Source organism: Podarcis vaucheri, assembly GCF_965113315.1.
Source record: "Podarcis vaucheri genome assembly, chromosome: 14".
Classification (NCBI taxonomy): Eukaryota; Metazoa; Chordata; class Lepidosauria; order Squamata; family Lacertidae; genus Podarcis; species Podarcis vaucheri.
This window is the reverse complement of record NC_138752.1, coordinates 7,324,793-7,528,023: the sequence shown is the minus strand read 5'-3', so window position 1 is coordinate 7,528,023 and position 203,231 is coordinate 7,324,793. Positions and strand designations below refer to the sequence as shown.

At 48.5% G+C, this 203,231-nt stretch overlaps 4 protein-coding genes and 1 long non-coding RNA gene across 6 annotated transcripts; 3 read left to right on the top strand and 2 right to left on the bottom strand.

Moving 5' to 3' along the window:
• Nucleotides 1-10,466: 10,466 nt before the first annotated feature.
• UNC13C (unc-13 homolog C) lies at nt 10,467-145,709 on the top strand. The gene is made up of 33 exons (XM_082198931.1): nt 10,467-10,586; nt 16,558-19,764; nt 37,165-37,187; nt 37,764-37,825; nt 51,085-51,163; nt 58,111-58,182; nt 67,668-67,887; nt 69,966-70,193; nt 73,641-73,782; nt 88,014-88,183; nt 89,417-89,532; nt 89,978-90,141; nt 92,513-92,663; nt 95,830-95,898; nt 98,445-98,534; nt 99,193-99,321; nt 103,497-103,630; nt 105,440-105,525; nt 115,257-115,383; nt 117,194-117,290; nt 118,118-118,261; nt 119,867-119,944; nt 122,018-122,095; nt 122,885-122,914; nt 126,146-126,234; nt 128,329-128,478; nt 129,086-129,209; nt 130,882-130,938; nt 131,428-131,508; nt 139,640-139,787; nt 142,394-142,486; nt 143,659-143,818; nt 143,911-145,709. Exons 2-33 carry the CDS (start codon nt 16,791-16,793, stop codon nt 144,194-144,196), a joined length of 6,651 nt encoding a protein of 2,216 aa, XP_082055057.1. The 5' UTR covers nt 10,467-10,586; nt 16,558-16,790; the 3' UTR covers nt 144,197-145,709.
• A 24,770-nt stretch (nt 145,710-170,479) lies between these two features.
• On the bottom strand, nt 170,480-183,344 carry LOC309518624. Its single transcript, XR_014213567.1, has 2 exons — nt 182,552-183,344; nt 170,480-170,757 (listed from the first exon to the last, which is right to left on the bottom strand). It is a non-coding gene; the product is annotated as an uncharacterized lncRNA (long non-coding RNA).
• Nucleotides 183,345-190,874: 7,530 nt separating this feature from the next.
• Nucleotides 190,875-194,247, top strand: LOC309518510 (rho guanine nucleotide exchange factor 11-like). Its single transcript, XM_082198898.1, has 3 exons — nt 190,875-191,011; nt 192,967-193,130; nt 193,922-194,247. Exons 1-3 carry the CDS (start codon nt 190,989-190,991, stop codon nt 194,152-194,154), a joined length of 420 nt encoding a protein of 139 aa, XP_082055024.1. The 5' UTR covers nt 190,875-190,988; the 3' UTR covers nt 194,155-194,247.
• Nucleotides 194,248-194,265: 18 nt separating this feature from the next.
• LOC309518512 (rho guanine nucleotide exchange factor 11-like) lies at nt 194,266-197,402 on the top strand. Of its 2 annotated transcripts, XM_082198901.1 has the most exons (4): nt 194,276-194,686; nt 194,832-194,957; nt 195,516-195,622; nt 197,244-197,402. In XM_082198901.1, the coding sequence occupies exons 1-4, from the start codon at nt 194,624-194,626 to the stop codon at nt 197,311-197,313; spliced, it is 366 nt and encodes a 121-aa protein (XP_082055027.1). In that variant the 5' UTR covers nt 194,276-194,623; the 3' UTR covers nt 197,314-197,402. The 2 variants fall into 2 exon arrangements, with proteins under 2 accessions (XP_082055026.1, XP_082055027.1); XM_082198900.1 differs by lacking the exon at nt 197,244-197,402 and having other exon boundaries at nt 194,266-194,686; nt 195,516-196,255.
• An 893-nt stretch (nt 197,403-198,295) lies between these two features.
• Nucleotides 198,296-203,006, bottom strand: RSL24D1 (ribosomal L24 domain containing 1). The gene is made up of 6 exons (XM_082198826.1): nt 202,850-203,006; nt 201,801-201,914; nt 200,884-200,956; nt 200,252-200,315; nt 199,540-199,625; nt 198,296-198,648 (listed from the first exon to the last, which is right to left on the bottom strand). Exons 1-6 carry the CDS (start codon nt 202,928-202,930, stop codon nt 198,575-198,577), a joined length of 492 nt encoding a protein of 163 aa, XP_082054952.1. The 5' UTR covers nt 202,931-203,006; the 3' UTR covers nt 198,296-198,574.
• Nucleotides 203,007-203,231: the final 225 nt, after the last annotated feature.

The following is a 203,231-nucleotide window of genomic DNA, read 5'->3' as shown; positions in this document are numbered from 1 at the left end:
CACCCTTATGCACTGTGACTGTGAGTGAAATGTGCCTGGAAAGTGTTTACAGAACCTTAGAACTACAAAATCTGCAACCGACGCTTGCATAGAAGCAACCCAGATGCGAGGGTAGAGGAAGGGATAGGGGCATTTCATGCTAGTTATACTCAAGCGTACACACAACTAAATTAGGCTTGTTATGTTCAATGGGTCTACTCTGGTTTAGACTTAGTTGAATGCAACCCTTTGTGTTGAAGTATGTTCTATGCTTGGTTTTGTAAAAACAGAATTTGCGAGATAAATTCATTTGGGGTGGGTTCCGCATCCCTAGTCAGAGACACAGAGTTGCGCCCTGCAATTAAAATCATTCTGCTTAGATTCACCTTACATGTGAGTGTGCTTCAGAGAACAGAGTATTGGACCTGCTTGAAATGCAGAAGTGGTGCTCTTAGATGAGTTGTTGATACGCAGGTTAATATTTACAGCTGATTGTTGTGTCTTCTTTTCTAGGGATGTGAAGCAGGGTCTCTGCATCAGCCAGCTGGGTCTGAGCCATAGAAAAGGTAGAGAATGTTCTCATTTGCTTTATGACAAGCCAGCTGCAATTCCAGGATGCTCGACTGGGAGGTGAAATGTGAGCACTTTCATCCCTATTATCATTATTAACCACGTTCAAAGCAATTTTGCTTGAATGTTTGTGGTTGTGGAAATGTTTCTCGCTTCTGCCATTTCTCAGAGCTGATAATTCTCATATTACTAGCTTATTTATTTGGGAGAGAGTTGATCAGCTCTCAAGGTTCTCTTTTGATATATATAAACATTGGTTGTACCTTGGAATTTTAACTGTGATGCACACATCTAATGCTCTGTTTGAAAAGAAGTCTTTGAAATAGTGAGAGAATGGCTCCGTGTGCCTCATCTTAATGGAGCTGAAAATAATAAATAGCTCTGAGATTCTTTGTTTTCAGCCCCTTTCTAATAAGTGCGTATTGACTAGGCTATTGAATGAAAATGCATTTTGCTGTTGCAGTCAGTACTGGAAAGAACTTTCCACCACTCTTGGAACTCTCCGTCTCTTTCTCAGGATGGGTTTCCTCTACTGCCTGGTACCAAATATTTCTACAGGGTTATATAGTGAATGATGTCTCAGGCAAGAGAAATCTGTTGTTCCTACAGGCTTTGACAGCAGCTGATTTGGTACTCACACAATTTTTGGATCCTCCTTCTCCATCTCTTCTGCCTCTTGTGATTTTTTGACTGCACCCTTGCCTTCCTTCTGGTCAGTTCCACTCCCACTCAACTGCACTAACTGTAGCTGCGGTTAATTAACCTGCCAAAGAACTGTTGATCACACCAACACAGCTTAGCTCAGTTTTGATGAAAGACTTTTTGGCTGCAAAAAGATTAAGCTGTGTTTCAGAATGCCTCGCTTGACTCCTGCCAGATCCTCTCTGGATCCTTCCTTAATGGCCGGCAGAAGAGACCCGTGAGCCATAGCATGTGGCCCTCAGCAGCCACAGTCTTGTCGTACAGCTAGAGCTTTGGAATGCCACCATCAGAGTAAATGTTGGGTGACCAGAGGAGTTGGCAACCAGGCCTTTCTACGGGGCATGGGTCGTGGGCCATTTGAATCAGGCAGAGGGTGCAGGTATTTGCATAAAACCCCTGGAGAAATGGTGCTCCCCACCCAAGCCTGCCTGATGTTGGGCTTTTTGTCTGTGATGTGCCTGATTCAGCCTCAAAGAGCCATGAGAGCATCTCATGCCATGAGAGGCGAGGGGATGCTGTTTAGCTGCTCTTTGAGCTGTGGGTTCCTAAGGAAGAGCTCCAAGACAAAAGGCAAAGATTGGCAGGCGGCCAATGGAGCACCAACTGAGAAGAAAATAATCAAGGAGGGATCTTGGAAATTGCAGACCTGTCAACTGAAGTTTTGTCCTCGGCAAATTGGTAGAAAGCATCTTTGTCTCAAAGGCTCATAAGCTAATGGGCACTGTGAGACTGAGGAATGAGGAGAAAGACAACAACGGTGGACATTGTTGTGGTGTTGATGATAGCCAGAGTGGATGTGGCATCAGGAGGGAGGTCCTTAAAGGTGAGTCTAGCTGCCTGAAATCCCCTGCTAGGGCAGCCTTTGGCAGGGAGCCTGAAATTGAATCATGGAAGTAGAGTTAGAAGAGACACAGAGGGTCATCTAGTCCAACCCCCTTCAATGCAGGAATTTCAATCAAATAATACATGACAGATGACCATCTAACCTCTGCTTAAAACCCCCCAAGGACGGAGTGTCCATCACCTCTCATGCAAGTCTTTTCCACCATTGAAAAACTCTTATTGTCAGAAAGTTCTTCCTTATATTTAATCAGAATCTCCTTTCTTGTAACTTGAATGCATTGCTTTGGATCCTAGCATCCAGAGCAGAAGGAAACAAGCTTGTTCTATCTTCTGTGTTGCAGTGCTTCAAATATTTGAAGATAGCTATTATATCCCATCTAAGTCTCCTCCTTACCAGGCTAAACATACCCAACTCCCTCAGTCATTCCTCATCCAGCTTGGTTTCCAGATGCTTGGTCATCTTGGTCACCCTCCTTGGCACACCTCCCAGCTTCTCAATATCCTTCTTAAGTGGGGCACCCAGAACTGGACTCTGGAATCCATGTGGAGTCCGACCAAGGCAGAATAGAGTAGGAGATGGAGGAAAAGCTCTTGCAGCAGGAGGAAAGACAGCCTGCTGGTCTTTCGTGTTTCCCTCCTGGGCATCTCCACATATATAGGCCTGGCAGCAACCTGTCTGTGTCCCTATTTTCTGGTGACACTGGGTGACTTCAGGAGTGGTCTGGAATGGCTTCCTTAAAAGCTTCACATTAGGGGGGCTTCTTCTGAACACTCCTATTGCTGTGGCCCTTGAGACAGAATGTGGCCTCCAGGATGGCTGGAGGCTGAAGCGGATGCTTTGTTGCCCATACAACTTGCCTTACTTGGGCAAACAGCAGGATGCATGACCACCCCACATCCGTCCCCACTGGTCCATGTCTGTGCTTTGGGCACATTAAGTTGTGGAAGAATATGGGGGAGGAGGCTGGACAGAGCAGGTTCTGTTGTCACTTGTTCTCTTTGTGGGAGTCAAGGCCACCATGGGGCCAGCAGCACAGCTTCTGGGTGGGCTCAGATTGCTTCCATGCTTCCTAGGGGCACTGGATGCTGCTGAGCAGACCTACGGATACAGCCCCCTTTCTCACTACCACCACAACACACCTGATTGTGCCTCATCCCAAGGGCTGGGTGGTAGGAGGCGAACGAGTCTTGCCAGCATCGTTTTCCAGCTCGTTTGCTGCGTCCAGGAATTCCTGCAGCATCTAGGTGCTGTATATAAAACAGTTTTATGGATTGTGTTTCTGTGAGCTTTCTCAAACTGAATGCAGTTGGGAGCCCTTTAGGAAGATGGATTGGCTACCATGGGAGGTGTTTGCCTACAATAAGCCATGGAATCCACACGGAGAAATTCTGCAGGAGACAAGGAAACCACATGACAGATACTGAATGCTGCAAGGCAAGGGGGAACCACTTTGGGGGACGGGTGAGCTCAACATGCTTCTGTGGTTGCTGCATTCATTTTGTAAATCTGATACGGTAGTTGGGGCCCTCACTTCTGCCTGGAAGCTCTCTGGTCAATTAGGCGTAACATCCGGTAAGTTATAAAGATTCCTTCGATGGTGGCAGATAATCCTGGCCCCTCTGACTGCTCTGGGGCAAACTGATGTTCAGCCCCAGGAATTTGGAGTTGATCTATGAATGGAACTTAGCTAGTTCTGGGTGTAAGCAGCCCCTGCTCTCCATCTCCCTGCCCTTGCGGTGAGGTTTCTGCTGGAGTAGCAAGAGCAGTGCAGAGCCATGAATGGAGACTGCAGAGGAGCTGCCCTGGCTGGGTAGATTTCCATAAGCAAGAGATTAATGCTGATAACAAACACTGGCAGCTCTTTGAAGGAGGATTGTTGCAATGCATTGTATAATGTCTTGTAATGAAAATCCATGGGCAGATTTATCCTCCAGCATTTTTAAACATTTGAAGGAAAACTGCTTAATGATCTGCCTTTTGTGCTGGGCTGTCCTCTGTGTTAGTTCGACGGGGGGCAGCTGCCTTGTGCCTGACACATTTGTTATGTTATTTCCACTAATAAGTGTGTTTTTGTGCACAATTCAACCTACTATATGCATTTTTGAACACATGACTTGGCTGGGGAATGGCATTGCAAAATTTGGAAATGTGCAGGTTTTGAAAGAGTGTGTTTTAACTGACGTATTGCTTCAGAATGTGTGGATCACATATCATCATCATCCTTTTTATTCGACCGTCAGTCAGAAAAAAGTACATTTGTCAATACACAGTTAAAAGCTCCAGGAAGATTTTAGAACTTAGCCAACACTAAAATGGGCTAAACAGATAGCCCCATATCAATACAATCAATTATAGTCTTGCGACGCTTAAAAGCTAAAAAAAGAAATTTGGCCACCAAGGAAGTTATAGCTCTAGTGACGTTATTCAGCAAGTGTAAAACCTGGTTTTCTTCAGATAGGAAGCTAGATTGACATAGGAGTGGGTCTATAAAATTTTGTCTAAGCTCTGCATAAGAAGGGCAAGTCAAGAGGATGCGTTTGGTGGACTCAACCACACCCATGGCACAATGACAGGTTCTCTGGGCGTATGGTACTCCCCTGTACCTTCCCCACAATATCGCAGAGTCAAGGACATTTAATCTAGCCGCTGTAAGAAGTCTACGGTATTCCACATAGTGAATTTCTGCAAGGTAGGGGGCTGGTATGGTCCAATAAATCTGGTCCCCTAGGAACAGTGGATCACATAGTATTGTTTTGGAATGTGAACGGATTCGGATTTCTTCCCCATCCGTCCCAGGAAGGACCTGCACCTGGGAAAATGTCCTCTTTTGCTGCTGGTGGTGCCAGATGAGGGAAGTACTGAAGGAGCCCAGCCTAGAGACCAGGCAGCCTTGTCTGCCTGGGCAGAGATCATACTCTGTCTACTCCCAGGAAATCCCATCTCTGTTGAAGCCCTGGAGAGGCAGGGTTAGGGGTTCCCTGGCAGAAACATCTCACAATAACCCAGTGGGTTGTGCAACCTCTCTGGCAGCAGGAACCCTCTGCTGCTCTTTTGAATCAGCTTGGCAGGAAGAGGGACACTGGTCCCTCAGCCCTGCAGCCAAGTCCCCTGATTTGTTTAGCTCTCTCTTTTCTAAAGATTTGTGGGGTGTTATTTATTGCTGGTTTTATGGTTGGTCACTGCATTAGGAGTGTTGTATGGCTCCCAAGACAGACCTGTAACTGAATTACTGGCCAGCTGCTCCTCTTTCCAGGGAGGTTGACATAGCTGGGCAGAGCCTGCCAAGGAAGCTGGAGGGTTCTGTGGACTCTGCTAGCACAGATGGGGCAGGGGGAGAGGTGAGTGAAGGACTGGGAGCCCCTTGAATCTGTGCCAACCAGCCAGCCAGAAGCCCCAGAGATTGCACTGGGTGGGGAAATTCCCCTTGGCATATCGTAGAGGGTGCCCCCTTGCAGTACTTCGTAAGGGACTCTCTGTAGACTTCAAATTCATCTCTAAGAGGAATGTGGGGCAGGCATATTAGGGAACTCTCCCCTCCCCTTTGGACATGGGAAGTGAGGGGTGCTAAGACGCACATTTGAAAACGGGCTTTCAGAGTGAAGAGAGACATTTTGTCTCTTCATTCTAAGTGCAGAAGGAACAAGCCAGGGGGCAACTACAACTCCTGCTGACTTTGACTTGGAGGATGCAAAATATGAAAATTTACAAGCTATCAGAGAGCAACTGCAAGGAGAGGTCAGGCTGTTTCTCCACCGAGCTCAATGTTCCACAAGGATCTACTGATTGACAGTACTTGCCCCTGCTCACTTTTATTGGCCCTATGTGAAGATGCCACCCGGGATTTGAACCCGCAACCTTTTGTATGTCAAGCAGGCACATCGTCATTGACTGAGCTACAGCTGCCCTGCCCCCTTGGTCAAAGGACCAAATATCCACAGAGGGGGCAGCTCCAATCTCTTAATCATTTTGGCTGCTCATTTCTGATCCCTTTTCAACTCTATATTATCTTTTTTGAGGCAAGATGACCAGAACTGTACACAGCATTTCCAGTGTGGTCACATCACAGATTTGTATAATGGCCTTATGAGATCGGCAGTTTTACTTTCAACCCTTTTCCTAATGATCACTAGGATTGACATTGCCTTTTTCACAGCTGCTGAACACTGGGTTGATGAATTCATCCACTATGCTCCCAAGGTCTCGTTCCTGGTCAGTCACTGCCAGTTCAGACCCCATGAGCATCTATGAAAAATTCAGATTTTTTTTTTATTTTTTTTTTTGCTCTGGCATGCACCAAATTCTTATTATTTATTGAATTTATATACCGCCCTATACCCAGGGGTCTCAGAACAAATACAGATGCTGAATTTTCCATGGCTGTTTGACACGTATTTCAATTTTCCAATGTTGCCACCCTGGGCTCCTTGTGGGAGGAAGGTGGGATATAATAATGCTGAAGATCAGAACAGGCCCCCAGGAGTATGGGGCAGCCAGTGGCGGAGGAAGGGGGGTGCGGTCTGCCCTGGGTGTCATCACTGAGGGGGGGTGACAAAATGAGTTGGGGTTTTTTTAAAAGGGCTCACAAAACTTTTTAGGGGTGACGTGGTGGCTTAGGCACCCGCCTGCAGGTTCCATGCTGCCTGAAACGGCAGAGTGAAACTTGCGCCTGCCTCTCCTTCAGCCCCCCCACAGCTGAGGGGGCGGCAGTGGAGAGGCTCAAAGCATTGGAGAAGCTTGCCACGCCTCCATGGGCAGCTTGCCCCGCCCCTTTCTGCAGGACATGCCGCTGCATTAGGCACCCAAACGGCTAGCTACGCCACGGGGTGCAGACAACAGCTTAATAATAATAATAATAATAATAATAATAATAATAATAAATTTTATTTATACCCCGCCCTCCTCGGCCAGAGCCGGGCTCAGGGCAGCTAACACCAATTAAATTATAGTAAAAACATAATAGGGGAACCAATTTAAAATACAGGTTAAAATGCAACTTAAATTGCAGCCTCATTTTAAAGTAGCCGATAAATCAAGACCATAAGGGGAGGGAAGCATAAGGGTCAGATTGAGTCCAAAACAAAGGCCAGGCGGAACAGCTCTGTCTTGCAGGCCCTGCAGAAAGATGTCAAGTCTTGCAGGGCCCTAGTCTCTTGTGATAGAAGAGACGTTGGGGCCAGTGCTGAAAAGGCCCCGTCCCTAGTTGAAACCAATCTAACCTCCTTGCGGCTTGGGAACTCCAAAGTGTTGTTATTTGTGGACCTTAAGGTCCTCCGCAGGGCATACAAGGAGAGGCGGTCCCGTAGGTACATGGGTCCTAGGCTGCATAGCTTGGAGGGTTGGCCCACAAATCCACAGCTCTGGCCTCCACCCCTATAAGGTGTCCTTTTCTGAAAGCAGAGCCCCTTCCAAGGCACAGGGAACACTGCACAGGGATGACTTAGCTGCACCTCATTTGCCACAGATAGCTCTCACACACAACCAGCCGTCATCACTGAATTCATACTAGGAGCTGGACACAATTTATCCCCTAATTCTGAATGCAAAAGAAAAGAGGTGGATGGGAGCCAGACCGCATTCTGACCTGCAAGGGGTGCGGGAGGGCAGGCGGTGAAGGGGTGTGTGTGATTTTTCTCCTGCGCTGCAATGTAATATTGCAGCTTGAGCCATGATCCATCTCCAATGTTTTGCAAATGAAATTGCCATGAAGTTATTTACTCTCCGGGGATTACTGAGCTCTTCTTGGCTTAGTTCTATCCAGCTAAGGAATCTGGTGTGTAAGAAAGCTCCTTCTCCACCGCCCCCATCTCCCGCCTCTCCTCGGCACACATTTTGTTCCACGTTTTGCAAGCTGGTGATACTGATGAGGTTGGAAAGTTGTCTTTTGGAGTTAAGGATCAACTCTGGTCTTAATTATGCTGACAGCGGTTGCATTCTGTAGGGCTCCAGTGGGCGGATGGAGGCGTGGGTCCCCTCCAGCAGGTGAAGAGAAAAACTGTATTCCCTGCAAACTCTTCAGCCTCCCAGGCTAAAAGTCAAGAGCAGAAAAACCCAGTTCCTTTGCATCTGGAATTTCACTTGTAGTAAAGCAATTTCACTGTAGCAGTGAAGCGTATAGAAATTACTCTAATTACGTAGTATAGAAATGTCATCTGTTGGTAGCTGATGTCGGATTATTTGTCTGGGGGAATCTCTGCTATGTATGCATGCTGTGGAAGCATTTTTATTAGGAAGCCAGGAGGTTCCAATTCTGCTCCCTGCCCAGGCAGCAATGCAGGCATTTGCAAATAGCACTTTAACTCTTCATTTTCTTTCCACCCCTAATGCACTGAACAGTTCTCAACAGCAACACTTTCCAGGGCCTGGGTTAAACTAGACATCAGGGAAGCAATGCCTAAGAGGCGCACTCGTGGAAAGAGGTGGTTTTCAGATTGCCCACAAGTTCCTCCTGCCATGGAAACAAACTGCTCTGGTTGTTCTGGCTCCAGTCTAGTTGTTTCGTCTGTGGGCAACAAGGTCTGGTGGTCTTGATCCAAATGCTACGCATATTCAGCATTTCTGACTTGTGAATGGGGGGGAGTCAGTCCCTAATGAGGCTGTCAGGCTGCCATTCAGCCCTGTCCACATGAGCAAAGAGGCCCTCACTGCTATAACACGCTGGATTGTGACAAGTTACCATGGCTGGGGGGGATCTGGAGGGAGGGGAAAGCCTTTTTACGAAAGACCTCGGTCAACCAAACCATAAGCAGGGGCGCTGCAGATGTCAGTCAAGCTGCATTCCTCCCTCCCGCCCCCACCAACTTTTGTCCAAGGAAGAGGATGCCCCTCCCAAACCTTGTTATGTGCAAACCTATAATACTCCCCAGACATGATTTGCTAAGACCAAAATGGACAGTTGGCTGGCAAGACTAGTTCTTTATGGTCTTTTAATTCCAAGGCAGATCAATAACCTTGTAATTGACTTTAACAGATGCTCATATATACTCCATGGGATTGTTTCATAAGCCATGAGCTGCAGAGCACCAGGCAAGAGGCGCCAAATCTCTCCCGAATTGAGCTCAGGCCCCAACACAAAACGTACGTGGGAAGTTTCTGCAGAGGAAGGCTGAGCCCATGAGTGGCAGGAATGAAACACCACCACATATATTTATAACAAAACACACACACACACACACACACACACACCCTTTTACATGTAACTTAAAATAAAAGTCCTGGCAGTTTGTGAAACATTTTCAGACTGCTAGAAGAATAAATGAAGCTCAAAATCTGGGAGCCTGCCCCAAGAACACCGTTCCATCAGCCGCACGTGACATCTGCTTCTTCAGCCTTTTCCAGGAATGTGAGGAGTTGCTGTAGGACCTCTTTTCTTCCTGGAAGGCAGAGCCTTCTCCTCTTTTGGCTGCTCTCTATTCACTTTGGAAGTGACGGCATCACCTCCCCAAGGCCTCGCTGGTGCCAAGATCACTGATTCCCCCACATAGAGCTGCAGGCTTTAGAGCATGCACAAAGTGGTGCAAATTCTCCCTGCACACGTTCAGAGTGGAAGACTGAACCTGTCCCAGATCCCACAGTCGGCTTTGGCGTTTTGACAGTGCAGGAGGGAACCACCTTGACGGCCCCCGGAGGAGGGATGCCTTCGGTTGGTGGTGGGGGCCTGTTGCTTCCTCTTTTACGCACAACTGCCCTTGGGTTGCTGCTAGTTTATTACATGGCTTTATCTGTCATTTCTCTCCATCTCCCGAGGTATCCCCAGATTCCCCCAAGGGCAGGAACGCGCAATGCAAACGGAATGAATAACAAAACAAGGTCTTTTGACACCTTGAACACACGTATTAAGGCAGAAGCTCTCACCGACTCGTCCATATTATTATTGCTATTGCTATTTGCATCCCTAATGGTCTGCTTGCTTGGGAGGGATCTGCAAGCCAGCGCTGTTTTCGGAAGGTAGCCCCCCGCCCCTCTCCCCCGTTTCCTCCACCTTTTCCGAAGCAGGAGAAGAGAAACCTGCAGAGCGCCCCCCGCCCCTTCCAGGCAGGCCCCTGGAGCCCCGGCCCGGCCTTGGGGAGCCGCCTGGTGGGAGAGGGCGCGTAGCAGCGGAAGGGCTTCCCCCACCCGCTGGCGGCACGTGGCCCTGGAGGGCCCGGCTGGCCTCGCTCTGCCGCCGGACCCGGGGCTCCCGAGGCGGCGCGGCCAGCAGGGGGAGGCGGCTGCGTCGGGGCGGCCGAGACCTGGCGGGCGGGGAGAGAGGAGGAGGAGGAGGCGCCGAGGAGGCGGAGGCGCTGCAGTAGCAGAGGAAGAGGAGGAAGGCAGACCAGGCGCGCGCTGCTCCGCTGTGCCAGGCGAGCAGGCGAGCGAGCAACTGGCTGCTGCGACGGGCGCGATGGGAGACCGAAGCGGCGCGGCGCGGACTCCTTTCCTCGGAGCCGGCCGTGGAGGCGCCTTGCTCCGGCCGCTGACAGGAGCCGCCGCCGCAGTAACCGTACATTGCCCGGTAAGTCGGCGGAGGGACGGCGGAGGCTGGGCCGGGCAGCGCCGCGGAGAGACGCGCAGCTCCGCGCTCGCTCGCTGGCCTGGGAGGCGCCAGGCGGCGGCCCCGGGAGCGAGGCAAGGCAGCCGCCGAGTCCCACGGGAACCCAGCCGCCCTCCCGGCGCGTCCCCACGAGGCGGGCGGGAGCAGCGGCGGCACACGCCTCGCCCTTGCCCGCTCCTCGCCGCCGGGGCCACTCCGGGCGGAGCAGGCGCCGCGGCGGGCTTCTTCGCGACCCCGTGGAAGAGGCGCCCAGCCCGCCGCCGCCGTCGGCTTCTAGCTCCCTCGGAGTCTCCCCTCGCGGCGGGTGGGGGGGGTTAGATGCCGGCGTGGGGCTGGGGGGCTCTCCCACCGTGGAGGTAGTTCCCCCGACTCTTACGTGAGCTGCTGGAGTATGGAGGGGGGAGAGAACCCTTGATGGGGACTTCCAGTGTTAGTGGAGCCCCCACCCTCCCAGTCGTCTCCGGACGGATCCACGGAGCTTTGCGAAAGAGGCACTTCCTGAGCGAGGGCACATCGAGGGCTGGCGATGGGCAGGCGGCGGCGGTGGACGGAGGAGCAACGTCGAGATGTTGCCCGATGTCAGTTTTCCTTTTGCAAGCTTGCCGAGTTTGGAGGGTCTCCTCGCCGAGGGAGAGCCGGGGGGATTCAGCGCCCCCAGCCCCCTCCCCCGAAAGAGGCGATTGATGGAGCAAAATGGTTTAATGTTGGAGCTCTCCGTCTCCTGCCGGCGAGTTGCGAAGCGGGCAATAGATCAGGGCGCATTAAAAGCAAGCGACGAATTAGTGAGATGGAAAGGACTCCTAATTACCCTTCGGAGTTGACTCCAAAGTAACATCACAGGAGACAAACATGCCTTCCTAAGCAGGGGAGGGTTTGCTAGGACATTGACATGGCCCCTTCTCTTTGGTTCAGATCCTTCTGCTCCCAGGGGACAGCTGTGCACACTCATTCTGCACTCTTGTCCTCAGAAGCCCCTTTTCTCCGGGTGTGGGAAACCCTGATGCTGCTGGAAGGTGCTGTCAGAGGGTCTCCCCTGAGCCAGTCCCCCGTGCTTGGCCGCAGAGCTGTGGGGAGCCTCAGCACCAGCAGGGGCCGGGCTGCTTGGCAGCAATGTGTCTCCACTGCCCCTTGTCACTGTTGGTCAAGTGGCGGCAGCAGCAGCAGCAGCAGCGGGGTGAGACCAAACCACCATCCTGCTGGCATATGGCCAGAGCAGTGTGTGTGCTGCTGCTGTTGTGTGGGGCTCCAGGTGCCTGCCAGCCCTGTGCCCCAGCTACTTTGCTGTCCTCCTTTCAGCCTCTCGCTTCTGAGTGATACTAGCAAACCATGGAATGTGCCCAAAAGCTGGTTTTGAGCCTAATGTCTACCAGTCATGTGGCTGCCAACATTGGGGCCCCAAATTCTGTTTTGCATTGTCGGAGGGGGGAAACCTCCACTACCACCAGTATGCAAACCCATCCTGGACCAAGAGGGGTCTGGCTTCTTCACACAGAATTGGGTTCCTGGGGTGAATCTGGAAATCTTTTGGCAAGGCTCTTCTGCAGTGGCTGTTATTGCTGTATCCTCTTGAGAACATGACTGGAGACACTTATCCATAATGCATCTAATTTTGGCCAGGTCTTGGACCCGTGTTAGGTTTTTCTCACCAGAGTCAAAGTCTCCCCAACCCTCCTCGATGGAGCAAGCAGACCCCTGTGATCCAGTGAAGAATCCAGCCCCATCATAGGGTATTGAGTGTATTTGCAGCATGACTCTGCAGTTAGCGGGGATTCATTGATGTGGCCTGTTCTGGTGGCAAGGTGGGGGCGACTAAGAGAGAGCAGTGGACAATATCAATTTTCCCAGAAACTTGCATCATCTTTCTCTGCGTAAACCTTGTGTTGGAGTTTGTAGGTGAGGTGGGAGCTAAAACCAGCATTGGAACATGCTTGGAGCCAGAGGGTCAGAGCCCCAGAGTGACGTGGCAACCCACAGTAGACTGCGCACCTGATCTTCTGACTGGTGGCTGCAGCTTGGTCCTGGCCTAACAGGGCTGGAGATCAGGCTCAGAGAGGGTTTCAGCTCAGATGCAGACCACTCCAGGGGCAGATGGGTGCCTGCCTTCTGCTGTGTGGGGTTATCATTCTCCCAGCCAGTTCCTGAGCTGGTTGATTATATTCATCTAAGGATTTCTGCTGAAGCAGGTTGTGCGTTGGGGCTGCCTACTGATAATCCAATAACAGCTTTCTTCCCCTTCCCCACACCAATGAGTGGCATATGCAAGGAAAGGCCTATTTCAAACCAGTCTCTGGAGTGTGTCAACTGAGCACAAAGTTCCTTCTCCTACAGTTCCTTTTGTTTGCCCCGCTCAAGGCAGGGGACAAGGTCCAGCCAGGGACTCTGCTTCCCCTATGGCCACCAAGACTTCTCCCCTGGTTTGGTTCTGCTGTGGACCAGTCTGAATGGAGCCTTTCCCCCTCTGATGCCTGGGTGTTTAAAATGCATTCACAGTTGTTGTTTTCTGGAACTTGTCACATGCCTTATAGCGCTGTACCAAGAGAGACTCCCTACATCTCTTTCCACAAGTCCTGGATATAGCCTATCTGAGAGTCGGAGAACTTGGAGCACTCCAGATGATGCTGGCGTCCAGTCTCGGTCAACCTGACCAATGGTCAGGGAAGGTGGAAAAAGTAGTCTTGCAACAGACTCCCCCAGCCCTGACACACACTTCGTTCAAATGGGTTAAGTCTGCTGAACCCTATTAGTAAAGCTGTCAATATCATGTTAATTGGGCACTGGACATCATGCCAAAAGGCATTGCTGGAAGCCCTTTGCACACTTGTTGAAACGGCAAGTGCTTTGAGCAAATGCAAAACTTCCCTTGGCCAGAATATCCTTGGCATCCTCAGTGTCCCTCTTTCACTTTCCCTTCTGGCTGAAGAATGTAAATAGTACCAGAGAGAGACTCAAAAGCAGCCAAAGGGTCAGCACCTCTTGGGGTGTTGCTCTTTGGCATTTAGAAGCTTCTTCGTGGTATTCCAGTTTTTAAAATATGCCCCTTTCCTAAAAGGGGACAGCTGCCCCCCACTTAAGAGGACATACCATATATATATATATGTATGTATATGTATAAAGAAAGAAAGAAAAGCAACAAAAATACATTAAAATGAAATATGTATATTCATTTTAATGTATTTTTGTTGTTGTTTTTCTTTCTTTTTCCCCCCTTTTTAGTTGCTAGGAGGTGATGGATATTTTTTTACTTCTATATTTCTTTTCTCTGTGTGATGTATTAAAAGGACATACCCTATTGATGTATTTCGCCAAATTCCCAAAAGATCGGAATTTCCCCAAAATCGCCCCCCATTCCTTCCCTATCTGAAGCTCCTAAGCACCCCACTTGCCCCCACCCACCTGTGGCTTATCTCCCTGAATCCACCCCCTCCTCCTGCACCCATTCATTTGCCCCATATAGACGAGTTCAAAGAGGGATGCTGGCTGTCCTCCCTCGGGCCCAGCGCACTCTTCCCATGATGGCCTTTGTCACTCAGCCAACCACTTCCATTTCAGTTGCAGGGTGCAGCTGGTCCCGGGAGCAGAAGAGGGGCAGGATGGCAGCCCCTGCTACTGCAGATCCCCGTTCGTTCCCCCAAATGAGTCAGGGGGATTTCTTTCCCTGAAAGAAGCACATGAAGTTGGCCTGGCCAAGCTTTGGCAGAGTCATCCTGCCTGCCCTGTTGGGGAGAACATAGTGGAGAAGCCGGGGCCACACAGTGAGGAGCGGGTGGGTAGGAGCCCAGAAGCACATGGGTGAGAGGGAGACAATACCCAAGGGCAGCCCGAGTGAGCAGGGGGGCGTCTGCATCTCCCATCAGTAAAAAGAGAGATTTCCTAGGTAGAAACACCACACAGCTCCCTTTTAAATCTGAGAATGCTCCAAACGCCCCCCTCCCCCCTTCTCTCCAGTGTCACTTATGAATCTTGTTCCTGCATGAGAGAGGAAGCCGGTAGGAAAAAAGCGAGATGGAATGGGGAGCAATTTTGACTCTCATTGCTGTTTTAATCTATGAGGCTTTTTCCACTCGATTGAGAGATGTGGAAAATTAAAATGTCATTAAAAAGAAAATTAAAATGTCATCCTGAGCATCACTTCCAACGACACCCCTACGGTCAGGATGAGATGCGTCGGTTTAGAAGCTCCTTATTCAGAAACTCCCATTGAAGTCCCATTTTTTGCTAATTTGAAGGCTCTTGACCACATGGAATGCCAAGAGTCACCAGGGTCTGGCAAAGACTGCCGAGGCCACCTCATTCCTACCCTTCTGTCATTATATGCTCGTGTTACTGTCTTTTTCAAATGGTGAGTGCCCATCAAAGACCTCATAACCTGTACTTCTGTCTCTTGCTGATGCTCAGCTCTGCATCCCACCATAAGTTTTGGTGGGTGGAATTCATTTTGTTGTACATGAAGTCTGTGCTACCAAATGAGAACTGTGTGCCGATGAGCTTTTCTGAGATCTACCTTGGATTTCTTGACTCCTTATTGACTTCTGTGCTCCGCTGAACTCTCCTTAATCTTTCCCATGGTTAGGAAAGCACGAATGGGTTGGGGGCTGGGCTGGGAGCAGCTAGATGTATGCAACCTCTGCCTTTTTCCTGGGCCTTGCAAGCCTTGTGGCTAAATTGCAAGCACTGGTAGGTCTGTTCTGGGAAGCTGCTTGCAGCAGAACAAATGAGATATTTCTGAATGAGCTGTTTTGACTCAGACAATCATTTCAGGTGTTCGGTTGTTTACAAGACATATGCTTGGAAACCGTATTTAAAAATCTCGGTACTAAACACTGTAAACTTAATTGCAAAAATCAATTTTTTGCACCCTGCATTAAAATTGTGGGGAAAGGATAAATCTCAAGGATTAATATTATCCACAGGGTTGACAGGACGAGACTGTAACAGCTTCTGAAGGGGGGCGGTGGGGGGTGTCAGCAGCCTTGTTAGTCTGGCAGCAAAAACAGCCCAAAGGTCTTCAGACACCTGGAAGGCAGACATGCTGCTTATTGTATAAGCTTTGTGGACACCCATGTCCGCTCCTTCAGAAGCAAGCTTGCTTCCTGATACATTTGTGCATCTTGAAGGGTCTTTTGCTTGCTTCCTGCATGGCCTGAGAGCCGCCGTTCTTTCACTGCCTGCAGTTGCACATTGCATAACCATCCTTCGCATCGCCGGAGTCAGCGGTGGTGCCTGGCTGCAGGAAGTGCTCTTTGGCTGCTCCCGTTCTAGCCGATGCGAAGGGCAGAACAGCTGAACTGTAAGAATCCGTAGGCAGAGGGGGAAAGCACCAGCCAAGCTGGCGACTGGCTGAGTTTGCAGAAAGATATCTCAGGGTCCAAAAACTTTGGGGTGTCTTTTTTTAAAAAAAAAGAAAGTTACGCATGTACAAGTATCCCTACACGTCCTCTGTGCACTCCTCAAAGCAATTACTTGTAGGCAGTCTCCTGGATTTAATGTGCCTACCCTATGATGTCTTCTGAGCGAAAGGGCTGCGCGTACTTCAATCTTGCTGAATTTAGTCAGATTTGTTTCCAGGTAGGTAGGAGCTAACAGCCTCTCCTCCTCCTAGTCAAGATCCCTCTTAACTTTAAAGGTGTGAGGTCTGAGTATATCAAAGTGTGCCATGAAAACTTCTTGCATGCAAATAACTTCCTCTTGATCAGCTTTTCATGTTTAGTTTGGAAGTCAGACTTCAGCAGTGCAGCCTCTCCTAAGATCAACAGACTGTATTAATATGCATTCTACAAAAGCAGATTCTTCAAGTGTATCAGTTTCAGTCTTTAAAATCCCATATTGCAAAATGTCAGGTGTTGTGAGCAAGTGTCCAACATTTCTTGGGCACGTATGTGAAATTGAAAATTTTGGTTTGGGAGCCATAGTAACACCTCTGCTTTCCTTCTAGATGCTGCAGAGAGCGATGGGGATCAGGACCCAAATTTGCTTCACCTGTGGACCTCCCTCAGGAATTGGTTTCTACTGATTTGCTGTCAGACTATACAGAAACGGTGCCAGCGCCCAGGATTAGCCCTTGCCGCTGTCAGTGCGATGACCGCCTGAAGACTGTGTTGGAAACCACATTCTCATGGATAGAAAATTGCCATCTCTGTGGGAAAAGGCCCACTGAAATCACCCTCCATGGTTTCTGCTCTCTTTAAGAGCCTGATCTCTTCCTACATATATAAGATTTACAAAGGAATGTTTACAAAGAAATTGGGCAATAGTACAAAGAAGAAAGAGAGCTGTCAAAGCAAACACGAACAAGAAGTTCCCCAGGTTGGGCACATAAAGAATCCCAAGTTCTCAAACACTTTGAAAAGCACGGTCAAAAAGATCGCCAAGTGCTCCTCCGCCCGTAATTTGTCCACCGAAGAGGAGGAAGGCAACAAAGAATTCTCCCTCTCCCCGACCTTCAGCTATCGGGTGGCAATTGCAAACGGACTGCAGAAGGGTGTTTTCTTGACAAATAACAATGAGGACCCATTCCAAGATCTATCTTCCAATGAGAGCTCGTATTCAGAGTCCTTAAGCGAAGTCAAGGGCCCGAGTAAGGACCAAGAGTATTTGTCCCACACGATGCCGGTGAGACGCAATCGGAAGAGCCTGAATAGCCTCGCCCCCTCGGACGGGAGCTCTGACGGCGAGCGCACTTTGCACAGCTTGAAGCTTGGGGCCTTGCGGAAGCTGCGGAAATGGAAGAAGAGCCAGGAATGTGTTTCCTCAGACTCCGAGCTCAGCACATGGAAGAAGACCTGGGGCCTCAGGAGCAAGTCCTTGGACAGAACAGCTCGGGCCCCCAAGTCCAGCGCCCTCGAACCCAGCTTCAGTTCCACAGGCTGTATCAGCCAGACCCATGATGTGATGGAAATGATTTTCAAGGAGCTTCAGGGAATCAGCCAGATTGAAACCGAGCTCTCTGAGCTGCGGGGGCACGTCAACGCCTTGAAGCAGTCCATCGATGAGATCTCCAGCAGTGTGGAAGTCGTGCAGAGCGAGATCGAGCAGTTGCGGACGGGCTTCATCCAGTCCAGAAGGGAGACGAGGGACATTCATGATTACATCAAACAGATTGGGCACACGGGAAGCAAAGCCAGCCTGAGGTTTCTCAATGTCCCGGAAGAGAAGTTTGAAAATGTTGAGCATGTGGTGTGTAGAACTCTAGTGGAGAAAATGGGGTTTTCTGAAAGCCCCAATCCTGTGAAGATAGAATTTGCCCAGCGGGTGGGGCACCACAGGGAATGCCCCAACGCCAAGCCCAGACCCATTCTTGTGTACTTTGAAACGCCCCAGCAAAGAGATTTAGTTTTGAAAAAATCTTACAAGCTCAAAGGAACTGGCATTGGGGTTTCAACCGATATCATCTCTCACGAGACTAAAGAGAGAAAGGACAGAAGTCTGCCGTCATCGCAGACGTACGAGAGCATGGACATGAAACTGCTGCCCGTTGACCTCAAAACTAAAAGACATGCCTGGGGATCCCCTGACAGCAGCGACAGGGAACTGGAATCGGATATAAACCGGAACAGTTATGCAAAGATATCGAAATCAGCACCACAAATGAAAAGAAGTACCACAAAGGCAAGAGAGGAGTCTTCAGATAGCAGAATCCTTAAAGGAGCTGCAGATGGTAACACTGTCCCAAACAAAATAAATGATAATGAAGAGTCACCAGGGGCTGAGAGCCTACAGGCAGAGTCCAAGGGCGGCTGTTACTACAGCATGACCCCTCTCTGGCAGTCGCAGAATGACTTTGGAACGCTTAAGCTCAGCCGTTCTGAATCTGACTTTACTAAACTCTGCCAGTCATACTCCGAAGACTTTTCAGAGAATCAGTACTTCAGCAGAACCAATGGCAGCTCTCTCTTGTCTTCCTCTGATCGAGAACTCTGGCAGAGGACACATGATGACCCATCCAGCTGGGGGGGTGGTTCACAAGAGCAGACGTTCAGTCAAGGTGGCCAGCCCTACAGGGTTGAGAATGAAGCGGAGAACACAGAAACGGTTGACAGTGGGCTCAGCAATGGGATCATGTGTGCGTCTGGAGACAGGAGTCATTACAGCAACTCTCAAGTCTCCTTAGAAGATGATCTTTCGCCATGGAAAGACTGGAATCAGCTGGAACAGAACACGGACTTGGGGTTAGATTCATCAACACAAGAAGTTTTGGCTTATGACTTGAGTAGCTCTTCTGACCAACAGGTAGACTATGGTCAGATTTCTGACCTCCAGTATGACACAGAAAGTTATGATTTTGCCCTGGATAGCAACTCTCCCTCTGGCCCACAGTTCAGTAACGAAGCCGAGAGCCAGTGGATTGGCCAGTATGACGACTACCAGGAGACCAATGCCAACACTCTGTATCAGAACCAGAACAGGAAGCCCATGATGTACCGAAGCCAAAGTGAGCTTCCAAGCGACGACTCTGAGGAAGCACCTCCTAAGTCTTGGCACAGCAGGCTGAGCATTGACCTTTCAGACAAGACATTCAGCTTCCCTAAATTTGGAAACACTCTGCAGCGGGCCAGGTCAGCCTTGGAAGTGGTATGGAATAAAAGCACACAGAGTTTGAGTGGATACGAGGACAGTGGGTCATCTTTTATGGGGAGGTTTCGGACTTTGTCCCAATCCACTGCTAACGAATCCAGCACAACCCTGGATTCGGACGTTTACACAGAGCCTTATTACTACAAAGCCGAGGATGAGGAAGACTACAGTGAGCCAGCTGGAGAGAATGAAACGGATTATGTGGAAGTCATGGAGCAAGTTCTTGCTAAACTGGAGAACAGAACTAGTACCAATGAATCGGAGGAACTGGTCCAGGAATACGAGCCAGAGCAGACTCCGTACGAAAGCCCTTGCGCTGTTTCGCAAGAGGATGACACTCCTGACGGCTATTTCGATGCCGGTGTGGTTGGTGGTGATGTGATGGAATTCACAGAGGATACAGTTGTTGAAACAGAAGCAGAAGCGCAGGAAGATGAAAATCAAAATGTCCCCGAAGTCCCTGTTCAGATGCCAGTGAAAAAAACAATTCGGCCTTCTTTCAAAGAAGCTGCTTTGAGGGCTTACAGGAAGCAGATGAGTGAGTTGGAGGAGAAGATCCTTGCTGGAGGTACAGCACTTTTGACATTCTTAAATGCATAAGTGTGTATTTGTGTGTATCTATACATATGTAAAAAGCAAACACACACATCACTAAAGAACGTGCCTTGGGTTCTGTAGGCGCTGCTATTTCTCCTGTGGCATTCAGTATCACAGAAACTATTTAACTTCAGGAAGAAGAAATGAAGCTGGTTTCAGTAGGGGAATTTTGTAGCTTAACCCAAACATGACTAGTCGTCCGACCTAATTCACAATTCAGTTAAATCCAAAGAGTTCAGATGTTTCATCCCATTGGAATTGATTGAGTAAATTGGCTTAAATCCATCCAAGTGTGGCTAACTGAATTGTAAATCAAACTGTTTGCATGTGTCCCCAAAAAAGAATTTCTTGATGGTTGAAATTTTATCCTTCTTAATGTATCTATCTCTGTCTTGAAGTGATGAATGCTTTACATATCATGTACTCAAACCCCTTCTAAAGTGCAGGATGGGAGCATCCTTATTCTGGAATCTTTTCTGTAAAAAACAACAAAAAAACCTGTGGGAGTTCTAGAACTGATTTCTCAAGATCTTTTTGGCCTGTCCAATTCATTGAACAATTTGCTGTCATTTACTTAACAATAAGTGTTCCAGATTGTCTCCTAAGAAGAAAAGGAGATCTGACATGCAAGAGAGGGAAATAAATGGTGTGCTTGTCCAGCAGAGATCAAAGAGGCTTCAGGAGAACTTTTAGGCCTTCAAACATTCCCTGAGCATCAGACCCTAATAGGGGACATGTTCCTATGCCTCTTTTCCATGGGGCCTCCAATTTATCAAATGCTCAGTTGGTTGAATGCCTTTGATGCGCTTTGGTTGAATGCCTTTAATGCAAAATTTTCTGGGGTTGCCTCCCCCAATCTGCCAATATGGCAGATGACTCCCTTGAGTTGCCGTATAGTGACATCTTTGCTCAGAAGGTTTTTAGTTCTGTTGAGCCAGAAGTCATCTCTTCTCCTGCAGCCTCAGTTTTTGGGGTTGCGGAAGAGGAGAGAAGTGCTCTGTTGCATTATGCTCTTCTAGGCCAGCCACATTGACATGGTTTTTCAGGTTGGAGCTATGCGTGTTTTCCTACAGCTTTCAATCAAACCTTGCATTTTCATAAGGTGGAGTGTTGTAATGTGTCAAGAGACAAGCTGTGTGAAAGAAAACCCTGTCTTTTCTGCTGGGATCCCCTTTCTGACTTCAGAGCTGCAGTGGCCCTGAATGTGGGTGGGGGGCCCATGTCTCCCAGAACATCTCTTCCCAGGCAGGGGAGCTTCACCAAGCATAAACCTTTGGGGGGGGGGCGAGCTCAGGGGCTGCACAGCCTCCTTTTCCCAAGCAGGTCTGCTGGTGCTCACTTTGCACAGGGGTGAGGTTGGGCCCCTCGCTTTGACGGGCTCCCCCCCCCTTCTTGAAACAAGCAGGATTGTCCCTAGAGGGGGAGCTGCACCTTGCACTTATTGGACCCAACAGGAGACTGCTGTGGGGAGGGCTCCTGTGAGTCCAGAATATCTGGAGGGCACCAGGTTCATGGAGGTTCAGAGGAAGAGACCAATGGAGCAAAATTTTCTGGGGTTGCCTCCTCCAATCTGCCAATACGGCAGATGACTCCCTTGAGTTGCTGTATAGCGATGTCTTCGCTCAGAAGGTTTTTAGTTCTCTTGAGCCAGAAGACATCTCTTCTCCTGCAGTCTCAATCTATGCAAGCAGTCTTGGCTGCTGCCCTCCCCACTGCCCAGCCGCAATCCATAATGGCAAAGCATCTCAGGACATGGATCCAGGAACTTGAGCTCTGCTGATGTAAACAAGCCGCCAAGGGGGATTCTGGAGGTGTGGTGGAAATGTCCAGGTGGGAGGTGCTGCGCTGGATCCGGAGCGGTCTCCATGTGGCTTAATCTTCTGTGCCACTGCTTGATCTTCATGTGAAACTGGCCACGGTCAGCTTCCCAGCTGAGATGAGAGGCTGGGATGAATCATCTCTCCCTCTCATGTCTGCTGTGGCCCATGCCGGAATCTTCCTCAGGGCTGGTGGAGGAGATGGGTGGCCTTCAGATCTCCATGGATTCTGTGACATTCATCTCGCAGCCAAACAAAGGGGGGGGGCGTTGTTTTTGGAGCCATTGATTGGCTAAGGTTTCTTTGCAACCATGGGCATCATCACTGTAGCTCTGCCCAGCTCTTTTAAATACCGAGTGGGGATGGAGGGGATCTTCTAGACCAGGGGTCCCCAAACTAAGGACCGCGGGCCAGATAAGGCCTGAGGGACTCGTTTATCCGGCCCACGGTGACTGCTGCCGCCTGCTCTTACCAGCGCTACACTGCGCGGCTGCCCACTTCCAGGTTGGAGGAGCACTGGAAATAGCTTGTGCACATGCACAAGCTTTATTTGCGCATGTGCAAGCATTATTTGTGCATGCGCAAGTGTTATTTGCACATGCACAAGCATAATTTCCATTGCACATCCAGGTTGGAGGAGGCCTGTGCACATGCGCACAAGCTATTTCCGGTGCTCCTCTGACCTGGAAGTGCACCGGAAATAGTGTGTGCGCACGTGTATGGGCATGCGCTCCCCTGCCTTCTGGCCCGCCACACAATCAGCGCTGGAGACACCGGCCTGAGGAGCGCAAAGTTTGCTGACCCCTGTTCTAGGCAGGGCTTGGGTGACCCTTTCTTTCTTCCTGCAGGCAATGATGCTTCCCTGCATTCTGGCCTCTGATGCCTGTGCAGTCTTTCAGTCTCTGCATGTTTGTGCAGTGAGGCATCAGTCTACTCCACTTGGGAGTGTGTCGTGAAGCAGCGGGAAGCCCCACCTGAGGGTGGTTGGAACCCGGTTCTGATGAAGCAGCGCTGCCTGCCCTGCTGGGATCCTGTTTCTTGGGAGGCTTGCTGGGAGCAGCTCAGCTTCAAAAGGCACCAGGATCCCACTCTGCCAGCCAACTTGGTGCCCTCCGGGTGTTGATGGACTACAACTCCCAGCATGCCTGGCTATTGGCCCTGCTGGCTGGGTCCAACAGCTTCTGGAGGGTACCAGACATGGGGAAACTCCTTGCTGCTCTGGGAATGAATGGATGGAGGACCCGGACACTGCTTTGTTGCACTGGACTAACAGACTTCATTATCTCCAGTTGCAAGCCCTAAGCCCTGGGGCGTTGGTGCATTGCCCCCCGTCCGACTGGCTCTTGCTACTCTTCCATCCTCCCCAAAATGTCATGTCATGGTTGAATCTTGCTTCTCCTCTTCAGGCTGCTGTTCCTTCCTTGCAACTGCCGTTCTCTGGCCTCTCTGGCACTCCCATCTCTGTGAAGTACCAGCCTGCCTCCTCTGCTTCCATCTCCTCCTCTTCCGCACTGCCTCTTTCACTCCTCTCTCCTTTGCTTCTGCCTCCTCACCCAGATTCCTTTCTCTCCTTCCTCCTGTCCCTCTGCAGCCAGGCTCCCTTGGATGTGGCCATATCCTTGTCGTTTTGCTCATCAATCATCTTCCTCCTTCTCACTGTCCCTCTTTGCCAGCCCCTTTCAGCTTGCTCCCTTGTTGGGTCAGGTGAACAACCCAAGGCCCACTAAGTCTTGCTCCCAGTGAGCCTTTCTGAAAGGGGCTTGTCTTCCCCTCTCATCCCATAGCTGATGAAATCACAGAGGATGCTTGGAACCTGCAGGCCAGTGTCCCACTTTCATCTGGAATCTGCAATCTACAGATGTTCATCGCATCTGCAGTTCTTTGGATTCCAGGGGCATCTCAGTCTGGGGGATGTTATGGACCTCATTTTTGGTTTCAGCTTCCTGGTCCTGGCTTGTTGCTTCTCCACATCCCCATCATACTCCTTCACGGTGTGCAACAGCTGCCTCCCTTCCGTGTCTTCAGTCCCCAACCCTTTTTGCATTGGGGAGTTATGGCTTTCCTCCTTACATAAGACTCAAGAGAGGCTGGCCCTAGGAAATGGGCTGAGCAATGGGTACCCTGCCCTGCCCACTACTGAGACGTCAGGAGGCCATGAGGTCCAGCTGGGTTTCAGTTCTTCTGTTTCATAATAACATAGTGAAACAGCACAACAGTACCAAATATAACAACATGCAAAGATCAGGGCCTCCGCAGCCCATTTTCCAGACCAATTTCAGTCCTATTTTATTCAAAGAAGTGCCCCTGTGCTGAGAGCAAGGCTCACGGGTGGCAGCAGAGCCTCCTTTCAAGTCTGGCTGTCGCCATGGCCTGTTTGGCTTACCTGGCTGGCAGACCAACCTGTGCCCTGGCCTGAATACAGGCACTCCATCAAAAGTGTGCGATGGGATTTGTGGAACACAGGCCAGGCTCTTTGGCCAGGGATTTTCAGGGCAAAATGAGAATGCAGAAAAACTTGGCCATAGAGTTCCAAAGATGCTTTGAGTGACCCAATGATGGGACAGTTCATAGAATTGTAGAGTTGGAAGGAACTCCGAGGGTCATCTAGTCCAACCCTCTATAATGCAAGAGTCTCAGCTAAAGCCTCCATTTGCGCTTCCATGGTAGATTTCTGTGCAGATCTGGTAGTGCTCCTGAGCCTGCAGGGATTAACAATCCAGCAACAACTATGTGCTTCTTCAAGCTTCTGTGGCCTCTTGATGGAAATAGATTAAAATATATTCACCAGAGCTGAGATCATACCTGGGCGTGAATGTCAGCCTCAAGGGCATATTTAGACATTGCCGTGCTCATCCCGCTGTGGAAAAGAGCACAAGTTAATCTTTTAATGCTTGGATGAAAGGCAGTCCCCCCTCCTTAGTTGCACCGCATTTGAATATTTCTCCATCATTGCATTTCGGAAAGGGAAAAGCAGCCTCCATTAAACTCAACCCACGGCAGACAGAGCAAGCAACATTCCTGAACGACAGTAGCTGAGCTAAGGAGGGAGGTGGGCTCACTGGAGAGCCACTTTCTTGGCGCTGCAGAGTCCCTGGAGCCTCCTATCAGCCCCCACCCCAAGCAGCACACCGAGGAAGGAAAAGGAATCATAGAATGGAAAAGTAGGATGGGCCCCCATAAGTCATCTAGTCCAGCCCCTGGCCAATGCAGGAAGTCTGCTGACTGATGGGGGCAGCCATGCTGTGCTTGGGAACCTCCAGGACACAGTACTCCAGGTGACGTCTGACCAAAACAAAATAAAGCAGCACGTTAACTTCTCGTAATCTGGACACTCTCTTCCTGTTGATCCAGCCCAGAATTGCATTAGGATTTTTGGCCGCTGCATTCCAGGGCTGGCTCATACTTCATTTTATATTAATTTTTTAATCTAATGTGCTTGTATCCCGCCTTTCTTTAAAAAATGGGATTCAAGACGGCTGACAAGATTTAAAAATATCCTTATAAAATGACACAGTAATAAAACCAAACCTAGTTAGAAGCAATAGTTAAAATATATCAAAACCGATTTAAAAGCAGCATTAAATGATGGTCTGCCCTGACAGCAGCCCAGTGGTCAGCATCATCTGCTCCTTAGTTTTCAAAGGCCTGTCTGGATAGGTCTTAGCCTGCTGGCAGAAGGATAACAGCAAGGGAGCCAGTCTTACCTCTCTTAGGAGGGGATTCCATAATATGGTCTGCTAAGATTTCCAGGTCCTTCTCCTGTGTATGCTATCAAGTCAAGTGTCAGTCCATCCTGAAATGCAGAGAGACAGCTGAGGAAAACAGGTGGAGGTAGGGGCAAAAAGGAGAAGAGTATGCCGTTATTTCACTTACAATTTCCTTATTTATTTATATTCTTTATTTAAATATTTCTAGACCACAGTTTCATAAAAGTGCAGCAAGGCGATATACAACAAGCGAGATCAATAAAAACATCCATAAATGCTGGTTGGTTAAAAGAAAATCCATATTCCAGAGGCCTCTCTAAATCATGCCATTTTTAGAGGACGTCTAAAAGAAGTCAGGGTCGGTTTCTGCCAAACCTCTACTGGCAGGGAGTTCCACAGGGCAGGGTGTGAAGCACTAACAGCACAGTCCCTAGTAAAAGCCAACTGAACCTCAGGGACCACATCAGAGTGCCCCATCAGAGAATCTCAGCGATCAATGTGGAGCATACGGAATTTGCATCCCAAGCTGTTTCAGGATTTGTGAATTAACGCAGGAACTTTGAGCCGGACCCAGTTGCAGATTGGCAACCGGTGTGTCTCTCTCAGCGGCGCAGGGACATGTCAACTGTTGCCTACTCCTGTGAGCAATCCATCTGCTACATTTTGCACTAGCTGCAGCTAATAATAATAATTATTATTATTATTACTATTATTATTATTATTATTATTATTATTATTATTATTATTATTATTATATTTATATCCCACCCTCCCCAGCCAAAGCCGGGCTCAGAGCAGTTAACAACAATAAAAGTAACACAACATTCTAAAATCAATTCATTTTAATATCAGTTCAAAATCAAATTAATGGCAACCATTGGGCTAGAATTCTGTGAGGATTACCAAAGGAGGGGGTCAGACTGTGCCTTGGCCAAAGCCCTGGTGGAACAGCTCTGTCTTGCAGGCCCTGCGAAAGATGTCAAGCCCCACAGGGCCCTAGTCTCCTGTGACAGAGCGTTCCACCACATCGGGGCCACAGCCGAAAAAGCCCTGGCTCTGGTTGAGGCCAGCCTAACCTCCCTGTGGCCCGGGACCTCCAAGATGTTTTTGTTTGAAGACCGTAAGGTCCTCCGTGGGACATACCAGGAGAGGCGGTCCTGTCAGTATGAGGGTCCTAGGCCATATAGGGATTTAAACACCAGTTACAAGGGCAGCCCCACATAAAGCATGGCAGAGTGATCAAGTCCTGAAGTTATCAAGGCACAAATCCCTCTGGTGATGCTGTCACTGTCCAGGAATGCTTGCAGCTGGTGCTCCAGCTGGAGCTGGTGGAAAGCTCTCCTGGCCCCAAAGGTCTCTTGGACCTCTAGTGACAGAGATGGACAAAGGTGTTCCCCCAGACTGCGTTCCTGCTCCTTCAGATGAAGTGCCGTGCAGTTGACGCATCTCCTCGACACAAGAACCACTCACCCACAAGGCCTTTGTCTTTCCAGAAGTCAAGCTCAATTTATTGACCCTCATCCAGTCCACTACCGCAGCCAGGGTGCTTTGATTTAGCAAAACAAGGTAGAGATTCTGGGGGCTCCTGGAAAAATGTGTAGCTTTTTCAGGAGCTATGCAGAGACAGGAAAGGAAGCATCAGCACCAAGTGTGAGATTGTTTGCCAGCCAGTCCTCGAGAGAGCTGGTCAGAGCCAGCCCTAGGGAGGTTCTGGCGGGCAGCAATTTTCTGTTGGCTCTCAGAGGCTGAAGTGAATCATCCAGAGTGGTGTCTAAGCAAGTCAGGTTCCAAATTGAAGTGAGGCAGGATCCCCCTTGCAAATGGGCCCATGGGGTGAGGCGTTATGATGCTTTGAGCTCAAGAGGGCCTGCTCTGAGTGCATTTAGACTTGCCAGCTCTGCGTCCTTTGGACTGAGCCAGGCTAGCACTGATGTGCTATGGGAGGGGTGTCTGGGTCTCTCAGCTGCAGGGGAAATCAGGTCAAACCCTGTGACCCTTGTGGCTCAACAGTTCTGGGCTTTGCATTTTGGTCTCTGCACCAGAGAATGGCTGCAGCTGGACATGCCAATCTTGTGGACTTGCTTTTTGGGATGGGGGTGTTGTGCCAGGCAGGGGCCACTGGACTCATCTGGAATTTGGAACTGCCTTTGGATGTGCTGTGTTCGTGTGAGCTCCTATATCAGCTTTGAATAAACATTTCTAGGATGGTTCCTATAACAAAGATTGCAAAACAATAAATGAATACTAAACAACCAGCAAAAGGCTGGTGCAAAATATTCAGCAGCTTCAAAACATCTCAAGTCATGGGGGAGATGGCAAGGTCTCTTCCTGGTACTGAAAAGGCATTTGCAGGGGAGAGGGCAGGCGAGCCTCTCTGGTGGGGAAAACATTTCCTAGATGGGGAGGGAAGGTGTTGCCTAGAGAGAGGAAGGGGGCAAGGGACCCTGAATGTAGCCTTGAGATCAGCAATGATGGAAGAGTCCCCTGTTTCAGATCCCTTCTGAACAGTGAATGTTGCAGGCCTCAGCAATGAGGCAAGCTTAGAACTGCCCTTTCCATGCCCGGGCCTGACTCTGTGCAGGCTGCTTGCCTGCTGCCTCTGACTCCTGTGCCCAAAGAAAAGACCGTGACAGAGGAGAGGCATCTTTGTGTCTTAGCTGGAGGTCAGAAGCATCTGAGCTCTGGGCTCCCCCTGTGTAAATAAGGCAACCCCCTTCTTCCTTAAGCAGCGAGAGGATCCGGGCCATTGAAGAGCCGTTTCCGTAATCGTGGCATGTTGTGCTCATGTCGCATATAGTAGTTTACGGATAAATAATGCCCGAGCTTAAAAAAAGGCATTTGGCAGAGCAGCTGGAGTGGAAATGGAAGTGAAAAGGAGGTCAGGCTTGTGTGTGTGTGTGTGTGTGTGTGTGTGTGTGTGTGTGTGTGTGTGTGTGTTGGGAGGGAGGGAAGCATTGTGGGTGCACAGCCCCCTTTAGAGTAAATGGGGATTGTGCAATTGCACTGCAAGGTTTTTCGGCTGCTTGCCGCTTTTGGGGTTTGCTGGATGGGGCCTCCTATTAAAGCCACAGGGCTTTCCGCGTTCCCCTCCAACACATAAGGTCACCTGTGTCTCCCTGCAGAACAGCCCCCAAGAGCCCGTTGCGCTCCAGCTGTTGCTGGGCTCCACCTCCCATCAGCCAGGAGCCCCAAGAACATGGGGGGGGGGAGCGCCAGATTGGGAGAGGCTGCTCTCAACTGCGATGATCTCCATGCCTGTCTAACCCCCTCTCTTACAAAACCACTTCTCGCTGATTCCAAGAAAATGTGCTCCACGGCCTGGGTGACTTTCTCACTAATTTAGCCCTGGGGGGGATGGAGGAGAGGCAGAGCTGGAGATCTGCCTTTTCTGCGCAGATAATTAAAATGCTTTTTGGCTCTGCTGGAGAGTCAGAGGGACAATTCAAGACCTTTTCTGCAGCAAGAGTTTTTGCGCCTCCCCGCATTAACAGCAGCATTTGAATTGATCACCGTTTGCTAGAGTGTTCTTTGCCAGTTGTGCTTCTTCGTGGAAGGGGAAAGCCCTTTCTGTAAAGGCCCCCTCCTCACTTTCTCCCATAAATGCTAAATAACAGAGCAGCCCCTCAATGTTTGCACCTGGGAATTTGTCGATCCATCACTGCTCCTGAGCACCTCCCATGTATCTCTGCTCCATATGTTGTGTGCTGTTAATTTGGAGCTCCAGATTTGCCCTCATGTGGCCATGTATTAATACATTCAGCCTCTGCAGCTTTTTGCTGGGGAGGGGAGTAATGGCTGGGCTTTTGCTCTGGGCTTTTGCAAAGGCCACCCCATCTCCTTCCTCCTTGCAGTGGCTGATCACGGCAGAGAAGGTTGGCCAGAGTTTTCTCTGCACAGAAGCTTCACAGTCTTCCTAAGTAACTGAGAAGGAGACGGCCACAAATGGTTGAATCCTGCAGGGCTCTGGGCTGTAACGCCAAATCCTGGCAATTTCTTGGGCCTCCTGGAAGATTTCCTGGAGGAAGGGACACACATGCCCTCTGCTCCAAAAGTGAGCGCAGTTCTATGAGGATTGTGATTGAAGCACGCTGGCTGAAAGAAGGCACAGTGACTGTTTTGCTCCAACCTAGGGGTGGTCTATCCTTGGTTCCTTCCACCTATTCAGACAGGCTGCAAATGTGTGACGTCGGGGAGTACTTTGGGCCATGGCTGGGTGCAGAAATGTCCATCCCTTCTTCCCCTTCCTTTTCTCTGGAGCAGATCAGGAGAGGAGGCTGGTGCACATTGTCTCCTGATCCAGTTGTCTTTTGCAGAGGCTCAGCGAATGAGCCCATTCCCCCTAATTTTGTGACCAGCAGGCGATTGGCTCTGACTCATTTGGAAAAGACACTTCTTGCCCCTCCTGCCTTGGGAGTTGGCATGGGGTGGCACCTCCTTGATCCTGTCTTTAACAGACAGGCACCCATTTAACAACTGGCAAACCCTCCATAATGTGGAGCACTAAGCACCCAGCCCCATGCAACTCCCTGCACCACTTTTAAGAGGAAAGGGGGGAAGAAGGGGGGTGACAGGTGCTCCGTGGCACTTATGAGTGGGCACAGGGCAGTCCGACATGCACTGTGGCTAATTTTCCTGCCTCGTTGCTCCGGAGAGGCTGGCAGCAGTTTTTCATTTCTCCCATCAACCAATCATAATTCTGCTCTGACCTTCTCTGGATCAGACAAGTGCTATTCATTCCTTATGATGCGTGAGCCTTAATATTCTCTTTTGAGCGCTGAACGTTGTTATATTCTCCGTGTCTGCTCTGGGCAGCAGAACGTGCTCAAGGCAAATCCGCCTTAATACGTTTGCAGCGGAGTGGTAATTTTAGAATCCATTATTCCTGCATGGTTTCCTTTGGGTTGTTATGACTGATTTTGGTGCCTCCCTCGTTACCACTTTGACTGCCTCCCAGCAAGTGGGCACTAATTAAAAGATTGTTGGACTCCAAATTGCTTGCCCCTGTGACCCTCCCTGATCCCTCCCAGTACCCACAGTTACAGAGAGCACTTGGGGGCTGGGAAATGGCTCTATGCTGCCCCCTTCCAGGGAAATCAGGGGGCTAAGGGGAGGGGACCAGCAATGGAGCTTGGCAGCTTCTGGAATAAAAATTTCTGGAACTGGAACTTACTGGACTCTCTTTCCCCCCTGCCTTGAGAGTTGCTCAGAAATGCTCATTTACCCCATAATTAAAGGTGACACAGGGCCTGCCTGGAAGGCTTGCATTTCAGACCCTCCAAGTGTCCCTATTTTCCAGGGACGTCCCTGATTTAGAGAAGCCATCCCGGTTTCTGATTTGATCCTGGAATGTCCTGCTATTCCTTAGGCTGTCCCTAATTTCATTGGAGAAAAGTTGGAGGGGATGGGGTTATTTGCCTCCCGAGCTGTCTGAAGGCAATCCTGTAGAGGGAAGTGGTTTTTTTTTTTTAATGTTTAATGCTTTATTATGTTTTTTAATAGGTTGGAAGCTTCCCAGGGTGGCTGGGGCAACCCAGTAAAATATGTAGGGTATAAATAGTAAAATGATCATTATGGAATGGAACATCCTTATTTTCATTGGAGAAATGTTGGAGGATATGGCTTTTGCCATTAGACAAACTAGGCAGGGAGGAGCCAGGCTGTTAATTTGCTCTGTACAAGGTTCTACCCTTCTCCCAGACAAACATGCACATATACAAATTCTCTCTCTCTCTCTCTCTCTCTCTCTCTGTTGCTTACGCAGCTCCTAGTTACAGGCCGCGGAGCTCCAATTAAGTCAAAGTCCTCCTGTGTGAGCGCTCTAATTCTTCAGTGTGTGCCCTCAATTAAACCATGTAATTTGTAGTGTAATGGTTCTTTTACACAAGAAGCCTTGAGTATAGTTTCTAAATGCTGTGAGATACTTGTTAAGCCCTGCGTAAGAACGGCGTCGCCCCCAACAGCCCATTTGCTGATGGATCAGTCACTTTTGGGAGGTGACACAACCTCTTAAATTGCATCTCCCCTCCCTCCTCGTTTTAATCATTCCACCACCTCCACTGTAATTAAGGTATTGTAATTGAATTGGCTTTATTTCCATGGCCAAGAGAAAGAGTTTTAATTATTGCCATACACCTGTGTGATTTATGCCCATGGTTTTGCCCCCATATTAAGTATTGCAAGTTAGTTGATGGTCCTGGGCAGCTTGGAAGAAGAGTACAGAGGGCTGGGGAGGAAGCATCTGGGCTACTGACAGGAGAGGGGGGGAGACCCCCCCCAAGGAATGGGCAATGCTATCAATCCATGCCTTTAGGCCTCAGTTGCCTTCATAGCAACAGCACTGTTTTTAAACCATCCTGAATTCCTTGCAACCCAGGGAAGTCAGCTCTTTATTTTATTTTCCACCAGCTTATTTTCCTCATAGGAAAACACATAAAGGGGAAAGAGTGAGAGCATCTTCCACATGTGCAACTTCTCCTTCGGTCATGGTGGAGGTCCCTGGAAAAGGGCTGTTTGCTCGTGGTCTAGTAGCAAAGGGATTTGCTTGCTGATCAGAAGGTCAGCAGTTCGAATCCCCACAACGGGGTGAGCTCCCATTGCTCAGTCCCTTCTCCTGCCAACATAGCAGTTTGAAAGCACAAAGTGCAAGTAGATAAATAGGTATCGCTCCGGCGGGAAGGTAAACAGCGTTTCCATGAACTGCTCTGGTTCGCCAGAAGTGGCTTAGTCATGCTGGCCACATGACCCAGAAGCTGTACACTGGCTTCCTCGGCCAATAAAGCAAGATGGGCGCCACAACCCCAGAGTCATCCGCGACTGGACCTAACAGTCAGGGGTCCCTTTACCTTTATCCCACCCTAGGCAGATGCCAAGCTCCCAGGGTTCTGTGATTGAGGTCGGGGAGGGAAGAGTATCCAGTGGCTTCAACTAGGCAGCAGTGGCCCTGAAAGGGAGAAGCATTTGGGGGCACCCTAACAAGAGGGTCTGGGGACTCCTTTCCTCCCAGTCGTTCTGCCCAGTGGCCGCTCTGTGGGTGACTACCAGGCCCTGAGATGCTATCTTGGAGAGAGCTTCCATGCTGACACTTGGCTTAAGGAAGCATCTGGCACAATTGCAAAAGCAAATTAAGTACTTAGCTGTAGACCACTGTGAAATGACAAGGGGCTTCTCTGGCTTGCATAATTCTGGACTGACAAGCCACCTCCTTGTCAGCTTCAGTGGCACCAGCCTGAAGCACACCAAGCAGCCGGCCTTGGTCAGTTCCAGCTTGGTGGTCCAGCTAGCTGCGCTTGAGCTAGCCTTGCGGCCTGAAGCAAGGGGGAAAGTGAGAAAGCCATGGCCCATCCACTTAGCAGTCATGGTTGCCTGTTGGAGACAGGCTGGCTTCAGTGCCATCCAGTATTCCCAGATCTGCACCACAATATAAAGCAGAGGCTAGGGTTGCCATATGTCTCGTAAAACCTGGGCCCGGTCCTCTTTTTCAGGGCCAGCATGCCCATCCAGGTGGATTTTTACATTTTAAAGGAAATGTCTGGGTTTAGGTGGTTATTTTTGGGCTGTGGCTGCTGCCAGCCCGAGCCAAGAAAAGAGGCACGCGGGCACGTCGACCTCACACACCCACACCCGCATACCACTTTCTTTGGCTCGAGCTGGCAGCGACATGGGATGACCTCTCTTTTTCTCTTCAAGATATGGCAACCCTAGCAGAGACAGAGAGAACAGCAGGAGGAGGCATAAAAATAGGGACAACCGAAAAAGACATGCAAGATCTATAAAAGACAAAATGAAGACTCGTGGGTGTGCTTGTACACAATGTTACTGTTTCTCGTTCTGTGAAAGCGTATGTGTAAAATCAACATGCCAATAAATAGCTTGGCAGTCCTATAGCCAGCCTGCTTGCTCAGCTTCTGGCTCCCACTTGTCCCCTTCCTTCCTTCCTTCCTTCCTTCCTTCCTTCCTTCCTTCCTTCCTTCCTTCCTTCCTTCCTTCCTTCTCTTATCTCATGCACACAGCTTATTTCCCTGTTCTTAGGAAAGCATTCCCCCACTGAGGCAGGCATGGTACGGGAGGAGTAAAACCGCTGGCAGCTGGCAGCCCAGCTGTGCCCCACCCCACTTTGGGGGGATGTGAAGCCCAGTGGTGCAAGGCCAGTATTGGTGAGAGGAGACAGAGAGCACCCAGCTTCCACCCCTCTCACCGGGGCCCAAAGTGCTTGGCTTTTCTCTCCTGCCTCCCTTATGCATCATGAAGCCAGACAGTCTCAGCCCAGGATGCAGCAACATCCCTTGGAGCTTGCACAAAGGCAGCCAAGAAACCCAACTGCCAGCATTAAGAAGTTTGTAAAAATGAGGTTTTAAGAGGCAACAAGGGGGAAAGCAGAAGAGTGTTTTAAGAAAATAAAGAAAATGTTTAGAAGGTAGATCTAGAAGCTGCTGGGCACTCCACCAAAATGAGAGTCGTCCTTGCATTAAGTAACTCAGCATCTCAGATGGTCAAAGAGGGGGTGAGAGGCAATGCTATGTTGGCAGTAGCCCAGTTTTAAGACCATTGAGGCTGGTGGGCTCCAACTCATCTGCAGGTGCTGTCACCGGGGAAAGGTGGGATGGGGTGGTTAACTGCTGCTGGACTTGCCCAGCTTTCAAGTCCAGCGACAGGCAGTTGTGTTTTGCTGAGGAGGCATGGCATCCTTGGCAGCACGTGTGTGATGGAGGACTAGAGAAGCCAGGTCATCTGAAAGGGACAGGATGGGAGGGGGGTGGCAGGATTTTGCCACCAAATGGGCCCCCTACCCTGGGCAGGTCCATCTCAAGCCTGGGGTGGTTTCCTTTTATTCACACAGCCTGACACTCTATTTTGAGGACAACGTTTTGGAATGTGAGCAAAAAGAGAGTTGTAGCATGATGTGAGTGGTTTGCAAAATATTTTCCAAATACGGGAGGAAAATAGCATGAAATTGACAGAACTTTGTTGACTCAGAAGGGTCTTTAATACAAAGCTTTCCCTCCTCTAGCATATAAATCACCATGTAGCGGAGTCTCTTTTTCCTGCACTATTGAAGTGTGTGTGTGGCAGGTAGTGGAATGTCCCCTCACCAGCTGCCCAGTGCTGAGATGCCCACCAGGAGTCATGTAACAAAGCCCAGCCTTACAGCTTTCCTTCCTCCTATACAAAGGCTTATGTTTTATCATTCTCCATCATGTCTTTTGCTTGTAATGTAAGGATTCATTTGCTTGCAAGAGCAGAAGCCAAACAAGTCATCTTCTGCTATCATTGTAGTTAAAACTAAATTGCTCACGGTGTAAGAGCCGACGGATCTGTAGGCAGCTTCATACACCACGGCAGCAGGGGTTCCCCACGCCAAAGGCCATACAGAAGGGGTGGGGGAACCTTGGGATAGGGCTCTGGGGAGACCAGGAGGGTTGAGGGTCCCAGCTAAAGGCTTAGGTGCCTAGGGTAAGCAGCTTTGGCATTGGGTGCAAATGTAACTAATGTGAACACGAATTCAGCTGCAGCAATTTCCTCGATCGCAGCAGATGCACAAAGCAGAGCCGCCGCCACTACGGACGTGGCTAGAGACTGCCTCTCTTCGCAGCCCAGCTCAGACTGTGCTCTCCAGAGGCAGTTGGGGCCTCATCGCTGCTTACCTTTTGACTGTGTGATTCACACAGCATGTCCGCAAAGACAGTAAAAGAGTCTGATTGGCATTTCACTGCCTGAGCAAGTGAGGGATGCTGAATCCAGTGTCCTGGCATGCAGGTGACCTGATGCAGCAAGAGCAGACTCACACCCTCTTCCTCAGTTCTCTTGCACGCCAGGGCTTCTCTGGTAGCAAAATGGCAAGAAGACATGAAACTCTTGGTCACCTCCTTTGCTACAGGGCCGCAAGACCATACAGACGGGGTGGGGGAACCTGTGGCCAGCAAGGCCAATTGTCAGGGATGATGGGAACTGTGGTCCAAGGACAACATCTGGAGGCTACACTGTTGGCTACTCCAGGTGCTGACCAATGAATCAGAGCCATTCAGAGGTCAATGGGTCCAACTGGGTTCCAGTTCTTCAATGCTTGCTCTAGTCTTGATGGCAGAGATGGGGAGCCTGTGGTCCTCCAACTGATGTTGGATGTTCAGCATCCAGCATAGCCAATGGCCAACCAAGAAGGACGGGAGCTGCCTTCCAGATGTTGTTGGACATCCCTAATTTAGATGGTGCCACCATGATGAAGAGGATGTGAAGCATGGTGAACTTCAACTCCATTGCCTGCCTTCTCTCCCCTTTTGGTGCTGGGCTGCTGCTGCCTTGCACTGGTCTACTCAGAGTAGGGGGCTACCTGCCAAATTCCTGCCTGACAGCTTCAGCCCCCCTCCTCTCCAAAAGCAGCAGGTATTGTCCAAGTGTTCTGAGAAACACAGAAAAGAGAAAGCATTGCAGCCAAGAAGTCTGGTCAAGCATTTTATTTAAGGGGGCTGTAAAAAGGTGAAGGGGGAAACAGCAGTGAGGGTGCACAAGCAAAAGAAAAATAAAACATCGAGGGCATATCCACAGTTACCTTTCCTCTGCTCTTTCCAGGCACTGTCTGTGCTTTAAAGCTCCATGTTTGAGCGCCCCCTTTTTTTTGCTCTGGTACTTTCCCCATGAAAACTTGCTCTTTAACGTTCAATCGGAGCAAACGGCAATACGCAGGAAACACGGTTTGACGTTTACTCCAATCGAGTGCTAAAGGTCAGTGTGGCTAAGCCCTTGGTTGCAGGATTAGGGGCAAAAGAATGTTGAGTCTCTTGGCTCAGGAAGGCTCTGATCAACAGGTGACTCCTCAGCAGTCAGCTAGAGAGGCGACCTGTGGCCACCTTTGGGGGTGTTGGAGGATGGGGCGGCCCCTGTGCTTGTTACTGCTGGAGTGGTCCAGCTTCCCTCCTAAGTGTCGGCAACATGAGTCATTGACACCTGAGAGAAATACTGTCAAGCACGCCCTGTTCTCTTGGGTGTAATTTGCTTTAACTGATTTTAATTTTGTGTGTTTAAATTGGTGTAACCCACCTTTGGACCTCACGGTGAAGGGCAAGTAAGAAATCTAAATAATAACAGTAATAATGTGGCCTCTCCTCTTGGACATGTTGGAGGACTAGGGAATTTGCATATCTGAAAGACACAGGCTGCGCTGCAGACGTCACTTCAACACTCCTAAGAACTCAAGAGGAGCCCCGCAGGTGGATCAGATCAAAGGAGAACCACCTAGTTCAGCAAATGTGGCTTTTCTTCTTCGGAGAAGGAGAAGGATGAAATATGTGATAATCATCAGCAAGATTAGTTTCTCTCTCTGACAGCTTTATATTTTTATAGCATTGGTGAACAATGTGCTAATGTGGAGCTCATTTTGCAGCATGAAATGTGAGAGTGCCATATGCTCACTGCTTTCCTTGGTGAGATTTCTGAGCAGATTTGTTAGAATGATGCAAGGGCCTTGTTTCTACTGTGTGCCGGAAGGGAGGCACACAACCCCCCCCTCCCAGAGACATGCCTAGCAGGGAGGCTGCCTGCTGAGAGCAGTGCCCCAAATGATGTCGCAGCCTCCTCTGGTCTGAGTCTGTGGGGCTGGCTTCCCAGCACCACCACTCAGTGACAGTCCAGATCTTACCGGGCCTAAAATGCACACCTGGGCTTGGGGTGAGGGCATCCAGCCTCTCTTCTTGATCTGTTCCTCTTTGCTTCATCCCTAGAGTGCAAAGCCAGGACTGTGAGGGCTGCCTGGCCAGGCTCTAGGTAGGATTGTAACTGTTCACTCTGAGCTATGCACAGTTTCTTGGAGACTCTTTGATCTAACCTTTATTCCTCCTCTTCCCGATTCTCTTTCAGATAGCAGTTCTGTGGATGAAAAGGTTCCAAAATCACCTTTTTCCTTAAAGGGTCATGTCTTTTGTTGGACTGTTTGTTTTGTGACTCAGTTGACCTGTTTGGTCCCTTCATTTGAGTTGTGAGATGGCGCATGTTTCCCCTCCCCCAGCTTTCCATGCTTCGTCTGTCCTCCTCAGTTGATGTCTTCCAAATGCCTTCCATTGATATGCAGAGTGAACCCTCACTGTTGTGATTCTCTGACCTCATAAGTTGTGCCAGCTCCGGGGGTCCGCTACGGTCAAACCTGGTTCCCAGTTTTGCTGCCCTGCTGTGGCAACCTGTCGCCTAGGCCGCTGCCAACCCCCACCCCTGCTTGCACTCCAGGATTTGCAGGGAAACTGCCTGCGGGGGGTTCCTGGGCACCCCCAGCAGCCGACCTGCCGGAGGTTTCTCTCTAAATGCTGAACGTGGCTCTGTTGTCTTTTCAAACGGGAAGGACTTCAGCTTTGGCGTGGAGCTGGCCCTGCTTAGCAACTCCATCCTAGGTGTCTTCTGTGTCTGGCACGCTCTGCTCACCCCACCCCCAGAGTAACCGAGATTTTCCTTCTTCCCCATTCAAGGCTCGCATAGTCAGCGGTGGGTCTTTGGACGCTTCCAAGCTTGCAATCCAAGCCTTTGCTGGGTAAGTATTGGGCGCAGCTGCACCGTGAGCGCGAGTGTCAAGTGTGTTGTGTCCTTTGCATTTGTGTTCCCAAGAAAAGCATACACAGCTCTGCATAAGGTAGGAAGAGAAATCAGAAATTCCTTGGGAGGCCACGGCTAAGACTCAGGTGGCTTAGGACACTGCTGGGGCTCCAGAAGTGATTTGCCTCCAGCTCCCAGCAGCCACAAAATAGCCAGTGGTCAGGGATGGGGATTGGAGGGTGCTGAGCCATTGATTCCCCATGATGTGTGTCCCCTGGCAAAGCCTTGATGCTGAAGGCAGCAAAAGCATGTCGTCCTGGGTTTGTTTGGTTGGTTTGGTTTGCTTGCTTCTGTATCCTGCCTGGAAGGGGTATGTGAGCCCTTGGTTGCCTTTCCTCCAGAGCAGTTGCTTGGAGGGCTCCCCTCTTCTCTGGGCGGACAAGGCTTCCTCCTTGCACCTTTGCTGTGTCCCCTTGGCTCTGCTTTGGATGTGTGGCTCCATCCGGCTGTGAAGGATCCAGATCCCTTTCAGTGCAAGAGGCACCATCACTGGCACATACAAGTGCATGGCAGCCCCTTCAGAGGACGGTTCTGTTGACATTTGCTTCACGGCAGGCTGCCAGTTAAGAGGAAGGGAGCAGCTCACTGCCCCCAAACGCTTTGTCAACCGACACTTTCCAAACAAGATCTTGCTGACACACTGGAACTAATGTGGACTCAGAAAGCACCTTGAGCCATGCCTCTTTCCTTCCAGCTGCTCAAATGACAGGTGGTCGTTTTATGACTTCAGAGCATGGCTGAGGTCTAGTAGTTCCTGGTTCACGCACACGTACAATGTGGTCTGCCCAGGATATGTGGAAATATGGCTGTGGCGACGTTTTGCAGGCTGTGCCGCTTAGGGGGGTGATAGATGTCTTTGAGTTTGCATCAGCTGCTGGGGGTCACTGGGGGTGTTTCTGCGCTGCCTCCTTGTTCGTATGTGATGGAATATTGAATGAGTTTTGTACACTCTTTTGTGTTATAGATCTTGTTTCCTGTGGGTGGGAAGGGGAGATTGGATTGCATTAGATTGCTGTCTCCATCTCTCCTTCTCCCGCTCCACTTTCTCAGAAACTTTTAATGTTGCAGTCAGATCACTCACCGTTCAGATGCTCCGTCCTGCAGGGTTCGAAGTCTGATGCAGCTGATTTGACAGCATGAAAACAGGAGGAGATTATAAAGCAGAGAAATGAGTGTTTCTTTCAAGTTGGTTGAAAAGCTGCTTTAAGCTGTGAGCCTGTGGGCTGATCCACACTTGCTTTTTGCCCCACGCTTTCCAGGCACAGCTCCACATTTTCCCGGTTTGCACCTGAACACTCCCCCTGCCCGCAAGCTGCTTTTCCCAGGAAAACCTGCTCTTTAACACTGAATCGGAACAAACAGCAATTTGGGTTTCCTTGGCTTGTTGTTTGCCCCAATTCAGTGGAGACCCTTGGGCACAGGGTAGCAGTGCCACCCTTTTCTCCTCAAACAAACTGCACTCCTTCCTCTTCACCCCATCGATTTAAACAAAAGCAAATTTCACCAAGAAAAGCACTGGTGTGACCGTTTCACTCGTGGTCAACAGTGTCAGTTAAAGGACACACCTAACTGAGAGTAAGGGATGCAGGTGGCGCTGTGGTCTAAACCACAGAGCCTAGGGCTTGCTGATCAGAAGGTCGGTGGTTCGAATCCCCGCAATGGGGTGAGCTCCCGTTGTTCGGTCCCAGCTCCTGCCCACCTAGCAGTTCAAAAGCACACCAGTGCAAGTAGATAAATAGGTACCACTCCGGTGGGAAGGTAAACGGTGTTTCTGTGCGCTGCTCTGGTTTGCCAGAAGCAGCTTAGTCATGCTGGCCACATGACCCAGAAGCTGTCTGCAGACAAACAGCGGCTCCCTTGGCCTATAGAGCAAGATGAGCACACAACCCCAGAGTCGTCCGTGACTGGACCTAATAGTCAGGGGTAGCTTTACCTTTAACCAAGAACGAGTCCCATTAAACTCACCAGGGCTTACTTTTGAGTAGACATGTAGATAGGATTGTGCTGTAGAATTAAGAGGCATTGCTTTGTTTGATAGGAATGGCGGGGGGAGTTGCTGTGCCAAGACCCTGGGACTCCAGACCCCCACAGCCCCCTCCTCACCCGCCTTCCGGCAAGAGATGAAAAAGTTCCTTTTGGGAGAGGCCTTTCCCTTTGTAGGCCTGACTTCTATCGCTCTCTGCAGTGGCCAGTGGAGGGGAGGTGGAGGGTGTTTAACGCCATGGTATTTTCACACTACTGGCTTTTAAAAATCTGTTTCTCTGCTGATCTGTTTGTTTGTCAGTTCTTTCCTTTGCTTCCTTGTGTTTTGCAATGCTTGTTTGTGCGTTCCTATGAACTCTTTGAAGGGATAAATATCGTGAGCAAATGTAAACACAGCTGAAAGAGGGACAGGCTGGATCTTCTGCAGAAATAATTTCTCTACAGCGGTCCATTAGGGATCACAGACTTTCTTTCAAGCTACAGCTCATCAGCGATGCAAGGGAAGGGCAAACGGACTGCTGGGGGGGGGAGTGAGGATAAAGGCTTCTTCCTTGCTGCGTTGCACCTATCCCCTGAGTCCAAGGCGATGGTCATGAGGGAGGCAGGAAAATCGTGACACTCTCAGCACCAGCGACCTGGCGAGGGCTAGTTTTGCTAAGCCTGTGCCACTCTGCTTTCCATCGCTTGCATACAGCACTTGAGCTGAGCATACTGCCTATTCTGCTCAACGTCCTGCAGCCCTTCTGATTCTGAACCACTTGGCTTCAGGGCCTGTTCTGGCCCTCAGGCTCTTTGCAAGCGACCCCATACCCCACGGCAGACTGAGTTTCCACTTCTTTTTTGAACCCTGCACTTTTAAACAAGGTAGCAATTTGGAGCATGTTCATCCTAGATAGTTGGAGTATTTGTGAACATTCTGCGACCCCACACCAGTACAGCAGGGGAAAGATTCTCAGGCAAGGTAGAAGCGGCACTCCAGCTGTAGGCTTATTTTACATCTTGAAAGGTTGCCATATCCCAATCCTAGACAGTCCCAGCAGTTGTGTTTCTTTACCACCTTGGGAACATCCCACAATGCTTGCTTGCTTGCTTGGATTCAAATCAACCAGCACAGGAAGTCAGTCTGTTTTGTTGCAAAGTGTTATGCATGGCTCTTTCAGCCTTCCAATTGAAAGAGAAATTCTGCTTGACTAAGTGGGAAATCAAGCTAGGTTATGAGCCCATTAATACTCAAAGACACAGAATGGTGTGTCCAGGATATCTGGGATCTCCAAATAAGCCAATACTGTATGCGATTGTCCACACTTACCTTTCTTCCATGTCTGAATGCCCTTTTTGTGCTCCAGAACTTTCTCTGAATTTACATTTGCTCCGATTCGGTTTTAAAGAATAGGTTTTTGCGGGGAAAGTTCGGGGAGGGGGGAGCTTGGACATGGAGGGTTAAAGTGCAGGCCTCTGCCTGGAAAGAAAGGGGCAAAACGTAAGTATGAATAAGCCCTATGTCTTGCTCTGAGGTCTTCCTTTTTTGAAATAAATATTTTTATTAGATTTTACATAACAAATTTCTATTTAAACATATCCCTCACTTCACATTTAAGAGTCAGAATCCCTTGACTTCTTACCACCCTTCCCTGGTTTTCATTATCAATCCCTTTTTCCTTCGTCTTATTCCATTTTCTCTAATTTGTTAGAAATATTATTAGCCATTTTCCCACTGTGTTTTGTGCCCTCCTATGCTGCTGCTGAGAGAGTGGCATACAAGGCCCCAAACAACATACAACCTGGGAATCTTCCTCCATTGAGTCAGTCAATGGGACGTGGGTGGCGCTGTGGGTTAAACCACAGAGCCTAGGACTTGCCTATCAGAAGGTTGGCGGTTCGAATCCCCGCGACGGGGTGAGCTCCCGTTGCTCAGTCCCGGCTCCTGCCAGCCTAGCAATTCAAAAGCACGTCAAAGTGCAAGTAGATAAATAGGTACCGCTCCGGCGGGAAGGTAAACGGTGTTTCTGTGCGCTGCTCTGGTTTGCCAGAAGCAGCTTAGTCATGCTGGCCACATGACCCGGAAGCTGTACACTGGCTCCCGTGGCCAATAAAGTGAGATAAGCGCCACAACCCCAGAGTCGGCCACAACTGGACCTAACAGTCAGGGGTCCCTTTACCTTTATCTTTATGCTGCTGCTGAGAGAGTGGCATACAAGGCCCCAAACAACATACAACCTGGGAATCTTCCTCCACTAGCCTGCCTAGGCTTTTTAACTCTACCATGGAGGCTGTTTTTGTTATTCCATCCCCAGGTGAAGGCTGCCCTTTAGCTGGTCAGGAGAGGGGCCTTCTGGGTGGTGGCACCTGAACTTCCCAAACTAGGCCTGTTACAGAAACTATTTAGTTTTAGGTATCAATTTAAAACCCACCTCTTCTTCATCCAGGGTGGCCTCATGAAGAGATGAGCTTGTTGGCCGCGATTATCGCGGCAACAGATCGGGTATCACACACCAAGAATTTTGCATTGAGCTTTGTTATTAAATGGTTGCTATTGTATGTTTTGGTTTTACTCTAACACAACTTGGGATTTCTGTGCAAAGAAGGGTGGGATGAAATTAGCAAGCAGGCAGGCAAATAAATAAACCCATGGATAGTTGCCTACTAGAGTGGGAGAATGACCTAATCTTTAGACATTACCAGGATCTTCCTGCAAGAGCCTCAAGGCTTTGCAACTGTGTGTGCACACAGATGGGGGTCAAATTGGCTGTGACTCTGTGGGGCCGTGGTGGTCAGCTCCGCTTAGTATGTGGGGATGAGCAAAACAAGCGGACTCTGCACCAGGGGCAGAGCTGGAAGTGACACAGCCCCTCGCACCTCCTTTAGACAAATCTGTGTTGCTGCTATCATGATGGCCTAACGCATATCTAAGGTGTGGGCTGCTCTTGTGATCACTTCCGGCCACTCACACCTGGAGAGCTGGAAAGGGGTAAACAAATCAATCAAGGGGCTGGAAGAACTCTTCTAGGAGGAAACATTACAACATTTGGGCCTTTATAGTGCAGAAAATAGATGAGAGGGCGGATAGGATAAAGGTGCCTAAAATTACATGTGTTGTGGAGAAAATAGATAGAGGAATAAGCCAAGGACAAACCTGAGTGGCGGGAGATGCAGGAATTCTCTCCACCACAAAGTATGGTGATGGAGAGCACTGGCTTAAAGGTAAAGGGACCCCTGACTATTAGGTCCAGTCGTGGACGACTCTGGGGTTGCAGCGCTCATCTTGTTTTATTGGCCGAGGGAGCTGGCGTACAGCTTCCGGGTCATGTGGCCAGCATGACTAAGCCACTTCTGGCAAACCAGAGCAGTGCACAGAAATGCCGTTTACCTTCCCACCGGAGCGGTACCTATTTATCTACTTGCACTGGTGTGCTTTCGAACTGCTAGGTGGGCAGGAGCAGGGACCGAGCAACGGGAGCTTACCCCATCGCGGGGATTTGACCCACCGACCTTCTGATCGGGAAGCCCAAGAGTCTCAGTGGTTTAGACCACAGCACAGCCCCACAAGCATGAGGGAGGAAGAGAAGGCGATCTCTCCACAGCTATTGCTGTGATGGCTGCAAGTTTTCTCTGTGATCAGCAGTACTCTGTGCCCCTGAGTACCAGTTGCTAGGCGCAGAGAACAGTAGAGGAGGCCTAGGTGCTTAGCCTGTGGGCTTGGCTTGGTGAAGGAACCTGGCAGATCATGGGTGGGAAACAGTGCTGAGCTCAAAGGACCCTTGGTGTGACCCTGCAGGGCCTTTCTTTGGAGGACTGGGCAGATACACAGAGACGAGTGGGATGGCACCTGCCAACTCATCTGAATTGTATTCAAAAGAGGATATACCTGATATCGGGCCCAGTATACCTGAAGGAGCGTCTTCACCCCCACCGTTCTACCTGGACACTGAGGTCCAGCGCTGAGGGCCTTCTGGCGGTTCCCTCATTGTGAGAAGCAAAGCTACAGGGAACCAGGCAGAGGGCCTTCTCGGTAGTGGCGCCCGCCCTGTGGAACGCCCTCCCATCAGATGTCAAAACGATAAACAACTACCTGACATTCAGAAGACATCTTAAGGCAGCCCTGTTCAGGGAAGTTTTTAACGTGTGATATTTTAGTGTTTTTTGGTTTCTATGGAAGCCGCCCAGAGTGGCTGGGGAAACCCAGCCAGATGGGCGGGGTACAAATAATAAATTATTATTATTATTATTATTATTATTATTATTATTATTATTATATTTTCCAAAGAAAAATAAGGGGATTGGTAAAAAGGAAATTGAGAGATCCTCTTGTGGACCAGGAGCTGGTTCAGTAGCAGGAAGCAGAGAGTCAGAATAAATGGACAGTTCTCCCAGCGGAGGGATGTAGAAAGCAGAGTGCAGCTGCTTCAACAGCAGCAAGGTGACAGGATCCCAACATCGTGTTACAATTCACAGCAGCAAAGGGAGGGTAGATTGTTGCCTTGTTGCCTTTCACGTTGGTTGGGTAGTTTTAGGCCGATGTATTGATGTTTCCTTTCTGCTGAAGTGACGTCGGGTTTGGAATGTGGCTTTCCAGTAATCGTTAAGATTTAAAATGGCTTTTATTGGAAGTACTGTTTGAACTGAGTTTTACAAAGTGGCCTGGATGAAGGACACTTTAGAAATGGAGGAAATAAATATGCCAAGCTGCATGTAAAACCCTCTTTACCACTTGGCTGTAAATCTGGAGGCCCAAAGGGTCTGCTCAGTCTTGTCTAAGTGACATAACTGGACATTAGAAGCATGATTTCTTTGAAACCAAAGCTTTATGACTTGGGGAAGGATGGAGCCCGCAGTCCCTTGCCTTGTGTCTAGATCAAGGGAAGTAATAGTGCCACTGTATTCTGCTCTGGTCAGACCACACCTGGAGTACTGTGTCCAGTTCTGGGCACCACAATTCAAGAGGGACACTGACAAACTGGAACGTGTCCAGAGGAGGGCAACCAAAATGGTCAAAGGCCTGGAAACGATGCCTTATGAGGAACGGCTAAGGGAGCTGGGCATGTTTAGCCTGCAGAAGAGGAGGTTAAGGGGTGATATGATAGACATGTTCAAATATATAAAAGGATGTCACATAGAGGAGGGAGAAAGGTTGTTTTCTGCTGCTCCAGAGAAGCGGACACGGAGCAATGGATCCAAACTACAAGAAAGAAGATTCCACCTAAACATTAGGAAGAACTTCCTGACAGTAAGAGCTGTTCGACAGTGGAATTTGCTGCCAAGGAGTGTGGTGGAGTCTCCTACTTTAGAGGTCTTTAAGCAGAGGCTTGACAACCATATGTCAGGAGTGCTCTGATGGTGTTTCCTGCTTGGCAGGGGGTTGGACTCGATGGCCCTTGTGGTCTCTTCCAACTCTATGATTCTATGATTCTATGATTCTATGTGTGGCAGAAGAGGGATCCTGGAAAGCTGGGAAGTCCGAGGTGCCTGGGGACTCTCCCTTTTCACCTCGAGAGATGGCAGTGCAGACAGGTGCAATTAGCCGGCTCACTTTGGTCTTCTGCAAGGCTGCCCAGGGCAAAGCATGGCTGGCCAAGGAGAGTTTCCTGCTGGCCCTGTTGTAAATAAAAATATGCCCTTTTCCCTTATGGGGTATCCAAGAGCCCATATAGAGTCCTTACATAGGTTCCCTATTGGTAGGAGAAAATTACAGAGGGCAACCAGAGAATATTGAGAAGCAAAGCAGCTAGTAAACTTGATCTTTATTGATCTGTTGCAACAGGGTGCTCCCCTCACACGCAGGAAAGAAGGAGGACCCCCAAAATTGCTGTGCAAGGGCTTATAAAGACTTTTGAAATTCCCATCCTCTAGATCAAGACCACCCCCAGAAACATTATGCATACATCACAGAAGGGGTGTAACCTAAAACCACCCCTCAGATACATCCCACCTACATCACAGAAATTTTAATATTGTTTTCCTGTTGTTGTTTATCTCCTGTCTAGCAGGTTACTTGATTGGATTTCCTGGGGAGCCTGGCCATTCTTTTGTAGTGGTAAAATACTTATTTCCTGGGCCAGGTCACAGGCTCATACCTTATTCAAACAGACATATCACTTGAGACAGGATTTGTGAGGAAAGAGACAATGGGGAGGCTTTTCCAGGTTAACCTTGCAGAGAAAGGATTTGGTCACTTTAGGAATCAAAATGGTTCCAGGTTGGTCTTCCTGTGTTGATCTATGTATGTGCAGTTATGAACATTACCATATATCTAAGACCATAAAATTCCTATCACAGCCCTTCCCCAGGCCCGGCCTGGATGGTCCCAGAAGGTCCTCTGAGCAGCAGGTGGTTGGCAGCCACTCAGCGTCCCATGCGACAGCATCATAAAGTTACGCAGGATAATCCCGGCATTAGCTGTGCTAATAACGATGCAAATGGGGAGCAGAAGAGATGAGTGGATTTAAGCAAACCCGGTTCCTCCCTCCCCTGCCCCGCATATCCCTGTGGCATGAGCAGCCCCCTGGCTCTGAGCGCCCGCTGGCTTCTCACTCCCGGACCCATCCGGCCCATCCCCTCGGTGGAGCCTGCGTGATGGGAGGCGATAATGACTGCTCCGCTGCAGAGGAATTGGACTGATATTTTTGCTTGCTATTAAAGCTTCTTTAATCCCCTTTGGAAAGACAGTTAAGCAGTCTCTGTCATGGCATTTTAATATAGGCTCTTCTGTATAATTCCATCCTGCCGTCTTTTGCAGGGCTTAGTGTTTCTTCCACTTCTGCACTAACATTAAAATTACTCTGCCTGATATAATCTGAATTATGATTTAGGTGGAAATCTTGATGGGTGGCCTTTTGTTTGTTTTGCTTGTTGTTGTTGTTGTTGAGCCAAAACTGAGGGGAGGGGGAGGGAGTTTCATGAAAAATTCAGGCCCTGCGTCAAACGGTTTTGGGATGGAGGGGCTGCCAAACAAGGTGGTGATGTTTGCCCTTTTGCACTGAGGAGGCATTTTTCTCATTCAATGTGGCATCCCGGCATCATCCCATAACCAGATCTGATTGGCTACATGGCTTTATGTATTGTCTGGCTGATGTCAGGTCTCATGGAGACCCCAGGAGAGCGCTGGCCGTTTCATGAGACTTCCTGGGAGTAGTGGCACTATAAGAAGTGGTGGCCATTCCAAGATCTGGTCTCCCTCCCTTGGTGCTAGTTCTCTTATAGGGGATGTCATCGGCCATCATTACAGGGTGGTTCAGATATGCCAGCAGCATCCTTGTGCCATAGCAGGGTTAACCCCAATTCTTGAATGTCATCATCCCTGGCATTTCAGGAGACAAAGTTGAAGTTGCTGTAAGAAGGTTGAGGTTGGCTTTTACAGCCCAACTCCGTCTGCTATTGGTCAGAGACTCAATTGGAGGCTACCAAGGAGGCAAGGCAAACTGTTGATCTTCATTGGTCTGTTGCAACCGTCTCCCTGCAAGGAGATGAGGGGCCCAGAACAAAAGTATGTTACAATTTTTAAACCCTTGGGATAGACCACCCCAGAAATGTCATAGATACATTACAAAATGAGTTGTGCATGTAAATCAGATCATGCTCAGAGTTCATGTCTCTCCAACTTATTTACAAATCTGTCAAGATGCCTGATAATTGCCCTTCCTGGCCCATTAGAGACATCCTTTTGAAATGGTGAAGACCTTGGCTCCAGAATCCATTGTCAAGGACCTGTTACATTCACACATAGATATCTGCTCTTTTGACAGGTCAGCTTTGCTATTCAACAGATACTTGTTGCAGAGGGGCAACCTATCAGGAATTTCCTGCTATGTGACTTGAGGAGATCCCTGAGATTGACTAGAGGCCAAACATGGCTGCTGCATTACTCTCTGTACTATTTCAGACATGCGGTTTATGCACTTACGTGTGTGTGTGTGTTTACTTTGTGCCCTTATGAGCATGCATTTTATTCATGACACCATAGAATTCTTTTAACAAAGTTTTGGCAGCAGACTTTGACATGAGGTGTGGCTTGTGAGAGAGAGAGACCCTTGAAGTGTTCTGTTCATGGGCCTAGTGATGGTCTCTCTTGCCTGGCAGCCTCCGAAATCCAGAAGCCAACCCAGACTGAAATAGCAATGTCAAAGGGGAGAGAAATTCCTCCAGGTTCAATAGCTGACCACCTTTGCGGGGCAAAGTTTGTCCAGGAGGTCGCCCCTTCTCACTAATGATGTCTGGTGTAGGGACAAACTTATGCTGTTGCTATTATACTTGTGCGAGAACTGTTTAAAAAACAGCTTGCTTACAGCAGTTAGGGAATAGTAATAATTTATCACATGTTAGTGGACTTTTAACATAGCTCAGTTTTGGCAAGGCATCAAGGCATCTTTGCACCATCTTCCTTGCTGACTGTGTCCCTCCCTTAGGAAACTGCAGAATGGACAGTCATTCTCTGGGGAGGGAGCACAGCTGAGTCTCTGTTCTGGGTGCTGCAAAAGAGGAGTCCACCAGCTGGTTCTGTGTCGCTGATAAAGTTGCATATTTGTCAGGGAAATGAAGACTGCACAGCCAGTGAGGGAAACAGAGGGCCAGTGGGGGGGAAGGATGCCTTTGATTTGACCAGTTGGTGCTTAAAAGACTGCAGCGGCTTTGGAGCTTGGATCTTGCCATTTTGCGGTGGAAGATTTGCACTTCCTTCATGTTCCTATTTGCATTTCTTTACACTGCTTTCCCTGTGCTTGAGTTGGATAGAAGGGAGCTAGCCCTTGTTTGCTTTTGCAAGGGTAAGTTTGAAATAAGTGAAATTAACGTAGGTGGTTCTGTTGGCAGCATATTCTCAGCTGAAGCTGCTCCCTGGCAAGATTTGGCCAGCCACAGGACAGTTTTTGCCACCCCCACCAGCCAGCCATTGTTTTACTGTTGCATTCAACACCTAACCAAAGCCTGACCAAAAAATGCACAGATCAAACTGGTGCAACATCCGAAGAGCCCTGAATCTGGATCAGGCCAGAGGAGACCCATCTAGCCTAGCACCCTGTGGCCAACCAGATGCCCATTATGGGAAGCCCACAAGCAGTTGGTGGCCGTCATGACATCTTGGGGGGACCAAGTTTCATAGTTTAACTGTGTGGAGGAGTCCTTCCTTTTGTCTTGAATTTTTCAATATGCAGCTTTATTGGAAAACCCGGTTGGGTCTGAGTTATCATTAGGAAGAACTTCCTGACAGTAAGAGCTGTTTGACAGTGGAATTTGCTGCCAAGGGGTGTGGTGGAGTCTCCTTCTTTGGAGGTCTTTAAGCAGAGGCTTGACAACCATATGTCAGGAGTGCTCTGATGGTGTTTCCTGCTTGGCAGGGGGTTGGACTCGATGGCCCTTGTGGTCTCTTCCAACTCTATGATTCTATGATTCTATGATTATCATGAGAGACGGAGAACAACGCCTCCCCCATCCTGTTCTCCATGCAGCTAAGTCGGTAGACCATGAGACTCTTCATCTCGGGGTTCTGGTTGGGCAAAAGATTCCTGCATAGCCGGGGGTTGGACTAGATTATCCTTGTGGTCCCTTCCAGCTCCATAATTCTGTGTGGCACCATGCATAATCTTAGGGCTTATTCGCACTTACCTTTTGCTCCGCTTTTTTCCAGGCACAGGTCCGTGCTTTAAAACTCTGTGTCCAAGCTCTCTTCTTTTCGCTTCGGAGTTTCCCCCACCAAAACCCATTCTTGAAAGCTGAAGCACAGCAGCAATTCGGGTTTTCAGCGAGTTGCAGTCCAATACAGTTTTAAAGAGCAGGTTTTTCACAGGGAAAGCTCTGGAGTAACAAAAAGGGCACTTGGACATGGAGCTTTATAGTGAGGACCGTGCCTGGAAAGCACAGCGGAAGGGGAAGTGTGGAGAAGCCCTTGCACACCTCTGTCATGAGTTAGTCCAAATAAAGTTGGATGTTTCCTTCCTCCCCTGCCTTTAAAACCAGTTTTAAATGAATTTAGGTCAGTTTACTGAGAAAGACTTTGGCACTTTATATTCTTTTATTTTACATCAGATGTCCCCAGTGTCCCCACTGGATGCCAAGTGAACATCCATCCTGCCTCCAAGCTCAAATTTGGTGCAGTGAAGTACAAAGTGTCATATTACGGAAAGTGTGTCACTGGCTCAGCAGCAGGACTTTAGAGATGATAGATGATGGTGATAGATAGATAGATAGATAGATAGATAGATAGATAGATAGATGATTGATAGATAGATAGATAGATAGATAGATAGATAGATAGATAGATAGATGATAGATAGATAGATAGATGATAGAGAGATAGATGATGATAGATAGATAGATAGATAGATAGATAGATAGATAGATAGATAGATAGATGATAGATAGATGATAGATAGATAGATAGATAGATGATAGATAGATAGATAGATAGATAGATAGATAGATAGATGATAGATAGATAGATAGATAGATGATAGATGATAGATAGATGATAGATAGATAGATGATAGATAGATAGATAGATAGATAGATAGATAGATAGATAGATAGATAGATAGATTAGAGCATGGGTCGGCAAACTAAGGCCCAGGGACCGGATCCGGCCCGCAGTCAATCCAGGAATCGCCACGTGGATCGGCGTGGGGATTCTGAACATTTGGGCTGCGCCATTCCCCCCCCACACACACACACACACATACACCTCCTCCCTCCCTCCTCCTGGCTTCTCCCCACCCTGCCTAGAGGAGGAAGGGGGCTGGGCTTTGTTGAGTAGTGGTTGGCTGAGCACCATTTTAAGAAGCCCCTCTCTGGAGCCAGCCCTTTTGCACCACTCATTGTCCCTCCGCCGCTGCCAGCCCCTGCCACTCGTAAGGCACAGGTAAGCAGCCACTGGGGCTCTGTCCGGTGCTGTGGAGAAGGGAGGGGAGAGTTGGGGGAAATCCCCTTCCCCCAATATAGTCCAGCCCCCTACAAGGTCTGAGGGACAGTGGGTCAGCCCCCTGCTGAAAAGGTTTGCTGACCCCTGGATTAGAGCTGTGCATGAGCTTCCAATGTGATGCTGCAGCTCAGAGGGGCAATGTGATCTTTGTTGTCATTCACATCCCTTTTTCACAAACCTCAGACATTCCAGCGCTGTTTTTAATTGGTCTTATAGAATGTGTGATTCTGTGAAAGAATGTTTCTTAAAAACCGACGAAGAACGCTTGTGATGTTTCTCTCCGTATTAGTCGTATTTTCTCTCTTCTTCAGCCCCAACAGTGCACTGTATGGAATTGACAGCATGCCAGACCTGCGCCGAAAGAAGACGTTCCCCATCGTTAGAGATGTGGTAAGTTCCTGGCATTGTGTTGAACATGCGCCCCTGCATGCAATGACCGGCACCTGCTTTTCCTGGTCACAAGGGCTGTGCTGTTCCCTCCTTCACTTTGGAATTAAGCTGTGAGCAAGCCCTGAAGGAGGGTGCTGACTTCACCCTGGCGTAGGATCCAGCAAAGCTTAGAACAACATAACCTGTGGAGTCATTATGACCAACAATTAGTGATCTAGTGGGAGTGATCTATGGCAACATGTGAGACCACAAGAGAGTCACCTTGGTCTCCTTCCCTTTCCTAATAAGCATGCTACATGCATGCAGACTTTTTCACATGGATGTGTGTGTTTTGCACTTCTCTGTATTAGCTGTGGAAGCTATATTCAGTTCTGGGAGAAATCTGGAGTCCAGATTTCCAGTGAACGAGGTTACAGAGTAGCTGGAAGTCCCCCAAAGATATTCCAAATAAAACAATATTATCATTCCTTTGCAATCAGATGTTTGCTACCATTTGCCACTTTCTCAATACAGTGGTACCTTGGTTCTCAAACTTAATCTGTTCTGGGAGTCCGTTTGGCTCCTGAAACCATTCGAAAACCAAGGAGTGGCTTCCAATTGGCTACAGGAGCTTCCTGCACTCAAACGGAAGCCACGGAAGCTGCGTCAGATGTCCGGCTTCCGAAAACGTTTGCAAACGGAACACTTCCAGGTTTGCGGCATTTAGAAGCCGATTTGTTTGACAACTAAGCCGTTCGGGAACCAAGGTACCACCGTACAGCTGTGCTTTGCACTAACTGAGTTGCCGTTGTGCTCATGAGAGGGAGAAGTGAACCATGGGGCCTCCGTGTTTTTCTCTCTCCTGAGTCTCTTCTTATATGGATCCGTCCAATTGCCTGTATGGATGTTTCTGAAATGGAGAAATAAATGCCAGCAGTTAATGTGGTTTCTCTGCTGCTTAGATACCAATCAGCTTATTAAGTGTTGCTTTGCCTTGTCCCAATAACACCTGACTGTTAATGTTTTCTCTAATTTCTTCCTCATCAACGCTGGATTTCCCAGGCCATGGTAAGTGCTTCTCTGTTGATGAATGTTTTGAAATGTCATAATTAATCTTTTGTGTTCCAGGGCAGCTATTTGCTGCGGAAGAGAATTGCCTCATCATAAGCGGCACTTTAGTGCTAAATGGGTTTGCAAAAGAGTTTTGAGACCTATTTCAGAAAGAGATGATGGATGTCGGAGCCCTGAAATGATTCGGCTGGCAGTGCAGTCTGCTACCATGTCTGTACTGTTCAGAGGTGGGCCTGAGGCTCCAATTCTCTGCCCTCTTACTTGGGAGTAAGCACTGCTGATTTCAGCGGGGCTTCCTAGACATGTTTCTTCAGGTGTTCTGAGCCACAAGTCTGTATCTGTGCATGAGTCATAAGAATCGTAGAATTGTAGAGTTGGAAGCGGGGTCTCTAGACCCAGCAACACACAGGAATCTTTGCCCAACGTGGGGCTCAAACGCTGCTGACACAGGGCTTATCCACACTTTTCCTCTTCTCTTTCCAGGCACACTCTACACTTTACAGATCCATGCCTGAGCACACTTGCTTTTGCTCTGGAGCTTTCCCTCACGAAAACCCACTCTTTAAAGCTCATTCAGGGTAAATGGCAATCTGCAGAAAAGTCAAATTGACATTTACTCCAATGGAGTGCTAAAGAGCAGGTTTTCATAGGGAAAGCTCTGGGGCAACGCCCCCCCCTCCCCGGGCAATGCTCAGACATGGAGCTTTTAAGCACAGACCTGTGCCTGGATAGAGTGGGACAACAAGTGTGGATAAGCCCACAGTAGTACTTAGCCAGATGCAGAGAAATACCCTTTCCCCCCCCCCTCAAAAAAGGAGCTGTAAACCATGCAGTCACTGAGCATTTGGACTCTGCCGGCGAGGAGGGGCAATTGGTTCCCAAGGGAGCAGGTGTCCTGGATCTGTGCCCTTCCTGCTGGGTGCCCACCTTGGCATGGAACGCTGCTTCTAATTAAATGGAATTAGGAAAGGCCCCTTTCCATGGCCTCTGTTGTAGAATGGCTGGCGTCTGTGAAAGGTCTGGCATCATCAAGGGCTCTTCCTACAGATTCTCTTTCCGCCCTTTGTCAGGTTGCTCCCCCACCCCCAACCAAAGCCAGTTGCCCTGATGGCACTGGCCTGAAATGCCCCTGCTGAGATGCCTTCGTGCCTCTTTACACATAAGAAAACCCACTCGGGATAAGCTCTGGGGGGGGGCACGGTGAGCTCCGTTCGCCCTCTGCTCAGCCCCCAACAAGATGATGATTCTCTCAAGTCTCAATTATTGATAAAGGCGTGCTACCCAATTTCTTCCATATGAGCTTGATAAATATTTTATAAAAACATAATTATGTACATTCCTCCTCCTTGTAAAAGGCAATCTGGAGGAGATTAGTAAGGAGGCTTGAGTGGGGCAAAGTTGCCTTGCTGGGTCCTCCGTCTCAAAATAGATAGGGCTTCACACACCCCTCCTTCTCTGCCCTCCCCAAGAGAACCAGCCTGTTCTCTCTGCTGGTCCCTGAGCAGCTGGGGGGCAGTCCCTGCCGCCTCTCCTGCTCAAGGCCCATAAAGCATTTTTCTGGCTAAGCAGGCTGCAGTGGGGCTCCTGTGGAGACCCTCCATGAAGCCATAAGGAGGGAGGGAGGCAGCTGAGGGAGGGGAGAGGGCCTGCCCTTGTGTGGCAACAGGGTTGGGGAGCGCTTGAGGGCTGATACCTGAGGAGCCTGGCCCGCGCTGCGATCTGAAATATACTCGGAGTCGAGTGTGGATTTCATGCTCTTTATTCAGCTCATAGTAGTGAGGAATGGAAGTTCCCCCGAAATGTCTGCTTTATATACATTATTTACACCATGGGCCCCACGTGATTGGCTAATTCTAGGATTCTCCTGTAGGCCAATCAGGTTGCGGATTAACTTCCACCAGGAGTTGGATTGGGTGGCTCCTGCGGACCAATCAGACTGCTGCATTCTGGATCCTATTGTTCTAGGACCAATCAGACTGCTGCATTTTGGATCCTATTCAACTCAGTACATAGCACAATCTGAGGGCCCGAGACAGAGCAACCCCCCAAACTGGCTTCTGTCTCCTGCGTCCCACAGGAGGTGGGTTCTGGTGCCCCCCCCTTTTTAGAGACCCTTTCTGGCAACATGGAGCCCTCTCCCAGCTCTCTCCCCATCCTCCCGCACTCTCCACTTTGTTCAGGTGGAATCCTTTAAGGGACCTGCCATCAGCGCAACAAGAACATCACGAAAGGCTCCACATCTCTCTGAAGGGAAATGTGTCGCTGTTTCGTGGTTGCTGGTTTTATATAATCGTTAACAGTCCATGGAAGCCCTGGAGGGCGAAAAGATTTCTCTGACTAACGTTTCACCTTTTGAATTTATTGGTGGTTCTGTTGTACTTTCCAAAGCACCAGAGGAGGTGCTGTGAGCCTGGGTGGCAACTAAATCAGCTTCCTTGAGTTGCAGCCTAACTGCAACACCAACAGCACCCCCAAGCAGCACCCCCACTCACAGAGAGAGATGGACATGGTAGGGTTCAATGGGATTTTTGTCCCCCCCAACCCCCCTCCTCTTCTGCATCTATGCATTTGTCCGATATGGTCGCTAAGGCCATATGACACCGGTCCTGAAAGACCTACATTGGCTCCCAGTACGTTTCCAAGCACAATTCAAAGTATTGGTGATGACCTTTAAAGCCCTAAACAGCCTCGGCCCTGTATACCTGAAGGAGCATCTCCAACCCCTATCATCCAGCCTGGACGCTGAGGTCCAGCTCCAAGGGCCTTCTGGCAGTTCCCTCACTGTGAGAAGTGAGGTTACAGTGAACCAGGCAGAGGGCCTTCTCAATAGCGGCGCCTGCGCTGTGGAATGCCCTCCCATCAGATGTCAAGGAAATAAACAACTATCTGACTTTTAGAAGGCATCTGAAGACAACCCTGTATTGGGTTAGGGGTTTTCTAACTCAGCTCGAAATCTAAATGAGGGAAACGCTCTGGGACCTCAGTGAGTCCCCTCAGTTTGAAGGCGAGCATTATGAATCATCAAGATGCATATTTCAAGCCAAGAGATTATGAGCTTTGGCAGACCTCTCCCCAACTCCATGCCTCATCACAAACAGCCTTTGCAACTCCCCTCAGCTTCAAAATGGAGTTACCATGTGGCATTGCAGGTGGGGGGGCAACAAACACAAGTCTAAAACTCCCTTGGATTCTCAGACACAGTTCTCTGGGTCCATCCCATCCCCTTCCCCACAGGGTCCCTAGGCAGCATCCATCCTTGTGGCATCTCTCAAAAGTCACACCCCCTGCATTCCAGGAGTGGTGCTTTGAGGGCTGAAATTGGGCAGTTAAGCCTTTGTTTTGGGGACTGAATCATCATCCGGCCTGCTCACTATCTCTCCCTTTGTTGCGGAAAAGCTAATCTGTGTAATTTCTGTACATGAATGTGCTGCGTTGATTGGAATAAAAGAGAGAGATGGAAGCTGACAAGCAAACAGAGTTATTTCATTATTAATGGTTAGCCGAGGAAATTAATTGTGAATTAGCGTCATGATCCCACCAAATTGCTGAGAGTTTGCAAACAGAAACTTGTGAGATTCATTTATTAACCGTCACACACTGATAATGAACCAAACCAAATACGACCGTGCCAAAGGTTCTTTCTTACATCATAATTAGTTTCATGGCGTTAATCATATTATACACCTCTGCAAGTTTAACTATTGTCAAGGGAGACATTGAAAATTGGGCAGACGGAAGAAGAGAGAGACACTGAGAGGCTTTATTAAAATATAGGCAATTTAAATGGCGAGCAGTATTAAAGCAAGGCCATTAGTTCACCGTCATCCGAACTCTCGGCCTCCAGTGCAGGGGCTTCTGCTGCCCACGACTCACTTAAGCCAGAGCCAAGCTGTTGGCATCCAAGTCCCCCGATGGTCCTGCTTATGGGGAGAGCAACTCTGAGCAGGATGATACCGCTCTCAATGAAGCATTAATAATACAGGATTGGAGTAAACAATCACGTGAATCTGGGGCTAATAGCAGCTTTCTGCCTTGGACCATTTTTATCTTTAGTGCACATGAAAATGGTTGATACAAAATGCTTCATGCTGTGAAACGACCCTTTTCAATTGTGATTTGTGATTATGAAGAACATTCACAATCCTCTGAAATACGGCCGTTGAATTCGGTTGACTTGTTTCCCCTCGTTCTTGCAGTAGGTCAGCCCAGGTTCTCCGTCTCTTCTGCGTTGCCAGGTGTGAAGAGGGTGGGTTTCCAAGAGCCAAACATGGTTGAGGACATGTAGCACAGCTCTGTGAACTGTCCCCACAAAGAAAAGATTGTGAGGAGTTTCTCGTGTTAAGGTAGACTTGAGTCAGCTCACAATCAGATCTGTAAATCCCACAATGCTGTTGAGCTGAACTTGGAGCGGGCAAATTCCCAGGACTGAGAGGGGCTATGCAACTGGATCTGTCTGCCTGTTGTTCACCTTGGGATCAAGGCAGCAGGGCAGACTAGCAAGAGCAGGGTATGTTTTGGGGTTTTTTTGTTTTTTGTTTTTTTTAATATCCTTCAAGGCACCCCAATGGCTCTGTTGGAGACCCTTCCTTTGGCCCAAATCCACTCCTTTTTGTAAGAGAGTTTCTGCAAGGGAACTGGCAGACAGATTGCGTCTCTCCCAGGACATCCTGTAGACCCTGTGGGTGGTGGGATTAATCTGCCTAACTCTGTGCTTGGCGGGGTAAAGTTTCTTCTTGATGCACCTTTCATTTGAATCCTGCTGTTTTCAACACTCACAATTGCTCCTGGATTTAGATGTTTTAATGGAGCCAGAAGCAAGTTGTATATTATTTAAATTCAGCAAGTTGGCACCATCGCAGTTTTGCCTTGAAATTCAACTGACAAGGCTTAATACTTCAGTAAAGGGTTTTGGGTTTTTTCATCTTGGTCCTAGAGATTGTACAGTGTTGGAAGAGATATTGTTGGGCAGGAGAAGTGCAAGGCAGAAGGGGTGAGCTGAAATATTCTCTGAGCAGTTAAAATGGCCGCAGGTCTGTTACCTCAGGCTTACCCTGCTCCCCACCCCCCTGAATAAGACTCCCCAAATACACACCTTCCTGCTTCATCCAGCCCTTCATCAGCCATGGTTGCCCATGTCAGTGACTCAGTGTGTGTGTGTGTGTGTGTGTGTGTGTGTGTGTGTGTAATTTATGATTTTCAGTTTTATACATTTCAATAATTTTATAATCATTTTAACATTTCAAAACTCGACTTCCTTCCCCTTCTTTCTGCGGTTCCTTAAAATTATTTTTAATATTTTCTGCATATCCAAATTAACTTAATTTGCTCATTTATTCATCTACCTTAAATATTTACTCTTATAAAACTGCAGGTTATTACAATAATCCTGCCAATGTTCTTATCTGTTTACAGTTTGTTCATAAATATTCCATAAATCATTTCCATTCCTTTATAAAAAGTTTGTTACCTTGATTTCTTATTTTTCCAGTAAGTTTTGCCATTTCTGCATATTCCGCAAGTTTTTGTCTCCATTCTTCTTTTGCTGGGACTTCTTCATCTTCCCACTTTTGCCGCTGTAGTCACATACATGAATAAATTTCTATACAGTTTGGGTAGTTCTGTCCCTATAATTCCCAAAGAAAAGCTTCTGTTTTACAAACGTTATTTTAAACATCTTTTTCAATACATTGTATATCACTTCCCAGTAAGCTTTATCCTTACTACAAGACCACCACATATGATAAAAAGAACCTTCTTTACATTTCCAACACTTACCTGATTTAGCTTTATACATTTTTTGCCAATTTACTTGGTAATACAGTAGATACCATCGATGTATCATTTTTATATCATTTTCTGTAAATTTTATATCTTCTGTGTACTTCTGCCTTCCACAGACCCTTGCAACCCGGAAGTCTGGGATCTCGCTAGCCATGGTCATCCGGACGTCAATCGACAATGAGGAGATGGTAGGAGAGGGGGCTGCTTAGCGTGTTTCTTCAAGGGGCGGGTTGGCTTCCTTTAAATGGGAGGGGAGAGAGTATTCACCAAAGTATTTAATGCCTTCTGTTGGATGCTGTGATGTTTCTCCTGGCTACCCGTTATGAAAGTCAGAGGCTTCCTGAAGTTGTCTCCTGTGTGGTCATCTTGATTAATCGAGTCTTGCCAAGAGAACAAAGTGTCTCCTTCTCTTCTCTCAATTGTCTCCATGTCTGTTCTGGGAGGAAAGTCAAGCAAGAGATTGCAGTTGGTCAGCAGCTGAAGAACCTCCCCTGGGTGCATGTGAGGTCCACCCAGCTCTAAGAGGTCCATTCAGCATCTTCTCTCTCTGCCCCCAGTGCCAGTGGTCTAGGGCTGACCACATTTGTATAGCAAGCACTCAGTCAGATAAGGAGGTGGCTACTCCTAGCACATCCATCCACAAACACACACACACACACACACACGACAATGCTTCCCCTAAGAACAGAGCTTTCCAAGCTTTCCATGTCGGTGACACACTTTTTAGACATTTTGCAATACAGTAATTCAGTTTTTCTAGCAAACCAGAGGTTAAGCTAACCCCTTTCCAACCCCGGGAGGAGTGCAGGTAGCGTTCGCACAACTCACCTACCCACTGCAGCCGACACACTAACGCAACACACAGTTTGGAAAGTTGGGCTGTGGCAGAGTGAAAATGAAAGCAGCATTTGGCTCTGGCAAATCATGGATTCCATAGCAGATCCCTTGCAACCAATGGCACATGTGGCTCACGCACATGACTGGCTTCTAAATTGACTGCTCAGGAGAGGCACCTGAGGGCGGGGGCTGTGCAAGCAGCTGAGGGGAAGCATCTGCTGGCTGTGTGCTGGAAGCCACACAGTGGCTCCGTGAGGAAGGTGAAGCACAACGTGAAACGAGGCCCCTCTGAGATCAGGAGCTGCCTGTCTCTCAACAGTGTGTGTCAGGACCGGAAATCCAGAAGCAGGCAATTGGGGGAAATGATGCCCGCAAACTGAAATTGCCCAAGAAATTCTGGTGCAGAGGAATAGGAGAGCCTGCCCCAACTTGCAGTTTGATTGCTTTCTATCTTTTTGGATAGCTTTTTGCTATGTTCTAAATATTTGTTGGTTTGTCCTCACAAGAAGGTTGAACTATGGCTGCCTTTGAAGATGGTTCAAGGCTGGATTAAGATGGGGAGGGGCTAGTGCAGTTCCCAAAATAAGACCCCCCTCCCTTCCAAAAGGAATGCATTTACATATCTCAAAAACTTAACAAATGTATTACTAAATAAGTTTTATGGAGTACAAAAATATTCTCTGAGCATGTGCTGTTTCATTTTTTTTTAAATGATATTTATTGAAAAAAGGATTTTTAAAATCACAAAGAAAAGAAAAAGACAAAATTACAGAAAAAAAGACAAAAACAGAAATAAAAAAGAAATAATAAAACCATCCTTTTCAAATTCTCCACTTTCTTTACCTTCTTTCCATGACCTCCTCCTCCTCCCATCTCTTGTATCTTGATTAATAAATTGTCACAGCAAATCCTTTCCATAATTCATAGTATTCTGTCTATACATTACCTTGTTCTATTTTCATCTTATCTTATATTAAACCTTAAAACTTAAAATTTAAATCTTATTTATACCAACTTCTCATAACCATTACCTTTTTACCTAGTTCTTTAAACATTCTTACAAGAGCCTAGTAATTTCATTTCAACATTTTTGCAACTTTCATAGAAACATTTCTGACGATAAAAAAAGAGAATAAAAACAATCCAATCTTCTTCCAGCGTCCCCTCCCCCCGGTCCCGGGATTATCAGTCCTTTTTGTCCCAATTAGTCTGGCCCATTTAACCTGGTGCTCTTATATCCGAGGCCATTAAATCTCTTCCATGTCCCTTCCGCAGTTCTTCTTCATATTTTCCTTTCACTCTTGGGAACTCCAGCTTAATAGTGTTTTTGACCCTTTTCGACAGATCAGCCCCTTTCTCATAGTCCAGACTAAACTCCATGTGGTATTTTAAAACATGTTTCAATTAATAAACATATTTCCAATTCCCTCCAAGATAAGTCCCAACAGCTCCAAACCTCTGACGGCCCATTGCCAGATTCTGAGAGTCCAAACATCTCTGCATAGGGGGGTCAGTCCAATCCCCCATTTCCAGCCGAACTTTGTCTTTCAGCATCTGGTTTTTTCCAAGTTCATTTATCAAATCCAAGGACTCATTTTCTTGCTGGGCCAAAAGTCCCTCCATCCCTGGCACCCAAGGTTCAGCAAGGTCCTCTTCTTTCAGTTGTTCTGTCATGGCACGCTCCTGTTTTGGTTCCTCGGTGGGCTCCATATGATTTCCCACTACCTGTTCAAAGGTTCTGGACGCATTAGTCATAAAATCCATCTTCTGACTTAACTGATCCAATAGGGCACTTATTTTACAGAAAGCACCCAACAGTGCTTCTGAAGGCATTGTCCTACAAGGTCACAGATTCTTTCCCACAGTTGTAATCAATAACAACTGCAAGTTCCCAGGGTTTAGTTACAATCTCCCAGTTCCCCTCTAGGGGGAAGGCTTCTGGTAGTTCTTTTCCTTAGAAACAATAACAACAAAGTTTCTTTTTTAAGATATTTTGTCCATATTTGTTCTCTTGAAAAACGAAAGGAAACAATGGAGTCACAATGTTTCTCTTCTTTTAACTATTTGTCAAGACATTTATTTCTGGTCAATGAGCTTCAAACATCAAATCTGACACCCCGCTCCAGGGTCAGGACGGTGGAAAATTGCTTTGCTTTAACTTCGCTTCTACAGGTTTAAACGGCTCCGAAAAAATCCCCCTTCTTCACCTGCTGCCGAAGAGGGGTTCAGCGATTTAAAATAATGAAAGTCGATCCTTTGAAAATAATTTTTAAGGCTCTAGTTTGTATTGTCTTTGCTTTGTTCTAACTACAAAGAAACGGAAGGGTGACTTCCTGTTTATCCTTCCCGTTTCAGTACCAAATTAGGGCTAGTTTTAAAGTCCAAATTCCTTCTTATTTCACCAATTCTTATCTGAAGTCCAAATATTTACTGTTCCAGTACTCACGGTTGGTTATTTTAGATGCCAAATTGTCCCAGGAAAAAGGCAGCGCTCTCCGGCAACGGCTATGTGGCTTCGCTCCACCGCAGCGGAAAAGACCCGTTTCTTGCAGAGCTGGTCCCTCTGGTTCAGAGGGAGTCCGCCATTGCCGATGGCGCCACCCCGGAAGTCGAGCATGTGCAGTTTCAAAACACAAACTAACAACATTTTAGTAACCTTAATAACCAGAAAATGCTCTGAACATGTGCCATTTCTTATTTTAAACTCTTTTTTCCCCCTCACATCTTAACTTGGGTCAGTCGTCAACACTCAGCCTAACGTACCTCACATGGCTGTTGTGAAGATGTAGAAGAAAAGAGACTTCTATCATAGACATCAAATTCTGCTTCCTTTAACCAGAGTAATTTATCTTTGTCCTATAAAGCCATGTGTTTTTCTGGATACGCCACCCCTGCGAATTAGTTCAGCATCAAGGCTTCAGCCACCCTTACCTGAGCCTGTTTTACATATGCACATTTATTTAATTGAGTTATTTAATTTACATCTCACTCTTCCTTCAAGAAGGAGCCCATAGCAGCAAATGCAATTTAAATTTATAAAAACAGTTTTAAGTCTTCTAAAAAGCCGGTTAAAAACTACTAAAAAGCATAGTCCCCTGCTTGGACAGCTAATAATTTTAGGGTTGCCAGGAGCAGATCAGACAGCCAGAGGAGTTCATGTTTTTAGAGTTTCCCTTAAAATTACTAATGAGGGCAAAAGATTCACTTCAGTAGGGAAGGTATTCCACTTACAATGTCATATAGCCTGTTACATAGGTATATGTATATGCATCCCCTAGAGAAATTTAAAAATAAAATAAAAATGATTGTGTTTGCAAAGATTTGGGCCACGTCAAACTGCGCTTCTAACTTCCCTGCTCAATATTTGTGCAAGGGAAACTGAAATCCCCAATTCATCCGGTGTAAGTTTCCAGCCGTACGATTTCAACAGCTGAGAGTTTCTGAGACTAGAAAGAAAGAGTAGAAGACATACCCCCCCCTCCCAAGCTCTACCCCTCCCCAGCCACCTGTAGAATGGAATCATAGAACTGTAGATTGGAGGGGTCTTCCAGTCCACACCGTGCAACGCAGAGCATCATTGATCCATATTTGCTGGTGGTTTCTCCCCCCTCACCCATTTATTTGATGCCTCCCCCATTCTCTCCCCAAACTGACTTGCATGAGTGTGACCAGGAGCAAACCCCTCCCGACTGCTTGGGCATCTGGCTTATCGATTGCAGCCAGGCCTGAAATTCCTTGGCAAGAACTTCTATTGATTGTCCCTCTCTATTTAATTTTATTTGCTCTATACTTTCGTAAATAGAATATTCATTTCTTTTTTTAACTCAAGAAGACTTGGCTGCTTTCTCCCTCTTGCCTTTACCTTGAAGGCTGAGCCCCTAGAACGGGGTCAGCAAACTTTTTCAGCAGGGGGCCGATCTACTGTCCCTCAGACCTTGTAGGGGGCCGGACTATTTTTTGAAGGGAAAAAAGAGGACAAATTGCTATGCCCCACAAATAACCCAGAGATGCATTTTAAATAAAAGGGCACATTCTACTCATGTAAAAACACGCTGATTCCCAGACCATCCACGGGCCGGATTGAGAAGGCGATTGGGCCAGATATGGCCCCCGGCCTTAGTTTGTCTACCCATGCCCTGGAAGACTACATTAGGGTTGAAGGTGCCTTTCACAACAACCCACCAGGAGACTTTCCACACACCCCTTTGCCATGGCCTCCAAAACCCTCTCAGGGTCTCCTCTGCCTTCAGAGAGAACTAAATCGATTTATTCACATGTGTTTCCTAACAGAAAAGAGAAAAAAAAATTACAATATAGGAACAGTAAAACAGTACAGCACAGAACAAAATGTTTCGTTAAGGAAGAACTTCATATATATCAGGATGAAGAATAAAGTTGGACATGACCTTGAATTCTTGGGTTCCAGTGATTGAAAATAAAGTCCAATGTCGGCTAAACTTATTTGCATCCTTATTTTTTTGTATAATATGTACGTTCACTAAGAAATGCTCCATCCCAAGCTCTGTTAAGTCATTGTATGAGATCAATGCACTTTGGAGGTCTTTAGTCCTGTTTACACAAACCTACCCAGATACTTAGAAAGCTGAGGTAATTTTTGTCTGCTTTCATATTTTAACTTTTGCACATTTTAAAGTAGAATTGTGATTTTTTTTCCTCGATTGTATTTTTAAAAAATCTTTTTGTAAACTGCTTCAAGATGTGCTTATTTTCTTTTTCTTTTTGCAATTGAGCCGCCTATAAATTGTATGAAATGAATAAATAACTAAAAAGCTGCTGCCCATGGTTGGGAGTGTGACATTACGTGGCAGCCATAGCCCTTGGATTAGATAGTTAACCAGAAATTTCTTCAGCAAATCCCCATAAAGCCTCGTAGCCTGGTCTGGATAGTCAGTAAAACAACCGAGAACCCCCTCTGTCAGTCGCGCTAATCAGGTGCCAAGGTTTTCTTCACACATCAAATATTATCCTGTTCCTGAATCTAAAGGCACAGAAACTCTTTGGGGACAATAGCTGTGTCTGGAACACGGTTCACTCTGAGTGTTTTCTCTGCCCTTGGAAATCCATCTCCGAGGCAAACGTCATTTCTTTCTGATTTTTTTCCGCAGGGCTGTAAGACAGAGTTGTCCCCCCTGGCATTTGGCTTGGAATCAACTTGACCCCCCCCCCCCCGCTTCCTTGTTCCTTTCTCCTTCTTCTCCTATTTGGGGACTTCCCTGGCTTTTTTCTGGCCCACGTAGGACCAGTCTGGATAGTTGGCCTTGGTGAAGACTTGACATTTTCATCCCAAAAAAAGTTTTTTATGAAATGAGGCTGCATTTTAATGTTGTATTTTAATCTTGTTTTTAAGTTGTATTTCAGTCAATTGTTTTTATACCGGTGTTAGCCGCCCTGAGCCCGGTCTTGGCTAGGGAGGGGAGGGTATAAATAAAAGATAATAATAATAATAATAATAATAATAATAATAATAATAATAATAATTGGAAATCATTTCTCGTGGCGCCTGTTCCTCCATACAACACAGGCCTGGCACTGTTTCTGCCAGGTAGCAGCTGCCAACTCAAAGGACCTTTCCCTCCCTCCCTCCCCACTGAAGTCAGGAAGGGGGCAGGCAGAAGCCCCCCACCCCACCCCCAGCAGCAGCATATCAAACAGCTTCCTCTCCACCCCCAAAAGAAAATATTACAGGAATCCCGCAACTGGGAATGCAGGAGATAAATGGTGGGAGTGTTAATGCTTTGGTGTTTTTTTCTTGTTTAATTATTTATCTTGTCTTTTGTACAGTGGTGCCTCGCAAAACGAAAAGAATCCGTTCTGTGATTCTCTTCGTCTAGCGGTTTTTTCGTCTTGTGAAACAAGCCCATTGACGGATTAGAGGATTAGCGCTATTAGCGCTATTAGCGGCTTTTAGCGGCTTTTAGCAGCTTATAGGATCAGCTGATAAGCGGCTTAGCGGCTTAGAAAAAGGGGGGAGGGGAAAACCCGCAGGAACTCGCAAGACACAAGCCCATAGGAGATTGCGAAGCAGCTCCAAAACGGAAAACTCTTTTGTCTAGCGAGTTTTCCGTCTTGCGAGGCATTCGTCTTGCGGGGCACCACTGTACTGTGAGCTGCGGCCCCAGGATCTCTTGATGAAGGGCGGTATATTATAATAATAATAATAATAATAATAATAATAATAATAATAATAATAATAATAATAATAGTAGTAGTAGTAGTAGTAAAGCAGGGAGATGCATAAGCAGTAGCTGCCTGCTTGCTTGATCCTAGGAAGACGAGTGCAGTCGGCAGCCACTGATTCCAGGTTGCTGGAGTTTCCCCCAGAGCGTTTACTTGCTCATTTCCCCAGCGTTCTCCCCTTTGTCATCTGCCAGTGTGCCTTCACATTTTAGGCTATCAACATATTCAGTTATTCCTTTCCCAAACCTCCTGGAATGCAAAATTAAGCATTAGCTTGGAAACAATTTATGAGGGCCATTTACGTGATAGCTTTTTCTAATGCGTTAAGCACATTTCACCCTTTCTCTTTTTTCAGGAGCCCAGGTGTTGCCTAGCCCTTTCTCAGTGTGCTGTGTGTGATAAAAAACAATTGCTGCTCTCTTGCAATGCTCCCAGCTGATGCTTTTGTTTTCTCTACCAATCTCTTTGCCCCAGTTTGCATTTGGCAGCAATGGCTCTCTGGAGTGCTTTCCCCATATATATATATATTTCTATGGAGGTGTTTTCCTATGATGCTCCCAAGCTCCATCAGAGATGGGCCGGATCAGCCCCCAAACTGCTCAAGTGCTGAGCATCCCTATAGTAGTGCCTTTCCTAGTTGACGTCAATGGGAAGCCAGTGCTGACTCAAACCTCCTTCTCAGGAAACCGTCCTAAGCAGACCGAAGGGTGCCATTAGGAGAGCTGGAGAAGGCAAGGCAGATGATCTGCTGCTCTGCAGGGGCCTTGTTTGTTAGCACTGGACTCGCTTTCAATGCTAATGAGACCATCTCTGGTGCTAATTAGTGGATTGTGTGAATCAGCACCCTGGAGATAGATGGGCAGGAGCATCACATCTGAACCCCTTCACATCTCTTTTTATATATATATATACATTTTTATTAAGGTTTCACAAATTTTTAAACAAACACGGAAACACAAACAAACACAAATAACAAGTATAGTTTCGAATCCTTTTTTTCTTAACATCTTTCCCTGACTTCCCCACACCTCCCCTTCTTGTATTCCAATTCCAATAGTTAGCTCAGCAAGTTCTTATCCCCAACTTTTACCTTATTTATTATTATACTTAGTTCATCTTAATTAACCAATTTTAACTTATAGACCTCAATTTAAACAACAATACTCATTCTTTACACCCTTTTCTAAGGTCGACCCAAATTCCCTTTCACAAATTTCCCAATTTTTATATTAATTACAAAACAAAATAACAGAAATACAACATATAATTATACACCCTTTGGATTCCAAAACTCTCACCCCCCCTTTCCCGGTTTCGATCCCCAATAAGTGTCCATCAGTCTATCAACTATCAGCCTGGAGATCTCACGTCCGAGGCCCTCAAATCTCTCTCAGTCCCTCTCTGCCGGTTTTTTTGATAGTCCTTTATATTAAACATCGAGTCTCGGAGAAGCTCTGAACCCCTTCACATCTCAAGTGGGAGATTTTGCCTGTGACTTAGCATGCAGCCACTCAAGGCACAGCGTTCAGATCAGAGAGTTCCTTTGCCGTCACATCAGCAGAGACCGCTTTCCTTGGCCAGCAAGTGCCACGGTCCTTGAGACATGGTGGAGTCACTGGTCCAGGCGCTGGGTTTCACTGGGAGTGAAGCAAGCAAGAAAGGACCTCTTGCCAGCAGCTAGCTATGCTCCCCTGCTCTCATGGCAAAGAGCCACGGCATGGGCTGAGCAAGGGTCACCATGTGCCACCCCAGAGGCAAGAGCCTGTGCGTGGCAAATGAGTCAGGGGGCTGTGGAAGAAGGAGCAGGAGGGGACGTTCGCCAGCCCCCTGCCTTCGTCCAGCTAAGGAAGCCGTTCTGGGGAGCTGATCCCCTGCCCCCAGGAGCCCACACAGGTGTCTCCTGAGCGCCAGACTTGCCAGCGTGGCATAAGTGATGTGAGGCTTCAGTCTTTGCAATGGCTGCCTGATCACCATTCATTTCTCCTTCCAACTACATGTTTTTCTGCAACCGTCTCAAAGATTGCAAGGAACCAGGGGCTGACTTCTAGGCTCAGGGGAAAAGAGTCTCCTGTGCTGTGAGAGAACAGCTTCCTGGTACTATTGTCTTTTTATAAATCTTCTCAGAAGGTACCTGTATAGATATAGGTTTTATTATTATTATTATTATTATTATTATTATTATTATTATTATTATTATTATTATATTTTGTGCCCCCTTGGCACAGTGTCCTGTGTGGGGAAGACCCCTGCGCTGCCCCCAGACACTGGGCAGCCCCCAGCTCTCTCTGCAAAGACACGCCGATGCCTGACCAGCCCTTGTGGTGCTTTTGAGCACGTTCCTCTTCCAAGGGCCTCAGAGCAAGTCAGCAAGAGCTCAGCTGATGAGAGCCTCTCGCACTGAGGCACGTGCTCTGCAAAGCCTCAGCAAAAGCTTTGTAACAGGAGCTTGAACATGCATGAAAGAATGATTAGACCAGTGGTTCTCAGTTGGTGGTCTGCGGACCCCACCCAGGAGGTCCGTGGCACCATTCCCATAACCAAAGCTACTCCAGGGATCGAAATTTTCAAAAGTAGGGAGCCCATGGCTTGGCTTTTGTCTGCATTTGGGAACTGTGAGTGTTTTTTTGTGTTCCCTCAGAAAATGCACGTCTTCAAAAAAACCCTTCAGGCCCTCATCTACCCCATGTCCTCCACCACCCCACACTACTTTGAAGTGTGGACGGCCACCGCCCCCACCTACTGCTACGAGTGCGAGGGTCTCCTCTGGGGCATCGCCAGGCAGGGAATGAGGTGCACAGAGTGTGGGGTCAAGTGCCATGAGAAGTGCCAGGATCTCCTCAACGCGGACTGTTTGCAGAGTGAGTAGTCTGAGGGGCACCTGATGTGGGCGCAGCGCCTGCCCTTCTTAGTGCTGCTTGCCCCTCCCCCTTTGCGAGGGGGGCAGGGCAGGCCCACCTGAGGCAAACAGCAAAATGGTGCCCTCACCCCTCACCCCGCCTGGTAAGAAGATCTACACCAGGCATAGGCAAACTCGGCCCTCCAGATGTTTTGGGACTACAACTCCCATCATCATTAGCTAACAGGACCAGTGGTCAGGGATGATGGGAATTGTAGTCCCAAAACATCTGGAGGGCTGCGTTTGCCTATGCCTGATCCACACCAAAAACAAGGGAAGAAGAGAGATCTACATCGGGATCAGCTGTACCTGTAGATCCTGCCACCAGCAGTGTTTGCCTCACCCTACCTCATGGGTGTCCCAGCTCTGGGGTTGTTTGGGGTGGCAACAGAAGCCTGTTGGAGCAGCCCCAGCAATTGCAAGGGAGAGTCTGCTTGGCACATTGCAAAGCCCAAGCAAACGGTTGGGCTGCTCAGACGGCGACGACACCACTAATCTCACAGGGGCTCCAGGTGGCAGGATGGACAGTGAAGTGGCTGAGTGGAGGTGACATAGTGTCTCTGGGCATGCAGACACCCCTAACGCTGAATGGGTCTTGTGCTCCCCCCAACCCACCCTGCGTTCTGGTCTCAGGGATCTCCCACCCCATTTGGGTTTCACTCAGTTGGGCACTGTCTGCATTTAGCTCCAGTTTCACTGGATAAAACTCTTCCTCCTCCTTTGCTTCTAAACCGAGCAGGTTTGCAGCCGGCTAAAGAGATTGCATCAGGCCCCTTGCCACCTCTCACCAAAAGCCATCCAGTGGCCCAGAGACCTCTCTCTTCCTCAGTCTCTCCTCTGTTGCTGCGCTGCTGCCACCTGATGCGCAGGCCCCCAGGAGTGTGGCTTGGCTGCCTCATGGCACAGAAACAAGGGAGGCTTGCTGGCTGCCCCTGTGTCATTTGTCAGCTTTCTACTTTGCCCCCTGTGACCTGCAGCCAAGCAGAAAAAGATGGGCTGGCCAGAAATGCCACCTTGACTTTCCCGCAGCCAGCATTGCCCTCTGTCGCTGATCAGTGCAGTTGGTCTCTCGCAGCCTCTGCTAGGCTGATCCAGGCAAGGATGGGCTGCAAACAAGTCTCTCTAAAGCCCACCTACAAAGATTCCTGGTTGGGTGCTCTATTGTACTGTGACACCCCTACCCCCTTGGCAGTTGATCTCTGTGATCCACTAGGAATCCCATTATTTTGCAAAGATCCAGAAAAGTCAGAATATTGGCATCCCTGGCTTTGCTTCAGGGCAGGAAAAACCATCATTTTGGGGGATCAGCATCTGTGCCAGACTTCGGGCTTCCATTTCGATGTCTTTCTGGAAGCCCCTCCAGACATGAACTGACGTCACAACATCCGTGCATGCCAGCACCAAGGGGCCTCTCTGTGTGCTGTGGTCTACGTGCGCCACACATGGAACCAGATGTCCCTGGTGGAAGGAAGGGGGCTTCATCCATGCTGTGCAGGACACACAGAAAGCAAGAGGAGGGCCAGCTTTCGCCAACCTGGTGCCCTCCAGCTGTTGTGGACTACAATTCCCATCATCCCTGGCTAGTCCAGGTTGTCCAAAACAGCTGGAGGGTATCAGGTTGGCAAAGGCGTCAATGAAAGACCCACCTGGCCAGGCACCTTCTGTGTCATAGAGGGCATCTGTTTTCCAGATTTCAGCCACATCACCATCTCCTCATAGAAGATGACCCAATATTACTCCTGCTGCTGCAACGACAACTACAGTGGTACCTCGGGTTACAGATGTTTCAGGTTACAGACGTTTCAGGTTACAGATTCCACTAACCCAGAAATGGTACCTCTGGTTAAGAACTTTGCTTCAGGATGAGAACAGAAATTGCGTGGCAGTGGCAGCAGGAGGCCCCATTAGCTAAAGTGGTGCTTCAGGTTAAGAACAGTTTCAGGTTAAGAACGGACCTCCAGAACGAATTAAGTTCTTAACCCGAGGTACCACTGTAGTGAATTGTTAAATGTTGCTAATGCCGTTGTTATGTCACCTTAGGGGCAGCGGAGAAGAGTTCAAAGCATGGTGCTGAGGATAAGACCCAGAATATTATTACAGCAATGAAGGAGCAAATGAAGATCAGGGAGCGAAACAGGCCAGAAGTTTTTGAACTGATCCAGGAAATGTTCCAGATCCCCAAGGAGGACTTTGTACAGCACACCAAGGCAGCCAAACAGAGTGTCCTGGATGGGACTTCCAAGTGGTCAGCAAAGATCACCATCACGGGTGAGAGGATTCTCCCTTTTCAGCTGGAGAACTCTCTCTGGCCAAAGCTCCCTTTTCCCTTCCAGCCCAGGTGGTTACAAAATGGCATTTACAGAATACAAACAGAAAGAGGGTCTCTGGGTGTGCCAAGTGGAAAGATAGCGTACACACTGATCTCACGAGGTGGTCCATGCCGCCTGCAAGCTGGTGCAGAGCAGTTTGCCACCTTGAAACCCCCCAGTGGGGTGAGGACTGCGAGCAATTCCCATTTAAACTTTGAATGCCAAACTTTTTGCATAACCAGTCTGTGGGGGGTAGTCAAAGTAGCCCATAACTACATCTCCTCTGTTGCGTGCTTCCTTGATTTCATTCATCTTCACGGAGATGATAGCACATCCCCAGTACCTTAAAAAATTTTAATTTTCAAGAAACAGAATATAAGCATAACATTACCATCCCCAGTACTAAACTTCACTTGGGGCTTGGTATCACCACCCACAATGATTTTGCCAGAGAAGCCTGTCTCTTTGGGGGTTTCTAGGTTGCTGGACTCAATGCCCTATTTGATGCACAGAGCAGCATCACCTACAATAGTCCTTCCTATAGATCTGGTCAAGGCAGCAGTTGTTGCAGATGACTTGAGATGTCCTCAATGCAGCCTAGGAGAACAGTTTGTCCAGTAGCCATAACAAATGGGTGATCCACAGGGCTTATAAAAGCCTTGGTTCATGATACTGTGTTGGTGCTGGCCAAATGTCTTGCTCTGCTTTCCTTTGGACAACATCAGCAAGGCTGAGAGAGAGATCTTGTTGTCTGGGCTGCCCAGGGCCTCCATAAACACTGCCCAGCTTTGAGCCCTGGGGAGGTCACTTCATTGCTGCTAACACAGCAGTTTGACTTCACCCATCCATCTGTCTCGAGAGACTGTGGAATGCACCTCCATGGGTGGTCCAAAAGAGAGCAGAGCAAGATGTTTGGCACCAGATTGGCTGCAGGAGTTGCCTGGAGGAGACATCACAGGCACCATCCTGTAATACGGTTTAAAGCAGAGAGAACCCCAACGGGTTGGTTTGAGAAGCCACACACCCTCCCTTCCCCAAGATCAGCAGACTTGCTTCTAAATGGACCCAGCCTGGGGGGGGGGGCACAGGTCTGCTGCTGAGTCAGATTGTGGGGGCAGGGAATGGGACAGGACGGGACAGGGACACAGCATTCTGATCCCATCATTTCTCTGATGAGGCAGTTAATGAGCTGGGCTGTCCCTACTAGTGGCAGTTCAAAAATGTTAACTAAATGCTCCTGTCTCGATGCTTTAAATCACGTGGATCCAACTTACAAAGCAAATATTTGCTGATGGTCAGAGGGTGGCCGAGGGGAGGGAGTGTGGCGCGTCCCAGTTGGCTTTCAAGCCGACGGAGAGACTCGCACAGTTATGAATTGCGATGGAGGAGTCAACTGACAAGTGTTTGTATTTATAGCAGCATAAACACACATTAGCGATGATAAATCCTGACATCTGTTTTCTTGGCGAAAGGCAGCTACAAGGAAGCTGGCTGTCTCTGTAACTGGAGGTTGCAGCCGGGACACCAAGCTCTGCAAGAGGGAATGGCTCAGGAAATAGGCTGCTGGGGTCTGAAGGCAGCTCTCGGGGTGGAGGGGGGCACTGGAACAAGCATCTTGTTCCAAAGTAATGCCTGGAAATTTCTCCTGGGAGATGTTTCTTGCTCTGGGGGAGAGGACAGCTTACCTTGTGGGAGAAGGAGTGGAGCACAGTGGGTCAGTGTCATGGCTTGGAAGGTGCAAGGAAACCCCTGGAGGACCACCTGCTATTGGTAATCTTTGAGTTGCACAGAACTCTGCGTGCTCTCAGAGCTGAAAAGGCACAACTATTTTTGGGCGAGACCTTGCATGACCGAGAGGAGGCTAAGTTTGTTTTCTATACCAGCTGCACTGGCTCCTGCTGGAGTACAGGATCAGGTTTAAGGTGCTGGTTTTAACCTTTAAAATCCTATACGGCCTAGGACCCTCATACCTATGGGACCACCTCTCCGGGTATGTCGCATGGGGGACCTTACGGTCTTCAAACAAAAACATCTTGGAGGTCCTGGGCCACAGAGAGGTTAGGCTGGCCTCAACCAGAGCCAGGGCTTTTTCGGCTGTGGCCCCGATCTGATGGAATGCTCTGTCACAGGAGACTAGGGCCCTGCGGGATTTGACATCTTTCCACTGGGCCTGCAAGACAGAGCTGTTCCACTAGGCCTTTGGCCAAGGCACAGTCTGACCCCCTCCTTTGGTAATCCTCACAGAACTCAATTGTTGCCATTAATTTGATTCTGAATTGATTTTAGAATGCTGTGTTACTTTTATTGTTGTTAGCCGCTCTGAGTCCAGCTTCAGCTGGGGAGGGCGGGATATAAATAAAAATGTATTGTTATTATTATTATTCTCCATTTCCCCCCACCCCTGGGGGGGGGGAATCCTCAAAGGCCTCGCAGCCTGGTTCTCACATTGTCTCTCTGCATTATTAGTCCTGTTTTTTTTATAATGGTGTTATTTGTTTTTAACTTGAGTGGTGGTTTTTCTCCTGCATGGATAATCCCCATGTAGGACAAAAAAACTGCTTGTCCTTCAGTCACTGTGTCCGAAAACTAAGCCTTTAGATGAGGCAGCCAGCTCCTCCACAGAGCCAGCCAGGATGTCAGCCAAAGGGAGGTGCCAGGAGAGAGACGCCCCTATAACCTCATGCTGGCATTTCCTGCAATGCTTACTGATAACTGGGAATAGAGCCAGGCCACCTGAGCTCTTTGCTGACTGTGGAAGGGTAGCCAACCTTCGCCCTGCTCCAGCTGTTGGAAAGCAACTCTTTCTACATTCCAGAGAATCTGGAACTATTAGGAACACAGGAAGGTGTCCTCTACAGAGTCAGGCCATGGAGCCATACTGCTCAGTCTTGTCTACACTGACTGGCAGCCAGTGGTCTCCAGGGTCTCCAGCTGGGACAGGGGAATAGCTAGGGTCTGGTTAGGTTGGTCCTTGCCAAGGGCGCAACCCCAGGGGACACAAAAGACATGCTGCTCTACTCTGGCTCAGAGTACTGGGGGGCTTCTACATCTAAGAACACTGGAAGTGGCCTCATTCTGACCTAGTCCACCTAGCTCCATCACCTTTGAGCTGGAGATTCTGCGGACTGGACCTGGGACCTTCCATGTGTTCTTCTGCCCAGCACCAGCCCTTTAGCCCCTTTTTTGCAGGGGGGTGGGGACACTGGTCACAGCACCGTTAGCCAGGCCTAGTTTTATCAACTAGTTTCTGACCAAACTGCGGGAGGCAGAGGAAGACAGGAGTGCCTGGTGTGCTCTGGTCCATGGGGTCACGAAGAGTCGGACATGACTAAACGACTAAACAACAACAAGTTTTATCAACTTGTGTCCTCCACTTCTCTCTCTCTCTCTTCCTCCTCTCTTGCAGTGGTCTGTGCTCAGGGCTTGCAGGCCAAGGATAAAACTGGCTCCAGTGACCCGTATGTCACGGTGCAAGTGGGCAAGACCAAAAGGAGGACAAAAACCATATTTGGGAACCTGAATCCAACATGGGACGAGAAGTTCTATTTGTGAGTATTCCTTCCTCTTTTGGCTTTCTGGGGTGCATTACTCAGAAGTAAATGTTGCCTGCAACACATGCCATTCCTTACACCTGTGATTCATCATGTTTGCCTGGGTGTTTGCATCTTGGGCCTTATTAAAAGCCCGAAGCCACAGACTCGTATTGTGACTTCTAACTCACAACCAAAATGTGGGTTGGTGTGGACTTCAAGTTCATGTGATGATGATGCTGGAGTGCAATGGCCCCAGGGAAGTATGGCCACCCTAGGGATTGAAGGTAGATTCAGTGGTCTCTTTGGGGAGGGGGTGCCCTCAGCCCTTCCTTCATTTGGCCAGGGGGCTGGGGTGGCATAGGGCTTGGAGCATATGTGAGGCCACCTCTGGTGACTGTAGAAGCCAGAGAGGAAGAGCGAGGTTGGCTCCAAAGATGGAGTATACCAGCTATTAGAACTTAACACCAAATACAGCAGCCAGGAATATGTCATTGTGCTGAAAATGGGGCCATTTGAAACATCCCAGTGGTTTTGCATTTAGCATACAATAACTGCAGGCCTGAAACTCTGGAAATGGGCTCTCTCTGGAGCATTTTTCTGGGGGACATTGATTTCTATATTGGAGAGGATGCTGGGATCTGCCTCTGGGATGTTCAACTCAATTTAGTGGCATGCAATTTCTTATTAGATTATTGTTATGTTTCAGCTGCATAATTTATAAATATGCCGTAATGAAAGTGGAAGTACATTCACGAGATGGATGCCTTCCGTTGGTGTGGCTGGCGTTGCTCTAGGAAGTTAGAATTTTAAAAATGTTTTTAATAAAAGATGTCTTCTCAGGCAGATCAGGCCATGGCAGGAAGAAAATTTTGCTTTCCCTCATAGCCGGGAAAAGCATCTTTCTTTATGAGTTGTGCACCTTATGGATGAAGCCCTGGGACGTGCTGGTGTCTGTTTATAGCTTAATCATAGCTGATCCAGGACTTTTATGTGGCCAACCTTGACTTTAATTGGTTGCTTGTGAGCATCCAGCCAGGCAGTAGATGAAATGCAAGATGGAGTAGGTGAGAGGGGACCCTTTCTTTGGCAGGGTGCCATATTGCTGGCTTGGCAAGGAGGCATGGATATTTATTCCTCCATTGAGCTGCTGCCAATCAGCCTAGGCAGCATGGAGGGGGATAAAGGCTGCCTCCTCTCTTCAAGTGATCTCAGGAAGGGGCTTTTCTAGAGAGATTGCGGAGGCTGTGGCCTATTCCTTCCTGGAAATGCTTATTTCTGGCTAGGCCCATTGCTGGGAATCACATCTGCTGGAGGCCTCTAATGGTTATTGGAACATGTGGCCATAGACTCTAAAAATCCCTGACCACGTTTGCATCTCTGAGCAGGTTTTCTGAAAGGGTCTCTTCCTTTCTGAAGCAGGATGAGGAGTCTGAGCAGGGATTGGGGCCTCTTGCATTGAACTGTGAAAGCAGGAAGCAGGTGTCAGAGCAACAGTTTCAGTGAGCAGAATAGCAAAGGCACTTGCAGGTGATGATGGGAAAGAGGCTCGCTGGGTGTTCATTTAGCAAATGGAATCTGGAAGGAGGGCTGGACAGCCATGTGAGGTTTGCCCACTCAAACAAAAGGCCAAGGAGTCTGGATGTTGTCTTTGGCTGGGTGCCCGTGGCATGGCATAGGGTAGGGGACACAGGTGGTGCTTTGGTCTAAACCACGGAGCCTCTGGGGTTTGCTGATCAGAAGGTTGGTGGTTTGAATCCCTGTGATGGAGTGAGCTCCCGTTGCTCTGTCCCAGCTCCTGCCAACCTAGCAATTTGAAAGCACGCCAGTGCAAGTAGATAAATAGGTAAACTGCAGGAAGGTAAATGGTGTTTCTGTGCGCTCTGATTTCCGTCACGGTGTCCTGTTGCAGCAGAAGCGGTTTAGTCCTACTGGCCACATGACCCGGAAAGCTGTCTGTGGACAAACGCTGGCTCCCTCGGCCTGAAGCAAGATGAGCGCCACACCCCATAGTCACCTTTGAGTGGACTTAACCATCCAGGGGTCCTTTACCTTCTCTTTACCTTGGGGGAGTCCAATGAAACTGAGTGCAGGTTGGGGACAAGAGGCTGTTAGTTTTCAGGGCAGGACCAAAGTGGGATCCTCCACAAAATATGTTGCAGGGAGGAGGAGAAGGAGCATCTCCTCATCTGGGTTCCAGCCAGCTGTACCCAACCTCTAGAATACTCTGTTCCATCCCTTCCCCAGGCAGTCATCATCCCAATGCCCACTGAGCATGCTCAGTCTTGGTGTGTCTGTGTATTTGGGAGGTTCCCACTTAGGATTTTAAAGAAAGGTGTTTTTTGTGTTTCTTCAAACTAGGGGCTCTGCCTAGCATAGCTGATGCTCTCTTTTTGCTTCTCTCTCTCTGCACACACCAGCTGCATTCACTGTCAGAGGGAGTGATGCTCAGCAACTGGGCCTGTGTGCAGCTCCCTGCTAGCTCACATGCACACACCTATCCTCCTTTGGGCCATTTTGTACTGTAAGAGCTTCATTTTGCCGTGGTCCGGAGCCCTCTCTGGGCCATGCACTGGCTTCCTGGTCCCCTCAGCTTTCCTACTTTTTCACAGATGACTTGCCTGCCCACAGGCCACAGCCACTCATGTCCGTGGTGACAGTTCCCCAAGCCCAGGGCCACCTTGACCCCACTGGGGGGAGTGTCCCCTTCCTCCTGAGCAGCCAACTGGAGTCCCTGGAGGTTGCCTTCCTTTTCTGAAGGGTTTGCTATGATTCTGCTTCTCTTTTGCCAGGCTCTTGGCCAGCCGCTCGCTTTTCTCTGGCTCGGCAGCACCCAGGCAGGCCTGTGTGCTTGGGGCTCCGGCTGCATGGACCAACAACCCCACGTATTTTCTGAGCTTCAGAGCAACACTTTTCTAACCTGAATTTTTGCCTTTGCTTCCTATCTGGGTGGCTGACTCCGGATGCCTCTTTTGGCTGGCTGTCTCTTGCTTGCCATCTGGCATCAGTAAACAGCTTCCGCCTGTGCCGGCTGTTTGATCCAAAATAAGCAAATAAATGTTAATTAACTCAAGTAACACAAACTGTGGAGCTTTGGAAATCCACGATTTGCTCTCTTCGCCAACACATTCATTCTGGGCAAGTTGCGATCACTTGACTCAGCCTCGGCACAACCACCACCCCTCACCTACAAATTCAGCATGGAAGCACAAGACGGCTGTGCACATCAGCGCTGATGATTGGCTTCTCCCTGAGATGCAACAGAACAACCCTCCCCTGAGCAGCTTTTCAGCTTCTCAAAAGGTGTATGTGCATGTTTTGAAATAAGGTCGCAAACATTCAGTTGCATCAACAGTCAAGCCCCACTTCAGAAAGCAGTAATAATTTTTAAAAAGAAGTCCAAATGTTCACCTGAAGCTTTGTTGGGGGGCTGCCAAAGAGACCATCAAATCAGGATTGGGTCCACTGAGAATCCCCTTTGGCTCATAGTGGCTAGAAGACCACCCCATAGTTGTCAACTTTTTCCTTTTTTTAAGGGAAATTCCCTTATTCGGAATAGGATTCCTCGCAAGAAAAGGGAAATGTTGACAGCTATGACCCACCCACTAGTCCTTGTTCTCCCCAGGGCACTCCTCTGCTGCTCTGGGAGACTGTGCACAGGCACAGCAGAGAAATCCAGTTGCTGGTGTGGGCCATTGCAGAAAAGACAGAGAGCCAGTGATTGAGGAGGGTGCCAGTATAGCTCCTTGCCAAGGCACAAAGGAGCCTAGGTGCACCTCTGAATGCAGAGCTGCTTAGGGGCATGGAACTGAAAGGGAACAGGAAGCCCCCATATTTGCTGCTGAGTGAATGAAGAGAGAGACTTTCATCATCGCAAGACGAAATTAATTCATTCCGCGAGTTTTTTCGTCTAGCGAATTTTTCGTCTTGCGAAGCACGGTGTCGGAAAAGTTTTGGAAAAGCTTCAAAAATCACCAAAAACCTCAAAAAAGGCTACCACACCGTGTTCTATGAGTTGCTCCTCAAAGTCAAGTCGCAACTGTATTAACGGTGTAAAGAAAAAGGAAACAAACTTGCAAGATGTTTCCGTCTTGCGAAGCAAGCCCATAGGGAAATTCGTCTTGCGAAGCAGCTCAAAAAGCGCAAAACCCTTTCATCTAGCGAGTTTTTCGTCTTGCGAGGCATTCGTCTTGCGGGGCACCACTGTATAAGCAAAGCTGTACTTCAGTGCTTATCATGCGAACTTTCCTTTTAAATTGTTCAATCATGGCAAAGGCTCCAGTTTCAAAAAAGGACAGGAGGGGGAGGTCTGATCTCTCCTCCACTTTCAGTTGTTTTCCCAGATATACAGGGGAGGAAAAGGGGTTGGGGGAAGAGAAGATAAAGGATATTCTCAAGCCCTTCCCAGTACTCACCCACCACAACACATGATGCTGCAGCTACTGAGCACCTTGTGTGCAGTCAAGGAAGCCCCTCCGCCACTGAACAAGTGAGTGCAATGAAGTTTTCTAGTGAGAGAAACAGAGGGGGGAAGCCCAGGAGGTCAGCCACTGATTGGACAGGAAGAAAGGGTTTTCGCTCTCTCTCTCTCAATTAGCATGTCTGAAATGACCCCAAGCAAAGTTTAGATTTGAGCTACTGGATCAATTAGAGAAAATCAGATTGGAACAGGGCAGAATTGGGACAGAGCCTCCCTTGGCCCCCAAATCTGGTTCTGTGCCCTGACCCAGGACAAGGATTTGAATCCCCAAGAGGGTCCTTCTGCAGGGGCACATCCACTAAACGCCAGTTCCTGTCTGGATTCTGGGATGGCCACTGGGGTGCCTACCCTGTCGTACTCTGCTACCAGGAGGCTGAAGGCTGCTGGGGCCATGAGAAATAAGGCTTGGTGGTGGATGGAGATATTCAGAGACAAAGCAAGATGGCCATGTTTGCCAAAGAGTGAGGCAGCCTCAGAGGATCATGGGGATTGGATGGAAAGGGGGTCCCAGTCAGGTCAAGATCTGAGAGCAAAACTTCAAAGCACCACGGGTGTTCACAGGGTGTATGTATGGCTGACACTCTGCTGATGCCCCAGGCAAGAAAGAAAATTTTGCAAGTTCTTGTGGAAGGCTTGGATGGTATGTCATCATTTCCATGCAAAGCGGAGCTGTTTCAAATGCAGCCCTCTGATTAAGAGAACCGGGTGGAATACACTGTTGCTGCCATTTGAGGAAGCTTTTTGAGAATTGCAGCTGTCCGCAGCACTATGAAATTGGAAAGAGGTCCGCCAAAGGGCACCAAGGCCAGCCCTAGCCAGCCAGCCAACTGCTCCCCTTGAAAGGCATCTGCAGGTGTCCTATAACCTGCTTCTGTTCTCCACAGCTCCCGCCATTGCAGAATGCTCCTCTTTGGAGCTCTGCCCAGAGTTCAGGGCTGTGCTTAGAACATGCAGGGTGGTGAATTAATGAATGAATATGCTTCTCCCTGCACCATTTCCTCTCCCACTTCCAGTACTACTAGCAGCTTAGACTTTATATTGTCAACAAAAAGAAGAGTGGTAGCTCCTTCTCTTCCTGGGATCAGACCCTCCTTCAGTCTGGGAGCCCCCTGGGCTCTTTCCCCCTTTGAGGAGATGGAGATCTGGACCTGTCAGCCTCTAGGAGCAGAGGGAGGTTCATTGTGGCTTTGCTTATGAGCCGTCCTGCGCTGAGTCAGAATCCAGCCTCTTAGGGAACAGCCGAGAATAGGTCCCTGGTATGGCCAGGTAGGGACTTCTTCTGCCAGTCCTGGCTGTGGCTGGAGATAAAGTGCTGGCTACCAAGGAACCTGCCTTCCCAGCAATGCCATGGGATTTGAATATCCCAAGAGTGAGTTAGTTTTACTCCTGCATGTATCAGTCTCCACATGGCCTCTGGGATTAATAGAAATGGCCAAGGATTTAAAGCGTGCGGCTTTCTGGTTACAAGTATGGATTTACTTTACATTATGCAAATTGTTTCTTTGACCCTGCTTGGTCTTTATATAATCCTGTGTTTGCTTTTGAAGACTGATTACAAGGAGAAGCGGTTCTGTTGTTGGGTTAAGGGAGGATGTTCTGTTTATCTGCCTGATCCCTCTTCCTCCCTCCATGATCACCCAGTATAGAATTCAGGGCCAAAGAAAACTACGCTGATAGCTCCATAGGTTGAAACGTGGAGCTGCCTCAGTCATGTAGGAAGGGGAAAGGGTGCAATTTTAATTGCAGGGGGAAGGGCAAGTGGATGGGAGGGCTTGGTACTTATCTGAACACCCACAGCTACTGGGTGGTAAGGTCAGAGCCCTCCGCCCCTCTAGCAAAAGTGGCTGGGGAAAGTCTGTATCTAGGTGCATGGAATCATAGAATCATAGAATCATAGAGTTGGAAGAGACCACAAGGGCCATCGAGTCCAACCCCCTGCCAAGCAGGAAATGGTCTCCATCATCTCGACCACAGCCCTAGAAATGATGGAGAACATTGATGTTCTAGTGGTGAGGCACAGAGGTAGCCCAGTCCCCAAGTCCCTGGGAGTTCAGTCATGCTGCCTCTATCAAATGCTCATTCCTGCATTTCTGTGGCAGAGCTATGTGGCATCTGCAGCAAAGGGCTTTCTTCAGGAGGCGCCTTCCTGCAGTGTCTGCTGCCAGGCAAACCATCCCCATCCTGATCATAAGCCAACTTTTCCCGCACCAAGAAAGAGGTGGCAACCCAGGTGAGAGGACGGTGGCAAGCACAGGACTGCCCAAGCCAGCTTTATGCTGGGGTGAGGTCAGAACGCTGGATGTTCTGTCAAAATACAAAAGCAAAGGGTTCAGGACCATGGACAGCAGTCTTGCAGCTCAAACCAGCGGGACAGTTACTTTCATGCTGACCTGCTGCAAGGCTCTCCACCCTCTGGCTGCTGAAGGACTAGTGCCCTTCAATGAGGCCATTGGCTCCTTCCAGGAGGGCACTGGGTCAACGTTTGGTGCCTCCGTGCTCTTTCTGAATGTGCAAGGCCAGCTGTGCCAGCACCACAACACTCCATGTGCACCTGGCACCTCCCTGTGGCCCCTGCATAGCCATCTGTGTTCATGCTTCTTTGCCATGAACAGCCTACCTTGGAGAGTGCCCCGTTGCAGCATTCCCCCTGCCAGGCTTCCCTGTGGCCCCGGACTGCAAGGTAGAGAAGACGGCAGGGACTGGGCTGTCTGCAGTTCAGCTGAAGGGAGAGGTGCCCAGGCACTCCTGGGTGGTGCTGAGAGGCCTCCAGTCACTTTGCTCTTGTCATAATCCTCGGCTTTCTGAGGAATGCGAGGTCTGATTACATCAAATCAAGAATCCACTGAATGCAGCTTGTTTTGTGTAAAGCGTCGCCACCTCCTTTGTGTCCCCTCCCTCCTTGCCTTGCTACAAAACCCTCTTAATCTAAAGAGGCCAGGCACACAGGGGGGGCTGGGAGGCAAATCCCCTCCCAGGAAGAAGCTCTCACAGCTATTCAATGCATCTAATGCTTGCACGTGGCATAAGCTGCAGACACCTTGTTGTGGGCTCACAGCGCCTCGCATGTTGCTTTGGACCACGGCTTACCTCCGTTGTAACGGTTTTAGTGACAGATGGGAGATGCCCCAGCCCTGCAGGCAGAATCATAACCACAAAGCATGTGAAATGAAATAGATCACTAGATGTAAACAGATGCAAAGCCTGTGAATCGATGTTGCATTAATACTGTATGAATCGGTGAGAGGCGGTTGTAGAAGGGCCTCCTTTTCGAAGGACTGTGTGTCCTCGGCAGTCAGGAGGTGAGGAAACCTTGAGGGGAGGGGCAGCACGGAATAGGGCAGGGGGCTGAGCAAGGGACAAGAAGGGGAGCAAGAGGAGGTGAGAGCAGGAAGGTCCACAGCCCCGAGGCAGGGAGCCCTTGCTTTGCATGCAAAAGGTGCCATTTGAAGAATATTTTAAGTTGCAAGACAGGGAAATGAGATCCGCCTCCTACTGCCTCTGACTTGGACCTTGCAGCACTCATGGAAGCTGAAAAGCTGGACCTGCAGGACCAACAGGCAGAGAGACCCTTGATAGAGGGCTCAGTGAAGGGGTTGGGGATTAGCACCCGGCCTGCTCTGGCCTGCTGGAGGTGCAAGGGGAGTTTCATGACTAGCCATAGGCTGCAGATCCTTCCACTGGCCACAGGCACACACAAAAAATGAGAGGCACAAATACAAGATGGGGGACACCTGGCTTGAGAGCAGTACATGTGAAAAAGATCTAAGAGTCTTGGTTGACCACAAACTTGACATGAGCCAACAGTGTGATCCGGCAGCTAAAAAAGCCAATGCAATTCTGGGCTGCATCAATAGGAGTATAGCATCTAGATCAAGGGAAGTAATAGTGCCACTGTATTCTGCTCTGGTCAGACCTCACCTGGAGTACTGTGTCCAGTTCTGGGCACCACAGTTCAAGAAGGACACTGACAAACTGGAACGTGTCCAGAGGAGGGCAACCAAAATGGTCAAAGGCCTGGAAACGATGCCTTATGAGGAACGGCTAAGGGAGCTGGGCATGTTTAGCCTGGAGAAGAGGAGGTTAAGGGGTGATATGATAGCCATGTTCAAATATATAAAAGGTTGTCACATAGAGGAGGGAGAAAGGTTGTTTTCTGCTGCTCCAGAGAAGCGGACACGGAGCAATGGATCCAAACTACAAGAAAGAAGATTCCACCTAAATATTAGGAAGAACTTCCTGACAGTAAGAGCTGTTCGACAGTGGAATTTGCTGCCAAGGAGTGTGGTGGAGTCTCCTACTTTGGAGGTCTTTAAGCAGAGGCTTGACAACCATATGTCAGGAGTGCTCTGATGGTGTTTCCTGCTTGGCAGGGGTTTGGACTCGATGGCCCTTGTGGTCTCTTCCAACTCTATGATTCTATGATTCTATGTGTAGGCCTGGCTCACACATGACCCTAAGCCATTTTGAGGGAGTTTGCCTGAACCCTTCCCAGTGGCTTCACTGCCAGTTCATTTTCTACCAGCAAACCATGATCCAAAGCCCTGGTTTGTTGATGGCTTACAAGCCTTGGGTTGTTGTCACGATAGCTTAGTGTTAGGTATAAACCCAACATGTTTCCTTAAGTGTGCCATGTTTGGCCACCCCACCCCAGACCCTTGCCAGGCTGCAGAGGCAGGAGCCAAGAGTGGCTGGGAAGCAACCTAAGCAAACCATGGCTTCTTCCATGGGCTCAGCATTGTGTGTGTGCCAGGCTAGTCTCCATCTTCACTTGACAGTCCCAGGTCACCAAGACCCACTGTGGCCATGTGCCCTGATCCTGACAGATGAGAATGACCTTCTCAGGAGAGTCTGAACTAGAGGAGTGAGAAGGTCTGGGGAACAATGTGGGGAAGGGATGATGATAGCGTCTGTGTTTACTATAGGCACATGCAATACCCAAATTGAAGATGCATTTCTGTACCCAGAGGGTCCCAGCATGTGCGCAACAGGAGCACACCACCACCACACAGGTGGCACTGTGGTCTAAACCACTGAACCTCTTGGGCTTGCTGATCAGAAGGTCGCGGTTTGAATCCCCGCGATGGAGTGAACTCCCATTGCTCTGTCCCAGCTCCTGCCAACCTAGCAGTTCGAAAGCATGCCGGTGCAAGTAGATAAATAGGTACCCCTGAGGCGGGAATGTAAACATCATTTCCATGCCCTCTGGTTTCCATCACGGTGTTCTGTTGCACCAGAAGTGGTTTAGTCATGCTGGCCACATGACCCCGAAAGCTGTCTGCAGACAAACGCCGGCTCCCTTGACCTGAAAGTGAGACGAGCGCCGCAACCCCATAGTCACCTTTGACTGGACTTAACTGTCCAGGGGTCCTTTACCTTTTTACCATCACCACCAACTTTGTTGCTCACAAATTGTTCTTTGCCTTCTTCCAGTGACTTCTGATTCAGTTTGTAGATACTAGATGATGACCTGCAGACCTTGCCAATCCTGTACATGTCTACTCAGAAGTAAATCCCATTGAGTTCAGTGGATGTAGGCATTTTGAGGTTGCATTCCTCTGTGCCTTTGTCTAGGTGGAAACTCCACTGAACAGAGTTGGGTCTTAGGATGCAAACAGCTACTCTTTAGTTGTCATGAATATGCCAGTACAATTGTATATGCTGGCTGTTATGTGTGATGTGTTTTGTGTTGTTAAAGCAGTAAAATTAGTTTACATCTGATAATAAACAGCGTATATTCTTCAGATTTCAGTCCCCCCCCCGGCTCAAAATTTCCAAAAGTTTCCCAGAAATCTTACACCTGTGTTCTGAGCCACTCCAAAGTAACTTGATATCTCTTCTTGTTTCTTTCAAAATGACTACAGATTACTCTCTCTGCTGTCACTTTAAAATCTGATCAAATGGATTGTGTTGCCACTCTGTAAGTTAATTAAGACAATCAAGCACAGCAGTCAGGATTTTGTCTAGCATGCCCGGTGCAGTGAAAGTCCCTCTCCTCCCTCCCCCGCTGCCCCCAGCAAGTAAATTTGGCTCTGCCTCCCGCTACTGGTGCTGCACGGCTTTGATGCTATTTGGAGCCACTATAAAAATGCAGCGTTTTCTTCCTCCTTCAATTATTTATAGCAGGGAAGAATTGATTTTGTGAAAATGCTGCCAGTCTCCTGGGGGAAAGGAGGAGAACTGGAACTCCCACGAATAACTTCATTTAGACCTTACAAGGCCCTTGGGTTGTGGGTTCGATCCTGGCACTACCCCCATAGTGTTAAGCCTTGCTCTCTTGGGAAAGTCTGCATAGCTATAAATATGCCATGCAGGAGAAGAGGATGGCAGATCCAGGAGCAGGAGCAAAATGGGCAAGCATTTGCACAGAGAACTCTGTGTGTGTGTGTGTGTGTGTGTGTGTGTGTGTGTGTGTGTGTTCTCATAGGAAATCCACTCAGAAGATAGATACAGTGGTACCTCTGGTTGTGAACGGGATCCGTTCTGGAGGCCTGTTTGCAACATGAAAAGGGCGCAACCCGCAGCAGCGTGTCTGCACATGCACAGGTTCCGATTTGCCACTTCTGCGCATGCACATGACATCATTTTGTGCTTCTGCGCATGCGTGAGCGGTGAAACCCGGAAGTAACCCTTTCCAGTACCTCCGGGTCACTGCAGGACGTAACCTGAAAGAATATAACATGAAGCAGACGTAACATGAGGTATGACTGTAGATAGAGATAGATAGATGATAGATGATAGATAGATGATAGATAGATAGATAGATAGATAGATAGATAGATAGATAGATAGATAATATATTAGAAGCAAATGTAGTTCAGTGGCAGCCCCCCCACTTAGGCATCCGGCAGACATGCCAGAGCGGGTTGCCTGGTACCATTTCTGAGGTCTTTTCAGTGCATGATGAAGACGTTTCTCCTCACCCAGGCCTTTTGAAATACAGTGGTGCCCCGCAAGACGAATGCCTCGCAAGACGGAAAACTCGCTAGACGAAAGAGTTTTCCGTTTTGGAGGTGCTTCGCAAAACTAATTTCCTATGGGCTTGCTTCGCAAGACGACAATGTCTTGCGAGTTCCTGCTGGGTTTTTTTCCTCCCCCCCCCTTTTTCTAAGCCGCTAAGCCGCTTATCAGCTGAATCGATCAGCAGATAAGCCGCTAAAAGCCGCTAATAGCGCTAATAGCGCTAATCCGTCAATGGGCTTGCTTTGCAAGACGAAAAAACCGCTAGACAAAGAGAATCACAGAACGGATTCTTTTTGTCTTGCGAGGCACCACTGTAACTCATCTCATCTGGCCCTCTGTTTTTACCGTATTTTGCGCCCCATAAGACGCTCCGGCCCATAAGACGCACCTAGTTTTTTTGGGGGGGAAATAAAGAAAAAAAAATTTATTTCCCCCCCCCAGGTGCGGGGCTGGAAGAACCAGGTCGGGGAACAGTGGGAAGGCACGCTCTGCCTCCCCGCTGTCCCCCGAGCTTATGGGGCTGGCGATGGGGAGAAGTGCACCAGTCCCGGGAGGGCAGGCAGCTCTGTGCCGCCATCCAGAGCGGGGCGGGACTTAGCGCCCCGCTCGGGATGGCGGCGCAGAGCTGCGCTGGTCCCAGGACCGCAGGCAGCTCTGCACGGCCACCGGGAGCGGGGCGGAGCTTCTCCCCCGGCTCCCGGTGGCCGGGCAGAGCTGCGCTGGTCCCGGGATTGCAGGCAGCTCTGCGCAACCCTCGGAGCCGGTCTCCCAAGGGTTGCGCAGAGCTTCCTGAAGCCTGGAGAGCGAGAGGGGTCGGTACGCACCGACCCCCCTCACTCTCCAGGCTTCAGCGAAAGCCTGCATTCACCCCATAAGACGCAGGCACATTTCCCCTTCATTTTTGGAGGGGAAAAAGTGCGTCTTATGGGGCGAAAAATACGGTAATTTGGGGGTGCAGTGAATTCTTTTCTGACATTTCCATGTCGTCTCCTCTTTTAAAACGGTTTTATGTTTTATTTCTTATTTCACTTCTTGTTCTTTCCCTTCATTTACTAAGCTCCCCCCCCAAAAAAAAATTAATAAGTAAAATAGGGAAAAGTGCTGCCCTGGCAGACATGGTGGAGCTACTGCCCCTTCATCCTTTCTCCTGAAACTAGTCCTCCCAATTCCACCCACCAAGCTTGGAAGCAATCCTTGCTCCTACATTGCTACACAGGGTTGCAAGACTTGGGGAGTTGCTGCTTTTCAGAGGGAGGCAGAAAGTTTTGTGCATGTGACCATGCGCGCACACACACACACCACTTGGCAAAAGGCAACACACAGAGCTGATCTGAATCTACTGTGGAGCCCCAAAGAGGAAGAGTGTTTCTCCCCCAGAGGCTGCTGAGAAGCAGCCCCTTCAGCTCCTGCATTCAGCAGCCCAGGCTCCAAACTGGTTGCATAAATATTGGGGGGGGGGTCCACTGTTTACCTTGCACCTGCTCAGGGCCAGAGCTTCTGAATCATGTCACCTCATCAGCTGGAGAGCCAGGCTTGAACTGGGGTGGGGGGATGGGGAGGTAAAGCAGATAATTAACAACAGGCTGGAGAAACCACAGTAACCAGGTTTTGTTTATGTCGTGACCTAGATTTGCTTTTCATCTCTTTGACAAGACAGGAAATGTTTTATTTCCTATGAATAATCACAGACATGATTCACCACCCCCCATAACCGATCAAGAATCATAATAAGAAACAACCCCAACATTTTACACATACCATATTTTTCCGTGTATAAAACGACCCCTATTGTTTTTAACCCAAAATTAAGAAATTATGTTGTTTAGCTTTTTTGGGGGGTGGAGGAGGTCACTTCTGCTAATCGCTCACTTACCTGCCCGCCACTGCCGATTGCTTGACACAGCCACTGCCGATCGCAAACCTCGCCACAGCCGCCAGTCGCCTGCCCAATTGCCACAGCCAATCGCCAGCAGGCCTTGCTGCAGTGACCAATCACCCGCCCAATCATCACTGCCAATCTCCTGTTTGCTGCTGCCATTAATCGCATGTTCCCCCTCTGCATTCACTATCCGTGTATAAGACAACACCCAATTTTTGCCTAATTTTATTTTTAGCAAAAAGCATCGACTTATACATGGAAAAATATGGTATGTTTTTTCTCAGATTAACTTCTGAGCCCGAGGATACAATAATCCGTATGTCCAGGCCGCAGAAGAAATGTCCCTTGGTGGTTAGGGTGTGGCTCTGACCATGATGGTGGCTGCTGCTGCATTCAGGCTCGACTCTGCAGCCCACCGTGCTTTCTCCATATTTTTGGCCTTCCTCCTTCTGCCAGGACCAGCTGAGCCTTCTCTCTCTCTCTCTCTCTCTCTCTCTCTCTCTCTGGTTCCCTTGCTTTTTACCTGAGCATTTTTATCCAGTAGCTCCGTGGTGCCCACATTTCTGAAGTCTATGCTGGCCTGAGACAAACCAGGTCATGATCTTGACTAATATCCTTGTTCCTCCTGTGATGGACAAGAGAGCCTCCCCTCCCCCACCCCAGAGGTGCCTCTGGAGAGGAACAAAGGCACCTGCCTGTTTGCTGGGCCTGAGAAGCTCTTTCTATGTGCAGGGGTCTGGCTACAGTTTGAGGTCACTCTTGTAGAGTGACAGCTGCTTATCAAATGCAGCCCAAGTGTGACCTCAAACCATAGCCAGACCCAAAAAGCAAAGGCCTCCAGAAGCTCCCTGGGCTCAGTGGGACGCTGCCCTTTGGCCTGACATGCCCCGTTCTAGAGCCACCACCTATACTATGACTTTTCCTTTTCAGCGAATGCCACAACTCGACAGACAGAATAAAAGTCAGGGTCTGGGATGAGGATGACGACATCAAATCTCGGGTGAAGCAGCACTTCAAAAAAGAATCAGATGACTTCTTGGGGCAAACCATTATCGAAGTGAGAACCCTCAGCGGAGAAATGGATGTTTGGTACAACCTTGGTAGGCAATACTCTTGTTACAAGCGAAGTCTCCCCAGGGGAAAGGGGCTTCCTTTGCCATTGGCCAGAGTCAGACACAAAATGTCGAAGCATGTGGGAATGTTCAGGGTGGCAGGAGAGGATATATTGTTTATTAATATCCTTCCTAACTTGCACTATCAAGTTCCTTATGTAGAAGAGTTACATTCCCATTTCCTACATGCACAGCAGATAGCTGGTTGCAGGCTCGTTAGAACCTCTGCCTCAGACTGAACTGTACGTTCCCGGTAAGTTCCCTTGAATCCCTTTTAAATGAATAAAGACACCGCAATCCTATTCCTAGTCAACAAAAAGTAAGTTTACTCATGTTCAGGCAGTACACAGTATCAATCCTGAAGGCAGGCTTAAAAACTTAAAGTTACAAATAGCAACATGTGGATTTACCCCATATGGGGGACAGTCCCAGTGCTGCTGCTGGCTGCAACCAACAGAGCAGTCCTAGCTGGAAGCAGACGAAAGGAGAAAAAAGAAGGGAGGGGGTGCTGTGTGACTCGTCCTTTTGTTACCTGGACAGGTAAGGTCACACCCACCTCTGGTCACATGCAAGAGGAAGGATGATCCAGGCCAGGAGGAACAGGAAGTCTCGACTGGCTGGACCAAACATTCCCTTGCATGTCCACTCTAGCATTACAAGGAATGTTGTACTTGACTGCTACCCGTGGACCACATCCCACAAAGCAGGCGTTTCTTTCCTAGCCTTGTTTACCCCTAACCCAAGTCCATCACCTCCATCTTTGGTGGTCTTGAAGATCCTGGCCAAGGCACAGACACACAACCTTTTTTTCTTTCCCTTCTTTCACCTCCTTGTTCAGACAAGGTGATTTTAAAGTGATTTTAAAGCATTGTATGGAGCGACACAGACACACACACTCCTCTTCGGTTTCACACAAATCATTCCTGGGTGTGCCAGACCTCTTGCTTTGTCTCATTGGTTTCAAGGGGGCATTCACAGAAAATGTTCCCAGGCCTTTGAGCTTCTCCACCACCCACCATGCGCACACAGCTTTGGATCTGGAGGAGGGCAGAACTGTTGCTCCTCTTGCAGGAATGCTTTGCCCATGGCCAAAATTACTTGCACAAAAGCAGTGACATCTGCTTGTGGCAGCATTTGGCCCTCTCAGCTGCCAACAATTGCTTCTTTGGCCACAGCCAACGTCTTTCTTTCCTCCTCTCCTCCCCCGCCTGCTTTTACTAGACAAACGAACCGATAAATCTGCTGTCTCCGGAGCCATTCGGTTGAAGCTCAACGTTGAGATAAAAGGAGAGGAGAAGGTAGCCCCTTATCATGTGCAATACACCTGCTTACATGAGGTATGTGGTGGAATGGGAGTTTTCCTTCATGCGCATGGCCCAGTGGTAGCTCGCAAGGAGCCTGGCGGTGACTCTCAGGGGGACAAGACTCAGTGGCTGAGAAAGGAAGGCCAAGCAGGGGCCATAGGTGGTTGGCTGGGTGGCTGGGTGCAGAGTCTACAAGATGGCAAACTGATCAGGACTGGTAGGGGGTAAGAAGCTGAGGAGGGGGCGAGGGGGCTTGTGCCAAGGCCAGGAAATGAGGGGGCCAAATTGCTCCTGGCATTCCAGGAGGATGTTTTGGGGCTCTAAGCTTTTCTCAGACCTCATTCGTCCAAAGATCCCTGTAACAAGCAAATAGGATGTGAAGTTAATGAAAGTTTGGAGGAAATGTGAGCATAATACAGCCCTGTCTTCTCCTGGAGGTTGAAATTCCCAATTAAGGTGAAAAATGTGTTCCCTTCAGAACCTCTTCCATTACTTGACTGAGGTGAAGTCAAGCGGGGCTGTGCAGATCCCTGCAGTCAAAGGAGACGAGGCCTGGAAGGTCTACTTTGATGAAGCCGCCCAAGAGATCGTTGACGAGTTTGCAATGCGTTATGGCATCGAATACATCTACCAAGCGATGACGTAAGTAGCACAGCATGTTGAACTGGGAGCAGAGCTGCTGGCAGCCGGGGCGGACTGGGAGGGCGGCGGCGACTGCTGCTGCAAATGAGTTGCTGAGCTCCCATGAAGAGTAGGAGCTGCAGATCCATTTTCAAAAAATTATTTTGACACACCAAGTTGGTTTTATTCCAGCATCAAAATGCAAGTTCTTAATGCCGTCCTTTTAGGTATGGCTGGGGAAAGTGTAAAGCTCTTTGTAAAGACTTTGAAAGCGTTGTGGTATTTGCATACTAAATTGCAGTGCAGGTGAGCTGCTCCTGAACTAGTGCCATCCACCCAAGGCAACTGATGGCTTTTTCAATGCACAAAAGCAAAACATCCGTTCCATTTCCCAGAAGGAAATCTTTCAACCCAGAGATGTGAAGGGATGCCCCACATGCCTCATTGCACACCCACATTCACAAGGCCTGCCCCCTCCATTTCAGCTGTCTGTGTGTGCTCCAAGGGTGGCTGCTGCTGCTGCCCCTGTTGCAACACATGGGATCAGCACCCTTGCCTAGCTCTCAGGAAACTTAAACTTTGGTTTAAGCTTCTCCGGCTATAACTCAGAGGAAAGAAGACAAAACCACAGTACCTCACAAGCTCCCCTGAGGAATATGGATGACTTCCTCCCCTTGCTGGCCTGAGGCTTTTTCTTCTGTCAAATGCACTGTGTATGGGGCATTGCTGTGTCCCAAATGCTTTTAAGAAACCAACTCATGAATCCTTTGCCTCCCTCCACCAGTTTGCTCATTGGCTGATTTATTTCACCTTCCCCGCCCCCTGCCCCAAGAAGCAGAAGGCATCATGTGTGGTTGTCCCTGTGATCCCCCTTTCATCCTCACAACGGCCCTGTGAGGTCAGCTAGGCTGAGAGTCAGAGTGACTGGCCTGAATTTGACTCTGACGGGTCTAACACTTGCACTGTTACTCCAAGTTGCCTGCTGCCATCCCTGTGCTTTGCAATTCTGATTGTTAGTCATCAGAGTTTCATCACTTAATCTTGGTTTGTTGCGCATAGTCAAATGAGCACCTGGATCAGGGGTGGGCAGGGTTGCAGTTTGCCCTGTATTTCCCCTATTTCCACTCTGCTCCTGTTTCTCTGTCTCTGTCTCTCTCTCTCTCCCCAAATGCCCATTCTGCTCCTATAGGAAAGGCATTGCTGGGTTGGCTGAAAAAGCCACCTCCCGTTCCATTCTTTTCCTTTTTTCTCATTGCTACCACTCCTCGCCCCACCCCCAGGGAGGAGCAAACCAAGGCACAGCTTTCATGTTGTTTCTTCCAGTTCCCTACAGCTTCAGCTGGGTTAAGGTGGTCATCCACAGAGCTGCAGCCTGGGAGCGCCAGGCCCCCTCCCTCAGAGAGCAACAGGTTCCAGGGCTCTACAAACAAGTGGTTAGTGCCAGTGTAGCCCAGAAGGCCCAGTTCTGAACATACTTACCTACATGGTATTTGAGAGAGGGGGGTGGGGGGAAAGTAGCGCCCCAGAAGGTGTAAAATTTCAACACCTGGTGCTGACTCAATACAGCAGCGCACTTCTGTTGCTGGGCTCCACTGAAAACAACTACTCCATGCGAACCAGGAAGTGACTTCTCCAGACAATGGAACAACTCTTTTTCTTATCTCCTGGGTGACGCAAATGCCATTAGGCAGTTGAATGTGCAAGTGTACTGCATCCATTTCCCTCCCACCCATCCACCTCTGCCCCAGGAGCCGGCAGCACACGGTATGACACTGGTGAATGGTTATGTATTTCAACTCTGTGCAAAGCACAGACAGATCTACAAATTCGTCTCTCTCTCTCTCTCTCTCTCTCTCTCTCTCTCTCTCTCTCTCTGTGTGTGTGTGTGTGTGTATGAGAGAGAGCGAGAGAGTTACGGTAAATTCCAGAGGGCCTATCTGGTTTAACTGCAATGGAATATAAAGGATTGCTTTGAAGTCATTTCAGCACCAAGTAGAAAAGGAAACCGCCCCAATACCCCCCTGCCCACCATTGTCCTGTCCTGTATTTTACCAGAACAGAAGTGGCAATCCTATAAGCACACACACACACCCCGCACGAAGCTGCTATTGGCACGAAAACAAACAGTTGGAGAGGGCATGGCTGAAAATCAAAAGGGGAAGGAGGCTCCACCATTGCCCCATCTCTGCCCATCCAGCATCTTTCAGGAGAAGTTGGGTTTTGACATGCAAGCTGCGAAGGGTCATTCCAAATCTCTCCAAGTTCAGTTTTGCGGTTTCAAAGACTGTCTTCATTTCACCCTGTTCTGGGCATGGTGGATCCCCTGTCCTGCAGCTGGGGACCCCCATCTCACTAGCAGAGCTTCAGCCTGCCCATCTGGTCTCCCTCCTAGGCACTTCTCCTGCCTGTCTTCCAAGTACATGTGTCCCGGTGTCCCGGCAGTCATGAGCACTCTGCTGGCCAACATTAATGCCTTCTACGCTCACACCACGGCCACAACCAACGTCTCTGCCTCCGACCGATTTGCTGCCACCAACTTTGGGGTAGGTGCTGCTTTCTTCTGCTTCTCATTGTTTGTTTTCAGCCCAGATTCCCCCGGGGGAAATACTCCTTCACCCGCAGTCCCTGAGGTATCAAGACCACCAAGACTTGACACTGGCTTATATTTCTGTGTCACACTGAAGCGCATCTTTGCAATTTGATCTCCAAGGGTGGAGCTGTGTTGTTTTTCTTGTTTGATTTGTGAGTCCCCAGTGTAAGTCTGATGCTTCTCATCTTTGCCCAGGAGCTCCCCACTCCCTTCTCTTTGTAATATTTGTAACTGAAAACCGTGGCTGCTGCTTCAGGAGCCAACTGGGGGCTGGAACCAGACCAAAAACAAACAAAACGATAAATGAATGGGTAGCTGAAAAGAGAAGAAATAAGACAAGGATCTGCAATGAAATTTGATCGGGCTAAATTGAAGATGTTATGTGAACACCTTTTATGCGTATTATGCCTTGTTGTGATGTGGATTTTTGTTATGCTCTAAATTAGTCTTAATAAAAATAAAAAAGTCCTTCCAGTAGCACCTTAAAGACCAACTAAGTTAGTTCTTGGTATGAGCTTTCGTGTGCATGCACACTTCTTCAGATACACTGAAACAGAAGTTGCCAGATCCTTCTATATAGTGAGAAGGTGGGGAGGGGTATTACTCAGAAGGGTGGTGGGAATGGGAGATTTACAGATAGCTGAGATGAGCCTGTTGACGACTCTTAACGACTGCAATAGGTCTTATAGGAAAAGGCAAGGGGTGAGAAGGTGAAAAATGGCTTAGTCATCTATAATGAGATAAGAATCCAATGTCTTTGTTCAGACCAGGTCTCTCCATGGTTTTAAGTTTGGTAATGAGTTGCAATTCAGCAGCTTCTCTTTCCAGTCTATTTCTGAAATTCCTTTGTAGTAAAACAGCTACTTTGAGATCTTTTATAGAATGTCCTGGGAGATTGAAGTGTTCTCCTACTGGTTTCTCTGTTTTGTGATTCTTAATGTCAGATTTATGTCCGTTTATTCTTTGGCGTAAGGTTTGGCCTGTTTGTCCAATATAGAGAGCTGAAGGACACTGTTGGCATTTCATGGCATACACAATGTTAAACATATTAGTCTTGTTGCTCAACACACACACCCCAAGTTACTAGCCCTCAGGTTAGTATTTTTTATTTATTTATTTTGTTACGTTCATATCATTCTCCATGGAGCTCAAGGTGGCATTCGTGGCTCTCTTCCTCCCCATTTTATCCTCACAACAACCCTGTGCGGTAGACAAGGCTGAGGTGAGTGCCAGGTCACCCAGTGGACTTTGTGGCTGAGTGGGGATTAGACCCCGGACTCTCAAGGTCTCAGGCCAACACTCCAACCACTGTGGCACCACTGCTTCTTCTAGCAAAAAGAAGAATTGTGGAAACTAGACCAAGAACCCAGCATGTTGGGGGGGGGAGGCTGGCCGGCCGGTCTGCCTGCCTGCTGCCCCCAGCCACCTGCTTGGTTTCCTTGCCAGAGACACAAAAGGAGGGATGCTTCCTCTCTGGCATGCCCAGCTTGGTGGCTGCTATGGCCAGGCAAGACCAGGGTGTTTCCATCCACAAAGGAAAGGAAAGAAGCCCTTCCTCCACGTCCGGGATGGAAGCAGAGTGTCCCAGGAAAGGAGGAGCTGCTCTCTGTTCCCCACATGCTGCTTGCCTGCCTGGAATTCCTGGTTGCCCAAGGCGAGACTACTTTAGATCAGAGCTCTGAGGTGTCAATTTCTGGAGCCTTTGGGGCTGGCCAGCCGGAACTTCTCTGGCTAAGAAACCGGCTGTGGAAAACAAGAGATGTGTTTTTAAAAGACTGCAAAGGGTCTGAGCCCCTCCCAGCACTCCTGTTGGCTTCTGGGGAGGGGGGGAATGAGGGGTGTGACCTCAATCCAGCATAAAACCTCCACAGTCTTCTTTATGTTTCACCCCCAATGATCTCGCTGTGAATAAAGCATTACTTTCAATAACAAGAGAAGAGACTTCAGTGCTCAGCTGCCAGGAACAAAGAGTGACAAGGCTAAGGAAAGGACACCCCCCTTCCCCCCACAAAAGCCAGAAAGTAGAGTGACTCTCCCTCACCCCCAGCACACCCAGACAAATTCTCTGTCATAACTCAGTTCAGCAGGGTTAGCAGGCTTATCGCAAACTGATTGGGAGGCTGTAGAAAGCCTTTCTCCCACCTTTGATTTCGCGTGATTTCACGGCCGCCTGGGAGGTTCATTGTAGCTTTTGGAAACAAAAGTCTCACCCGCCACCCCAGTGGCCCAGTCCCCTGTTCCTAACTCCCCTTCCCTCTTGTTCGGAACATGTTTCTCTTAATCTCCGCAAACTAAAGTCCTCTCTCCGTAGTTAATGCTAATTTGCCTTTGACGCAAATGCCAATCCAATTTGGCGTTCAACAGATGGATATCAAGCCTGGCCATCAGCAGGGAATGGAGCCCTGAGTTCAGGGACAGCGCTTGGCTCGTCTTCTTTTCCTAAAAGCAAACTCTTCCAAATATCCTGTGGATCAGGAAAACCTAAAGATAGCTGGGGAGGGGGGAAAATATTGCATTGGCTTTTATTTAGTTATACAATCAGTGTTCACACATCAATTCTGGTACTCCTCAAAAAAATTATTGGTGACGTCAACATTAATATTATTATTACTATCATTACATTTGTAACCAATCTTTATTGCAATGAGCTCTAGGCAGCACTCCTGGTTCTTTCTGATTTGTGTGGTCAGTTGGGCTGAAGAATGCTGCCAGGGATCAAACCCAAGACCTTTTTATGCAAAGCAGGTGCTTAATCACTGGGCTATGCCCCCTGCAACTTAAAATTCTTCTGAAGGGAGCAGTTGTGACTTCTGGGTTTCAGGGGTGGACTAGAGGGTTCTTGGGAACCCTTCCAACTCTGCAATTCTACAATTCTATGCAGCAGCCACAGCAAAGTCCCAGGAGTCCCTGCTTTGTGGAGAGGTGGCTCTGCCCTGACAAGTGCTCCAGCCCCCAGTTCCGTTAATTTCCATCCCTGAAGAACCTCCTTGCTGCTTCTAGCTTTTGCAACCTCTTCAGCAGGAGCCAGAAGGGCAGAGGAGGCAGCCATCTATTTGCTGTAGTTGTGACCAAGTCACTGTCTTACCTGCAACTCTCTGTGCTGTTGTTTTCCCATGCAGAGAGAAAAGTTCATTAAACTGCTGGATCAGCTGCACAATTCATTGAGGATTGACCTCTCCAAATATAGGGTAGGTACATCAACCCTCTTTCGCCCACCGCTTTCGCCTGACGTGGGGCTTCTCCTGATAACCTGTTTAGAGCACATTCGTCCTGATTTGCTTGCACAAAGCTTCGGAGGATTTCTGTGATGTGTGGCCTTTCCTGAGCATTTGTTCTCATTTGCTAGCACCTTCCCATTGACTTGTCAGCACACCTTTTAATGCATTGCTCCACCATTTTTCAAATTGCAAAAAGTATCCTGTTGATTTTAAAAAGATTTGTCGCACCAGGGATTCAACCAATTGTGTACAACTAAATTCCCAGCCTGTGATGGATGGTGCCTCCAGGGCCCAGTATTAGAAATTCAGATAGTTTCTCAAATGGCTCCTTAAACCAGGGTTACAGGCACCAAAACGGAATGCCTAGTTGCCTTTTGGGGCCAGACAGCTCAAAAGTCGTATTTTTCAGTACGACTTTTGGTTTCTGAAATTCATTTTGGTTGTGCAGATAAAACATAATGGGTGGGATACTACAGGATGTGTTGCTAATGTGTGAAAACAGTCCAGATCCAAGAATCTCCAGGCGTGCACCTCCAGACAGTGGAGACATCAGGCACCATCCTGGCACCCGGGCATCTTGACTTGGTGGCCAGTGGCCAATTAGCCAGGTGCAAAATGTTCCTGATGACTGGCAAATTTTGAACGCTGCTCCAGGCCATGTCACTGCTTTGTGGGACAGCTTTAGGCACAGGAAAGGAAATGTAGGCCTGTGCAATTAGAGCACTCTGTCACCTTCACGTAACTTATCCATTAAAAAATAAATAAGTAGACTTTTGTGGTTAGGAAAGGGCAAGCACTGAAAAGCCTGGGATGAACAAAAGATGAGGGAGCAGAGGCATAAGCTTCCCCACAAGCAAATCAGAAGAAAGCTCAGCAAAGACTAGGCTTCATCTAACCCCCAGGTAAGCTTTGTGCCCGGCAAATTAGGATGAATGGTCAGGAGGCAAGTCATATGGAGGAAAGGTGAATCCCACAAAGTACAGTATCTTATATGGAGGTTCAGTTCCAAGGGTTCTGCATATATGGCAAAAGGCATATGCTCAAACTGCCCCACCCAGACATCCCTAGCCTAAAAGCTCTTTTTGCACTCAGTGTTCCCGGCACTAAAAGAGCTTTTAAGCTTTCTGCCTTGCTTGCAGGGCAAAACCTGCTCAGTGTGCTGTCTCCGGAAGGCTAGGGATGCTTGCATGAGATCTCGTGGGAATTCAGAGAAGCCTTGCAAAATCTTGTGAGCAGTGTTTTTTTTCTTTTAAAAAAAACAACGTTTAGGGGTACTCTCATTTTGACTCAAGAAAAATCACCATTTTATAGTTCAAATTGGGGGAAATAAAGACAGTAAATGGACAAAAGTACAAAGATTCACAAAATGTTTAGCGGTATGCGTACCCCCCAGGAAAAAACCCCGCTCATGAGAGCACCCCAAAACCAGCACCTGAAAAGAAAGGCAGAGAGCTTCACAACTCTTTTTGTGCTGGGAAAACCCGGTGCAAAAAGAGCTTTTAAGTTATCTGCCTTGCTTCCATGTAACTTATGGAATTTCAACCAGCCTTCCTTCAACCATATATATTTGAAATCACTCAAGTTAAATGTGTGAGATGCAACCATGCAATGCTGATAATCTGGAGAAGACCTTGAGTTTAATTCAGTCTGTGCTGGAGAGATGGGCTGAATGGCGGGGGGCACAGACTGACCAAATCTCTCCTGGATGGGCATAGGCGGGGTGTTCCTATCTGCTGTTTAGTGATTTTGGGCACCTGAGCACTGTTTTGGGCACCTGAGCACTGACAGGGACAAGACAAATGTCTCTAAGCTTCCCTTCCAAAATTGTGGTGTGGTTTTCTTTGGCACAAAAAGCAAGATGAACTTTGTGGAGGGGAGAGAGTGGGAAGATTTTGCCTCCTCCCTTGCAGTGGTTCTCACAGAAAAGTCACAGCACGGAGGTGGAAAAATGTGCATTGGAGCAAGGAACTCCCAAGGCACATCCAAGCCCTGCTGGCAAAGCTTAAGAATAATAGGGAGGGTTTAAATGACACATCTTGTATGCATTTACAAGAGGGTGGTAACTTTTCAAGGCCTGAGAGGGAGACTGTGCATCTTGCACATGGTGCTTGAGGCAAAGTGCCCTTCCCTGTTTCACCAGCTGCTGCTCATCCCAGCAGGAAAGAGCTGGTGGTGCAAAGACATTTTCCCACCCTTCCCAGAGGAGGAGAAAGGTTCTCCCCACTTGCCGGCTTGGGTGCTATTTCTCTGCCAAACCCCAACAGGGAGCTGAGAGGAAGCCCTCCCTTGGCCATCTCTGATGTGCCCTGAAGCACAAATCCCGCTTCTTCTCCCAGCGAAGCCATTGCAAGAGCGATGCTTTCCACCATTTCTCATCCTGCTGGCTCCATGCCTGCTTGCTGCCAGAGCGGGGTGTTGACTCCAGGGACACCCGGAGCCTGGCTCTGTTGACTTGCTGGCTGTCAAAACCCCCGACGGTTTTGTTCTCTACATTTTCTCTTCTGTTCGCGTGCCAGGATAATTTCCCTGCCACCAGCCCTGAGAGGCTTCAAGACCTGAAATCAACCGTGGATCTGCTAACAAGCATTACATTTTTCCGCATGAAGGTAATTCCAGCTCTTGTTCTAGACATTTATTTACCATAATGTGCTCCTCGAGACCACCAGGATCAATCTCTCAGTGCTTTGCGGTGGCAGCTGGGGGGGGGGTTTCCCCCTCGGGGAAGGGGGGGTTGCTTGATGACTTCAAAATCCTCCACAGAATCTCCCAACTGTGAATCAGGCCAGGGGAGGGGGAGGGAGTGACTCAAAAGAGCTGATTTGAATGTTTCTCACATATAGTAAAATGACGAAATTTAGTATGAGTAAGATGCTGTTTTCTCGTTTGACCAGAAATCATAAACTGTAAAACAGGGGGACATTGTTATTTAGAATGTTCTCACTCCCTAAGGTTCCTCTGAGTCCACCGTCTTGCCCCCCAAAACCACTCTGGGCCTTGTGCAGGGAGGGGGGCTGCTTCTAAACCCCCTCTCTTCTGATGAAAACAAATTTCCCTGGTGTGTCTCCCCCCCCCATCACCTTGGAAATTGACAAATAGCATCCTTAAGTTATCATCGCTGAGAGATTCTGGGGTGTTGAGGCTCAAAATACTGCCTGCACACCTGGTAAGAGTTGGCCCGGTAATTTGGCAGGAGCCAGCTCTGCAGACTTTGAAGCCAGCTGCTGCTTGTACTCTGGCCCATGGATTCTGTGTGATGCTCCTCAGGTCCTGGAACTGCAGAGTCCACCCCGAGCCAGTGCGGTTGTGAAGGACTGCGTTCGAGCCTGCTTGGATTCCACGTACAAATACATTTTTGACAACTGCTATGAGCTTTACTCTCAGCTAATGGACCAGGTAAGCTTTGGATCCCTTTGCAGCCCCTGCAATCATCTGGCATTGCTGGAAAGCCCTGTTAGCAGAGCTCTCCTCTCCCTCCTGCCCAGCCCTGCTTTGAAGGCCCTTTCCAGAGGGTGGCAAGCGAGGGCATTAGCCCGGGTCCCAAGTCCAGCACTGGGCCTATGGCCACGCAAGCAGTCACTGGGCTCCTAAAATATAGCAAAAGAGGCCCCAAGCAGGCATGTCTAAGGAGGGAGGTCATCCTTTGAGCTGCACCACAAATTATTTACACCCCGCCAATAATCTGGCTGGGTTTGGTCTTGCCCACTTGCACCGTGATGTACAGATCGCTGGAGCCAATTTTATCCTTGACCTGCAAGCCCTGAGCACAAACCACTGCAAGAGAGGAGAAAGAAAGAAAGAAAGAAAGAAAGAAAGAAAGAAAGAAAGAGGGAGAAAGGGGGGTGGGGGGATGCAAGCTGATAAAACCAGGCCTGGCCAATGGCATTAATAATAATAATAATTTTCTAATTTATACCTCGCCCTTCTGGCTGGGTTTCGCCAGCCTCTCTGGGCAGCTTACAGCACATAGTAAAACATCAAACGTTAAAAGCTTCCCAATACAGGGCTATCTTCATATGTCTTCTAAAAGTTATGTAGTTCTTAATCTCCTTGACACCTGATGGGAGGGCATTCCACAGGAAGGGCATTCCACTTCTGAGAAGGCCCTCTGCCTGATTCCCTGTAACCTCACAGTGAGGGAACCGCCAGAAGCTGGAGCTGGACCTCAGTGTCCGGGCTGAACCATAGGGGTGGAGAGACTCCTTCAGGTATACTGGACCGAGGCCGTTTAGGGCTTTAAAGGTCAGCACCAACACTTTGAATTGTGCTCAGAAACGTCCTGGGGGAAAGGGAACCTCATCCACCTAATTTCTCAAGGTTCCTAGGGATGCCTGGAGATGGGCCTCCTCAATGCCATAGCTTGATGGAGGAACTCGCTCTCTACAGAGCAGGAACGAGGGGTGGTTCTGTAGATGTTTGGGTCCCAGATGTTGGACAGTAGCACCAAGTAGGCTTCCCATGAGCCAGTATGGGTGGCTGCTGGGATTTGCTGCTGACCACCAGCTTTTCAGATTGATACCTACTGCTGGAACTGGGAATGCCACAGGGTTGAACCACAATCCTCTCCCTCCCATATGCCGGTGGCCTCTGAAATGAAAGGGTCTTGGGGCGTGATGAACCACAATAGACTCTGCACAATAGGAATACCAGTCCTTTAGTGGAGGACCCTCACCTCCATGCCCTGTTTGTGGGGGCGTCCCACCCTCCCGCTGCTCCAGCCAGACCCCGAGGTTGGACGAAGCTGCCTCTCTCTCACTCTCACTGCTGGTTCCAGCAGGCTACGATCTGCCTCATCCCAACCTGGCTTGCAATGAAATCACTGCAATAAAAGTGGAAGTTGGCCATATTCCTTCCTCTCACCCTTCTAAAAGGAGGGATAATAGAGGGCAATAAAGAGACAGGCAGCCAAATTGCCAACGACCAAGATGTGATCAATTAAATGAGCATTGTAACAGTAAAAGTGTCCCTTGCCTTTATGGAAGAAGAAATTGTGAAGGTTGCTGTTTGGCTGAGGTCTGCAATTGGAATCTTTTTTTTAATGGTGTCACCCAGGGATTGGCTTGTCTCTCACTTAACCAGTAAAAGAAGTCAGCGCTTGTTCCTTCCTTCCTTCCTTCCTGGCAACAGCTACCTCTTGACAAGCACAATGCATGTGGTTCGGTTACCTCTTGGATGAACCTGAAGGGGCCTGATGCTCAGAACTGTCATTACAACCGGATGCTTCTGACGCATAGCAAGAATTCAGTCACTGATGCAAAACAATGATAGCCCTTATCACCTATGAGTTGCCTCTGCCTGCCTTTATAGCCATCATTTTTCTCCCAGCTAATCTCTGAATGACATTCGGACACATTCCACAGTCACCTTCGCCATCAACTCGTGTTTACAAGGATCCAAGCAGCTCAGGCTGCGTGCCTCTTTGTGGATGTTAAAACAAAGGTAATATTTTGGAGGCTGATCCTTGTTTGGCATGAAAAAAAGCACGCCCAAGAGCTCAGACAAGTAGCTTGCTTTGAGCAGTGCTTTTCATGCCTAACTTTGGGTACATCCGGAGCAATTAGAATCAGCATTACTCATGAGTAAGATGCAAACAAGGCCCATGTGGGTGAAATAAGGGAAGTGTGTGACCTGCTAAAGTTCCCCAAGAGCAAAGGTAGCAGCGGTGGCAGCAGCAGCAGCAGCAGCAGCAACAACAACAACAACAACATTGGGAGGTCTTTCAGCAGCACCAGAAATCCTGGCAAAACGTTCCTTCTGAGAACAATCAGGGCAGCATGAAAGGGTCTGTACCCAGAGATTCCACAGGATCCCAGGGCTTCCCCATCTCTTTTCAGCTGACTTGCCCTTCAGTTTTCTTTTGCTGCTGTTAACATTTGTGACTTGCCACAAGTGCAGAGTAGCTGCAACCTTTGCCAGACAAAGAAGCTGGATTCCAAGCAGCTGGAGGAGGTCTGGAGAGCAGCAGCACTGGGTTTCAGATGCACACCCTGCTTTCCTTTTTCCAGGGAACACCCAAAATGGCTCACAGTATACAGTGGTGCCTCGCAAGACGAAATTAATTCGTTCCGCAAGTTTTTTCTTCTTGCGAGTATTTCGTCTTGCGAAGCACGGTTTCCCATAGGAATGCATTGAAAATCAATCAATGCGTTCCTATGGAGACCGTCCGGGGACAGAGGGGAAGCGCCGCGGGCCTTCCCCTCTGTCCCCGGACCTGTTTTAAAGCAAGGGAAGGGGCAGCGGGGTGAATCGCTTCTCCCCGTTGCCGCCCCTTGGTTCAAAAGGGGTCCGGGGAGAGAGGGGAATGCGCGCGCGCGCCTTCCCCTCTGTCCCCAGAGATTGCGGGGCTGGCAACGGGGAGAAGCGATCTTCTCCCCGCCGCCCCTTGCTTCAAAAGAGGTCCGGGGTGCGGGGGCAAGCTTCGTTTTGCGAAGCAAGCCCATAGGGAAATTCGTCTTGCGAAGCAACTCAAAAACGAAAAAACCTTTCATTTTGCGAGCTTTTCGTCTCGCGAGGCGTTCGTCTTGCGGGGCACCACTGTAAAGGAAAACGATCAATGCAACTGTATTGAAATAACAGCCCATGTGATTGCGCTCTCAGTAGTTCATCCGCTTTTCATGAGGCACCCCTGAAGTGATTTACACATATGAAACAATAGCATGTAAATTGCATTTCCATAACAACTTTTTAAAAATAGATATATTTTTTAAATTTGCTTAAAAATTAAATTTTTGTAAAAACTGTTTAAAACAAGAGCACAGAGATAAAATCACAGGATGGATGCTTGAGTCTGGAATTGCCTCCTTTGCTCCCCGGCTTTTTCCAGGGATGATGTTACTGCGCTGTCCTCCTGTCCTTTTCTTGATCTGATTTGTGGTGTTTTCCTTTTTTTTGTTCTGCTGTCAAAGGCAGCCTTCAAGGGCATCTATCACTTTTAATCAAAAGCATCTTCTTACCTGGCTCAGTCCATTTTAATGCTTTCTGTTCAGTGCGGCTGAGGCCTTGGCGATTAATAGCCCCTTAATGGCAGTGCTGGTTCCCAGGGGAAACCAGTAACTAAAACCCACCGTCACTGCCTGGAGGAGGCAGCAGTGGTCCAGCCGTGCCATAAGCTCCTGGCCTCAGCCGTTGCCTGGCTGAACAGCTCCTTGCACCTCCAGCAGAGCTGCAGCCATCACTGGAATCAGCTTTGACTTCCAACCAGCTGCTTGGCTTGCACTTGCGTCTTCTAGGGGAGAGCTGTGCCTAGAGAGAGGGATGTCTGAGGAGTTGCTCTGCAGAGCATAATTGGGAGAGGCACTGCTCAGACCAACCATTGGCACCTCAGGCGGTCAGGGTGGGTGTGCGTGTGGCCAAGGAGGGCAGTGCAGTGCTCAGCCTGGGCTCTCCTGCTTTCCCAGAGGAGGCCTTTGTTGACTTCAGCAATCAGCAGATGCAAAGAGGCAGGCACTTCCAGCAATCCTGGGAAAGCCTGTTTTGCAGGGCTTTTTCTGCATCCTGCTTTTAGCAAAGGGGGGGCAGTGTTAATAGAAAAATAGAATGGACTCTTTCTCTTTTCCTTTTCCCGGTAACAGGGTAAAAAGCAAGATATTCCTCGGGAGGAACAGGGTCCAACTACTCAGAATCTGGATTTTTGGACGCAGCTCATTACCCTCATGGTTACCATCATTGATGAAGACAAGATGGCCTACACTCCTGTCTTGAACCAGTAAGAAGGCAGGGGGGTGGGATAGACAGACATTTCACAAGGCCTGCTGTGAGGTCACCCGTAGAACACTGCTAGGAATAATCAGCGGAAGAAAAGTTGTCTTTCCGCTGTAGCATTTTTGGCTCCTTTTTGGGAGCCAGTGTGGTGTAGTGCTTAAGAGCAGTAGACTCGTAATCTGGTGAACTGGCTTCTTGTCTCCGCTCCTCCCCATGCAGCTGCTGGGTGACCTTGGGCCAATCACACTTCTTTGAAGTCTCTCAGCCCCACTCACCTCACAGAGTGTTTGTTGTGGGGAAGGAAGGGAAAGGAGATTGTTAGCCGCTTTGAGACTCCTTAAGGGGAGTGAAAGGCGGGATATCAAGTCCAAACTCTTCTTCTTTTTAAATGTTTTGTTCACATCTGTAGACCTTAGGATGCTTGACTTTCTGTGTCAGAGACCCTACTTTGCTGTATGCTTCCCCCATCCAAAAAAAAAACAAATGGTCCCACTACAAATGGTCATTAAGGAAGGAAAGTAGTGCCACTAGGTCAGTAGACCAGCCACAGGAATTGTGGTTGCAGGTAGGCAGCCCACAGCCCAGGAGTAGCCACAACAGCCACCATTGTTAAAGTCAGGTGGCCCCAGATCAAGAGCTAGCCTGATACCACCTGCTGACAAAACCACCCTGCCCTATGCTGATTTCCTTTTGTGAGTCAGCGCTGCCCTGACTGGGGATCTTCCCCACCTTTGCACTCCCCAGTCCCTGGGAATTAAGGTAAACAAAGAGGATATTTTTAAAATGCCAAATTAGCACAGCACTCCTGAAAGCAAAATAATCCGGAAAAGCTTATCTAGCAGTGAGCTAGGGGAAATGCATTAAGAGCTCATTCTTGCCCACCCCATGGAGCTGGCATTGCCCTGACAAGCCCTGCAAAATCAGGAGCTGAGCATCTTTGGGCAAGGCTGAGGGGCTGCTGATGAGCTAGGCCTGACCCCAGCACCCTGCCGAAGCTCACTCAGGACCCTTTCCTAACAGTTCTGGTTGCCAGAATTGAGCTTCCTTCTGGCTTAAAACCGTTCCTGCTTTCGTTGGGGGGCACTAGCCCTCTATTTAAATAGGAGCCCTCCCCAAAAGAGGACATGTTCCTCCATGCAACCTCCAAATGAATACTGTATGGACTGTTGCCCGCCCACAGTTCCAACAGTTTCAGTCCTGCCATCCCAGTCCAGTGGGCCTTTATGGGTCCAGAGGTTCAGAGGAACGTCGTCGAGCCTCCCTCCATCTCATCCATGGAAGGGATAGTTCTGTGCACACAAAGTGAAAGTGGACAGGTCTTCTTGCTTCACTTCTTACTTTCGTTATGTGTTTGTGGGGTGGGGGAACTGCCACTCCTTTAATCTATGTATATGATGGGAAGGCAGCCCTCTCAGTTGTGAAGTTTTCCCCATGTACAGGGCTGGTTTGCCCAGAGGAATGACCCCCTCCCCATGGACGTAGCCAGAATTTTTGTTGGGGGGCAAGTCTTTTTTTTAATGGGGGCAGGCCTCTTGTTGGGGGGGCAGAACCTCAGTGAGCTGTGTATTTTTATTTAATTTTATTGATTTACAGGGAGCAGCTGCCCCTCCCTGCCCCCCCACTCCCGTGCCCCTTTCCCACGTACAGCGATTGCCATGGGGAAATCGAAGGGACAGTGCAAGCCGGGGGGGGCACCACTATGTTCCAACCCCTTCCCTTTGAGGGGCGTCTAGGGCTGAAGGGTGCCACTATGGCTCATGCCACCCTTGCCAGCAGGAGAACTGACGATGCCCCTCCGGTTGGTTTCTTCCAGGTTCCCTCAAGAGCTGAACATGGGCAAAGTCAGTTCAGAGATCATGTGGACCCTTTTTGCGCAGGACATGAAATACGCCTTGGAAGGTAGGGGATGCAGATGCTCCCTAGCAGAGCAGGGGGCTATTTCTATGTGGAGCAGCAGGTGGAATTGTGGGGATGTGGGGTGTTCGCAAGATGGAATGACCTAGCAAAGAAAATGGTGCATTTAGTATTAACCAGTGTGGAGAACTGGCCGGTCAAAACAGCTTCATCCCCAGCAGCATTTGCCAGTGTAATAAAAGTGGTGAGTCTTTAGAGTTCTCCACAAAGGAGCAACGCAAGAGTAGAAAAAATTCTTCCTTGAGCATCACGGGTGCTTGACGAAGTAGGTTTTTGGCTGTTCACACTACACTTGGCCACGTGAATTGGATTTATGCACAGCTGAGAAGATGATTCCTTCCATCATTGTCCTCTGCTTTGAGAAGCCGGCCCTGCATCCCTTTCCAGGATTTGAACCATGGCAGCGTCAGGAAGCCAGGGTGGAGGTCTCATAACCCTGATGGGGTGGGGAGCTGCTGCCACCTGTGACACACACACACACACCCCTGCTGGCCCGTTGGTGCCAAAAACATGGGGTGTCCTGGGTGGCCCCACATCCTAGGACAGACTTGGCCACTGGCACATGAGCCTTGCCACACTCCAGAGGTGAAGGCAAATGAGTAAACAGAAGAGGCTTGGTTGCCATGGTCACCCAGAAGGCCGGAAATCATAACTAGGGTTTGTGTGTGTGGACTGGGAACAACCCTTTGCCTTCCATCTGCCCAAAGCAAGATCACTGGGACACAGACTTCCCTTGGCCCACCACAGAGCGTGTTCTGAACCTCTTTTCCCTCCTGCCTGCTGTTAATCTTCCAGCGGAGAGCCTGGCAGGGATCCCTGTGGGTTAACTAAGCAACCGCCAAGGGCTGCATGGCTGGCTTTTCCCCTGAAACGCTCGGCTGAGTGAGCGTCAACATGAGGCAGCAACCCCCTCCCAGCTGCTGCACACGGAAAGGCACACAGGGGATAACGAAAGGAGGACGTGGGCAGGATGGCAGAGGCAGTGGCAGAACCATGGCGGGAGGGTGGCTGGGGGCATCCAGACCAGAAATGACCACTTCTACACATCTGGCTTTGATGAGAAATCAACTCACTTCACATTCAGAGCAGCAGAAAATGGCTTCCCACTGAGCTGTTCAGCAGCATTATTTTCCTGGAGCTTGAGAGCTACCTTGATAAAAGCTACTTTTAAAGAGACAAGACTAAGAGCTTGGCTACAGGGCTGCGAAATACAACAGCGTTAACCCAAGGGTACGTGACTGCTTGGGTTTTCAATTAATGTGGCTTGAGTGACCAAGTTGCTTTTTGGACCACAATTGCAATGCACTGCAGCCAGCAGAATTGTAGGGTGCTGGCGCTGATGGGAATTATAGTCTAAAACATTGGGGGGGGCATAGGTGCCAACTCCCTGGGTGCCCAAGCACCAACAAAATTCCCCACGAAGGAGCCGGGCACCCACAAATTTCGGTGCCAGGGCCATGCACGCTGCATGGCACCCACGGTCTCGGGTCCAAGTTGGCACTCCTGATTGGGTGGCGGGTTGGCTTAGAATTAACCGAAATGCTCAGCATCTCTGCTAAGAATGCAAATTCTATTTCCAGTGTCAGTGGCTAGAAAGCCCTGTCCTGCTCCATTCTCCCACTGCTGTGGCTTCTTGGCCCACTGACCCCCCTCCCACCCCCTCCCCAATCTAATGAAACCCCTGCTTCCCCTCCCTCACTTCCTGCTGTTGAGTGTCCTGATATCACCACACAGGTGTGGCCAGCATCAGACAAGGGGGCTTGAACTTGGCCAGGGCTTCTCAAAAGTCAGTCCCCCAAGAGGGTAGGGTTCTCTTTGAAACCTCTTGAGACATATAAGCCAAGGCACCCAGTGCTGCTTCAGAGCATTGTTAATCCTAATTCAAATACTACTTGCTGAATGAAACTGTCTGAGGGCAAATGAAATTTTAATGTAGAATAAAGGAAGGCATTGCACCTACAGTATAAAAAAAGCAAGACTGGGATGGATGGGAAACATGCCTGGGAGAGGGCAGGGCAGCTGCCCTCCCGTATTTCTGCTCCATCCACTCTAACAGACATGAATTGTCCGAGAGGAGCCTGTGGCCTCAGAAAGGCCCCACACAGGGATGCCATTGCTTTCTAACCTATTTTCTCCAACGTTGTGGGTTGTGCCACATTGTTATCTCCTGCTCTTAGCAGCGTAAGACCTTAATGCTGTTTTAGTCCAGAGAGCTGCTGATGTTCTGCCTGGCAACAGATGTTGCCCCAACAACACGAGGCTTCCATGGCCACCTGACTTCACGAGGCTGGATCTGGGGATTAGGAGGAGGAAGGTTGCCGTCCTGGGGCTGACTTGCTGCTGCTGCAGCCTCCTTAAGCAAGGGAGAGGGCACGTCTCTTTACAAAGTCAAGCCAGCTGGGCTTCCTGTGCATTTCAAACTGGGGAAGTGGGGGGGGGGCGGTAACGTAAGCTTAGCATTGCTTCACTGTTGCTGGACAAAAGCCCTTCAGCCTGCAGCTTGTAGCCCCGATGCCTGAATGCTTTGCTGAATCAAAGAATGCCCTACCCAAACATCATATTTTTACATGGGGGAGCATTCAAACATAGATTCCACCAGCAGCAACAGAGATTTCAATGAAGGCTGTTGAGCAGAAGCAGAAGCTTGCAAAAAGAAAAAAGAAAAAGTGCCCCCAGACTGTTGTGGTGAGGTCTCTACCCCCAGCCCAGAGCCCTTCCCCACTCCCTGCCCAATTTTGAAGCATGCTCTGGACGCAGCCACAGCCAGCTTTGCACCCCTGTCTCTCCTGCTTCGAAGACTGCCCTAAGGAGCCCAGAGATCCCAGGCAATCCTTCTCCTCTCTCTGTCCCAACCAGCTGGCCATTGCTGGTGACAAGAAGAGGCTGAGCCGGCCGGAACACCCCGTCCACCAATGCACTTGGGCAGCTCCTGTGGCTTTGTCACCAGAGATGACCACATGTTGAGTCCTGGCTGGTGGAGGCTCCTAAAGGCCAGGCCAGGCCAGGCGCTTGAGATGGGAAGCTCTGCGCCCTTTGCCATCCTCTTCCCCTTCATACAGATGCCTTGTTATTTTAAGCAAAGATATAAAACTTGGCAGCTTGTCACAATTGGTCTCTGGCCTTTGCTGCCATGCCCTGAGGGGACTGTTTCCAACAAAGCCTTTTGGAGCCTGGTATAGGCAAGGCCAAGCCCCAACCCCACCAGAATACAGACTCCCTAGATCAGGGGTCAGCAAACTTTTTCAGCAGGGGGCTGGTCCACTGTCCCTCAGACCTTGTGGGGGGCCAGATTATATGGGCAGGGGGAATGAACGAATTCCTATGCCCCACAAATAACCCAGAGATGCATTTTAAATAAAAGCACACATTCTACTCATGTAAAAAAACCAGGCAGGCCCCACAAATAACCCAGAGCTGCAGTTTAAATAAAAGGACACATTCTACTCCTGACAGTAAGAGCTGTTCGACAGTGGAATTTGCTACCAAGGAGTGTGGTGGAGTCTCCTTCTTTGGAGGTCTTTAAGCAGAGGCTTGACAACCATATGTCAGGAGTGCTCTGATGGTGTTTCCTGCTTGGCAGGGGGTTGAACTCGATGGCCCTTGTGGTCTCTTCCAACTCTATGATTCTATGATTCTACTCATGTAAAAACACGCTGATTCCCGGACCGTCCACGGGCCGGATTTAGAAGGCGATTGGGCCGCATCCGGCCCTTGGGCCATAGTTTGCATACCCAAGTCCTAGATGAAGAGTAAGAAGAGAAACGTGGACATCCATCACAGGCGCAAAAGCGACCTCCACTGTGCCACTGATTGCGGCCTGAATGAGCCCTGCTTTGAGGCCTTCCGGCTTTGGGCATCGCTTCATTCTCTGTGCAGCCAGAGACAGTACCAGTGTCCGACAAACTGGCAGCCATTCCACTTTGCAAGGCTCAGGGAAGAAGGAAGGAGCTTTTGCAGGCCGGCTGCTTTGCATGGGTTTTGGCCATGGGTGAACTCCTTCACGGGTGTCTTGGCGATGGTCGCCTGCCTCCTTCTGCGCTCCAGAGTTGCACCATGAAGAGTCAGCGCTGGCAGCGAACAGCTGATCTGCATCTGTGCCGTTTGTCTCTGCCTGTCGAGGCAGACAAGGAGTCATCATGATGATGAAGTGGGTCTCGTGTTCGTCTCACAGCCAAGCCTGTTGCTAGAAGCCTGAGAGATGCTGCGTCCCTTGAGGAACAGGTGCAAAAACATCCTGCTGGCAGCATCAGGGTGAGAGCCTGAAAAATAATACAGGAAAGTAGAGTTTCTTCCTCTGTGCAGCATTACCAAATGAAGAGGAGCCAAGAAACACGCACTCGGCTGCCCCGAGATGGTTGTGGCAGTTTGTCTGGATGTGGCCTCTGAGATGGGTGCTTATCTCATCTGAGCCCAGGATGTGTCAGTGGATGGGAGCTAGTAAGTTCCACCCCAGTCTGCCGTTAGCCCTGGAGAATTCAGAGCAGCCCTCCCCACATTACAGACCAGAACTGGGGGAAGGGAAGACATCCGAGAGACGCTATTTAAATACAAAATCTCTCAAGGAAGGGGCGGATTTTGGTATTGTGGCACCCTGAGCAAAGACAAAATTTGGCATCTCCTATATTTCCTATTTTCACAATAATTCCTTTTTATACTGTTGCTTTTTAATGGATCTTCTCAGTAAGTTCCTATGTAAATGTAGTTGTTGTTGTTGTTGTTGTTGTTGTTGTTGTTGTTGTTGTTGTTGTTGTTGTTTTGCACCCCCTTGGCTTGAAGCTCTGTGTGTGGGAACGTCCCTAACTCTAGTGCTTCAATAGCAACCAGCAGAAAATATTTCATTTTAGATACTTCCCTTTAAATCCCATCAGAATTGGAACTATTTTATTTGCTAGTAATTGAAGCACATGCTTGATTATTATTTTATTTTTATTTTTATTTGTTTATATCCGACCTTTCCTCCAAACAGCTCAAGGTGACATACATGGCTTTTTCCCTCCCCATTAAGTGAGGATTTGAATCCTGGTCTCTCAGGTCCTCATCAACACTCTTAACCACTACACAACACTGGCTTAGTCAGGGCTCTCCAGAATGGAGATCTGTGGCATTTCCATTATATTTCTAAGTGGAAGCGGGTAGTCTTGTTTACACACATTTTCTGATATCCTTCCCAAAATGACAGATTGTTGTTTTTTTTATTTTGGAACAAAAAAATGCCTCCTCTTTGAAGGAGGAAAACAAGCATAAATAAATAATGCTGGCACCGGAGAAGGGCAGAGGGAGTCTTGCCAGTCACCTTGAGAGTTTGGATGCAGATGGATTATGTCCTTGCGCTTTTCTTCCAGAAGACTTGAAGGCTTCTTTGGAACTTGGTTGTCATGGAGACCTTCCAAGCCATTTGATGGAGGGACAATCCATTTGGCACTTGCCATGTTGTTGCTGGAAGCAGAGGGGGGGAAACACTCCTTGCTGGCCAATTTCACACCTAGATAGGGGGCAGTGGCATAGCGTGGGGGTGCAGGGGGGCCGGCCGCACCGGGCGCAACATCGGGGGGGGCGCGCTCGCACTCGCAGCTCTCTAGTGGAAGAGACTCGAGTGCTAAAATCCACGGGTTAGGGGGGCGCAAATTACTTGCCTTGCCCCGGGTGCTGACAACCCACGCTACGCCACTGATAGGGGGCATCTTGCTGGGTGCCATCCAGCTCACAGTGAGGGGGTGTTTCAAATTATGCTGGCATGGGGCATGGGGGCAGGGAGAGCTTTTTAAGCCAAAGGACCACATTCCCTCTTGGTCAACCTTCCAGAGACATCATACCAGTGGGGAACTGGGACGGAGACAAATGCAGGTTAGGCCAAACACAAACTAGGCAGAGCAATGAATGTGACTCAAAACTTTGTACTGTAGGCTACATCCTGTCCACACAAAAGTTCTGAGGTTTCTGTACACACACACACACACACACACACACACACACACACACACACTTCCAAGCAAGCAAGAGGCATGATCCTTGCTCACAGACACATTCCAGACCAGCAAAATTACGGCAGGAGGTGAGTTAGTGATGGGTGTGGCCTGGAGATAAGGGGTGTAGCCTAAGGAGAGCTTCGGGGGCCAAATACTCTCGAAGAGAAGATAGAAGAGAGGATTCATGGGGCGGGGGCCTGAGGTTCCCCCTTCCCTGAACTTGAATTGCTCATTTGTGCCCCTGCGTTGTTCATAAGGGACAGTGGAAGGAGCTCAGGTCTGCTGCCCTGATCAAGAGAAGCTTGAGGAGGATCCCAACTGCGTGGCAGCCCCAGCCGGGAGAACTACAACAGGCTCAAACTTGGGAAGCTCTTTCACCAGGGAGTCCCCAGTGGCTCTCTCGATCAGCAGGCTCCTCTCTCACGGGTGTGTCCTGCACAACCTCAAAATTGCCACTGCCTGCTTTTTCTTAGGCCGGATGGGGTTCAAAGCCTCTTTCAGGCAGGGGGTGGGTCAAGGCATACCTGGGAGGCTGCAGAACATTCACTTCCAGTGCTGGGACCATTTAGAGAGTGGCTGCCGGCAGAACCTGCTCATAGAATTGTAGAGATGAAGGGACCTCTGGGGTCATCTAACCCCCTGAAATTCAGGAATCTTTTACCCAATGTGACTCTCATGCTCCACTGACTGAGCTGTCCCAGGTCTTCCTCATCCTGTCCTGTGGCTGTTAAACCTAAGTGGTAAGAAGGGAACAGCTGGGAGGGAGAACGAAAGACTCCTTTGAGCATAAACAAGGACCTCCTCCGCAAGCGAAGCCACTGCTGGAGCTGTGCCCACCTATCTTGGCCAGGGTGCTTTTGAACAAGGCTGGTATGTTTAATTGGCTGTAGTTGGCATCAATATTTTGTTCTGGCAGAGCAATGCAGTTTTGCATAATGTGAACGCTGCAGAGGAGATAGACTTACCCATGCGCCTGGCTCCAAAGGTTTTGCAGGATGTGCCTCCTGTGCCTTCTGCCAGGGTCTTGAGTTTGGCTCAGGAAAGGGGCCTTCCAACTGGCCCCCTGTCCCCGAGGCCATAAAAGAGACCAAGGCCAGCCCTGGAGGGTTGTTGTCACCTGTTGCACCACTTGTGAGTGCAAGAGCAGCTGAGGAGGCGGCAATAGTTGCCCTCAAGCAAGCATCCCATTATGGGCCACTGTGGGAGAACTGGAGGCTGTATGAGCTCCCCCCCCCCCCCCCGTCTGATCCAGCAAGGCTCTCCCCTTGCTCTTCAATTCATTTACTGCATTTAACCATATTAGCAGTGATGGAAGGTGGTTCAACTGTTGCAATACAATTAACAACAACAACACCCCACCGATCTGGCTGGGTTGCCCCAGCCACTCTGGTCGGCTTCCAACACATATAAAAACATAGAAAAATATCAAATATTAAAAACTTCCCGATACTTCCTGATAAATAAAGATCCTGCAGTTTATTTTTATTGTCAGCTATGCAGCCGTTTACCTGGACAGAAATTGGACCGGCCATTCCTAGCTTCGTACCTGGGTAGGAAAATGGATTTGGCTCGTAAATAAGTTTGCAGTGCAAGAACTTCACCCAGATCTTCCCCCAAGGAAAAATGTGGGTGGCTGTTGACTTGGAACTGTATGTGCCATGTTTCTCCTGAAGCAATTGTTAACAAAGTTTGCCACTCTTAATTAGAACTTCAGCCTGCAGGTCTGCAAAGGACAAAATTGCTGGAGAAAAAAAGTCGATCCAAAAGGACAGAGCTGTTTTGGAAGTGAGAAATTGAACCGCCTGGACATCTGTCTTCATCAAGCAGAGCTTTTGGCATCTCACTACCTGAATTGAAAAAGCTTCTCTGGAAATGAGCAATAGGAGCATTGTACACACACACCAAATGAAATGCACCAACACATTAGCAACCACACCACAAACCTTATTTACATACGGATTGAATTAGGGGCACAGATCCTTTATCATCATTTGCAAGGTGACACCTTTTGAAAGTGATCTGAGTTCTAGTGGGCCCCATCCAAAGAGCTGCGCAGCACCACCCTCCTGTTCCTTCTTTCCTGGAAGCAGCCTTGATGCTGCTTGATGGAGGAGCTTAGAGGCAGGACCTGAGCACAGGAGGTGCTTGCATTGATGGGATCAAGCTGAACACAGCCTCTTCAGATGCACCAGCAAGCACATAGGCTGACTCAAAGGTCACTCTTGCCACTGCCCCGCCCACTGGCCCAGGGAAAAACAAATCTTGCATGGCAAGTCTCTTATGAGCAGGCAAGTTGGGTCACTCAGAACTGAGTCGGCATTTACTTGCAGGGTATGGTTTGGTTTCTAGACCCTTCCCCAGAGTCCAAGGGGCTCAGGACCAAGAGCACAGGGATTATCCACACTTCTACTCGTCCCATGCCTAGAAAGCTCGAGTCCAAACTATTTTCTGCTTGACGCATGCTTTCTTGGTACGGGTCCGAGGGGTTTTCCCCTTGTCCCATTGCTTTCCCCCGGAAAACCTACTCTTCAGCTCTAAACTGGAACCAACAGCAATCCATACAAACCCGAATTGCTGCTTGCTCCGATTGAATGCTAAAGAGCAGTTCTCCCTGGGAGAAAATAGCAGGGCAAGAGGAATAAGCCAACTGTCACAGATGCTTTAGTTGAGATTCCTGCGTTGCAGGGTCTTGGACTAGACCCTCAGGGTATCTTCCAACTCTAGAGTTCTATGAGTCTTAATCCACAGCACAGTAAAGCAGACCCATTGCAGCCAGCTCAGATCTTGCAGCTCTTATGAGAAAGATTCAGCCTGAGGCTTTGGTGAGTCTCCAGGGTGGACTCAGGGAGTCCATAAGAAGGCCTCTCTTGGTGACCCTGTGGCACACGCCAGACACACACAGGTTTCTCTCCACTCTCCTGAGCTTAAGCAGGCTGCCCGTCAGAGAGGGAGACCTCTTGACAGGTGTCTCGGCCCTCTGGCATTGACTTGGCTCACTTACTTGAGTCCTCTCTGGCTGTTGGGAATATAGGAAGCTGCCTTATCCCAAGTCAGGCAATTGGTTCTTCTAGCTCAGTATGGCCTACACTGGCTGGCAGCAGTGGCTCTCCAGACCCTCCCTCTCTCATCCTGGCCTATAGATGCCATTGAGGATTGAACCTGAGGAATTTTGCACACAAGGTATATCTGCCCTCAGCCCTTCTCGTGGGAGGCACAGCCCATCTCTGCAGTGGGTCTGCTTTTTCCATGAGGTCCAGTGCTCTGTGACTCTCTTTCCTTAACTGTTTCAGTCCTGTGACTCACTTGTGAGATTTGTACCACCTTACGTCAGGGGTAGGCAACCTAAGGCCCATGGGCCAGATGCAGCCCAATCGCCTTCTCAATCCAGCCTACAGACGGTCCAGGAATCAGCGTGTTTTTACATGAGTAGAATGTGTGCTTTTATTTAAAATGCATCTCTGGGTTATTTGTGGGGCATAGGAATTTGTTCATATTTTTGGTCAAAATATAGTCCGGCCCCCCACAAGGTCTGAGGGACGGTGGACCGGCCCACAGCTGAAAAAGGTTGCTGACCCCTGCCTTAGATCAATGAGCACAAAGCAATTCTGAAACCTAAGCAGATCTCAGATGTTAAAAGGCCATTAGGATTTATTTTGCTGGGTCTAAAATGTGCACGGCGACTCTGTAATTTTATTTACAGCTGGAACTTTATTAAATATGTTATTTTTATTTTTCTGTGTTCCATTACAGAGCATGAAAAGCAACGGTTATGCAAGAGCACAGATTATATGAATTTGCACTTCAAAGTGAAATGGTTTTATAATGAATATGTGCGTGAACTCCCCTCGTTCAGAGATGCAGTACCTGAATACTCTCTGTAAGTGGGGGGGGGGAATAGTTGGGGGGAGGAAGAACATTCTGGAGCTTTTATTCTGCTTGTTGGGCTCAGTTTTCTTTAAATATTCATCCGGCACATCCTTTAAACTGGAGTCCATTTGTGTTAAGGTGCACTTAGAACTTTAAAAGACTCTAAATGTCTTTTCCCTGACTTCTTTATTTCTCAGGGAACCTTTTGCAGAGAAAAGGCAATCAGTTTCTCAGGAAGGGGCTTTTCAGCAATTATACTTAAAACCTCTTGCAGGCATCAGAATATTAATGGGGGAGTGGGGAGACACAAGGCTGGAAGAAGCTCCAGACAGGCTCTGGGTGGCTCCTCCCAGGATGAAGGCAACACCTGCTGCTGCTGCTGCTGCTGCCGTCCTCCTGCCTGGAGGCTTCTGCCCACATCATGCAGACTGCATGGCATCCCCTTGGAGAAGTGTGGAGGCTGTGGCAATTCTGGAAATTCTTCAGCCTGGAGGAGAGAGCTATTGATGGCTGCTAGCCGGGATGGCTATGCTCGCTTCTGGATACCAGTTGCTGGAAGGGAGGGAGAAGTGCTCTTGTGCTCAAATCTCTCTTGCTGGTTTCCCTTGGCATCTGGTTGATTACCCTGAGAACAGGATGCTGGACTAGATTGGCCATTGGCCTGATCCAGCAGGCCTGGGACTGGTTTTTCCTTTCCATTCATTCAGCATCCCCCCCCCCGCCACACACACATACACTCGGCTGCATGCCATATTTGTTGTGTTGCTTCTTGGAATTCCAGGTGTGGTGCACTGGTTTGACATCATCTGATAGGAAGTGCCTACAGAGGGTGGTGAATACAGCACAAGATATTATGGGCTGTCCTGTGAATCCGCTGGATCAAATAGCAGAAGAACTATTTCCTCAGGAGTGTGAGGAAAATTCTCAGGGATGATTCACACCCTGGCCGGCACTTTCTTGACCTCCTGCCCTCAGGCAGAAGATTTAGAAGCATGATTAGTCGCACCAACAGGGTAAAGAACAGCTTCTATCCGTAGGCTGTTAGGCTGCTGAATGAAAAGATAACAACAGGGCAAATGACTTTCGAGTTTGGTGGGTGTGCGTCAGTAAACGAGGGGAATTAAGACTAAGAGAGCTGAGTGGGAGGTGCTCGTGTAATCTCACTGTATACAAGTTGTACAAGTGACAATAAAGTACAGTGGTACCTCAGGTTACATGCGCTTCAGGTTACAGATGCTTCAGGTTACAGACTCCGCTAACCCAGAAATAGTGCTTCAGGTTAAGAACTTTGCTTCAGGATGAGAACAGAAATCGTGCTCCGGCGGCACAGCAGCAGCAGGAGGCCCCCTTAGCTAAAGTGGTGCTTCAGGTTGAGAACAGTTTCAGGTTAAGTACGGACCTCCGGAATGAATTAAGTACTTAACCCGAGGTACCACTGTATTTCAATTTCAATTTCTCCCTTATAAAAGCTGCCACTCTTTCCCTGCTCTCCTGCAAAATGTGGAATCCTCTTTGGGCAAGGGCGGGTGGAGAGCTGAGGCTGGGAATCAAGGCAGGCCAAAAGACCTCACCCTCTCCAGTCTGACAGTTTAGTCATAATGCAGCCCTTTATCCCCCTAACCTTGGAATCCCCCAACTGTGGATGCCACAATACTGCAGCAAGGGGAGTTTCAGGGCTGCAGGGCTGAGGGTTGCCTTGAGCCACTCCCAAGGCATCAAGGCTGCTTCACTCTGCGCACGTTCAGGCACAAGGAGGAACCTGTGTTGACTGTCTGAAAATTGAGAATGTGGGTGAAGCAGCCGCCTTCCTCCCTCCCTAGGTGGTTTGAGCCTTTTGTCATGCAGTGGCTGGATGAGAACGAGGACGTCTCCATGGAGTTTCTTCACGGTGCGCTGGGAAGAGACAAGAAGGACGGGGTGAGCAGAGCTGTGAAGTGGGGGAGGCCCTGAGGCAGGGGGCACCTCGGGGGATGGGGCGGTGGTCCTGAGGCCCACTCACTCAATCCACAGCAGCCTAGAGCCAAGAGGTTTCTTGACATATAACATGGTGACCGAGGTAAATAAATGCTCCTGCCTACTCCCATCTGCACTTCCTGTTGCACAGCAAACATGGATTATTGCCTTGCCCTGTTCCTCTCTTGTTCCCCCACCATGGAGAGATTTGAGAGTGGCTTGTTTTGCTAGGCGAAAACAAGAGGAGGAGGAATTTTTTATTGGACAAAAATGCCCCTTTCATTGATTTGCTGTGACAGCATTTGCAATCCTATCCAGAGAGCTATAATTAAGGCAGTAGCTGCAGCCAGGCATTATCCTGTAAAAAGGGCATCTTTCTGCAGAAGCAGCAGAGGGAATCATGGCCAGGAACTGCCCACCCCACCCCCACCGCCACGAGTGAGGAGAAAGATCTGTGTTTGCCGCCACAGAGCGTAGCAGCCTCAACGCAGCACTGAATGCAAACCTTACACGACCCTATTGCTGCTTGATGACCTATTTAGATGGCAGATTTCCCCAAGCCCCGTTCTTTCAAATGTGGGCTGCTCAGTCTGTGCTGCACTCCTGGTGTGCTCAGCTGAGGAACCACGGCTGGTGCTGCCGTGGCTGTTTGGGTGTATCTGGGGTTCACTTTCTGGAGAAAAGTGGAAAGAATGAATAGGCGGAGAAGAAGAGCCTCCAGCCGGGAAGCCACACACCCGGCACAAGCGCCCTTTAACGGTGTGTCCTTGTGTGTTGTGGTGTCTGTGTAGTTCCAGCGAACATCGGACCATGCCCTTTTCTCCTGCTCGGTGGTGGACGTCTTCACGCAGCTCAACCAGAGTTTTGAGATCATAAAGAAGCTGGAGTGTCCAAATCCAGAAGCTCTCTCTCATCTCATGAGAAGGTTTTCTAAGGTAGATTTGAATCCTCTGCGCAGCTTGGGGTTTGTGAGGGAGGAGTCACGTTTTGTCCCTGTGGTGTTTTAATCTGTAGCCTTGTATATTAAGCCTCGCTGGCGTTCTTCAGCTCTTGCTTGTTGCCCTGTCAGAGAGGAAATCTCCACTTTTCCAGCCCTGTGACGTCCTGAAATTCTCCCTTTAGATGTCATGTCTGTCCAGGATAAGAGCTGTGTGTGTTAGGTCAGCCACACCTTATCTAGGTAACTGGGCCCTCATCCATGGGACAGGAGGGGGCACGAGAGGCTTGCTGCAAGGTAGATGCCTTGGAGGGGCAAAGCTGCTTTAGTCTGGCAGAGTCTGCCCAGCCCAGTGTTGGCTCGACAAAGATGGAAATGCCATGCTTATGTTGTTTATTTTATTAAATTTATATACCACCCTTCATCTGAGCATCACAGGCCTTTTGACTATATACAAACAAAAAATACATGACATAATAACAAACAAAACAATACCACCACCCCAACACACAGTTTAAAAGGCCATTGATTTTTAATTAATTCCCTGTGGGAATAAAAATATTTTTGCCTGGCACTTAATGAAGGCCCCAGGCGAGACTCCCTGGGGAGTACATTCCACAAGCGGGGAGCTACCACAGAAGAGGCCTGTTCACGCGTTGCCCCCCTCCAGACCTCTCAGAGAGGAGGTAGACAAAGAAGGATCTCAGGTGGTGAGCCCTCAATGTTCCCATCCCCTATAGTTCCATCTGATTGTATTCTGCTCCAAATTTGATTTTAAGCTGTATATTAATCGATTGTTTGAGTTATGTTTTTAATGCATCTTATTTTGATGTTAACTGCCCTGAGCCCGGTCCTGGCCGGCGAGGTATAAATAAAATTTATTATGATTATTATTAGATGAGTATTGCAGGGTCTTGGTCAGTTCATATGGGAAGAGACGGTCCTTGTGTTATTGCTGTTCTTATGGTTATGCACTCCTGATTGTTAAGCAACCAGGGGGTCCTAGGCCCCGGGGGTGTTCCGAGGCGGGGTTGGGGGCGGTACGACCCGGGTCGACAAAATGCCGACCCCTGGTTGGCATCGCCTCCCTGTGTGCGCATCACTCTCCATGCACCCCTGGGACGTGTGCCACTCCCCCTGGGACAAGCGCCACTCTGGGTACCGGAGAAGGTTGCTCCACCTCTGCTAGGCCCCTTTCCTCAATTTCCCCCTGTTTCAGGAGTTAAGAGCAGATTTCTGGTGGGGTGGGGTGCAACAAAGCCATGGCCTAAGTTTCTGTGAATTGTGGTGGGGCGCACAGACAAAAATAGCAGATAGCTGCAGAAAATAATTAAAGCCTGGAGAAGTGAGAAACTGGGAGAAAACGACATTGCCAGAGAGTCTTCCATCCCTAGGAACATACTCACTTATTGATGCTCCTTTGGGCCAAAGGCACCAGCCCCACTCTGGACCAAGTGGCAGGGAGCTTAATTCCTTGGCCAGGGGGTCTGGAATGAGGTTTGGCTCTTCTGCTTCAAGGACTGAAGCCCCCCCCCCCCCGTGGAGTTGCCACAGTAATGTGACACTGACTGCTGCTCCTTTGTGTGTGTGCTTTCCCCCCCAGACGATCCATAAAGTGCTTGTTCAGTACGCTGTAATTATTACAAATGATTTCAGCTCTTATTGCGATAAAGAAAATTTGGTGAGTGGAATTTAATTTCTTCTTAACGTGCTGTCCTACGATCCCGGCAGGTTGGGGTGAAACAGGTTCTGTGTGGAGGGCGACGCGAGATCTCTTAGGGGAGAGGCTGGCCAGGTGGAGGGCAGGTGGCTTCCTGTCCTTGGGGAGGCTGGGTCAGCGGCTCCTTCCAGGGACCAGGTGAGAGAGAGCCATGACTCATTAGCTTTTCCTAATTAGCAGGCCCATGCAGCAGCTCTGGGGAAGGGGCGCTCTGGGAGAGGCAATTGAGCCTTTCCCCAATTGTCTTCATGAAGCTGCTTTTAACCACAGATTGGGTGGGGAGGGGGGTAATATAGATGCCACACTTTTATAGATGCTGCCTCCCTCCACCCCCACCCCATCTCCAAGTAGCAGCTTCAGGGAAACGATTCGGATGAATGAGAGAAAAGGGTTAAGCACCCTCTTCATTGATCTCCTGAGCTGCTTTAGGCCAGGGCAGGTACTCTGTCCCTTGAGCTCAGGACTGTTGAGCCAGCCAGTGTCACTTAATGGACAGTGTTCTAGGCTGAGACTGTGGAGGCCCAGGCTGCAGTCTGCACTGTCAGCCATGGAGGGACTTTGGAGCAGTCACTTTCATCCTGCCCCACCTCGTAGGGTTGTTGTGATGGCTAAAAGGACAGCCCCATGTACACCACCCTGAACTTTTTGGAACGGTATAGAGAAGTGGTAAATCAATAAAAGGATAGTAGTAGTAGCAGTAGTAAATTTCTATAGTGCCCTTCATCCATAGCTCTCAGGGCACTTCACTGTAAAAAAATACAATATAAAATTATTATCACAGTCATACCCCTTGTTACGTTCGGTTCAGGTTACGTCTTTTCAAGTTGCGTTCCGCGGCGACCTGGAAGTACTGGAAAGGGTTACTTCCAGGTTTCGCCTCTCGCGCATGCGCAAACACTCAAAATGATGCCATGCGCAGAAGCGGCGAATCGCGACCCGCGCATGTGCAGATGCGGGTTGCGTTCTGCTCATGTTGTGAACAGGGCTCCAGAACGGATCCCATTCACAACCAGAGGTACCACTGTATTATTATTATTTGCAGTATTTGCAGTATTTGCAGTATTATTAGCATTATTGGCATTTACATGCCACCTTTTCCTCCAAGGAGCTCAAGGTGGTGTACATAGCTCCCCCATATTCTATGATTTAAATATCTTAGATAGCAGAGCCAATTATGTCACTAAATTAATAATCCCAGCCCAATGTAGGGCTTTTATGCTGGCCCGGTTGAATGTTTTTCCCTCAGCATTTGTCTGGGGAAGATATCAAAACATCCCTAGAAACAAGAGACTCTGCAGATGTTCTATGAATGTCCCGGACACTGTAGAGCATATTCTCTTTCATTGTCCATTGTACAGTACGCTCCGTCAACGCGTGCTGTCCCCTCTTTTGGGTGGCCTGGAACCCCAGCGAGGTGAATGTGTGGGATTCTGCCTATCCGACGTCGACCAAAGGGTAACGGCGGGGGTAGCTGAGTTTTTGGCAGCAGCCCTCCAAGGAGCAGGTTAACAAGGAAAACCACTGATTCTATATGTATATATATATATATGTATGTAGGCAACCGCTGCCTTTTTATATATATTTCAAGTCTCTTACATGTTATTTTCTCTTTTATGGTTTTTATTTGTACAATGCCTAATAAAGGTTTGATTTCATACATAGCTCTCCCCTTCCTCATTTAAGCCACACAACAATCCTTTGAGGCAGGTTCAGCTGAGAGGCATTGGGTGGCCCAAAGTCACCCAGAGAGTTTCATGGCTGATCCTGGTCTCCCAACACGCCAACCACTACACCAAATGACCACAAAATACATAAACATAAAAACAAACCCCAAAATAAACGGGGGAGGGGGCCTCTCTTTCTTCAGCACCTTGGGCTGGGGGTAGAGGTAGGGTCACCCCTCAAGCCCCAAGATGCCGTTCCAAAACCCTCCTCCTCCATTAGGGCTGCCTGGCCAGACTTGGCACTGTTTTGGGGCCAGATCACAGCTCCTGGTAGAGTTAAATAAATCCATGTCGTGTCTTTCCTTCATAGCCCTGTATCTTGATGAACAACATCCAGCAACTGCGAGTTCTGCTCGAGAAGATGTTTGAAGCCATGGGGGGCAAAGAGGTGAGTTGTCGTGGCTTGTGTGCTTTGACCCTTGAGCTCTGCCAAGAGAAACAACATATGAAGGAGGTTTAGGCTGCTTCAGGCATCCGTAGGACCGTCTGGGGTGCCTGCATCTCGTTCCGGTCCGGCTTTTGATTGACAGGTGTCTGCAGAGCCACCAACTGTGTTCCGTGACTGCCTCCCTAGCCTAGGAGCTTAGAAAGGCCGCTCTGGCCCTGCCATCCCAGGAGAGGGAATTATGTGGACAGGAGAGTCCCTCCAGATTCGGCAGTCTTCCTGCTATGGGAGCACATTTGTTCCCTGCGTTTTGTTGAGATTTCCCCTTTTTGCAGCCAAAATGGGTTAAGCCAGGGAACAAAGAATATGTCCTGTGCTTTTTCCAAAAAAAAAGGAGACAGCCCACACAAAGTCTGCGTTGGACTTGCTGGTTTTTCCATCTGCCATTGGCTCATCCTCTCTTTTTGGGGGACGGGGCTTGAGACATTTGAGCCGGGAGAGAAAGCCACGTCCTTGGATAGGCCATTATCTGTGGTGTGCGAGTGGCACTGCCCACTGTGTGTTCCCTTCTGGTCTCCTGCCTCCTCCTGGCACCTCTTCCTCCTTATGGCTCCTGCTAGGCCATCTTGTGACTCCATTTGGTGATGTGTCTGTTTCCAGCTGGGCTTTCTGTGGGTTTGCTTTCTGTGGGCAGGTGGGGAGTGGAAGGGGAGTCAGGGGGTGCCCACTGCTTGTCTGTAATCTGTCGTCCTGTCTTTGTCCAATACCTTTAACTTGCCATTCCATGAGCAGAAGCAAGAAGGAGAGCGGTTCTCTTTTGAGGTTTGTGATAGTAAGCGCACCTTCTCTTATTCCTCCTCCTCCTTCTCCTCTTCCTCCTCCTCCTCCTCCTCCTTCTCCTCCTCCTTGGGCGGCTCAGAGCCCTTGCACTACTGAGGTGCTATGTGTCTGTGCTTCATCGACAAATCCTAAGTCACCAGAAAGATTGGAGTCCAGATCTTTCAGTGGACAAACAGATGGCTTCTTTTTTAGAATGCAAAGGCCATGAAGACTTGCTGGAGGGGGGGAACGACTGTTTGCTTTAAAAACAAACAAACAAACAAACAAACAGGCAATGCGGCTGTAAACCAAAGCACTGGGGTTTAAGCTGATTTAATTCATTTGAAAGCAACTGGATAAATGAACAGACTTGGACGTCACGCCTGGGTGGGAGCGGAAGAAGAGGGCATCAGACAGCTTCACTGCAGGGGCTGTTTGGGATATCACAAATTAAAGTCCCAGTTGAGAAAGGAAGGAGGGAAGGAAGGATGTGGCCAAGAGGCACATTTTTCTAATGCTGGGAGGGAGGAGGGCAAGGCACGCTTGTCCACATGCACACACTGGACCTCCTGAGTGAATTGAAAACTTCCAAGCCACCAACAGTGGCCACAATGAAGCACACATTCACCTGCTTTTAGAGAATCCACATTTTGCTCTACGCTAATTTGCAGCCTACGTTTCTACATCAAGCTCTTGCTTAGCTTCGCCTCCTCTCTTCCTCCTTATGCCAAGGAGTGTGGTGGAGTCTCCTTCTTTGGAGGTCTTTAAGCAGAGGCTTGACAACCATATGTCAGGAGTGCTCTGATGGTGTTTCCTGCCTGGCAGGGGGTTGGACTCGATGGCCCTTGTGGTCTCTTCCAACTCTATGATTCGAAGAAGAAGAAGAAGAAGAAGAAGAAGAAGAAGAAGAAGAAGAAGAAGAAGAAGAAGAAGAAGAGTGCTCATGTTTTCCCCATGTTACCCCTCAGCAACTGAGGCTGGAGAAAGCCTCCTTCCATCTCAGCAGAAGCTCCCAAGGGCTGCCCCATTCAGTTCCATGGGGGAAAGCTGAGCGGAGCTTTCTTCTTCTGTGAAAGGAAAGGGCCAGGCTCAGTGTGTGGGAGCTCTGTTTTGTTCTGTTTCCTTACTAAAGGGCATGCAGACTGGGCAAGCAGCAGACCCAGCACCCGCCCAAGGATCCGTGGCAGAGGCACAATGCAAATGCCTCTGCCTCCTCCCCCCACCCCAGGCCAGCCCTCCATGAAATCAACAGCCGGCCTCTTCTCCGAGCATGCGCAAAATGGAAGCTCCCCTTCCTTGCTTGTCTTCCGTGAGGCTTAAGCAAGTGCTAGAAGGGGGCCTCTGTGGCTTCCACGGCGCGGCCCGTGGATCTGCACTCAACTGCTTTAGTTTGCTGTTTTCTGTGTTTGAATTACCTGCCTGTCCTTGGGTGACGTAGGCTATATGGGCATTTTCAGAAAAGCAATTAATGGTGCATCACGATTAGCAATGCCTGTGGATGATCAGGTCTCAGTGCAGAGAGTTGATTACCCAGCAAGAGTAGCATGTGCTCCAAAGTCTGCGTATGGGATGCGTCTGAAGCTTTTCTCCTGCGCCCAGTCAGTCCACTGGCTGGTCCGTCGCACCGGCTGCCGCCTGCGCTGCTGACCAGCAATGGCTCCCCAGGGGGAACCTCCCTCTCCCACCTGCAGGCTTCCAAGTCCGGCTGAAGGGCCTCCCCAGGTCACCATCCCTGCCTTGGAAGCCAGTTCCACCAAATGCTCTCCGAGGCCTCCCTGCTGCTAATGGAGAGACTTCCCTGTGCCCCACCTGCCATGTCAGCTTCTGAAGGGCTTTCCCCGGGAGCAATGGTCTTCTGTAGGCCACACAACCCCATGCCCATGTGTTAGGCAAGCCCCACCAGTATTGTCGGGCTCCCTGGGATCATGCAAGGTGACCATGCAGATGCTCTCCATGAAGATGGACAGCCAAGCCTAGTGTGGTGTGGGGGCCATTGGGGCTGGCGTCCAGAGAAGCTGCAGTAGTGTGACCCCCCTTCGTAGCACTGGTCCCCTTTCCCATGTATCCCATCTCCAAAGGGGGCTTTGGAGACAGGGAGTTGGAACTCCCATCATAGCGATGTTTTTAGCAAAATGGGATCTGAGTGCTGCTTTAGTGAAGTGGGAGTCTGTGAACCCCAAGAGCTAAAAGGGCTGGGCCCCTCCCTTGCCTAAAAGGGGCTCTGGGGGTAGGTGGGATTTGCACTGCCAGTGGGGCAACGAAAATGCCTGTGCATGGACCCCTTTCTCCCTCTCCCATTCCACGACGCAAAGCCCGTCTACCACCATTCTCCCTGGCCACGGGGCTGGCGTGGTTGTCTTCCATCAGCGGTTGCATCCCAGATGGCGTGCCAAGGCTGTGCCCCTTGGGCCTCCTCCAGAAGCAGCCTGTGCTGGCAGTCCAGGTTCTTGTTGGTCTGCCCTGATGCCCTCAAAGGGCTAACAGTGAACAGCTCCCCCTCCTGTGAAGCCTCCTTTCCCCCTCCAGAAACAGCATGCTCCACACAAAAATAATAATAACCACACCCGTAGAGTCTGCCACGCTCTTCTCCTCATTGCTGGATGCTCTGCTTCTCTCTACACTAATGCAAAACAGCGTGGAATCCCCTCCCAATCTAAAAAAAGGCCTCTAAGCAAGTTCAGTCCCAGGGCAGGGCAGGTGCCTGCCCTAGAAGGCTGTGTAATAAAGCAGCCATGCTTTAGTGGGAGGGGAAAGGCAGCCAGCCAGGCAGGGCGTGGCATGGGGAGGCCATCTTTGCCTCTGGTGACACCTTTGTGTTTGGCTTGACGGGCACCTCCATGGATCCCCCTCAGCCAATGAGCGCAGCTCCTCCTGCCCCTCTTCGTCCTTTGTGCTTCTTCTGCCAGGCGTTTCCAGAGGCAGCCTGAGCAGGTGGCTGAGGAAGGGGAAGCACACGGCAGCTCACCCCCCCCCCCGGAGGCAGGCCATGCCCCCTCCAGTCCAATGAGGTGGGTATAGACAGACTTTAAGAGTGGGCCATGCCCTATGTCAATTCAAGTCCTGTTTGGGGTCTCACCTTCCATCCCCACACAGCCTCGAAGGGTTTCCACGCTTGTTTTCCATTAATGCCATCTAAGCGATGGATGCCTTCTCCTCCTCCCACTAATTCCGATGCAGAGAAGAAGTGGGTGAAGCCAAGCAGGGGGAACTAACCTCACCGTTGCCTTTTTCCAGCTGGACCCAGAGGCCAGCGAGGCCTTGAAAGAGCTGCAGGCCAAGCTCAGTGGAGTCCTGGATGAGCTCAGCGTGACCTACGGCGCCAGGTAATGGGCCTGCTTCGTTGCCGCTCCCAGACACACACTTGTGGGGCTGCATTGCATACCCTACAGCATTGGGGGGAGCCACGTTTCAGTCCCTGCTTTGCCACCAGCTCTTGGGAAGTCCCTGTGCCCCTTAGAAAGCTGCCTTACCAGGGATTTTCCTAAAGGCAGGGGTCAAATGCATTAAAGGAAATAATATATGAGATGTTCTAGGGTGCAAAGGGCTTTTTTTGTCATGTGGTTGGCCTGGGAAGGGGAAGAGGGAGTGGAATGGCACATGGCCAGGTTTTCCAAAAGGGCTTTCAGAATGGGGTGGGAGGTTGGGTGTGGATCTGCTGTGGAACCTCAACCCTCCACGGCCGGCCCACCCATGAGGCAAGGTGTGGCAACCACTTCAGGTGGCAGGATCCTCCAGGGTAGCAGATCCTGATGTAGATCTTTATCTCTCCCCCCCCCCCGCGCGCCCCCATTCCAGATGTAGATCTTCACTTGCCCCTTCTGGGTGGGTGGGGTGTCAATTTTTGTTTAACTCAAGTGCCAAAATATCCCCCACCCAGGATCACACCTGGTCTCAAGTGCCCTCTCTGCATCAGACAGTGCCCCACCCTTGGGTCGGCCTCTGCCCTTCACCCCACAGCCAGAGATCCAGAGTGCCAGAGACTTCTACTAGGAGAAGGGGGAATGGCCCTTGTTGGGGGGTGGGAATGATACATCCAAAATACCACGCAAAGGGTTAATGTTTTAGCATAGAATGTTGTGATCAGGGGTGCCAACGTGGGCCCCAGATTATGGGTGCCCAATGGCGCCCAATGGTTTCTACTGGAAGTCACGTCAGAGACTTTGCAGGGCCTCAGACACTGCCTCAGAGGTCATGGTATGGGCACCCCCTACATTTGGTGCCAGTCCTTGCGATGTCATATAGTGACACAGTTTTTATCAGTTCAGTCATCAACTGCTGTGTGGATTTTAACTTGTTAGAGCAGCAAGTGTGTTGTGCTTTGCTGCTGCCTCAGTCTGTAAATATTAATCAGCCTCAGATACAAATTCATGTATGTTTCAGTAACAGAAGTAGTGTCATACCTCATGTTATGTTTGTTTCAGGCTGCGCGTTTTCAGTTTGCATCCCGTGGTGACCCGGAAGTACCGGAAAGGGTTACTTCCGGGTTTCACCACTCGCGCATGCGCAGACGCGCAAAATGACATCACGCGCATGCGCAGAAGTGGCAAATCGCCACCTGCACGTGCACAGACACGCAGACGCGGGTTGTGTTCCTTTCAGGTTGCGAACAGGGCTCCAGAACGGATCCCGTTCACAACCAGAGGTAACACTGTATTGCCTACCTCGCTTGTACATTCACTATGACAAGAGCCGGTACAGCAAATAAAAGTCATATGTTGTTTTTAAACTTTAATGTGTTGTGTAGATTTGCCAGTGGGGGGGGAGAGAACTATTTAAGAGGGTCAAATGACCCAGGGCAACGTCCACACAACTCTTTAAAGTATAATTACCACACAAGGAAGGGAGCTGTGGTCTACCGGAGGGAAGGCAGCAACATAGAGAACCTCTGGGGAAGGGTCTGCTTTGCCGTGTTTGGCCAGTTCTGGCACCTCCATCCCCATGTCAGGAGTTCAGCCTACACTTGAGTAGGACCCTGGCAGAGACACATGCCCGACTAACATCTTCCCTCCCTCCTGGTCGATCGTTCGGGAGCTTCAAAAGCTTTCTTCAGCCCAAACATTACAGCGACCGATGCCAACCGACATCGGCACACTTAGGGATCCGCAGAGTTTGCGCACCTTGCGTGACAGCCCTCAGCAACTCAGCATTTTGGCTAATCAACTTTATTTACATATAAACACACACGGAGCACTGCAACATGGCTCCCTCTCTCTCTAGCATCAGACAGCAAAGAGACAAAAGAACAAAGGACGATAGTCCTACTTCACGGAACACAGTAACACGAACATCCTGTCTCCGTCACTTCCCACTCTGTGAAGTCAAAACATACACCATCATGTGATAGACAAAAACTCCATGACTGCAATCACGGAGCAGGAATTCTAACACCCCATCCCCTCCTTTCTGGTCCCTTCCAGCTTCCAGCCTGTCATTGAGGAGTGTGTGCGGCAGATGAGCTTGGAGCTGAACCAGATGAAAGGAGACGGGACTGCGGCTGCCAACAAGAACAACAACACTGTGGATGCAGAGATTGTGCTGCGGCCCCTGATGGACTTCCTGGACAAAACGTAAGCAGGGCAGGTGCTGTCGGCTTTACTGCTGTGTCCAGACAGATGGTCTGGTCTGTGGCAAACAGCATTGGGCTCTGCAATGCACCAATACCCGGACCCTGGTGCCCTCTCTCAGCTCTCAAAGCAGCCCACATTCATTCATGTCTCAAGAACCTCCACAATGGTCCCACAAGGACCTATCCCCTATTCTCCCCCTAGAAGAGATCCATAGCCCGGACCTCATCCTCTTTTCAGCTCGGCTCCTTTGGGTGCTGCATTGTTCTGCGCCATGCTTTGTGTGCCAGGCGCCCCATTGTGCAGCCAGCAGCCAGGCCCATAATTGCAGCAGGCGCTGAACCCATGAAAACGGCCCCTCAATTCCCCCTGCCATCTGTTCCTGTTGCTTCGTGGTTTTGCTTCTTCATGCAATCACTACCTGCCAGCGGTGCTGTGATATACGTGGGCTTCTCCCTGGTGGGCGGGAAGGCTGGGGAAGCATTTAGAGTCTGGGATTTTATCAGCAGTGTGCATTTTTCTTTGTATTCTAGTTGCATGGTTACATAGTTTTTGCTTTGTAAACTGCCTATATAGATGAAGATTTTGAGAGCATTGGATTGTTTTGCAGCTTAAGCCTATCGGCAAAAATCTGCGAGAAGACCGTTCTGAAGCGTGTTTTGAAAGAGCTCTGGAAACTGGTCCTGAACCGGATAGAAAAACAGATTGTACTCCCACCACTGACAGACCAAACTGTGAGTCTCCCGTAAGCCTTGCAGAGAACCAGCACTTGGTGCGGGCTCCATTTTGTCATATAAACAAATACAGCTCTTTGGAAATGCACATTTTAAGCTACTTTGCTTGTCTGCTTGTTGGCGGGAAGATGCTCAAAATGAAAGTCGTAAGGGGGTAGGGAACCACCCTCTAATGGGGGCACTGAAATCCTACAAGCCCACATTCGTAAGCTGCTGTTATGCTGTTTGGAATTATAAGGGAGGAGTTCAGCATACAGCAATGGCAATCGTTTCATCAGCACAATGGCATATGAGCTTGCTAGACAGAACAATGCCCCTCCCCCTCCCGTCTTCCGCCTCCCCATGCTGTTCTGGGAGTTCTCCGGGCACACACCCCACAGCCAATTTGGGGGGATGTGTAAGGAGGGAAAAGCCTGTTGCACTAGTGGAAGTCCTTGCTTCTGCTGGCAGGACTCAATAGCTGAATCTGTCCCTAAGTCCCTGAAAAGAGGGCAGGATGGATGGATTTGGCCCTCTCAAGAGACACATGGACTTCCGTTTCCCTCAGACAAAGCTGGCATGAAAACGGCCTTCAGAGAGAGAGGGCCATTTGTGAATTAAGCAGCCAGCAGCAGCAAACCAAGAGAGCTCTTGGCTTTGGAAAAGACAGCATGTCAGTGTGGAGTCTGCTTAGTGGGATGGAGTTCAATGGCTACGGGGCCCTGTCAGGGTCACCCGCTGTGGAGGTCGCCCAAGTGTTCAGTTCAGGGGGACGGTCTGCGGCTTCCTCCACAGCATGCAGTTGGCAGTGAGGACTGCGAGTCGGGAGTCTGCCTGCCACTTTCCTTGTCCAATTAGTGAAGGTGGACTCCATCCTTTCACTGTTGACAGCTAATTGCTCCTTTGCCATGGCAACTACTTGACACACTTTAGAGGGCAACATGAGGGTGCTTGGAGGCCTCTGGTCCTTGAAACGGGGTCTCGACCCTCTCACTTTCATTTGCCTGGTAGCCATGACTCACGAGAAGGACTTCCTTCTGCTCCCTTGTGCAAAGGGCAACTTTGAGACTGAGGGAGGAGGTTCACTCACTGCTTGGTGCCCGCAGCTTCCTCTGGCTGCCCAAACCAGCCCACAGAGCCACAGGCAGCTGCAGCAGGGATGGCACTGAATCCAAAGTCCTTTTCCCCGCAGTGATGGTTCTTTTGATGGTTGTGCTGAAGACTTCTTCCTTCCCCTCCCCCGATGAATCTCAACACGCTCCTGAAAGCAGGCAACCCCCAGAGATCATCATCTTCCTCAGCTTGGCCACAGAAATCTTCCATTGCCTGGCTGGGCCTCCCCAGGTTGGGACCGCAGACTCTTGCAGACTCAGTTCCTCTTTGCTGCCCTTCCACTTCCAGCCCCTTGCTCCTCTGCCTTTGAAAAGTCTAGAGCGGAACACACCTTGGCAGCTCCACTTGCCCACTGGGAGCACTTGGTAGTCTAGGGCATCAACCTTGGCAAGGCCTCCCCTGCTCCTCACAGCCCCAGCCAGAGTGGCCCCCAGGCCACGTGCCCTGAGTGAGAGGATCCTCCTTGGCTGGCCCTCAGGGCAGCCCCACCATGGCAGTCTCACTTTCCCACCTCTTGCTGCTGCTGCTGCTGCTGCTGCTGCTGCTGCTGCTGCTTCTATATTATTTATTCTCTCCACAGGGCCCTCCGATGATCCTCAGCGCAGCCAAAGACTTTGGCCAGTTGTCTAAACTAAAGGTAAGGGAAGTCTATGCAGCTTGAAGGAAAAGAGACACAACACCCTCTCCATGGCTGAGGCTTGTTCACATCACCTCCTCGCAGGCACTGGAATATCCCTTTCCTGCCTTGGCAACTGTGCTGCTCTCAGGGCACAGTCATTCCCCACCCCACCCCCAGTAATAGGAGGACATTGTTGGCCCCTCCCCATGGAATGCAAAGGCTGGGGGCCAAGGATCCATCTATTCCAGCCAGACCTTATCACCTCTTCCTCCTCCTCCATGGAAGTGCCTAATCCCCTCTTCAAAGCCATCTTAGCAAACAGTCAGCTCTTCTCCGTGGCAGAGAAGCCCTAGCCAGAGACAAGGAACTTCCCTTTGTGTACCTCATTGACTCCACAATGAGCAGCTGCAAAAGTGTCAGCCACCTTGTTTTACACAGGCGGAAAGGTATTTGACCATCTTTGGAAAGAGCAAACAGCAGTTACTCCATCTTTGTATTTTTTTTCAGGACCACGTCATCCGAGAAGAAACCAAAAGCCTGACACTGAGGCAGTGCGCAATAATGGATGTGGTGCTGGCAACAATTAAGGTATGACTTAATCAGTTGGACACTGGCATAAGAAAAGGGACACAAGCATGTCCTGTGGAGTTGCTGGGCTGGAGTCTTCTTTCTGCACAAGGGACAGGTGACCTTAGGCACAACAAAGAAAGTGGTTGTAGTTCAAGGATGGAGAGCCTAACCCTTATCTCCAATCAGTTCAGCCCCACGAATGGCTGGGAGACACCTCTTGCCTAAGTAGCAAACCCAGAGAGCCAGTTTTTCTGTTAATTTTAGAAATTTCCACACCGAAACGGTAACATCTAGATTAACAACAAGAAATTTGTGAAAAATAAAAACAAATGCATATTTGAATTCCTTAAAGTGGCAGCTAGAGGAGTGTAAAATCAAGTAGGTCAGTTTAAAAGCACAGTAACTGCAGCAGGAGGTTGGAAACTGAAAGCAGGGGTGGCGAGGGGAGTCTTTGCTGTCCTCCAAACTCAGGCAAGAGGCTATCCACTCAAACCTCTTTCAGGAAATGCACTGCACGGCTCAGGTGCAGCCACAAAGCGAGTCACCCTCAAGTCCTGAAATAAGCTGTAAGCCAATGCAAGTAGGAACAAGTTAACTCTGCCGTCTGTCCTGAAAAGTGGGCACAAACCAGCTGGCGCTGCCAAGCACCTTTCACAGGCAGCCCCATGGAGTGGGCTTTGTGGCCATCTGATCTGAGTGTGAGTGACTGTGGCCAGATCTGCAGGACAGACTCGGATGGGGGGTAGGGGAGAGAAGTGTCCCACTAGTAAGTCCTGTTTCCTCCCTCTCTCCATCAGCTGCTCTGCCGCATTTCTCATCCTTTGGCTAATTAGCTGCCACTGCCACATAACTGGCTCTCGCTCAAAGATCATGATGAACTACTCTCTTCGCTGGGCCCCGTTTGGGAGTGGTGCCAACTTCCCTGCCAGGTGTCGAGGAGCTCAGCTGGATGCATTAATCTTCACCACCATGGCTCCAGCAGAATTAATCCAGAGTGGTCGTGGTGGGATCAGAGCGGCAAGGCCAGAATCATAGGAGGGGAGGATCTGATTTCCGCATTTTAAACAAGTGGATCTCCAGCTGACCTGAAACATTTTGGACCAGAATCTGGAGCCTTGCATGTTCATTGCAGTCTTGGGGGTGGCACTCCAGTTGCAGGAGGGAAGAGGTTTTTTTATTGGGGAAGCCAGGAAGCAAGTGTCCCTGGGGGTGAGGAGGGGTAATATTTTGCATCATTTCCTGTTTTAAAGGACTGCCTTGTTCTCAAAATCTGTGGCTACGGGGGAACCACCAGATATGCTACTAGAGGGAATCATCTTTTCCAAATCCCTGCCTAAATTAGATCTGTAGGGTCTGATGCCTCTAAAAGGGACAGCAAAGCCAACAGGTTAAAGATGTGCAAAAGTGCATACAAGGCTCCTCCCAGCTCTTTCCTGCAACAAACTGCTGAATTGGAGCAACTGGGGCCACATGAGTAACCAAGATGGTGCCCTCCAGCTGGAGTTGGAGTCCATCTCCTAGAAGCCCCAGCAGCCAGCATGGCCAGTGGTCAGGAAATGTGGGGGTTAGAGTCCAACAGCAACTGCTGGATGGTCCCAGGTTGGTTTGTGCTCCTGATTTGTGATGGAGAAACGAGTCCCCAGGTCGGCTGCTGCTGCTTCTTCTTCTTCTTCTTCTTCTTCTTCTTCTTCTTCTTCTTCTTCTTCTTCTTCTTCCCCTTTTCTCTCAAGGGGACAATTCAGACATGGGGCATGCACCATGCCAAGGGTATCAGGTCCCCAAATTCCCCCTTGAGCAGCTGCTCCTTTGACTTACCATTTGGCTGTAATATCACAATACAAAATACTGCACTATGGAACACAATGCCCTGCAAAGCCATGACTTGCAAAAAGACAGAATGGTGGATTGATTGCAGGCTACTTGGAAATTAACATTCCAATTACATTGTTTTATTTAAAATATTTATATCCCAGACTTCATCAAAAATCGATTCCATGGATATGAAGGCAGAGATGGGAATCAAACCCACATTTTAACAAAGTTGTCTTGAGGGAAATCCCCCTTTGATCTTCAGTAATATGTCAGCTTAGTTAAGAAAGGGATTGTCAATACATACTTCTCCCCATACATTATACATTGAGAGTTTCAGGATTTCTGTTTGGCAGCTAAGGCAGTTTTAGCTGCAGACAGTAAACAAGTGACCATTTCTAAAATCTCCTTAAAAAGCAACATGATTTAAGTAAGCCCAAAGTACTATTTTGAGTTTTAAAAGAATATCATACACTGCTATTTCTTTGATCTTTTCAAGAATCTGACTTCAAAAGAGCACAATAGAAGATCGTGATCAAAAAGTAGGAGCCATTTTTTAATTAGTTTACTGTGAAGCTGAGAATACAGCTATTATATTCGAAGACTAAAATTGACTCAAACGGGGGGGGGGGGGTAGCGGAGCCTTTTGGGCCCTGTGAGCTGAGTTTGACAGATGAGTGGGACAGCCCGCCTGTTGATCATATGATGTGGTTATGACATCACAAGATAGGCAGGTGGGTTGAACTACCGTTCAAGGGATGCGCCAGCCTTAGCTCCCTGCTTCCAGAAGTGGAAAGGGGAGCAACAGGGAGGCCTCAAAGAGAAGCGCTGGGAAGGAGAAGTGGCTTCCATTGAAGGGAAAGCTATTCCTCCTCCTTGAGCAAGGTGCGTTCCTCCTCCTGCCCATCAGCCAATGAATGAGCGTGCACCTTGCTCCAGCACTCCACATTGTTCCTTTGAAACCCCGCCCTTGCCTGCCGCACACATGATCTTTAACATAGAGATTTCCACCCCCAGCTCAGGATGCCTAAAATATTTGTTCCAATGTGGGATGAAAAGGGCCATTGCACTGTTCCACACTCGTACCTTGGAGCCCTGTTGGTTTGCCCACTTCTGCGGCAAAGAAACTTGTGCCCAGGGATTTATCTCAGTGCTCTTTCTGCCACTCAGCACCTTCAAGGCATAAATTTGACTGTTTTTTAGATTGTGATCACAGTAGGAGGAAGCAATGCATCTGAACACCAGTTGCTGGGCTCTTGCACTCGAATCCTACATGAGGGTTTCCCAAAAGCGTCTGCTTGGCCAGTGTGAGAGCACGATGGACTAGTTGAGTCACTGGCCTCATCCTGCAGGCTTTTCTACGTTCTTATCGCACCCCTGCTGTAAAGCTCTTGTTGTGGAAAAATACACCTTTAGGTGTGAACATGTTCAGATGCTATCAGCTCCCTCAAAACAATCAATCAAGGATGATGAATTTCAAAGCTCCCTCTGGCCACCCTTCCATTTCTGAGCCGCTCTTCTATCTAGAAAGATGTGTCTAATTGTACACTTTTAATTTATAATTGCTTGCTAATTAACTCTCCCTCCCAGCAATTTAAATCTTATTGGCCACCGTCCAGAAGCAATCAAGCAGCTGGGCGTGCCGTTGACATCGCTGCGACGGCAGCTGGCAGCGCTGAATATGCAAGGCACCATTTAAACTGAAAAGCAACTTGTGTCTTCAGCGGTGGTGAACACGGCAAAGAAATGTCCTGCTTGAGCATCCGTCCATCCATCCCCCATCCATGGAATACGCGACACCCAAGGCCTCACGCTAAACAACACAACACACAAGAGAAAAGGGAGGAAAGGGGGCATAGCTGTCAAGTGTCCCTTATTTGAAGGGACAGTCCCTTATTCCAGCGCCATGTCCCGCTGCTGTCCCTTATTGATGGATGTCCCTTAAATGTCCCTTAAATGATATCCCTTAAATTTCAAAGGAAGCAGCTCCTCTCCCTCCCTCCCTCCCTCCCTGCCGGCCAGGGAGGAGGGAGGCTCCAACTGTGTTGCTTGCCTGTGTTGCTCACCCAATAAGAAGTCTAAGAACGACTGGGGGGTGGAGCTTGCATGCCTTGTGTGTGGCTAGTTAAGGCAAGCTGAGGGGGTTTTTGAATGCTGGACGCCATTTTGGTGCACGTGCTGCTGCAAACTTTGCAGTGCAAAGCCAGGCCGGGGAGCCATCTTAAGTTGAGGCTGCATAGGCCTTGTGGTGCATGTGATTCAGATTCTATTCAGTTGAACCTCTGGTGACAAAGTTGGTTGGACAGTGTTCTCGAAGCTACCCAGCATGAGTTTGACCAGACTGCAGGAGGACAGGAAGACTGGAGTGCCTATAACAGGTGAGGCTGCAGGTCCCTTATTTTGGCTGCTGGTCCCTTATTTTCAAATCTGTAAATTGACAGCTATGAAGGGGGGGGCAATCTCAGCTGCCAGTACTTAATTGGTTGCTCTTACAATGACCAGCTGGCAGGGGAAGCACTCAAGGACAGGAGGCAAAGCTGATGGGAAGAGCTTTCTGCTCCTCATCTCTCCCACTGAGGTAGCCTGATGGAATGGCTAACAATTTTACACTGATGTTTCAGATTCTTTCAAGTGACACGGACATGAGTCCCAAACCCTCGGATGGCTTAATCAGGCTTTTGAAGACCGTCTCCCTTGAATGAAAACTTTGAGCTCTTGCCATGGGCAGCTGCCTCCATTCTTTTCGGATTTCTGCTTTCCCCTCATTTTCTCTGATGAATATAAACACACACACACAAACACACAAAACTTAGGGAGTCTGACTCTTAATATTTGGCTCCAGATTGTGTTCAGCAGTAACTAAAGTTGTTGCAGCATAGAGCAGGAACAGCCTCTGTGAGTCTCAGGGGTCCAATCCCAGCTCCTTATCCTGCCTCCCTAAATACATGAAACAGAAAAGCCAAGAGAAAATAAAAATTGGAAAGCAGTGAGGAGGAACACAGAGAAAAGGAACAATGCGCTAACCCTGGATTTTTACGGGAGACAGAGAGATGCAAAGTGATGGGAAATGTCACAAGGTTAAAAGCCAGTTTGCACGCTCCTCCTCAGGGCAAAGGGCTGGGCAGGGGAAGGCAGCAGGGGGGGAGGTGGGTGTTTTTGCCTTTTTGTTGTTCATTTCTGGCCCAAATGCAGGCAGGAAGCTATCCTTGAAGACCCTGAGTGAGTTTTGAGGGTTGATCTGCTCAAATAAAAGCATGGTGGGGGCATAACCATGCAGCATACAAGTTAGGCCTCAGTTTTAGGAGGGACTACTCTGCCTCTGTCATCTCCTGATGTCGCCACTGAGGGGTTTGAGACTCATGCTTGGCCCTCCCCCCGAGACAGCCTCCTTCCAGAGCGGTCCTGAAGTGCTGCAGAGGCCTCTGTCGGCTGCACATTGGTCCCCAAGATTGCCTCTGCATCCAGCACAAGCTAAGGTTGATGCCTTATGGGCATGCAGAATGCAGCAGCTAGACTGGTGACTGGGAGCGACCACCAAGACCACATAACACTGGTCTTGAAAGACCTACATTGGCTCCCGGTACATTTCTGAGCACAATTCAAAGTGTTGGTGCTGACCTTTAAAGCCCTAAACAGCCTCATCCCAGTATACCCGAAGGAGTGTCTCCACCCCCATCGTTCTGCCCGGACACAGAGATCCAGCGCCGAGGGCCTTCTGGTGGTTCCCTCACTGCGAGAAGTGAGGTTGCAGGGAACCAGGCAGGAGGGCCTTCTCAGTAGTGGCACCCACCCTGTGGAACGCTCTCCCCTCAGATGTCAAGGAAATAAACAACTATCTGACGTTTAGAAGACAACTGAAGGCAGCCCTGTTTTGGGAAACTTTTAATATCTGAAGGACTATTGTATTTTAATCTTTTGTTGGAAGCCGCCCAGAGTAGCTGGGGAAACCCAGCCAGATGGGCAAGGTATAAATAAATGATGATGATGATGATGATGATGATGATGATGCCTCTTCCCCCAGGGGACAAGTTATTCTACGGTGAGGACGGAGGAAGAGCACAAATCACTCCGTTACTTTGCCTGTTCCTTCATTTGCACCGGCGGCCAGGAAGTTAAGAGCTAAATTCATGGCTCAACTCCGAATGTTCCTTCTGCTTGTTGTGGCTTATAGCTAAACAAATAAAATGCTGACCTACCTACCACAAATCACTCTGGGAAAACTGGCTCTGGGAAATCACTCTGGGAAAACAAAAAGAAGCAAAGGAGCATCAGCGCACCATTTTCGAGCTGGAATGTGGGACAGTCATGTCCCCTGTGTAATAAAATTAGACCCAAATGAGAGGGGAGCTGAGTATTCAACATGACTCCCATCCCCCTCTGACCCCATGGGCTTCTTTGGCAGGAAGGGGGGATATCGGTTGAATAAATAATCCACACAAGGCAATAGGAGATGGTTTTTTAAAGTGGCGTTGCCTCCCCATTCTGTGAGAATTAAAGAACAGAATGGAGAGAAAAATTCTTGAAGAATGGAAATATTTTGTGGAATGTTTGAAAAAAAACGTTATGGTTATCTTAAAATGTATGCAGGATTTGAAGTATAGCTGCAGGTGAGAATTGCAGTTTAAATATTTTATAATTAACATACATAATGGGTAAAATATAAGTAATATAGCAGCTTTATAAGGTAAGAAAAGAACACGATGGAAGGAACGTCAACAGATAGGAGAGATTTATTCTGATGGTTGCTTAAAATAATTTGTAAAATTTGAAAAGTTAATAAGAAATGTTATAAGGTGGCATTGCCTCTACAATAATGGTTGGAGAGCCCCGCTAGATGAGTCCAACTTCCTCATTGCCCCATAGCGGTGGGTCCATCAGATGCTCTGAAGGGCAGCCCACAAGCAGAGCCCAAGAGCAGCCCCACTGCACCCCACAGCAGCAACTTGTACGCCAACATGACTTGCAGCCATCACGCTCCTCACTTTCAAAGCCAACATTTCCCAGGCAGCCTTGGGGAGAAATCCTCCTCCCCAATGGAAACACAACCCCAAAACTCGGAAGTTTTTGGTCCTGGCAGCTCAAAGTGCTGATCCAGGCATACAAAGCCCTACACAGCTTGAGTACATAAAGGGTGAGACGATAGATCCTTCAGGGATCCTTGGCTAACCAAGAAGCTCAGAGGCCAGGTGACCTCCTGGATCTGGTGTCCGCAGTGTCCCGGCCCTCCTCTACTCCCTCCTCTATTCTCTGTGCTTCTGTGGGGGTTTTTTTTGGGGGGGGGTTCAAAAAAAAGTATTGGTTTTCACACTTATCACTTAAAAAAGAAAAAAAGAAAAAAGAAAAACATTACAATACACAAAAAACAAAGAAAAACACATAAAAATGAATTTTAACTTCCAAATCCTAGTTTCATTACATTGATAACTGACTTCCTCGAATCCCTCTAACTGCATTTCACTATATCACCTATTTAGCAATTCTCCAAATTCATATTTCTAATAATATTAACTTCTTTCATTTACTAACTTCTCCTTTATTAATATTCTAATCCCTAATATTTATTAATAACATATTCATAATCTACCCCTAAGCCTAATTACTATTTCCAATAAATTTCTCTTTATCTTATATTACAATATTTAGCCAAATATTCTTTAAAATTCTTTAAATATTTTTCCAATCCTCTTGTGTCGCCTCTTCTTTCTGGTTGTGGATTCTTCCAGTCAGGTCAGCCAGCTCCAAAAATTCCATCATCTTCATCTGCCATTCTTCTATTGTTGGTATCTCTTGCAATTTCCAATTTTTGGCTAATAAAAGTCTTGTTGCTGTAGTGGCATACAAAAACAGTATGACATCTTTTTGGGGCAATTCCAATCCGATTATTACAAGTAGAAAGGCTTCTGGTTTTTTAATAAATGTATTTTTCAACATTTTTTTCAACTCATTATATATCTTTTCCCAGAAGTCTTTTACTTTAGGACACGTCCACCACATATGATAGAAAGTACCTTCTTTTTCTTTACATTTCCAACATAAATTATCATTTGTATGATACATCTTTGCTAATTTCACCTAGGTTAAGTACCATCTATACATCATTTTCATAATATTTTCTTTTAATACAGTACATGCAGTAAACTTAACCTCTTTCTTCCACAGCCTTTCCCAATCTTCCAACATTATATTGTGTCCAACATCTCTTGCCCAATCAATCATCACAGATTTAACTTGTTTGTCCTTTGTATGCCATTCTAACAACAAATTATACATTTTGGAGAGATTTTTAACATTAGTGTCTAACAATTCCGTTTCCAATTTGGATCTGTGCTTCTGTTTTTAGCAATACTTCCATGCCGGAGGAAATGGGCTGAAAAAGAATTACCTGGAGAAGAGTCCGGAGATGCAGTCCCTCAAGTACGCCCTCAACCTTTACACCCAGACGACAGACGTCCTGATCAAGAAGTTCATTGACACCCAGACCTCACAAAGTAAGTGAGCAGCAACTGACAAAGGCTTGGCCTAAATGGATACTCATGGCAGCAGCACAATGGCAGCCAAAGGAAGCGCAGAAAGAATAACTTTCTGGCCTGGGAAAATGGCATGTGGCCACTACTGGCCGCCTTCAAGGCCAGCTTTTGCTGAGAATGGCAATTCCTTCCTGGAAGGGAGAGAGTCTGTGTGGTTTCTTCAAGCACTCCCCTCAAGCCAAGTTCCCCCTCCCCTCAAGCCAGTTCCTTCAGAGATCACCATTTACTGTGACTTGAGATTACTGGATTTAGGGATGGATCAGGGGAGTTATCTAGGGGGGCTGAAGCATCCCCAAATTTTCAAGGATGGGCCCCCTCAATATTCTGTGTTCTTCCTGCTTCATACCAGGAGACATTCCCTTTTGCCTTCTCATTTGTTGGTTCTGTTATGCCAATTAAAAACCAACTGGACATGGGCACAGATAGCTAAACCTGTACCATGTCTTTTTTATTTTTAAAAAAGTGGTTTAAAAAACATAAATAAAAAAATAAAAAACCTGTTTGTTCTTTTTTTTAAACTGCCCAAGAAGTGCACAAAGTTACATAGGCAGTTTGAATTTTGCTTGTGTGGTTTTCTGGTTTTGTGCAAATCTGAGGAATCATATCTATATCTGTAGGCATGCTTCTGACTAGCTTTTACTAGTAAGAAAAGAAAGCAATTGTAAATTCTCAGTACACGCTTTTTCAAAAGGCTGTCCAAGAGATCTGATAAAGAAATTTTAAATATGGTTTCCTTTTGCAGTTTTCTGATTTTATGCAAATTGGAGGGATTAAAAAAAGTGTGTGTGTGTGTGTGTGTGTGTGTGTGTGTGGTGCCATTCAATTGTGCAATTCACTGCATGGTAAGTGACTTTTGCTTTGAAAGATGAAATGGGCTCATGAACTTGCTCTGCCAACCAAAGACACAAATCCCTTTCCTTCGCGTGTTGAAGGATGAGGGAAGCCATCAATACGGCTGCTGTAGACATGATAAGGAATTAAAAAGCCACAACAGATGTCAAATATGTGTCAGTTTAGCCACCAGAGTCTTTGGCCCTGAAATCCTTGCATTTCCCTCCCCACCCCCATGCACACACATGCAAATCTGACATTGGGGTCGTTCTCCACCCCACTCTGAGAAGGAGAATAAGCATCTGGTTTTATCAGCCGGAGCTTCTCTGTCTCACCCCAGGAATGGGCGCTGCAGCTGAAATGTTTCCCTGACATGTTGTTTTGCATCCAATTTTGAGCCCAGCCCCCCCCCCCAGCACACATTGTCTCCGTTAACAAATAGGGTCTGGACAGTGATGAATGAGTTTCGAACAGGCTCCCTTTCCACAGATGGAGCAATCAGCTGGAAGCATTTTACTTTTCTGCGTTAACTGAGAAGTGGGGAGGGTTGCCACCGATGGCGGGAGAGCAGCCGCCTTAGCTTCAGAACACTGGAGCTCAAATGCCAGCCCAGCCATGGGCAGGGGGTGCATCTGCCCCCCCAAATCCCCACAAGAGGTCATTGGCTCCATCAGCCTCACCTGTGGGAAACAGTGGACAGCCTCACTGGGTTGTTGTGAGGATAAAGGGGAAATCATTACACACCCCATACCTCCGGGACCCTGGGGGACATGCAATGGGGCACCTTGCCCTTCAAAGGATGTTAGGGCTGGGGCTGCTGCTGCTGCTGGGTCCTCCCACTCTCCAGTCAAGGTTGGGCAGGGAAAGGTGCCGTTGATCTCGCTCAGATGGTTTAGCCATTGCCCCATCACTGCAGTAGCCCTTCTCTCGTTGCATCCCCAGGGAGGCTTTGCTCATTTGCCTCTTTGGACATTTGGGCAGCTCAGATAGCTTGTGACCACCATTTGGTTGCAGAGGGTGGTCTGGGGCCCTTTTGGTTCCCTTTGGTGAGGCTCAGGCCGGAATCTGTGGGTGGCAAATAAACACACACCCTCAGCCCAGACCCTACACAACACACACATCCATGGGTTGCACTGACATTCAGGCAGGATTCCTCCTCTCGTCATCACACTCACACCTTCCTCCTTCCCACTGCAGGGGGTGCCAGCATACTGTTGTTGTAGAACTGGGCCCCACAGCCAGTGGGGTAAAAATCCTGTCTCTGGTTATTTCAGCCAATGGACTTGATTCCTGTGCACAGATCCCCAAACTGTGCATCAGAACAGAACAAAGAAGCGTTCCTTCTAGGTATAGTTTCAATAGACATCCCCATCGACAAGAAAAAAAGTGTTTTTGTATGCCACAGCTGCTGCCAGAATATTAATAGAGAAAAATTGGAAAGGGGAAAACATACCCTCGATAACTGAATGGCAAAATAAGCTTTGTGAATTTATTGAGCTGGCAAAAATGACAGCAGCCTTAAGATTACAATCAAATCAAACTTTAAGGGAAGAATGGCAATGTGTAGAAGAATGTATGAAACAAAGGAGCCATTCTGGGTGCCCACAAAAGATCCCACACCCGGAACAAAACAGAGCATCTGCCTCGCCAACGTGTGGGCAGGTTCTCCCATGCGCAGGGACTTCTTCCCTTGGCCCCTTTGGCACTTAATCAGAGCTTGTTTCCTTCTGCTGCAGGTCAGGTGAGCAACAACACAGTGGGGGAGATCCATCTCCAAGTGGACCTCACAACAAACCCGGGAACAGGAGAGCATAAAGTCACCGTCAAAGGTGGGTGTCAAAATATGCTGGCTTTGCATGAAGGTGACAGCATCCTCTCCAAGCCGGATGGCAGGCGATTCCTCCTTGCCAGGTTGTGCCTTTGGAGCTGCTCTGCCTTGGGGATCTGAAGTGATCCACTCAGAGGATGGCAAAGGCAGGCAGGCTCTGGAAAGCACTTGTCCTGAGCTAACCTCCATAGAGGTAACCTCCATACACATTGCCATTCTCCATAGGGAGCTGATGATAGGGGTCAGCAGGTTTCTCCCACAAGCAACACAAAGGCAAGGCTTTTTGGAGCCAAAGGTGTTTTCTCCTTCCCTCCAAAGGAGCCCAGACTGACCTCTTTAGGTTTCATAACCAAATTTTGCATGGTGGTTCCTGATATCAAGGAGCAGGTTTTTACCTATGTTTGGAATCAGTCCTCTTGAATCAAGAGCCTTTCAAAATTGCATGAGGTGTCCGGCACAAGACTGCTAGTAAAAGATAAAGCAACAATAAAGGTAAAGGTAAAGGGACCCCTGACCATTAGGTCCAGTCGTGGCCAACTCTGGGGTTGCGGCGCTCATCTCGCTTTATTGGCCGAGAGAGCCAGCATACAGCTTCCGAGTCATGTGGCCAGCATGACTAAGCCGCTTCTGGCAAACCAGAGCAGCGCACGGAAACACCGTTTACCTTCCCGCCAGAGTGGTACCTATTTATCTACTTGCACTTTGACGTGCTTTTGAACTGCTAGGTTGGCAGGAGCAGGGACCGAGCAATGGGAGCTCACCCCGTTGCAGGGATTCAAACCGCCGACCTTCTGATCGGCAAGTCCTAGGCTCTGTGGTTTAACCCACAGCGCCACCCGCGTCCCTAAAATAAAGCCGCCCAAACCTGAAAATAGCTACATATTTTTTTAAAAATATTAAAACACAGAGATGTCTTGTAATTGTCAGCTGTAAAACAGCAAAATATCAGCCTAGGTGAGCAAGAACATCTTCACCTGATATCTGAATGTAAGAAGCAAATGTGACTCCAAGGAGAGGGCCTTGTGGAGGGGAGGCCCTCACCGGGAAGACCCTGTCTCTTGACCATCCGCATGTGGAGCAATGGTCAAGGAAGAGCTGTATTTCCTCAAGTGTGTGTGTGTGTGTGTGTTAGAGCTCCACTTGACTCTCCATGTGTCTGGTTGATGTTTTCAGTTGTCGCCATTAATAACCTCAACTGGCAAACCAGTGCTATGTTCCGGCCCTTTGTGGAGGTTTGCATCTTGGGGCCCAGCCTCAGCGACAAGAAACGGAAGCACGGGACGAAGACAAAGAGCAACACCTGGTCTCCCAAATACAACGAGACGTTCCAGTTGTAAGTGACCCTTCTTGGCTCTCTCTGTGGCTGGTGGCAGCGGTGGCGGGGGCGGTGTTGTAAATCCCTGTGTGTGTCCCGTCTCTCTCTAGCCTCCTGAGCAGCGAAGAAAGGCCCGGGGCCTATGAGCTTCACCTCTCTGTGAAGGATTACTGCTTTGCCAGGGAGGACCGGGTCATCGGCATGGCTGTCATACAGCTGCGGAGCCTGGCAGAGAAGGGCAGCTGTGCCGCCTGGCACCCGCTGCTGAGGAACATCTGCATGGACGAGACCGGGCTGACGATCCTGCGGATCCTTTCCCAGAGGACCAATGATGATGTCGCAAAAGAATTTGTCCGGCTCAAATCGGAAACACGGTCCGTCGAAGAAACAGCCTGAAAGCTCCTCGCGAGTAAATGCAAAATGTCTGCGCCAAGACCCTTGACCCAGTGTTACCGACATCCGAATCATGCATGTGTGTGCAACTCTGTGGGAATGTTTAACTAACTCTGTTTCCGTGTTTGCCAGAACATAAAAGTACTATATTTGCCAGGTTATGTCCAAGAGCTGTCGACCTTTTCTACATGTTTGGGTCTTTGGGGGGAAATAAGTAATTGTTTCAATGAAGTGCCAAAACTGCAATGAAAAGCAAATGCTTAATGGCATCCTTTGAAACGTTGATTTTGTCTCATCCCAGTCTCTCCTCTCGTATGCATTTCCCCCGATAACATGTTAGACTTTTGGGTTGAGTCATCTGTTAGCTGTCTCTGTTCAACTACCATGTGGCCTCTCCAGCGTCATCTTAACCAAGTCCCCCCCCCCCCCACGTTTGGGCTAATTTCCAGCTTCCATTTTATGCAAACTCCGTTTTCAGCCTCACTTCCCAAGATCTTTTTCTATCATAACTTACAGATGCAGTTACTTCAAGAAAGGGTTTGTAATTTTATAATTGCTGATAACAAAAGAAATGATTTTTTGCATACAGACTTTAAAAAACAAAAAGTGGAAATGTTTTATGCTGACCTTTTTTTCCAACCTTTCATATTTATCACTGTGAAGAAATGCTGTCCAAGCAACATCCACGAGAAGCTTAACTCCGTTTGTTACTGATGTTTGATAACTTGAGATAACTTTGTTCTCTCAAACTGCCATGGTAACATCATCTTTGTAATGCAAGGGTAGTCCCATCACCCCAGTCTGGTGATTTGCCCCTGGCACAGGCGGGGGCCCCATGGGACCCCTGAAAATGCACGCTCCCCCTGGCTCACTTCCATGGGGTGGGGTGTTCCATGGGAGCAGGTGGGCCCTTGCCCCCTCCTTCTCCCTTGAAGTGGAAGGGAAGGACCCTCAGGGCTTGCTTCAGGAAGAGGAGAAGGTGGGAGAGGAGGCATGGAGGGGGCTCTCAAGTCAGTGAGGGTGTGTGGGGTGCTGGCAAGAGAGGCAGGCCCTTGTCTTCCTTGGCTCAGAGCGCCTGGGATGTGCTCCATTAGTGGTGGGTGAAGGGCTGCTTCCTAGTAGCCCACACAGGAGCCATTCCCCGTGGGTGGTGTTCGATGCAGCGTGTGTGTGTGTGTGTGCATGCGTGAGAGAGCTTTACAGAGTTTTGTTGTGTGAAATGCTGCCGGACTATACAGGGTTAACGAGATGGAAGATGCTGCTCAGTGGTTTCCATCTAGAGATCCTTCATGAGAAGCAATTTTGCTGTTAACATTTTTCACTCTGACCATTACAGATGTTCTTTTACATACTTAGCTGAAGTCGCAGTTAAGTGCTTTTCTTCTTATTTTTATTTTCATAGAAGTTCAAAGGTTTCTACTTATGCAACATGACTATGTCCTGCACTGAGGCAAAAATTCATGTGCTGTAAATATATTTCGTGAGAAATTGTACAATAAAGCAAGAAGAAACTGCTCTCCGCTTGCCTCCTTGCCTTGATTTTCGCCATCTGCAGAGACATTGTTCCATCAGGAAGGTGATTTGGATGAAAGTGTGTGTGTGTGTGAGAGAGAGAGAGAGAGAGAGAGAGAGAGAGAGAGACAGACAGACAGACAGACAGACAGACAGAGAGACAGACAGACAGACAGACAGACAGAAAGATTTCAGCTGCCTTCTATCACAGCAGGACTCAAAGGAAGGGCAGTCACTGGTGGACATGAGCAAGATTGACACAGAGCTTCGAATTTTGCCCTGGCATAGCTAGGCAACACACTACCCAGAACAACACACACATCCCAGTCTGAAGTATTCCTTTGGGCAGATCCAAGGATTATACCCAAGGCTGGATGGTACAGCCCAAAGCCAGTCTCAAGCCTTGCCCAAACTGGGAAAGCCTTTCTATAAAAAAGGATGCTTTGATGTCTGAGAGCCAGTGTGGTGTAGTGGTTAAGAGCGATAGACTCGTAATCTGGTGAACCGGGTTCGCTTCCCCGCTCCTCCACATGCAGCTGCTGGGTGACCTTGGGCTAGTCCAGGGGTCTGCAACCCGTGGCTCCGGAGCCGCATGTGGCTCTTTTACACCTTTGCCACGGCTCTGGGGTGGATACTAGCGAGGGGAGGAGGCGCATTGTGCACCCCGACACTCCCCACTGTGGCAGGCGCTGTACTGGCTGTGATGTCACGTGGGGGCGGTGCGTGCGTTAGTCACGCACCGTCCCGACGTCACCTTCCCGCCCGCTGTCAGATCGCGGCTCCGGAGATATATTTGCTTTAAATGTTGCAATGGTTTTGCGGCTCCCAGGTTTTTTTTCCTTCGAAAACGGGTCCAAGTGGCTCTTTTTGTCTTAAAGGTTGCAGACCCCTGGGCTAGTCACACTTCTCTGAAGTCTCTCAGCCCCACTCACCTCACAGAGTGTTTGTTGTGGGGGAGGAAGGGAAAGGAGATTGTGAGCCACTTTGAGACTCCTTCGGGTAGTGATAAAGCAGGATATCAAATCCAAACTCTTCTTCTTCTGAAAGCTCCAGGAAGCCCCTTCCTTTCTCCAGTGGAAAGGGAAGCGCCGGGGACACTCTCCTCCTCCATGCCACATACTCCAGGCTCGACTTTTCTGAGAATGAGGCAGGTGACTCAAAGGAAGTAGGTGGTTGATTCTACTCCAGAGGTGGCTGCTTCCCACCCAAGGGCAGAATTGGGAGTCGGCCAACTCTCTGAGGGCCACACGCACACCCAGCGATGGGCATGACCAGTGTGCAGACACACACAGCAAACACACAGCTTGCACAGAGAGGGCGGCACCTTTGGAGAACTTTAGCAACAGTGCTCAGAGGAGAAGAAGCCATTTTTTAGGGTAAGGAGAGGTGCCCAATTTTGTCAGAGGGCTGATGGGTGAGCCTCATGGGCTGGACCTGGCCTGTGAGCCCTGGATTTGCCCATGGAAAGACCACTCTCCCTAGATTACACCTTAGAAACAGAGAGCTGTGAAATAGCAGGAGGGTCCTGGAAGGTGGGAGTTACTAATCCACCTCCAGCCTTAGTCAGATAATAGAAAGTCCACTTCACATTGGAGTTTACAGAAGAACACTTTTTCTCCAAGCCTGGAGGAGGTGAAGTGGGAACAGCCATATTCCAGGATGGCTGTGGAACTAGCAGTGTGGCTCCCTTCAGCATCTTCCTGCTTCTCCTGCCACAAAATGCATTCAGGGACAGAGACACAGGACAAACATGCTCACCCTTCCACAGGCCCTTTGGGAAGAAAGGGTTTGCTTACCTGGCAGCATCTGGGTGGCCACACAAGAAGAGGCCCCCTGGACGTTGGTGGATTTCAGCACCGCCCAGCATGGCCCATGGTCAGAGACATCCACAACATTTGCAGGACAGCAGATGAAGGAAAGCTGGCCTCTTCTCCCACCTCAGGCCCTGGATATTGCCTGCCTTCCCCTTGAGCAGCTGGCTTGACTTCTTGTGGGTCACCTAGGCCTCCTTGGGGCACATGTCTTGGCAATCTGTACGCCACACAACTCTGGGGTTTCTAAGTGCTGTACAATGACAACATTTCACCACATCAGCTGGAGCTTCCAGTTTACCTGTGAGTGAGTCGAGACTGACCAAGGGTGGGTGGTAGCCCCCAATTATACCTAAATGTGTAGGCAAAGGGATCCTTTTAGGCCATGCTCAAGCTGTCCCCCAGAGCCAAGTGTGCCCTCCAAGGCTCACAGGAAGCTTACTTAATATCCTTTAGATAGTACAAGGATGAAATGATTGCTCATCTAAGAAGCCACATCTCCTTTTCTGGCACCCATGAATCGTCTAAGAGGGAGAAGGTGGATCAGGTTTGTTCCTGGTTAAGATTATGGTTTTAGTGGATCAGTCATCCTTCCTGAGTGCCTCCTTGTGGTGACCGATTTTGCCTCCCAAAGGATATTTCCACAGGGACTCCACTGGAGAGTAACTAATGCTTTGTCCTTACTGAGTTTCCTCATCTCCAAGACTGTCTCGCCCTCTTTTCCTTCCCTGTTTACATCAGACTGTCATATCTGAGAAATTGTTTAATTGCTGGTTTGTTTTGATGTCAGTAAACCTCCAGATGGAATGAGTATAATGAGAGCATCTCAGCTTTGGCTAGAAGCAGATTCATTTCCTTCTGAGGCCATTGTGTGTGCTTTTGCACAGTTACCGCTGTAGCCCATCACTTCAGAGATTGCTCTTTTGCCATGTGAACATTAGGGGAGAAATGGAAAGCGACTCTAGCCATGGTCCTGACAAGATATGATCTCCCAGTGATGATCCCCAGGGAGAGCGATCTGGGCACAACTGGTCCCTGCCTTCCCTGAGGCTGTGCAAGGCTGGTCTGAAGAAGCTGCCTCTGAGGGCAGCTCATAGAATCATAGAACTGAAGAGCTGGAAGGGACCCCAAAGATATCTAGCCCAACCTCCTGCAATGCCGGGATCTCAACACATGTCCCCACATCCAGGTTGAACCCATACTGGACTCTGCTTAGCTTTATAAAAGTGCTGTTCTGAGCTGTCCATAGTACTGAAACCTCACTGAATGTTTCTGCAGAGCCAACCTCGAAGTTAGGTTGCCGAGGCCACACACTCCAAGCCCATGGCTTTCTTTATGGTGCCACAGTTGTGGGGCTCTTTCCTCCTTCCACTGTGTCCAAGGCAGATTGTGCTGCGGTCTGGGTTTTATTGTTTTGAGGCCTGTTGCATATCATGTCTGTCAATGGCAAACATGCTGTGGGCGGAAGATGTTCGTGTCCAAGAAATGATTTGCTAGAAGTCTCTCCCACTGCTTGGTTCCCCGGGTGCTGTAGGCAACCTGCTTGACACATGTGTCTGGAGACTTCTAGCTGCTGGGAGGATGCAGGGAATCAAAATAGAAGCAATTTTCTTGGCAGTGTTTTTTTTTTTTCTCCTCCTGCATGTAGAATTTTTCCCTAATCAGAAATGAAGTTTGTGGCAGCAGAGAAATACAAAGCAATTACATGGGCAATTGAGCTTTATCCAGCCTGTTGTACTAAAGGAGTGTAGTGTAGGGTACATTTGGTTTCTGTGGCAAGCGAGGGATGAGGGCGGGGGCTGGAGAGGAAGGGGCCTTAATTTTATATTAGCCAGATTTCTCCCGGAATAACAGAGACCTTCCTCTCTGCCCAAGAACAGAGGATCCCTAGTGCCAAATAGCCAGGACTTCTTCTCTTTAGTGTTTCTTGTTTATTTCAAAATCTAATCTACCCAATCTCCATGTGGAATTTTTTTAAATAACCGCCCAAGAAAACCAACAAATTAAACACTCATTAAAATGCATTGTGTGTACTAAAAATTTCTCATTGCTGCTTAGCCATAACAGTTAAAAGTCTGCCACACATACACACCCCACAAGGTTGTTAGGGGGGGGAACAAGTATTGATTGTGAACATAGGGCTCAACAATTTTGGGGTCTTTCTAACTTTCGGGGTGTCCTGGTTTTTACTTTTTGAAATATGGCAACCCTAGTCCCCTGGAGAACAGGCAAAGTCCCGGCAGACTGGAGGAGGGCAAATGTTGTCCCTATTTTCAAAAAGGGAGAAAGAGAGGACCCAAATAATTACCGCCCAGTCAGTCTGACATCAATACCAGGGAAGATTCTGGAGCAGATCATTAAGCAAACAGTCTGTGAGCACCTAGAAAGGAATGCTGTGATCCCCAATAGTCAGCATGGATTTCTGAAAAATAAGTCATGTCAGACTAACCTGATCTCGTTTTTTGACAGAATTACAAGCCTGGTAGATGAAGGGAACGCAGTGGATGTAGTCTACCTTGATTTCAGCAAGGCATTTGACAAGGTGCCCCGTGATATTCTTGTAAAGAAGGTGGTAAAATGCGGTCTTGACTATGCTACCACTCAGTGGATTTGTAACTGGCTGACTGACCGAACCCAAAGGGTCTCATCAATGGTTCCTCTTCATCCTGGAGAAGAGTGACTAGTGGGGTGCCACAGGGTTCTGTCTTGGGCCCGGTCTTATTCAACATCTTTATCAACGACTTGGATGATGGACTCAAGGGCATCCTGATCAAATTTGCAGATGACACCAAACTGGGAGGGGTGGCTAACACCCCAGAGGACAGGCTCACACTTCAAAACGACCTTGACAGATTAGAGAACTGGGCCAAAACAAACAATATGAATTTTAACAGGGAGAAATGTAAAGTATTGCACTTGGGCAAAAAAAAAATGAGAGGCACAAATACAAGATGGGTGACACCTGGCTTGAGAGCAGTACATGTGAAAAGGATCTAGGAGTCTTGGTTGACCACAAACTTGACATGAGCCAGCAGTGTGACGTGGCAGCTAAAAAAGCCAATGCAATTCTGGGCTGCATCAATAGGAGTATAGCATCTAGATCAAGGGAAGTAATAGTGCCACTGTATTCTGCTCTGGTCAGACCTCACCTGGAGTACTGTGTCCAGTTCTGGGCACCACAGTTCAAGAAGGACACTGACAAACTGGAATGTGTCCAGAGGAGGGCAACCAAAATGGTCAAAGGCCTGGAAACGATGCCTTATGAGGAATGGCTAAGGGAGCTGGGCATGTTTAGCCTGGAGAAGAGGAGGTTAAGGGGTGATATGATAGCCATGTTCAAATATATAAAAGGATGTCACATAGAGGAGGGAGAAAGGTTGTTTTCTGCTGCTCCAGAGAAGCGGACACGGAGCAATGGATCCAAACTACAAGAAAAAGAAGATTCCACCTAAACATTAGGAAGAACTTCCTGACAGTAAGAGCTGTTCGACAGTGGAATTTGCTGCCAAGGAGTGTGGTGGAGTCTCCTACTTTGGAGGTCTTTAAGCAGAGGCTTGACAACCATATGTCAGGAGTGCTCTGATGGTGTTTCCTGCTTGGCAGGGGGTTGGACTCGATGGCCCTTGTGGTCTCTTCCAACTCTAGGATTCTATGATTCTATTCTATGATTCTAGTGAACACGATGTGAAGATTCCCTGGTTTGGTTTGACTCTTGCATTCATTTGCACGGGGTGGAATCCACCAACCACAACTGTGCGTTAAAAGAGGACCACGTGGGACAGGCCTGTCAATCTCCCATCTCTTGTACTCCCAAGACAAGCACTGGGTGGGCTGACTAGTTCTAGAATGAAAATGGCAGGACGTCCTCTGCCCCCACCTCAAAGCACAGCGCTTCCACAGCCACCAAGAACAGCACAAGAGCTCCTGAGAGCTCGCTTCCGCGCAGAGTGCTAGCAGGCTGCAATGAGACTCCCTTTGGCCAGCAGGTTAATTGGAAGGCTCTGCCAGAAGCCTGTAATCACACCACTGAGGCGTTGCAAGAGCAGCCAAAGGGGTACATCAGAAGCGCCGGGGCAGAATTGCTTTTTGCTCACTCCATCTCCCAAACTTCAAAGGTCTTCTGATACTTATTACTTTTCATTGATTTTTTTCCCTCCCTCCGCCCATCAAGTAAGTACAAATATTCCTCTGGAGACCATCAAGAACAGAAATTGATTCAGCAAGAAAAAGCTTTCTTCATATCTATGCAATGGATGGACAGTCTGATGGCTGACTTTCCCAGCCAGACACGGCTGCCTTTATCGCCATTTGAAGGCAATGGCAGCTAAAAGTGTTGAACTTTCTTCTTTCTTTGCCATCCTTCAATAAATTCTAGTAGGGTGGTTTGATGGGAAGTTTTGCTTCTGCACATGACTCTGGCAAACCGTTCTAAGCTGAAGCACTCCTTCCTCACCCTAGAATGTTCAGTTCACATTGAGTTCATGAAACATTGTACCCTGACCTGTTCTTAATGCATGGTTGACCACATCTACGGGATGCAATAGTTATGTTCTTGCTATATCAATCACTAGTAATAGTTTAATAAGGAGGTTTTCACTCCTGTCCAATTCTGTGTTCCCTTTCCCAACCTTTAATCTATTGATGATTAATGCCTATATGCAACCCTTGCATTGTATTTGTGTTAACCAATCAGCAACAAGCACATATGTGGCAATGCTGTAATATTCAATAAAAGGGACTCCCCGAGACATGCTCGGCAGATGCCTCCCATATGACACTTGTCATTCATCTGTCGTTTATTTCAACCCAACAGTGGTTGGCAAGATAAAAATAAGGAAATCCTTAAAATGCAGCAGTTGGATAATAACGTGGCAATAATGCGGTCAGCTGTCAGTAGCTCCATTGGTAGAAAAAGACCTGAGAAAATAAGAAGGTTGTGAGTGCCGAAAAGATTGCAAAGGGTGTGCCAAATGAGCCCCCACCTTCCAGAGCAGGCATAGGCAAACTCGGCCCTCCAGATGTTTTCGGACTACAAACTCCCATCATCCCTAGCTAACAGGACCAGTGGTCAGGGATGATGGGAATTGTAGTCCCAAAACATCTGGAGGGCCAAGTTTGCCTATGCCTGTTCCAGAGCGTGTTGTACACACCAAGAAGCCCCCCCCCCCAGTAGCCAGCCAGCCACCCCACCTCGAACTCTTAGGAATGGGCTAGTTTTGCCCAGACAGTCTTTGCTCATGACACCAAAGCAAGGTTCCTAATATGTAGCCCCTCCCTGCAGAGTTGTTTGGTTAATTCTGGTTGCAGCCCTTGAAAGGATGGCCTCTCTACAAGGTGGAAGCTTGACAAACCACACCAAGAGAGGGGTAAAAGTGTCAGATGACGTTTCTTATTTTTCAAGTATTAAGTTCATTTCCACCTTAGTTTGTGATTTTTAAAGTCCCCTTGAAAATCTATTAGCATTTCTGTTCATGTATCTTAATATACACATTTTGATGCAAATTTGCCTATATTTGCAAGCAATTTCCTTTAATATCAGGCATTTTCATATCCTGTTTTTCACTACTTATAATGTTCACACTTTCCCCTAGTATATGGTGTTTTGAATGCATAATTTGGTTGGAGAACTGCATTGCAGAATTCAGAGCCATATGGCTTTCAGACGATGGCAGCGTTTCAGTCTTCACACTGTTAAGGGGAGCGCAGAGCAGCTAGATTCACCTTTAAATGTGAACTGAGTTGCATTTCCCTCTCATTGTTGCATGCCCCACACAGAAACCAGTACGGCATCTTTAGACAGAGGTCGGCTCAAGTCCCCATTCCCCTCCTGGGTAAGAGGGTGGAGTGGGATTGAGCCCTCATTCAATCAAGCCAGCCAAGTTTCCTATCACAGGCCCCAGTTTGCAGTCCCTTTCTGCCCCCCCGCAGATCCCAAAATGACAGCAGAACATTTGTCTCCCCGGCACTACAGTGCCCAAGGCAAAGGCTGCTGTTAATTTGAGGAGTAGCAGCCTGTCACCACAGCCCTCCCTAAAACAAGCTGACAGTGCACTTGTTTCCAATAATATTCACCCTCCAAAGGCAGCGGTGCTTCTGGGTGCGTCAGTCAGACCGGCAGCTTTCTTGCAGGCTGTTTTGCTTACCGTCGCTGTGCTTGTGCCTTCCATGGCCTGAGAGGAGGACCTTGTGGGAATGTTGTGGGTAGCGGAGAGGATATATTGATTAAATATTATCCTTCCTCACTCACGCTACTGAGCTAGCAGCAGAGCACATTCCCTTGCACATTTCTGGAAGCAAGCTGATGGATTCGTTAGAATCATTTAAGTTGATCAGTCCAGTCTGGCTTGTCCAGATTGGATTGTTCCTTGTAAATTTCCCCTTTAATTCCCTCTTAAAAACAATAATGACACGACAGTTGTCTTTTAAAAGTAATGATAAAGTTTACTTACATTCAGTTCACAGTATTGTCCTGAAGGCAGGCTTTGTCTTGTAGTTACAGTTACAGTCAAAGAGAAAAGAAGTCTGAGCTAGGCCTCGGACTTTCTACCTTGCCGCTTACATCCTCTGTAAGGATGAGCCATGTGTTGCTGGCCAAGAGCCATCAGAGAAGTCAGAAAGATGAAAATGGAAAAAGGTGAAAGAGGCAAGAAAGGAAGATGGCTGCGTGACTGGCCCTTTTATAGGGTCTGCTAGGGTCACGCCCATCTACAGTGGTGCCTCGCAAGACGAAAAGAATCCGTTCTGTGATTCTCTTCGTCTAGCGGTTTTTTCGTCTTGCGAAGCAAGCCCATTGACGGATTAGAGGATTAGCGCTATTAGCGACTTTTAGCGGCTTATCGGCTTATCGGATCAGCTGATAAGCAGCTTAGCGGCTTAGAAAAGGGGGGGAAGGGGGGGAACCCGCAGGAACTCGCAAGACATTTTCGTCTTGCAAAGCAAGCCCATAGGAGATTCGTTTTGCGAAGCACCTCCAAAACGGAAAACTCTTTCGTCTAGCGAGTTTTCCGTCTTGTGAGGCATTCGTCTTGCGGGGCACCACTGTGCCTGGCCACACACAGGGGGAGGATGCTCCAGAGCAGGTATGACAGGAAGTCTTCCCTGTCTGGAGCAACATTCCCCTGTGTGTCCACCTAGGAAACAGGAAATGCTGTATTTGCCTGCTACAGTGAATGATACATCCCGCAGACCTAAGGAATGGCTAGCCGCCACCCCGCCCCCTTTACAGGCAGGCATCCTCTTGCACACCTCGCTCATCACTTCAGTGGGGACAGTGAATGAACCCTGATAGGCCTTGATTGCCTCCACTGTCCTGACTCTTGAAACAGAAGGAAGATACAGGAAGACACAGCCTCTAATCCAGGCATAGGCAACCTCAGCCCTCCAAATGTTTGGGACTACAGTTTTCATCATCCCTGACCATTGGTCCTGTTCACTAGGAATCATGGGAGTTGTAGTCCCAAAACATCTGGAGGGCCGAGGTTGCCTATGCCTGCTCTAATTAATGAATGGAGCAGGATCTGCATTCAGGGCCTTCAGGACCAGTTTGGAAAATGCTCATTTGCAAACAGGCATTCCCTCCACCAGCAACAACACCGCTGGCACGGAATAGTAAAACAAAACAAAACAAAACAAAAAACCACCTTCTGGCTTCTTTACCAGGAGATAAAATATCCATTGTGCTTAGGATGTGAGGGCTGCAGCAGTAGCAGTGGCAGGAAAAATGGCAGTCTCTGTGCAGTGGAGCCCAAATACAGGGAAATGTCATCACTCCTCCTGCCCCCCCCCCCGTTAATTTTTAAGTGCTGCTCTTCTTCCTTGGCTAGGTGGCTTTGGCCCCCACACTGCGGCTCAGCTGCAACACAGCTGCTACAAATGCACTTCACCTCTCAAGTGGGACCAGCGAGAAGCTGGCTGCAAATGAGAAGCAAAGCTCTGCTTAATGAGGCATCCCCCACGTAAGAGGGAAGCGGCGCTGCATCTTTAACTAGCCTCTCCCTAGTGCCATGAGCAGGAAGAGAAGGGGGGTGCCTGGAGTTCGGCACCCTTCCTGGCACCCAAAAGCCTCTTAGGTGGCCAGGATTTGAGTCCGGAGGCTGTTGGCTGTGAGGATCCAGTGGGCTGCCTCCCTGAGCCCAGGGTGACAATTGTCTCTCTGCCCACAGATGGACATAGTCAATTGTGACTGTTTAAAGTGGCGTAAAGGTAAAGGTAAAGGTAAAGGTACCCCTGCCCGAACGGGCCAGTCTTGACAGACTCTGGGGTTTGTGCGCCCATCTCACTTAAGAGGCCAGGGGCCAGCGCTGTCCGGAGACACTTCCGGGTCACGTGGCCAGCGTGACAACGCTGCTCTGGCGAGCCAGCGCAGCACACGGAACGCCGTTTACCTTCCCGCTGGTAAGCGGTCCCTATTTATCTACTTGCACCCGAGGGTGCTTTCGAACTGCTAGGTTGGCAGGCGCTGGGACCGAGCAGCAGGAGCGCACCCCGCCGCGGGGATTCGAACCGCCGACCTTTCAATCGGCAAGCCCTAGGCGCTGAGGCTTTAACCCACAGCGCCACCCGCGTCCCTCTTAAAGTGGCATAAAAGGGCTTTAAATGTTTGTTGCGGATTTGGCCCAAATTCATCTGGAGCAAAAACTGAAAGTTGCCATTGACAACTAGCTAGGCCTTACCAATGGGCCCTTAATGGACATGGTTTTGATATCTGAAGGGCTCTTTCAGGCGTTATCAACAACTTGTAAGGTTTTTTCGAAAGAAGCAAAAACATAATTGCAACGAAATGGGGTGAACAGAAGGGATTGCAAGCTATAGTGCTTCACATTACAGTGATTTCTTACCCAACCTTTACCCGAAGGACCGAGAGTTACAAAGGTTTAAAAGAGAAGATTAAAAACAGTGAAACTGTTAGGCAGGTCCTAAGAATCTCAGGTGTCAAAGGCCAGGATAAAGAGATGTGTCTTCAAGCAGGTGCACCTCTGTGCACAGGGAGTTTCACAATTTACGGGCTGCCACAGAAAATGCCCTTTTCCGGCCACCCAAACAAACTTCTTGCAGCTAGTTTGTAATTGGGGAAGCCATGGCCCTGCCCTTTTGCAGCTAGTCTTTTTGATTCAGGCTGCCTGCCATACAGCTAGCCAGTTGGGTGGGGAAATGGGGATGCAGGAGTTTCCCAGATATTGTAACTTAGTATTGGCCAGGCCAGGACTCAGGTCTGACCACAACATGAGAAATATGGGTCCACTTGGGCCTCTTTTCCATCTACTGCTGGCTTTGCAAAAGGCTTCTAAAGGAGGGGGAAGGGTTGGCTGAGAGCAGAGCGGATGTTCTTGGAGGCACAGTGGTGGATTTTTACAGGCAGGGGCGTGAGAGTTTAAAGGAGAAAGACTCCCAGCTCTAGTGTGGTGTAGTGGTTAAGAGCGGTAGTCTCGTAATCTGGGGAACTGGGTTCGCGTCTCCGCTCCTCCACCTGCAGCTGCTGGGTGACCTTGGGCCAGTCACACTTCTCTGAAGTCTCTCACCCCCACTCGCCTCACAGAGTGTTTGTTGTGGGGGAGGAAGGGAAAGGAGAATGTTAGCCGCTTTGAGACTCCTGAAGTGGAGTGAAAGGCGGGATATCAAATCCAAACTACTACTCTTCTTCTTCTTCTTCTTCTTCTTCTTCTTCTTCTCCTTCTTCTTCTTCTTCTATGATTTTATGACTCTTGTCTTGAGACTGGAGGCACAGTGGTGGGAAGGGAGGGGTTAAAGTCTCTTCCCATTTGTCAAAGTTCTGCTTTATGTAAACATGTCGCTGTCAGAGTGGCTACGTAGAGCCTCCACATTCAGAGGCAGTGCGCCTTTGAAGCCCAGTTGCTGCCTTTGGGGAAGGGCCATGGCTCAGTGGCAGAAAGGTTTGCATGCAGAATGTCCCTGATTCAACCTGTTGGGGCAGCATCTCCAGGCAGGGCTTGGAATCTTTTGCCAGAAACCCTGGAGAGCCAACTCCTTGAACAGGGATCAGCAAACCTTTTCAGCAGGGGGCCAGTCCACTGTCCCTCAGACCTTGTGGGGGACCGGACTTTATTCTGGAAAAAAATAAAAAATGAACGAATTCCTATGCCCCACAAATAACCCAGAGATGCATTTTAAATAAAAGGACACATTCTACGATGCTTTATGAGGAACGGCTAAGGGAGCTGGGCATGTTTAGCCTGGAGAAGAGGAGGTTAAGGGGTGATATGATAGCCATGTTCAAATATATAAAAGGATGTCACATAGAGGAGGGAGAAAGGTTGTTTTCTGCTGCTCCAGAGAAGCGGACACGGAGCAATGGATCCAAACTACAAGAAAGAAGATTCCACCTAAACATTAGGAAGAGCTTCCTGACAGTAAGAGCTGTTCGACAGTGGAATTTGCTGCCAAGGAGTGTGGTGGAGTCTCCTACTTTGGAGGTCTTTAAGCAGAGGCTTGACAACCATATGTCAGGAGTGCTCTGATGGTGTTTCCTGCTTGGCAGGGGGTTGGACTCGATGGCCCTTGTGGTCTCTTCCAACTCTAGGATTCTATGATTCTATGATTCTATACTCATGTAAAAACACACTGATTCCCAGACCATCCGCAGGCCAGATTTAGAAGGCGATTGAGCCAGATCCGGCCCACGGGCCTTAGGTTGCCTACCCATGCCCTAGAAGGCTTTGGCATCTCTCTGTCGTGTCCTGTTGGTGGGCTTCCCAGAGCAGCCAGATGGACCATGGTACCAGCTGAGCTGAGCTCCTCCTCTCCGGAGGAGATGGGTTGCGCATTAAATCTGTAAATTAAAATTTAAACCTCCTGTCCCACATGTGTGAGGGAAATATAAGCCCAAGAATGCACATCTGCTCATATCATTGGCCTGAAAGGAAGAGAGTGACTGAGGCAAGGAGGACAAAGAAAAGATTAACAGGATGTAGGGGTATGTGACCTGACACAGACCTCTCTAATCGAGAATTCTGTGAGTCTTAACCCCTTCATATGCTTATTTAGCAAATATAATTGTCATTTTGACTGCAGATTTCCCCACACTTCTGTTTTAGGAAGAAGTGGCGTATGATGGGGCCTTGCAGAGTTACGCTGGCAGTCAGTGCAAGGCTTGTTCAGACAGGAGGTATTTCTCCAGGGCACAAGATAGCATTGCTCTTCCGCTTCATTCTTTTGGGGAAGTTTGTATGTTTTGCAGCAGGTCAAGAACTAACATTTTCATTCCTTCCCCTGCTCTCCCAGCCAGAAACTGCCTGTGCATCACGGTTCATCCTCTCTCACTGACTGCAAAGTCTCCATTTTTGAGTGGCTATTGTGCCTCTACATACTTAGTGAGAGTCTGCCCTAGTTGTGCACATGTTACTACTCTGTTTTCTTCTAGAGAAGCAGCCCTTCCGGTCAACCTGCATCATTCAGACTTTATTTCTAAGGGTCTCCACTAAAGATTCCTAACCAACTAATTGAGTATAATGCATACAGCCAAAGTCTCAGTCAATACCTCTTTCTAAGATATTGACAGAAGGAGGCATAACTTTTACAAAATTAAATACGTTAACCGGGGTTATTAAAAAGGAAAAATCAGCTTCATTGTTTTGTGCTGTTTTGCGTCTGGGGAGGAATTCTAATAAATTATGAAAGGAAAAAATATTAAAACCATCAGCTTTCAACACTTGGCTGCCCAGAGTGAAATTGGCCACTAGCAATGAATTGCTGGGAAATTTTACTTCTTTTTTTCTGGCCGAGCTGAATATCTGGTTGTTTCTCTTATTTAAAACACATCAAAGGAAAAACACGACTAGAGCTGAGAAGGGCGAAGCCGACCCAGAGGCAGCTGCTCCTACTCTCCTCTCCCTTTAAAAATGGGGTGGGAGGGAATTCTGGCAGATGAGGGGGTGAGAGAGAAAGAGAAGAAACGCCCATAAATTTAGGTGCTCCAGTTCCCCACCTACAAACAAAGCCATGAGAAAAATAAAATCCACTCTGGGAATTTTTTTCTCCGCACACCAAAAATAGATTCCCACTTAAAGTAGATCTTCTGCCCTGCCTGTGTTAGGAACGTCAGGAGCTGCCTTATTATTCCAGGCCTGATCTTTGGTGCATCTGGCCCCACCAACACAGGAAGCAGCTCCCCAGGGCCTCTGTCAGCTTCTCAAATTCTAGAAATATATGCATTTTTACTCTTGTAATATGCATTTTGCACACATTTGGCTGGAGAACCGCAATGGAAAATTCCAAGTAGTGCAAATTTAAAAAGACAGCTGCGTTTCAGCTCACGTTTTGATTCAGAAAGTGCAAATTTCATAGGTTTGAACAATTTGGAGGAAGTTGGTAACTCCAATGAGGGTTGAGGAAGTGGAAGTCAGGGGAAGGGGGGTGCTTTGGCACCTCCCTTGCCCATCTCAAGGGATGTAGATGCTGCTGCTTATTTGGTTTTTGGCTTATGCTTTGCAGAGCAATGTAGACAAACAGGTCCTTGAGCTTTAATTTGTCTGGAGATGTAGGCAAGAGAGGCAAATTGCCTAGAAGGCAGAGCCCTTCAAAGCCACTGTGCTGCATCCCAAAAGCCAAGGCAGAGACTTGTTTGCCATCTGGTCACCTGCCCAGCCAGTGTGGTGTAGTGGTTAAGAGCAGTAGATTCGTAATCTGGTGAACCGGGTTCGCTTCCCCGCTCCTCCACGTGCAGCTGCTGGGTGACCTTGGGCTAGACACACTTCTCTGAAGTCTCTCAGCCCCACTCACCTCACAGAGTGTTGGTTGTGGGGGAGGAAGGGAAAGGAGAATGTTAGCCGCTTTGAGACTCCTGAAGGGGAGTGATAAAGTGGGATATCAAATCCAAACTACTACTACTACTACTACTACTACTACTCTTCTTCTTCTTCTTCTTCTTCTTCTTCTTCTTCTTCTTCTTCTTCTTCTGGGCCATAATACCTGGGACCGTTCCCATGCCAATCAGCCTCCAACTCCTGGGCTCAGTTTTAGGAGGACCCCTTTCCAAGGGGCCATCCATCGGCCTGCAGGCAGGCACAGCCAGAATTGCTCATCTCGCCCCATATGTCCATTGAGGTTTGTGGACAGGCAGCATCTGGTGAATTGCCCTGTTTCTTCCCTGCCAGGCAGGCCTGGCCAGATACAAGACGCTCCAAGAGGGGCAAGAAGCCTTTCCCAGGCAGAGCAGCTGCATAATATTAAAAAGATGAGCCGCACCATAATTAACTCGTTTAGAGCTGTTCCTGCAAACCAGTTGTGTTCAATCAGAATCTGCCAATACAGTTTTCTACAAATTGCCATCTGAGATTCCTGCTTGGTGGATTCAGGGGAGCTCAGAACCAGATGCCAGATTGAATTCAGATCTGCACTTGTAAAAATAGCACGGAGGTGATGAAATGACTCTTCTCATTAGCTGCCTCTGTCCTGGGAAGCGCAGTCTTTCCCTGTGGAGCAGCCCAGAGTTTCAGTCCAGGAAATCAGGCCATCAAGACACAAAGACCACCAGGCAGAAGGCTTCAGTTTAGGAGGAGAAGGGCGGGGGAATACCAGAAGCACACCAGCACTCTGAATATATATTTCTTTTTCCTTTTTTAACCAACTTATAACTATCTGCATAATGGGTGGCTCAGTAAGATATAGAAAAAGAGCTTAAAGAAACAATTTGTTCTTTCCAGCCCTGGAGAAAGTGCTCATCACATGGTTTCCAGGCCTGCCACAAAAGAGTTCATGGTCTTTAAGTAATGGGGGTTTGAAACTGGCTATAATTCTTTTGGCGAAAAGAGTCCAAAGGGAGCGGCCAGGCCTGCGTTCTCCGGGGCACCGCACTGGGCTGTTATTTGTCTGGTGCCCTCACAGCTTCTAAATGGAAATGCGCCAGGTTTAATAATTCATTTCCTTCTCCCTACATGCTTTTGCCCTAAACTGATGTTGGGCTGCTCATGGTTGGCAAACCAGGAAAGAAGGAGGAAGCCTTCATTCACCCTCAAGCGGCTTTGTCAAGTTTGACTCCCATCTTGCTCCTGTGATAAAGAAATAAAAAGCTTTCCAAGTGAGAGGTGCCCTTGGGAGAATTTCCGAGAACTCTTGTTATATGAGTGACAGGTTTAGCGTCAATCAAAAAGCAAAATTATATATTATCCTTTAATAGCCAAGTTTATCACTTGCCCTGTCAGTGGCTTTCACCCCAAGACACCCTTGATATTTGGACAGCTTGAACACCAACATGGAGATGGGGATGCCTGCTGCTGATTCTGCCTCAAAAGTCTTTTCCACTGCAGGCAGGTGGCAGAAGGAGTCTCCAGGGTCAGGTAGGCAGATTCCCAGGAAATCTTTGCCCTTGTGGCTTGCAGAGGAGACGTTTACCTTTCATTTCTCATTTTCTAAAAGAACAGCCTTTTCTCACTGTTCTAAGAAATGAAAAGGGAAAACTGCAATGGATTTGCTTTGCTTTGCATGGGCTCAGTGTTCTTGCCTGTCCTCCTTTAAGCAAACGAAAAATGAGGAATCTCCACAGACCTTCCCCCAGTTGGGTTGAGCCAAGTTTCTTTCTGCAGTTGGAGGTGCCAGTGACAGGCATACAAATCTGCAGATGAAACAGTGACTCGGTGACTCTCTGTTTTTGAAGGTGCAACTCGTACTTTCTTCATTTGAGTCAAGATTTTAAACATTCATCCCTTATCTATTTTTAGACTGCATGAAGACAGGTGCCCAAGGTGTGGGCCTCTGCAGGCTGATCTCACATATCTTTTGCGGGAATCTTGGGTCATGGCTCTCTTCTGGGAAGGAGTTAAGGCAAGAGTTAACGTCACCCAAGATAATCCAGTGAGCATATGGTGAGCCAGAACCACACCAAAAGGAAAGCCAATTTAAAATGTATTAATATAATTGACAAATAGTAAATGATTGCAAATATTCATTTTAAAGGGAAAGCATGATACAAAATATACAGTAATATAAAAACAATTACCATATACTGCTTGAAACCATTACAATGGGGCTATTAAAAACAGAAGGAACATGAAGCTGTTGCATTACCTACTTAAGGCATAATAAGAAATCATAGATGAAAAAGCGAACTACAAGAAAGCTATTATCCTTCTAACACCCTCTCACCACTCCAGCTAACTTAAGAGCAAAAGCAATAAGAATGCTTCACTATATTGTTGTTGTTGTTTAGTCGTTTAGTCATGTCCGACTCTTCGTGACCCCATGGACCAGAGCACGCCAGGCACTTCTGTCCTCCACTGCCTCCCGCAGTTTGATCAAACTCATGCTAGTAGCTTCAAGAACACCATCCAACCATCTCATTCTCTGTCGTCCCCTTCTCCTTGTGCCCTCCATCTTTCCCAACATCAGGGTCTTTTCCAGGGAGTCCTCTCTTCTCATGAGGTGGCCAAAGTATTGGAGCCTCAGCTTCACGATCTGTCCTTCCAGTGAGCACTCAGGGCTGATTTCCTTCAGAATGGAGAGGTTTGATCTTCTTGCAGTCCATGGGACTCTCAAGAGTCTCCTCCAGCACCATAATTCAAAAGCATCAATTCTTCGGCGATCAGCCTTCTTTATGGTCCAGCTCTCACTTCCATACATCACTACTGGGAAAACCATGGCTTTTACTATACGGACCTTTGTTGGCAAGGTGATGTCTCTGCTTTTTAAGATGTTGTCTAGGTTTGCCATCGCCTTTCTCCCAAGGAGCAGGCGTCTTTTAATTTCGTAACTGCTGTCACCATCTGCAGTGATCATGGAGCCCAAGAAAGTAAAATCTCTCACTGCCTCCATTTCTTCCCCATCTATTTGCCAGGAGGTGATGGGCCCAGTGGCCATGATCTTCGTTTTTTTGATGTTGAGCTTCAGACCATATTTTGCGCTCTCCTCTTTCACCCTCATTAAAAGGTTCTTTAATTCCTCTTCACTTTCTGCCATCAAGGTTGTGTCATCTGCATATCTGAGGTTGTTGATATTTCTTCCGGCAATCTTAATTCCGGCTTGGGATTCATCCAGCCCAGCCTTTCGCATGATGAATTCTGCATATAAGTTAAATAAGCAGGGAGACAATATACAGCCTTGCCGTACTCCTTTCCCAATTTGGAACCAATCAGTTGTTCCATATCCAGTTCTAACTGTAGCTTCTTGTCCCACATAGAGATTTCGCAGGAGACAGATGAGGTGATCAGGCACTCCCATTTCTTTAAGAACTTGCCATAGTTTGCTGTGGTCAACACAGTCAAAGGCTTTTGCATAGTCAATGAAGCAGAAGTAGATGTCTTTCTGGAACTCTCTGGCTTTCTCCATAATCCAGCGCATGTTTGCAATTTGGTCTCTGGTTCCTCTGCCTCTTCTAAATCCAGCTTGCACTTCTGGGAGTTCTCGGTCCACATACTGCTTGAGCCTTCCTTGTAGAATTTTAAGCATAACCTTGCTAGCATGTGAAATGAGTGAAATTGTGCGGTAGTTGGAGCATTCTTTGGCACTGCCTTTCTTTGGGATTGGAATGTAGACTGATCTTCTCCAATCCTCTGGCCACTGCTGAGTTTTCCAAACTTGCTGGCATATTGAGTGTAGCACCTTAACAGCATCATCTTTTAAAATTTTAAACAGTTCAGCTGGAATACCATCACTTCCACTGGCCTTGTTATTTGCAGTGCTTTCTAAGGCCCATTTGACTTCACTCTCCAGGATGTCTGGCTCAAGGTCAGCAACCACACTACCTGGGGTGTACGAGACATCCATATCTTTCTGGTATAATTCCTCTGTGTATTCTTGCCACCTCTTCTTGATGTCTTCTGCTTCAGTTAGATCTTTACCACTTTTGTCCTTTATTATGGTAATCTTTGTACGAAATGTTCCTTTCATATTTCCGATTTTCTTGAACAGATCTCTGGTTCTTCCCATTCTGTTGCTTTCCTCTATTTCTTTGCATTGCTCGTTTAAGAAGGCCTTCTTGTCTCTCCTTGCTGTTCTTTGGAAATCTGCATTCAATTTCCTGTATCTTTCACTATCTCCCTCGCATTTTGCTTGCCTTCTCTCCTCCGCTATTTGTAAGGCCTCGTTGGACAGCCACTTTGCTTTCTTGCATTTCTTTTTCATTGGGATGGTTTTAGTTGCTGCCTCCTGTATAATGTTGCGAGCCTCCATCCATAGTTCTTCAGGCACTCTGTCCAGCAAATCTAAATCCTTAAACCTGTTCCTCACTTCCACTGTGTATTCATAAGGGATTTGGTTTAGATTGTATCTTACCTGTCCAGTGGTTTTTCCTACTTTCTTCAGTTTAAGCTTGAATTTTGCTATAAGGAGCTGATGATCTGAGCCACAGTCAGCTCCAGGTCTTGTTTTTGCTGACTGTATAGAGCTTCTCCATCTTTGGCTGCAGAGAATATAATCAATCTGATTTCGATGTTGCCCATCTGGGGATGTCCATGTGTAGAGTCGTCTCTTGTGTTGTTGAAAAAGCGTGTTTGTGATGACCAGCTTGTTCTCTTGACAGAACTCTATTAGCCTTTGCCCTGCTTCGTTTTGATCTCCAAGGCCAAACTTGCCAGTTGTTCCTTTTATCTCTTGATTCCCTACTTTAGCATTCCAATCCCCTATAATGAGCAGAACATCCTTCTTTGGTGTCACTTCGATAAGGTTTTGTAAGTCTTCATAGAACTGGTCAATTTCAGTTTCTTCAGCACCAGTAGTTGGTGCATAAACTTGGATTACTGTGATGTTAAAAGGTCTGCCTTGGATTCGTATCGAGATCATTCTATCATTTTTGAGACTGCATCCCAGTACAGCTTTCGCCACTCTTTTGTTGACTATGAGGGCCACTCCATTTCTCTTACGGGTTTCTTGCCCACAGTAGTAGATATGGTAGTCATCCGAACTGAATTCGCCCATTCCCGTCCATTTTAGCTCACTGATGCCCAGGATGTCAATATTTATTCTTGCCATCTCATTTTTGACCACATCCAACTTACCCAGGTTCATGGTTCTTACATTCCAGGTTCCTATGCAATATTTTTCTTTACAGCATTGGACTTTCCTTTCGCTTCCATGCATATCCACAACTGAGCGTCCTTTCGGCTTTGGCCCAGCCGCTTCATCAGCTCTGGATCTACTTGTACTTGTCCTCCGCTCTTCCCCAGTAGCATGTTGGACACCTTCCGACCTGAGGGGCTCATCTTCCAGTGTCATAACTTTTATATGCCTGTTGTCTTTGTCCATGGAGTTTTCTTGGCAGGGATACTGGAGTGGCTTGCCGATTCCTACTCCAGGTGGATCACGTTTGGTCAAAACTCTCCACTATGACCTGTTCATCTTGTGTGCCCTGCTCGGCGTAGTTCATAGCTTCTCTGAGTTCTTCAAGCCCCTTCGCCACGGCAAGGCAGTGATCCATGAAGGGGTTCACTATATTATAAAAGCATAAATGCAATATGCTGAAGCCATAGATGAGAAGTTGCTTAAGATTTTAAAGAGGGTAAGACAAGATGTACGAGAAATATATTCTGCTAATATTGAGATAAAATTAGGGGCTTGGGGGAATAAGCGTAAATAAGTTGTTGCAAATTGGAAAATCTTAACAATATAAAGTCTCAGAAGCAAAACAATCTCTAAGAATGCTGTAAGGTAGGGTGGAGAGCTGGCTCCTGTCAGAAGGCCGGGTCCTCCTCTTTCCTACCCCACATGGACCAAATTTGACAGTAGAGCATAAGACTCTTAATCTCCAAGTCAGGGGTTCAAGCCCCACAATGGGCAAAATATTCCTGTATTGCTGGGGGTTTGACTAAGTGACCCTGCATGGTCTCTTCCAACTCTACAATTCTATGAGCCCATGATTCTTTGCAGGCTCCTTCCACATTGGTCTGTGGGGCACTTTGAGGCACCATCAGCTTATCATCAGGACTTCAATGTGCCAAGCAAGGATTTGCAAAGAACAATGCGCTGAAGCCCAACCACCAAGCAGCGGATCATCAACACTTCAGAAGTCCGTCTTAGTCCAACCCAGCCACCCGTTTAGATGATACTGGTAGATGGGTGCAACTGGCAGATGGGTGCAATTTCACCAAAATGGCTTAGTCTGCTAAATAGAATCCTGGTGGACTGGAGGTCACTCACCCCTGCTGTAAGTCATTGACAAAACAACCAGTCACTAAAACTCACTTCCAGGGGACTGACTGTCTGTTGTTGGCTCTCTGCTGACAGAAGATAATTATGTTGTGACCGATAGTACAGTGGTACCTCGGGTTAAGACCTTAATTCGTTCTGGAGGTTCGTTCTTAATCTGAAACTGTTCTTAACTTGAGGTACCACTTTAGCTAATGGGGCCTCCCACTGCCGCCGCACGATTTCTGTTCTCATCCTGAAGCAAAGTTCTTAACTCTAGGTACTATCTCTGGGTTAGCAGAGTCTGTAACCTGAAGCATCTGTAACCTGAAGTGTCTGTAACCCGAGGTACCACTGTCATCAGACTGAAGGTCTGATTATCAAATCACTCTGAGATAAAGAGTGATTGAGGGAGTAACTTCAAATGCTCTGATCAAAGCCATTTTCTGCTGTTGGCATCTGGGGCTTAGACAAGGAGCTAAAATGAGCTAGCATGTTGAGGAACCAACATCAAGTCCAAACATCATGTAAGAACCCTTCATGGGTATAAGATCTGCATCCTCTCTTTCTTAAACATTTTTGGGACAAGATAATCTGTATCTTATGAGAGATTTTTCTGTCTGCTGGTGCAAGTTTTCCTACTGGGGAAATTTCAAGAGCTGATTTCTGTCTTTAAAAAGAAGAGAAGAAAAACTGGCTGTTCAAGTGTCCAAGGCAGAGCAAAAAGCTTAATTTATGGTTGACAATAAACAAATGGGGGAATTCCTCGTGTGAAAAATCTTTCTTTTTCTTCTTTAAAAATTTTTTTTTGATAGGAAACTGAAAGTAAACCAGCCATTATTTCCTCTGGGAAAAGAATCTTGTTGTGACTGTGTTCTTAATGTGGAAATCTTAAGGTATAGTTGAGAGACTGAGTTATTAACAGCATGAAAAAATCCTGTATGGCAATTCTTTGGATCTCCCAGTGACTGTTGGTATTGTTTGGCAGTAGATGGCTGAATAATTAAAAATGATCAGATCAACATTTGATGAAAGGGGGAAAGAAAATGAATCAGAAAGATATGAAATGAAAAACAGAAGTGGAGATGATGTAGAGGCTTCAGGCAAAATGGGTGAAAAGCTCGCAGCACAGGATGATGAAACAGCAAAATTGGAGAAAGCAAATGGTGAAATGGAAATGCCTTTCATACAAGGGCTTGGAGGAGAAGGGAGGATGGAGAATCATCTGGATTTGGCATTGATGGAGCTGAGAGAGAGAAAATGGAAATACAACAGTAAATAGAAATACTGAACTGGGTGTGAAGTAAAGCATATATACAAAGAGAATTATGGAATATTATTTTAATATGTGATCACGGTGGAGAGATTTTAACATGGACACAGATGGAAGAATTTATTATTACTTGAAATGGAAACATGGCGGTGGGAATTACTGGAAGTAAAGTTGACATTAAAGAAAAAACACAGCAGACATTTATTAATAATAAAATAATTTGGGAATGCCTCTTAAACTTTTCATGGGTAAATGAAATGAATTTTTCTGGCCTTTGGCTGAGACACAAGGGATTGTTATTGCTTCCTGAAGCCAAAGTTTGCTCCTCTTGCACAGGTCTCCAGGACAATTTTGAAAAAGGATGCAACCAGCAAAATGTGGATTCTGGTGCCAGCTGACCATGACCAAATGGAAACCAAGAGGGTGGAATTCAAAAAAGTGATGGCGCACTAGTCATTCAGGCAACAGCTAGAAAGATGAAAAAAATTAAAATAAGCACATGTCACTTTCGAGGCAGTGTAAAATTTTGCAGAGAAATAAATGAAAGAGTGTCCTCCAGAGCAAAAGAAATACTGTCTTCAAATAAAATCAACCAAGTGACATTTTAAGGCCTCCTCTTGGCTTCCCCAGGGCTTAGAGCAAAGCGCCTGATTTATGGCTCCTCTTTCAGGCATTTGCTAGAAATGGATTTCTCTTGTTCAGCGCTTGCTGTAGAAGATAGAAAACAACTATTGATTTCTGAGATTGAAAAAAAATGGCAGAGTTGCTTATACATAATAAATGTGGTTGGATGCAAGCTGCCGTGCCTGGATCTGGCCATGGTGCTGAGCAACACACCACCAGCACAGACATCATTTCACTTTCCAGGAACAGATTTCTTCTTGTCCTGGGAAGCTCCCCCCCCCCCCCCACTTTCTAACCTGAGGTCAGCCGCTGTTCTGTTCCTCCTTCCCAGGAGACCTGGGCTCAGCCTGGGACCACCCAAAAGAGCCTCCTATTTGGTCAACACTCAGTGCACCTGAGAAGAAACCACTGTTTGGCATCTCAGGAGCAGTGATTTTGAAACCTCCCTCACCAAAGGCAGAAAAGGAAGGTGAGTGTTTGGGTTAGCCACACTTTTTCCTCAAATGACTGAAATGTGAGGAAATGTAGAGATGCATGCACTTCCCGCCCCACCCCACCCCCCAAAGAAGTTTACGAAAGGGGATAAATGTTTGTTTCAGCCAATGCAAGACAGAGCAGGGGGGAGATGGGGGGGTAGACAGTGTCGCCTTGACTCAGCTTCAGCAAGGCTTTTGAACCACTTTGGGCATTATAGGGAAATGCTAAACAACTTGGCATATAATATCTCATTGATTTCTTAGTAATGGAGTCTCTCCACTCTGTTCTTACCTTTGTGCCTTTTCCTTGCTAAAGGAGCTGTTGGTATTATGAGACTGGCTGGATTTGTTCCCTTAGTGCTTGAGATGGGGGTGGGACCATGGAAACAACCGCTGAATCATTCCCTTAGCTGTGCAGGATACGCACCTTGGCTGCCCTGGCCAGATTGACGAGTCCCAGGAGCCTCCTGAGCAAGGCACTCAACGTGCGCACATGGTCGGCCTTTCCTCCGTCATTGTGCTCCATTGCACCACCCGGGATCCCTCTGGACTGTAATGATGTGAAGACTCTTAATGCAGTCTTCCATTCAAACAAGGCATGTTTGAATCATTCTTCATATTTCTAAATGTCTTATTAGGTCATTTCCCCCAAACCCTATGTATAAAAGTCTCATCAGGTCGTATTTTGGAAATAATACAACCGTAATGAGGTCCCACAGTGGGCCTGAATCACAACAGCACTTCTGCGGGATTTGCAGCTGACTCACCTGAATGAAGGCATCTTCCCACCTTCCTGTTGCCCATTCAAGAGTGCGCCCCACCCAAAGGAGGCATGACTCATCCACAAGCTGTTCCAGGCTGCCCTTCTGCAGCGGAGGGTCCTGGCTTGGCCTCAGCACCTACAAACCAGCTGCTTCCAGGGTGTGTATGGCTCCATTCCTTGTAGAAGGGCCTTCTTGGCACGAGCTTTACAGTCAGAAGGGGTCTCCAGGCAAGGCTGGGAAACGACTCCTGCCCGAAGTCTTGGAGAGCCACTGCCAGTCAGTGTTGGCAGTACTGGGCTGGATGGGCAAATGAGACGATTGTGGGGTTTGCAGCCAAAATTGTGAATGCATGTTTTGCTAGACAAGCACAGGACTAGTACACAGAGAGTTCTTGAACTTCCTAGAGAGGACCTTCTATGTATGCTCACTTCCTTTACCTCCTCTGGACTCTGTAAGAAAGGAGATATTTCCTTTTGCTTGTGAGGAGACTCTGGCTTTCCACCATGCCTCCAAGCTGAACAGGCATGCATGGCTAAGGCTCCTGCTTTCAGCCATATTAACCAAGACTACTAACTTTTATTTTACTGTAACTCCTAAGTATTTTTCTGCACACCACTTTGCTTTATTTGCTGCTGCGTTGAAAGGTAAGTAACCCCTTTTTCTGTTTATCTTACTAAAAACATATGGTTTCATTCTCTGCAAAGGGAGTGAAGAGGAGGGGAGGTCAACAGACCACAAACAGAAGGGATACAAAGGTATAAATGCCTAATTCATAAACTTTAACAAGCTGCAAAACGTTTAAGTGTTTTCACTCTGCTAAAAAGGGCAGTTCACAACCCTCCTGGTCACCAAGATGGAGAGCAGGAGGGTTGTGCTGCTTTGCCCAGCTGTGAGCCTTCTGCACTCTGCACTGATGAGTCTTGGCTCTGGAAGGATTATGGTGCTTCCTTGGCGCTTGGCACAATCTGGATTTCAATGTCATGGAACAGTTCAGTTCAGGATGACCCACTGCCAGCGAACAGCTCCAGCAATGCTGCTTAAAAATGGAGAGAGAAAGAGAAATTTGGGTGAGGCTTGGAGAGGGAAAACATGAGCGGTTTATCTCCCCCTTCAACAGCCTTCTCTCCCCTGCTTTCTTGGGAGGACAGGGAAGGAGAGATGCTGGGTCGCCTTCCTTTTAGTTGAGCCCACAGGTCTGTGTTTTTGCAAGGGGGTGCATTTTGTTTTGCTTGCCTGGGCATGCAAAGGCGCCACTGAGGCAGAGTCTGACTTCCTACAGTCACTCCTGGCAGAAGAACAGTCTTGTTTCTGTCTGGGTCAAGAAAAGCTTTAGAATGCCCTTCTCTAACATTCAAAACATCACTTAAGAAAACCGGGCAAAGTTTTTGCTGACATTTATTAATCCTGCAGAGTTGAGGAGATGCTAAGTTAAGGCTTGGCTCACCAGGTGACAGAGAACATTTTGCCCAGAGGCAGCAATTACATTCCAGGAGTAGTGTCAGGATCACTTAGTTCTGAGGGGAGACCAAGATCTGAAAATCAGTGCAAAGTTCTTCCTGAGGAATATTCAAAGGCACAAGCAAGGGGAGAGTTTGAGCTGAACCACCTGTGGCAACAAAGGGGCAAGGCCATGGTCTATGTCCTTTTTCATACGAAGGTGGTGTTACCTCGAAGGCTTTTTTAAATAGTTTTTTCCTTACAGGCTTGTTAGTTGGGGCTCCTGGTGGAGTTATGGAGCAGAAGGGATTAGTGTTTGTTTATTTATTTATTTGTTTGTTGGCTTGCTTGCTTGAGAGGCCAGGAAGAAAGGCCGCCTCCACCACCTTTTCAAATGGCAAGCTCCCACATTCAGCCTGCCTCTTGCGCAGCCCTCGTGAGCAAGCAGACTGGAACATGTCATGCTTCAAATAATCACTTTAGCTTCAGCCAGGGAGGGAGGCACCTATGATCGGATATGCTCTTTTTCTAAATTGCTTTCTCTTCCATCTGCTCTTATGAACCACAAGGGGCATATTGTGCAGTCGGGATGCAGCCTCTCCCACAGAAGCTGCGTGGTGATTTTTGCAGTGGGACTGGCATCGTCAAACAGGCGTTACAAGCAGAGGGCCTACCAAGGAGCGCTGATCTACATGCCTAGAAAAAGCAGGTGGTACAGATTATTTCATGTCTCTATTTGCAATTCTATAATTTTATTATTGTTATGTATTCATTATATATTAAATTTATATCCAAGGATCACAGGGTGGTTTACAATACAAAAACACAAATTACATAACATAATAACAAACTAAACAGTAGCCCCCCCTCAATGCACACACACACACACACACACACAGTTTAAAAGGCCATAGATTGTTTGATTAGCCAGAGGCCTGGGAGAAAAGGAAAGTTTTCACCTGTCGCCTAAAGATGTGTAATGTGATACGGAGGGGGGGCATGTCTTCTTCACCTTCTTCGTTACAATATATCCATTTATTTCCAATTGTGAATGTCAAAAGGGACTAAAATCTATAAAATTCATAGAAAATCAACGTGCCAATTTGCTCAATTTCTCTAGGACCCCATGACATCTCCCCTGTCCTCCATAATCCCTCAAGCAAGGTGTCAAGACCCTAATCCTGTCAAATCGCTCTGCCAAGCCCTTCCTCCCAGCGATGCCAGGTGACAGACTATGCATACATGGACCATTGTCTTCTCAGGATGTGCTTATCTGCGCATATCTCCAGCTCTGCATATTCCCCCCTCCCTCCTCCATATGTTAATCTGGTGTAACCCAACCTCTTTTTAATGTATTCATGATGTAACTGAGATGTATTTTGCACTGTATTCTGGGACATGGAGGGAAATCTCAAAAGTTCATGTCACCCCTTTCTCGCTGTTCAATCTCGCCTTGAACCTGTTGCGCAATAAACTTGGATCTTCTGCAGTTTGCTCCTGTCTCCGGCTGAGCTCATTTTCTTCCGCAGGGACCCGCGGACCTAGTCCGACGAGCTGGGTGGCAGAGCAGCCTTGCACCCAGATTTTACCGTAACAAATGTAACCCTAAAGATGTGTAATGAAGGTGCCAGGCAGACCTCTTTGGGGAGAGCATTCCACAAACGGGGAGCCACTGCAAAAAAAGGCCTGTTCTCATGTTGCCTCCCCCTGGACCTCTTGTGGAGGAGGCACACGAAGGGCCTCAGATGATAATTGCAGGATCTGCTTCGTTCATATGGAATACCCTCCACCCAGAAGTGCCAACTTGAATAAAATATTGGGGGGGCAGGTAGGCCCCACCCTGCATAATTGATCACGTGGTACAGTGCTCACTCGCTGTTTAAATGAAAATGCCCATCAACTTTGGAGTGGCCCAGCCTCCTCAAATATTTTATGGCGTGGGGGGCAAAGGGACCTTGGCCCCTAGGAGTTGGACATTTTCATCTGAGGAATGCAAGGTGCTTCTGGCTAGTGGAAAAGCGTGGTGGCAGGAATGCATGTGCACACACACTTGTTACATGCTCAGAGGTGCTACTTCATTGTCTTCATTGCCTTGCATGTCTCCCCCATCCTGCTAGCCGCTCAAGACTCACCCACTACCGCAGCTGTCTCCAATCTGCACAGTGGCCCTTTTAAGCCCACTCCCCCATCTCTCTACCTCCTGCTCCCAGTGGTGCCCTAGTTAAGAACATCACCGCCAAGCTCGGAGCCGGATGCTATGTTGTGAGGGGCAGAGAGCCAGGATCCATGCAAATCGGATCAGAAGCACCTGCCCTGGAGAGTCCAGTCTGCCATGTGGACAGCAGAGGAGCCTCAGACCCCATGTGGCTTCTGAGATCTTTCACCGCTCTCACTCACTGTGGGGCAGTGCTGTGAGGTGGGAGCAAAGCCTTGAAATCGGGCATGCCCCAATTTCAAGTCAGAAGCCGTGGTGGCTTTACCAATTCTGCGATCTTCCCTGAAGAATCAGGGCAGTTGAGGGGTGTTTGCGGTCCTGAGCCGTTTAAGGCTCTGCGCCTCAATCTGTGCCACTGGTGGCACCAAAAGCCACATGTAAAGCCATAAACCTGAGGAATCCATGTCACACCTCAAATCTCCCAAGAGATATTGAGCAGCACCCCTCGTTTGCCTGAATTCGTAAGCAAACATACAAAGACTTCTTTATTTACTCAGGCTTTGGGCTGGTAGTTTTATAAAGTTTGTACCCTACTGGTATTAACTGCTGTTTATAACATGATATAGTGTTGTTTTGAATTGTTGTTACATATTTTTTATTTTAATCTGAGGCACCCTAGGGGTGGGCAAGTTAGAAACTTGAAATAATAAATGAATGAAATAATGAATAAAATGCTTCTGCTGCTGTTGTATAATAATAGTGATGCTGTTCCTTGTTAGGGAGCAAGGAGGTTATTTAAGAGAGGGGTGGGTGCATTGCTGCCGCTGCTCTGGATCCGTGCCTCCTTTGACACAGCTGGCCTCCCTCAGGCCTGCAGCTTTGGAACTGGGCAGCCGGGATACTCTGTGAAGAAGAGAACTTATCCTAAGGTCTCCCTCTGCTTCTCTCCATGAATTCAGAACAGGGTTCAGCACAGCAAAGGCAAGAGCGGAGGGCTTTCCATCCGACAGGGCTTGTTACTCCTGTTCTGTGTACCTGCAGATTACATTTGTAACTCAAATGTCCGTCAGTTGATGGAAAGGGTATCCAATATATCTGTTGCTGTGAGTGTTTCAATCATCCTAGCCTCTCCGTGGAGGCCTCTGAAGGGCTGTTCCTGATCAAATCAATTCCAGTGGACCTGTGGAGTGTGAAATGACAGTTCAGGAGGGCCTCTTTTGCAGACTGGAAGGTGTGAATTGGCACCTTGGAGGAGGCCTCTTCTCCCACTGTAAAGAAACTTAGAAACACACTTGAAGATGTGGCTCTTACTTTCTCCTGTTCCATTTGTAACACAAGCAGCTGTTCCTTTCAGGAGGGAGATGAATTGTAAACAATGTGCTTGATATCTGATGGCCAGGATTCCTTTGCCTGGTACCTGAAGAACCAGGTGAGGTTGTGTGGGTGAGCAAGTCTCGGAATAAAATTAGCCCTGAAGCTGTGATAGCAGGAGCAGTAAATATTGCATCTCTCACAGCTGCCCTGGGGTGGAGATGGTTCCTGCGGGTGGCGCTGTGATCTAAACCACCGAGCCTCTTGGGCTTGCCGATTGGAAGGTCGGCAATTTGAATCCCCACAACGGGGTGAGCACCCGTTGCTCTGTCCCAGCTCCTGCCAACCTAGCAGTTCAAAAGCATACCAGTGCAAGTAGATAAATAGGTACCGCTGCAGCGGGAAGGTAAACAGTGTTTACGTGTGCTCTAGTTTCCGCCACGGTGTCCCGTTGTGCCAGAAGCGGTTTATTCATGCTGGCCACATGACCCAGAAAGCTGTCTGTGGACAAACGACGGCTCCCTCGGCCTGAAAGCGAAATGAGCGCCACAACCCCATAGTCGCCTTTGATTGGACTTAACCGTCCAGGGGTCCTTTACCTTTTTACCTTAAATGCCCCAAACACACTAAAGTAATTATATTCCAAACAACCTTAATGTGATGTGCAGAAAATAGAAATCAGATGCAATATAACTGTTTCAGAACATTACATGAAGTAGAGCTTCCATCAGATGCTTTGCAGGTTCCAGGTTGCACCTACAAGTACTGGAAGAAGGAGCCATAGAATGGCTGACCTCAACACACACACAAAATTGTTGGGAAATTAAAATCCAGCTGTAACTCAGGTCAAGTAAATAGAAGCCCAGCGGAGCCTTCCCTAGCAGTTGGAGGAAATCAGGATGGATTTGATTTAAATCACTAGTCAGTAAGACTTGATTTAAATCATTTTTTTACAAAAAGACTAATTCTTGCTTGTATAAGGTTTCATTTTTGAAATAATAAATTTTCAGAGTAGTTTTTACACTTATATCAAAAATTACTGATTTGGTTATACTATTAGAAATACACAGATAATTATGACATTATTGTGAGGTTTAATAAGTTAACTGTTTATAGGGGCTTTATATCCCAATAGGCCTGGCTTTGGAGAGGCTGGCGTTCCTTTTTCCACAGGGAAGGGGGGGAGATACAGTTGGTAGGCCCAGGCTGGACAGGTTTGCAGAAAGAACAGGCTGAGGCTGAGGAGAAACAGGCCGTTGAAAGCTGGAAAGGGGGAACCAAGGACTGGAGCAGAACTTCAGGGATTCCTGTTGCAGGACTGAAGTTCCAGGTAGAAACTTTAAAAAAAATACAATTTATTAATTTTATAACAACAACAACAAAATCATCAAAAAAATTAATTTATACATCTTAATTGACTTCCCTCCACTCCCCCTTCTGGTTCCATTATTTTATACTTAATCATGCACATCTATAGTGTCTTATATTCTTAACAATCCCATTTTAAAATTTTATTCAAGTTGTTACAAGTGACTTTTAGAAGTTCAACTAATGTAAAAATCTTCATCTGATTTGTTGGCAAACAAAGTAAGCAGGTAAGCCATGGTCCTTCTGCAAGGTGTGTCTGTTGCCTGCCTTGGAAGGAACTGCAAGACCTTCCTGAAGTGAGTTTTGTCAGTTTCCTCACAGACTCCGGTTTGGTCCCTGCCAGGTGAAGCACGAAGTTAAATAGCTCCGTCTTGGCATTGTTACAGAATGTGAATTTTGAAGTCTTTCAGTAATCCAAGTTTAGCTTAGAGAGTCAGCAGGGCGAGCAGGGACTGCATGCTGCGCCTGGGACAAAGAGCCACCTCCAAAGCCCTTGCCAGCCATGGAGGTGAGGGCAGTGCCCCATGCCAGGGTTAGTACAGGGTTAGTACAGAATTAGTACTTAACCACAAGCTTCCCAGCTGACTGAGCACCACCCACCCATTCTGGGGAGGGTTGCCAGTATAATGGCTGTGAAGTCCTCTGAGCCCAAGAGTCTGGGGGTCCTTAGAGACTAACAAGTTTATTCCAGCAGACACGTTCCTGGCTGATGGACAGTCCCTGGCATCAGATGCCAACACATCCAGAGGCCAAAACACAGTGTCAGCCCACAGCGACCCTGTTTTTCTCACCCCTTTCGACCTGTCTTGTTCTCTTGTAGGTAACATAACCTGGAAGGAGAACAGAATTGAAATGTGGCGAAGAGTGAACACCTTCCTTAACACGAGTCTCATGCTACAAACCAGAGGGTGGAGTGAAGAAGAGAGATCTTGCGCACCTCCAAAGCCGTTCTGAAAACATTATCTCACTAAACTAGGAGCCTGCCACTAGCTTAAGTGGCCTGCTAATCAGTCTGACAGAGTGTTTAGAAATGTGTGTAGCTGGAAGCATCGCAGGCAGGCCGTGGGGACGCTTTGCAGGCGGCTCTTGCCTAAGAGTTTTAAAGGTAAGAGCCACATTTCACACAGAATAAATCCAAGAAAGGGTGCATCTCTGGACCTTCCATATTTCTCTTCCCCTCCTCCACCCACCATCTGATGGCGGAGGAGTGGGGGTAGAAAAGAGGCCCACCCACAGCCCTCTGGGGCAAATGGAGCTTGCGGCCCCCTTCTGCGGTTCTCCAGCTGCATTTTTTTTAACACTAAGGTTGATAAGGGAGAAACCAAGCATGTGAGCATCACAGGTTATGGTTACCAGGTGTCCCCGTTTCCCGGGGACCGTCCCCAGATTTAAAAATCTGTCCCTGGACAAAATCCATCCCCGGAATGTCCCTGGATTTCATTTAATGTCCCAGGATTTATATTTTAAGTGTTGTAGGTTTATTAGTAGGGAATGAATGTTCTGTGATTGGTTCAGCGGCATAAGACGCATCATATGGGGACTTCCAGCGAGGCAAAATGGCGGGCACCACGGCAGCGAGCAGCTCCTGAAGCCAGCCAGAGCCAACTGCACTACCAGGCTCACTCTGGGCTGCTGAGACCGCCACTGCCACTGCTGAGGGGGAACCGAGGACGCCTGGCGCGTCAACTGGGGAACCGCTTATCCACCCCCCATGACCCAAATCATGCCAGGAGCGAGAGCACTTGGCCGACTGCCCAGCAGCACTCCAGGGCCAGGAAAACCCCGGAGCTGATGCAGGGAGAAGGAGGAGAGGAGAAGGAGAGAGAAAGAGGAAGGAGAAAAAAGAGGGGAGCCCCGACCTTGCCATGCCGCTGCCGCCGCTGAGAAAGAGAGGAGAGCACCGGGAGGGCAAGGACACGTGGCCAAGCCAAGGCCCGACCCAAGTCTACTCCACGGCGGCTAGCATTCCAAGAGAGCAGGCCAGGGCCCAGAGGAAGGCTGCACAACAGAGGAGGCCACAGAAGAGAAGATACTACGTCTTAATATTTTTGAAACATATTTTTTAATAACTTTTCTCTTTTTTTAAAAAAAAGTGTTCTTTGAAAAAAATCTGGTAACCATATCACAGGTGTAACCTCAGATGTAAACTGGTGGCTGGAAGCATTTCTTTTGCTAACAGGACAGGCTTGTGGGCTCTCTGGTCAGCTGGTCTCTTGGGAGAGGCAGAGTTGTCCTGCAATGCTGGAGGTGAGTGATTGCAAAGGACTCCCGTGACACGGAGGGAAGGGAGTCAGGGCCTGAGGGGCTGGCTGGCTGGCTGGCTGGGGGCTTGCACTGCAGATCAGCTCCATAAGGACTCTGGACCTCTTCTGCAGATCAAGCCCCAAGATGGAGCAGCTGCATCATGTCCCCGGAGTGCCTTGACTCCTTTCAGCGGAGCAGCAAAAGACCAGTCCTAGGAAATCCAGTGCAGATTCATTGCACTCCTTTCTGCCAGAAGTACAATGCCTACACGTTTCCATTATAGTGTGTAGCTACTCGCTGCATCTGGGCTCTGTAATAGAATTGGTAAATGGGCAGGGTGGGGGTTGTTGGGAGCAGCTGTTGGTTTTCCTGCAGTTTCTGTGCGTCGAAATCAAGAGGGGAAGGGAGGGCAGGGCTTGGGGAAGGTTTTGCGCTACAAAGCTTCAGCCCCTGTCCAAGACCAAGCAGCGCCCCCTGCTGGCCTCTCCCCAACACAACAGCACCGCCACTTTGGGCAACTGGCAGTGGGAAGCATAGCTGGAAAGCAGCACTGAGAACATCTGTGGCCCTCCAGATGTTGGGTTTGCTGGGAGTTGGGGGGGCAGCAACAAAGCGAGATGGTGGAGAAGAACGAAAGGGAGCAATGGAGTGGAAGGGCAGACCCATAGATGTGCCTTTTTCAAAAGTAAATATTTAATTTGTCTCATGCCTCCAGAATAATTAAAGGAGGGATTATAAAGCCTCTTCCCACTTAGACGACAGAGTGAGCACATCAAAGTCTCTCTGCTTATCTAGGCATATTCTCAAGAGCAAAAGGCATTTGGGACAGTGGATGCCTTCTGCTCTTTCCAGGGAAATAGTGTTACATGGATGCTGCCCAGGTAAAAATTGTATGCTATAATATATTTTTAAATGAAACACTGATTGGATGTTTTCCAAGGAGTAGTGGGACGGGACAGAGCAACAAATCCATGCACCCACACAAGTGATCTTGGTATCTGTTATGAGCAGTGAGGCCCTTTTAATTACACCTGGATATTGGACCAAGGAGACTTGTCCAAACCTAACCTTTGCCCTGCTCTTTCCAGGCAGAGGTCCATGCTTAAAAGCTCTGTGTCTAAGGGTTGTTGTTGGTTTCTTCTTCTTCTTTTGCCCCAGGGAAAGTTCAGTTGAGGTGCTAGTTCCCTCTCTGTCTTTCCCCCACCTTGCCCAATTAGGCTCCTTCCATCCACCCTCCTCTGCGCATCCTTGTGGCTTCTGAGCCAGTGGCTTCCAGCTTCTGTTAGCTCCATGGCTTGATGACGACCAAGGGGGAATCAGGGTTCTCTTGCCTGGGCAACTTACCTGCTGTGCTGGGGTCTGAGGCAACTGTTCGCTGCTTCCAAAGAGCCTTGCTTGGCTGTGGGCTGAGGGTCTGTTCCAAGGCCGCCCCCAGGTTCTCTCTCACCTTGTCTTGGCACTCCAGCTGTATCCTGGGCCATGCACCACGAGGGAAAGGGAAATTTCCCCAATACTGTCCCCCACTCCAGTGAAAGTGCTTTCTTTCCCAAAGGAGGTGCTGGCCTGAGACCTCCCTGGGAATGAAGTCCAGCTCCTTGGGGGTTGGGGGGGGAGAGAAAGCTGTTGTTCAAGGAAATGCAGCATTGATGGATGTGAAGCAGCATCCATCTCCCTCCTGCTTTTGTTTCCAAAGGAAACAAGAGCACAATGTAAATAATAAAAGCGTTTTTATTTATTGTAGAATATGACTTAAAGATGGTGGGGGGATATGCAGGATGAACGTGATAAAAGAGGTGTGTGTTAAAAGTCCAGCAGGACCAGCAAGAAATGGTTGCTCTCTTCACCAATGACACCAGTGCAGACCAGTGCTGGGAAGAGGCCTAGCTGACCTTTGGGGGCTTCTCTGCCTGTTCTGTGAGCCCTGAGTGACAAGCCTTTCCAAGTACTAGCAGCCCCCATGGCTGCTCAGGAACAGGGCTTGGCTCTGTGGGACTTGACACCACCAGCTCCCCTCCTGACTGTTTATAAGGGATCTTAGCAGCACCCAAGGGTCTCTCTGCCTGAGCCCCTGAAGAGCTGCTGGACTTGAGCAAAACAGGAGAAGGAGGAGGGGTCCACACTGGCTCAGGACCAAGCAGCTTTGGATCCTGAGCTGAGCCAGAGGCTGCACTGGAAGCCAGAAAGATTATTTATATTTCATTATTTATGTTGAACATTTATACCCCGCTCTTGAGCCAAAAAGGTTCCCAGAGTAGCTTGCATGCCATCAAAACAGGGCAGTCCCTACCCACAGCCATACAATCTGGAAAAAGCACACAAGGGACAGGGAGAGAAGAGGAAAATAATTGAAACTCAGGGACCAGTTTAAAATCTCCTCCTCCTGGCCATTCTAACAAGGGTCATTTGGACTCGCACACAACTGTGGAAGACCCCCAAGAAGAAGTCAGTGGGCCAATTGTCCATTTGGACATGAAGCCTGGGGCAGGGCAGGGGAGGCTTCTCGGCTCCACTCCACCCTCCTGGCAAAGTACAGCAGGGCAGTCTTCCTCCAGCAGCCCTCCGTCAGGAGAAGAGGCATCCCTGGGGGGAGCGGTGGCAGTCCTTTGGATCCTGGGATGATATGCCCTAATCAGAGAGGACAGTGAGGAGAACCCTGGGAAAATCAGCGCCTGATCCCTGCTGGCTGGCAGAGCCAAAGTGGCGGCCCAGCAGCAGCAAGGCCCATGTCGAGGTCGCATTTGCATAATGGATAATCCGCAGCTTAATGAAGATCCGCTGTCAAAACATGCCATTTACACCGAGGCTCATTTGTTCCAAACATCACTCACATTTCTATTTTTACCCAGCGGCACATCTCCAGCCTCACTGCTCCTCATCCCCAAAGCCTCTGCAACGTCATCCCGGCAACTTTCTGAATGCAGGATTAGAGGAAGCCTGGAAGGAGAGGCAGCGGGGGGGGGGTGTCTTTGTGTGTGCGTTGGGCAGTGGAGGCTGAGCATTGGTAGGACAGTTGACACGCCCCCCCTCCCCACAACCTGTCAGTTTCGGATTCCACTGCATGCTCATGCCACCATCCTACCTTTGGTCCCACAATATACTTGGTGGTTTTCCTTACGACAGACTAGCCCAGCTGTTAACCCTCTGGAAATAACGGCACACACAGGCCCTGAGGTGGCACTGGGTGACAAAAAAAGGGGGGACCATGGTAGCACCAGGGAAGGACTTTGGGGCAGATGCCTGGGCCCCCACTCACCAGAATGAGCAGGTGCAGGCAGGCTGGTGGCTGCTGTGTTCTGAAGTGAGTGAGGAGACCTTGAATGAGCAAGAGAGGCCTGCAAACACCATCAAAAGTTCAGAGTCTAAAACGACCCAGCTGCACTCCACCGGAGCCAAGTGGGGCCACGCTGTACCACTTGTCTGCCCACGCAGGGGGGAGCCCGGCCAGCCAATGCAGCCCTTGGCAGGTGAATCCCCCTGTCACCTGTGGAGAGGAGCACTGGACCAGGCCATGCTGGGGTTGCCCACCCCCCAGAGGTGTTCAAATGGAGGTCCTGCGAATAAGTGCATCTATCCACACATCAGCCAGTGGGGGGAGGGGGTCCCCCTGATGCCTCAGTTGACCAATGGCCTCACTCTGGCTCTGCCACCACTTTTCATGTTGCTGCTTCTTTGGCAAAATTCGTTAGAGATTTTGCACATGCATTCTCTTTGGAAACAGCCTGTCTCAAAGCTTGAGTAACTGCATGGGGCAGAATCTGCCTCCAGAGGCTGTCAGAATTCTGGATCGTATTTGGAAGACGGCCCCAGGCCAGGACTTGGGAATTAATCTTTCTAAGGGGATGACAAGGTGGTATACAAATCAAATTATGAGCCAGCCATAAGGAATATTAAATCCAAATTTGGAAGGCAAAATAAGCGAGGACTTTTGCGGCCAGCAGCAAAGGAACCGGCTGCCAAGACGCCTCACCTCGCCAAAACAATGCTTCTTTTTCCATTTCAGATCAATATTCATTTATGTTTCAGCAGACAATAGCAAAATGTAGATGGGCAGTTAACAAACCTCACCGCCGATATTTCTGCCTAAAGCTGAGAGAGTTGGCTGAGGAGTCCATGTGAGACTTCCTTCTGCACCTTCCAGGATCTGAGCCTCTAAGGAAAGCAAGAGTCTGGTCTGTTCCCATTGGGATTAATTTCTTCCTGGGGTTTCTGCTGGGGTTTATGTGCCTAAGAAAGAAGAGCTCTCGGACTCCTAATTATAGCCACAAATTGATTTTCAGAGTCAGGCACAGAGAACCGGCACAGAGATTTCACCTACCTGACCTTTGCAGTCACAAGTAAGTGGGACAAAGGCGAGAGGCTGCTGGATGGCATCTGGGTCAACTTTTTTCTATTTCTCTCCAGCAGACCTTGATTCTCCTGCTGCAACCAGATTGCAGGAGCGAAAAACAGTGCTGTCGTTTATCCTAATCCAAGCCCCAAGAGTGAAGGCAAAGGAGAGATGGGCTTACATTGCTGGTTTAGAGCAAAAGACCGAAACGTGAGAATGGAGAGAGCCCTGGGCAGGGGACAGCCTGTTTCAAAATATGTTTCACAGCAGAGCTTCTGACACCAGAGCTGTCTCCTTTGTTGCTCCCCTGAATAATTCCCAGCCGGGCTGTTTGCTACCATAGCCTCCAGTCAGACTGGCTCCTCAGTTGGCTTCTTGGAGGGAGGGAGGGAGCACTCTGTTCTGTTCTGCCCTGTCCTGCCCACTGGAAAAGGCAAAATTCAGAACCACCCGTCTCATTTTTTTCCTCTGGGCGGAAGAGAGTTTTTAACTAGGGATGGCACCCAGGCAGGCTGACCCTTGGGAACTGCTTAGAGGGGAAAGCACCTGTAAGGCACCTTCTTCTGAGACCCCCACATCTCCCCCCTTGGCCCCTGCTCTGAAGACAGTTCATGGGAGGCAGACAAGCTTTGTGTGACCTGGGCTCCCTGTAGGATGTAGCCTCTGCTTCCTCCTGAATCCTCACAAATGACTGGAGCTTCAGGGCGTTTGCTGACGAATGCATGCAGCCGGTCCTGCTGGCCTTGGGCTAATTAGGCCTCTCCTGATTCTGCGTGCGAGTGGCAGCGGGTGCTTCTTCCTAAGGGAGCCCATCCTGGCCAGGAGGGGGAGATTCTGCTGCTGCTGCTGCTGCTGCTGCTGCTGCTGCTGCTGCCTCCTCAGGAAGAACTAGCTTCCAAAACTGCTCAAGGGAGTGAAACGTCTTTGTGTATTTGGCAACTTGTTTTGAAAAGCTGGCTGACTCACAGGGTTTGGGCAAAACCGCTTCTGGGGTCTCTGTGTCCTTGGCTGACAGCACCTTCTCCTGACACAAATACTGCTTTTGTCCAAAATGCCCCTCAGAAAACAGAGAGCAAGGAGGGTGCAGAACAGACCCTGCTGTGAGAACCAGGGCTTGCCTATGTTTCCGGGCTGGGAGAGGGACCATGAAATCCCCTGCCCCCAGGGACTCAGCTAGGAGGTTGGTCCACAACAGGGTTTTGCACAGAGCCACCTGGCAGAGGCCCTTGAGCAGCCTGCAGTCAGAATAAGCCCCGCAAGGTTGGGGAGGTAAGAGCTGCCGCTTTTGCTGGGAATGGAGGTCAGGGGGAAAGGGAGGCCTAATTTTATATGCCTACAGAATTAATAGATGCAATAGAAACATCCTTCTCTTGGGACAGAGACAGCTGCTTCTAATGCGTTTGCAACTTTATCAGATTTACTGAGCCACACTGACATACTTAATGAGTTTAAACACACACACACACACACAAATTAATTTACACAAAGATAAATTCTTACTCGCAAATTGCATTTGCCAGCTTCGTCGACTACCTAAAATGAGTTATCCGCTCCCCCAAACCCGTTTTCTTTATGCAGAAGTCACCAAATATCTCAGGGGGTGTCAAATCTTTTTCTGCCATTTCTGCTGAAAATGTAAACAGATTTGATGCAGAATCACTTTCCCTTCGTGGCTGTTTCCCTAGACTGGGTTGGTGAGGAGGAGAGAGGCTGGGTACGTGTGGAGCTGAAGTTTTCTTTCTGGAGATTCTCCAGCAAGGGAAAGAAATGGTGGTGGGTCTGCAAAAGCCCACCTCCGTTTCTCTTTTTGCATGAGCCAGGGCTAGGCAGAGGGCAATCCATCCAGTCCCCTCCTCTTGAAATCCACAGGAGATTTGCCTCTACCTACAGTGGGAGACAGATTACAAGCCAGGTTGATGCAAGTCACAAGGACTCCTCTCCCCCCCCCCCCCAAGGAGAAGCAAGTTTGGCTGGGGTTTACCTAGAGCAGCCTTCCCCATCCCTGGCCATTAAGCATGCAGGCTGAAGCTGGTGGGAGTTGTAGTCCAACAATACCTAGATGTCATGGACTGGTTGCATGCAGAAGAATGGTGGGAGGAACTGGCTGGGGAACCACCAAGAGAAGAAGCCTTGGAGCCCAGGGAGTGGAGGTGGGACAATGATGAGTGGTCAGAGGGAAAAGTAGAAGACTGGGAAGAAGTAACAGGGCTTAATGAGCTGGGAGACTCAGTGACAGAGAGGAGCCCAGAATCAGAGGTAGAAGCCAGAGCCGTCTTTCCCATACAGCTTAGTGGTTTGTTGCGCCAGGGCGTCAGCCTCTCAGGGGCACCCCAGCAAGTGGGGGAGCTGTGCGGCTTTGCTGGTGGCCTCACCTTTCCCTGCATGCCCGCCAGCAGCTCCCTGTCAAACATATGCTGGTGGGCGGGCAGCTTCCTTCCCAAGCCTCTGTGGGAGGAGAGCAATCCCTGCAGAGGCCTAAGATCGAAGCTACGCCCCACCAACTATATGGCTGGTGGGCGCGCAGCTTCCCTCCCAAGCCTCTGTGGGGATTGCTCTCCCACAGCAGCATGGGGGAGAGTTGCGCACACAGCCCCCCCCCCCATGGCTGGCAGTGCGCAGCTTCAGGGGGGCCCCCACTATCCGTGGTAATTTGGGGGCGCTGAGCGGATATTTGCACTCCGGTGCCACATCTCCTAAAGACGGCCCTGGTAGAAGCTGAAGCAGGGAGGAGAGAGCCAAGAGACAGAGATGAGGATTTAAATATGTAATGTTAGAGAATAATATGTTTAAAGTTAAAAATGAAAAGAAAGATGTTAAGTGATTGAGTTAATTTTATGAGAAAATTGGTTTTGGGAAACTGTTACAATGATAAACACTGAAAGTCAGCCAGGGGGATTCAAGGAAGTCACTCAACAATGTTACTAAGATTGGATTAAGTACAGTTAAGATGTATGTATGTATGTTTGTTTGTCTTTAAAAAATTGGAAAATCAATTAAAAAAAATTGAAAGAAAAAAAAGAGAGACAGAGATGAGTCTAGCAGTTGAAGAGTCACAGGTGTCTCTCCTGATGTGACAAGCTCCCCTCCCCGCTTGTTTCCCAGATCCAGAAGAGAACTGGAACAGGTGGAACAGCAGCAGGCTGCATGCAGGCGCAGTCTCTGATTGCTTGGAAGAAGCCTTGGAAAGGAGGGAACTTAAGACAGCTGTGGTGAGATGGGGACTTCCAGTTTCAGCAACTGATTCATGGGGCCAGACCTACTGGGAGTGAGCTGCTGTGCTCATTAGGCCTGACACTCAGCCAAGTTATGTGAAGATTGTGTTTTTGCTAATAAAGAGTTAACTCCAACTTTGACAGTGTGATTTACTGACGGTTCAGTACACACACCTGGATGAGGGGGCTGCCCTTAGGAGACCAGCATCTAGCCAGGCAGATGAAAGGAGAACTTCACTATACAGTTGGAATTATACTCATTGTTAAGCCAACAAGTCAAGGTTAAGTATTAGTTATATATCTGAACAGCTTAAGTGCTAAATCCCTTCTCAACATTCGTGTTTTGCATCTATCCTTCTTCCTTATACAAAGTCAGACTATTGGACCCCAATTTGGTGCCCTCCAACTGTTTTGGATTACAACTCCCATCAGCCCCAGCCAACATGATATGGGGCAATGGATGGCTCTGTAAACTAAAATCTGAAGAGAACCGGGTTGGTTTTGCCCACAAGGTCAGACGAGCTCTTCAGGGTCTCTGCCAGGAGTCTTGCACAGGGAGATGTTGGCAGCTGAACCTGAGTCCATGACTGCCAGTGAGCTGCGAAGGAAAGAGCTTGTCCCTTGAGCCGTTGACCTTTAACGTAACAGTGATAAAAGGCAAAGATGAGAATCATCAGCAAAGCATGGCATTCAACTGCAGGAGAGCTCACAACTCTTCTGCCTCCTACGCAGTGTCCTCACAATTTGTTTTTGAACCAAGAACTTGCTTTTCTGGTACGTGAGGAGCATTCACTTCATCTGTTTTAGTGAGTTACTATGTATTTGTAAAGGGGGAAGTGAATTTTTAATAGGCTCCAGAGAGACGCCTTGCATAGATCAGCTTTAATATTTAAATATACAACGGGTCTTATGATGAATCATGGCTAAAGGGACTGGCTGGGGAGACAAATGCTCTTTACTCATCTCGAACGCATTTCCAAGCCCACCATCCTTCACCCTGCTGCTTACAGACACAAGTATAAATTGCATGTCAGTTTAACACAAGGGGGGCAATTTGCATTCTATGACCAATTTACAATAGCAATAATCTATAAGCTCTTTTCTCTGGAAACAGAGCTCAGGAACATGGAAAGCTCCTTCCTCCCAGCTCAGTGCTATATTGTCTGCTATGACTGGTCTCATGCAGACCCCGTCACCAGGTTCTTTTAGCTGGATTGACCCTGCCTGGGGCCTTCTGCATGCCAAGGCAGCTGTTCTGCTGCTGAGCAGTAGTCCCTTTCCAGCTGGATCTTGAGGCCTTCTGCCAGATTTCTCAGTGTCAATCTGGTCCCAGGATCAGGTATCCCTTTGTAACTAGAGAGAGACAATTGGTGGCTACAGAACTGTGGCAGCCAACTACGGGAAAGCCATTAAGACAGAGCTTGCCAGGCCTAAGACTCTAGAACACATAGGCAAAGCACATTCCAGAATGCTGTGAAGAAGATGTTAGATCATAGCTGCGCGTTTATTATAGCAACTATGTTTTTGTTGCACTTCTGTGCTATGGGGCATTTCTGATATTCAAAGCAATATGTGCACATTCTCAGGCATCCTCACTACAATTTCCCCAAAGGTGATACACATTGGTTGGTTGGAATGGCATAGAACAAAACTTAGGTGTGCAAATGTAAAAGGCTACCTGTGTTTCGGTTTGAGAAGAAAGTGTGAAGTAGGTGGCTCTTTTTCATTAAAAGGTAATCAAGATCAAATGTCTCCCTCATCTTCCTCATCCATGGAGAAGGGCCGCATGGCTCAGCGGCAGAGCATGGGATAGCTCAGTCAGTGGAGCATGACACTCTTAATCTCAGGGTTGTGGGTTCAAGCCCCACATTGCAGGGGGTTGGACTAGATGACCCTCATGGTCCCTTCCGACTCTACAATTCTATGAGTCTCTGTTCTGCATGCAGAGGACCTACATTCAGTCTCTAGGGAGGGCTGTGGAAGATGCTTGCCTGAACCTTGGAGAGCAGCTGCCTGTCACTGTAGACAGTATTTGACTGGATGGATCCATGGTCTGGCTAGCATTACCAAGCTTTCTGTGTTCCATGCATAGTTCATGAAGCCAAGCACAGAAAGTTATTGGCTTTGGACACAGCCTAGGTGCCTTTCCATAGCAACATGAGAAGCAGGCGCTGAGGGGAGCTGTCCAGGTCATAACCATAAATTAAGTCCACACTGGAGGGAGCCTTTGTGGTCCCAAGAGTCAGCTGGCTGTCAAGAGTAAGGGTCAAGGTTTGTGCTGTGTGGATGCACTCCTCAGGCAGGCTGCCACCCCTCTTCCTCTGGTCCCTTGCTGTGCCTGGGAGGCCAAGCTGGACAAGCCTGATGTGGTGAGATGGAGGTGCCACCGCCATACAGAGGACTTCTTCACCATCTGTGATCCTTGTGAGCGAAGCCGTCGGGAGTCCCGTACTCCCAGTAGGGTCACCCAAGGCAGTGAGGTCAAAGGGGAGGAGCTGGACAAAGAATTATCCAAAAAGTCCTCAATGGCAGAACAGGCGGAAGATAACAAGCGGTATGTTGCAGAGGCAGGTGAAGGCTGCAGCAGATAAGAATCTACCGGTCGTCCTGATACTTATACCATTGGAATAGAGCCTTACTGCGAAGACTGTGTGATGGTTTATGTGCACCGATCTCCACATACAAAACAAATTCAGGCACAGGCATCTTCCAAAAACCGATCCCAGACTTAGTGTATGCAGATGGGGACAATAGTGTCAGCCGCTGCAGCCTAGAACTCTGCAAGCGATGGCGCAGCCTGCAGGAGGAAAAGGTGCACATGGTGGAGATGCTGGGCGCTGAGCATCTCAACATGGTCTTTGACAATTGCACCCTCAACTGCCTTCCCAGGGTCTTTGTGAAACTAATCTCAGGATTGGGTATTGGGTGTGCCTTATCTCCGTCAGTTAATGTGTGGACCCTGCAAGGCACCATGCAATGCAAGGGCTAGGGTTTTGCATGCTAGGCTCGGATGGCTGCTTTTGAACGGTAGATCATAACACAATGTTTTTTCAACTCAATAATTTTTTTAAAAAATTTTATTTTATGTGTTGGAGATAAACGGCCTCGGCCCAGTATACCTGAAGGAGTGTCTCCACCCCCATCGTTCTGCCCGGACGCTGAGGTCCAGCGCCGAGGGCCTTCTGGCGGTTCCCTCATTGCAAGAAGCAAAGCTACAGGGAACCAGGCAGAGGGCCTTCTCGGTAATGGCGCCCGCCCTGTGGAACGCCCTCCCATCAGATGTCAAAATGATAAACAACTACCTGACATTCAGAAGACATCTTAAGGGAATTTTTTAATGTATGATATTTTAGTGTTTTTTGGTTTCTATGGAAGCCGCCCAGAGTGGCTGGGGAAACCCAGCCAGATGGGCGGGGTACAAATAATAAATTATTATTATTATTAAAGATCCTGTACATTGTCCGTTCCCTTGCGCATTGTTTCCTCACAACCGTCTGGTGAGGTGGGTTAGGCTGAGAAGTTGTAATAATAATAATAATAATAATAATAATAATAATAATAATAATAATAATAATAAATTTTATTTATATCCCGCCCTCCCCAGCCGAAGCCGGGCTCAGGGCGGCTAACAACACTAAAATAGTGCAACATTATAAAAACATCATAAGAATTAATTAAAATCAGAATTGATGGCAACCATAAACTAAAGTATTGTAAAGATTGCCAAAGGAGGGAGTCAGGCTGTACCTTAACCAAAGGCCTGGTGGAACAGCTCTGTCTTGCAGGCCCTGCGGAAAGATGTCAAGTCCTGCAGGGCCCTTGTCTCTTGTGACAGAGCATTCCACCAGGTTGGAGCCGCAGCTCAAAGTGACCATGTGAGCTTTACAAAGGAGCTGGAATTTGAACCTGGCACCTGAGTGTGTTGGGCGGGGGGGGGGGGGGAGCAACACTGAGCTTGCACAATCTTCCTTGGTGTCAGAATTGGAACGCTAAAAGCAGGTAGACTCAAGTTCCAGAAGGCACAAAACACTACAACCTGATTTTTGCGGGCTTCATTGTGTGGGGACTACAGTGTTGTGTTCAAAAGTCTGGTTTTGTACATTTTTCAGATGAAGCCAAATTTCTTCCATACCATCACCTCCATGAATTGGGGGCGGGGCGCGGGTTGTGTGTGTGCAAATTAACGGTTCAGCTCAGGTGCCAAATTGTCTTGGGCCGGCCCTGTTCCAAAGCATTACTAATTCCAATTGTGAAGGCAAAGTATTGCAACCACGGCTAGTAGTCGCTGTTTGCCTTCTCCTTCATTGTCTGATCCTCCTTTAAAACCATCCAAGTTGTTAATACACTGCGGTGTCCAGACCAGACTAGGACCCAGGTGTCCAGGGTTCAAGTCCCCTCTTGGCTATCAAGCTCCCTGGCTGACCTTGGACCAGGTTTCGGGCTCTCAGCCTAGCCCACCCCACAGGGTGATTGTGAGGATAATTTGGAGAGAGGCATTGCATCTTGTGTACCACTTTGAGTTCCTCGTAGAAAAGATGCAGTTTTCATGTAATAATACAATAAAGCACCAAGAAAGGCCTCTAGGTGCACAAACATGTTTTAAAAAGATGCCTGGAGGTGGCGAATGTGGGTGAGCACCCAGGCAGAGAGAGAAGGTGGCTCCATAATACAATGAAGCCCCCCCCCAAAAAAAAATTAAAGATCTAATACACCATGACTAAATGATGGACCACTAGCCAGCCAACACCTGGGCAAACAGGTGAGTTTTAAGGAGGTGCCAGAAACTGGACCACAGTCCTGGCCTGCCTTATTTTCTCGATTATCCAGAGGAATGCAAAGCTGGGAGGGTTTGGGGAAACCCTTAAGGAGAGCCTAGATCCAGCTGCCTGAGCCTTCTGCTTGGGGGTAAATGCAGGGCTGGGCCAGACGCTTGGCAGCTTCCTGAAGTCGTCCAGTGGTGCCCTGGGCCTGGCAGAGAGAGCCTTCCTGGAGCCCGGAGCCCATTGGCTCCAGTCCCTGGCCAGGCTCTGACCTCACAACCAGCTGGGGAATCCTGGGGAATGTTTTGTTTCCTAGGAGGCCAGGTGAGTTCTAGGATCCCTGGATCAGTTGAAAGCCAGTTGGATCAGTTAGCAGCCCATAAAGCAGCGATCCTCCTTTTGTGGTCTTGAAAGCCTTTTGTGGTCTTTCTGGCTCTGAAGATCTTTTTCATAATGCGCCACTGGTGGCGTAGAAGGTAAAGTCATGGGAAAGGGGGGAGGCATCCTGAAGATTTGTGCCCCCACCACATGCCTAGTTTTTAAAGATGGTCCGGGGAGTTTTCTGATGAATTTTCTGAGTTTCCTTTTTTGTCACCATACAAATTGCAACAGAATTGCAACAGTTGGAGTCCCGTAGCAACATTTGGAGGGAACCAGGTTTGGGGAGGCTTGATGGAGAAATCAGGGTACCGTATTTTTCATCCCATAGGACGCTCCATCCCATAGGGCGCACCTATTTTTTTTGGGGGGGGGGAATAAAGGAAATTTGTTTCCCTTTATTTCCCCCCCCCCCAAAGCAGATCAGGGAAACCGAACCAGGTCGAGGAACAGCGGGATGGCGGCGCTGCGCCTCCCTGCTGTCCGCCGAGCTTGTGGGGCTGGCCGATGTCTGCCCGGTGCGAGGGGCGCTCTGCTTCAAGGCGCCCCGCCCGCCGGGCGGCAGGCTGCTATCCGCAGCGTGGGGAGCCCTGCGGGACCTCCCGCAGGGCTGCCTAGGCTGCGGATGTGTTCCTGAAGCGCCGGGCGCTCTGCTTTCAGGGCACCCGACGCTCCGGGAAGCAGGCTGCTATCTGCAGCCTAGACAGCCCTGCAGGAACTCCCACAGGGCTGCCTAGGCTGCGGATGTCTTCCTGAAGCCTGGAGAGCGAGAGGGGTCAGTGCGCACCGACCCCTCTCGCTCTCCAAGCTTCAGCGAAAGCCTGCATTCGCCCCATAGGACACACCCAGATTTCCCCTTCATTTTTGGAGGGGGAAAAGTGCGTTCTATAGGGCAAAAAATACAGTAATTTAGCATCGTGACACTGGGTGACTGGCCAGGGGTTTATCCTGGCTCTGATCAGGAGTATCCAGAATCAGCCACTCGCTGTCCAGTGTGGAAGGTGGAGCAGAGGACCTTGTTAGTTAGCCCTGGGGATCAGCTCTGCACTCTTTGCAAAATAAGAAGTAACTGGGGGCGCCTTTTGTCTCTTTAAAAAGTTGTAGTGACTTGGCACAGAATTAGTTAGGTGTGGTTTTTAAATTTTTATTTATAATTTTCATTTATATTACAACAATAGTTCAACTATATTTCTAACATTTCCAACCTCAACTTCCTTCCCCCTCTTTCTGTGGTTCCTTATATTTATTTTCACATTTTCTGCATACTCCAAATTATCCTAACTCATTCTTTTAATCATCTGTTTTCATATATATTTTTGAAACTGCAAGTTTTTGCAATAATCCCGCCAATGTTTTAATCCGTTTACAGTTTATTTGTAAATATTCAATAAACCATTTCCATTCCATTATAAAAAAGTTTAGTGTCTTATTCTTCTTATTCTTTAGTTTCTTATTCTTCTGGTAAGCTTCGCCATTTCTGTATAATCCATTAGTTTTTACTATCTATTCTTCTTTCATCGGGACATCTAGTTCTTTCCATTCTTGCAGCTGTAGCTGCATATATAAATACATTTCTATACTGTTTAGGTAGTTCTGATCCTATAATTCCCAAGAGAAAAGCTTCTGGTTTTCTTACAAATGTTATCTTAAACATCTTTTCAATTCATTATATATCATTTCCCAGTAAGCTTTGACCTTATTACAAGACCACCACATGTGAAAAAAACGAACCTTCTTTCTCTTTACACTTCCAACACTTATTCGCTTTTGATTCATACATTTTTGCCAGTCTGCTAAGTGTTAAATACCATCTATATAACATTTTTCATATAATTTTCTCTTATACCATAGCAAGTTGTAAATTTTATATCCGTATTCCACAATCGTTCTCATGCTTCCGTTTCTATGTTATGACCAATATCTATTGTCCAACGTATTGTTGAAGATTTCACTTGTTCATCCTTTGTTTCCCGTTCCAATAACATCTTTTGCATTGTAGTCATCACTTTAATGTTACAGTCTAACAGATCTTTGCTTCTCCCTTCTTCCACAGAACAGCCAGAGTCTCAGATGGGAGAGCCAAGCCGGACCCCTCCCTCCCCTCAGAGCTGGAGGAAGTCTTTCATTACGAGGGCAGCCTGTGGAAAGAGACGGCCGGCCACAACATCGCTGGCTCTCTTCCCGCACAGGAGGTCCTCTGGCAGGAAGCCATTCATGGTGAGGAGGGTCTTTCTGTGGCTCTTACCTCAGGTCTCCCTCAGAAATATTAGGCAAGGGAGTCCAGGGGGATCTTCACTTTGGTAAAGCATGGGGAGGGAGAGCGTGCCTGGGAGATCGGCTGGGAAGTGGGTCTTCTCCCTCCCAAGGGTAGCCTGGAACTTTTGAGTTCTCAAAAATGGCCAGGAGATCATTTTTCTCCAAACAAGACCCAGAATGACAGTGGTGCTCTCAAATTCCAGTGCCCAAATTCGGGCTCTCAAATTCCAGTGCCATCCTGTGCAACTCCCACCCACAAGGCCCACTGCCGCCTCTCGTGCTCTGTTCCAAAGCACTGTTTTGGCACTCCCTGCAGTACAGTGCCCAGTGCAGCCACACCAGTCACGCCGCCCTAAAACTGCCAGAGCCATGGGGTGCTTCCTGGTGTCCAGGCTGGCAAATGGCCACAGCTCAGCGGTGGAGCCCTTGCCTTGCCTGCATGAGCCCCAAGTGCAGTGGCATCTCCAGGAAGGCCTGGGAAGGAGGGACCCCTGCCTGAGGCGCTGGACAGCCACCTGCCAGTCAGCATGGAGGTCACTTTGGGCCAGGAGGACCAACTCCTTGGCACCCCACCAATGGCCACTCTTTGGGCTTTGCTCCCAGTTCAGGAGGAGAGCAGGATCCATCTCTCCTTGCCAGGCAGAGCCCAAGTCTTTTTTGAAAGAACAGCCCGTTTTAGCTGCCTCTCTTCCAGACCCTGCTGGGATGTGGCCTCTACCTGATGTTCTTCCCCATCTACCCTCTTTGCACAGAGCTGTTTATGACGGAGGCCTCCCACCTGAGCTCCCTGCGTATTGTGGCCGTGCTCTTCTATCAGCGGCTCCATACAGAAAAGCTCCTTTCGCAGGAGGAGCTGACCCTCATCTTCCCCGACCTAAGAGAACTGATTAAGATCCGTGGTAAGTCTGCTTCCCCTCCAGACTGTGGCTGGCCCAGGCCTCCGCTTCTTCCTGGGTGGGTCAGGGGCAGAGGGAGAAGGGACTAAAAGGAAAGCACAGCATCCAAAGAGCTCTGCAGCAGGATCAGGCCCAAGGGGCCCAGCCACACCTGCAGCCTTTTTTCAGAGGGGGCCACAAGCAGCAGGAGCGCAAGCCCAATGCCCCCCCCCCGGAACGGGGATTGTGTAGAGGCGTCCACTGCCTTGGGCAGGGAGGATGGAGGGGGCAGCCAGTTGCTGGCTCTGAGCCTAACCTTCCTCGTAGGGTTGTTGTGAGGATTAATTGAGGAGGGAATCCATGGACAGCCTCTTGAGCTCCTTGTAGGGTAAGGTGGGGTGTAAATGACATAAACAAATGAGACGCCTGGTCTCTCCACCACTGAGAAAGTGGTATTAAAAAAAGAGCAGGCCGTCTCCGTCCCCCTCCTGTCCCTGCTGGGGTTATTCTTTATTCCCCCACTCCCATTGCCTTGCTCAACCTCCCCTCCCGTGTTTCTTCCCTTCTCTGTCGGGGAAGATGAGGGATCTGCAGGAGGAAGGGCCCCTCATTGGGGAGATCGGGGACCTCCTGCTTTCCCAGGTAAGGATCCCAGAGCAGGGCGGAGAGGCTGGCGGCAACTGAGAGGGGGCTGCCTGTGGGTCTCCAGTGGACTGGGGCCCTTGAGTTCCTGATGCTCACCATTTGTGTTTCCTCTTCCTCTGCCCCCTTCCTGCCTTCCCCCCAGTTTGGTGTGGCTGCACCTGAGGAGTTCCGGCAGTCTGTCCTGAAATGCAGCTTGCAGCAGGCCAGGGCCCTGGAGATCCTTCAGGAGAAGCAGCAGAGGGATGTTCGGTTCAGGCATGTCATCCAGGTAAGCTGTGTGAGAAGAGGAGGCTGAGCTCACGGAAGGGGCCTTCTCAGCTGCTGGCTGGGCACTGTCTTTTCCATGCGAGGGGAGGGGCAGGAAGCCTGTCCTCTTCTCCCGGCTGTCTACTCCCTGGGCAAATGCAAAAGTGCAGAAGAACCAGCCAGGTGGTGTAGGTTAGGGGGTAAACTCTAGTTCCATGCCACCCCAATCTCCAGGTGGTGCGAGATTGCAGGGGTTCCCGGGGCTTCCTCTGGGTTTGGTGTCCTTGGAATGAGGAGCAACCTTCTGTCTCATAGCTGCCCCAAAGGAGAAGCCCCATAGCAAGCAGGAGCTGAGCAGCAAGGCTCACCCCACTGGTTTTGCTGCTTGTGACCCTGGAGGTGGCTGACTCTCTCTGGCGACCAGATACATGCTAATAATAATAATAATAATTTATTATTTGTACCCCGCCCATCTGGCTGGGTTTCCCCAGCCACTCTGGGCGGCTTCCATAGAAACCAAAAATACACTAAAATATCACACATTATGTTGTCTGTCTGCTTCCTTCTCTGCCATTCCCAGGAAATTGAGAGCAGCCCGGAATGCCACCACCAGTTTCCTGGATTGCGATCTGCAGCGCCTGGCCAGTTCCCCTCTGCTGCTGAATCAGATCATCCAGCACACCAACGGTATGTCTCTCTTTCTCCACGTCTTTGTGTGTTGGGTGCGGTGGGGAGGGTGTCCCAGGAAAGCTGCATCTCTCCATGACTCCATGTTGATGTGCTTCCTAATTTTGGGAGGTTGTGAGGTACATTGAGCCTGCCTTACTAGGGAAAGCCAGCACCCAGAGGGTGATGGGGCGGGGAGGGGGGAGAGACGATGGTGTCTGTTGCATTAGTGCCCCATGAGGCTGTGTCTGTAGGGCATAGGCGTTGTTCAGCAGACCACTTTCCGATCAGCAAACAAGGATCTGTTTGCCTTATGCATCTGAGTTGCTGATGCTCATCTGCAGTCTGGGTCCTCACGGGGTCTGTGTACATGGCTTGGAGCTGTTGGCTGAAGGTGTCAAAGTCGGCCAGCAGTGGACTCTCTTGTTGCAGCAAACTCCCTCTTTGACCGTCATGTGGCTGCCATACGTCCCCGGCCTCCACAATTGAGATATAGTCAATCTCTGCATCTCCTTTCATTCTCAGCCATTGTCAAATGAAGGCATATTCCGGAGCTGGTTGGGGCATTCTGGGATATAGAAGTATATTTGCCCGTATTTATAGATAATCCTATTTTGTGAGGATCTGTCTGCAGTGTTAATATTGTCCTCATCTAGGGCAGGGGTCTGCAACCTTTAAGACAAAAAGAGCCACTTGGCAGATGAAAGTGATGGACTACATGACACTGGCTGAGATGACTGGCAGAATCCGCGACCAGGGGAAGGAGACGGCGGAAGAAGAATGGAAGAAATTTAAAATCTATCTTAAGAACTATTATAAAGTTGATGAATGCTAAAATGCCGTGGTTTTGAGAAAGAAAGGGTTACAGCGATATAAGATTAGATTGAAGGAAAGATTAGGAAGACACATGTTTGATAGAATTATTTAGAAGTTGCTGAAAAATTTTGGACATTGGGATGCAGAAAGGGGAGGTATGGGGGAGTCTGAGGAACGAGGTCTATGAAAAAAAGGTTATGAAATTATACGTGTTTGTATGTCTTTTTATATGTTTGTATTGTTTAAAAAATTTTGTAAAACCAATAAAAAATTTATTTTTTTTTAAAAAAGAGCCACTTGGACCCGTTTCCGAAGAAAAAAAACCTGGGAGCCGCAAACCCGGGAAGGTGACGTCGGGACGGTGCGTGACTAACGCACGCACCGCCCCCATGCGACGTCACAGCCAGTACAGCGCCCGCCACAGTGGGGAGTGTCGGGGCGCACAATGCACCTCCTCCCCTCGCTAGTATCTGCCCCGGAGCCGCAGCAAAGGTGTAAAAGAGCTACATGCGGCTCCGGAGCCGCGGGTTGCAGACCCCTGATCTAGGGCAATAGCTTTACTTATTTCGGCATGATCCCACACCCATTCTCGCATTGAAATCCCCACGTAACAAAACCTCTGTAGGGAATGTTTCCTCAATACGTGTGGGTTTTTATACAAACACCAACCCCCCCCCCAAAAAAATACAAAAATGTAAAAATGTCTGTTGTTCCTATTACGTCATTGAAAAACCACACACCCAACCATTCCCCAAAGTTGTTTGGCATTCATTCGATTTAGAATCAGCTCTTTTAAGCTTTATTTTTATTTTTTTGCTGTTCTCAGAAATCCTAACCTTGATGGTGCCACTCAAACAAATGGGAATTTTCACTGCCTGAAAGCCTATCTATTTTGATGTTTTTGGAAGCTGGTTTGGCTTATGTGCTGACTTGTAGTTTTTTTATGTATTCTACTTAAAAACAAACAATAAAAAACAAATTGCTGAACTCTGTACTGAAAGAAGTTGAATTCTGTGACCTCAAAGTGCCTTTGCTGCATAAGTGTCAGAATCAGTGGTTCTGGTGGGTGGATGTGGTCAAGGAGAAACTGGCTCCTTTGCAGCAGCAGGAGGCTTTCAGGGTGAACATTTGTGGTGCCCTAAACCACAATCAACACCATAATATTGGATTCACCAATCACCTAAGCACTCATACACACACAATCACCTTTGGGTGGCTCAGACAATGGCTGTCACTTGTCAATAAATAGAAGGGAAGTCCACCTGCCAGGAAATAGAAAGGAACCCACCCACCATTGTCTTCCAGCAGGTCCTAGACAGTGGTGCCATTCCAAGGTCAAGTCCAAAGGAGGGACAGTCCAGTGCCATCTCCATCACACACACCCCTTTACCCAGGCCTGAACTGTGAGGGTAGCCTGACCTTTCTCTTCCCTCAATGCCTCTCGGTGAGGAGTGCAAGCATGAGAAACAGATCCAAGATTTATAGGCTCATAGATCTGTCTGTGAATGTGCTTCCATCCCTGAGCTCTCAGCCTTTTCACACACAAATCCTCCTCCCTTCAAGTCTTTGGTTTCAGCAGCCCAATAGCAGCTGTTACGTGTTGCTAGCATTAAACAGTTGAAAACCTTTGTTGATGTACTGCAAATCCACCAGTCGATCACAGCCTATCACCCACCCCCTCTAGCCTGTGGAAATATACTAGTACATGGCAGCTCCATGCAGGATATAGATGTGCCAATATTTCTTCTTTAAGCAGAATAAGACTGCATGCTGGATTTTATAAGTCCTAAGGGGCTACCTGCCAAGCATCACTTCACAAGCCATTTATGCCTTGACTGACGAGCTGGTTGCAACAAGTAGTTCAATTCCAGGCACACATGTCTCTCCTGCCCAATGCTTTATTTGATGCCCCATTCATCTCACTGGATTTGAATTAACAGAGTTGCATAAAAATCTAGTAAGAAACCATTCTCTTCAAGTCAACCATTTTACTCCCTCCGTCCCAGTTTTGGCACAGAGAGTCAATTTCAATGGGCTTCACGTCTTCTTCTCTGGCAGCTACACTCAGCGCGGCCAAAGCAGGAGAGAAAAAACAGGGTTGCTTCTCATGCTTTACAGACACAGAAATAAACAAATAGGCTCCAACAGAGATGCTCTCTAGGAGGCACCTTCCACCTCCATGGTGTCCTGTAACTGCTGAACCATCTTCTCTTCCAGCTCTTTGGATTTGCCTTGAAAAGAAATTAAAAATGCAAATTTTCAATTCCATAGTCCTCTGGAAAACATCAGACTGCAGAACTCCCTCTCCCTCAAGAGGTTTTGCTGTGGCCTCAACACTGAACATTTTTAAACAGCTTTAAAAACCCACCTTTTCTTAATTAAGTCTAATCCATATTTAACTGGCCTTTTTAATATAATTAAAATTTTGCTGCATTTGTCAGGATTATTTATGGATTTTTTTGCATTTTTTGTGATTTTATAGTACCATGATTTTATAGTATAGCATAGCATAGCATAGCATAGCATAGCATAGCATAGCATAGCATAGCATAGCATAGTATAGTATAGTATAGTATAGTATAGTATAGTATAGTATGGTATAGTATAGTATAATATAGTATAATATAGTATAGTATAGTATAGTATAGTGATTTTAATTAGTTCCGGAGGTCCATTCTTAACCCGAAACCGTTCTTAACCTGAGGCGTGCTTTCGCTAATGGGGCCTCCCGCTGCTGCCGGTGCGCGATTTCCGTTCTCATCCTGGGGCAAAGTTCGCAACCCGAGGCACTACTTCCGGGTTAGCGGAGTTTGTAACCCAAAGTGTTTGTAACCCGAAGCATTTGTAACCCGAAGTACCACTGTATTTACTTTGGGCAGACGAGGCCCCCAAAGGCAGCATACAAATAATTTTAATGAAGAAACCCCCCTGTGGAATTCTCAGGGAAGCCCCTCTGGCTTCTGATCTGGCTTAGCTTTGAGAGCTGGGAGAATGGAGCCAAAGGGCACAAGTCAACATGCAGCTCACATCAAGACTGGCCAACTGTTTTTAAGATACCCATTTCATATTACAAAAGGCTGCTTAGAAACAATACTCTTGACTTCCTGATCAGCCAGCCTCACCTGCATGGGGAGCCCGGAGAAGGTGGATGTTCTGCTTGACCTCCTTGATGTCTTGTGCTTTCTGAAGCTCCTTCCCCTTCTTTAATCTGGGGTGGGTGGGAGAGGAGAGATGAACAGGAACACTCTTATTGCAAAATCAATGAAAGTAAGAGTACAAGCAGATTTTAATAAATTGGAGCACACATTTCATGCCTGTCAAAAATAACTGAGATATCACTCACAAAAGTCCAGCTATTAGCAATGAAGAGGAAACCCATTTTAAAAAAACAAACAAAAAACACCTCTCACAGCAAAGCACGTGGTCATATTGGGTAATTCCGACAATTTTGACCTTGTAAGGCCAACCAAGACAGGAGTGCCTGGCGTGCTCTGGTTCATGGGGTCACGAAGACTAAATGACTAAACAACAACAACAACAAGGCCAAGCGCTTTTCCCACTTTCAACTGGTGGATCTTGTTCATTGATTTTGCCCCCAAAAACATCATGAGAAGCAAATTGTTCTTTCCAAATTTCTCCGGCATCTCAATGGACCCCAAGAGAACCAATTTGGGGGGGGGGCCTTCAGGGCAAACTGTAAATTTTGCCAATGGTGTTAAATAGCTCCACTCATCCCAACTGCAAAACGTTCGCGATTTTACAACATGCAGCTGGGGTCAAAGCCCTCCACCCTCAGCTGCTGCCTCAAAGGGAAAAGGGATTACTGCCACTCACCTGTTCATGATGAATTTGGCCTGCCGCCTTCTCTTGATCTCTTCTACTCTCTTCATTGCATCCACTGAAAAAGAAAGACATTGTAATATTAAAATTAACTGCATTTGAGCCATGACCTCACTAGTTGGTCTTGGACAGGTTCCCGTTCCACCTGCCAAGAGGGATAATACTGACTCATTTTACAGGGCTTTAATACAATTGAGCAACATAGGACTTTGAACAAATGAAATGTTTATATCACGTGCTATGGCCTTCTGCACATGTTCATCAGATGTTCAGTAATTGCATATTTGGGGTTATTGCTATTATTGGGTTATTGTTGTATTTACTTTATGTACTTTGTGGTTTTATATTCTGATTTTTCCTGTGAACCTCCCTGAGACCTGCAGGTATAGGGTGGTATATAAAGTCTAGTAGCAGTAGTAGTAGTAACAGCTATACTTGATAATTAGCTCAACTCCCATCCCATGATTCCATTTACACCATTAGAAAATGCTGACACAAATTTCACAGACACTTTTAAATTTCACACGCTGTGAACTGCTAAGTTATGCTGGTTTAAAACAACAAGTTGCTAACATTACTTGTGTTTTTTGAAATCCTGCCCCACCGCATATAGGAATTGAACATACCTGTCTTATTCCAAAGCTCTCGCTGGTATTTCACGGGTTCATTTCTCCGTTTCTCAAACTCAAATGAATTATCCTACATAGTTAAAAGCAGAATAATAAGTGTCAGACAACTAGGCTTCAAGCTGGTGCCCCAAACACCTGTCTTCCTTTTGAAACATTTTTCAAAAGAGGCAAGTCCAGCATAACATTTGCAAGTCCAGCACAGAACTCACAGCTGCTCAGAGCTGCAAGCCAAAGGCAAGAAAATGACTTACCTCCTCCTGAACTGCATGTATCACCACTCATCTCTAAGACCATAATCAACAACAAGTCCCTTTCACAGAAAAAGCAGCAAAAATGCCAACACAAAAAGGTCCAATCACCAACTTAAGTACATCCATAGTGGGTGGGTGTTGTGACTGTGATGCGATGTGATGTGGAGCATGGAGAATGCTCTGCAGTAACATCACTTTGGAAGATAAAGCATGGGCAAGTGGACCAAAGCTGAGTTCACCAAAAAGGAGGATCAGACCAAGTGAATCCAACTAGTCCAGCATTCCATTACCCACAATGCCAGAGATGTCCACAAATAGGACATGAAGGTATAATTGATGCTCCATAGAAGCTGATATCCAAAGAGACAACCTGCCTCTGAATGTGGAACATTATGAATAAAAGCTTCTAATAGTCCCCTCAAATCTCTTACGCCAGTGAAAATCAATACATCTTGGGGCAGCAGACTTGACTTTGTTTGTTCAAGTTACTCTGTCATTTCAGCAGCTGCTCCACAGCTACAGGCCAGCAGTGCAAGCTCAGTGACACTTCCGTGGCTCAAAACCTTTAAATAATAATTTTACAGCACTCCTAGAATCCCACTTGCTTGAATGGGGTTGGGGCACAGTGATGTGCCCAACAGCACCCCTGACTCGCACACTCACCACTGTCAATTCTTTCCCAGATGCTTTGCGGAAGGCTTTGGTCCATCTGACCTTCCTTGGATTCCGCTTCTTCTTGAAGTTTTTGTGGCATTTTGACTTGCAAAACCGAAACACCTGCAGGAAGAGAGAGCAAATAGAAAATGCTTCCCAGGTCAAAAAGATGTGCCTGGACCACAAAGGGGCCCTTTGGGTAGAGAGAGCCCAATGCCTGCTCCCCAAGGGGAGACAAGAAGGGGTCAATCTGGAGCTGCCCCATTCGAGAGACGGATAATAAAGTGGCATCTACTCCAGTGAGGGACCGCAGGCACACAGACCCAAGCTGGTTATCAGCCAACTGAGCCACACTTTTACAGCCAAGAATGCTCCCCACCCACCCAACGAGGAACAATCTAGGTTTCCCTCAATAATCTCTTTATCAACATTTATTGTGATGTTCAGATCCTGCCACAATCCAAGCAGCCTAGGAAACGGTGTTTACCCTGAAGGGCAGGAGTTCCCAAAGTTGCTTCTGGCATGTCACTACGTTACAGGAGAAAGCCAAGTGCAGAGCAAAACCTTCGGCTGGCACAACTGAGGTGTGTTAGAGACCCCTGCCGCCCCAGCAGTTTCTCCCAAGCTTGGGTCCCCAGTTATTCTTGGACTGCAACTCCCATCATTCCTAGCTTTCAGGAAGTTATAGAGCAACAACAACTGGGGACCCAAGTCTGAGAAACACAGCAACCCACTTTTAAGCAACAACAGACTTTTAGCAGATGGGGAAGCGAAATGAAAAGTGCGGGGGGTGGGTGAAGGGATGGTTCCTGGGCAGATGCGTGAATATCCCGCGATCCAATCGGGAAGCAACCGCAGCGGCCACACAGCCACGTCTGAATGCCCCATAAAGGGGGGACACGTATCATACGAGCCCTCGAGAGGCAGGCCGCTGTGGAGGAGCCCTAAGGATGGGCTGCGGGCGTGACGTCTCCACAGACCGACCCGCCCCCCCCCGCCACGTTGCCTGCCTGAGGAGAAGCGGCACTCTGCCCATGCTCAGAGGCGCCCTCACTCACCTTGCAGTCGTTGCGGACGAACTGGACCCCGTGGCCCGGGTAGACGGGGCCGGAGCAGAAGTAGCACTTCTCCACACGCATCGCAGCGCTTGGCGTGGAAGGGAAAGGGGAAAAAGGGAGAGTCCCCTTCCCCGGACCGGAAGTTCCGCTGACGCAATTTCCGGAGCACGCGGCTAGAGCGTCTCCCTGCCTTCTGCCTGTCTCCGGCCTTCTGCCGTTGCGCCGGGAGCGGAACGAGCACGCATGCGCGCCAAAGGGCCCGCCGGCTTCGGCGTTGCCTTTGCGGAGGCGCCTGCAGCGCCCCCTCTGCGCGGGAGGGGAAGGAAGGCGGTCGAGGCACCACCTGGTGGTCCTTGGGGGGCTGGAGAAGGGAGAGAGCCTC

What these genes read in the sequence shown, in the direction of transcription:
- UNC13C (XM_082198931.1), top strand. Translation starts at nt 16,791, where the DNA reads ATGGTTTCTGCTCTCTTTAAGAGCCTGATCTCTTCCTACATATATAAG. An exon ending in GCAGTTCTGTGGATGAAAAG is followed by an intron (nt 37,188 to 37,763) that starts GTTCCAAAATCA and finishes TCCCCATTCAAG; the next exon opens with GCTCGCATAGTCAGCGGTGG. An exon ending in GAGAGCGGTTCTCTTTTGAG is followed by an intron (nt 122,915 to 126,145) that starts GTTTGTGATAGT and finishes GCCTTTTTCCAG; the next exon opens with CTGGACCCAGAGGCCAGCGA.
- LOC309518510 (XM_082198898.1), top strand. Translation starts at nt 190,989, where the DNA reads ATGCGCCACTGGTGGCGTAGAAG. An exon ending in CGCCACTGGTGGCGTAGAAG is followed by an intron (nt 191,012 to 192,966) that starts GTAAAGTCATGG and finishes CTTCTTCCACAG; the next exon opens with AACAGCCAGAGTCTCAGATG. An exon ending in CTGGCAGGAAGCCATTCATG is followed by an intron (nt 193,131 to 193,921) that starts GTGAGGAGGGTC and finishes CTCTTTGCACAG; the next exon opens with AGCTGTTTATGACGGAGGCC.
- LOC309518512 (XM_082198900.1), top strand. Translation starts at nt 194,624, where the DNA reads ATGAGGGATCTGCAGGAGGAAGGGCCCCTCATTGGGGAGATCGGGGAC. An exon ending in GGGACCTCCTGCTTTCCCAG is followed by an intron (nt 194,687 to 194,831) that starts GTAAGGATCCCA and finishes CCTTCCCCCCAG; the next exon opens with TTTGGTGTGGCTGCACCTGA. An exon ending in GGTTCAGGCATGTCATCCAG is followed by an intron (nt 194,958 to 195,515) that starts GTAAGCTGTGTG and finishes TGCCATTCCCAG; the next exon opens with GAAATTGAGAGCAGCCCGGA.
- RSL24D1 (XM_082198826.1), bottom strand. Translation starts at nt 202,930, where the DNA reads ATGCGTGTGGAGAAGTGCTACTTCTGCTCCGGCCCCGTCTACCCGGGC. An exon ending in TCGTCCGCAACGACTGCAAG is followed by an intron (nt 201,915 to 202,849) that starts GTGAGTGAGGGC and finishes CTCTTCCTGCAG; the next exon opens with GTGTTTCGGTTTTGCAAGTC. An exon ending in GCCAAATTCATCATGAACAG is followed by an intron (nt 199,626 to 200,251) that starts GTGAGTGGCAGT and finishes CACCCACCCCAG; the next exon opens with ATTAAAGAAGGGGAAGGAGC.